The 223,180-nt window shown below is 41.8% G+C and overlaps 9 protein-coding genes across 17 annotated transcripts; 4 read left to right on the forward strand and 5 right to left on the reverse strand.

Annotated features, from left to right (window-relative positions):
- The first annotated feature begins 9,404 nt into the window (after positions 1 to 9,404).
- On the forward strand, positions 9,405 to 27,699 carry LOC118849895 (GTPase IMAP family member 7-like). Its single transcript, XM_036758986.1, has 3 exons — positions 9,405 to 9,463; positions 18,836 to 18,877; positions 25,241 to 27,699. Exons 2-3 carry the CDS (start codon positions 18,845 to 18,847, stop codon positions 26,144 to 26,146), a joined length of 939 nt encoding a protein of 312 aa, XP_036614881.1. The 5' UTR covers positions 9,405 to 9,463; positions 18,836 to 18,844; the 3' UTR covers positions 26,147 to 27,699.
- Positions 27,700 to 42,224: 14,525 nt separating this feature from the next.
- On the reverse strand, positions 42,225 to 65,829 carry LOC118849896 (GTPase IMAP family member 8-like). Of its 2 annotated transcripts, none has more exons than XM_036758988.1 (7): positions 65,755 to 65,829; positions 64,533 to 64,635; positions 54,928 to 54,985; positions 53,516 to 54,246; positions 52,041 to 52,089; positions 47,286 to 48,017; positions 42,225 to 43,870 (listed from the first exon to the last, which is right to left on the reverse strand). In XM_036758988.1, exons 3-7 carry the CDS (start codon positions 54,962 to 54,964, stop codon positions 43,149 to 43,151), a joined length of 2,271 nt encoding a protein of 756 aa, XP_036614883.1. In that variant the 5' UTR covers positions 54,965 to 54,985; positions 64,533 to 64,635; positions 65,755 to 65,829; the 3' UTR covers positions 42,225 to 43,148. The 2 variants fall into 2 exon arrangements, with proteins under 2 accessions (XP_036614883.1, XP_036614882.1); XM_036758987.1 differs by having other exon boundaries at positions 53,516 to 54,249.
- Positions 65,830 to 65,929: 100 nt separating this feature from the next.
- GIMAP6 (GTPase, IMAP family member 6) lies at positions 65,930 to 76,179 on the forward strand. The gene is made up of 3 exons (XM_036759974.1): positions 65,930 to 66,171; positions 72,111 to 72,186; positions 73,611 to 76,179. The coding sequence occupies exons 2-3, from the start codon at positions 72,111 to 72,113 to the stop codon at positions 74,576 to 74,578; spliced, it is 1,044 nt and encodes a 347-aa protein (XP_036615869.1). The 5' UTR covers positions 65,930 to 66,171; the 3' UTR covers positions 74,579 to 76,179.
- Positions 76,180 to 91,021: 14,842 nt separating this feature from the next.
- LOC118850185 (GTPase IMAP family member 7-like) lies at positions 91,022 to 107,375 on the reverse strand. Of its 3 annotated transcripts, XM_036759401.1 has the most exons (5): positions 107,267 to 107,321; positions 104,004 to 104,062; positions 96,187 to 96,282; positions 95,713 to 95,761; positions 91,022 to 94,777 (listed from the first exon to the last, which is right to left on the reverse strand). In XM_036759401.1, exons 4-5 carry the CDS (start codon positions 95,753 to 95,755, stop codon positions 93,855 to 93,857), a joined length of 966 nt encoding a protein of 321 aa, XP_036615296.1. In that variant the 5' UTR covers positions 95,756 to 95,761; positions 96,187 to 96,282; positions 104,004 to 104,062; positions 107,267 to 107,321; the 3' UTR covers positions 91,022 to 93,854. The 3 variants fall into 3 exon arrangements, with proteins under 3 accessions (XP_036615296.1, XP_036615297.1, XP_036615298.1); XM_036759402.1 differs by lacking the exon at positions 96,187 to 96,282 and having other exon boundaries at positions 107,267 to 107,372; XM_036759403.1 differs by lacking the exons at positions 91,022 to 94,777; positions 95,713 to 95,761; positions 96,187 to 96,282 and adding an exon at positions 99,106 to 100,620 and having other exon boundaries at positions 107,267 to 107,375.
- Positions 107,376 to 114,013: 6,638 nt separating this feature from the next.
- Positions 114,014 to 133,454, forward strand: LOC118850387. 2 transcript variants are annotated; one of them, XM_036759744.1, is made up of 10 exons: positions 114,014 to 114,228; positions 114,820 to 114,912; positions 119,044 to 119,106; positions 125,409 to 125,531; positions 127,254 to 127,322; positions 128,447 to 128,587; positions 130,492 to 130,572; positions 132,169 to 132,231; positions 132,382 to 132,489; positions 133,339 to 133,454. In XM_036759744.1, the coding sequence occupies exons 1-10, from the start codon at positions 114,115 to 114,117 to the stop codon at positions 133,342 to 133,344; spliced, it is 861 nt and encodes a 286-aa protein (XP_036615639.1). In that variant the 5' UTR covers positions 114,014 to 114,114; the 3' UTR covers positions 133,345 to 133,454. The 2 variants fall into 2 exon arrangements, with proteins under 2 accessions (XP_036615639.1, XP_036615641.1); XM_036759746.1 differs by lacking the exon at positions 119,044 to 119,106 and having other exon boundaries at positions 114,036 to 114,228.
- A 17,770-nt stretch (positions 133,455 to 151,224) lies between these two features.
- On the reverse strand, positions 151,225 to 155,129 carry LOC118850937 (zinc finger protein 2 homolog). Its single transcript, XM_036760551.1, has 3 exons — positions 155,065 to 155,129; positions 154,523 to 154,539; positions 151,225 to 151,766 (listed from the first exon to the last, which is right to left on the reverse strand). Exons 1-3 carry the CDS (start codon positions 155,127 to 155,129, stop codon positions 151,225 to 151,227), a joined length of 624 nt encoding a protein of 207 aa, XP_036616446.1.
- Positions 155,130 to 167,074: 11,945 nt separating this feature from the next.
- ZNF775 (zinc finger protein 775) lies at positions 167,075 to 178,226 on the reverse strand. 2 transcript variants are annotated; one of them, XM_036761449.1, is made up of 3 exons: positions 178,158 to 178,226; positions 171,491 to 171,605; positions 167,075 to 168,790 (listed from the first exon to the last, which is right to left on the reverse strand). In XM_036761449.1, exons 2-3 carry the CDS (start codon positions 171,540 to 171,542, stop codon positions 167,109 to 167,111), a joined length of 1,734 nt encoding a protein of 577 aa, XP_036617344.1. In that variant the 5' UTR covers positions 171,543 to 171,605; positions 178,158 to 178,226; the 3' UTR covers positions 167,075 to 167,108. The 2 variants fall into 2 exon arrangements, with proteins under 2 accessions (XP_036617344.1, XP_036617343.1); XM_036761448.1 differs by having other exon boundaries at positions 167,075 to 168,793.
- Positions 178,227 to 197,293: 19,067 nt separating this feature from the next.
- REPIN1 (replication initiator 1) lies at positions 197,294 to 205,658 on the reverse strand. 2 transcript variants are annotated; one of them, XM_036759842.1, is made up of 4 exons: positions 205,454 to 205,658; positions 203,802 to 203,907; positions 203,477 to 203,554; positions 197,294 to 202,734 (listed from the first exon to the last, which is right to left on the reverse strand). In XM_036759842.1, the coding sequence occupies exons 1-4, from the start codon at positions 205,556 to 205,558 to the stop codon at positions 200,951 to 200,953; spliced, it is 2,073 nt and encodes a 690-aa protein (XP_036615737.1). In that variant the 5' UTR covers positions 205,559 to 205,658; the 3' UTR covers positions 197,294 to 200,950. The 2 variants fall into 2 exon arrangements, with proteins under 2 accessions (XP_036615737.1, XP_036615738.1); XM_036759843.1 differs by having other exon boundaries at positions 197,294 to 202,731; positions 205,454 to 205,638.
- A 7,887-nt stretch (positions 205,659 to 213,545) lies between these two features.
- Positions 213,546 to 219,277, forward strand: RARRES2 (retinoic acid receptor responder 2). 3 transcript variants are annotated; one of them, XM_036761924.1, is made up of 8 exons: positions 213,546 to 213,629; positions 213,790 to 213,856; positions 214,890 to 215,024; positions 215,354 to 215,561; positions 216,665 to 216,769; positions 218,346 to 218,444; positions 218,727 to 218,854; positions 219,082 to 219,277. In XM_036761924.1, the coding sequence occupies exons 4-7, from the start codon at positions 215,379 to 215,381 to the stop codon at positions 218,841 to 218,843; spliced, it is 504 nt and encodes a 167-aa protein (XP_036617819.1). In that variant the 5' UTR covers positions 213,546 to 213,629; positions 213,790 to 213,856; positions 214,890 to 215,024; positions 215,354 to 215,378; the 3' UTR covers positions 218,844 to 218,854; positions 219,082 to 219,277. The 3 variants fall into 3 exon arrangements, with proteins under 3 accessions (XP_036617819.1, XP_036617818.1, XP_036617820.1); XM_036761923.1 differs by lacking the exon at positions 213,790 to 213,856; XM_036761925.1 differs by lacking the exons at positions 213,546 to 213,629; positions 213,790 to 213,856 and adding an exon at positions 214,630 to 214,710.
- Positions 219,278 to 223,180: the final 3,903 nt, after the last annotated feature.

Genomic DNA, 223,180 nt, shown 5'->3' on the forward strand with positions numbered 1-223,180 from the left:
AAGAAATTATGAGCTGGATGATTTTAGAAAAACATAGATATAGTTGCACAAAATAATGAAAAGTGAACAGAACATTTTCTCTGGTAATAACAGTAAAGCTTTAAGAACAACTTTGAATAATTAAATCATTTTGATTATTCTAAATACTTGAATTAACTACAAAGGACCTATGAAGGAAGATGCTATCTCCATCCAGAGAAAGAACTGATAAACAGAAGTATGTATAGAATGAGTTTACATATCTATATTTGTCTAATAGTAGCCATCTCTAGACTAGGGCAAGAGGAGAAAAAAAAAAAATGGGAGAAAAAGTTACATGATAGCTAACATATATTTAAAAGGATAGCAAGTGGTACATGATAGATTTGCAGTTTCATGTAAGGAAAAAAAAAGATGCCATGATTTGTCATTTCCTTCTATGATTCAATTTTACAGGTGAGGAACTGAGGCAGAGTTAAGTAACTTGCCTAGGATCACATAACTAGTAAGTATCTGAGACCAGATTTGTACTCAGGAAGATGAGTCTTCCTGACTTCAAGCCTAGCACTCTCTCCACTGAGTCCCTTAGCTGCCCTCCTAAATTAATTCTTGGTTATTTACCACCACAAAAGAGTTGCTGTCACTATTTTTGTACATATTGATACATGTGCATACATGTACAGGATACATGCACATCCTGTTTCTTTGATCCCTTTGGGTTAGAGGTGTAGTAGTGATATTTCTGTGTCAAACAGTATTCACAGTTGAGTGACTTTTGGGGCATAGTTCCAAATTGCTTGCCAGAATGATTTGACCAATTTATAGCTCTCTCTACAGTGAATCTATTCCCCCACCCCTCCCTTCTTCTCTTTTTTTCTATTTCTTGTTGAGTAAAATGTATTGCTGTACTCAGCTGTGTGTGTGTCTGTGTGTCGGTGTGTGTGAGCGTGTGTGCTTATTCTCCTTTGACCAGTTGAGGTAAGAGGTTCAAATGTAGCCTACTCCCTCTACACCTTCCTTTTTGAATAGACTTCTACTTTCATATCTCAAATATGGGAAATAATTTTTGATATCCTTCCTCTCCCTCTTCCCTGCCCTTGTATTCCTATTTCTCTTCCTTTTCTATTCTTTTAATATCATTAAGGCATAACAAAACCACTCCCAGGCCTTTCTGGCCCACTCCTTCTATGAGACCCAATGATGATAGAGTTCTGATGAGTTGCTGCATCATTTCTCCATATTAGAATACAGATAGTTTATCTTTGCTTAACCCCTTATGATTATTTGCTTTTGTTTACCTCTTAATGTATCTTTTAGTTCCTGTTTGCATTTCAAAGTTTCTATCTTGTTCTGATTTTTACATTAGGAATGATTGGAAGTCCTCTATTTTGTTTTTTAAAATTAAATATAAAATACAGATTTTAAATTTTATCAAAATATTGTTTATTTACTATTTTTCTCAGTTTTTTATCAGTTTATTAAGTTATTCTTGATTGTAAGTCTATAGCCATTGCCTTCTGGAATGTTATATTTCAAATACTCTGCTCCTTTAAAGTGGTGGCTACTAATCTTTTGTGTTCTCCATTGTGTCTCTGTGATATTTCAATTATTTCTTTGTGGCTGTTTGTATTTTTTTTCTTTAGCTTCTAAGCCCAGGATTTTGGCTAAAATGTTCCCAGGAGTTGTTTGGGAGATTTCTTTCAGGAGATAGTGGGTGAATTCTTTCTAATTCTACTATTCCTTCTAGTTCTAAGAAAACTAGGTAGTTATCTTTTGTGAGTTCTTGAAATATATTAAAGATCCTATAAAAATAGGATATAAAAATAGTTATGACTTTTAGGTAATACAATGATTTTTAAATGATCTCTCCTTGAATTTTTTCCCTGTCAGTTGTTTTTACTATGAGATACTTTACATTTTTTTTTTTAGCTTTTTGACTTTGTTTTAAAATTTCTTGTTGTTCTCCAAAAGACTCATGATGGAAAATGCTATCCACATCCAGAGAAAGAATTATTGAGTCTGATTGCAGATTGAAACGTACTATTTGCTCTGTGTTTTGTTTCTTCTTTCTCATAGTTCATCCCGTCAGTTATAATTCATCTTTGCAACATGACTAATGTGAAAATGTTTAATGTGAATGTATATGTAGAGCTTACATCAAATTGCATGCCATCTTGGGAAGTGGGGAGGGGAGAGAGGGGAAGAAAATTTATAACTCAGATGCTTGAAGAAGGTAATGTTGTAAACGAAAAATAAATAAATGCATTTTTAAAAAATTCTTGTCATTTCATAGAGTTATCATCTTCTATTTGATTCTTTCTAATTTTCAAATATCCTGTTGCTTCAGTAAGATTTTGTACAGTTTGTGCCAAGTTGTAAATTTCCTTTTTAACTATGACTAATTTCTTTTTCATTTTTCCTCTAGCATTTTCATTTCATTTGTAAAATAATCTAACTCTTAATTTTTTTTCTTCAGCTCTTTCAGGAATTCTAGTGAACTTGTGCTAAAGCTGCATTTTTCTTTGAAACTTTGCTTGCGCATGTTCAGAGACATTCTCTTCTGATTTGTGTCTTGAGTGTCTGTCACCAAAATAACTTTCTTTGGTGGTATTATTTTTTGTTTCCTCATTCCTCCAGTTTCTTTCCTAAGTTTGAACTCAATATTAGGTCCAGGCTCTACACACTTCTACAGGGAAGGTCACGGATGGCCATGCTTCTGCTTTCCTGGGCATGTTGAATACTGTGTTATTCCAGGCTTTCGGGGACAGCTCAGGGCACAGACCTGTAACCTTTCAGCGGTCCCATAGTGGTTCTATTCAGGGAAAAGTCTGATTCTTGACTTCCTGGTATGAGCTCTATAAGTTCCTGACTTGATTTTGTATCTGACCAATATACGTATGGGATTGTTCAAGTTAGTGTTTCAGTAAATTCCTGCTAAACTCAGCCACTGTCACTCAACTGGAAAGCTCTGCTGGTTCAGAGCAACTGAACTGCAGGCTGCACTTTGATTTGGGATTGCTATCCTGATTATTTTACTGAAGTCTTCAGATTGAGGTAGATGCTGGAATTGACACTCTACTCCAAAACTCAGAGCCTCACAGCTACTATTTGTGTCTGAACTTACTCCTTGCTCGAGACATAGCTCAGGGCCCATAACTACACCTCATCCTGGAAAGGCACTGTTAGATACAGTTCCCATCCCCACTCTTCCCTAGATCTATGACCTAGCAATGGGTAATGAACGATCAAGCTGCCAATTGCCACCTACTCCTGTATCCTGAACAAGGTAAGGCCCTTCTACCTGGGATATAGGATGTCTCCTTGTCCTCATGAACGGCATGTCCCTGTGTAAACCCTGTCTCCAGCTCTTTTTCTCTCACCCCATACCAACTAGAGCTGAAAAAAATGACTTGATTTGGTTTTTCCTTGGAATTCTCAATGAGTTCTCTGGCAAATTATCTAAATCTATATGATAGAGTTAGATTGACTATTTATTCTTGATACTCTACCATCCTGGCTTTGCCTGCACATTCCTTCAATTAATTTTTGGTTCTTCTTTTATGGTCCTTAATTAAATACAATGTTAATTTAGTCGGTTAAATATTTGTTTGATATTTTTGCTATTCTTCATTTGTGTTACATGGTTAATATTTCTAAAAGTATACCATATTGCACTGAGGGATATGCACACTTCTACTTCCATTCAATAATGGAATGGGAATATAAGGCCAGATACTTATTGCGCTTGTTTTCCAAGAATTCTACTCAGTTCCTTAACTTTTTTCTTGTTTATTGTTTTGTTAGACTGTCTAGTGTAACAGGTAGATTTTAATCCTCCATTATTGTAGTCTTACTATCTATTTCTTGTCACTTATTTAGCTCTTCCTTTAAGTTTTTAAATGCTATGCTATTTAGTACATATGTTAAATTTCTGTATCATTCATTCTTTGTCTATCATACCATTCAGCATAATAGTTTTCCTTTTTATCTCTCTTAATTAAATCTATTTTAACTTGCCTTCTCTGGAGAGTACTGCTATCCCTAAGGCCCTTAGGTTCAGGGTCCTGGGCTGTCTCCACTGGAGTCTGAGGGAAGGTTTATGATTCAATGTCAATCAATCACCAACCTTTCTAAAAGCATTTATAATGTGCATTTTATATGCCCAGATACTATTCTAGGAATTAGAGACTCAACAACAAAAATGAAGCTAGCCTTGCCACAAGAAGCTTTTATTATATTGGAATGTCAGTTGGGAAGAATGTCTCCAGTGGAGTGTACCCAGGTTTGGTGCTTTACTCTGAACTGTTAATCATTTTTATTAATGACTTGGGTGAAGATGTAGAAGGGAATGATTACTAAATTTTCAGATGACACAGACCTGGACAGCATAGCTAATATATTGGATGACAGATTCTTGGTGCAGAATCCCAGGCCAGAATGGGCCAAGGCCAATTAAGATAAAATTAAATAGAGATAAATGCAAAGTTCTACCATTTGGGGGATTGTTTTTTTTGTTACTTTGACAAATCTGTCACCTTGTCAATAGATACATTTTCAAACAGTACAAATCACAACTCATTTATTCCATCTGTGAAAATGGATACCTTGATTTGCTTGAGCCCATTGACCCACCCCACTCAATTATCCAGGTAACCAGAAAAACTGTATGAAGACTGGCTGTATTGGCTTGAGATACCAACAATTCTTTGTGGCAACCAAGAGTAAATCTAGCTGGATGTGCAGAAAATCAGCAACTCGGCAGCCAATTAAGCTCATTCCAGCTTTGAAGCTGACCCTGTGCCATTTGGTGGTTTAGGAATCTTCAAGAGACATCCTTACTCGCAGAGACTCTTGTTTTACATACCCTTATCTTGTTTATACTGAAGCCTTGAACTATCAGGCTGATTTGTGTATCAAAGTGTCACAGCTCTGACACCTGGAATTCCTCAATTCCCCTCCTGGATATTCCCAACCCCTTTAGAGGATTCTCACCTTTCTGCCCAAATTCCCTGCCTCTCTTTGTTTGAAAAGTATAAATATCTCACTCTTTCCAACTGAGCCCTGCACAGTGATAACATTCACTGTTCTAGCTTGCCAGATTCTCTTTTAAGGCAAATAAATGCAATCAGTGTAAACTGTGATCAGACTCTGTTCCATTCCACGTTCCCCTTTTGGATCTGGGGTTTCTTCCATTTAACAATTCACAAGGGTTTTTCTTTAACCCATAAAATTCTCTGTGATTGTTGTCTATGTCCTCTCATAAAGGGGAAAGGGAGGGAGTTAGCATTTGTTAAACTCCTATGTGCCTGACATCATGTTAAGTGCTCTACAAATATTATCTTATTTAATTCTCACAGCAACCCTTGTGAGGAAAATGTTATTATTATGCCCACTTTACTGATGAAGAAGCTGAGGCAAATAGCAGTTAAGTGACTACTTACTCAGGGGCATACAGCTAGTAAGTATCTGAGGCTGGATTTGAGCTCAGGTTTTCCTGAGTTCAGGCCCAGTGCTCTATCTACTGTGCCACCTAGCTGCCTAAATCAGGATTCATAAATCATTTAAAGGGCATGCACCCAGGACCTTCCTTTAGATTTGACAGTTCATGGATTACAAAAGAATACAAAGGAACACAATCAGAATGATCAAAGATCTTGACAGATTAAAACACTGAGTCAAATCAAACAGGTTGAACAGGGACAAATGTAAAATCTTACTTTTGGGTTCAAACAATCAGTTTCACAAGTATTACATGGGAAAAGCATGGTTACATAGAAGTTCATCTGAAAAAGATTTGGGGTAAGTATGGATTGCAAATGGAATGTGTAAACATTGTCAATTAGCTAACATCTTCTCACGCTTCATTAAGAGAAAAATAGATCTAAGGAATATGGATGTAATAGCTGTCAATCTCTATATTTTGTTGCTTATAGCCATAATAATCATGGTTTTGTCAAAAGCAAATGAAAATGTATTTATACTTACATTCTTTATGGGCCAATATGTCCTTAGGACATGAGGAAATGCTATAGTGGAGTAGACCAGTGGTGTCAAACTCAAATAGAAACACATCCTTGATCCCTGTGGACTGCTTGATGACTTAGAAAAACACAAATTAACATTATCTATATGATATTGTATTTTCATTTATTTTGTTAATATTTCCCAATCATATTTTAATCTGCTTCAGGCCGTACTTGGTAGTTTGGGGCCATGAATTTGACACCTCTGGAGCACATTAGAAGGGGGAGCATTCATGCTATTGATTTGTGAGTCACTTGTTTCAACAATCCAGCTAGCAGCTTCTGTGGGTGTAAGATCCACCCACAGCCAGCACCCAGAAAGCTGCCAACAGCACAGGTTCTTTTGATCTGCTTAATCAAGGGAAGCAAGGTGAAGGGGTTGACAAGCTTACTTTTAATTCAGCATACAAATATCATTCAGTTAGTTCAGGGGAAAAAGCCAGCATCCTGAACTTCAAAACAAAATGCAAACAAATTACAAACATCAACAGACAGACTTTGTCTGATTCAAATCCCAACACATAGTTACAAGGGTTCAACAAAGTCTCAGCATCTGGGTTTGCAAGCTGGAGGGCTCCTTGGCTATAGCTGCCCGGAGTCTCCTCATCAACACCATCTCCAGAGCCCCGAACAAATGGCTCTGTCCTCCCTTCTTATAGGACTTCAGACAGCATCAAACGTCATCCAAATCACCAGAGCTCAGGCTCTGGTGATTGGTTCTTGAGTTGGCCCCTCCCCTTAGGACCCTGGGAGGTTCACATCCACATGGATTATGTTAACACCTAATGGGGTTTGGGCCTGGGGCTTAGCACTTAGTAAGACTCAATGAAATACACTGAATTACTCAAAGAAAACAAGGCCATTTTGCTTATCAACACATCACTGCAAAAAACTTAAATTCTATACTAACTCTATCTGCCTTCTAGGTGGTAGACATGTATAGCATTTCTTAAGTTTTGCCTTTTTGTTTAATTTTTTGTTCCCCAGAGTTTTGCTTCCCTTAGTCTCTACCTTTTGACCAAAGATAGGGATGGTTTATACTACTTGCCCTGATCTCCTGATTCTCCCTTATTTGTACTTTGTTCTAGGCAGCCATGGGAAGGCTTCATCTTGAACTAGTGATAAAGTCCTAAGTTCTGGGTCACAGGCTTGGCTCTCTGCTTTTACTCTATAGGAACTACCCTTGACGGGAAAAAAAATATATGTCAGCACTTACCCTTGAGTGTATAAGAAGCTACATCCTGTGGGAGAGCCTTTGAATCACTCAGTGGTACTACAATCTAGTGGTTCTGACTGCCAAAGTGCATTCCTGGTTGATTTTTATCAATAGAGCCCACAAAACTCCCAAGAATTACAAGTCTAGGGCTGAAGGTGACACATAGCTATTTGTACTGTTGATCAGGGGCCTGCAGTGAATTGGATTCTCTGCTTATAGGTTGACACCTGTTCCTATTTATGTTGGAATTCAACCTCCATTTGCTCTATAATTGTAAGTGATTAATAGAGGTACATTCTACACATCTTAATTCAAACTCTAATGCCTATTGTCTTATCCATCAGGGAACAGTACCAAAGGTACTGTGTTGTGGCAAAGTAAAAATATATTTTTTGATGTTTCTATTTAATAATTGTGATAGGTCTATCAAATTCAGGATTGTTCAATATTGTTCAGATCTATATTTTCTTTATTTTTTTCTTTTTTTGTATTTACCAAGTCCTGAAAGAGGAATGTTAAAAATCACCTATAATTTTTGTTTCCCTGTCAAGGTCTTTCTGCATCTTAGCTTTTCCTTTAAGTACTTAGATGTCATATCATTTGGTGCATAGATATTTAACAATAATGTTGTTCCATTAACCATGATGATTTTAATTATAATGTTTCCTTATTTGGAATCATAATTACAATGCCAACTACTGTGGATTCATCTGATACAAAATGCATTTTATGCCAGGGCTTCATTTTGATCCTCTATGTGGGTTTTAGGTGTTAAATGTTTTTCTTGTATGTAGCAAATTGTTGAGTTTCTGCTTTCTAATGTATTCAGACATTTTCTTTCATGTTATGGCAGAGTAGTCTATTAATATTCAAGGTTATTAAGTTCATGTTCCCCTTCTCCATCAAATTCTGTTATATTCATTTAATTTTCCTTCAGACAAGCACTAGGTCCCCAAGGTTTGTTTTGCTTAGACTAACCCAAGCCCAGTTTTCTGCTTTAGTTTTAATCACGGCTGCATTGGTTTTGTCTGTACAAAAAGTTTTGAATTTAATGTATCAGAATTATCCATTTCACATTTTGAAATACTTTCTATCTCTTATTTGGTCCAAAATTATCCCCTTACCCTCAGATCTGATAGGTAAACTATCCCATGTTCCCCTAATTTGCTTATGGTATGATCCTGTATGTCTAAATCATGTACTAATTTTGACCTTATCTTGGTATACTATGTGAGATATTGGTCTATATCTAGTTTTTGCCAAAGTGCTTTCCAGGTTTCCCAGAAATTTTTCTTCACTTCAGGAATTCTTGTTCCCAAAGCTGGTATCTTAGCATTTATCAAACACTATATTACTATGGTCTTTATCTGCTGTGCATTATGTATCCAATCTAGTCCACTGATCCACCACTCTATTTCTTGGCCAGTACCAGATTGTTTTGATGATTACCACTTTATAATATAGTTTGAGATCTGGTATGGCTAGGTCACCTTTCTTCACATTTTTTTCCATTAATTCCCTTGATAGTTTTTACCTTTTGTTCTTCCAGATAAATTTTGTTATTATTTTTTTCTAGTTCAATAAAATAATTTTTCATACTTTGGTATGGCACTGAGTAGGTAAATTGATTTAGATAGGATTGTCATTTTTTATTATATTGGTTTGGCCTACCCATGAGCAATTAATATTTTTCCAATTGTGCAGATCTTATTTTATTAGCATGAAAAAGTGTTTTGTAACTGTGTTCATATAGTTCCTGGGTTTGTCTTGGCAGGTAGAGTCCCAAGTATTTTATTATCTACACTTATTTTAAATGGAATTTCTTTCTCTGTCTCTTGCCACTGGACTTTACTGGTAATATATAGAAATGCCGATGACTTATGTGAGTTTATTTTGTATCCTACAGCTTTGCTAAAGTTGTTCATTATTTCAATTAGTTTTTTTTTAGTAGATTCTCTAAGATCCTCCAAGTACACCATTCTATCATCTGCAAAAGCTGACAGTTTTGTTTCCTCATTGCATATTCTAATTCCTTCAATTTACTCCAGATCTTTTCATCCCAAATTAGAAGGCTTCACTATAGTACACTCCCCTTTGAGGGCTACAGAGTTTATTGGTTAAGGCCACTCCCCTGAGCTTTAGGAAGTGAGGACAACTTTCAAGTTTTAAAGCAAAACTGAAAGCAACACTTCAGATTGCTTTTTCAGCCCAGTGGAGACAGCAATTTCTACCTTTCTGGAAGAAGGTGAGCCTGGTTAGGGGCTGAGAAATATCAGGGGATGTTGGAAGAGCTTTGGTGGGCTAGAGGAGTTGGGGGACTGAACACAGGAAAAAAAGAGCAGGGATTTCAGGGTTTGGGATTGTGAGAGAGAAAGGATGAGCCAGTTTAATGCACAAGTTTGACTAATTTCTCTTCCCTTTAAGGGATTGTCGGTCTGCCTGTCTTCCATCTAATAGCTTTCTTTCACTAAACATTAAGGAAGGAAATTGTCCTCGTTTCAGTGATTTTTAGAAAAAATATCCTCCCCCATGATTACCCCACCCCTGAATGATGGTCTAAGCCTGCATGTATTCACTGGTTCCCTGCACAGATGATAAATATGGATAGAATTTTGGACTAGGAAGATGAGGATTCAGATTCCAACCCAGGTATTTGTGGATTGTATGACCTTTTGGCCTCAGTTTCCTCATTTGTAAAATAAGGAATTTGGACTTAATGATTCTCCCCCCCTTTTAAATCTATGCTTCCATGATGCTTAATACAGATTAGTAGCAGTGGATGAGTTCTGGCCTGCTCAGCTCTATCCCAGAATCTAAATGGCAGCTTTGTGCAGAGAGGAGCCATGGAGCCAGACTAGATTGGCCAGGAATGCAAGACTTCCTTCTTCTCCATGCAGCAACTTTGCCTCAACCACCCTAGTGCTTCAGGAACAACACCATTAAAAGGACAGAGGCTGGCTGGTTGCATGGCTGCTCAGACTGAGTTTCTTGAGGTGTCTAAATCTTAGTAGGGTCATAGCTCATCCAGAGCTTGGGGGAAAGCTCAGCCTTCCCTGTTAAAAACCTGATTTTTATCAATATAAATGAGAAATCATTGGGCCTGGGGGTGGGGACTGATTCATACAAACTAAACTTATGATAGACTAATTGCTAAATTAGAATGACAATTGATTTCAAATAGGGATTGCTCCTGTAAAATAACAAATAGTAATCCTCAGGGCTGACAATTCCAGTGAGCAGTTTCACTCAAAAGAGCATTTTATAGACCAGAAGGTGTTTGGTGAGTATAGAATTGAGTCAAAGGAAGCAGGAGGTTCCTTTTAAAAAGATATTTTTAATGCTATCTTTTGTGTTTTCACCACCTAGATTTCCTCACCCCCCAATCTTCTTTCTCCTCTCCCCTGCCAAAGAACAAACCCTTAAAATAAATACATTTTTAAAAAAAGAAACAGAGTAAGGAGGAAAGAAATTCATCAAAAACAATTGACACATTGGGGAAAAAAAATATGTGAATTCTGATCTGTTTTCTTTTTTTCAGGCCAAACTTGTTATTCATTCTTTCATATCATTCAGTTTTAATTGCTTTGTGGTGGTTGTTATTCCCATTTATTTTGATGTAGTCATTATATATGTTGTTTTCCTGTCACTTTGCGTTTCCGCTTTGCAGAAGCTTAAGAATTTTTATGGTTCTCTGGATTCATTAATACCATCGCTTTTTTTTTTCTAATGAAGATGAATTCAAAGCAACTATAAGGAGTTATTTTGCACAATTATATGACAATACATTTAACAATTTAAGTGAAATGGAAGAATATTTACAAAAACATAAATTGCCTAGATTAGCAGAAGAGGAAATAGAATACCTAAATAGACCTGTTTTAGAAAAAGAAATTGAACAGGTCATAAATGAGCTTCCTAAGCAAAAAGCATCAGGACCAGACAGATTTACAAGTGAATTTTAACAACATTTAAAGATCAACTAATTCCAAAGTTAAATAAATTATTTGGAATAATAGGCAAAGAAGGGATCCTACCAAACTCCTTGTATGAGACAAATATGATACCAATACCTAAAACAGGAAAAGTAAAAAAAGAAAAAGAAAATTATAGACTGATTTCATTAACGAACATGGATGCAAAAATCCTAAATAAAATGCTATCTAAAAGATAACAACAATATATTACAAAAATTATACATTATGATTTAGTGGGATTTATACCAAGAATGCAGGGATAGTTTAACATAATGAAAGCTATTAACATAATTGATTATATCAATGATAAAAGAAAAATAAATCATGATTATATCAATACATGTAGAAAAAGTCGATAGACTACACTACTCATTTCTATTAAAAAAAACTTGTAAGTATTGATATAAATGGATTTTTTCCCCTTAGTCTGATGGAAAGCATTTATCTAAAAACTTCAGCAAGCATTATTTGTAGTGGAGATAAGGTAGAAACCTTCCCAGTAAGATCAGGTATGAAACAAAGATGCAAGCTATCACCAGTATTTATTCAATATTGTAATGGAAATCCTAGCAATAGTGATGAGAGAAGAAAACAAAATTGAAGGAATCAGAATAGGGAATAAGGTCATAAAACTATCACTTTTTGCTGAGGATATGATCATATACTTGGAAAATCCTGAAAACTCAACTAAAAAGTTCATTGAAATAATTAATGATTTTAGCAAAGTAGCAGGATGTAAAATAAATCATCAACATTCTTATACATCCCAAACAAAACCCTGCAAGAATAAACAGTAAGAGATACTCTATTAAAAATAACTCTAGGCAGTATAAAATACCTGGGAATACATCTGCCGAAACAAACCCAAGAGGTATACGAACAAAATGATTTTTAAAAAATTTATAAAAATAAAATCAGATTTAAATAATTGGAAAAATATTAATTATACATGGGTAGGCAGGGTGAATATCATAAAAATGATAACTTTATCAAAACTAATTTGCATATTCAATGCCATCTCATTGATTTTTTTTTATTTTTTTAAAGAAAATAGTTTTATTTGTGATTTGCTTTTACTCCACAATCATTTCTGGATATTCTCTAGTCCATTCCTTACCCTCCCCCCATCCCCACCCTGTTCAACTTTCTATTTCTTGCACACCCCCAATGAACTTTCTTGTGGCAAACAGTTAAGCAAAAACAACCATTCTAGTGCTTACACCTGAGCGTGAATACAATCTCTTGCCCTAGTAGTCTCCCACTTCTTTACTGATAAGGAGATATATTTCATTATTTTTTTCCTCTCTGGGACTGTTACTGGTTTTTCACTTGTTCAATTTGAGTTTTGGTGACTTTCATTTGCATTGATATAATCATCATGTAATTTATAATTGCCTTTGAAATGGTAACCTCCCCAACTCATCATCCTCACCATTCCTCCCAAGACTGGAAATTGCCTTCTTACTAGGAAGAGAAATCTACTTAAAATAGTTAAGTCCTACCTGTCTCCATGGACTTTAGCTTGTAGAAGATACAACCTTATTTCCTGCTGCAGGAGAAAGGAGTGGTGGTTAATGTGGGCAGAGTTAACAATGTCCGATCTAGTCTGGAAGATGCCAGTAAAATATAGACTCCTTGGGACACTTTGAGAAGCACAATCAGATCCCATGATTTCACCGTTTCTCTGTATGATGAGACCAAAATTTAGTATAGACATCTTGTACAGTATGTATTATTGAACAGACATTTTATGCCTTTGTTTTTGTTTTTTGCTGAGGAAACATCTTTTTTTATTTAATATTTTAGTTTTCAACATTGATTTCCACAAGATTTTGAGTTACAAATTTTCTCCCCATTTCTACCCTGCTCCTCCACTCCAAGATAGCATATATTCTGATTGCCCCATTCCCCAGTCAGCCCTCCCTTCTGTCACCCCACTCCCCTGCCCCCATCCCCTTTCCCCTTATTGTCATGTAGGGCAGGATAGATTTCTATGTCCCATTCCCTACACATCTTATTTCTCATTTGCATGCAAAAACAACTTTTTCTTTTGAGCATCTGATTTTAAGACTTTGAGTTCCAAATTCTCTCCCCTCTTCCCTCCCCACCCACCCTCCCTAAGAAGGCAAGCAATTCAACATAAGCCACACATGTATTATTATGTAAAACACTTCCACAATACTCATATTGTGAAAGACTAACTATATTTCCCTCCATCCTATCCTGTCCCCCTTTATTCAATTTTCTCCCTTGTGCCTGTCCATTTTCAAAAATGTTTACTTTTGATTACCTCCTCCCCTTATCTGCCCTCCCTTCTATCATCCCCCCTTTTTTATCCCCTTCCCCCTATTTTCTTGTGGAGTAAGAAACCCAATTGAGTGGGTATGTTATTTCCTCCTCAAGTCAAATCCAAAGACAGCAAGATTGACTCCTTCCCCATCTTCCCTTCCAACAGAACTGCTTTTTCTGGCCACTTTTATGTGAGATAATTTACCCCATTCTATCTCTCCCTGTCTCCCTCTCTCAATATATTCCTCTCTCATCCCTTAATTTAATTTTATTTTTTTAGATATCATCCCTTCATAGCTCACCCTGTGCCTTCTGTCTATATGTATGTACATTCCCTTCAACTACACTAATACTGAGAAAGGTCTCATAAATTATATACATCATCTCTCCATGTGGGAGTGTAAACAAAACAGTTCAACTTTGGAAAGTCCCTTATGATTTCTCTTTCTTGTTTGCCTTTTCATGCTTCTCTTGATTCTTGTGTTTGAAAGTCAAATTTTCTATTCAGTTCTGGTCTTTTCACTGAGAAAGCTTGAAAGTCCTCTATTTTATTTAAAATCCATATTTTGCCCAGGAGTATTATACTCAGTTTTGCAGGGTAGGTGATTCTTGGTTTTAATCCTAGCTCCTTTGACCTCCGGAATATCATAGGCCAAGCCCTTTGATCCCTTAATGTAGAAGCTGCTAGATCTTGCATTATCCTGATTGTGTTTCCACAATACTCAAATTGTTTCTTTTTGGCTTCTTGCAGTATTTTCTGCTTGACCTGGAAACTCTGGAATTTGGTGACAATATTCCTAGGAGTTTTTGTTTAAGAGTTCTTTTTCAAGAGGCAATAGGTGGGTTCTTTCAATTTCTATTTTACCCTCTGGCTCTAGAACATTAGGGCAGTTTTCCTTGATAATTTCTTGAAAGATGATGTCTAGGCTCTTTTTTTGATCATGGCTTTCAGGTGGTCCAATAATTTTTAAATTATCTCTCCTGGAGCTATTCTCCAGGTCAGTGGTTTTTCCAATGAGATGTTTCACATTGTCTTCCATTTTTTCAGTCCTTTGGTTCTGTTTTATAATATCTTGATTTCTCCTAAAGTCACTAGCTTCCACTTGCTCCAATCTAATTTTTAAAGTGGTATTTTCTTCAGCGGTCATTTGGACGTCCTTTTCCATTTGGCTAATTCTGCCTTTCGAGGCATTCTTCTCCTCATGGGCTTTTTGGAGTTCTTTTGCCACTTGGGTTAGTCTATTTTTTAAGGTGTTATTTTCTTCAGTATTTTTTGATTCTCCCTTAGCAAGTCATTGACTTGTTTCTCATAGTTTTCTCCCATCTCTCTCCTTTCTCTTCCCAATTTTTCCTCTATTTCTCTTACTTGCTTTTCAATATCCTTTTTGAGCTCTTCCATGGCCTGAGACCAATTCGTATTTTTCTTGGAGGCTTTTCATGTAGGCTCTTTGACTTTGTTTCTTCTTCTGGATGTATATTTTGCCTGACCATGTTCCCAGCCAACTACTTGACCTTTGAGCTTTTTGTCAGGGTATGACTGCTTGTAGAGTAGAGAATGCTTTGTCCCAAGCTTTAGGGGCCATGATGCTGTTTTCAGAGATACTTCTTCTCCACTGTCACCACAAGCTCTGCCACAGTAGCACTCCTCCTCCTCCAAGAACTGCCAACCGGGACTGCAACTCAGAGCCAAGCAGGGCAAAGCAAGCCCTGCACTCCCATTCTGGTCTGCTGCTTGATTCCTCTCACAGTGTGAGCCAGGGGCTCCGGAAGCAGCTGATGCTGGAGCTCTGGAAGCAGCCACAGGAGCTTCCTGCTGCTGCTGCCATCACTGCTGCACCCCCTCCGCCACCCCTAGGGTTGGGGTCAAATCACTTTCTAACCCGATCTAGCAGTTTTCCCACTAACCTGTTCTGTGGTCTTTGGCATTTGTGGGTCAAGAAGTCTGGTAACTGCCACAGCTCAATGATTCATGGCCCTGAGGCCTGCTCTGGGCTGACTCCTGGTCTGGTCTGTCCTGGTGCAGCCCATGCTGAGCTGTGCTCCACTCCCAGCACTGTGTAATGGTCACCTTCCCAGTGACCATCCAGGCCATCCTGGGCTAAAGACCTGCTTCCCTCTGCTATTTCAAGGGTTCTGCAGCTCTAGAATTTCTTCAGAGCCATTTTTACAGGTGTTTGGAGGGATTTGGGGGACAGCTTTAGCAAGCCCTTGCTTTCCAGCTGCCATCTTGGCTCCACCCCTCTCATTTGAATTTTTAAAAATCATTTTACTGAGTTAGAAAAGATAACACCAAAATTCATTTGGAAGAACAAAAAGTCAAGAATATCAAAGGAAATAATGAAAAAAATGTGAGGGAAGGAGGTTTGGCCTTACCAGATCTTAAACTATACGGCAGTAAATATCAAAAGTACTGGCTAAGAAATAGAAAGGTAGATAAGTGGAACAGAGTGGACATGCAATCCATAGCAGCAAATAAATAAGGTAACCTTGTATTTGACAAATACAAAGACAAGATTTAGCAATAAGAATTAATTATTTGGTAAAAAAAATTGTTAGGAGAACTGGAAAGCAGTATGGTGGAAATTGGGCATAGACTAATTTCTTCCACCATTTATCAAAATAAGGTCAAAATGGTTACATACCTATTACTTTTTCTTGAGGGGGGGGAAGGCAGGGCAATTAGGGATACATGACTTGTCCAAGGTCACACAGCTAATAAGTGTGTCAAGTGTCCTGAGCCTGGATTTAAACTCAGGTCCTCCTGACTCCAGGGCTAGTGTTCTACTCACTGCACCACCTAGCTGCCCAATACCCATTGTTTTTTTAGCATAGTTGTATTTACTTATATTCATGTACCACAATTTGTTTACCTGTTCCTCAATTAATGGGAATCTCTTTTATTTCTAGTGTTTAGCTACTGCAAAAAGTAGCAGAATGTTCATTAGGGAAATTTCCCTTTCTGATTGCTGGAAGAATTGCCCTTCTTTGCTCTATGGATATTTCTGTCCAGTAATTGATATTAGTTTTTAGGTTATTAGGATTGTAGAATTTATAGCTGAAGGTAGCATTAGGGATCATCAAAAGGAGACATGGAGAGGTTAAATGATTTGCTCTGGGTCACAAAACTTGTATGCAGCATACCTGGTGGAGACCATTTTGTTTGATTACAAATTCAGTTCTTTTCCCATTCTATCACCTGCCCCTATGGAACTATGGTAAAGAAACAATATATTCTTGTCTTTTGTTCCTCTTTTTTTAGATTCCACATAAACCATCAATCACCCTTTTGTTTGTGTTCGTTATTTACAAGTTTCAGTTCCTTTCATTAGTGTAGTAGTAGCCCTCAGGACTTGCCAATTGAAATATAATTTCTGGTAAAGTAAGGTATAAAGGAGTCATTCAGGCTAAGTACACAACTAAATTGCTATCTAGATTGCAAGTTCCTTCAGGGCAGGGACCGTTTTATTTTGGCATTTGTATCCTCAGCACTGAGCACTTAAAGCTTTCTCCTGGAGGCTCTGGAGACTCTGCATCCTCAAGCTGCTTGACACCTCCAAATCTAGCTGTTCGTTCTCTCGGGTCCCAACAGACTTGGCAGAGCAGAGAACTGAGTATACCCCTGGCTCCTCAGTGATATTTTCAGAGCTTTTTTCTGTCATCATCACTTAGCTAACACCTTTCGTCCATGGCAGTTTCCTTCATCCTCATCCAGCTCTTTGTGGTTGTTCTCCATGGAACCTTGACTCTTTCCACCACCACCCCTTGCCTCCTTACTACATTCAGTGCCCAGACACAGAGGCTTCTTCCCCCACTCAACTTTCAATTCCTTCAAATTCACTGGTCTCCTGGTTCTTGAACCTCCTAAGCTCCCATAACTTCTGCTTCCATTCTACTAAAAATCTTAGGATCATCCCTCTCTCTGCTCTCCATTTAACTAAATTTATCTTGAGTGGGATGGTGAAGCCCTCTCATGGAATCAGCATGGCTCAGGGCTTCTGATTGACAGCTAAGCCTAACTCTTGGGGGAGTTACTAAGGAATCACTTGACCTATAGGAATCTGGAACTTAGAGAAGCTGAATCCACTTCCTCTCCACTACCACCTCAGCACAAACCTCACCAAATAAGGATAGAAGTGTCTTTAAGAGTTTGGCATTGGCTAAATTGTACCTGGGATAGCACAATTCCACATTTAGATTGTAAGCCTGAACTCCACCAATGAGAGTAAAAGGCCAGTGATGGGGTGAGTGTTGTTTACCTTAGGGTACAAAGCTCAAGTTCTGCCCTCTGGACCCCACCTCTCCCTACCGATTTCCTAGGGAGACCTCCCTTTCCCCATGGGATCTTAATAAAAATTACTTTCTGCTTTCTACTTGAGTAGCCTCTGAGTTTAATTTAATTTGGGGGGTTTAATTTTTGTCTCACACAATCTCATGTAGCAGAAATCCTAGTTATGATTCACGGAATACTTTGATCCCTGGAGGAATACAAAGACCTTCTTACTATTTGGTCCTCCTTTGTCTAGATTCTATGTAAACTAATAATCATTAATGTGCACTTTGCAAATGAAAAGGGTAGCTTTCCTTCGTGTAGTGCAGGGCTGTCCAGGCCTATGGCGGGATTTATTTGGCCTGCCTACAAGCATAGAAATTTACATAAATGTTTTAGTAAGCAAAGCTGAGCTACCACAGAGCTTTCACTAAAATGGCATATCAAAATACAGTGTCTATTGTTTCAATAAAAACCTAAGGCTGGACAGCCTTGATGTAGTGGATAAAGAGGGAATACATGTAGAAGAGGAAAAGATCTGAGTCAGAGAGCAGTCAGTGCTCTGAGCCGGCAGGCTTGGGCATGGGGCCATGCCTGGCAGGGGCCATGATATGTGGAATACTCTTTCCTTTCCTTTGCCTACCGTAAGCTAGCCAATCTTTCTAGGCCTACTTCAAGTCGCACATTTGTAGTTTTTAAATAATGTGCAAAGTACTGTGCTAGGCTCAGTGGGAGTGTGGAGATGGGGGACACAGAGATGTAAGGACACAGGGCCTACCCTCAAGGGGCTCTGAATCGAGCACTGGCAATACAAGAGGTACCCAGATGACTACAAGAAAAGTCATGGTAGATCCCCTACAAGGCAGATGACATGGGCTATAGAAGTCATGGTAGATCCCCCACAAGGCAGATGACATGGGCTATAGAGGAGGGGCAGATTGCTCCTAGGGAAGGTGGTCTGGGAAGGCTTCGTGGAAAATGTACTTCCTACCCAGTAGTTGAGTAGGGCAATAGAAATTTGCTGATGAATTATGTGTGTTTTGCTAACTGTCCAAACTTAAACTTTTTTCTTTTTCTCCCTCCCAAGCCCTCCAAGATGGCTGCTACATCGAATCAACCTGGTACCTCAGTGAGTATCACTTTTCTCAGCTCCCTCAGCACTCCAGAGCCAGATCAAAGTCAATTATCTCCCGATGCCTGAAAATGCCACCAGACAGATGGAGGTTAGGGATTCCTGACTGTGAGGGAGCATGGAAAGTCCTTTCCCAAGGTCTCCCCATAACATGACATGGGCACTTTGCTCTAAAAGAAACAACATCCCACTTTACTGTGGATAAAACCTTTTCCAAACCCCAGATTTAAAGGCAGAATAATCACTTTCTGAGAATACATTAGCAACTTAGAGTTGAACTCAAAGTAAAAAGCAAAAATAAAATTCTGAATATACAAAATTTAGTAGAGTATCATCATCTCAGGCTTTAGTTCAAATGTGAAGTAAGAGGCCCTTTGGCATCCTTATTGTTCCTTTCTCTCACCAATCCCCCTTCCTGTGTTTCCCTTCCTCTTACTACTCCCTATCTGCTTTCAACCCTCCTTCTAAAGAGCCTCAGAAATCAAATGTCCCTCCATTTAGAGACTCTGCTCTTCTCTGCTGTTCACATTTAGGCACCATGGGTGCCACCCCTTCAATGTCCTATTCTCAGCTAACAGGTCATCTGACCAATTTATCACTTCTTAGAGGTAGGCAGATAGGAGGTTCAGTGGTTAGAGCACTGGACTGAAATCAGAAAGACCTGGATCAAAATCTTCCTCAGACACTTACAAACTATGTTACCCCAGGTAAGTCACTTAACCTTTGCCTGCCCCGATTTCCTCATCTCTAAAAGAGACATAATAATTACACTTACCTCCTAGGGTCACTGTAATGATTAAATGAGTTAATATTTGTAAAGCAGGATATAAATGACAGCTGGTGTTATTAACTAAGAAATGAATGGTTGATAATGGCTTTATGAGACTCTCCTTTCCAGAGAACAGTATTTGCATTTTAATAGAATGTTAACTCAGCCCAGAGGAATCAGTGAAGAAGGAATTATCTTAGAGTAAGAGGAGCCTTCCCTCCCACTCCACAGCCCATCATATCCCCACCAAAGAAGCCCTCCTTCAACGGTCAGTTTCTTTATCTGCCTATATAAAGGGACAGTGCTGTGTGTCAATACATTTAAATCATAGGTCTATAGACTGTTAGAACTAGAAGGTTCTATGAAGATTGATTTGCCCACCCCCTTCATTGTATAGAATTTGGTGGACCCCAAAGTGGGTGACACCACCTCCTGAGGGGCACTGGAAAGATCCGGGGGGGCAGTAGAAGCTGTGGATGTAATAGTATACTTAATTTGAGACTTCTTTCCTAGTTTGTAAGATTTCCAGGAGGATATTGAGTAATTTTTTTTGAAAAGGGGGTGGCTGGCCAAATAGGTTTTGGAACCTGTGGATAGATGATGACATCAAAGCTCAGAAAGCTGAGGCACATTCACAAATGACAGATAAGAGATGATACAGGATAAGGACTATTCAAGTGGTATATACAAAATTCTGGGGTGGTTCAGTGGGAAGAGAAACCACTTTTAGCCAGGGTGACTAGGGACAGCCTCAGAGAAGAGCTGGGATGCAAACTAAGCTTTGAAGGATGAGTAAGATTCTGATAGGTGAAGGCTGGGAAAAATAGTGTCTAGATGTAAAGAATCACAAAAGCAAAGGATTGAGATCAGGAAAAAATAAGTCATTTGTGGGAGTGGTGTATCATTCACTTTATGTGAACTGTAGAGTGCGGGGACATAGTCTATCACTTAGTAAGTATTTATAAGCACAGTTGCCATGTGCCAGATATTATGCCAAGCTTTGGGGATATAAAAAAATGCGCCCAAAACCACTATATGTGCAGAGGAGCTTATACTTTAATGGGAAAGAGAAGATGCAACTATGTGCATATAAGATATAAATGGTGCAATTGGAAGGTAATCTCAGAGGAAAAGCACAGGAATTGGGGGATTGGGAGTTGGAAAAGTCTTTTACAGAAGGTGGGATCTGAGCCGAGTCTTGAAGGAAGCCAGGGAAGTCAGGAGGCTTTTGTGAAGAAGGAGAACATACTAGGCGACAGCTAATGAAAAGGCAAGGGAGACAGGAGATGGAGTATCTTGTTGGAGAAACAGCTAGAAAGACCAATGTCACTGAGTCACAGAGCCCGTCTGGTGGAGAAAAGTGTAAGAAGTCTCAAAAAAGGAAAGAGGTGCCAAGTTGCAAAAGATTCCAATATCAAACAGGGGTCTTTTATTTGATTGGAGCTTATTGAGTAAAGGAATAAAAAGGTTATGCCTGCAATTTAGGAAATTCAATTTCACAGCCAAGTGGAAGAGGGATTAGGGTTTGGAGAGACTTGAAGGCAGGAGACTAATTAGAAAACTATTGGAATAGCCCAGGCCTGGGTGATTAAAGAGAGTCTGCCATGGGTTGGTGGCTGTGTGAGCAGAGAGAAGGTGATGTTGTGGTCTGGGTATAGAGAGTCTTGGTATTGGATCCTGAGAGTGATAGAGAGTGTGGAGTGTGTCAAAGGTCACACCTAGGTTGTGAGCCCAGGTGCCTGGAAGGATGGCATTGTAGGGTGCTTTAGAGAAGCTTGCAAAAGCCCAGTGGGGCCAGACTAAGGAGAGCTTTGAATTTTAGACTTTGTTCTATAGGCAATGGATTTTTGTTACTGGTTTTTTGACCACTATAGCCCTCAGCCTCTTCATAATAATTAATGTTCTCCTATTGACAATGTCCTTGTGAGGGTTGAAATAAAATAATGGATGTAGAAGTGATTTGAAATAGTTACAGTCATCGTATAAACATGAGGGATTATTCTTGGCTCCCTATGAAAGAAAGCATGAAGCCCCATCTGTGGACACTATGAGTTTGAAGTCACACTCACTTTAGTCTCGTACTCCAGGTAGGGTCATGGTCAGGTATTAGCTGCAGCTGGAGTGTTCTCCAACCAATCTAGAGAGAAAAAATAAATGTGTCAGAGAAATGACCAAGCTTAGACATAAAAAGAGGAGGTAGTAGTGTCCCTGTGTGATGAGTCAGGAATAGCTTCTCTTCCTCAAAATCTCAGAACCTTCATCTTGTCCTAATGTCTGAAGTTCCTCCCTCAGAACTTTGTTCCTTTACATCAAATCATTACTTTTCTAGGTAAATGAATGTAAGGCAAATAAACCAGGGGTTGGTAATATTGTATACCATGATCTACCATTAATATCTCATCATGAATTGTTTTATCAGGGACTAGGATAGGAGCTGAGCCAGGTAAATGTTAACAGGTGAGGAAAAGTGGAACTGTTGTGACCTGAGTTGACAATTGACAATGTGGATCTAGGCACTAAGCTCAGTTTAAAGTTTATTGGATATCTGTTTGGAGAGGGCAGTCACAAAAGAAATGAGAGAAACTCAGTAAGGGGAAGAAGGAGGACATTAAAATGGAACTTTGCTCACCCTACATCTTAGACAAAGGCCAACCCCACCTAGGCAATTGAGAAGAGGGGTTTCTTTCCCTGTTGGGTCTGATTTAGGCAAAACTATCAGCCCATTGGAATCATAAGGATCTTGAGAAACTAACCAGTCCATTGTTAAACACAAATCAACTGTAACTATAGAAATATAGAAGACAAAGAGCTATGATTAGAGGAGAAGAGACAGTCATTCAATCCAAGAATACTGAGTGAACACCTACTGTGCATCTATTCCTGTTTTAGAAGTTGTGGAAAGAGAAAGGAAGAAGAAGACAGGGCCCTGGTTGACAAGGATCTTTAGGTCTAACTGCGGAGTCAAACTGAAGACAACAATATGTAATAAATGCCAGATTCTGTGGAGCAAATTGTGATTTTTGCCATTTGACTTTAGGGATACAGATTTTTAAGGCACCCTTCAACAGACTCTTTAGTCCTTTCAGGTACTTTGCCTACAATTAGGAAATGTTTCCACCAAGGTACAGTAGTTCTTCAGTTATAACCAAGACATAACCAAGCAGTCTAAATTGTAGATGTATACCAAGCTCAGTCAAGTGATATGTCCAGCAAATATCAATCAGTTTTTGAACCCAGGTCTTCTGACTCTTATACTCAACCTATAGCATTGACCCAAGTAGCAGATAGCCAAGCTTCTTAAAATAAATTAAAACCATTAAACATAAAAATCAAATGAATGGGATAGTGTTAAAAATACACTTGATACTGAAATTCAAGTATCAAGGGCAATTTATTATTATTGAGAAATCCAAAGGAATTGGCAAACATTCCTGGCCAGGAGCAGACTCCACCCTTCTTTAGGAAGAGGGAGTACTGCTTACAAAAATGAGATCAGCTTTATAATGTTAGATGGACACAGATTGATGCACCATCAACTCGGTACCTCCCCTCAGAGAGCAGATCAGTTCACTCCACTCTTCGTGATACACCTCTTCATATGTTCTCTCTTTGATATGTGTAAGCATGTCCCCCTCCCATCATCATATGTCCCATGTTCAAAAATGGCAGAAAACTCCTCCCTGTGGGTGTGTAAGGTAATATTCAATTATCCAATTAAGCATGTGTCGTAGCCATTTGACCTAGTTTCCTCTTCAACCCTGACCATTCTCTGACTGGTTTAGACCAGTTTTCCTAACATCCTGTGTTTCTGCAAAACTGCAAACTTTATTCCAATTGACTGTGGACCTTCATCCTGGTTAATTTTTACTTCTTCTTTGTTCAAGAAGACACTTAATTAATTATTCTGTGGAATTCAATTAACTCTTGTGTGGAAACGTAACTTTCCCTAACTTTTACCCATCTTTCACAATAAAGACAGGGACCAGACCTGTGGCTTAACTAGCAAATACAAGTCTGTCAAGTCAACAGGCATTTATTAAGTACCTACTCTGTGCCAGATATTGGGCTTAGTGCTAGGGATACAAAGAAAGGCAAAAGCAGTCTCTGCCCTCAAGGAGCTCACCACCTAATGGGGGAGACAATATGCCAGCAACTCTGCCAAATGGTATATGTAGCATAAATTGGAGATCCTCTAAGAGCAAAGGCAGTAAGATTGCAAAGAGTGGGATTTTGTTGTTGTTGTGTTTGTCTATCATTTTCTAAGAGGACCATAGCATCAGGGAAGTGATGACATGACTTGCAGTTGACTTTGTTTTGAGTGAGGGAGGGCTGTGCAAGATTACCAGCCTCACTTTCTCTTCCAGAGCCATCTGGATCCAGTGACCAGATATTCATCAGAATAACTGAAGATGACCTAGGATGCAATAGGAGACCCTTGCCCTTTTAGGCTAAGACCTTTTCAAGTACTCACTTGAAGTGAGGCAAGGCCCATTCAGTGAATAGGCCTCTTTAAGAAGTGAGTCAAGGGATGGCTCCTTTAATTAGAAAAAGAAAAAAAAATCAAGCTGGGAGGGGAAGACCCTCTGGGTTGCTGTTCCAAAGAGTAACAGTTAATATTGACATTCATTCTAAGCATGGAGGGCCCAAAATACTGCCATTAAGTGGAGCTTGGGCAGGGACCTATTGTGGTCCAATCTATGAGCTTCAGAGTGGAATTTTAGCCAGGACTTGAAGGAAGCCAGGAAAGCCAGTAGATGAAGAGAGAATTCAAGGAATGAGGGCCAACCCATGAAAATACAAAGAGGAGGGAGATAGAGTGTTTTGCATAAAGAACCATAAGGATTCCAATGTCACTGGATTGTGAAGAGGATTAAGGTTTAAAAAGACTGGAAAAGTAGGAAGGAGTCAGGTTCTGAAGGACTTCAAATACCAAAGAGAGGAATTTCTGATGCTAGAAGTAACAGAGAGTGACTGGAATGGGTTGCTGAGAGACTTGAAGGAGAGGGGAGAATGCTCAATAGTTCAGGCTAGAGGAAATTCTCTCTACCAATGCAAACTAGCTCTTTCTTTGCACCTCAGTCTTAAAGTTTTGCCTAGAGAACTACAAGTTTAAGTAACTTGCCCAGGGTCACACAGAAAGCATGTGTTAGACTTTGACGGGGTTAGAACCCAGGGTATCCTGGTTCCAAGGACAACTCTCTAACCACTGTACCACATTGTCTCTTTAAATGACTAAATACTATGATTAAATGATAACGCTATATTTAAAAAAGAAAACAAAGCACAGTTGAGTACCTTTTTCACTAATCTTTAAAAGTTATAGATTAATGCTAATCCGTATACAACTATTCACAGATCTGAATGAGAAAATTCTTTTTTTTTTTAAACTCAGTGTACTTCTTTAAACATTGATTCAAAAGTCAATCCTAGACTATATGCAACTCTGGGGTTCTGGGACTTCAGGCCAGACTGGGATCAAAAGCCCTAGCAAATGCCTTTTTTTAATTTTTGATAACTAACATTCTATCATTCCCTCCCATATTTGTTAACCATCACATAAAGTTCTGAATTGGTCAAATTTTTCCCCACAGTTCAATAATGAGGGTGTGGATGCTGATCAGGCCAGTGCTCTGAGGATTGTCCTGGTTGGAAAAACTGGAAATGGGAAAAGTGCAACAGGGAATACCATCCTTGGGAAGGAAGTTTTTAAATCTAGAATCGCACCACATGCTGTGACCAAGATCTGTCAAAGAGAAGCTGCAACCTGGAGAGGGAAAGACATTATAGTTGTTGACACACCTGGGCTGTTTGACACAAGGGACAGCCTAGAAAACACTTGCAATGAGATTAGTCGCTGTGTGATCTATTCCTGCCCAGGGCCACATGCCATCATTCTGGTTCAGCAACTGGCTCGATACACTGATGAGGCAAAACACACTGTCTCTTTGATTAAGGCACTTTTTGGGAAGTTAGCCATAAACCACATGGTCATCTTGTTCACTCGGAAAGAGGACTTGGAAAATACACTAGATGACTTTGTGAAAGAGTCTGATGAGAACCTCCGAAGTCTTGTCCAAGAGTGCAATGGAAGATACTGTGCCTTCAATAACAAAGCTCAAGGCAATGAAAGAGAAGCCCAAGTGAATCAGCTGCTAGACATAATCGAGAAAATGGTGCAGGATAATGGGGGGAAATACTTTTCAGAAAAAATATACCAGAAAACTCATGAGTCACTGAAAAACAGGAGAAAGGTTCTGAGGGAAATCTACACCAAAGACAGAGACAGAGAACTGCAAACTATAGAACTAGAGTATGCTAACATGGTTCCTCTGACAGAAGAGAAAAAAAAGGAAAAACAAAAAAAACAAGCAAGGGTAGAGAGGGAATATGAAGAAAAAATGAAAAATATAAATGCAGAGGCTGAGAAATCTATATTTGAACAAATTTTTCAGTTCATTAAGGGTATGATTTCTAAAATTTCTGGTTGGTTCAAGTAATGATAGCCTACCTGGTTTGTTTGATTTTCCATTAATTTCATCATAAATGTTGATATACTGGAACTGGGGTAAGGGCCCTGTGACCTTAAGGCCACATGTGGCCTTCTAAATCCTTAAGTGGATTCAGTCCAAAGTCTGCACTTAATGGTTTAGAAGGCCACATGTCCCCACCCCTGTCCTGGATATACAGAATTATAAACTCATGAAATGGATAGAATTGGGTCCTAATTCCCTTCATTTCACTCAAAGTTCAGGGATTTTCAAAGCAAGGAACACTCTATATTAGGGCTAGATTCCCCCACCACGAATTTGTCACATTATATAGCTATGAGAACTGAATTCCCCACTTGTTTTGTCTGAGCCTTTACTTAGCACATACCTAGAGACCTGGGCCTGGAGTGTAGCATCTGGGGCTCTGCCACCTCAAATCTTTTATGGAATCAAATAGTTAATTAGTTATGAATAATCATGTAAATAAATGAGAATTGAGGCCCTTTAGGCATGGGAGAAATATCTATGGAGCAAGGAGAACTAAGAGTTGGTGATGGGTTGTTCATTAGCTTCTTAGGTCCTACCATCATAGAATTCAGATTGCTCCCTGGGCAGCTCCCTGACTCCTTATTGTCCTGAGTCTGACTCCTGGGTCTCCGCTTGGTCTCCCATGTTTACCAATTTTTTCCTATGTACCACCTCCACACTTAAGAAATAAACAAAAAGTATTCTTTCTCCTCCTAAACACTCAGACCTACCTTTCATTTTATTTCTGCTCCTGTTCAGCTGCTATGATCCAGAGCTTCCTGACTATTGCTTTGGCCTACACAGAATGTAAACTCCTCATTAGTAGGAATTGTTTCATTCATCATACTTGAATCCCCAGTTCTAGCACTGTCTATCACACAACAGATGCTTAATACATGCTTGTTGATTGCTGAGCTCAGCCAAGTTGTGTCATTGACATGGTATATTCCAATAGCATCCCATTGACTGGGACATTCAAGGACATGAGGTCCATGAGGGCTTTTTTTTTCTTCCCACTTTCACTGAGTAGGAAAGGATACTTCTAATGGTGACTGGGGAACAAAGGAGGACAGGATTATGTTAGATTTAAATTCCTTTGAATGAGTGGTCTCCTTTTGTGAGTAGAGACAATTGACAGCACCTTGTGAAGATGGAAGGGAGGACCTTCAAGGAAGTAAGCATTTATATAATCTACTACATGCCAAGCACTGTGCTAAGTGCTTTTACAAATCTTAACCTCATTTGGTCCTAAAGACAGTCAAGTATTAATAAGTGCTATTTTTATCCTCATTTTAGAGTTGAAGAAATTGAGGTAAACAGACCTTAATGCATAGTTTCAAAAAACATGGCAAAGCCTATAAGAACTGATACAAAGTGGGCTAAGAAGAAATGAGAGATCGTTGAGCGCAGTAACAGCAATGTCATGGTGGTTATCAGCTGTGAAGGACTTGGCTACTCTGAGAAATACAATGATCCAAGGCAGTTCCAAAGGACTTATGATGAAAAAAAAAATGCTGAGGAACTCTGAGTACAAATTGAAGTATAATTTTCTCAATTTCTTTATTTTTCCTGCTTTTTTGAAATATGACTAATATGAAAATATATTTTGCATGATTTCACCTGTATAATTAATTGATATCATATTGCTTACCTTCTCAGTGGGTGGGGGAGGGAATAGGATGGAAAGAGAAATTTGAAACTCAAAAATTTAAAAGAAAAAATATTTAAAATGAATAAATAATAATATAAAAATAAAAAAATTTGTGTGTCCATATCCTTTGGCTACTTATCTAGCTGGTCCATTCTAATTTTCAAACTATCTGTTTTGGGTAAGGTCTTATGCTCTTTATGCTAAGCTGTTAATTTTCTTTCAAAGTCTTCTCTTCAAATCTCTCATTTCTTTTCCAATCCTTTCTGCTGTGGCTCTTATTTCACATAATATTATTTTTAGTGGATAGCTAGGTACAGTGGATAGAATGCTGGACCTCAGTCAGGAAGATTCATCTTCCTGAGTTTAAATCTGGCCTCAGATACTTTCGCTGTGTAACACTGGGCAAATCACTTAATCTTGTTTGCCTCAGTTTCCTCATCTGTAAAATTAGCTGCAGAAGGAAATAGCAAACTACTTCAGGATCTTTTCCAAGAAAACCCTAAATCAGGTCATGAAGAGTCAGACACAACTGGAACCACCAAAAAATAAGAACAGTCTTTAAATTACTTTTAAAAACTCTCTCTTCATTTCTAATAGGAATCCTAATTTATCTTCTGGCTAAGCTATGTTTTTATTTGAACCTTTTTGCATCTTGCAGTAATTCTCCTCTCCTATATTTGTGTTTTAGTCATTCCTGTCACCATAATGGTACTCTATCTTCTATTGTTATTTTTTACTCATTCTCCAGTCTTCCTTCACAGATTGGGGCTTTGTGTTAGGGCCAAGTTCTATGGGCCTCTGGAGGGACTGTTATGCTCTTGTATGTTCCTTACCTGTCTTATCTGGAGATCTTCCACTATGTTTTGGGGGTATTGATTGCTATGTTCATAGGAGTAAATTAGGCTAGGGAATCAAAACCGTCAGTGAGCCTTATTCTGTATTATTGAGGACACAATTCATCTTGGGCTAGGCCCTAGTTTGAGTGTAGGCAACACAAATTCAGATTTGACATTGAGTGGTGCCCCAGTAGACAGTAGTTGACCTCAGTGCTTATTGGCTAGCAGCTTAAAGTCTTAGCACGATCAGAGCAACCATATTGATGGCCTATCCCAGAATTGATTCCCTGATTCATTCTGGGGCTATTGCTAACCTTTCACTGTTAGGTCCTGGGGCTGAGTCCATGATTCCCTCTGGGTGACCCCACACTCTGCTGCTTCTGATTGAGCCTTTTTGAAGTTCTGGATGCTAAATCTGTGATTGTAGTTCACTCTTGTTCCACAGTTCCTGACCTGATCATTTGCTTATGTATCAAATTTGTGATTTTGAGCCAGAAAAATGATCCAGTGTGATTTTTCCTTCAATTTTGTGATCAATGCTCAGAATGCCATTTTTCTTAGATTTCTGTTATAGTAGTTATGGTGGGAGCTGGGCTATACTCCTTCCTCCTATTTCACCATCTGGGATGGTCTTCTACCCTACTACTGTTGAGGGCATTAGTCTTCTTAGTCACACAGGCCTGTGACCAGTGTTATCATCAGCTTCTCAATCTGACTGCTCATATCCAGTCTCATCATTTTTAACTTCATGACATCTTTCCTCTGTGTCCCCCATCTTCATTGACTAAGTCACCATCCTAGTTCAGAACCACATTATCTCTCACCTGGACTACTGCAGTAATACTTAGCATAGTGCTAGTACATAGGAAATGCTTAACTGATTGACTAATAATCCATAGCTACTTCACCCTTATATAATAAAATCTTATGATTCTTTGCAATTTTAGTTGTCCCTTTCTTGGACACACTACTGTTTATCAATGTTCTTCATAAAACATGGCATCCAAAATTTAAAGAACATTCTAGACATGATCTGACCAGACAGAATACAAAAGGACCATCTTTTTTTGCCCAGTACATTATTGCCTCTATTCAGTCTAAGATCACATTACTATTTTCTTTTGACTGCCACCAGGGGTATAACTTGGGTAGGGTGATCCAGGCTTTGTTCTAGTATTCTAAAATTTAGATGGTATTGTCAATGTGGATCTTTCAATAAGCAAAAAGAAGTGAACTTAGCATTTAATTAACAATTATAATTAATTAAAATGGAAAATTATGTAATAAAATATCTCTTTTACCAATAGCTACAGCCTAGTTGAGCTCCTCTTGGCCAGGTTATGCTCTATCTCTACCCCTGCAATAGCTTCCTGTCTATATATGTTGGTCATGTTGGACACTTTTCCCTTTTTCTTATCATCAAAATTATTTTTCTTTGTGTCTTTGATATTTCATTCTTGATAGCTTCTCATTCCTCTTAGGATGATTTCTTCCATAGAATTCTAGGACATGTGATCCTACTTATTATTTCTCGCCCTCTCTAGTCATCCTTATCTACATATTGCCACTGGACTCAGATGGCTTTGGAGGAGAGAGTGAGACTGGTGGTTTTGCACAGCCCTCCCTCACTTAAATCCAATTCACTTGCAAGTCATGATATCATCTTGCTGAGGTCATGGTCCTCTTCAAGAATGAAGGAAAACAACAAATGATCATTTTTCAGAACCCTTTGGAAACTGCTGTCCTAAAATATAGGATGGATGTCAGACTATACTGGATTTTGTCTTCTCTATAACAAAATCCAACCTGGAATACTCTCTTCCTCCAAAGCTCCCATTGTTTCTATCTAAGCAACACATTTTTCTTTGTTGGTAAGCATCAGATCCAGCCTAAAATTTTATGTCCTTATTTCCTCCACCTATTCAAGGATGTCATTTTCACTAGGGTAAATCAAGAAGTCAGCTGCTCTTCTTTCAGCACAGAGAGTTTCAAAGTATGTCTAGATCACTAGAGTCCTTGATTACTACTGTATCAGCACTCTATGCTGAGCTTGTAATCTGTTCACCAAACGCCTCATCTGTTTCTTCTCTTTGTCCTGGTGATCTCTAGGAAACAACAACAAGAATATCACTTTTGCTTCTGTCTCCCTTGATCTTCACCATGATCTTGACATATCTCTTGTTCCTGGGTTTCCTTACTTGAATGCATAGTCCTAATATGCAATGTTACTTCTGCAAACTCCCTCACTTTTTACCTGTATGACCTTCAGAAAGTCAGTAAGTTAATAAATATTTATTAAGTGCCTACTTATGATGATAAAAAATGATTATATTTCTAGCCAGGCACTGTGCTAAAAGCTGGCAATACAAAGCAAGACAAAATGTTGCTATCAAGGAGCTCATAGTCTTGTGGGAGTGACAATATACAAACAACTATGTACAAACAAGGTGTACACAGGAAAAACTGAAAATAATCAATGGATGGAAGGCACTAGAATTAAAGGGGACCAGGAGAGGCTTCCTGCAGAAGGAGAGTTTAGCTTGGCCTTGAAGGAAGCCAGTGAAGCTAGGAGGCAGAGATGAGGAAGGAGAGCATTCCAGGCATGAGTGACAACCAGTGAAAATAAACTGAGCTGGGCATTTGAGGAACATCAAGGAGGCCAGTGTTACTGAATCACAGAGTACAGGAGAGGTGGGGTGGAGTAAACATGTAACGAGAATGAAAAGGGGAGAAGCAGGTTATGGGGAGCTTTGAATGCCCACAGAAGATCTTAGATTTTATCCTGGGGGAAACCTCTAGTAAAGTTTATTGAGTGGGGGTAAGGGAGATGACATGGTTTATTAACAATTGTTTATTGAACATCCAGACAACAGTCTGTGGTAAGCCATGTAGGGGATATGGAGAAGTATATTACACAGTACCTATCCTCTAGGATCCTACAGTCTGTTTGGGGAAATGAGTCTTACATAGAAGAAACAATAGGAGGTAATATATAATCAACCACAGATTAAGACTGCTCTTCCATGACATACAAAAAGCATACTACATCTTCTCTAAATTATAGAATCAAGTAGTAAAATAAATATATTCAAGTTGTAAACCATATGTTACACACATCTCACTGTTTGACTTCGGGCAAGTTGATTTTTGTTTTCAAGGCCTCTGTTTTTTTCATCTACTGATGAGAGAATTGGACTTGACAATCTCTTCAGATTCCTTCCAGTTCTAACAATTATTGTTTCTATGGAACCATAAATTGTTAAAATTCATCTCTGATGCCACATCCCCTATGAAGTGGTCCATGAATGTCCCCTTCCTTCCTCAGAGCTCAAATAGCACTTTTTACCTCAGTTGATTGGTAAGTCATCTTTATACAGATAAACCTATGAGATACTGACAGATCATCAAGAGAGGGTAAGAAAAGAACAGGGCACAGCACGAAGTATACTTTACTATGAGCTGCTGGAGACAATGGGTGGAAATTAACAATCTAATGCTGGAAATTTCCTGTATGAGAGGAGAGGATGCATGGCCATCAAGTTGGGGAGATGCATTTGAGCAGAGGAGGAAGTTTGTGGGTCATGGTTCAGATCACACTACAGAGCAATGTGTATGTACTCCACCTAAGATTAGCCTCAGCCCTGGCTGCAAACTTCTGTTTTTGCTTCTTCCCTCACTGTGAGCAGGAAATGATTATTTTTCTCACTGGCTCATTTGACCACAGAAACCACATTCCTTCTGATAAGAGGTAATGAATGTGAAACTAGAAAGCAAAACTGGCCATGGGTGGGGTGGTAACATGCAGGCAGGAAGTCACAGAGGAACAAACTGTGAACCAAGAGATATAAACAACACAGGATGGAGTGGGCAGAGTGAGGGGGACAAAAGGGGAACATGAAGGGAAGAAAGGAAAAGGGCCAGTATTTGCCTTGGATAGATAGCCCTGACAATTCCAGTGCAAACAAGCTATAGTTGTCAAATTGTCATCTGCCTTGAGTAAGGATGTACCAACTAAAATAGGTGTGATGTATTGGGAGAATGAAAAAAGAATTACTATGTGCTGGGAATAAAAATACAGGGAAGACAGTCCCTGTCCTTAAGGAGCTTACATTGTAAGGGGAACAAAACACATATAGGGGAGTGGTGGCAAAGGAGCAGTGTTTTAGACAGTGAAGTCAGAAGGAATGGTGTCTAGTTTCATAGGATGATTGATTGATTGGCATCTCCTTTCCAGGAATGGCAGTGTTGAAGTGATTACTCAGAGTCAGAGCTAGAAAGTATGTATGATGACATGTATAAGTGTGGTGGGAAGGGGAGGGGAGTTATGTCAAGCCAATTCCATGGCCTTTCTGCTGATTCATTCCTTGGACTTTGTCTTCTATGAATTTCTGGGCCTCTCTTTTGCTATGCGTCTTTCTACATTGTAGCTATACTTTATGGTATATTGCTTGGTAGTCATATTGGGTAGGTTTTTTTTTCCTCCCCAACTCTTCTTTTCATCTTGAAACCCTTTCGATTAACAATACTATAGACGAACATACTCTTCCTAGGTGTAGTTGTAATTTGCCCCTAGCTAAGAGTCTTCTATTCTTATATCTTAAGCTGCGGTCTAGAAACTCAATCTCATTTTCAGACACCATCTTCTTAACTAGCTGTTCACTCTCCAGATTTACCTTTCTCTTTGGAAGCCCTTGTCTCTGATGAGCAACATTGAGAAGAACAGTATCTATGCCCCCAAAGTCTTTCAGCTTCTTCTTCAAAGCATTGTAGTATTTCCCATATTTTTCTAGCTATTTTCTCTTAGTATCACATGTGCCCATGTGAATCATGAGACAGGTAGAATTCAGTGACTTTGACAAATATTGGCATGTCCTTTTTCTTATCCTGACAAGACAGCAAACATTTCTCTATTACTGTTATCAGATAAACAAGGAGCTGCCTCAGTCATACCCAACATGGCATCACCACCCCTTACCACCTATCTTTTCTTGAATGACCCAATATTAGATTACCTGTCACCTTATAACACCTGTAGGGGCCCATAATCATCCATTGGAGGAGTAATCATTACTTTTACCTCAGGGGTCCAGCTCCCTCCTCATCCTTAAGGGTTTCATCTCTGTTTCTCAGCTCTAATACTTACCATTTTTCTCCTTATCCTCTATGACCTTCATTGTCCTCATCTTTAAAATAGCAGCAGTAATGCCTAAAATATTTTCTTCTCAGGTGTGAAAATCAAATGAGATGGTGAACACAAAGCTCTCAATAACCCATTATTTGTTATATAAATATTAGTCATTATTTTTAAAGTATGCTGGCATAAAGATTTTATTTAGGGCAAAACTTGTTGAAATTGTTGTTAATGTTATTTCCAAAGAGGAGCAATGACAGCACAGGTGATGTCTCCATTTCTGTGTGAATTGGATTTAAGTGAGGCAGAGTTGCACAAAGTCATCAGCCTCACTCTCTCTTCCAGTCATTGAAGTGCAGTGGCAAGACAAAAGTCAGGATGACTGATGATGACACAGGATACAATGGATGACCCTGTCATGCTCCACAGCATCTGCTTCAGCTGCCTTCATGGCCATTTGAAGAAATTGTTCTCATCTGCCCATTCCACTGGGGGAGGGGAGAGAGTGAGTCTTCACATGCTTGGAGTAAATACCCTCCCTAACTCACTGGGTTTCAGGCCCATTAGTTACCCTCAAACTGGTTTAGCCCATGTGCTGAGATGGTTTATTGGAGTGTGGCCACTACACATGCTATAGCTTCTTGGAGTCATAGGTGACAGTTGAGTGCCAGGTAGACACCAAAGGTAGATAAGTAGATCTGAAAAGGGCTCAGCGAGCCCTCACACCAGAAGTGCTGGTCCTCCATGAATATCCCAAAGACCCCAATGGCATAACTCAGGTTTAATATGTATTCACTTTTTTCCCCTTCACCTTCTTTATCTACAGTTACATCTTCAGTCCTGGATCATGAGAATTCCTACACAGACAGATGACCCTAAGACTTTACTTTACTTTATCTATCAGCAAAGCAACACGTCTATTCCCATTCAATTGAATCTAATAACAAAGGCAGGAAAGGAAGATGAGCCATTTGGGCAAATTTTCATTGAGAGTTGCAATAGTTTTCAGATTAACCTCCAGTTAAAGAGCTAAGTCCTTTACTTAGAGCCCCCAAAGCACATGGCGATATTCTTCAAAACAAAATCTTTCCTGACTTGCATTTGAAGCATAAAAATTTTCTTGGAGAAAACAAATTCATACTGGAAAATTCATGCTGTTAGTTCTTTCATCAAACCAAATAGTGAAATAATCTCATAATGTAGATGCCAACAGGATTTGTAATATTTAGTTAATGTATCTAATACAAGCATTTACTCTCTATATGTCTTAGACTAGGTACTAGGAAAGATGTAAATATTAATCCTTACCCCCATGGAGTTTACAGTCAAAGAGTGATAAGATATATACACAGATATATATGCTATACTATACACTAAAATATATACACTATCCTATACAATGCAGCATATTAAGTACATGAGAGAAATACAAATAAAGAGTAATGTGAGGTCTGGAGAGTTAGATGATCTTTTCTGAATGGGAATCCTAGGGAAGACGTTGTAAAGGAGATGACATTTGAGGGCAATCTTGAAGGATGGTTAGGATTTCAATCATTGGATAAGATAAAGGAGGATATCCTAGAACTGGGGAATAAGTGAAAGCATTGAGGTGAGAGGGGAAGGCAAGGAGTCTAGTGTGTCTAGAACTTGGAGTGCATGGAGAAAGGGTAAGAAGAAATAAGGCTGGAAAGGGAAAGGGATACCAGATTTCCGAGTGACTAGAATATCAAATAGACTAGTTTAGTCTTTATCCATTAGACAACACGTTTGTTGTAGTGAGGATTCCTTTGGTATATGGGTTGTATTAGATGATTATTACTCTCACATTCTGTAATATTGTGAGTTCTACTTTCTACCTATGTGACCTTCAGAAAGCCAGTCAGTTAATGAACATTTATTAAGTGCCAACTCTATACTGTGCTAAAAGTTGGGGATATAAAGAAAGGCAAAAGGCAGTCCCCATTCTCAAGGAGCTCTCAGTCTTGTGGAGGAGACAATATGCAAACAACTATGCACAAACAATGTATAAACAGGATAAAATGGAAATAATCAACAGAAGGAAGGCACTAGAATAAAAGGGAACCAGGAAAGGCAGTGTACAATGTTCTCCTGGTTCTACTCACTCAGCATCAGTTCATGTAAGTCTTTCTAGGTTTTCTGAAATCTGCTTGTTCATCATTTCTTATAGCACAATAGTATTCCATTACATTTATATACCATAGTTTGTTCAGCCATTCCTCAGTTGATGGGTTTCCCTTCAATTTCCAATTCTTTGCTACCACAAAAAAGCTCCTATAAATATTTTTGTACAAGTGGGTCCTTTTCCTTTTTTTATGATCTCTTTGGGATGTACACCTAGTAGTGCTATTGCTGGATCAAAGGGTATGCACAGTTTTATAACCCTTTGGGTATAGGTCTAAATTGCCTCCAGAATGGGGGCAGTTAGGTGGCGCAGTGAGTAGAGCACCAGCCCTGGAGTCAGGAGGACCTGAGTTCAAATTTGGCCTCAGACACTTGACACACTTACTAGCTGTGTGACCTTGGGCAAGTCACTTAACCCCAATTGCCCTGCCTTCCCCCTCCAAAATACAAACAAAAAAAACAAAATTGCCTCCAAAATGGGTGGATCAGTTCACAAGCACATCAACAATGCGTTAGTGTTCCAATTTTCCCACATCTTCCTCAATATTTATCATTTTCCTTTTCCGTCATGTTAGCCAATCTGATAGGTGTGAGGTGGTACTTCACAATTGTTTTAATTTGCATTTCTCTAATCGATACTAATTTAAAGCATTTTTTCATATGACTACAGATAGCTTTAATTTCTCTCTCTGAAAATCACCTGTTCACATACTTTAGCCATTTATCAATTGGGGAATGACTTGTATTCTAACACATTTGACTCAGTTCTGTATATAGTTGAGAGATCAGGCCTTTATTAGAGACATTTGCTGTAAAGACTGTTTCCCAGCTTTCTGCTTTTCTTTTAATCTTGGTTACAGTGATTTTGTTTGTGCAAAAACTTTTTAATTTAATGTAGTCACAATTATCCATTTTGCATTTCGTAATGTTCTCTGTCTCTTGTTGGGTCATAAATTCTTCCCTCCTCCATAGTCTCCAAAATAGTCTGACATGTAGACTATTTTTTGCCCTCCTAATTTGCTTATGGTATCACCCTTTATGTCTAAATCATGTACCCATTTTGACCTTATCTTGGTATGCAGTGTGAGAGACACATTGGTCTATGCTTGGTTTTAATCATACTATTTTAACAGTTTTCCCAGCAGTTTTTGTCAAATAGTGAGTTCTTATTCCAGAAGCTGGAATCTTTGGGTTTATCAAACAGTAGATTCCTACAGTCATTCACTACTATGTCTTATGTCCCTAACCTATTCAACTGATCTACCACTCTATTTCTTAGCCAGTACCAATTAATTTTGATGATTCCTACTTTATATTACAATTTGAAATCTGGTATGGCTAGGTCATCTTCCTTTGCATTTTTTTCATTAAATCCTGTGATATTTCCGAACTTTTCATCTTCCAGATTAATTTTATTATTTTGTTTAGCTCTATAAAATAGTTTTTGGTAGAATAATTAGTATGGCACTGAATAAGTAAATTAATTTAGGTAGAATTGTCATTTTTATTATATTAGCTCAGCCTACTCATGAGTAATTATATTTTTCTAATTGTTTAGTTCTGTCTTTATTTGTGTGAAAAGTATTTTGTAATTGTGTTCATATAGTTCCTGAGTTTGTCTTAGCAAGTAGACTCCCAAATATTTTATATTGTTTACAGTTATTTTAATTGGAATTTCTCTTTCTATCTCTTGCTGCTGACTTTGTTAGTTTTAGATAGAAATACCAATGATTTATGTGGGTTTATTTTATATCCTATAGCTTTGCTAAAGTTGTTAATTGTTTCAGGTAGTTTTTTGGTTGATTCTCTAGGATTCTTTAAGCGTACCATCATATCATCTGCAAAGAGTGATGGTTTTGTTTCCTCACCGCCTACTATAATTCCTTCATTTTTTTTCTTATTGCTACAGCTACCATTTCTAGTACAATATTGAATAATAGTGGTCATAATTGGCATCCTTGTTTCACCCCTTGATCTTATCGGGAAAGCTTCTAGCTTATATCCATTACAGATAATGCTTGCTGATGTTTTTAGATAGATCCTAGTTATCATAAGAAAAACTCCATTGATTCCTATATTCTCTAGTGTTTTAATAGGAATCGGTGCTGTATTTTACCAAAAGGTTTTTCTGCATCTATTGAGACAATCATATGATTTCTGTTGGTTTTATTATTGATATGATCAATTGTGCTGATAGTTTTGCCAATTTTGAAACAGCCTTGCATTGCTAGTATAAATCCCACCTGATCATAGTATATTATCCTCATGAAAAATTACTGTAAATCTCTTTGCTAATATTTTATTTAAAATTTTTGCATCAACATTCAGTAGGGAAATTGGTCTACAACTGTCTTTCTCTGTTTTGGCTTTTCCTGGTTTAGGTATTAGCACTGTATTTAGATCATAAAAAGAATTTGGTAGGACTCCTTTTTTGCCTATTTTTTGGAATAGTTTATATAGTATTGGAATTAATTATTCTTTAAATGTTTGGTAGAATTCACTCATAAATTCTTCTGGCCCTGGAGATTTTTTTCTTAGGGAATTCATTGATGGCTTATTCAATTTCTTTTTCTAAAATGGGATTAAGTATTTGTTTCTTCCGTTCATCTGGGCAGTTTATATTTTTGGAAATATTCATCAATTTAACATAGATTGTCAGATTTACTGGTATACAGTTGTGCAAAATAGCTCCTAATTGTTGCTTTAATTGCATCTTCATTGGTGGTGAATTCACCCTGGCAATTTGGCAATTTGGTTTTCTTCTTTTTTTTTAATCAAATCAAGAAAAGATTTATCTATCTTATTGTGTTTCAATCTCAAAACCAGCTCTTAGTTTTATTTATAAGTTCAATAGTTTTCCTACTTTCAATTTTGTTAATCCCTCCTTTGATTTTCAGAATTTCTAACTTAATTAATTTAATTTCTATTTAATTGTGGATTTTTAAATTGTTCTTTTTTTTTTTTAGCTTTTTTAGTTGCATGCCCAATTCATCGATCTTCTCTTTCTCTATTTTATTCATATAAGCATTTAGAGATATAAAATATCCCCTAAGAACTGGTTTGGCTACATCCCATAAATTTTGGTATGTTGTTTCATTATTGTTATTGTTGATTGTTGTTTTACCCATTCATTCTTTGTGATTAGATTATTTCATTTCCAATTAATTTTTAGTCTAACTTTCCATGGCCCTTTATTACACACAATTTTATTGTGTTATGATCTGAAAAGAATGTGTCTAATATTTCTGCCTTTCTCCACTGGAGAGTGAGGTTTTTATACCCAACTATATGGTCAGTTTTTGTGTGGTTACCATGTACCACTGAGAAAAAAAGGTATATTCCTTTCTACTCCCATTCACTTTTCTCCAGAGATCTATCATATCTAACTTTTCTAAAATTCTGTTCACTTCCTTAACTTCTTTCTTATTTATTTTGTGGTTAGATTTATCTAGTTCTGAGAGGGGGGGCTTGAGAACCTCACTAGTATGGCTTTGCTATCAACTTCATTCTGTAACTCACTTAACTTCTCTAAGAATTTAGATGGTATACAACTTGGTGCATTTATGTTTCATATTGATATTACTTTGCTGTTTTTGGTAGCTTTTAGCAAGATGTATGTTTCCTTCCTTACTTCTTTTAATTAGATCCATTTTTTGCTTTTGCTTTTTCTGACAGTAGGATTGCTACCCCTGTTTTTTGTTTTTAGTTAAGCTGAAGCAAATATATTCTGCTCCAGCGTTTTACCTTTTTTGAAGTTCTTTTTTTTTTGAGGGGTAAGGCAGGGCAATTGGGGTTAAGTGACTTGCCCAAGGTCATGCAGCTAGTGTGTCAAGTGTATGAGGCTACATTCGAACTCAGGTCCTCCTGACTGCAGGGCCGGTACTCTATTTACTGTGCCACCTAGCTGCCCCTAGCCTTTTACCTTTATTCTATGTGTATCTCTCTGCCTCACATGTGTTTCTTGTAAAGAACATGTTGTAGGATTCTGTTTTTTAATCCACTCAGCTATCCACCTCCATTTTATGGGAGAGTTCATCATATTCACATTCATAAGTATGATTACTAACTGTGTTTCCCTCCATTCCATTTCTCCCACCCACCCCATTAATGCTTTTCTCTCTCCTTTCACCCTGCACTTCCTCAACAGTGTTTTGATTCTGACCACTGCCTCCTTCAATCTGCCCTCCCTTCTATCAGCCCCCCTGTCTTTTCTTTCCCCTTTCCCCTCCTACTTCCTTATAGAGTAAGATAAATTTCTATACCCAACTGAGTGTGTATGTTATTCCCTCTTTGAGCCAAATGCAATGAGAGTAAGATTCACACCCCCCCCCCTCTTTCTCTCTTCTATAATAGGCCTTTTGCTTCTCTTCATGTGACATAATTTACTTATTCTGCCTCCCACTTTCCTCTTTTCCCAGTACAATCTCTTTTTTCACCCCTTAATTTCTTTTGTATCATCACATCAAAGTCAACTTATTCCCCTGCCCTCTGTCTATGTATACCCTTCTAACTGCCCTAATACAGATATAGTTCTTAAGGGTTACAAGTATCATCTTCCCATGTAGGGATGTGAACAATTTAACCTTACCGAATAACATTTTTTTTCTTTCCTGTTTACCTTTTTATGATTCTCCTGAGTCTTTTATTTGAAAATTGAATTTTCTGTTCAGTTCTGGTCATTTCATCAATAAAGTCTGAAAGTCCCTAATTTTCTTGAATGTCCATCTTCTCTGAAGGAATATTGTCTATTTTTCTGGGTAGTTGATTCTATGTTGTAATCCAAGCTCCTTTGCCTTCTGGAACATCATATTCCAAGCCTTCCAAGCCTTTAATATAGAAGCTCATAAGTCCTGTGTAATCTTGACTGTGGCTCCTTTATATTTGAATTGTTTCTTTCTGTTTGCTTATAGTATTTTCTCCTTGAACTTATAATTCTGAAATTTGGCTACAATATTCCTTGGAGTTTTCATTTTGGAATCACTTTCAGCAGTTGATTGGTGGATTCTTTCAGTGACTATTTCACCCTCTCCTTCTAAGATATCACGATAATTTTTCTTGATAATTTCTTGAAAGATGCTGTCCAAGCTCTTTTTTTTTCATCATGGCTTTCAGGTAGTCCAATAATTCTTAAATTATTTCTCCTGGATCTATTTTCCAGGTCAGGTCTTTTTCCAATGAGATGTTTTACATTTTCTTCTAATTATCCCTTCTTTTGATTTTTGCTAATTCTTGATATCACATAGAAGCTTCACTTGTCCAATTCTAATTTTTAAGGAGATATTTTCTTCAGTAAGCTTTTGTACCACCTTTTCCATTTGGCCAATTCTACTTTTTAAGGAGTTGTTTTCTTCAATAGATATTTTTTTCCCATTTGGCCTATTATGTTTTTTAAGCAATTATTTTCTCCAGTCAATTTTTGTCCTTCCTTTTCTAAGCTGTTGCCTCTGTCGTGAATATCTCTCATTTCTTTTCCCAATTTTTCTTCTACTTCTCTTATTGGACTTTTAAAATTCTTTTTAAGCTTTTCCAAGAAGGCTTTTTGAGTATGAGACCAACTCATAATCCCCTCTGAGGTTTCACATATAGGCATTTGGCAATGTTGTCCTCTTTGAATTAGTGTTTTGAACTTTCCTGTTACCACAGTAGCTTTCTATGGTCAAGGCTCTTTTAGTTTCTTGCTCATTTTTCTGCTTACTTCATGGGTTTTAAAGTTGAGGTCTGGTCCTGGGGAACAGGGGGTATAATCTCAAACATCTTATGTTGGGGACCAGGGCCCTGGTTGCTGGCTTTATGCACTTGGGCCTAAGGCGCTCGCAGCTTGCTTATGGCACTGGGGTGGCATGGCTTAGTCATACCCATTGTTGCCTGGGTTCTGGGGCTGGCAATTTGCCTTCTGCACTGGGGCTGGAGGCCTCATAGCTGGCTTGTTGTGCCACTGGTCTGCTGAGCCAAAACCAAGGGGCCTCAGTTGCTGGTCTGTGCTGTGGCTAAGATCCTCCCACTGGCTTGCCTGGACACCATCGGTGTTGGGCTGTGCTCTTCTTTTACCCAAGTAAGACAGACCTTTCCTAAAGTCCTTCTAAGTTATCTTAAGCTGCAAAATTGTTTCACTCCGTCTATTTGTAGCTTCTGTCACTCCAGAATCTGTTTAGAGCAGAGATTCCCAAACTTATTTGGCCTACCACCCCCTTAAAAAAAAACACTCAGAGCCTCCACGGAAATCTACTTTCTTTATCCCTTTAATGGTTTTTTAAAATTTGCATCATTTCAAAAAAATATAAAATATTTTTATGAAATGATGCATCTTAAGCTCTTTGTTGGTATCATTTAACAGCAGAGACAGAGACAGAGACAGACCAAGACACAGAGACAGAGAAAGTCTCAGATCTAACCCAATGAGAAACTCCTCAAAGTTTCTAGTGCAGCAAACTGGGGACATGTACATGATAGACGTTGCCAAGTTACATGTCAGCTTCTTCCCAGTCCTTTTCTCCCTTCAGAGACCTAAAAAGAGGCTGGAATTCCATGTCTTCTTTCCTTGAAACTGGAAGCCAGAAGACACATTCTCCCTCACCAACTCTATCCTTCATGCAGGTATGGAGCATTAAGTAATCAGTCTCCACCAAAGAGAAGATTCTTATGCAAATGGACTTGGAGTCACAGGTTATGCTAATATAGGTCATAGCCCAACACAAAAGAGGGATCAAAAAATCTATTTAAAATCTTCCTTCCAGAAGGTGGTACTCCTCTCTGTCCACACACTTGCCACATTTACTAAGTGTTCCCCATGATCTGCTTGGTCGAAGCCAGCCATATTGTGATGATTTCTAACCCCCATAGAATAATTCTCAACTTAAAGAAGAAAAATCAGCCTCTATAATCAAAGTGTTTCTTCATTACCTTTGCCACAGATCTGTCCCTCTGCTCACTTTCCCTTGCCCGGAAAACACCTGTATATCTCTCCCTTCTTGATTGTCCCCCTGGACTTTGTATTGCTCCCTCCTTGGTTGACTCTCTGCTACTTGAGTTCGTTTCAAATGCCTTGCCACTTGTAACTTCATTCATGTCCAGACTCTTTCCAAGTTACCTACCTGACTGCAACTCGTAACCTTGTTTTGACCCTTAGCCGGCTTCCTAAAACTTGCTTCAATTTCTTACTCTCTATTTACAATCTGTATCTGATTGTCCCCAAGAATACTCTCACCATGTGTCCTGAGGCACTCCTTATTTTTGTGGGTCATCAGGCACAGTGGAAAAAAGGAAATCTTTCTTGTTTGTGAATTTCTCTTTTGACCTGAACAAATTTTTCTTCTTGAAATCTTTAATCCTTCTGGCATAAATCTCTTCATCACTGGCAGGATAGCCTTGGCCTCCATGACTCTGGACCAGTTTATCCACCATTTCCAAAAGCTCATTAACCTGCTTTTCTTGGTCTATACCACTTTCTTTGTTGTTAAAAGCAAAACATCTTCCTCCACACTCTTTAATTAGCTTCTTAAGAGTCTGATTATCTGAAGTCTTGATGTAATCCTTCAATGTCCCAGCACCCAGATCTTCTTTCCTGGTGAAGACCACAATCATGTACTTAGTGATCTCTTTTCCAAATATGGTTTTTAGTTCCCTAATGCCATTCTCATCTTCTTGGGTGAACCGGCCCAGCTGAATCACCAAAATGAAAACTTTGGCTCCTAGAGACAGGCAAAGGCTCCGAAAGACTTCGTCCTCTTGTTCAGAAAGAAGATCTTTACTAGCCAGGGTAAGGTCAAAGGATGGAGTATCGACAACTATAATAGTCTTCTCTTTCCAGACCCTGGCATTGTTCTGACAGGTCTGAGTGATTGATTTTCCTGCGAGTTTGGCTGTAAAACTGTGCTCCCCAATAATGGTGTTCCCAGTTGAGCTCTTTCCAGTCCCACTTTTCCCTACAAGGATGAGGCTCAGCACATCTGTGGGAAGAAACAAATGAAAGATTAACAATCATGTCCTCATTGGAAATGCTACTGTCCATGTGTTCTCTATTTCTCATATGCTGCTTTGCTAGTCCAGTTTACATGTCTCCTCTAATCTCTTTCTCCTTCTTCTCTGGCTAAAGATATACTCTCCTATTTTCAATGTAATGGGAACACTTGATGAGCAACCAGTCTTGGGACTATACACACACACACATATACACACACACATATATTGTGTGTGTGTATAAATATATATATATGTGTGTGTATATATATATATGTGCATATATATATGTATATGTGTATATATATATGTATGTGTGTGTATATATATATACATATATACATATAGATATATAGATATACATCTGTCTAGTGGCAAGCATCTGTCTTAGGGCCCTCTGAAGCTCAGAGTCATTATACATTGTGTCTAGCAGGAAGGAAAAAAAATGAGTTTCTCCACTGGGACCTTTTTCATGCACTCTCACTTCTGGCTCAGCAGCCAACCAAAAGGCCTTTTATTCTCCCACTAAGCAGTAAGCAGACAGGAAAGAGCCCCAGAATATAGCTGCACATGCTCTTAAGTGGAGAACTAGATCCCTCCATTCCACATTATCATTTCTAAAAACAGGCTCACCAAACGAGCATGATCCAAGGACTGGGACCTCACTGTTCAGTTCCATGTTACACGAACAATAACAAATTCCTTCTCACTCAATGTAATTCTCTTTCCTTCCTGCTAGACACAATGTATAATGACTCTCTGAGCTTCAGAGGGCCCTGAGATATAGGCTTGCCACCAGATATATATAGAAATAGATATAGATATATAGATATGATCTCAAGAATGGTCGCTTACCAAATGTTCCCGTTACATTGAAAATTGGAGAATATATCTTTAGCCAGAGAAGAAGGAGAAAGAGATTAGAGGAGACATATAAACTGCACCAGAAGGAAAGAGTAACGTAAACTGGATGAGCAAAGCAGCATATGAGAAAGAGAACACGTAGGATGATCTAGATAACTCAATACTGCTATGCCCCATCTAACATAATCAGGCAAAGCAGCATTACAAGGGATTTCCCAAGGCTCATCACATTAGGTTTTTGAGACTTTATAGTGGGGTTTGGTTATGACCTATTAATTATACTACTGCAAAATCTTTTGTTGAAATAACAATATACAGGTGTGTCTATATCTTGGTTACCTGAAAGTGATCCTAAATATGCCATCTGTGTGTTACCAGTTTTTATAAAATTGGAAGACACCAAGATATACTGCAATGAAAACCATGTTAAACATAATTGAAATTATTTGATGATTCACTTAAGGACCATTACTAGAGAATATCAGCCATGATTTTATACTATAGATGACAAAGAAAAATAAAATTGTTTGAGTTCTCTTGTTGTTGAAATTACAGATAAAAAAGAATTTCTATACATGTATTCTTTCATTTTTCTTTATGCCTATCTGCTAGGCAGCATGTGTCTCTTATCTATTAAATTCTTCCTTAAGATTCATTAATTTTGTGAAATCTTCATGAAATCATTATAATTTACCCTGAAGGCAATTAGAGAGAATTCTTCTCACTGTCTCCTGATAGGAAACTGTCATATTACAATCCCCATGGCACTTCCAGTCTTGCTTTAGAAGGTGAGTATTATTTCCTTTCTCTTTGGGAGTTCCTATACCAGTAGAGAATGACAATTGCAAATACTGTGTTATATTGCTGGCTCATAGGGAAATTGGAGGCCTCTCCCTCTATAGTAAGACAATGTGATACCACAGAAAGAAATATAGACTTACCAAGGACCAAAGATGAAGCACAACACGTACCTCTTGCCAGATGAATTTGAAATTTCAGAATGAAACATACATTGTTGGACACGGCCAATGTGACAATTTATTTTGTCGAACTATGTATATTTGCTATGTGGGTTTTTTAATTGTTCATTCAAATTGTTTTAAATTGGGAGGAGCAGTAAGAGGGAGAGATAATAAATATAAAATAAAAATAAATTAATTTTTTTAAAAATGCAACCTATTGGAGCTGGAAATTTAGACATGGTATTACCAAGTGAGTTTGTTTTCCTTTGATTAATTTCATTCCCATTTATACATTTATGAAAAATAAGGGGATGAAACAGCCCATGGGAATTGCCAAATTCTTTGCTTTTGAAGAATGAAAATGGAAATAAAAAGATTGTTCCAACATCAATATCTGAGGATTCCAAAGCACATGAGGTTATGCTGGATACTACAGATAGTAATAACCCATCCTCATGGAACTGCCACCCAAAGCTTGAGATCCTAAGGAAAGCCCAGCTAGACCTTCATAAGTGTTCCTCCTGGCCACATCAGTGAAGGAAATGAGAGTGGCAAGAGGTCGGTGTTGTGTTTCATCTTTGGTCCTTTGCTAAGTCTACACTGCTTTCTGCAATATCACATTGCCTTACTGTAGATGCAGAGACCTATGAAGACTTCTAAATCTGCCTCCCATCTGAGGTGTTTCCTGGAATTTGTTCTACATTGCTTGTTCTCATTTGATCCTCTGCAAGAGGCTCTCAGCTGTGGTAGGAGCTCCCAATGACATTCACAAGGGATAATTGAGGTTCTAAACCCCACTGTCCTCCTGCGCTTCAGTATTATAGGTACTCTGTAGCTTAACTATCCCCCAGGCTAGTCCCCTAATTTTTTTAATATGGAAACTGAGGCCCCAAAAGGAAAGCTGACTTCTTCAACTTCCCATTTTCTTTCAATGACAGAGGCAGCATGTTCCAGTTGTCACATCTTCTAATTTAGTCTAAGGTCTATTTAATGACATCAGTACCCCAGAATCTCAGAAAGGTAACATTCCAGAAAATGATAATTGAAGCTCCAAGGCACAATTCTTGGAAAGGGTGCTGTTCCTGTCAAAAGGTCAGGGTCATCATCAGGCAAGGTAATGTGCGGGAAAGAACGATGAATATGGAACTGAGAAACCTGGGTGCTCATCCTGTTCTAGCACTTACTGCCTCTGTGACTTTGAGTGGAGCCTTTAATGTGTCTTTACTTCAGTTTCTGCATCTGATATAAAAGAAAGAAATGTAATAGTCACCTTCTACTCTCTGTGGGACCCTTGGGAGGGTAACTCAAATCATGGATATGCAATATATGATAGGCGATAGAGTCAATAGCATGCAGTGGGAAGAATAGAGAATATAGGTCAGAGAACACTGCTACTTATGATTATGTGACCTTGGGCAAGTCATCTAATCTCTCTAGTGATCAGTTGTTCATCTGGAAAAATGAAGGGCTAAAGTGGCTCCTTTTTGGTTTTTTTTTTAATCCCATTGTAAATTCTTTTTAGAGTTAAAAACATGAGAGATTATTAGGAACAATGCAATGCTTAGATTCAGGTTCTTACCTGCCTTTTTTCTAAGATGTCTGGTAGGTTTGGCAATATCTGCCTCAGAATCTATAGTATTTTCTTGCCTTTCTCCACTCACATTAAATTCAGCATAGCACTGGCCACCTTTCTTCTTCATCAACAATTCAATCTGTTCAAGGAGACCCTGAACCTGAGTATTTTGTTCTTCCCCAACTACTCTGTTGTTGAAAGCATAGTACCGACCCTCACAGTTCTGAACCAACTCCTTGAGGTACTCATTGTCAGATTTTTCAACATACTCTGTAAGCAACTCATCTTCCAGATCTTCTTTTCTTGTGAAGAGAAGTAACATGTGCCTTTTGGCTTCAGCTCTAAAGGTCTCCTGAATGCCCTTCACTATCTCTTCATCTTCCACTGTGTGATGGCCAAGAGGGGTCACCAAGAGCAGAATGTGGGGGCCAGGGGAACAGAGGGTGATGCAGTTCTTGATCTCTTGTTCCCTCTCTCCAGCAGAGATCGTTGCAGAGAAAATATCCGGAGTATCAATGACCACAACCTCCCTCTTTCCCACAGTTCCACTTTCTTTCTTGCAAGTTTTGGTCACTGGAAGCTCACTGAATTTGGACTCAAAAACTTGCTTCCCCAGGATGCTGCTTCCTGTTGCACTCTTGCCTGCACCACGTTTCCCTAAGAGGAGAATTCTCAGTTCTGAGGATTCAGAGGCCAGTTCTGGCTCTGCCCCCTGCTTCTGGCTTTTGTCATCTGGCTCTGCTGGCACAAAAGTGACCCATTAGTAATCATTCCCTCTGACCTCCAACAGATCGTCAGTATAACAAGAGAGTATATGCTAGTTCAATACAGTTCAATGCTACTCATAAGGCATTCATTAAGCCATCTATTATATGGTCAAATCTGTACTAGGCACGATGGTGGATAGAGAAAGAGTAGAAGGCACTTTAATAGAAGGCATTTTCAATGATTTATCATAAAAGGGGAACAAGAGAGCCCTGCCTCAGTGAGTGAAGCATTTTGTCAGTCAAGTGAAATAACAAACGTTTATTAAAAACCAGGCTACAAAGCCCTGTGCCATACGCTTTGAAAGATACAGAGTTTAGCTAAAACAATACTCCTATTCACATGGCATCTGTAGTCTCATAAGACAGGAATCTAAATAACTATAATACATGCAAAAAAATGGGGGCACCAAACCTGTGATATCCTTGGTGTAAGGAATCATGGGGAAGAAACTCTGTCTACCAATGCAGCTCAGCACCTGCACTGCAACTTATAGTTGCTTGGAGCACTAAGAGGTTAAGTGGCAGGTGGCCCAGCATTCCTTTGGGGCATCTACTCAAACTGCTCCATCCTTATCCATAGAGATCTGGTGGTATGTTCTATACAGGCCTAAAACAGACAATGACTGAATCCATAGCATGGTATATACTACTCATCTACGTTACTTCTCTAATTTAAGTCCACACACAACCTCATCTTTCTAGCCTTCCAAACAACCCTCATGAGTGAACCACATGGCCTATGGAAATCTGTGATGACCCCATTAACTAGCAGCTCATTTGGACTATTCTTTGGGTTTTTTTGTTTTATTTTTTTAAAACTTAAATACACAAGAAAAGAAAAAGAAACAATATAAATTTTAATATTAAAACAAATACAAAAGAAGAAAACAAAAAATGTCACATGCACAGCAGGACATAAGAGATGATTCAAAATATACAGCAATAAATTTCCATTTCAAGAAAGCCTATGAAATAAATACTGCATGTTGTGTTGAGAGCTTTTCTTTGCTTCCTTATAAGTTTTCTTTTGTTCTCTGCTGTGTCATTTGGATTATTATTAATGCCCTCTACCTCACAGATAGGAACTTTTCATGGCCACTCCTGAAAAAAGTTGTGAATGTGAATCTCTAGTTTGCCCTCTAGTTAATCTCAAGTCGCCCCTTGAACAAATCTTGTTACCCCCTTGTGTGTTGAGAACACTCCAGCCCTTGCTTTGTATTTCTTACTTATACAACTATTCCCTTCCTCTGTAAGGGATATATCCTTGACATCCCAGTTCCTAATCACAGAAAAGGGGCCCATACGAGGTGTTTATAAAAGACCTGACTGGTCAATTGATCCCATTATGAGATGAGAATTACTTCTCCCTTACATGAATCAAACAGGAAACAATTTAACAATGAAGAATGGTCAACTCTGCCTAAGAGTGACCTTTAAAAGTCAATTTACTGAGTCCAGAATGCTGAGTTACTGAGTCCAGTAACCCAGTCCTTGATGGAATAAATTGAAGATGCATGAAGCTAAGTAAACACGAGGTGTTAAGAAGTCCATGTAGACTAGGAGAGAGAAAGTATAGTTTTTCAAAGTCATCATTTTTCCTCCCAGGATTACTTTTGCTTCATAGAAACAATACTGGCATTCTGACTCATTCTTGTCATTCTCTTTAACATAGTTATTTATTGTTTCTATGCTTTGCACTTTGGTTCCTTCATTATTTAAGGTACCCTCATTTAGTCCCTATTTAGATAAGCTTATTTTTTGTGTGTTTCCCATGTAAATTACTCGAATATTACATTATGGGACACGAAGAATAATTTTAATATTTGACATTTCTGCATTTGTAGTAGTAATTTGGATTTGAAGATATTTCCCATCCATTAATAGGCCATGTGACCTGCTTAAATCACAGGAAGCCTAAGTTACATGTGGTGGGAGGAGCTTCCTCACAGGAAAAGGAAGTTGTGTCACAAGAAAATGCTGAGAGAGAGAGAGATGTTCTAGCTGCTAATGGCTGCTAATGGCCACCCTCGTGATTGTTAGAACTGAACAGGCTGACTTAGCTGTACTGCGAGTTTGTTTTGGGGAAGACCCCAGCAGGGGATCAGAGAGGTTTTGGGATGTGAGTCTCCAGGTTGTTATATTGTGTGTGGAATGTTTTACTGCTGTGCTAGACTGGATAAATGGCTTGTGGGATATGGTTCTCTGATGTCTGAATGAATGGTTTACTTCTTCTACCTTCTCTGTGGAGAGTCTCGGGTACTTTGTGATACAGAACACAGGCATTTTGACAATTGTCATCCACATTGTTATTATTACCTTACTGTTACAGTATTTTAAACCAATATTAAAAAATAACAATACTACCTAAATTAATTACTTGTTCACTGTAATACCAATCAAATTGCCAAAGTATTACTATATGTAGTGGAAAAAAAAACCACTTGATTTAGGAGTATATTTATTTATTATTTATTTGTATCCTACTACATGAAAATTTTTGTAAAGATATCACACTAAAGAAAAATATGTATTATTTAATATTCCAATCAAAAGATACTCTAATGTGAACTGATCCAACTATTCTGGAGAGCAATTTGGAAATATGCCCAAAGGGCTATAAAACTGCACATACCCTATGACCCAGCAATACCACTTCTAGGTCTATACTAGTCTAGTTAGTCATTTACTAACTAAATGAATAAAATATTGCCTTATTTAACAAGCAATTCAGACAGAAATAGAGAGCTAGAAAGGCAGAGATAGAGACAGATCAAATTAAATTACAAAAATAGTAGTCAACAGAGACATCCAAAAAAGGGAAAAGGATCTACTTGTAAAAAAAAAATATTTAAATGACTAAGAATCAGGAATTGAAGGATGCCCATCAATTGGGGAATGGCTAAACAAGCTGTGGTATATGAGTATAATGGAATATTATCATGCTATAAGAAATGACAAGCAGGATGATTTCAGGAAAACCTGGAAAGACTTACATGAACTGATGCACACTGAAGTGAACAGATCCAGGAGAACATTGTACACAGTAACAGCAATATTCTTTGATGAAGAAATGTGAATGACTCAGCTATTCTCAGAAATATAATGATCTAAGACAATCCCAAAGGATTCAGGATGAATTATATTATCTGCCTCCACAGAAAGAACTGATATTGTTTGAGTACAGAGTTCATGCTGTTTTTCTTTTTTCTTTCATTTTTTTTCCTTTTGTTTGAGTCTTCTTATTTGAAATGACTAATATGGAAATGCTTTCCATAATCGCACACGTATAGCCTATATCTCATTTCTTACCATCTCAGGGAGGGAGGAGAGGAATAAATAGAATTTGGAGCCCAAAACTTTAAATAAAAATGTTTTTAAAAATTGAAAAAAAAAAAAAGATATTCTAAGCATCCCAAACATACTATTTCCAAATTCTTTTTAGATGTGTTTTACTTTTTGTTTATTTTTTAAATTTTTCCAGCCCTGGAAGAGAAACACAAAAGTCTCCTAAACAACTATTATTATCTTTTTGTTTTTTTAATTCGATTAACCTTTGATTATAAAAAGTAAGCACTTGATAAATGCTTTTTCATTTATTATAAGAAGGAAAGAAGTATTTATTAAGTGCCTACTATGTGCCGGGCACTTTGTTAATCTCTTTACAATTTGGTCCTCACAACAACTCTGAGAGGTAGGTGCTATTATTATTCCCATTTTACAATTGAGGAAATCGAGGCAGATAAAGGTTAATCAGGGTCACACAGCTAGTAAGTGTCAGGCCAGATTTGCACTCAGGTCTTCCTGACTCCAGGCCTAGTACGCTATCCACTATCCTGTCTAGCTGCTTTTGTAGAAGTATGAATTGTTGTTGTTATGGTGCATTTGGGGATCTAAAGTATCTGGGCAATTGGTTCCTCTTTCCACTTTCTTTTGCCTGGGTAGAAGCATTAGTATAGCCTCTGAGAAGAGAACAAGATTCAAAATGTAGTCCTACCAGGTAGACTAGGTTCCTTTTGATGAGTTTTGACTCCAATCATGCAGTTCTGAAAAATAAGAGAGAAGCATCCTGCATGAACCACCAAATTCATCTTGTTCCAAAGAATGGAAATAAAAATTTAAGAAACATTATTCAAAGATCAGTATTTGGAGCTTCATAAGTTATCAGTAGTACCCATAGTACTTCTTCTCCCAAATATTCAAGAGCCTAGAAAAGGAGTTCTTAACCTTTTTGTGTCATAAACCCCTTTGGCAATCTAGAGAAGTTTATGGATCACTTCTCAGAGTAATGTGTTTAGATGCACAAAATAAAATATGTAGGATTACAAAGGAAACCAATTACACTGAAATAGGGTTATTGAAATATTTCTTAAAGTTCATAGACTCCAGGTTAAGGACTTCTGACCTAGAACAAGGCCACCTAGACATGCACAGAAAGACAATTAGTTCATCTGCTACTCTTACTACTACTGACTCTGCTGGGGTAAGGAGAGGACCTATGTGAGAGAATTTTAAAAATTGCCACTCCTGTGAGGTTTCGCTTGTAGCTACTTCTTCCTTGATTTGTTATCACATACCTCCCTAGGAAGGCCTCTCAAATGTGGCAGGAACACCCAGTGATTCCACATGCGATGACTATTACTCTCACCACTATTCTCCAGAGGTATTGTATTAAAGGAGTAGTGTGCTGTTGCCTAAGTATCATTCAATCTAACACCTTCATTTTATATTTGACCACGAAGAGGACATCCTTGGCCAGTTATCTGACCCTATTCAGTAGTAAGGAGAGAGAGCAGCTCTTTCTCAGAATTCCACTTTCTTGCAGCATCACTGTCATGTGCTCCATCTCATGGCAGAGGACCCTCGAGGTTAACACCAAACTCTCTAGGGCTCTCAAATAATTGGGTATCCCTCCTGTGTTTCCCCTACCCCATTTTGGTGACTATGCTAGTCTTATTAATATAAGGATTTAGTGTCTGGATTTATTCCCTCATATATATAGCATATATACAAACAACTATACACACATATACACATGCACACACATGCATACATACATATGTGTTTGTATATATGTGTTATACAAACACACAGGTGTTTTAAAATCACATCAGTAAGAAAAGGAATAAAATGAAATATGTCAAAGCAGCCAACAGACACATCCTTCTCCACTACAGATCTTTGTAAGAATGAAAAGCCCCCAAACTCCCTTGGTCTATAGGTAAGACAAAACCAAGAAGTTCAAAGATAATTCAGACGCTCAGAGTCAAACTTCTTTTATACCATAAGGCAAATAAACTCACCTTTAATGATCAATTCCTCATCTGTAATGAAGGGCTTGGGCTAAATGATCTCTAAGGTCCTTTTGGATTTCTAAATCCTATGATAAATACTTTCTTAGAGTTAAATGCATCATAAAAATGTGAGACATTGTTATTCTTAACAGTGTAATGCTTAGGTTCAGGTTCTTACCTTCCTTTCTAGGATATCTGGTGGGTTTGATAATATGTCTGCTTTGGAGTCCATAGTATTTTCTTGCCTTTCTCCACTCACATTAAATTCAGCATAGCACTGGCCACCTTTCTTCTTCATCAACAATTCAATCTGTTCAAGGAGACCCTGAACCTGAGTATCTTGTTCTTCCCCAATTACTCTGTTATTGAAAGCACAGTACCGACCCTCACAGTTCTGAACCAACTCCTTGAGGTACTCATTATCAGATTTTTCAACATACTCTGTAAGCAACTCATCTTCCAGATCTTCTTTTCTTGTGAAGAGAAGTATCATTTGCCTCATGGCTTCAGCTCCAAAGGTCTCCTGAATGCCCTTCACTATCTCTTCATCTTCCACTGTGTGATGGCCAAGAGGGGTCACCAAGAGCAGAATGTGGGGGCCAGGGGAACAGAGGGTGATGCAGTTCTTGATCTCTTGTTCCCTCTCTCCAGCAGAGATCGTTGGAGAGAAAATATCCGGAGTATCAATGACCACAACCTCCCTCTTTCCCACAGTTCCACTTTCTTTCTTGCAAGTTTTGGTCACTGGAAGCTCACTGAATTTGGACTCAAAAACTTGCTTCCCCAGGATGCTGCTTCCTGTTGCACTCTTGCCTGCACCATGTTTCCCCAAGAGGAGAATTCTCAGTTCTGAGGATTCAGAGGCCAGTTCTGGCTCTGCCCCCTGCTTCTGGCTTTTGTCATCTGGCTCTGCTGGCACAAAAGTGACCCATTAGTAATCATTCCCTCTGACCTCCAACAGATCGTCAGTATAACAAGAGAGTATATGCTAGTTCAATACAGTTCAATGCTACTCATAAGGCATTCATTAAGTCATCTATTATATGGTCAAATCTGTACTAGGCACGATGGTGGATAGAGAAAGAGTAGAAGGCACAATCATTTTTAATGATTTATCATAAAAGGGGAACAAGAGAGCCCTGCCTCAGCAAGTGAAGCATTTTGTCAATCAAGTCAAATAATAAATACTTATTTAAAAAGTACTGTATACAATAAGTACTTGTGGCAGAAGCCTTGTAGAGATTACTGAGGTACACCCAACAGATTGGCCAACATGATAGAAAAGGAAAATGACAAATACTGGGGAAGATGTAGGAAAACAGGTACACAAATGCACCGTTGCTGGAGCTATGGAAAATGGTTCATCCATTCTGGAAAACAGAACTATAGCAAAGGGCTCTAAAACTGTGCATAGAACTTGACCCAGAAATACTGCTACTAGGTCTGTACTCCAAAGAGACAGAGAAAAAGGAAAATGACACATGTGAAAAAAATTATAGTAGCTCTTTTTATGATGACTAAGTATTGCAAAAATACCATCATATAGGTCATTTGTAGCAAAGTGAGAACTCTTCCCCATCCTGTGCTTACCTTGTTGTCTGTCTTGGAGTCTTTCTTGATGATTCATGTCTATAATTTGCTGAAATGTCTGAGTTGGGGTGGGGGTGGGAGACAGAAATAAAGTATTCAAAATGCTATTAGATTATTCCAGTTGCAAGTTATTCCAGATGGCACAATTTATGAGCTTTTTTGACCTAAGGCCTCATTTTGTATTTTCTAAGACTCCTTTCTTTCAAAAACATAGAACTTTTTTTGTCATTTTTGTTGTTGTTTTTAATTCATTTAATATTTTTAGTTTTCAGCATTGATTTTCACAAGAGTTTCAATTACAAATTTTCTCCCCCATTTCTACCCTCCCCCCCACTCCAAGATGGCATATATTCTGGTTGCCCCATTCCCCAGTCAGTCCTCCCTTCTGACACCCCACTCACCCCCATCTCCTTTTCCTTTACTTTCTTGTAGGGCAAGATACCTTTTATGCCCCATTGCCTGTGTATCTTATTTCGTAGTTGCATGCAAAAACTTTTTTTTGAACATCTGTTTTTAAAACAGTGAGTTCCAAATTCTCTCCCCTCTTCCCTCCCCACACCATCCCTAAGAACACAAGCAATTCAACATAGGCCACACGCATATCATTATATAAAACCCTTCCACAATACTCATGTTGTGATAGACTAACTATATTTTGCACCTTCCTATCCTATCCCCTTTTATTGAATTTTCTCCCTTGACCCTGTCCCTTTTCGAAAGTGTTTGTTTTTGATTACCTTCTCCTCCTATCTGCCCACCCTTCTATCATCCCCCCTTTTTATCTCCTTCCTCCTTCTTTCCTGTGGAGTAAGATACCCAATTGAGTGTATGTTATTCCCTCCTCAGGTCAAATCTGATGAGAGCAAGATTCACTCATTCCCCCTCACCTGCCCCCTCTTCCCTTCCTACAGAACTGCTTTTTCTTGCCACTTTTATGCAAGATAATTTACCCCATTCTATCTCTCCCTTTTTCTCTCTCTAAATATATTCCTCTCTCATCCCTTAATTTCATTTTATGTTTTTAGATATCATGCCTTCATATTCAACTCACCCCGTGCCCTCTGTCTATATATATACATATATATGTATATATATATGTATATATATACATACACACACATATATGTGTACACACACTATATATATACAAATACATACATACATATATAAACATATATATGTATGTATGTATATCCTTCAGCTACCCTAATAATGAGGTCTCATTAATTATACACATCATCTTTCCATGTAGGAATGTAAACAAAACAGTTCAACTTTAGTAAGTCCCCTATGATTTCTCTTTCTTGTTTACCTTTTCATGCTTCTCTTGATTCTTGTGTTTGAAAGTCAAATTTTCTGTTCAGCTCTGGCCTTTTCACTGAGAAAGCTTGCAAGTTCTCTATTTTATTGAAAATCCATATTTTGCCTTGGAGCATGATACTCAGTTTTGCTGAGTAGGTGATTCTTGGTTTTAATCCTAGCTCCATTGACCTCCGGAATATCGTATTCCAAGTCCTTCGATCCCCTGATGTGGAAGCTGCTAGATCTTGGATTACCCTGATTGTGTTTCCACAATACTCAAATTGTTTCTTTCTGGCTGCTTGCAGTATTTTCTCCTTGATCTGGGAGCTCTGGAATTTGGAAACAATATTCCTAGGAGTTTTCTTTTTGAGATCTTTTTCAGAAGGTGATCGGTGGATTCTTTCAATTTCTATTTTACCCTCTGGCTCTAGAATACCAGGGCAGTTCTCCTTGATAATTTCTTGAAAGACGATATCTAGGCTCTTTTTTTGATCATGGCTTTCAGGTAATCCAATAATATTTAAATGATCTCTCCTGGATCTATTTTCCAGGTCAGTGGTTTTTCCAATGAGATATTTCACATTGTCTTCCATTTTTTCATTCCTTTGTTTCTGTTTTATAATATCTTGATTTCTCATAAAGTCACTAGCTTCCACTTGCTCCAATCTAATTTTTAAGGTAGTATTTTCTTCAGTGGTCATACACAAACTGGGGTTTTTTAGTTAGGGGCTGGGGGCAGGACCTCCTTTTCCATTTGGCTAATTCTGCCTTTCAAGGCATTCTTCTCCTCATTGGCTTTTTGGAGCTCTTTTGCCATTTGAGTTAGTCAATTTTTTAAGGTGTTATTTTCTTCAGTATTTTTTTGGGGGTCTCCTTTAGCCAGGCATGGACTTGTTTTTCATGGTTTTCTCACATCACTCTCATTTCTCTTCCCAATTTTTCCTCTACTTCTCTAACTTGCTTTTCCAAATCCTTTTTGAGCTCTTCCATGGCCTGAAACCAGTTCATGTTTTTCTTGGAGGCTTTTGATGTAGACTTTTTGACTTCTTCTGGCTGTATGTTTTGGTCTTCTTTGTCACCAAAAGAAGATTCCAAAGTCTTGTGATACTTGAGTAGCCAGCTATTGCTAGAAAAACCCTGCCCCCAGCCCCTAACTAAAAAACCCCAGTTTGTGTAAGAAAATCAGACTTAGTTCCTGCCGTTTGGCATTCAGTGGGTGTCCTTGACACGCCCCCCCATGACTGTTCTGGGAGTATGGAGTATGGCCAAGGGAAGGGCCTGATGCTTAGCAATCTCTGTTTCTTTCCTGAGCGGGCTGAGAGACGACTCTATCTCGTTTCAACAAACCCAGCTGGAGCATCCCTCGGTCTGCCTATGGCCTTGAAGGATGAAAGCCTCAGCCCCAGATATTCTTTTGAATTACGTGACTGTTCCTAGCTCTTATCTCATGAGTCATGTTGTGGGATGTATGGCAAACTGGACACAGAGATTCTGGGTTGTAATTCAGTTGACACTTAGTCAGCTGTCTGATATGTTGTATCTACAGTCTATTAAGGAGTTTCCTTTGATCATGGTCATAAAAGGTACAGGCGTGCCGAGTCTGCAAAATGACATTTCAAGAGATAATTAAGCACTGAATCCTGTATTCTCTATAAAATCTACCCTTTCACTTTAAAACGGGGCCATTGATTTGGGAAGTACCCCAATGGCCACCGGCTAATAAATTCTCCACTTAAAACTTATACTCTGTGGTGTGTCTCACTTGCTTCTGGTATAACAGTCTGAGTCTGAATCTGAGACCATTTTCACTGCCTGTTCATGTTACCAACCAACTTAATTGACCCTTGAGTTTTCCATTGGGGTATGACTGTTTGTAGAGTATAGAGTACTTTGTCCCAAGCTTGAGGGGCTGTGCTGTTGTTTTCAGAGCTATTTCTACACAGGAAGCCCTGCCACACCAGTGCTACTCCTTCCCCAATAACCGCCAACCTGGACCAGACTCAGATCTAAGCTAGCTCTGCACTCCCGCTCAGGTCTGCCACTTAATTCCTCCCATCAGGTGGGTCTGGGGCCTGAAGCAACTGCAGCTGTAGCTCTGTAAGCAGCCTCAGAGCTGCACCACCTCAGCTGCCTCTGGGGCAGTGGCTGAACCAGGAACTCCTTTCACTCTGTCCCAGCAGTTTTTCTCACTAACCTTCTCTGTTGTCTTTGGTGTTTGTGGGTTGAGAAGTCTGGTAACTGCCACAGCTCACTGATTCAGGGCACTAGGGCCTGTTCCACCTGGCTCCTGGTCTGGTTGGTCCAGGCACAGTCCAAGATGGGCTCTGCTCCGCTCCCAGATCCATGCGATAGACCTCACCCCGCCACCATCCAGGGTTTCCTGGGCTGGAGCCCTGCTTCTCTGTGCTGTTTTGTGGGTTCTGCAGGTCTAGAATTTGTTCAGAGCCATTTTTTATAGGTGTTTGGACAGACCTGGGGGGAGCTCATGCAAGTCCCTGCTTTCCAGCCACCGTTTTGGCTCCACCCCCAACACAGAACTTTTAAAATTAATGTGGAATATGGTAAATATAGTGAATGTCATGGTTAAACATTTAGCATTATTTCAGTTCAACAAGAAAGTCTCTTCTAGCTCTAAATATGTTTTCATATAATATCTGACATCTTTTGTGGATATTCAGTATCACTTACAATGTTTATTCTAATAATAGACACTTACTAGGTATTCAATAAGCTCTTATAAATTCATTATTTCTTTGCTTCCTCATTATTCATCTGTGAGGGGATGTCCACCACCAAACAGTTCATGACCCTTCCATGCCTTAGAAGATGGTCTTCGAGAGAAAAATCTACCACTCTGCAACCTCCAATAATGAGCCTTTCTATACTTAGACAGGCTACCCTTAAGTGAGAGATACAGAGAATCTATTGCCAGGTATCTACTCAACAACCATTTATTTATTATGTACAACGTGCCTACACTGTACCAAGTTCTGAAGATACGAAGAAAGGCAAATGACAGCTCTTTCTCTCAAGAAGCTCACAGCCTAATAGAGGAGACAACATACTACCAACTATGTCTGATTGAGCTATATGCAGAATAATCTATAGAAAATCAGTACAAGGAAGGCACAGGATTTAAGGGGGATTAACAAAGGTTTCTTGGAGAAGATGAGATTTTAGCTGGGATCTGAAGGAATCCAGGGAAGCCAGGAGGTAGAGATGAGAAGGAAGAGAATTTCAGGCATGAGAAATAGTCAGTGAAAATGCATAGATTGAAGAGATGGCATTTTTGTGAAATGAATAGCAAAGAGGACAGTGTCACCAATCACAGAATACATAGAGAGTAAGGTAAAAGAAGACTAGAAGAGGCCAGAAAATGGCAGATTGTGAAAGTCTTCAAAAACCAAGTGAAAGGTTTTATATTTGATCCTGGAAGTGAGAGGAAGTCACTGGAGTGTATCGAATAGGTTTTATGAAGGTAGAAACAACAGGATTTGACAATAAATAGATATGCCCGAGATCCAACACATAGAGAAGTCAAGGACAATGCCTATATTGTGAGCCTGGTTGAGTGGGATGATGGTGATACTTTCCATAGAAATAGGAAAGTGTAGAAGAAGGAACTTGGCAGAGGGTGTGTGGGAATGATGAGATCAGTTTTGGACATGTTGAGTTTAAGATGTGGGTGGGACATCCAGTCTGAGATGTCTAATAGACAGTTAGGAATGTGAGTCTGGAAGTCACAAGAGATGTTAAACATGGATAAGTTGATCTGAAAACCATCATCACAAAGATGATAATTGAATCCAAGGGAACTTTCAAAATAGCACAGAGGGAGATAAGGGCCCAGGAGAGAGTCCTGTGGGACACTTACTATTAGCAGGCTTGCTTGACCTGGATGAATACCCAGCAAAAGAGATTAAGGAGGAGCAATCAGATAGGTAGGAGGAGAACTAGGAGAGAGTTGTGTCATGAAAATTTAGAGAAAAGGCAATATCAAGGAGGAGAGAGTGATCAAAGGCTTCAGAAATGTCAAGAAAGCTAAAGATTGAGTAAAGGTCATTAGGCTGGCAATTGAGAGATCATTAGTGATTTTTGAAGAAAGCAGTTTCAGTTGAATGACAGTCAGAAGCCATACTATTGAAAGTTAAGAAAACAATGGGAGAAAAGGAAGTGGAGGTAACAATGAGAACCTTCTGCAGTTTCTGATGGCAATGACTTGTCTTGAATTCTGTTGTTAAGGCCTCCATTTCAACCAATCTACCTGACTAAGCAAGTTGTTCGATGTTGGCTACATTCATGCAGACTTTGTCCACAGAGAATGTTTCATTCTACTAGATCTTACCCATTTCATAGGCTCCAACCAGAAGTTTTGACAAATCCAAAGCCAAGTATCTGGGAGCAGCTATTATTACTGCTTGATATAATGGTAACTTTTATTTCAAAAATATTTCAGCAGAATTTTGATCTGTTGCTCATGTTCTCTAATAATATCTATCAATCCTTTTCCTCCTTTTTGGCGAGAAGTACTGGTCTTTTCACAGATGCCTTAGGATTATAAATTCTATTTTTTGTTAGTATTATGCAGCTATTATTATTGCTATTAATAACAAAAATTCACATTTATATGATGCTTTAAGATTTAGAACACATCTTTCTCAAAAAAAAAAAGAAAACAAGAACTACATGAATACCTAGAAGAAATGAAACAAAAGATAAAAAATTAAATAAGAGCCTGGAGGAAAAAAAAATGGAAGCATAATAGGTAGTTAGACAAGAAAGTGATAAAATTTATATAAATAACAGACTCTCTGAAAACTAGAATGGAGAAAACTAAAATGAATGACTCTATGAGAGAGTAAGAAATATTGGAATTAAATCCAAGGATTGAAAAAATAGAAGATATTTACATAACATTTCCTACATCAAAAACAATTGACCTGGAAAACAGATCAAGGAAAGATAATTTAAAGACAATTGGACTCATTGAAAAAAACAATATAAAAAAAACAGCTAGGATGCTATATTTGAAGAAATCATAAATGAAAATCTTTTTTTCACCTTTGAGCCTCTCCTTGCAATTGCTATTCTTTCTCACAAATCTCTAGATTTGCAATGATTTTTGATACTGGTCTGTTGTTTTTTGGGTTTTTTAAATCATCTCTCTAGCTTTAGTTACTAACCTTAAGCTTAGTGCCAAGGACCAGTCTAAGGCTTCTGGTGAACTTTTGGGTAGGGTAGATGCTCACAATCTTCTCGTCCAGATACCCAGGCTCTTTTCATTGACATAACCACTTGGGGTTGTGCTCCCCTAGAATTATGAGGTATAGCTTTCTGGATCCTAATGGCCCTTTCTAGCATCTCAGGACAGAATGTTAGGGAACTCAAAGCCCTTGAGACTGAAGTATCTTAATCCAAGCACTGTGGCACTAAGCTGGTTACTTGGGCCTCAGTTTCCTCAACTGTAAAGTTTGGGGGTTGCTGCATGACAGCCTGGTGCAGGACTTGTGTTAGAATTTTGCCTCTAACATTCAGTATTTAAGCTCTCTAGGCTTCAATTTTCCTCATTGGTACATAGTATAAGGTGTGTGTGTGTGTGTGTGTGTGTGTGTGTGTGTGTGTGTCTATGTGTATGTATATATGTATATATAGACATACATAATATATATATCTTAGATAGCCTTGAATGACCCTTTAAGTCCTAAACCATATGATTTTATGGCCTCTAGGGAACTCGTTCCATCTATACACATAAAATAATTTCAAACGAACTTATACATAAAATTACTAATGATGATGATGACATAATAGATAGCGTGCTTTAAGGTTTGTGAAGTGCTTTACAGTATTATCTCATTTGATTCTCACAACAACCCTGGGAGATAGGTGCTATTATCATTTCAACTTTTACGGATGAGGAGACTAAGGCAGACAGTGGTTGAATGATGTCTGGTGTCACATAAGCAGTCCATATCCAAGGTTGCATATCAGCTTAGGGCTTCCTGACTCCAGGTTCAGCCCTTTATCCATTGCACTACCCAGCTGCTCTAAAATGAATGTATTCATTGCAACTCCCCATGCATTTTCTGTCTGCCCATGTCCCATGCTCAGCATGGTTGTGTTTTGTGTGTAACAGGGAGGTCTACATCACCTCCTCCTTGCTTAGCCCTGATACATTTATTGTATAAGAATGAATCTCAATTGTTCATGAGGTAGGAACACTCTTGAGGTGTTCAGATTGCCTCAGGTGATGCTCTCTGGGCCCTGTGTAAGACCATCAAGCTAGTTGAAATCACTGAGAGGAATGGAAACTGTCCTTGAGAAGTAATTGTTTGTGGGGGAGGAGAGTGGTCAGCCTAGATTTCCTTCCCTTTTGGCTGGAACTTCTTCCTTGCAAGTTTTGAAGGGTTAGGAGGATTTGGACTTTGGTCTTCCCATAAGTGCTATTGTCATTTTTCAGTCATGTTCAACTCCATGACCCCATTTGGGGTTTTCTTGGCAGATACTGGAGTGGTTTGTCTACAGATGAGGAAACTGAGGCAAAGAGAGTTAAGTGACTTGTCCACAGTCACACATCTAATAAGTATCTGAGGCGAGATTTGAACTCAAGTTCTTCTGACTCTGGGGCCAGTACTCTATCCACTGCACTTCCTAGCTGCCCCAATATCATTGATTTTTGAAAGTGCGTGTCATATTGCTATTCTACACATCAACTCTAAAACTCCCTCCCCTGGCCACCACTCCCTGCTATGTTTTATTTTCCATTTTTAGGGGCAAGTAGGTGGCACAGGAGATACAGTGCAGGGCTTGGAATCAGGCAGACCTGATTTCAAATCCAGCCTTGGATACTTACTAGCCATATGGCCCTGGGAAAGTCATTTAATCTTTGTCTCAGTTTCCTCAATTGTAAAATAGGGATGATGATAACATCTACATTCCAATGTGGTTGTATGGATCAAATGTAAAGTATTTAGCATAGTGTCAGGTATATAGCTAGCCCTTAATAAATGCTTTTCTCTTCCTTTTTGAATGAAAGTTCCTTGAGAGCAGATTCTTTCTTTTTGTACTTGTATCCCACTTACTTAGAAGAGTGCCTGGAAAGTGCTTGATTAAACTAGCTTATCCACAGAGACTGGGTAGGAGGTGTCACTGGGTTCCGTTCATTTATTCCAGCCATTTATGGTAGCCGTACTTACCTCTTTTGGTCAGTCATTGTGAGGCACTACTGCTTCATCTTTGAAACCCTAAAGTACTACCATCCCAATGACCAGTGAGCACCATTCTCCTCGGGTACAGCCCGTACAATTCCCTGCCATTCAAAGGAGAGACAAAACCTTTCCCACAGCTTCACTTTGTATCCCCCTCACACTTTGTGTAGGCTTTAAGACAGCTCCACAGTCCACTTCTGGGCTGGGAAGAAAGAGCTACCCAATAAACAGTCAGTGCACAGACTGTGATTTACACACTTAGTACAAAACGAAACTTGTTAGTTGATGCTCACAGGAAATTAGTTCCTTTTAAAGCCTTAACCTTTCTGTGTCAAACCTCCACTATTTCTCCCTCAAGCTGCTGACCAAAAGCTGACAAACAAGAGAAAACTGACTGCAGAATGATTAGATTGAAGAATGTTTTGTTTATATGTTGTTTCTTCCCCCTGACCATCACCCGTAATTCTCCTTTCCCCACACCCTCCCTGGGCCAGAGTCCCCCTACTCCCTCTAGACCAGGGGTTCTTAAGCTTTTTTGTATCATGGACCTTTTAACAATCTGGTGAAGCCTATGAACTCCTCAGAATCAGGTTTTGTTTCCTACATTTACAATCAAAGGAAGTGTTATGTATCAGTTGGAGGTTATTGAAAACAAAAATAAAAATTTTTCCCATCCAAGTTCACAGGCCCTCAGAAATCTGCACATGTACCCCCTGGGGAATCCATGGACCTTGGATTAAGAGCCCTACTCTATAGCCTGCTATCCGGAAAGGATTCAGGCTCGATCATTTACGTCTCAGCCTGTACGAAGGTCCTCAGTCATCCTCTCTCAGCTGGGCAGGATTTTTTAGTCAGTTTTCCTTGTGGAATAAAAAGCTCTTCCTCAATGGAGGGATTCCAAGTGAGCAGGTAAAGGAGGGATTTTTGTGAACCCTCTCAGGGCCCCCAAAATCATCCCAGAAAGGGACCCTCTGCTATGGCTGAATGGAGCTACCCTGCCTGTCTGGAGCTGCCTTTGAGCAAATTGTAACTTTCAAAAACATTTTCATTTCAAACACACACAAGCCTCTACACACAGAGACACACGCAAGATACCTCTCTCCTTGTTATCTGACTCAGGATACTCTCAGCTTGGCCTCAAACTCCTTTTTCTTCAGTCCCCTGGGTTCTCTCTGAATAATGCAGTTTCCAGTAAGTCCTTAAAAGATCAAAGGAGGCAGGGTAATAAGACTATTGGCTTTCTTCTGACTGGCTGTTCTTGAGAGCAGCTTCCTTCTTCCTCCCTCAAGGACAAGATATTGAAAATAGCCTTGTATGAAGGGCCTCATAATATCCCCTTGTGAACTCTGGGTGTTAAAGTAAAAGCTACTGAGTTGTCAGGGCTGAAGGAAGAGCTAAGCTAGCATAAATTAAAAAAAAAAAAACCAACCTCTGATTCTTGGCATATGAGGCACTGAGAAATAAACTTGGGGATAAATGGCTAGCTGCCAGAGGAGGAAAAGGCAAGAAGCTCTGGGCTGCCTCAAGCAAGTCAAGCTATGTGTCATTTTCTCCCTGCCCCTTGCAATTTCAGTTCCTGAAACTGAATACATTTAGAATGTATTTTACAGTAGTAACTCCAAGAATGGCAGTATGCTGTTTTTGTCTATTTGAATTAATAGCCTTATTTAGAATGATGGGAGGAAAGTCACTAAATTCATACTCTTGATCCAACAACCCTACTCATTGGGATAGATCCTAGGGAGGTCAAAGACAGAAAGCAATGTCCTGAATATGTCCAAATATTCACAGCAGTCTTTTTGTGGTAACAAAAAGCTAGAAACAAAATGGGTGCCTGTTCATTAGGGAATGGCTGAACAAATTGTGGCCTACATAGAATATAATGAAATTCTATTATGCTACAAGAAAGGCTGAAAATGAGACGTTGGGAGTAACATGAGAAGACTTCATCTCTCGCTCACAACCCTGCTCAAGGTTCTGTGTTACTGGGGGAGTTTGGAAACCCAGGGCTGCTTCAATACCATGATGAAATGTCAGAGTAGGACTTTTGGCAGATACTGCAACAATAATTATTTGGCATTTACAAATGCTTTAGAAGAAATCCAAGCTATCCATAGCTTTATGAAAAAAATGTTTTACATTTACTGATAACTAAAGAGATTCAAACTCAAATAACAAATTTTGGGAAGCTCTTTCACACATGAGCTGATTTGATCCTTCGATGTCCCTGTTAGATAAACAGGACAATTTTTATTCTGGTTTTATATGTGATCAAACAGGCTTGGAGCCATAGAGTGAATCGACCAAGGCTACTCACTCAGTAAGTTCCAGAGCCAGGCTTGAAATCCAAGCTGAGAGATCTTTTCCCCTGTGTTAAGTATGTCAAAGTCCTGGAGGGTCCATGTTTAACTGAGGTAAGGTGAGCTGTCCCTTTTACAGCTGCCTTGGCTCAGATGTAAACAGGGAAGTCCAGACTTCCTGTTTTCATAGCTGACTGTCTCAGAGCCAGCAGCAGCCATTGTACTGTGTCAGGGCAGCTCCCACAGAACGAACCGTGTTTTCAGACCATTTTCTATTGAAAAGTTTATAGAAGAGAGCAAAAATTATGCTGAATACATCTGGCGACCTGGTGTACAGTGGAACCATGTCCAAGCAACAGGGAGATTTCTAACAGCTTACAGATGTCACTGACAGAAAACAAGTCCATTCTTACACATTGCTCAGCAGCACCAGGGTGAGTCTATGTTCAGACGTGTGTGTGTTCATGTGTGTGCATTTGTTTGGCTCGTGTGTGTGTTAGTGTGCTTGTGTGTATGCCGGTTATATGTGCTCCTGTGTGCCCCTGTGTGTGCTTGTGGGTGCTTCTGGTATTTGCGTGCGTGCTTGTGTGTTTGTGTATATACTCCTGTGTGCTCATGGATGCTTTTGGTATCAGTGTACATGCTTGTATGTGTTAATGTTTGTGTGTTCATGTATGTGTCCCCCTGTGCCCCTGTGTGTGCTTGTGGGTGCTTCTGTGTGTGTGCTTGTATATGCTCGTGTTTGTGTGCTCACGTGTATGTCTGTGTGCATGTGCTCACTGTGTGATGGTGGCAAAATGGGAAAAGCATAGAATCTGGGAAGGAGAGTTAGATTAAAGGGCTGACTGCCCCCCACTGCCTTCCTCACTTAGATCTCATCTGGGTCACAAGTTCTGAATTTTCATCTTGACCCTATAAACCAAGTGGCTTCCTCATAGGATTGTTGTGGGCAGATCGAGCAAAGTCAGAGATGTTATAGGGCTCCCAAAAGTGCTCTGTGAGAGGAAAAGATCAATTATTGACTATTCACTTGTCTGCTCTGTTTGAAGAAAGGACCAGCTCCTTGCTTGCTAATGAGTGAATGCGATTCACACAAATAATTCGGGTTGGAGGTATGACTCAGGCCAGGAAGCTGTGCTACACTCTTTCCCACATTATTTTGTTTCACGACCATTAAAAATCCATAGAATTTTATTATCATTATCATTATTATTATATTATACATTAGATTAGATTATTAATATTATAATTATTATTATTATAGGCCAGAAAGGATATTAACGATTATCTTCTCAAACCCTCTCCTAACCACTAAGGGAATCTGAGTCTCAGAAAAGTGAACTGGCTCACCCAGAGTCACATGGTGAATTTGGTCAAAGAGCCAAGGCAAAAACATGGGACTTTCCAGTCATGATTCAGTTCTTCCCACAATATCATTCTTGGTTATTATTCTGGCCACGGAGCTCTACTCCACAATATTTCTCAAGTGCTCTCTGTCCTGTCCATTCAAACTTCTATCTCTCTGGCCTTCTGGGAGAAACATGTTCTGGGTCTGTGGTGTCTAGGTACTCTGATTGGATCTAAGTGTCAGGATGTAGCAGGATGGCACCGCATCATTTCAATACAAGTTATGTTTGTATGACCAGACACCACAGTATCTGGCACACAGGAATAAGTGCTTGTTGATCGATAAGTGAATTGATTAGAAAGAGAAGCAGACACTGTTTGAAAAACTTCTCAGGCAGGGCTTCATAGGGTGCCTATATTTTGGGGGAGTTACCAAAGAACAAGAGTTTGGCCCTCATATAAAGTAAAATTCACAGTTTTTAAAATTTTATTTTATTTTAGACTCAAGGGCCAGAACACAAATACAGAATAGAGAAAAGAAACAAATCATTCACAAACTTAAATACTGAAGCTTATAAACAAAGTAAGAAAGAAAAAAAAAAGCATGTCATGCATAACAGAACATAAGAGAGGATTCAAAATATAACTATAGATTTTCATTTCAAGAAAGCCTATATGATAAATAATACATGTTGTGTTGAGAATTGTCCATCTTTTCTTTGCTTCCTTGTGAGTTTTCTTTTGTTCGCTGTTATACACTTTTTTGTTTTTTTCCCTCCCCCCACTCCACCCCTGAAGGCTACAATAAAGTTTAGATGTGTTTCTCTATAGCTATAGATGTATACATATACATATACATGCATATAGACTATAGATTTTTAAAAATCAGGAGCTTCATTTTATCAGTCCACATAGGGGCCATCAGGCTTATTTGCTAATAGAACTCACATGAGACTATTGATGATTTAGGAAATCAAATCAATTATGCATATAGTAAGACCTATGATAGTCTAGGATTAGAATGTGCAGGTCAGTACAAACTCTAAAAGGAAAACCAAATCTTTGTGGAAACCTAATTATTTTCTTAGTGAGACTAGAGTCATACAAAAGGGAGTCCAATTCAGTTTAATTGTACTCAAAAAACCATTGTTAAACACTTACTTTGTACATGGTATACACCAATATACCAGCATACATGGCATAGAATAGAATAGAATATCTAGCTACCTTTGTCAATATCTGTATGTCTATGTATTTATCTATATCTATATATCTATATCTGTATCTATCTATATCCCTATATCTATCTATATATCTATATCTGTGTACATGTATGTGTATGTGTATATAAATGTATATGTGTGTGTATATGTATAAGTGTATGTGTATGTGTGTGTATACTGTATTATTGCTATATATACCAATTTAAGGGGTAACTAGTTGGCATAATGGATACAGTGCTGGGTCCAGAGTCAGAAAGACTCAAGTTCCTGAGTTCAAATCCGGTCTCAGACACTTATTAGCTATGTGACCCTGGGCAAATCACTTAACCTTCTTTGTCTCAGTTTACTCGTCTGTAAAAGGAGCTATAGAAAGAAATGGCAAACCACTTCAGTATCTTTGCCAAGAAAATCCCAAAAATTGGGTCCCAAAGAGTAATACATGACTGACATGACTGAACAACAAAAACACGTATGTGTGTGAATATATTTATAAATATATATACCAACATACATGGTGTCCCAAAAGTCTTAAAGGAGTTTTTAGCTCTTAATAGTTACAAGAGCTTAAAGCTGTCCTAAGACTTTTGAGACACCCTGTATAGTGCAATGGGACACAAAGGGGAAACAAAATCCAGTCCATGCCCTGGAGGAACTTACAATCTAGTAAATGGGGAAAATAATATAAATATACAAATATATTTTAATTTGATTATTATAAAGGGGGAAAGGGATAACCTTTTCCACAACAGTAACTCTGCTTTTCTACTGCAATCAATCGATTAGCAAGCATTCTTTAAGCACTAATAAGCATTAATAAATAGGAGGTACAAGAACAAAAGAAAACTTACATTCTAGCCAGAGACACGTACAGACATAAGTACATACAAAGTAGATACTAGGTGTCAAATTAGATACTGGTTGATTTGGAAAGGCACAAACAGCAAAGAGCATTGGGAAAGACTTCATGTATAAGTCAATGTTTGAGCTTGGTCTTGGTAGAAATTAGGAACTCTTAGAGGAAGAAGTAAGGCAGGAGTACATTCACTACAAGCATGGGGAACAACCAGTCCAAAGGAGATGGAAAGAGTGCCGTCTGTGAGGAAGAGTACAAACGTCAGTTTGGCTTATCTATAGACAGTCTAAAGGAAAGGAAAGTGGAATAAGGCTGGAAAAGGGTGTTGCTAATGCCTTTCTGAGATTTATTGAAGTGGCCATTTGTAACAGTCTTGGCCAAATCTGGGGATGAAAAGGCCTGGAATGTGACTGAACAAGCAGTGGAGGCCTGATACCTGGGATTGGAATTGGCTCTGTCCCTTTCCCCACTTATCTACCAGAAAAAAAAAAGAAAAAGAGCTTTAGAATTAAAAAACTGGGGAAAACTTCACTACCAACTACAGAGTTATTACATAGCTACTAATAACCATCACCTGATTTATAGTCTAGCAGTTAGATTATAGCTTTTAAAGATTAAAATTGGGAGGTAAATGTAATTCTTGCCACAAGCTACTATTCATTCTCTAAACAATACCTAAGTCACTGAACCAGGCAGAAGAGTCCAAAGAAAAAGCAAAAGACTGAGGCTTTTTGCTAACTGGCAGGATCCTACTGCTTGTTCCAGAGTAGAGTTGGGCAAACTACAGCCAGACTGGCCACACTCTCTTTTTAACTTTTATAATTTAAAATACAATAATACTTTATTTACAAATGTAAAAACCATTCTTAAGGGAGGATATAAAAAGAGTGAACAGACCAGAGTTCGCTGATCCCTGAGCTAATCACTTGGGACTGAGAATGTCTTGTTGGAGAGATGTGAAGCCTCGAACCAAGACCTCATATGGGGATAAAACAGAAAAACCCAAGGAAAAGCATTTTGAGGGTCCCAAACAAGGGTTTCTGTCTTTTCTAAAAGCACCAGGAAGAGCCTTTTAGGCTTTAAGTCAAAAGAGAATGGAGGCATCTGCCTTTGTCTTATGGAAGAAATAGCCAAGGATTTGAGCTGAGCCAGGAGTGGGAGCAACAGAGTCTGTAGAATAGGCTAAGCAGAGGTGGCACAAGATATCACTAGAAGACAGTGGGCCTGCAGTATGAGAAGAATGAGCTGCCCCTCCACATATTGCTCCCTAACCATCAGGGATATACCCTGTGTACATCCACTCTTCTCACTGATGTTACGTCAGTCTGTTAAAGAGCGGACCCCAAGATAATAGCAGAAACGTTTTTGCTACCATATTTTTTTTTTACCATACCATTTCATTAAATGTCTTTTCCCCAAACCAATTATGTCCTCTGGCTGACCACCAAGAGTAGACACATTGGTGGGGACCCTAAGTTATAATTTTAGGGAATGTGGCCCATAGAGTACCTTGGACCTGGGAATTCCATTTCTTGGAGAATGTTGATAGTTGAAAATTTGCAGTGGCTTGGTGCCTGGGACATGACAGAAGCTAAAAAGATTAAAGGAAAAGGGGTACTGGAGTTTATTCTCACCCTCAAAGAAATACAATGGAAGGCATTGATCATGTGTAGGTAGAAGACTGCCCGCATCATGAGGCAGGAGAACAAGAGAATAAAATTCAGTCACCCTAGTTCAACAAAGAGTAGGGGCTAGAGGACTTTCTGTGAGGAGAGATAAATCAACATTCCCAAAGCACTTAGCATCCCATTGGTGTGCCAGCATAGTGGAAGCCGACAGAGCTTAAAATGTGTTGACTATCTGAGGGGTTGTGTTGTTGTGGGGTATCTCCCTATAAAAAGAGGCTGTCTCCCTATCAAAAAAGCAATAACAGTTTCCTGTCAGCAGTATCCATGGTAGTGGGAGAAGCAAAGCAGAGACTTCATTAACAGCACTTAAGAATCTTGACTTCAAACTTTACTAAGCATTATACATCTATTATCTCACTCTGTATCTTTGCACTGGCAATCTATCTCTCCTGAAAGACACAGCTCAAATATGACCTTCTACACCAGGGGTTTGTATATCCCTAAGAATTATGTGAAGCTTATCGAGGGGTCTGGGGGATATTGGCTTATATCTTATCCTACTGAAATATTTCCAAAGTAGCAGTGTTAATGAAAAATATATGGATTGGACAAGGCTGGAAAGGCAAGGAAGCAGCTTTTTAAACTTGAGCTTGAATCCTGACTTTGCTATTTATTACCTGGGCAACACTGGGCACATTGTTTAACTTCTCTGGAAATCAATTTTCTTCATCTATAAAATGAGGAGGTTGTACTGGATGTTCCTTCAGCCCTACAGCCTATGATCTGTAATATGGCACAATTGTATTTCCACTACAGATCTCACAGGCTTGTTGCAAGGAAAATCTTTGTGAATCTCAGCTTGATGAATATTTATGTTATTCATCCAATCTTATTGCCTGTTGCTCCCAACATACATCTTCATATCTGCCTCAACCTGGCTTCTCATTGTTCCCTCATATTCTGCTGACTCATTCATGCCCATACTGTTTTCCTCTCCTTCTCTGAGGATGTTTATCTCCTCTTCTCTCCTTCTCCAAATTCTAGCCATTCATCTGAACCCAAACCAAGTCCTACTGCCTCCATGCAGCTCTTCAGACTCTGAAGGAATAGAGATAGAAATGAGAAACAGAAGCCCTCTTATTTTCTAAAATAGATGGAGGGTCATACTTGACAAGTGTCCTTCCCCTCTGCCCCATCCCACTCCACAGACTGTCAAAAATTTGCCAAATACAACACTTCTGGAAACTAAAGGTCAGTGTATTTTGGACCTTGGACTTCAGGATAAAAATTAATTTCAGTTTCATGTCTGCTTCCTTCTTCAGATGGAAGGGAGAAGAGGAGATGGAGAACCCTGTGTCAACATTGAAGCTCCTGCTGATCAGGCAGCCCAAGGGGATGGTGAGAATTTTTGATAATAAAGGCTTTTCTCTAAAGGAGAGCAGTACCAACTATGCCTGTGAACAGATGAAGCTGGCCTTATATAAAGACTAAGCAGGTGGCTTCCTAGATGATATGATATGACCCTTAAATCTATCCCTCACCTGCCTTGCATAGTGTCTGAAATTCCATCATTGTTGTTCATTCATTGGGTTAAGGCACTGAAGACACAAATACACTTAGACTAGACAACACATTAAGCCAGAGATCGTAAGGCTTTATACTTACTAGAGGTGTGACCCGGGACAAGTCACTTAACCTTTTTTGCTTCAGTTTCCTTATCTGTAAAATGAGCTGGAATAGGAAATGGCAAAAACCACTCCAGTATCTTTGCCAAGAAAGCCCCAAATGGGGTCATGAAGAGTCTGACATGACTGAAACAATGAAACAACAAACTCATGGCTTTGTGGGAGGAGGATCCACTTTTCATTTGCATTCTCCCCTAGATCCCTGAGATCACTTAAAATGGGGGGAAGAAAAAGGGAGCAAAAATGGAAAAGTTGAGAAGCAACATGATATGGTAGGGGAAGTATTGATATTATAGTCAGAAGACCTATCAGGGTCTTGCTCTGATATTTACTAGCTGTATGATTCTAGGCAAATCGCTTAAGGTCTTTGTGCCTAGTTTTCCCACCTATAAAATGAAGACACTAATATATGCTTTACATACATCATAATGTTGTCATGAGAAGAGTATCTTGTCAACATTTAAGGCAGACAGTTGCTGATGAAACTCCTAATTGAGTTGAGTTGGAGAGTATTAATGCAGGGAGGTGTGCTCACCTCCCTACTGGATTTCTCAGTAAAACATGAGGAATGGGAAGGGTGAGATGGAGTGAAGGATAGGGAAAGAGGCAGGGAAAAAAAGAAAGCTTGGCCAAAATGAGATGGAACACAGCACGAATAAGTAAGGAAGCAGGAAGAGGATGTGATAGATCAGAAAAGTGGGGTAGTATGTAGGGAAGGCAAGCTTACCTACAGCAAAAATCTAGACAGCCAGGACACAACATGAAGACATCTGACCTGGAAAAGCAAAGCAACTCTTCAGTCAGCAAAACTCTCTCTCTCTCTCTCTCTCTCTCTCTCTCTCTCTCTCTCTCTCTCTCTCTTTCTCTCTCCCTTTCTCTGTCCAGTGCCTGATTCCAACTCACTTCCTTCCTCTCCCAACTGGGACCCAGCATTCATATGTAAACTGGGAGTGGTGTAGGGGTGAAAGGGGTGGGAAGAGCCACCTTGACTTCCTTCCCATGGTCCAGCTATAAAGCAGAACAATCAACTGCCTGGCTTTTGTTTTTCAACATGAGTTGGCTAAAGGCAACAGGGGGAAGGGATGTTTACATCCTTCAGAATTCTGACCCTCTCATTTTTATGTTGGTGCTTTCCAGACCCAAGGATGCCAAGGGAGCTGAGGCTTGTCCTTGTAGGGAAGACAGGAAGTGGGAAGAGTGCAACTGGAAATAGCATCCTTGGCAAGAAAGCCTTTACATCTAAACTCAGTTCCAGGCCAGTAACTGAGAGCTGCCAAAGAGAGAGCAGAGAATGGCATGGAAGAAGGCTTGTTGTCATTGACACCCCAGATATCTTTTCCTCCAATGCCCAACCAAATAAAGATCTGGAGATCTGTCGCTGTATGGCCCTCTCTTCCCCAGGGCCTCATGCCCTACTCTTGGTGATCCAGTTGGGCCGTTATACCAATGAGGACAAGGAGGCCCTCAGGCGCATCCAGGAGATATTTGGAGTCGGGATCCTGTCCCACACCATCCTTGTCTTCACCAGGAAAGAAGATTTAGGGAAGGAAACCCTGAAGGAATACTTAAAAGAAACAGAGAACAAAAGCTTGGCCTGGCTGGGTGTGGTGTGTGAAAGATTTCACTGTGGTTTCAACAACAAAATTGAAGGGGAGGGACAGGAGACCCAACTAAAGGAACTGATGAAGATGATAGAAGGGGTTCTCTGGGAAAATGACTTCAGCTACTACTCAAATGAGGTATATGACTATATCCAGGAAAATATTCAGCAGTTAAGAGAGGAACTGGGAGAAGAGCCAATATGCCAGGAACAGGGTTCTAAGGGAGCTTTCTGTAAGGGGAATATGGCATCAAAGAAGTCCCATCAGATCTGCTTTGCCCTAGAGAATCTGAGGATCATTCAGAGGACCTATGAGCAGCGTCAACAATCGGTGCTGATGAAGGAGTCAAAGACTCCTTGGGTGGATGACAACCCATATTGGGTCACTCGCTGTGCAAGTTTGCCTATTGGGTTCACCAGGAATCTTTTCTTCTCTCCACCCATGGATGTTCCCCAGTTGGTTAGACCCAGGCCCTCTGATAGAGAGGAAAGAACCCAGAGCTAGGAATCAGAGTAGAAGGAAGGTCAAGGAGCTGTCACAAGCCAGAGTATCATTGATGGCAAGTAACCTAGAATAAACAACCCCATCCCAAGACATGTATAAGGCTATTATACTTTTCCGTGAACTTTTCCACCCATAATCTTACCTGATTCTTTTCACAACCCTACAGGTGAGGCAGGATCAAAGGATTCACAGGTAGAGAGCGATATTAGGCATCATTTAATCTAATCTCTTCATTTTTCAGAATAGAATCTGAAACACCCAACTGCCAATCCTACTCTGCCACTTTTCTAATTCTATTGCTTGAACAAATCACTTCATCTGGTCCACTTTATAGCTGAGGGAACTGAGGAAGGCAGAGGTTAAGTGATTTGCCCAGAGTCAAACAGTTAGTCAGTGTCTGAGGCCAGATTTGAACTGTACCTGGCTGCCTTTGCATATCTTATTTGCATAAGGTGCTAGGTGCTGGTCTAAATCTCATTTCTTCCATACTATTATCCATTTTTTCCAACAGCTTTTGTCAAATAATGAATCTTTTTCCTACTACAGATCTCTATGTTCTAAATTTTTATTGATATCCTTATGAATGATGAAAGTAGGACTGGCCTTAAATTAATAAAGACAGATAATAATAAATAACTGCATAATGTGAGCTAATGACCACTGATAAAAGTTGCCTCCTCATCAGAAACATTTCCTTCACTGGCCAGCCACTGTGATTCAAGTTCATACCATTAGATGTTGATTCTTTTGGGCAAAAGTTTTGATACCTGGTAAAAATGAAAATGCTCCAAAGAAGGGTGGTAACACAGTAAGGTAAAATCCTAACCATACTTTGAGAATCAGTTCAAACATCCCCTCCATCATGATATCTTCCTTGATTTTGCCAGGCAGAATTATCTCTTCAGACTCTGAACTTTGCTGCTGGTATTTTGTTATTAAATATCTAATGAACTATCATATTCCATTATGTACCAGTTATGTATGCTCATATTTTATCTTACCTGCTAAATCGTAAGCTCCATGAAGGCAAGTATTTTTTCTAACTTTGGATTTCACAAAGCCTTGAAGTAGAACTTTGTGAATTGAATTTGTTCAAATGAATACATGAATCAACCAATAAATAAATAGTTAACACCTTAGCAAAGATTAATTTGACAGGTCAACAGAGAAAACACAGAGCAGTACCTTAAGGGGAAGAAATCTAGGACAGGTAAGAGTCGATGGAAGGAGGTGTTGTAATAAATAGATAAAGCAGGAGAAACTGGGACAGTAAGCTCAGATGGGACATGGGGGTCAGGAGGGGGACGTGGATGAGGAGGCTGGATAGCCCAGCATCAGCATGAGGACAGAGGAAAAGAACTTAAATAGGAAGGTTTGCCTAGAGGTGGAGAAACCAAACAAAATTCAGGTTGTCCTTGATAGGAAGGCAACTATAGCTCTGGTTCATTAAACACTAGCTCAGCATAGTACATGGCATATAGTAAGAGCTTAGTAAATGCTTTTTGACTTTTTGAATAACTGATGCATCTGGGTGAGTGTATTGGCAACCAAAAATGGGCTCCTTAGCACTTAGTCAACAAGTGCCCTTGACTAGTTTGGCTTTTTCCCCTGAACTGAATGTTGTTTGTATGTTGGACTGGAGTAAGCTTGTCGGCCCCTTCACCTTGCTTCCCTTGCTTAAGCTGATGGAAAGAACCTGTGCTTTCCCGGTCAACCCCTTCACCTTGCTTAAGCAGATTGAAAGAACCTGTGCTTTCCCCGGCGTACCTTACACCCCCGCAGAAGCTGGATGGTTAAAAGCAGCTCCCGTTGGAGCCAGAGACAGCTACAGCCACAGCCGCAGCCGCAGCTACAGCTGAAGCAGGAGCTGCCAGTAGCAGAGCTGACCTACGGGAGGAAGCTGAACAAAGACTTCAGGCCAGTGGGTAATCTTTTTACCATAGAGGGGAAAGCATGATTTTGCTTTACGCAATCATGCTTCTCTGTAGCCTCCTGGTTACTCTTTCAAGGCGTACTTATTGGGCCTGGAAGCTTTTGATCAATATATCAAAATGGGGTTGCTGGTTCATGGGTTGGTTACTGTGGAGCCTAAATATATGTTTTGATTCTTCTGCCTTCTACTTTGAGAGTTTCTTATATCCGGCGGTTCCGAACCTTTCAGACATGTTTATGATCCTCTTTGAGATTATAAACTCTGCCCTCCTAGTACATTTGGCGACCAGGATGGGATCGCTAGGTATAAGATCTCTATTTAGAAGCAGAACAATTTCAGAGGAAGAGATGAATATCCCAGGATAGGAGGATCCATTTTATTCCTCCCTAGCAAAAGAATTGGCTAAAAAAGCTGGACCCTGTGAAAACTGGGAACCAAGGCTACGGAGAGGAGATCCTAGGGATTTGGAAAAGTGTTTACAAGAAGTTGGGATTCAGTCAGGGGCATCACTATCTAGGCAAAGCTGGATAGTGTTATCAGCCTACCGGCTAGTATACGAAAGATTGAGATTAAGTGAAAGACATGGGGGCACTCCTACCCCACAGCAAGAAGGGGAATCTCAGATAGCAGGAGACCAAACTGACTCAAATGAGAACTTTTCTATTAATGTGGCTAAGAGCAACAGGAGACCAAAAAAGCCCAGAGTGCATTTCAACCCAGCCCAGAAAGAGCCTGACTGCCTGCTTCGTCCTAGCCATGGTGGCAGAGGAAGTGAGTGGGGTGAAAATGAGACAGTGTTAGGGGCTGAGGCACAAAACACTACTGGGGTTCAGGATGTCCCTCACACAGAGAATAGGAGATGGTTAAATGATCAGACAAGGGCTCGACCCATACAAAGGAGGAAGACAGAAACCCGAGGTGAAGATTCAGTTACAAGGGAAATTCAGGAAGATTTCTCACTGCAAGAGGTCACAGATATTTTGAGTAGATTCAGCCAAAGAATAGGAGAACCATTGATATCTTGGATGGTAAGACTCAGTGATCAAGGGGCCAGTGGAATATCAGTAGATAGGACAGACTGCATGAGATTCATAGGTATCAGCCATGATCCTCTAGTTCAACAAGCTTTTAGGGAACATCATCAGCAAGGAGATGGTGATAGCAGGACTACTCTGTTGGCATTAGCTGCTGTGGGATGCAATAAGAGATATGCTACTGATTCTATGTGGCCCACTGAGCACAGACCCTGGTATTCACTTAGAGATTGTATCATGAGACTAAAGGAGGAGGTAATGAAGACTGCCATTATGATAGGAACTGCAGACAAATATTACAATGATCCAATGGGACTGCCTCATAGGAATTTAATAATTAGGACAGCTCCCCCTGCTTATAAACAACTAATTTTGAATTTATTACTTGGGGAAGTAGGGAGCCGTCTTACAACAGTGATAAATAAGATTTTACAGTTACATGACTTAGGTGACTGGGGAAGGGATAGATCTCCTCGAGAGAGAAGGGTGAATAACCAGCAAACTTGGCGCCAAAGGAGAGTAACAAGGAAAGAAATGTTTACTGCTCTATTGAGAGCAGGGGTAGGTTTTGAAATGATAGATGGAATTCCAACCAATGAATTATATAGAATGCATAGAGATAAAGGACTTGATAACAGGAGAAATAGGGAAATAAGAACTGCTCCTGCAAGCCCACAAGCCACTCAGAGTGAAGGTGACCTTGTGTGATTAATGGATGAAAACTTGTACATCTGGAGAAAGGCTGGGAGGACAATCCTAGTCTCTATCTAGGCTGGGATCCTCTTAGTTTAGTTTTCCCATTGTGTTTCCTTGTACATCTGGGGAAAGGCTGAGAGGACAATCTTAGTCTCTATCTAGGGTGGGATCCTCTTGGCTTCCTCATTATGTTCCTTTTGAAAAGAAACATTTCCCACCTGAGTTTGGCTTCTGATATTGGATGATTTTATTTGAAGGATAATAGCCCATACTTGCCTACTTTTTTTTGTCCTTTGTTTTGGCTAACGTTGTTGCTAGTTCTGTTTCCTTTAGGCTTAAGCACCCTGCACTTTCTGGTGACTCCCTAAGCACATAGCATTCTTGGAATTCCTGCCAGCTTGTTAAAGAACTGACCTCTGGAATGGGACTTTTTGGGGCAGGGCCATCTCTACATCCAATTTCAGCATGAAGAAGCTATGGAAAATGAGACCTTCACCCCTTACCCCAAGATTTTGAGCCCCAATCGTTCAAGGGGGGTGGGAATGATGAGAGTGTTCTGTTTACTTATTTTGTGTTATCTTTGCTATGTTGTTTTATTATTATGATATTATTGATCCTATGTAATGGATACAAGGATCTAGGGGTGGACATTTGAATTATTAATAATTATTTTTGGGATGATTGATTGAAGAGATTATCTTGCTGGGACCTAGGGGTGGATCACATTTGAATCGTAAACCAATATTTAGGAATGTCACCAAATGATATGTTTTGCTTTATAATGAATGATATGTTTTAGTTTCCTTTGTAATTGGATCACAATGTATGTTCTAGGATACATGGCTGATTAGATTATGTATTCTATAACAAGGGGTGGAGTGTATTGGCAACCAAAAATGGGCTCCTTAGCACTTAGTCAACAAGTGCCCTTGACTAGTTTGGCTTTTTCCCCTGAACTGAATGCTGTTTGTATGTTGGACTGGAGTAAGCTTGTCGGCCCCTTCACCTTGCTTCCCTTGCTTAAGCTGATGGAAAGAACCTGTGCTTTCCCGGTCAACCCCTTCACCTTGCTTAAGCAGATTGAAAGAACCTGTGCTTTCCCCGGCGTACCTTACACCCCCGCAGAAGCTGGATGGTTAAAAGCAGCTCCCGTTGGAGCCAGAGACAGCTACAGCCACAGCCACAGCTACAGCTGAAGCAGGAGCTGCCAGTAGCAGAGCTGACCTACAGGAGGAAGCTGAACAAAGACTTCAGGCCAGTGGGTAATCTTTTTACCATAGAGGGGGAAGCATGATTTTGCTTTACGCAATCATGCTTCTCTGTAGCCTCCTGGTTACTCTTTAAGGCGTACTTATTGGGCCTGGAAGCTTTTGATCAATATATCAAAATGGGGTTGCTGGTTCATGGGTTGGTTACTGTGGAGCCTAAATATATGTTTTGATTCTTCTGCCTTCTACTTTGAGAGTTTCTTATATCCGGCGGTTCCGAACCTTTCAGACATGTTTATGATCCTCTTTGAGATTATAAACTCTGCCCTCCTAATACAGTGAGCCCCATCCTTTCATTTGTTTGTTTAAAAAAATCTACTAAGCAATAAATAGCTGCCTAGCTACATGCTACATTCTGGGGGACACAGAGAGCCCAGGTAACAGAGCTCATGTGGGAGGATGGAAAAAAAAAGTCACCAAAAGGACACAGGAGGCAACTATGAACAACTAATGGGCTTTGCAGTGATGTCAAATTCAAATAAAAACATATCTCTGTGGGGCCACATATTGACTTAGAAAACCACAAATCAACACTAACTATGTTGTGGTATATTTTTATTTATTTTACTAAGTATTTCTCAATACATTTTAATCTGATTCAGCCATATTTAGGGGTGTTTGACACCTCTTTTTTCCAGTGTTACTGAGAATCACAGACACCCAACACTAAAGGGTCTGAAGAAAGCTACCCAAATTATATTTAAAAAAAAAGGTGGAATGACAAATTCAAAAGTAGACATTAGACCTAAAGAGGCTGAGAGTAATTGTGTGGTCAGGGCATGAATACACAGTTCATTAACAATCAAATCAATAATGAGACAAAACATAATTATTTACAAAATTGCCATGTGAATGATCATAGTCACAGTCACCTGAAAGTGACCCAGTAAGAACAGATGACTTTTCTTCCCTGGTGGAAAACAGTCCCACGATGCTTAGTTTACTTGGGATAACAAATTCTTTTTGGAAGAATTCCCTTTGTTTTCTTCACAAGATAAAAGTTAACAATAATTTTGTTTTTTAAAAAGAGAGAATATCTCTACCCCATCCTCTTGATATCACTCTCCAGATAGGACAGGAAAACAGCATCTTCAATTTATCTGAAGCACCTGACCCTTAATAGGCTCTCACCTCATAAAATTGTCTTTAGAGTGTTTCTTTATAAAAATAAGTTGATACACTTCTAACAAAAAAAATAAGTCTCTCCTTACCTTCTTTCTATCTTCTCTACAATTATATCAGGATCTTCATATAGGAAAGTTAAATTTATATGCACAAGTTTTCCATACTCCTCATGGAGAAGTACCTAATAGAAAGACAGGTTTAATTGTAACTGTGAGCATCTTTCCTTCTTAAAGAGACGGTAACATTTTTGTAACCACTGTAGGAAAGGCTTTTGAAACAGGGATGGAATTACACACACATATACATATATACATAAACATACTATATGTAGTGAGAGTTTATTAAAACTCTGGGCATGCTTGAGAGAAATTGAAGATTCTTTTTTCCTGTCACATCTGGACAGTGACATGAAAAGGAAAGAGGTAGAAATATTCTCTCTCTCTCTCTCTCTCTCTCTCTCTCTCTCTCTCTCTCTCAATGAAATTATTGGAACTTTTATCCTGTGAAGAAAATAAAGAGAATATATACATATACATATATATAATTCTGAATTTCACAAACAGCAAAAAGATTAATATTTCTATGCAAAGTACAATACAAAATGGAATTGTATATGAAACCACACATTTCTATTCCATATGTATCTCTTGTGTTCTTTGTTTGCTTGTCTTTTTAAGCATATAATAAATTCAACCTGACACTTTCAAAACTGTGCTACTTGTCTGTGCTGACTTTGAAATTCCTTTTGGGCAGAGCCAAGATGGTGGAATAAAGGCAGGAATTTGTCTGAGCTGTCTTCTAAAACCTTCCAAATACCTTTTTTAAATGACTCTAAATAAATTCTAGAGCAGTAGAACCCAAAAAAAGACAGAGTGAAATAAATTCCCAGCCCAAGACAACTTGGAAAGTTAGCAAGAAAGGACTATTACACCAGGGTAAGAGAGAAACGCAGTCCAATTCAGGCTGTGCCAGTGCTGACTCGGCCCAAGCAAACCCAGAGCAGGCCTTGTGGTGACCGAATCGGTGGCAGCAGTGGCAGTTTCTAGACCTTTCAGCCTACAAATGCCAAAGACAACTTAGAAGGTTGGGAGAAAGGGTCTGTCACCTACAAATGAAAGTGGAGCACAGTGTATTGCCCAACCCCAGCAAACCAGGAGCAGGAGTGACTGAATCAGCACCAGCAGCAGCAGTGGCTGCTTCAGGAGCTCTCAGCCCACAGACAGTAAGAGGGTAGAACAATGGTCAGAAGGAGATTACAGGGTCTTTTTCCTAGTACTAAGGCAGGTCTCTGGTGCTTTGCCTTTACTCAGATCTGGGTCACTGTCCTAGGTGGCAGCCCCAGGGTGAGGAGAAGCACTAACAAAGCAGAGCTTATAGCCACAGTGGAGGGGGGACCCTCCTCACAGCTTCAGGGCAGAAAAGAGTGATTGTGGTCTGTCACAGAGCAGAGCCCAGGCCAGAAGAGGAGTAAACACCCTCTTCTCAGATCATACCACCTCAGAAGAACTGAAAACTTACAGCCCCTAGATATATCTGTGAAATCAGCTGCACAAAACCCCTAAAGCTTGGGACAGTGTGCCCTCCACCCTAGAAGCAGAGCCCCACTTTAACAAAGAGTTAAAAGTCAAATAATACACTGTGAAAATTAGCAAACAATGGGAAAAAAACTCTGACTATAGAAAGGTACTTTAGTGGCAAGGAAGATCAAAACACACTCAGAAGAAGACAACAAAGTCAAAGCTCCTACATCAAAACCTAAAAGAAAAATATGAATTGGTCTCAGGCCATGGAAGAGCTCAAAGAGGATTTTGAAAATCAAGTAAGAGAGGTAGAGGAAAAATTAGGAAGAGAAATGAGAGTGACTCAAGAAAATCATGAAAAATGAGTCAACAGCTTGGTAAAGGAGACACACAAAAAATACTAAAGAAAAAAACACCTGAAAAACCAGAATAGTCCAAACGGTAAAAGGGGTCCAAAAAACCAATGAAAAGAAGAATGCCTTAAAAAGCAGAATTGGCCAAATGAAAAAGGAGATCCAAAAGCTCACTGAAGAAAATAATTCCTTAAAAATTAAAATGGAGCAAATGGAAGCTAATGACTTTATGAGAAATCAAGAAACAAGAAAACAAACAAAAGAATGAAAAATAGAAGACAATGGGAAATATCTCTTTGGAAAAACAACTGACCTGGAAAATAGATCCAGGAAAGTTAATTTTAAAATTATTGGATTATCTGAAAGCCATGATCAAAAAAAGAGCCCAAACATCAACTTTCAAGGAATTATAGAGAAAATCTGCCCTGATAGTCTAGAACCAGAGGTTAACATAGAAATTGAAAGAATCCACTGATAGAGATCCCAAATGAAACCTCCCAGGAATATTATAGCCAAATTCTAGAGTTCTCAAGTCAAGGAGAAAATGCTGCTTGTAGCCAGAAAGAAGTAATTCAAGTATGGTAGTGCCACAGTCAGGATATCAAAAGATTTAGCAGCTTCTACATTAAGGGACCAGAGAGCTTAGGATATGATATTCTGGAGGGCAAAGGAGCTAGGATTATAACCAAGAATCACCTACCCAGCAAAACTGAGTATAATCCTTCAGGGAGAAAAAAAAAATGGATATTCAATGAGATAGAAGACTTTCAAGAATTCTTGATGAAAAGATGAGATCTGAATAGAAAATTTGACTTTCAAATACAAGACTCAAGAGAAGCATAAGAAGGTAAACAGGAAAGGGAAATCATAAGGGACTTAATAAGGTTAAATTGTTTTCATTCCTACATGGGAAGATAATATTTGTAACTGATAAGACCTTTCTCAGTATTAGGATAGTTAGAGGAGTATATATAGACATAGGGTACAGGTGTGAATTGAATATGAAGGAATAATATCTAAAAAATAAAATTAAGGGGTGAGAAAGGAATGTACTGGGAGAAAGAGAAAGGGAGAGGTAGAATGGGGTAAATTGCCTTACATAAAAGAGTCAAGAAAAAGCTTTTACAGTGGAAGGGAAGAGGAGGAAGGTTAGGGGGAATGAGTGAATCTTACTCTCATCAGAATTGGCTCAAATAGGGAATAACATACACATTCAATTGGGTATAGAAATCTATCTTATCCCACAGTAAAGTAGGAGGGGAAGGAGATAAGAGAATGGGGAGGGGTGATAGAAGGGAGGGCAGATTGGGAGAGGGGATAGTCAGAAGCAAAACACTTTTGAGGAGGGACAGAGTGAAAGGAGAGAGAATAGAATAAACAGGAGAGGGGAATAGGATGGAGGGGAATACAATTAGCAATAGTAACTGTGAAAAATAATTTGAAGTAAGTTTCTCTGATAAAGGCCTCCTTCTGCAAACATAGAGATAAATCAAACTAATAAGTCAAATTTATAAAAATAAGAACCATTCCCCAATTGATAAATGATCAAAAGATATAGTCAGTTTTCAGATGAAGTAATCAAAGTTATCTGTAGCCACATGAAAAAATATTCTAACTTACTATTGATAGGAGAAATGCAAATTAAAACAATTCTGAGGATACATATCAGATTGACTAATAGGACAGAAAAGGTAAATGACAAATGTTGGAGGGGATGTGGGAAAAATGGGACATTAATGCACTCTTGGCAGACTTGTGAACTGATTCAACCATTCTGTAGAGCAATTTGGAACTATGCCCAAAGGGCTATAAAACCATGCATACCCTTTGACCTAGTAATACCACTACCAGCTCTGTATCCCAAGAGAGATCAAAAAAAAAAAAGAGAGAGAAGGACCTATATGTTCAAAAATATTTATAGCAGCTGTTTTCTGGGGGCAAAGAATTAGAAATTAAGGGTATGCCCACCAATTGGAGAATGGCTGAACAAGCTGTGGTATGTGATTATGATGGAATACTATTGTACTATAAGAAATAGTGAGCAGGATGCTCTCAGATAAACCTGGAAAGATTTGCATGGGCTAATGCGAAGTGAAATGGACTGTGTGCAAAGTAACAGCAATATTGTAAGATGATCAGCTGTGAATAACTTAACTATTCTTAGCAATATGATCTAAGACAACTCTGAAAGACTTTTGATGAAAAATGTTATCCAGCCCCAGAGAAAGAACTGATCATGTCTGAATACACACTAAAGGATACTTTTTCTTACTTTCTTTATTTTTCTTGAGGTTTTTTTTTGTCAGTTTTGTTCTACAATGACTATTCTAGATATTGTTTTGCATGACTACACAAATTGTTTACCTTCTTAATTGGGGTGGGGACAGAATAAGGGAGAGAATTTAGAATGCAAAATTTTAAAAATGAATGTAAAAATTGTTTTTACATGTAATTGAGGGAAAATAAAATAGAAAACAACAAAAAAGAAATTGCTTTTGATTTTCTCTGTGAACTTTTAAAATTATTTCAATGGCCTGCTTTTTCTTTTTGCATCACTACCATTGGTTTTGTTACAGTAATTAGGGTGGAATTTTTTTTTTACTGTTTTCTCTTTTGGAATGCTAAAGTAATCAAAAGCTTTGATTAAGTCTTACTAGATGCTAAGCCCCAGGCTCACACCCTTTTGCTGATTAAATGTGAATCTTTTGGGCCCTGAACAGGGTATAAGAACTCAGAGGTTAGCATTTTGTTTGGGGCTCTCACTCACTAGAAGAGTGTTGGTGTAGAGACTCTGGGTAGCCATTGTTAAGAGCCCCCCAGCTCTGAAGAAACCCAGATGTTTTATTTGGGGCTCTCACTCACTGGAAGAGTGTTGGTGTGGAGACTCTGGGTAGCTGTTGTCAAGAGCTCCTCTCCCACCCCCAGCTTTGAAGAAACCCAAATGTGGATGCTTCCCTGGTAACTATGAATTGTGATTTGAATCAGACAAGGTCTGTCTGTTGATGTTTGTAATTTGTTTGTATTTGCCTTGAAGTTCAGGATGCTGATCTTTTCTCCCTGAACTGAGTGAATGATGTTTGATTAAAGTGAGATTGTTAGCCCCTTAAAGTTACTGTCCTTAGTAAAGCAGATCAAAGAACCTGTGCTGGCAACTCTTGTTGCTGGTCTTGTATTGGTCCTTCACCCCACAACAGCTGCTAGCCAAATTGTTGTTACGGTATTCCCCTCCCCTTTTAATTTTTTCCTGCAACTAAAAATGGAAGTAGGAACCCTGTAACAAATAGGCATAGTCAAGAGAAACAAAATTTGTACGACCATACCCAAAAATGTATTTCTTCTTCCTCACTCTGAGAACATCTCTCTGTCATGAGGTAGATGAGATGCTTCATGATAGGTCTTATGGAGATATTGTTAGTCACTGCTTTGAACTGAGTCCTTAAATCTGTCAAAGATAGTTTTCCTCTATGTGATCATTTTCTAAACTATACTGCTACCTTCGCTCTGTATTAGTTCTTCCCAGGATTCTGCGAAACTGTGCCTTCAGTCATTTCTTATGAAACAACAAGATTCCAGTATGTTCATGTGACCCAATTTCTTCAGCCATTTCCTGGTTAATTCCCTAGTAACAATGTTATATTTATCCTCTACACCTATGGTGTCAAACTCAAGCAGAAATGGGGTCCACTAAACCCTACATAAAAATCCCTGTGGACCACATCTTCATTTAAAAAACATAAATTAGCATTATCTATGTTTCGTTGTACTTTTTATTTTGTTAAATAGTTCCCATTTACATTTAAACCTGGTCATGCCCCACTCTAGAGTGCTGTCAGCTGCATACCCCATGAGTTTGACCCCTCTGCTCTACACAACTATTAAAATGGGCTTCCAAAAGCACAGTTCTAGCCGTGTTATCTCCCCTACTCAATAAATTACAGTGGCCCCTTTTTACTTTTCCAGATCAAATATAAACTTCTCTTTTTGATATTTAAAAATCTTCACAATCTGGTCTCTTATCCTTCCGAACTTCTTACATATTACTTACTCTCCTCTGCAAATTCAGTGGTCCCATCCCACTGGCCTATTTATTGTCCCTCACATAGTATTTATCTCCCATCCTGGTGCCTTTTCAATATGTTCCTCAGGCCTGTAATTCTGTTGCTATTTACCTTGGTCCCTTAGTTTCCTGGCTTATTGCAGGAATCAGCTCTCCTGCTCTCCCCCAACTGCTAGAGCTTTCTACTATAAAGTTACTTTCCATTTATTCTGTATTTATCTCATATATCTGTTGTTGTTTATGTATCCCTCATTAGGATGTAAGCTTCTTGAAGTTAGATTCTGGTTTTGCTTTTTCTTTGTGTAAGACCCTTTCTGGGTTACTCGTCCAATGTGCATTCCCACTTGTGGGTTGAGTACCCAGAGGATGGCTGCTACCACAGATTCTCAAGTTGACGTTCTGTGATTGCACTCCCAAACCATAACTTGTAAGGCCCCACTTGTGTGCTTTCTATTAACAGTCATGCCAGTGTACACAGGTAGGAGAATGGAACAAGCATTTATTAAATACTTATTGTGTGCCAGGCACCATACTAAACCTTTTACAAATGTTATCTCACTTGATCCTCACAACAACCCTGGAAGGTAGGTGCTATTATTATCCCCATTTTACAGATAACAGAACTGAGACACACAGAGCTTAATTGACTTATCCAGAGTGACAGAACTAGTAAATAAGTATCTTAAGCCGGATATGAATTCAGGCCTTCCTGACTCCAATTGTAGAGGATAAGATGGAATGGGAATGGGGGAAAGAAAGGAGATAATGGTTAGGATTAATGAGTTTAAAGGATTAAGTTTTTGTCCTGGTTTTAAACAAATCTGTAAGTTATTCTGTGTGTGTGTGTGTGTGTGTGTGTGTGCGCACATGTGTTTTATCAAAGGACTAAATATCCCCATTGAACAAGATAATTGATGACATCTTGATAGAATATGGAATGAACTAGCCAGTACTGCTCAGGTACTGTCTCAGGTACAGAAAGTGATGGTAGGAGAGACTTCAGATGGAATTAATCAGGGTCTATTGCATAAGCATAATAAATAGGAGAAGTTGTCAGTCAGAATCTCAGTGATCACTGAAGGCAGTTTCTGTAGTCCCCGGACAGTTAGCCCAAACAGTAATGCTTCACTCCAGACCTTGCTTATGGGAACCACTGTGAATCCCAACAGGCTATGAAAACAAAATCAAGAAGGAATACATTCCACTACTCGGAACTCCTAACAAGAGCTGAAAACCTCAAAGGTTTCAGCCTCAGGTGAGATGTTTTTTATGTGCCTTAGAAATAAGGTGGAAAAAAACAGATACAATTATGCTCTTTTACTGAGGCCGTAGTGTTCCTTGTCCTACCCACAGGAAAGAGTATGGGCTGTTACTCTGGCCTTGGGGATTTATCAGTGTTTCAAGATGAAATCATCACCTGCAACTCAAAATTTCAAAATGAGTGTTAAAAAATAAGTAACCGTTATTTTTAAAGATATGTTTTACATGACTTCACATGTATAATGGCCATCATATAGCTTATCTTCTCAATGGATGGGAAGGAGGGAGAGAATTTGGAATTCAGAATTTAAAAAATGAATGTTAAGAAGTCATCCCTTGCTGGCATTTTGCAGTAAGGGGAGAGACATGAGTCATATGTGTTTTCCCTATTTCTGGTGGGAAAGACAGAGAAGCACAATTTAAAACATGTGATACGGATCTACAACACTGAAGAAAATTAAGATTCACTACAGGATTTAGGCCTATCAAAATAGACCAATAATAGAATTTCTGTCCAACCTGGGCTTGTTGCCCCATTGATACAACTCAGTATATGAGTAGCTAAGACATGGCACTGGGGAAAGAGGAATGATTGATCGGGTCAAGTCTATTATAGATAATCTTTGGACACTTGGACTTGTGGGTCTGAAAGGGAACAGACTTCTGTCTGGAAGATCAGTCATCCAGAGAGAGATGGGCATGAACAGAGATCAGAGAGTGGGTTTACCAGTACTGTACTGACAAGTGTTTAACAACTTGCTCTGCAGGATCAGTGGGGTTAGGGGAGGGGAACTTAGGCAATGCACACTTTTAATTTAATCTACATTTTAACATTTTTCTCTATAACTTTTCTAAAATCTAGACAATCAATAGAATAATAAATCAAGCCCTGATTTGTAGCATTTGTTGATTTCCAAAAGACAAAAGTTCATGCTAAAAATTTAACAACCAAGCTCTTGAAAGCCAGTTACAGCTGGCTCCAACTTAGATCTTCTTAAATCCATGAGGTAGGGAAAGACTCTATTGAAACAGTCTTTGGCCACAGAGATGAAAGCAACTGTGTGGTGAAGACCCCTGGACCTGGCAACCAAGAGAGAAGAAAAATTCTACCTTAATTCCTAGACCAATCATAATGAGAAGAAGGATTAGTATGTATTCTTGAGAGGGATCCAAAAGCAAATATTGGATTGACTCATATTCCCTCAGTAAGAATTGATCTCTTAGAAATGAAAGGAGTTGGAGAAACTGGTTCTATGTTTGCCCCTCCCCACCAATCATCAGTTTCTCATGGCCACACTGAGTTATACATTCTATAAGACCTTGAGAACCAGGAAGGATTTTTTTCAGTATGAACCTTCCCCAAGAGCCTACCATTCCTTCCTAGATCTCTGCTCTCAGATGGAAATGGAGGTGGGTGTGGCCTGGGTATATGTTGGGAGCAGTGCTGGAGGACTAGGGGAGAAAGAGAGAACTCTATTGACTCTGGCATCTAGAGATGCAAAGTCTTCCTTCAAGTTAATGAAATGTTTGACTTAATAGTTGAGCTGCTAGAGGATACAATGAGAAGGAGAATGCATGGGACCAAGAACTGTTGCTGGACTTGATCATTTGACTGGACATTTAAAACATAGATATTATTTGTAAGACATTGCTCATAAATTGTTCCAAAATTATAAAGACTGATACGTTTAACAAACTAGGAGAGCAAGGAATAGTTTACCTGTCAGATCTATGGAGAAGGGAAGACTTTATGACCAAACATGAGATAGAGAATATTATGAAATGCAAAATGGATGGTTTTGATTACATTAAATTGAAAAGTTTTTGCACAAACAAAGCCAATGCAACCAAAACTAGAAGGGAAGCAGAAAGCTGGGAAACAGTTTTTACAGCCACTGTCTCTGATAAAGGCCTCATTTCTAAAATAAATAGAAAATTGAGTCAAATTTATAAGAATACAAGTCATTCCCCAATTGACAAATGTGCAAAGGATATGAAGAGGTAGTTTTTAGAGGAAGAAATTAAAGCTATCTATAGTCATATGAAAAAATGTCCTAGATCACTATTGATTAGAGAAATGCAAATCAAAATGACTCTGAGGTACCATATCACACTTATTAGATTGGCTAACATGACAAAACAGGAAAATAATAAATGTTACAGAAGATGTGGGAAAATTAGAACACTAACATGTTGTTGGTGGAGTTGTGAACTGATCCAACTATTCTGGAGAGCAATTTGGAACTATGGCAAAAAGGGCTATAAAATTGTGCATACAGCAATACTACTTCTAGGTCTGCATCCCAAAGAGGTCATAAAAACAGGAAAAGGACCCATATGTACAAAAATATTTATAGTAGCTCTTTTTGTGGTGGTGAAGAATTGAAAATTGAGGGGATGCCTATCAATTGGGGAATGACTGAACAAGTTGTGGTATATGATTGTGATGGAATATTATTGTGCTATAAAAAAATGACAAGCAGGATGAATGCAGAAAAACCTAGAAAGACTTACATGAATTGATGCAAAGTGAAGTGAACAGAACCAGGAGAACATTATACACAGCAACAGCCACATTGTGCAATTACTGACTTTGATAGACTTAGCTCTTCTCAGCAACGCAAGGATCTAAGACGACTCCAAAAGACTCACAGTAGAAAATGCTGTCCACATCCAGAGAAAGAACTCTGGAGTCTGAATGCAGAGGGAAACATACTATTTGCTCTCCTTTTCTTTTGTTGTTATGCTTTGCTTCTTCTTTCTCATGGTTCCTCCCATTAGTTTTAATTCTTCCTTACATCTTGACTAATTGAGAAAATATGTTTCATATGAATGTATAAGGAAAGCCTATATCAGATTGCATGCCATCTTGAGGAGGGAGGAGGGGATAAAGGGAGAGATGATTTAAAACTCAAAATCTTATGGAAGTGAATGTTGAAAACTGAAAGTACATAAGCTAATTATATAAAAAAGAAGTTGTTCTAAAATATAATTTTTGTTCATTGTTGTGAAAAAACAAATAGAGTATACATGCAAAACAGACCATCTGGCAAACATTTTTGTCCATCCATAGAATGACAAATCTACCCAGTCTGCTGGATCTACACAAGGCTAAGAGAAACTGATTTGGGGCTTTCAATAAAATGAATGCTTTTATTGAATTAAAACACTTTTATTGAATTTTTAAAATAGTGATTTCAGTGGTGATTGTTTTTTTAATTTAAAAATAAGGAAACAAAACTTTAAGTAAAGTGATATGATAAAAACATTAAAACTCATCATTAAAACATTTCATTGAGTTCCCCAAAAACTATGAGACTATTTCTTTAACTTGTTTTTTTTTTAATTCACTGTTTTTTAATTCAAAATATTCCTACATCAAATGCATGGCTTGTTATGCCCTAAGAAATGACATGTGCTGTATAAAACAGCTCCTATTTACCATCTTACTAATAGACTTGCTCATTTACACATCTAAATTCTTCTTATGATTCTTATGTTATATATTTTATATAGTATATGTGTGTGTATATGTCCATACACACATACATTTGTGTGTGTATATAATTTAGTAAAACATGCAATCAGCACTGAATTTGTCTGTCCCTGGATGCCCTGAAGCTAACAATAATAAAAGCTGATGCAAAGCATGGTGGCACCTGTCAACTCACAGCAAATGACTAGCCCACATTCTTGGTACTTAGTAAGTCTACACCCCTAAAATTATAGCTCATGACCCCACTACCACCACCACCATAAGTTTACTGTTAATAGTAATCTAGGTGATCTAATTAATTCAAAGCAAAGATATTTAATTAAATGGCTTGTAATAAAAGTAGCAGCAAAATGTAAGATTGCCTGTAAACCTGGGGTATACTCTCCCAACAGACACACACAGCCTCAGTAGGAAGACTGAATACACATAGAGAACACATAGAGAAGAAACACGTGTATCAACAGCACTTGGAAGGAGACGTATTTCAATTCACATCTCTTAGGCTGCAAGGTCATTGATGGCTATCTAATGGGATGGGCCAGTGAGACCCCAGTCCTTGTAAATGTGTCCAGCATGGGCAGCATGAGCTAATTTCCCACATGACTTTGGAACATGTCCAAGTATTCTATTTCTGATCCATTAACCATAGGGTGAAGAGACTGGTTTTTGATATGCTGCTGAGGTGGATATGAGAGTGCATACAAAAGCCTGCTAAGGGGGCAGCTCAGCTATTTTCCTCTTCTTGGTGGTGAACAAAGAGGAGGAGCTGCAATGAGCCTCCTCTAGATAAGAGAGGGACCTCAGTCCATCTCTGATCCATGATGCTAAGAGTACATGGCCCTGTTATTCCCAAGAGAAGGCATAGCAATAGGAACAGTAGCCTCCTTCTGGTAGCTACCTAGCTCCCCACCTGGTCCCATGGGACTCATATTCTTTGCCACTTTGTGTTTTCATGCTCTTGGGTGAAGGAATTTCAGAATAGGCTGCAACCTTGTGAACTTTGAAAGGCTGGGAGAGGCAACCACCAAAGGTCTGTGAGCTGGGGTCCATGCCACATTTTGCAGACAGCTGAGACTGATGAGGATCAGAGTCCTGAGTGACAAGTGCTTGATTGGCATAGCAGTTGATCTAATGTAGCAGAGGGAGTGACCATGATTCATCAATTGGCTTCCACATTCATAAGGTAACTTCGTAGTGAAACTGTTTGGCAGAAACTATTTTGAGGTTAAGCCCATTCTCCCCAGGAGCAGAGTGTGCCCCCCAGTTATTGGGAAGAAACTTCTTGTAACTTGTAACTTCTGCCTTTGCTATATCTTCTCAGTAAGTATCTCTTCATGAAAGCTAACTGCTATTAATTTGTTAAATGATACTGAAGCACTAATCACTAAAGGGCATCAATAACATAAGAGATTTAATAACTATAACTGACAATTGAGAGTGGGGAGTACACACCAGAATGGAGGCTTGAGCCAATAACATTAGAGAAAGACATTCCTTCAATCCCTCAGGGTTGAGATCTCTCCCCTGAGGAAGAAGCATAGCTACCCTCACCTCTGGAGACACAACTCATTAGTGAAAGTGGGATTTGGGATAAGAATCGCCAGAGTGTACAAAGCTAGATGCAGTAAATCACTCTCAGTGAATATAAAATACATTGGATTTGTGTCCATAATCATCAATTCCATTTAATGATGATCAACCAAGAGATTTTAAATTACATAGTACATTCCTTTATAGAAATAATAGGTTTCTATTAAATTCAACTAGCATTTATTGCCTGTCTCCTACATGTTTAATTTGTTCTGGGGCCTGTGGGAAAATAGAGGAGGAGAAGCAGCTAAGAACACTCTATATCTGAAGTTGGAAGATCTGGTTCCAACATTTGCATCTGGGTTACTGGGAACATGTCTCTAAGTCTTTTTTCTCATCTAAAATATATGGCTAATATACTCATACTTCCTGCCTCATAGAGTTGTGAGAAAACTTGAAATGCTGTCCAAATGTAGCCAATTGTAGCTATAGGTGAAGGCATCATTCCTAACCTTGCAGAGAGTAATGGAGGATTTTGAACCTCAAATACCTATGGAATCAAGCTATATGAAACAGCTCCAGCAGCTAGATCTATGTATGAAAGGAATTCAGGGAAGGGATTTCATAGATTTTAGAGCCAGGAGGAACCTTACAAATCAACTAGCCCACCCACCCCCATTTGGTAGATAAGGAAAGTGAGACCAATAGAAATTAAATGGTTGTATCTAAATTCAGATAGACTATGAGGGGCAGAACTAGATTTTGAACCTAGATCATCTGCCTCCGAATGCATTGCTATTTTAAAGGCACTAAGCTTCCTTCACCATGAGAGCTGGCATTGGCTGGGAAGGTTTCTTGAAGGAGATGAGACATGAGATAGATTTTTCAGGGTATGCTTTAGAAAGGCTTAAGAAGGTGATCATGCCATGAGGTGATCAAATTCAGAAGGCATTGCTCTTGACCAATTGCCCCTAATGAGTAATAAAGATGCTAGAAACCAGCAGCTATTCATGACTGGTGGGGCCCAACAAGCCATGAAAAAGTCTTCTGGTGCCCAACAAACCATAAAAACTGTTGGGGATCATTAGCCACAGGAAGAAGATGCCAAAGGTAGCAATGCTGAATTTCCATAGTCTGGGGTGAGATTTTCTTAATTCATACAAATCTCTGAGCCTCGGGAAGACTCTTGCCCATGATATCTTGGACCTCTTATTCTTTTCCTGTAACTCAGCCAGTTTCTCCCCAAATTTTCTTAACTTCTCCTCTGGGCTGGCCCATTGGAGCTCTTCCACTAGGCTGTAGACCTCATTGGTATAGTGCATTCCCCTGTTCTTCTGTACCAGGCTCTCTACTATATCCATCAGCTCCTTCACTTGCTCTTCCTGCTCCCTCCCTGTGGCCCGGTTGTTGAAGGCACAGACCCGACCTCCACACTGTGCAACAAGCTCTTTCAGAGCCTTATTATCTGTGAAATTGATATATTCTTTCAGGGACTCCCCCCCAAGATCTTCCTTGCGGGTGAAAAGGATGACTGTGTGATTCATAACATTTTTCCCAAAGATCTCCTTCACTTTCTTCACGGCTTCCTGGTCCTCCTTAGTGTGGCGACCTATCTGGGTCACCAGGACCAATGCATGGGGCCCTGGGGAGGAGAGGTGGTAACATCGAAAGATTTCTTGAGAAATTAGACCTTCAGGAGACACTTCTAGGCTAAAGACAGGAGTATCAATGACTTCAATTTCTCCTCTACCCCAGCTCCGGCTCCCTTTGCTGCAAACCTTGGTCACTGGCACTGCCCCAAGCTTGGATACAAACACATTTTCCCCAAGGATACTGTTTCCAGTTGCACTTCTCCCACTTCCTGTTTTCCCCACCAGGATTAGTCTCAGCTTGGGCTCTTGTAGCAGTAGTCTCTCCTCTCTTGAATCTGCAGGGAGCAAACACTATTATTAGGAACTCAAATCTACCTTTTCAGCATGATCTGTGTACTCTCTGGGGCTTAGTTTTTCCATTTAACAAAAAGATAAAAAAAGAAAAATTTAACAAAAGAATATTCTTTGTTAGAGATACCCCCCAGAATTGACTCCTCTGCCTCCTTCTCAGAGCCCTCAACCAGAGACCCAGAATTGCCCTTGCCACTCAGGCTTGCCCCCTTCAGCAATGCTCCATGCTGTGTCCTGGGCTCTAGACCTAGTTCTTCCACTTGGTTATACACCATATATAACCTCCAGTATTGAATCCCTTCTCTTCTCTGAGCTTTGATTTCCTCATCTGTCAAGTGAATTTACCTGTCCTGAATTATCTCTGGGCTCCCCTCCAGCTCTTACCTTCTTTTGAGTCCATAGATGTGTATCTTGATCATTAGCTCCATTGTGAACTTGCATTAAATATGACTTTACTGTTAGTCAATAAAAGTGATAATACTTGACAGAAGCAGCTGAGTGACATAATGTACTCTTTGTGGAGCCAGGAAGACTTGAGTTCAAATCTGCCTTCAGGGACTGACTATGTCTATGACCTGGGCAGTTACCTTAAAGAATCTCAGCATCAGGCTCCTCACTTGTAAAAAGCAGATAACAACAGCACCTATATTACAAGATTGTAAACCTTGTTACTTATTGCTCATACCAGTTTAGATGGTGGTGGTGTTGCTAACCTTGAATATCTCTTAAACATCTGAGCTGATGACTGAGAACACGCTAAATGGAGCCCCTCTTCCTCTGGGAAAGTAGTAGATTTTTCCTGTTAGCCTTGACATCTTGGGCTGGGAGGGGGGATCATAATACCTAGTCTACAAGTTTTCTGCCACCTAGAATTCTAGCAGAAAGTGGGCATTTGGGCCCTTTCAAAAACATTCCTTACCATAGGGATTTTCTTCATCTTTTGTCACTTTTCTTTCTCTCATGTTTACCTGGAACAGGCACAGAAACAATAAGATTTAAATAAATAGTGGAAACTCTGGGTGAGTCATTACTCTTGGCATTATGGATCTGGACACACCAAGGGCAGGGTAGAGACAGTGAGGATGGTTGGCAGTCAGGGATGGATGTTTCCTGGACTGAGGCCGTTGTGCATAAGAGGAAGTGCACTGAGATTGGAATTAGGAGACTTTGTCTTTAATCCTGCAGGACCTTGAACAAGTCCATCTTTCTTTCCTTCTCAGTTTCCTCTGTAACTTGGGCTAAATAATCTCTCAGAATCCTTCTTGCCCTGTGATCCTCTATTCCATTAATGGGTGCCTAATGTTCAAGGACAATTGATTCATTCCGTTAGGTAAGAATTTTCATCTTTTAAAATGAAAATGCCCAGAATGGTTAACCCCCTAATGCATAATACCTTATCAGATGGGAGATGGAGGTTCAAATCCTAGAGCAGGAACTTATTAGCTATGTGATATAAGGCGAGTAGCTTAACCTCTCAGAGTCTCCTCACCTGTAAAATAGAGGAGTTTGTTAGAGGTAATAGGGAGCCACTAAAGATGTTTGAGGACAGGTATGACATGCTTAGATCTGTGTGTTAGGAATATCAATTAGACAGCTGCATGGAGGACTGAATGGAGACTTTGTTCTTTATTAAAGTGAAGAATCCAATTGCCCTGCCTTCCCCCATCCAAAAAAAAAGGGAAGAACTTTTAGGGCTGCGGAAGTTCCAGAGCCCCTGAAATCATGGATTCTGACAGATTATCTCTCTCCTTATGTGTAAAGCTGGCCCAGCTGACTCAGAGCCAAATGGGAATCACTCCTGATGAGTTATTTTTTGCTTTCTAACATAAAACTTAGACCCCCAAGACCCCTGAAATGTTAAATGTTACTAAAGTCCATCTAGTTCCATCAGCACTCTGGGACAACTCAGCTTTTCTCTCTTTCTTCAACCCAACCCTATGTCCTTTGTGAATGGAAGATCTGGTCCCTTCAGGGAACTGGCCAGAATCTGCCATTGGTAGACAGAATAAGCCTCTGAGGAGAATTTACTGACCACAGAGTCCCTTCCTATTGCTCTAGGCCAGCAGTCAGGTAGGTCCAAAGTGGACAAAGATCTGGTTTCTGCTCACCTCTCCCATCACAGCTGCTGGCTCAAAGCTGGGTGTCCCTCCCAGTGCTCCCCTGCCCACCAAAGCTCAGCTACTTTCCTCCTCACCCTAGCAGGCCAGGGGCTGCTGCCTTTCTTTGAGCTGAAGTATGGTCAGAAAACCCCAAATATTAGAGCTATCTAGTGCAATGCCAGCTTTTTATAGAAGAAGAAGCTGAAGCTAAGGATGGGAGAGGTTTCTTTGCCAAAGGTCTTGCAGGTAGGAGCAGAGCAAGTGCCATAATCCAAGTCCCCTTTGGTGAGAGACTGAGGGAGGACTTCTACTCACAGATAGGGAGAAGGGAAGGACCTACAATGGAACCTGTTCATAAAATGGACTTGGAAAGTAGAAGACAGATTTTTAAGGGCATTGGGATATTTTATTTTTAAATTATGGAATAAAACAAGCATTTCCATGTCATAGCACAACAAAAAAGATGAGAGTATACGAAACTGCAAATTTACCACGCACAACTTCCTACTCCTTTTAAATATACAACAAAATTATCATGTAAATTTCTCTCTTTTTCTTCTTTTGTCTTCACTCCCCCCACCCTAGACTACCATTAGACACAGATATGTGCATGTGTGTGTGTATGTGTGTAAAATTACTCTATACATATTTCTATTTATCTGTTCTTTTTCTGGATGCAGATAGCATCTTTGTTAATATGTCCTTTATAGCTCATTTGTGTATTTATAATAAGCAAAATGACTTATTCACTCAAAGCTATTCTTAAAACAATCCTGCTGTTACTGTAAACAATGTTCTCTTGGTTCTCCTCACTTCACTCTTCATTATTTCATGCAAGTCTTTCCATGTTTTTCTAAAGTCATTGAGCTCATCGTTTCTTGCAGCACAGTAGTATTCCATCACAATCATATACCACAACTTGTTCAGCCATTCCGTAGTTGATGAGCATTCCTACAATTTCCAGTTCTTGGCCACCACAAAGAGAGCTACTATAAACATTTAGAAGGTATAGATGCTTTTCCTTTTTCCCTAATAATATTTGGAGATAGACCAAGTAGGATTCATGCTGGGTCAAAGGGTATAGGTAGTTTAATAACTCTTTGGGTAAAACTCCAGATAACGCTCCAAAATGATTGGATCATTTCACAATTCTACCAACAATGAATTAGTGCACTGGTGGCTTAAAGGGAGTAGGAGAAGGAGAAGAGGGAAGATATGCAAGAAAACTGTAACATCAGGGATGGAAAAAGATACACAACGGGGAGACTGAGAGTCCCAAAGCAAACTTGGGTGATTTGGTGATGCCTGAGTCCGTTTCCATGGTCCCCAGAGGGAAGAATTATCTCTCTGTTCCTCCCATCTGCATTGCCCCATAGGGCCATACTCCTGACTTCTCTGACATTCAAATGCATCACAGGACTGCAGAAATGGAGGTGAGATGTGCTGTCTAAGCCCTTCAGAGGCTTGAGGAGAACCTGCAGAGTAGAAAACTGAAGTACAGAAAGGATGTCTGCCCTCTTAGAGACCTGTCTGATTGATCTCATAATGCTGCCACAGTCTAGAATGTGCTTGCTCTCAACTGTATGTAGCCTCTGAGTTTCATTCAGCAGATACACCGCCCAATTCACTGGGGTGGTCTTTGGCTTCTATAGCTAGATCAGTCAAAAGACAGAAAACCGTTTCCTGATGAGGGTGAGAGAGAGAGCAGGTTCTGATTTCTCTTCTCATGTTCTTAGCACCTGGGGCCTCTTGGTGACTTAAGTGAACAAAGGCCTGTGACTCTTAAGCCATCTCATGAGAAGAGCTAGGAGGAATGGCTAACATCTGCAAAAATTGTCAAGTCAGAGAATTTCCCACAGCCTCTTTTTTCTAGGTGGTGCAACTCAACTTCCTGAGTTCAAATCCAGCTTGAGACACTTACTAGCCGTGTGACCCTGGACAAGTCACATAACCTTGCTTGCCTTAGTTTTCTTATCGTTAAAATGAATCGGAGAAGAAAATACCAAATCACTCCAGTATATTAGCCAATAAAAGCTCAAATGGGCTCACAAATAGTTGGACACAATTGAAAATAACTAAACAACAACCAAAACATATGCCAGATACTGTTGGCACTGGAGATACAAGTACAATGAAGCAAACAATCCATACTTCCCAGGAGCTTACATTCTACATGGGGCAAAGCAGTGGATGTGATAAAAGTGAAATGTGGGTGTTTAGGAGGCAGGAAAATTTTATTTTAAAATGTACAAAGGAGACACAGAATTAATCACAGACAAGGAAGACTTCTATAGACTCTGGGACTAATAAAGGAATAAATAAATAAATAATCAGGAATAAAGAATTTGAAACAATTTGATGAAATAAGCATAAAAACCAGGAAATAAATGAGAATATCATCCACTAATTTCTGGTCCTCCTCAGACCTCAGACTTTGCTGCCATACCCAGACTCCTTTATTGACTTAAACATTTCTGTCTAGTAATTTATTACCTATCCATTTACATGGAGGATTTGAGGTGGCTGGCCCACAAACTTTACACTCGGGGACCAGGTCTCTAGACACATGGCTAGTAAAGGCTCAGATAAAAGAAGAGGGGAGTTGCATTCTCAGAGCTATAATATGGCACAGCACTGGGTGGAGCTCCATCCCTTCATATCTAATGTATCTTGGCTTGAAAAAAAATCCTTATTTTTGAGTGATATGAAGAGGATCAGGGAATTCTATGTATAGATACAGTTTACATAAAATTAGAGATAGCTCTGAACAAAAGAAAGTAGGTTCATTTTCTTTAAAGATCCTACTTGAACTTTTGGAACCAACTTGAAATATTAGCAATAGACTTTCTAATTAGTTCTGCCACTTCTCTCAGAATATTTGTTTCTTGCTCTGCCTTTGCTCTTATGTTTTTCACATTTTCCTCATATTTTTGCTTTAGCTCTCTTATTTTAGAATCTTTTTTGGTTTCGTCCTCATCTGTGGGGTTTTCTTTCCTGGCATACTCTTCTTCCACGTCATGGATGTCATTTTCTAAATGCTGTTCGTACGTCCTCTTCAGGTGTTCTGTTGTTTTGTTCAGTTTTTCCTCAGTTTTCTTGTATATGTCATCTGCAAAACATGCACCCTTATTATGCAGCTTCATTTTCTCTATTATATCCAGCAGCTCTTCCATTTGGGCTTCTTTTTCAGTACCCAGGGCTCTGTTATTGAATGCACAGTATCTCCCCTTACAATCTTTAAGGAGCATTTTGAGATTTGTGTTAGAGCCTTCCAAAAACTTGTCCAGCGTCTGACCATCCAGATTATCTTTCCGAGTAAACAAGATGACCATGTACTTTGTGACATTGGGCCCAAAGAGCCCCTTGATCCAGCAGATAGTTTGCTGCTCTTCATCTGTATAGCGCCCCAGCTGCAGAACCAAAATGATGGCATGTGGGCCTGGGGAAGAAAGGATAACACAGCGACTGATCTCCTCACAGGTGGTCCACAGGCTTTCCTTTGTATCAAACAGTCCAGGTGTATCCACAACCACAAGGTCTTCCTTGGACTCCCGTTTCTTGATTCTCCTTTCACATTTCTTGGTCACTGAACCAGATGAAATTTCAGATACAAAGCTTTTTTCCCCAAGGATGGTATTTCCTGTTGCACTTTTTCCATTTCCAGTTTTCCCAACCAGGACAATCCTCAGGGCATTATCAGGCTTATAGTTCACACTGTCACCAGGGATCTGTGGGGATAAATTTGCCTGATTGAAAACTCTATCATCTAGGTAATAAGGAAAGGTGAGGAAAGGCCACTACAGGAGGGAAGTTGGTAGAAATGACTGGGCTTTAGATGCCTATTTAGCCAATCGTCTCAGAACCTTAAGACTATGTAGACCTCTAGGACTGACTTTTGACTCAGTGTAAACAGAAATGGGCTGAGTTACAAAGAAACATTCCATATAGGCTGGAAATTCAAAAATAAATTAAAGATTAGAATCAATAAGTAAGGCTGCTAGGTGGCCCAGTAGGAAAAGCACTGGATCTGAAGTCAGGAAAAGCTGATAAAAGCATTGTCCTGGATTCAGAAAGGCTTGAGATTAAAACTAGCCTCAGATACTTACAAGCTGTGTGACCCTGAGTGAGTCACTTAACCTCTGCCTGTCTGTGTCTTCATCTGCAAAATGGAGATAAAAATGCCATCTACCTCCCAGGGTTCTTGTGAGAATAAAATGAGGCAAAATCTCTAAAATTCTTTGCAAAACCCAAAGCACTACATGAGTGTGAGTTATTAACTTGATGAGTTAGAGCTTAGTGGGAAAGATACCTAGTTGTCAGTTTTGTTTCAATACTCACTACATAGTTATTGTCATTTAATTACAATGTTTGAGGCACCACCTCAAGCTGTTGCTAGTTTTCCCTAATTATAGGCAAAGTTAATAATTAAGAGGAAATCAATTTCCTCAAGAGATGGACTTGAAAACTTCCATGTATGAGGGGAGGGAGTAAAAGTCATGGTTTGTCCCCTATGGGCCTACAGGCTGTCATGCATTTCTGAATGGACTCTGTCCTCACCACCACCTCTTAGAAACCCTTATCTCCTTCAATGCAGAGCTGAAATGCCACCTATTTCCTGAGGCCTTCTGGAATTTCAATTTATGATGGATCCTTCCCCAAAACTATCTGGTATTTATTTTGTATTTGCTTCTTAGGTTCATGGATCTAGAGTTGAAAAGGACCTTGGCAGTCACAGAATCTGAGTGCCTCATTTTACATATAAGGAAACTGAGGCATAGAAAGATTGTGATTAACCCAGGGTCACACAGCAAGTTTCTGAAGCAGAATTTGAATCCAGGTCTTCCTGAGTCCAAGTCCAGAGCCCCATCCACAATGTGAAGCTGCCTCTTTCTATAAACACAGTTTTTCTTCCCTTTTAGAAGGCAAGCTTCTTGAGGGCTTCATTTTTGTTTTCCCGGTACGTAACAGAGGGCCTCTCACATAGACAGCACTTAATAAGGCTTTGTGCTGATGCTGATGTGGTCATCTTTTCTCCCCCATCAGACCTAAAGCAGGGACCATATCTTCTCCTTATCTGCTGTCTCCACAGTGTCTAACACAGCAGTGGGCATGTATTATGTACTTACTAAATATGGGGTTTCCCAATGATTATCTCTATTATCCACCAACCACATCTAGTCCTTGTGATGTTCCTGAAGATAAAATTGACTTGGGTGAAACTGTTGGCTTAACCGTTGGTTTCTGGCTTTGTGGGCCTCTGCTCCTGGCCGAGGACCAGAGCGGAGGACAAGACAATTCAGCTCCCCTCCTCACTTCTCCGGCTAGGAGAGATCCCTGTCAAAGCCATAAAGTCAGCAACATTTCTCTTCAGTGTTTTCCGATGTCTCTTTAATGAGCTCTGTTCCTTTCTTTGGTCTCCCTGAAATGAACCTTGAAGGTGGAGAGGTTGACCTTGATCACCCAGGTCTTCCTCTACTATGGTTCTAGATCTTCCCTTTTCTTCTCCCCTACCAAAACTTTGCTGCTTTATGTTCTATTCCTTAGTGTCCAGGTAGGTGACTGACTTGCTAATCTCTGATAAACTAATTAATACCAAGATACTAAAGGCAGAAAAATAGCTTGCTGTGTTATCCTTTCCTGGGCCATAAGTATTTTAAAAGCCACTGCCTGCAGGAGTGTCTTGTAGTGAGGTCTCAGTTGAGACTACATAACATCAATTTGGAGTGCACCTGGTCACCATAGTTTTGGGTTTTCTCCAGCTTCTTTCAGCAGCACAAGATTTGAAGCAAAGGCAGAAGATGGTGGGAGTAACACAAGTCTGTGGCTTGGCAGGGTAAGATGGATGATAGGATAGGGGGACAAGAATCTCAGAAAAAGAGATCTCAAAAGAGAATTATACTGGTTCAACAAAGGATCTAGATAGGGAAGAGAAGAGAGTGCACCAGTGCAGGGATGATGGCCTGGGAGAGAACTGAAGGGCATGAGGACTGAGGGTGACAATGAAGATAAAGAAGAGATGTGGAGTTGCAAGGCAGAGGAAGAGGTGGGATGACAATGGATTGTGATGAGATAAGGAAATCTTAGAATTCATCAACATGGACATGGAGCACTAAGGGATGTCCTGGGATTATGCACCTGCTTCTGCTTCCTGGGTCTCTGGTTTCTCATCCATCTACTGAAGGAGTTGGACAAAGTGACTCCTGATGTCCCTTCCAGTTTTAACAGTCTACAAATCAATGACTTAATTATACTGCCAGAGAGTGCTGTTTTTTTACATAGGCAGACTTAAGCGTGGCCTTAATGATGCAATTTCCTTTTCTGGAGGGAAAAAGAAAGGACTTGACAAGATGTCTCCCACTACCATTCATTTCTCTAGCTTAAAGCACAGAAAAACTCAAAATTCAAAGGATGTTTTCAAAAAAGAGAATCTCATTAAATCATTATCAGCCATTTATGCCTTAGATTTGATAAATTGATCAGATGATATGCTAACAGAGAGGTGAGAGTGTGGCACACAGGGTGGATAAGTGTGCATAACAAAGAAGAGAAAAAGGCTAGGTCCAGGGGGAAGATCTGCCTATTTTGTGGGGCTTCTTGGTGGGGAGTCCTACCTCATTCAGGAAGAGTCACAAAGTACAAAAAGGGGTTCTTAAGAGGGAAAGGCACAAAAGGGAAGCTGGAAAATCACTAGAAACCCCTGTCTCTTACTTTATAATTCAAATGAGGACAAAGTTCTTGACATGTTGCTAAATTTTACATATTCACAGTTTCATCTTTATAATTTACTTAGAGGTCATCATAGAGCTAATGTGTTCTCAAAAATTTATTATTGAGCCATTAGAATTTCCTGCCCAATAAAGTAGAACTCATTAGGTTACTTTCATGGGAATAGTCCGTTGCCATGATCTGGAGGACACCCAGAAATGAAACTGCTCCATTGTCTCTGTGGGGCTCCATCTGTCTAAGGCATGTAGATGTCAAATGGAGAGAGAGGAAAGAGGCCGATTGATTTTGGACTAGCTCTCTTGGCCTAGGCATTCTATGCCTCTGTGGAGTCTATCTGTGATTTTTAGTCACCAGAGTACAAGGAATTGAGGAAAGTGATACTCACTGTACTGGCAGATTTACTTGAGCTGGATCCCATCTCTGAACAGTGGTGAGGTAGCAGGACTGGGAGAGAGGGAGAGACAAAGGAAAATACACATCTGTATTTGTTTTGACATTTGTAGAAATATGAAAACTTAACCAGTACATTTTATTTAGCACCCGTTGTGTACCGATGTTCCCATAACTATGGTTAGCCCTGCAGATGATATAAAGGAAATATGGGAGATGTCCCCCGCCCACAAGAAGCTGGCAATCTGCTTGGGGAGATAAGACATACAGATAAAACAAGCCCTGAACTCTGTGGCAATGATTGTAAATGTCAGGGGCAAGTATGATCAATAAGGACCACCTCCTCCATGAAGCCTCCCCAGATCATACTAACTGGGGATGATCTCCCCTCCTCTGAACTCACGGAATGGTGCAATTCACAAAGGCCTTGTTCTTTTACCTTAAACTGGAGTTATTAGTGTATCATATTCCCATTACAAGATTCTAATCCCTGGAGGACTTGTACTTCAGTCTCCCTTCCCCACACTCTTCCACAGAGTCTAATAAACTGTCTTGCTTATAGTATACACTCATTAAAACTTTGTAAATATCAGATGAATTGAGCTAGACTTTGAAAGCAAAGCAGAAATGTCATAGATTAGGGAGGGAAAACTGAGCATCCCATAATTCTCCACTGTAACTCCATAGAGAGATGCCCAGGGCTCCTCATGAAGTGCCCCAAACAAATATAAAGAATGTTCTAACAACAGGGCCTTCTGAGACCCATCAAGATAGCTCATATTTTAATAATGTTTGAAGATTTTAAAAATACTTTCTTTTCAACAACATTGTGAGGTTCATAGTGCAGGCACCATTATCACCAATTAAAAGATGAAGAAACTGAGGCTCAGAAAGTTGCCCATGGCCATGCAGCAAGCACCTAAGGGAGGATTTGAACCTACCGTAGGTATCCCAACTTTAGATTTGGCTCCCCTTCAAGTAAAGTCCTTTATCTACTGCATTTTATATATATATATATATATATACACACACACATACACATATACATATACACATACATACACATGTATATATATAACTTTGCAAGTTGGCTGTTACTATTAGCTAGTTGCCATGTGATCACTGATCAAGCTGATGCTGATCGGCTATGTATAGACTCTTGACCCATCCTCTTCTTTTTCCCTTTTCTGAGTGAGTCCAAGATGAGGAGGCTTAGGACAGAAGTCTAAGGATCCAAAATAACCTGTACTTCTCTAGGCTTGTTGGAGCAGCAGCAGACACTGACAAGAATATAATAACTACATGAAAATAAATGGGAATAAAAGCTACCATAAAGAAAAAAAAAACCTGAATGGTATTATATAGTGAATAAGAAGTCTGACCTGACAAAAAGAAAACAGAGGTCAGGATTCAAAAATGTAGAACATGAGATATGACACTGGATTTTTTTTTCTAATGTTTCAACTAGTTTTGATGAATTTCTTTCCTCCTTCCTCTTTTTCTTCCTATTTTTATGTATTTGTCTTAGGGGTTTACTCTAGTAGGGGAGAAGGGAAAGAAGATTTGAGGTCAAGGAAATCTAGGTGATAAATACAGAAAAGATATCAATAAAATCTGTGTGTGTGTGTGTGTGTGTGTGTGTGTGTGTGTGTGTGTGTGTTTCTTGAAAGAACCTCCTGCTTCCTTGGACCTAATTCTATCCTCACCAAATACCTTCAGATCTCTAATTTGCTCTCCAGAGGATTTGTATTTGTTATCTTACAGGAACAACTCCCTATCTAAACTTACTTAATTGTCATTCTAATTTAGCAATAAGTTTCTAGTGAGTTTAATTTGCATGAACTACGATGCCCAAGGCCTAATTATTCCTTACTTATACAGACTGCTGTGGTGGATATCAGGTAAAGATGAAAAGACTTACAGTTGACTTTGATGTGAGTGAGGGAAGGCTGTGCAAGGTCACCAGCCTCACTTTCTCCTTCAGAGCCATCTGGATGCAGTGCCCTGATATTCATCAGGATGACTGGAGATGGCCCGGGATGAATTGAGACACACTAGCACTTTTAATCTAAGGGTTTTTCAGGTTCTCACTTTGAGTGAGGCAATGCCCATTCAGTGAATAGGCTTCTTTAAGAAGTGAGTCAAGGGATGGCCCCTTTAATTTAAAAAAAAAAAAGAAGAAGAAGAAGAGAAAAAAAATCGAACTGAAAGGGGAAGACCCTCAGGGTACTTATGCAGATAGAATTCAGGTTTTTATCCTGGAAAGTTAAAGTTCCCTCCCAGGAATTTATACAGATAAATTCAGGGATTTTTTGTTTTGTTTTGCAGGGGGGAAGGCAGGGCTTACCCAATGTCACATAGCTAGTAAGTGTGTCAAGTGTTTGAGGCCGAATTTGAACTCAGGTCCTCCTGACTCCAGGGCCAGTGCTTTACTCACTGTGCCACCAAGCTACCCATAAAATTCAGATTTTTAACCTGGAAAGCTGAGGTTCCCCCTAGGCCTTACATCAGTGATGATCCCATTAAGATTCAGACACCCTCTGAGGCTCAGTCTGGGTAGCCAGGAAACCAGTCAGCCTCCCTCCCTTTAATGGCTTCTTGTTCCCCAAACATTAGGTTAGTTGGGGCAAAGTTGCCCTGTAGAGCAAAGGGCAGTCCTACTCTCCTGGCCTTCTCAGGCTGGCTCTATGGCTCCCCTGTGCGCAGAGTAAAGCTGCCATTTTGATTCTGGGATAGAGCTGAACAAGGCAGCCTCCTCTGCTGCTACTGTAGATTTAGTGCTGTAAGAGACCTTAGAGACTGTAAAATCCAAATTCCTTATTTTACAGATAAGAAAACTGAGGCCCAAGGAGGCAAGTGACTTAAGGTCACATAGCCTGTAAATGTATGGAGTAGGATCTGAATCCACACCTTCCTAGTCCAGAATTCTATCCATATTTATCATGTGTGTAGGGCACAGGTGAGCATGTGCAGTCCTAGAGAATCATCATTCATTGGAAGGGTAATCATGAGGAGAATACTTTTTCTAAAAATCCTTGTAACATGGACCATTTCCTTCAGTAACATACAGTGAAAAAAAGCTATTAAATCAGAAGAAGTAGACCGACAAATTAGCTAAGTATGTGCATTAAACTGACTCACCCTTCCTCTCCCAATGCCAAGCCCTGAAATCCCTGCTCCTTTCCTCCCCTGACTCCTCTAACCTATCACATCTTTTCCCACATCCCTGCTATTTCCCAGCCCCTTCCCAAGGCTCACCTTCTCCCAGAGAAGTAGAAAAAGTCTTCTCCAGTGGGCTGCTAAAGCGATCTGAGCTGTTGCTTTCACTTTTGCTTATAAAACCAGGAGTTGTCTTCCTGTCAGAATGCTCGGGGAGTGGCCTTAACCAATGAACTCTGGGGCCCTCCTGAGGCAGTAGGCTATAATGAAGCCTTCTAATTTGTGATGAAAAGATCAGCAGTGTTTCTGGATGGCTTGGTGAGCTCGCCAAGGTCTCCCTAACCCCCAGATGCCAGCTGTCCACAGTGCTTAAATTCCTATTGTCAGAGTTGCCCAGGGCACTTGTGACTAGCTCAAGGTCACACAGGTGGGAAGTAACAGATCTAGAATGGGTTCTTTCCATTATCCCTTTCAAGAGGGAGGAACAGATCCAGAAAATTGTAAGGATTTATATCATTTAATATTGTATCTCATGCTCTGGGTTGGAACTCAGAAACAATGGGTGAAACCACTTTTGAAGTCAAACACAAAATCAGAATCTTTGTGAAGGAAACAACTCAGGAGTTCGCAGCCTTTATTACCCCCTATTTTCTAGCCAGTACATGGCAGTCTGTTAAAACGTTGGTACCCTGTATCCATAATCCCCATACTGAGAGTTACAGTTTGAGAAGAGTGCCATCTGGTGGCTATCTTAGCTATTACACTGAACAGATGAAAGCATAAATGGGATACTTGTCAAATTTGTAGAAGGTAAAGGTTGGGAGAGATCACTAACACATTAAATGGCAAACAGGGTCCAAAAGGATCTTGACAGATGGGGTTCTCGACCTTTTTTGTGTCATAGATTCCTTTGACAATCCAGTGAAGCCTATGTATACTTCCTTGGAAATTTTTTTCAATTCATAATTGAAGGAAATAGTTCATTTGAGTTAGAGGCTAGTGAAAGTAAAGATGGGTTTTTTTCTCACTTGAGTTTTTGGATTCTCCAAAATATCACAGATTCCCCCTGTCTGTGCACCCTAAGATGAGAAACCCTGGACTAGACCACATGTCTAAATCTAACAAAACGCAATTCAAGAAGGATAAATATGAAGTCTTGCACTTCAGCATTAAACAAATTCATTTCACAAGTATAAGAAGTTGAGAACTGGAGCCATTCAAGAGGTTGAAACTAGTGAGGCGTTCCAGCTAAACCCCCTGAGAAGGAACCGTCTGGGGAGTAAGAAGAGGCTTTGGCTCCACCCTCAGCCTAGGTCTTCCCCTGACCTGATTTGGTTGGAGGAAGACCTTGCAAGCTTTGAAAGGTCCACAGGATTTTGGACTTTTAATCCGTCCACAAGTGTTCTAGCAGGACCCCTGGATCGGCTTGTCTTAGTGCCTGCATTGGGACTTAAGGACAAGGTAGATAGACTTAAAGCTCCACAAGATGCCCTGCTAAGAAACTATACCATATCTAAGGGGAACTCCTTGAGCATCCCATAAAGGAGAGAAAGGGGTTTCCAGAAACCAGGACCTACGAAGTGCCATGTCCCTTTGTCACACGAACTCTGTAAGCTTGAGCCCATTTTCCCTTTAACTCACTATCTACTGCTGTATAAGAGTGTGAAATAGACTTTTAGTGGGATGGTTTTATACCAATCCTTCTTACTATACCACCTTAATAAATATCCCTCTCTAAATGTTACTTAAGGCTGGCAGACTAATGATTTTCAACCAATTAATACTAGGGAGAACACACTAGGATGGAAACTTAAGCCAATAATATTGGAGAAGCCACTTGAAAAACTCTCAAGGATACTTTATTAGGACACTGAAGATACAGCAAACTTCACTCTGGGAAAGAAAAGTCAACAGTCAAGGAGTTTGCTGTCCTGTTGGAAGAAGAACGTTAAATACATAATTGATGACATTTCAGTCAGGCTATAAAAATCTATCCTAATGCCACAAGAAGGAAGATGTCAATTCTAAGGTCTGACACTGGCTAGCTACACTAAGATTTTACATTTCTTAGGCCAGTGGTTCCCATCTATTAATCCAATGGTCCAAGGGTTTTACACTAAAAATTCTTTAATGGCACCTTAAACACTAAATAATTGTCCAGTTATACTACAAATATTTTTCCTCCACAGCAAATGCATGCATGTGTGAAACACTACACAGTTGCATGAGGTATTACTAGCTTGTACAGCATTATTATATATTTAATGACTTTTGAACATAAAAATGAAATTTTTTTTGTGTAAACAAGTTTAATGTGAAGGTTTATGTAGAATCTATATTGGACTGCATGCCATATTGGGGGGGAGGGGAAGGGAGGGAAGGGAAGAAAATGTGAAGCTCAAGAACAGTAAAACTAAGTGTTGTAAACTAAAAATAAAAAATCTAAATAAAAAATGAAAATCGTGTAGAAATTATATTATTTTGTTTTTTTAAATTATAACAGCCCGAATGGATCATTGGGTAAAGACTAGATATGTCTGAAAAAAATAATGTTTAAAAACATACTAATGAAGAATCTCAAAATTTTCAAATTCAGCCCACCAATCAGGAAACTAATAAAAGGTCACAATTCAAAAATAAAGCACAAAGGTGTTTGATATATTTGTTTTATAATGAGTATGGAAAAGAAGAAATATAAGTAAAAATACATTAAATTTGTTTTTTTCATTTGGGGGGAATAATGAATATCTATGACTGCAACATATAATTTTTAAATTTTTTCTAAATAGTAGTTTAGTAGTTTCTCCTTTACCTCAAACTTTATAATCAAAACATGAAAGTTATGCTGATAAGACTGTTGTGGTTTTTTGTTTAAGTGGGGAGAACAAAATTTGAAAGTTCTTTTTCCTTTGAGGGGGGAAAGCAGAGAAATTGGGGTTAAGTGACTTGCCCAAGGTCACACAGCTAGTCAGTGTGTCAAATGTCTGAGGCCGGATTTGAACTCAGGTCCTCCTGATTCCACCTAGCTGCCCCAAGAACAAAATTTGAAAACCTACAACATTGATTTATTTATTGCTGTGAATAAAAAGTAGAAACTCAATTGAAGCATCATAGTTACTTATTAAGCTGCAAAAGAGGGGCAGGGAACACATGCCATTGCATAAAAATTAATTTTTCCCTGTGTCAAAAAAAATTTAAGTGTATATTTGGAGACAAAGCCATTAAATAGTTCCTAACAATACAACGTCTCTTGGATACATAATGTGTGTGATTATACTGAATCAGTTATCATAGAAAGGGTTCCCAAAAAGTGACATTTACAGTTTGCAATTAGAGAAGACCACTGTTGTTTATACCTGGTCACTTTAATTGCATTTGTAAGGTATTTGCATGATGGTAAAGTGAAAAAGAATATGCTATTTTGTCATCAGGTAGAAAGATATGCAGCTAGGGTAGACATTTTTAATCTAAATAATTCATACTCTAAAGGAAAACAAATCAGTTGGTTCTCTTGTTATAGAGTATGCACAGATAGAGCAAAATCAGTGACTGGGAAGTTCTGAAGTATTGTTTGACATATTTAAAAACTTAACACAAAAGTAGGGTGGAAACACTACAGTACACACACACACACACACACACACACACACACACACACACAAGTTTGAGTATCCAAAAGAATTCCACAATACCTTTCAAGTGTGCTGGGTGATGCTATCAAAATAGTAAAGTTTATAAAATCAAGACCCATTAACTCTCAATTGTTTACCATTTTCTACAGAGAGATAACAGGCAGGATGCTCCACTTCTACCATAGAGATGTTGGGTGGCTTTCCAATAACAGAGTTATTATTCATCTATTAGAACTGAAAGAAGAATTGGTTGTCTTCTCCAATGACTCTCCATTTTTACCTGAGTAAGTACAAAAGTGATATGAAGTGGCTACAAATCAAATATTAGCATATTTAGCAGACATCTCAAAAAAAAAAAGTTACTACTTGGTATTTACATTCACTCTGTGCTAGGAGGGCAGGGACCTATTGTCCAATCTATGAGCTCCAAAGTGAATTGGATTTAAGGCTTGGATTTTTGGAAAGATATCTAGCCAGTAAACCTCAAGTTAAGGAAGCAGCCTGTAGCCATCGAAATGGAGCACGGAGGAGGCAGAGGCAGAAGCAGAAGTAGAGGCTACTCACAGGTTGTGTTGGTCCTTCGTTCTCTAAGAGGACCAGACATCAGGGAAATGATGACATGACTTGCAGTTGACATGGATTTGAGTGAGGGAGGGCTGTGCAAGGTCACCAGTCTCATTTTCTCCTCCAGAGCCCTGGGATTGTAGTAAGGAAGATGTGGATTCAAATCTGGCTTCAGACACATACTAACTGTGTGACCCTAGGAAAGTCTCATAACCCTATTTGCCTCAGTTTCCTCATCTATAAAATGAACTGGGGAAAGAAATGGCAAACCATTCCAGTATTTTTGCCAGGAAAACCCTAAATTGGGTCATGAAGAGTAGGATACTACTAAACAACAAAATATTTTAATGAGTGTGTCAGATTCTCAACTCCCTCAACTTCTATGGACAGAGGCTAGAGCCCTCCCATCTCCCCCTGGTCTACCCCTCTGCCTTCAACCAAATGGACACACTGCTGCCACTTTCCCATGTTTGACCAAAGCCCCTCATTCAAACATCTGCCACTTCTCTTCCTCACCCTCTATTACACAGGCTTTTCCAGTGATTACTAAGTGGTTACCCAGGTTCCTAAGTAGCACAGCAAAGCTCAGAAGCCTTAATTCAGCCTTGCTCAGTGAAAGGATACCTCTCAACCTATTTCAAGCCCCAGCTCTGACCCCAGCTCTATTCCTTCCCTAACCCCTAGCAAGGCTCCCAAGGGTTCAGTGACCTACCTGTGCCTCAACATCCAGACGGGGACTAAAGTTCCTGGCAGAGAGTTAGTAGGAGGTGTTGCATGGATAAGGAACAAGGCATATGCCCTATACCTCTAGCGATGACACAGAGGAAAGCCATCCCTAGCATTTTCATATCCTTTCCCCTTCTATATCCTCTCTTGCAAAGACAAATCCTCTGATACCCACAGAGGGGCAAAGATAGGGATGAAGGCCTCTTGGGAAATCAAGGACTCAGTCTCCAGGGCAGCACAGTGGCAGAAGTTCCAATGGGGATATCAATTCTCTGTCCACTAGAACCCTTAATCCTCTTGTTGTTTCACTGAGGGAGAGAACTGAGTCATTCCCTCTGACTTATCTCTGGATCTTCATGTCCTTTTGGTGTCTCATAAAATCACAAAATCCTAAGGGAACTTGGAGGCCATATGATCCAACCCCCTCATTTTACAAATGAAGAAACTGGTAGAGTGACTCACCCAAGATCACAAAAATCATAAGTGGCAGAGGGTGGATTGAACGCAGGTCCTCCAACTCCAAATCCAGTACTCTTTCCACAGCACTGTGGCAGAGACAGCCCTAGCCCTACCCCCCACTGTTATCTTTTCCAGGGAATTCTCTGCAGCCTACTTTTCTTTCCCTCTCCAGAGATCAGAGCACAGATATAGAAGGAGAAACCAAGGAGAGTGACTCTGACACCTCTAGGAATCCTGCTGTCTCTCCCTTCTATAGTCTTTAAGCCACTGTCAGTCATTGCCAGTCAGTCATTACCAGTAGTTTCTTCCCAAGAGAACATGTCTAGAGACAGAAGCAAGATGGTGGAGTGTCAGGAAGCAATGTACCAAGCTCCCATAGACCTAGAAAATGCACCAGACCATATCCTGATAGGGAAATCCAGGAAAAGTCACAGTGAGTCCTTTGTTTAGTCCAAGATGGCATAGGGAGACAGACAGAAAGGTCTGTGGATACTGGGGCCAGGTCGGGCCAGGAGCATGCCACTTGGAGAGTTCTAATGTCCAGGAGAGGCTGCATATTAAGGCAAGAGGAGGCCCCAGGCCCATACAAGGGCACCGCAAGACCTATACCAGGGCACTGCAACACGGAGACCTGCCCAATGATAGTTTCATCACCCCTTACCTAGTTCCAGGTCACAGATCCAGGGTGTACTAGAAGAAGATTTGCATTAACGATAATATTCCCAAGAAGAGTGGTCCTGGATGTTATGCTGAGACCACCAGCAGCAGTGATGTGGCTCAGCCCCCAGGCAAAGAATGAGGCCTCAGTTCCAGCATTTAGCCCAGCTGACAGAGGAATAACTAGGAGAGGAATCCCAGACTAAAGAGGAACCTATAATTCCATCACTCTGAACAAACAAAACTTTCCAGCTGACTGTTGGGAACTGAATCCAGAAGCATCTACTGTTATTCAGACTGAATCCTGGATCAGGAGCTTAAAGAGCTCAGATCAGTGGGGCAGAAATCAAACTTTGCTCTGGATCAGACTCCCTTGAGAGCATTAAAAGTCTGCAAGTCTCCAGCCTGTCCCTGAGACTGGGATAATACAACACTCAATACCCCAAGAAAACAGCAAAAAGGGCAGTTCAGACCTTTCCTCCAGAATCACACAGAGCCCAGCCCTAACGTCAAATCCAAAGTCAGGAAGTCAGTAGGAAAGTGGGCAAACAAAAAAAGAAACCCGTTGTAACAAGTTGTTATGTGGTGGCAAAGACACTCAAGACACAAATCTAGGAGAGAATGCCTCCAAATAATCTTCTAGCAAAGCCTAAGCCTTGGACACAAAGTCAGTTCAAACATTGCCTTCCCTGACTGCCTGTGGTTGTCCCAGGAGCCCTGGGTCCCCTTAAATTCCATCCCCATAAGGGTCTTTTGTAAGATTAGATATGAAAGGTGGTTTATCAGTAAACCCATGACACCTCCCACAAGGAGCAGCCAAATACCCAAAGGCCAGGTCACTGCCCTCTCCCAGAGCAGCCAGATCTCTAGTCTAAGCTGGCCCTGCCCTGAGCCTATAGAGAGGCTAAAATGAGGCTGTGGCTGCTGAGTTTGGTGGCAGGGATCACCCTGGGGGTGGCCGGGACCCCCATAGGAAAAGTCTTCACAGGGAGAGAACAAGGAGAGAAGGAAAAAAAGGGACAGGTAGGTGACTGTTGGGACGGAGGGCCTAGGAAGCAGGAGGAACAGAATGTCTGCTGAGGGTGTGGGCTGGCAGGGGCTGGTGGGGCAGAAGAGGAGTCTCAGGCTGGAAGGAAGGTAGAAAGGGCAACAAGAGAGGACAGGGATCCTCACTTTCTCAATGCCGTTTGGGAGAGGGGAGGATCAGGCAGATCCATTAAACCCTGACCTAGAAGGTCCAAAAACAGGGTGGTGCTGGAAGCAGTGGAAATGTTCAGGAGAGCAGACTGTTAAGTTTTCAATATAAGCATTTACACCTTGGAAATCAGGAAGCACAGCAGATTGGGGCTTGATTTAGAATTTTGTTGAGGTCTAAACTTAAGAAGGTGACAGAGGGAATGTTGTTAATGCAGATTAAACTTTAAAATGTGTCCTGGTTAACCATTGACCAGCTTTAAGCCTCTGGTCTTGGGATCCCTCATGCACACACCCTTATCTTCAATAAACCCAAAGCCCTGTCCCCTCTGAGAAGGTGCTTAATGTCTATTGGCCATCAGTCAATTATAGGATGCAAGGATGTTGGAAACTGCGACTTCCTATTTTTTTTTTGACCAGGTTTCCCTTGAGCCAAATAATGGAGTGAATTCACTTCATTTACCAGAAACTGAAATGAGGAATTTAACTGAATTTTTTGAGCATATTGAGAAGGTAAGTGCAACATCTTCAATTCAGGCTATAGTGCAGAACTTCATTGGTACTTGCACTGTAACCTGGGTCCTGGAAGGCTGGAAGAGCATGCTTCTAACAGGTTTTCCCAAGCTGGAAAGCTTTGCCCAAATGGTGTTCATTTTCTTTAGGACCAACTTTACTAAGTTCAGGGAGTCTCAAAACCAGAGGTTGGTCAGCAGGTGATCAATTTGTTTTTTTCAGCAACTCATGAAGACCATTTATTAAGGTATGGAGCTTTCTCTATTTGAAGTGGGAGAGTGATTACTCATACCAGTGAAATCCCTGATCTTGGAAATATTGATAATATTAACCTAGTATAACAGTAGGAGCTTTAGTATAATAGCCCAGTCTGGGGTGAGAGATGGACCTTAGGGTCTGGGTATGGAGAGAAGAGGTGAGGAAGGGCTATTCTTGTTTGGGACAAAGACTTACAAGAGACTTGATTTCTGTAATCCAGGAGTTCTGAATCCTTCCTCCCCAACACAAACCCAAACTGACAAGCTGACTCCCCAGGAACAGCCTGGCTGCTAAGCCCTTCCCAACCGGCCTAGAGCAAATGTCTGACCCAATTCTGTGCCAAGGATTCTTCTCTCTGGACTGTATTATTCTGAAGTGTTGAAATTCAACTACTCCCAGAATTGAAGACATAGGTACACCTAGGCAGGAAAGAAGAACCACTTTCAAGTTTCAGAGGATATCAAATGTATCCTACTAAGTGAGACAACATTGTACCCAAATACGTAATATATCAGTAAGTATAATACATAACATATTAATATCAATATTTTATATATTTATATAATATTCAGTCTATTGTAATATAATCCAATGAGATATTTATAAAGTTCTTAACAGTGCCTGGTACTTTGTAGGCACTGTATAAGTGCTCATTCCCTTCTCTTCCTTCCTAAGCAGAGCTGGATCTCAAGAGAAAACGTCTCTATGGAAAGAAGGAACTGATGCAAGTATGAGGGTAGGACAAATAGGGAGGAGCAGCAGGTGGAATGTAGAATTCCTCCAAAGTTACTAAACTGCTGAGCCAAGCCCAAGAGGAGCTAACTGTGTAGGGAAAGAGGAAATGCTGCAGGCTAAAGTGGGGCTGTCCCACCCCAGGCTCAGAGCTATATTTCTCTGCAATTCAACCTATTACATACAAGACACTCCAACAAGACACTCTGGATTCCTTTTTGAACTTCCTATTGTGCAGGCTCCCTATAAAATTCCAAACTTCATCATTCTCTGTGCCAGCACCTGGTGAGGCCCAAATCCCTCATTCCCCAAGTCCTCAGAGATCACTGGATAAACCACGGTGTGCAAACACTCTCAAGCTGGGAGGATTCAGAGGGAGGTAGAAGAAAAGCTTGAATAGCTGAGGAGGTTGAAGATGGCACTAAGAAGGCAGAAGAAAGTTGTTAGCTGACTTCCAGATGGGCATTTTGCAGTTTTATTTCACTGAGCCCAATAATAGGGATAAGAGAGTGGCACTGCCCCCTGAGACTGGCACCAGCTTTAAATAGGCCCAAATCTCTGCCAATCTTATAAACCCCTCATTGGATCCTACTATGCCCCCTCCATATTATCCCACATCTCTTCTCCCCTGCTCAGCTAACCTCCTTCCTTGAAAAATCAATCTATAATCAGTGCTTCTGCTTACTCTTCTCTCAACTCATCAGGCCTACAATCTGATTTCTCTTCTCTCCTGATTTACCAATTATCTCCTGATTGCTTAATCTAATGACCACTTCTTGGTGCTTGGTCTTCTTGACCTCTCTGAAGCTCTTGATACTGCTGACCACCTTCTTCATCTACTTACTCTTTCCTCTCTCCTCTGGGTTTCTGTGACTCACTCTCTCTCCTCCTCCCTCCCTCCCTTCATCCCTCCCTCTCTCTCTCTTTCTCTCTCTACCTCTCTCCCTCCCTCTCTCTTCCTTCCTCCCTCCCTCTACCTCTCTCCTTCTCCCTCTACCTCTCTCTCTCCCTCCCTCTACCTCTCTCTCTCTCTCTCTCTCTCCCTCCACCTCTCTCTCTCTCACTCACATTTCCTTTTACTTGCCTAATCTCTCCTCAGTCTCCTTCACTGAATCTTCATACATGCCATACCCACTAACTCTGGGTGTTCTCTCTGAGGCTCTACCCCAGGGTGTCTTTCTCTTTTCTTTCTATGCTCTCTCACTTCAGCAGTACCCATGATTGCCCTCTCTAGGCTGATCATTCCTAAATCTATTTATCCAACTCTTGTCCCTCCTAAGGTAGTTCCCACCTCACCCACTGCCTGTTGGACACTTCGAACTAGAAATCCGCTAGGTATCTCAAACTCAAAATGCACAAAACAGAATTTATCTTCCACCCTTCCCCCAACTCTGCCCTCTTTATTGCCAAGGGCAATACTCAAATTTAGCGTCTCATCATTATCCTCAAATCCTCTCCCCAAACACTCCACATGTGTGAACAGTTGCCAAATCTTATGTTTTCTTTCACTAGAACAGCTCTTGAATAACTCTCCCTCCCTCATACAATTATCATCCTAGTTCAGGGCTGGGAAACATGCAGGCCTTGAGGCCACATGGGGCCTTCTAGGTCCTTGAGTAGGGCCTTTTGAAGTATTTGTTCTGTAAAATTTGGACTCAGTCAAAAGGCTGCATCCAAGGACCTAGAAGTCCACAAGTTCCCCACCGCTGTCCTAGTTCAACCTCTCATCACCTGTTGTCTGAACACAAATGACCTTCAAATTGGTTTCCCTCCTTCATATATCTCCCCACTCTGACCCAACTTCCACACAGCTGCCAATAAGACAATATGTCTGGCAACATCATCCCCCTACTCAATGAATTTCAGTGGCTCCTTCTTGCCTCCAAGATTAAATACAAAACACTTTGACATTTAAAACTCTTTACAACATGGTCCCTTCCTACCTTTCCAGTCTTCTGACATTCCACTTTCCTCCATGCATTCTACAATCCAGCCACACTGACCTACTTGCTTTTCTTTGCACAAGATACTCCATCTTCCATGATCAATGCCTTTACACTGGCTGTTCCCAATGCCTGCAATGCTCTTCCTTTCAAATTTTGGTTTCCTTTAAGACTCTGGTCCAGTGTCGCCTCCTCCAGGAGGTAGTTCCTCCTTTCCTGGTTCCTTCATCTTCCAATGCCACATCTTCTAAAATTACCTTCCTTCTACTATGTGTTTATTTTGTATGTCCTAATAGGCATATAAATGTGCACATTAATGTACATATGTGCATGTATGCATGTCTTTGTGTACACATGTATGTTTTTCTATGTGCATGTATGCATTGTTTGAATATATACATATACACATGCATATATATTCTTATGTGTCTGGTACATAATAAGTGCTTAATGCTTATTGGTGAGTTGCTTTTCTTTCTTATGTGCATATTCACAATAAACACTATAATGTATTTCCTTTCATGTTAAATAAGGGGTACAGGAAACACCAAAAAGACAAGGGCAAAGGTACCAACGACCTTGTCACCAGGGCTGGTAAACCCTTTAGCACAGTGACTATCTACAATGCCTCTCACATGTGTGCATATACAAAGAGACAGGGGAGGGGGAGGGAAGGAGAAAGAGAAGATAGAAAAGACAGAGAGAAACAGAGCAAAAAGGAGAGGGAGGAGGAGAAGTGTAGGGAGGGAGAGGTGAGAGAGAGAGCAGAGAGAAAGAGACAGAGACAAAGGGAGGGAGGAAGAAGGGAGACAGAGACAGAAACAGAGAGAAGACAGAAGAGTATGTGTATAATCAATCAATAAAACATCAGTGCTCTTTTAAGTGTTCACTATGTGGCAGGCAATGTACAAAGTGTTATGGGACAAAGACAAAAATACTAAGTGCCTGCCCTCAAGGAGCTTACAGTAATTCAATTCAACAAACTTTGATTGATTGCTGTATGCCAGGCATTATGAGAGGTGTCTGGGGGACAAGGATTCACTCCTTCATTTTTGATGTTGAGTCTGATGACCAGTGGAAAAATATACAGAAGTTATTGTTAAGCTTCTTTGTGACTCATACCCAGGGGCTCCACAATCTCTTATATAATCCAATATAACACGTGCCCAATCTCTACCTCCATTCTCCATTCCTACAGAACAAGCCCAAGAAAACCAAGAGAGACTTCTTTATAACTGGTGGCTACTCAGGAATGACTATAGTAAGTTTGAAAATGGGTGAAAATCAAGGAGAGTTGAGGGTCCTAATAGAGGTTGAGGAACTGGGAAAGAGTTGTAGATGATGGGATTGGGGGAGGGGAGAAGTGGGGGATACCAGAAACCCTGGTTAAAATGGAGATTGCTGAGCACTACTGGGGAGACCAGAGTTCAGTCATCCATCTCTCAGAGCTCAAGGCACCTATTCCAAAATGAGTGTGCCCCAGCACCATAAGGTAGTTCAGCCCTAAGAATGTAGAAAGTTAGGTAATGTCCCTATTCTGTGCTTGGGGGATAGCAACAATATGGCAGAACTGAGACTATGGTTTGTAACAATACCCATATGTTGCCATGGGAGGAAGATAAGCCCATCCCAGGCATACAATTTCCCCCATCAAGGAGAGTAAACCAATTAATCCATTAATATAAGACTACACAGATCTCCAGCTGAGCAGAGATGGGAAGGGAAATACCATGCAGAGGGAGCACACTGCTGCCATAAAATGACACTGATTCAGGCTGATTCTTCAGGGGAAACAAAGTGAAAAAGTGGATTGATAGGGTAATGGACTTGAAATCAGGAGGACCTGAGTTCTAATATTGCTTCAGACGCTACTTACCTTTGAGGGCCTAAGGAAGTTATTTAACTTCTTTCAGTCTTAATTTCCTCACCTGTGAAACTAGGATAATAGCACCTACCTCATAGAGTTGTTACAAATATCAAATGAAATAATATATGTAAAATGCTTTGCTAACCTTAAAGCACTATATAAATGTTAGCTATTAGTTGAAACCATCATTCCTCCTTCCAAGTTATCCTGACCCTGTTGAGCCCAGCACCCCCTTGGCCTTGACCCCTTATTTCCAGACTCAGACCACATTTTCCTGCCTAATCACCAGGTTCTGTTACCTTTCAAATTTCTAGCATTAACCTTTGTATTAGTCTAGTTGTTACTTTGATCCTTGAAATGAGGTTTTATTTGTCTTGGACTGCACAGCCTGGCTGACTCTCTCACCTGTTAATTGTCTGCTAATGCCCCATGCCTTCTGAAGAGCCTTACTCCCACGCCTGATGATGACTCTACATTCTCAAAGTCTATTCCAGAAAAGCACAGGAGCTCTGGCAAGTTCTATCATGTCAAAAAGTCTTCTATTTCAGCCCTATTAATAACTCAAGTCTACTGTTGTAGGGCCAATCTGGATAAAAACCTAGAGAATCCTCTTTAATAGACTGGCCACCAGGTGATGGATGGGGGGAAGGAGGGTGAAGCATGGCAACCCATGTATCAAAAAAAATGTATGAAATCGCCTTCAGTTCTGTGTGGCTCTCTTCCTTTTAAATTGTGAGGGGGATGAAAAAGAAGAAAATTTGGTTGAAGGTGCCAAGAATCACACAATTTATTGATCATCTATAAACATTAAACTAAATGCAGTTATTTTAAACATGAGTTCTTTGTCCAGTGGCCAGCAATTTAACATACTGTTGAAAGAACTAGACCACATCAATATTGATATCTTCACAGGAAAGAAAACCAGGAGACAAAAGAAAGGTTCACTAAATGGAATAATGGCTCACAGGTTCTCCTTGGAGAGACAAGCAAAGACGTTGACATAGAGTTATTCTCATCATGAAGGAAAATGCAACAAGATGTATTTGCAATAACTGTCTATCACATAAGATATAAATAAGTCAAAAAATTCCACGACCACTCCTGAATAAAACTAGCAGGAGGGCAGAAAATAGACACAAAAAAATAGAACAAATCTGCCTTTGTTTTTGGTAATGATCCATTTCTTATCATCAGTAACAAAGGAACCACAACTTTTGGATTCTTAATACCTCCATCCCCTACTTACTATACAATGTAGAAATGGCATCAAGGAAGATGAAGTCAGAAGTAGCAACTGAACTAGATCAAGCATTCACTGAGGAAATCCATGCTGGAGGTGCCACAATTTTGAAAAAAATTGAGAGGTCACTTTAAGAATTATCTCAAGGAGGGTACTAAAATTATATTTAAAATCACAGATGATATTAATAACCCCCAAAAAAGAGTAATCCATAATGCCTACTTTTTAATCTTTACACAAATTTTATAAGAATGCTCTACATGGATAACATCAATGAAAATTTGAGGGTAACATCAATGAAAATATGAGCAGGAAATAGGCAGTTTTTGTTGTTGTTCAGTCACGTCCAACTCTTTGTGACCCCATGGACCATGGAATGGTGGGCCCTTCTATCCTCCACTATCTAGGGGATATCACCCCCACAACAAGCCCAGGTAAAGTCTCAAAGGAAAAAATGACCTGAAAACAGGGACTATAGGAGTGCCTGGAGGAAATGAAAGAAGAGATGCAGAATAGAAAAGCTTAGAAATGGAAGCACATGTATAAGAGAAATATAGAAAGATGTGTATTGTGTTTAATCAAAAGGAAATATGTGGGGTATGAGTCATTAGCCTAATAATAAAAGCCGAAAAAGCAAAAATCTTCTGACAATTCTAATAACTTTAAAGACCAAAGAAAGAGGGTCTGTGGGTGGTTTTGTTTGATTTTATTTGTCTCAGGAGGAATTGGAGACTATAGTATGGAAGAAAGGAAGAAGAAAGAGGGAAATCATTGTTGTATAATAGAAGTACATAATAAGAAGAGTTTATAGCCATGGAAGTAGGAGTGTGGAAAATGGACATGCCATGAACCTTACTTTCATCTGAATCATTTAGAGTGGTGGTATCAAACTCCAATAGAAATGGACATCATTATCCTAGACATAAGGATCCCTTAGGACCACATATTGACTTAATTTTAAAATGTAATGTTATCTCTGTCTTTTTGTATTTTTATTTGTCTTTGTTAAATATTTCATAATTGCATTTTAGTCTGCTTCAGGCTGCATAGGTCGTGTGTTTGACACCTCTGATTTAGAGGAAAATTGAATACAATTTTATTCACATACATCCTTATATAGAAATACTTTAAACTCAAAAAAGAAAATAAAATATAGGGACCCAGGAGAGGTAGAGAGGAACTTTAGAAGGATGACAAGATAGATAAGAGAATAATCATAAGCAAAACAAACTTGAATGTTGAAATAAGGGATATAACAGGAGGATTCAAAGGAAAAGAAGAAAGGAATAAATTCTCAATACTTGAGCGGGTTTTTCCAGCATGTATTCTAAGTTGTCAATTTTTCCTTGCCATTCTTTCCTCCTTGGGTTCTCCAAGGGAGAAGTGAGGTTAGGGAAAAAGATGCAACAGAGAAGAAATAGATTGTTTCACTTTTAAGATTGCAAGTGTCAGGCAAACTCTCTCTCTTCTATCACCTTCTTATTTGTAAAGAGGGAAGTATGAACAAACAGAATCCAAAGTTTAAAAGGCTAGGGTGGAGGGGAATACACAATTAGCAACAATGAATGTGAATGAAAATGGGATGAACTCACCCACAAAAAAAAAGCAAAATGGATCAGAAAGGAGAATCTAATAATATCTCGTTTACAAGAAACATATTTGAAGCACAAAGATTCACATAGAGTTAAAATGCAAGGCTGGAACAAAATCTATTATTCTTTAGATGATCTGATCTCAAAAAAAGGCAGGAGTAGAAGTGCTTATAGATAAGATAAAACAAAATAAGCAGGGAAAATGCATCATGTTTAAATGCACCATACATAATGAATCAATATCAATACTTAATACATGTACGTAATAACATAGCAAATACTTAAAGGAAAAGTCCATTGGAATAGAGGAAGAAATACATAGTAAAATAGACAGTGGGGGACACTAATATACCCTTTCTCACCCAGGCAAATATAACAAAAAGACAAATAAGAAAGAAGTTAAGGACCTGAATAGAACTTTTAAAAAATTAGATAGAAATAATTCTGGGTGATTACTGAATGGTAATAGAATGGAATTGCCATACCTTGCAGTATTATGTAGCACCTTTACAAAAATTGACCATGTACTGGGGCATGTAAAGTTCACCAAAATATGTAGAAAAGCAAAAATACTGAACATATAACCTGCTGATAACAATGAAGTAAAAGTTACATTTAACAAGGGGTCCTTAAAAATTAAGAAGTAATTGGAAACTAAATAACAATTCTAAGGAACTAGTGGGTCAAAGAACAAATTATAGAAAATTTCATCAAAGTCTATGACTTTTTGGTATAGTACTAAGAATGCTAGCCATTGTAGTAAGAAAGGAAAAAGAAATTGATGTAATAAGCATAAAGAAAAAACAAAATTATTGCTACCAAGATTTACATAGGGACTGTATGAACTATAAAACTATAAAAACACTTTGCATAACTATAAAACACTTTGCATAAATAAAGACAAAACTAAATACTTGGGAAAGTATTAATTGTTCATGAGTAGGCTGAGCCAATATAATAAAGTTGGCAATACTAACTAAATTAATTAACCTATTGAGTACTATACCAATTAAATTCCCAAAAAATATTTTATAGAGATAGAAAAAACATATTGCTTTCTGTCTCTGTGAGTTGAAAAGACAGTATTGTGCTTCCATTGTTGCAAGTCAGAGGTAGGTAGACATGTGCTGAAACCAACTCTAACCAATTTGTGCTAATTGTTGAATTTTCAGTGAAAGCATTTACATATTAGAAATTGGTAATCACTATAGATAAAAGCTCAGTTTATTGTTTGTTGATTTTTCAGACTTAACAAAGTGATAATGATGCAGTCTGAACTTAAAAGTGTGTGTTCAAGGCAGTTTTCAGACAAAGAAATCAAAACTATCTATAGTCATATAAAAATGCTCTAAATCACTATTGATCAGAGAAATGCAAATTAAAACTCTGAGATTTCATCACACACCTATTCAGAGTGACTCATATGACAAAAAAGGAAAATGTTGGATGTTGGAGGAGATGTGGGAAAACTGGGACATTAATGCACTGTTGGTGGAGTTGACAACTGATACAATCATTCTGGAGAGCAATTCGGAACTATGCCCAAAGGGCTGTAAAACTGTAAATACTCTTTCATCCAACAATACCACTGCTAGGTCTATATCCCAAAGACATCCCCTAAAAAAGGGAAAAAGACCTATTTGTACAAAAATATTAATAGCAGCGATTTTTCTGGTGGCTAAGAATTAGAAATCAAAGGGATATATATCAATTGAGGAATGGCTAAACAAGTTGTGGTATATGATTATAATGGAATATTATTGTGCTGAAAGAAATGACGAACAGGATGATTTCAGAAAAACCTGGAAAGACTTACATGAACTGATGCATAGTGAAATGAATAGAACCAGGAGAATATTGTACACAGCAACAGCAATATTATACAATGAAGAATTGTAAGTGACTTAGCTCTTCTTGGCAATACAATGATCTAAGACAATCCCAAAGACTAATGATGAAGCATACAATCCGCCTCCAGAAAAAGAATTGATATTGATTGAATACAGACTGAAACATGCTATTTTACACTTTCTTTCATTTTTTTTCTTTTATTCAGGTCTTCTTGTACAAAATGGCTAATATGGAAACATACATAATTGCACATATATAATGTACATCTGATTGCTAACCCTCTAAGGGAGGGGGGAGGGGAAGAAGGGATAGAATATGGAACTCAAAACTTTAAATATAAATGTTTTTAAAATTTTTAATGTGTTTATTTTTTTCAAAGAATCTAGTTTTTTAAACATTTACCAGTACACCCCTGTATTACTCAATAAATTTTTCAGGAGTGTAGTAGATGGCTCAGAGAATGAAGTCATCATCAGTCTGGAGACCCGGTGACAGCAGGCCAAGGACAACAACAACAAATAACAATAATAATACCAACAGCAATAACTGGAATCTATTTGGTGCTTTAAAGTTTGCAAAGTGCTTTTTAATCTCATTCAAGCTTCACAACACCCTTAGAGGTAGGGCACATAGGAAGAAGACACAAAATCCATGTTGCCCTACTCCCCATCTTCAGGGTCCCCTTGTCCTTTACTACAACTGCCCTTCTAGCTCAGTTTGTCTCATCGCATTAATAGCACAGTACTATAATACAGGACCCACATCTTCACCAACTCTTTCCTCCAGTTTCCTTCCTTTCCCTTACCTCAAATTGTCAGCACTTATTTTGGGACCCCACATCAGCTAAGGGAAGCATCTTTCATTGCCCCTTGACTCCAACTTGGATCCTTGGAGTCTCCCCACATCAAAAACAGAAATTCACTTCAAGTCAGAACTTTAGAGCGATAAGGAAAGCTGACTCATCTCCCCAAATCTAATACTGAACTTCTCTAATACTGAACTTATCTCCTCAGAGAACATTAAATGAGAGTCAAGTCTTTACAATTTCAGTCAATTGTAAAGGTGGCTGCAATGAATCTAAGATGTACCATTTGAATAACTCTGAGAAAGAAAAAGAAGCAAAAGGACAAAGAGAGGTAAGGAAATTGTCCTAGGTTATTCAAAAGTATTCATTGGTTCATTCATTCATTTAGACGATATTTAAACATTTACAATATGCAATCTACTCTGCTGAATGTGAGGGGAGATTCAAAACTTAGATAAGATATTGCCAGTTCCCTTATGTAGCATACAGTCTAGGAATAAGCTAATGCACATACACAGATAACTATAAAGCAAAATGTTATATGAGAAATTAATTATAGGAGTGTTAAACCAAGGACTATGTGACATGTGGTTGCTTGCAATATTTTTTTCTTTGGCCTGAAAGCTCTGAATTCTGGCTATGATATTTCCGAGAGTTTTGATTTTGGGGTTTCTTTCTGAAGGGAAAGTTGATTCTTTCACTTTGCCCTCTGGTTCTAAAAGAGCTGAGTTTTCTTTTTTGATTTCTTGATGAGACAAACTGAGCTGGAAGGGCACTGAGGTCCTTTTAAACTCTCAAATTCTATCATTCTACAGGTCTGTTCCACTAACACCATCTCAGGTCTGACACCATCTCAGGCTTTGTCTGAAACATTATCATGTCCCTGATTCTTGGACATTCCAGAAGTTGGAATATAAGATCTTTCTAGGGAATAATTAATAATCAATCAATCAGTAAGCATTTATTAAGCACCTACTATGTGTCAGGCACTGTGCTAAGTACTAGGAATACCCTTTCAGCTTCCCAATGGAGACCTCCTAAATTTCCAATAAGCTAATGAATAGGGTGGGATCTGTGACATGAGATGTCTCAACCTTCTCTTACCCCAAAACACTATCCACCCATATCTCTTTCTTTTTACTAGTACCCAGGAATTCCCTTCCCAGGGAGTTGCAGGAGAAGGCTGTCATAGAAATAGTGCTGGATTTGTAAACAGAAGATCTGAGGGTTTGTGTGACTTCAGACAGGTTGTTTAATCTCTCTGAGCCTCAGTTTTCTCATCAATAAAATACAGATAGTAATAATTCTACGACCTGCATCACCAAATTACTGTGAAGGATTAAATGAAATATGCGAAAGTTCTTTATGATCATGAAAGCTTTTATACCATTGGATTTGTGTCCACATAATTCTGGACACTCCGTCCCTACAGTTCAGATCACCACCTATCTGTGCTTTCTCATTTTAGGTAACTTTTGTCCATGTCTTCCCATCAATCATCCGTTTAGGACCCACTCCAAATGCTAAAGGCCTTTCTCTAGCTATTTTGAGATTCTATCTACTATACCACATTGCATATATACATATATAACATGTGTGTGTGTATATATATATACATATACATATATACTTACATAATATGTGCATATATGAAGACAGAGAGATGACAGTACATGAAAAATCAATCAATCAACAAGCATATATTATATGACTACTGGGCTAGGTGCTAGGGATGCAAAATAAAAAAGGAAGCAGTACTTGCCCTCAAGAAGCTTACAATCTATCAGGGTAGACTATATACATATATGTGTGTTTGTGTATGTGTGTGTGGGTATACTTAAAAGCAGATATACTATAAGTGTAAGTGTCTAGATGCACATTCACCATTTGAGGAAGAATGGGTTAACGATAAAGCTGTGATCAAGATGTGCTGAAGGGAATGGGGTAGGAGAATGAGATATTGCAGTAATATACTTTCACCCCCTGTCTATGAGAGCTACTGCCTCAGTGCCATGGTCTCCTAACATTTTCCCTCTTGCTTTCCCTTGGACAGCCTGATCCCTACAAAGAGACCCTGAACCTTCCAAGGGCCATCCTCCTCCAGCTGCTTAACCAGACAAAGGTAAGGGACTCCTTAGCTACCTCAGCTCAAGCTGTGGCTCACAAGCCAGCCTTGGCAGAAATACCCTAAACTCTATGTCCTGAGGGGGAGAGTGGTCTAATGATTCCTTCCAGGGTTCCTGGGACAATCATAGGAAGTCAAGGAGCCTACAGCAGAAGGGCTCTTTTCACCTACAAACTTACTACATTTGTGACCTTAAGGAAATCACGTAACTCTTCTGTCCCATTCGTTTGTCACCTATAAATTGAAGGGGTTAGATTCAATGGACTCTCTGAAGGTTTCCCATTGTTTCTTCAGTCCCTCCTCATAGTTACACAGTGCTCGTTGTCATTAAAATGCACACCTGACCAGCTACACACGGCATAAACCACCCCTGGACATGCCTTTCATTTGCTGGGCACAGTTAGTTGGGAACCCTGGTCTCAGATAGTCATGATCACAGTGCTAGTTCACTTTGAGGCCTCATGACAGAGTGTCAAGTGCACTAGAATTGAAGTCAGAACACCTGGGTTCAGATCCTACTGCCAACACTAGCTATGTGATTGGACAAATCACTTAGCCTCTTTGTGTCTAACGGTACTCATCTGTAAAATGAAGGGGTTAGACCTAATGTCTTCTGAGGTCCTTCTCAGCTCTGAATACATGATTCTATGCAGGAGGATAAATAGTGTCCAGAGGACTGAAAGAGGAAGGAGAAGGTAGAAGAGGGACACTCTGAAAGGGAGCCAGGAAGCCAGTGAAGAGAAAGTCCACGTGTATCCAATATGTTAAGATACTCCCAGTTCAGCCCTGACCTACTAAGAGGAGGAAGGAAAGAAAAAATTGGGGGAAAAAAAAGGGGCAGAAGAGAAAGAAAAGATGCAGGAAGGCAGATCCACTTCCTTCCTCTCCCTCTTTATTATCAGCACAGCAAAGTAAATGACAGTACTTGAGGGATTTCCCTACTTCGATGGCCTTTAAGACAATATCTAGAAAATAGCATGGGTCTACCAAATGGGAAGAGGAAACATGGAGCACGTTTGACATGATGGTAAAGCTGGTGAACTACAGGATTGATGCGCCCCTGCCCAGACAGATGCCTCAGCCAAACCCTCCCTAGCTCTCAGCCTTCTTTCTATGTGCAGGCTCTGAACCAGAGCTCGGAAATGGATTTCATCCATTGGAATCTAAATGGCAGCATCAGCAGAGACCTCTGCGAGGGCTGCTGTAAGGAAAAAGAGAAAAAGAAGCGAAACGTAGGCAGGCAATCAGTGGAGACACTGAAGGTAAGAATAACCTCAGAAAGAAATATTTCAGGGGATTATTGGGAGGGTGGGGAAGGTGAGGCAAGGGAGGAAGGGAACCAGAATGCTAGAGTCAGAAGAGTTGGAAAGGGCCTTTCCTGATTTCCCACCCTCCCCACCCCACTTCTAATGCTTTCCCTCTCTATCTTATATTTAAGTTCCTTATATCTATTTTGTATGAATTTTGTGTATCTTTCTTTCTGCACCAACTATATACGTGTTACATCCCCTGATAGAATGTAAGCTCCCTGAGACCAGGGATTGTTTTATTTTTTTTTGCCTTTGTTTCCCCAGAGACAAGCGTCAGTAACTTGCACATGGTAGCTACTTGCTGATGGACTAACTAATTGGTTATTTGTTTGACTGAGGTCATATAGTCCAATCCCTCATTTTACAGAGCCCTGGAGGGGTGAAGCACCTTACCAAAAACACATAGTAATTATGGGACCTGGGATCCAAGTCTAGTCCTGTCTTTTTCCCAGGTTTGGTTTTAGAGATAATTCAGGAGATTCCTAAGGTCCCTTCCCTACCCACTATCACTCCACATTAATGGGCAGAGAAGGAGATATGTTTTGCTAAAACATGTCCAGAGGACACAGAAGCATAACACCAGCCTCTTAATAATAATAAAAATCAATATTATTAATTATCATAACTAGCATTCATATGCTGCCTACTATGTGCCAGGCACTGTGCTAAGCATTTTACAATTATTATCTCATTTGATCCTCACAACAATCCTGAGAGGTAGCTGCTATTATTATCCCCATTTTACAGGTGAGGAAACTGAGACAAATAGAGGTTAAATGACTTACCCAGGGTCATAGCAAGTGCCTGAGGTTGAAGCTGAACACAGATCTTCCTGACTTCAGGTCCAGTGCTCTTTCCATTGTGCCACCTAGCTGTTCTGAAGAGTCTGAAGAGAAAATGAGAGGGTAGAGGACTTTATGGTGGGTGTGGGGAGGAGACGTACCTGGAGTTTAGGTCCCAGGATATGCAGCTGGATGAAAGCAACCAGAGGATGCACCAACATACCTAACCTCTTTGGAGATCAAAGGATGAGCAGAGACCTGGGGCCAGCTATGAATAGCCTTGAATAGCCTGACACCAGCAAGGACACACTCTACTCTTCCTTCTTTTGCCACTGGTCTGGGTTCCCTCCTTGGGCCTCTCTCATCCCTGCTGTCTTTTCCTTTAATAGCAGTGTCTTCCCCCCAAGGCATCAAAGTCCACCTCAGCAACCTCCCCAGGTTCTTATGATAATATCAATAATCATTAGTATTTGTATAGAGCTTCAAGGTTTGCCAACATTTAAACCTCAAAGCAACTCTTCAAGGTAGGTGCTATTATTATCCCCATTTTACAGATAAGAAATTGACACCCAGACAATTTAAGAAACTTGCCCAAGATTACACAGCTAGCAAATGTCTGAGACAGGATTCAAACCCAGGTCTTGCAGACTCCAAGCCCAGCATTCTATCCACTATGCCACCTAGTTGTCTATGGGTCTCCTAACAATCCCCTGTGCCTTTTTGCCTTGACAAGTACAAGAGCCCAAAGTATCACAGGGATGATTCTACACCTGGAATGCCCTTGGTCCTCTTCTCTGTCTCTCAAACATTTATCTATTCTTCGAAGTCAAACTCAATCCCAGCTCTGACCAGGACCCACACCCCAGCTCACAATGGTCTCTCCTTCACTGGAATCCTATAGCACCTGGTCAGAATCACACAATTTGGCCTTTAATCATCCTCTGCTTGGGGGGCAGGCACGCACTGCCTCCCCAACTAAACTGGAAATCAAGATAAGACCTTCTACTTTTTTACATCCCCTTTGGGGTAACAAGATAAAGTATTCAGGTAAGTATTGACTGATTTGAATTACAGAGTCCCAGGAAGAAAAGACCTGGCCAGTGGACAATCCTTGGGAGTCCAGCTGTCCCTGTCAGAAACAGTTCCATCAATATGGTAAGGAGAAACTGGGGATAAGGAAAGGAAAAATAAAGGGGAAAGATGAACTCTTGGGAAGAACCCTAAGGAATAAGAAGGGCCCCAATTCACTTTTCCTCTGGCAGCGTCAGCATTGCCCACCCACAGCTGGGCAGCAAAGTACCTGCTATGGAACTATGCCCAGAAAGTTACCAAATTTGTCAAATTCTCTAACTAGCTATACCACTGCTAGGCCTATAACTCCAAAAAATCAAAGATGGAGGGAAAGGATCTATAGATACAAAAATATTTATAGAAACTCTTTTTGGGGTAGCCCCAAACTGGAAACTAAGGGGTGGTCTTCCTGGTGGGGAATGGCTAAACAAATTATGTTACATGAATATAATGGATCACAAGAACTGTCAGGTTTTATTTATTACCCCAACTTCACAGATGAGGAAATTGAGGCAAAGAGAAGTTAAGAGACTTGCCCAGGGTCACATAGGTAGTAAGCATCTGAGGCCAGATTTTAACTCAGGTCTTCCCAGCACTTTATCAGCTATACCACCTAGCTCTCCTGAAGAGGAAATTGGAGGGTAAGGGATCCACAAGCAGGGTGGGGGTGAAGTAGGGGGAAGGGTGGTGAATCTAGAGTTAGGCAACCTTTAAACTAAAGGACTCATTACTGTTTCCCAAGTCAACGGGAAGAGTAATGAGACCTTTGGGATAGGATATGCAGCAGAACTAATAGAACATCTGGGTCAAAGAGGATGGGAAACAGATCTTAGGAGGGAGATTGAGACTGGAAAAAGAGGAGTCAGCCTTGAGGGGGAAGGATTTAGGCAAGGAAGAGGGAGACAAATCTGGGGGCAGGAAAGACTTGGGGTCATATCCCTGCAACTCTTCAGAGCTCAAGCCTGGGGCAATATGGACCATTTGATTTTGAGATCTGCAAATCCCTTTTGGTTGCTTGTTTGGTTTGTACATTTGTTTGTCTGAGTCCTGATGGGAACTGGAGGGGAGGCGTAAATATGCCCTTATGCATAAGCAGAGGAGGCAGACACTGACACATTACGATATAAGGACCTCTCTGCAAACATCAGCTCCCACCCAAAAGTATATCTTCCTCAGAATCACAAATACACATTTGGGATGGACTTTCGAGGTCATATAATTCAACCTCTTCATTTTACAAATGAAGAAACTGAGACCCAGAGAGGAGAAGAGTCAGGATTCAAACCAAGATCCTCTAACTCCAAATCTACATTCCATGAACCTCTCCTTATTCCCTTCTTCCAGAGCATATGTGTTGTTGTTCAGTTATGTCTAACTTTATGACCCCTTTTGGATTTTTCTTGGCAAAGATACTGGAGGTTTGACATTTCCTTCTCCAGCTCATTTTACAGATGAAGGAACTGAGGCATACAGGGTTAAGTGACTTGCCTAGAGTCACACAGCTAGTAAGTATGTCTGAGGCCAGATTTGAACTCAGGAAGATGAGTCTTCCTAACTCCAGGCCCAGCACTCTATTCACCGCACCACTGCTCAGGTGGAGGACCAAAGTGGGGGTTTCTTTCTGCTTGGTTCTTTGCTGCTTCTCATCTTCTTCTCAACTTATTGCCCATGTCTCTTCAGGTGATGATGATGTTTCATAATGGCACTTTTATTGGCTATCAAGCTAAGAAAGTCACACAACAGGTATGGGCATGCTTCCCTAAGGGCTAAGGTAGTGGGTTTTCTGAAGGAGCTTTGACAACCAGCCGGCCTACTTGCAGTGATTGAGTGGGTGGTGGGCCTGAAAGCAAGGCATTCTAATCTGCCTTCCCTTGTCCTTTCCTCTTTCCCTAGGCTGAGAACCTCAGAGAAGGGTGGTGCTCTGGCTGCTGTAAAGATGATGAAACCATGGAGGCCCTTGAGAGAAGAGAGGGAGAAGTCAGAGAAGTGCCTCCAGCATGGGTAAGAAATCTACTAGCACTGATCATGGTGGTCAGGTTCTAGGGAACTCTGGTTCCAGAGAAATGAGATTTGCTCAACTTTCTGACGCTTCCCATGAAGCTAGAGGGCAGTTTGATCTCAGACTTAGTAAATCCCTTACAGAAACCTTCCCTGTCTCCCCCACAAGTCAAACAATGCTCTGGTATGGGCCTCTACCTTGAAGGTAATAAGGCAAGTCAAAAACTACTAAATCCTGCTGTGTTCCCAGCCATATTTTAGGCCCTGTGGGTGATACAAGAAAAGGTGAAAATGTAGTCCCTGCCTTCAAGAAGCTTACAGTCTAGATGGGGAGCTAAGGCACTACAACTATGAAACAGAACATTACATACTATTTAACCAAGTGCCAAAAGAGTCACAACTCTGTTACAGCCTAGAATAGCCATGACATTTGGCGTGGGATTCCAAAAAGTGGGAGGAGTGTGGAATAGAAGCAGTGAGAAAAATTGCCTGGTTATAATAATGTTTGCATATTTGATAAAGAGAATTTAGACAGTGAGGTTTGGTGGACAAGGATAGGTCTTAGACTCAAGGGGACTGGGTTCAAGTCTTAGCTATGTGAGTATGGACGAGTCATTTGACCTCTTGATGTCCCAAGACAATTATCTAAGACTCTTAAGTTACAGATAATTGCTAATCTGAATCTCTCCCTCCACTGAAAATTTCCAAACTACAGATGAAATCCCAGGTCAGAACCAAAGATAGATAGGTAAAGTGGATTCTTGATGCCAGGTTGAAGAATTGGACCTGACAGCCAGGCAAAGGGGAGTTATTGCCTATCCTACTGAACTCAGTCTTATCTTTTACTTCCAGACCTAACACAATGCCCAGCAGGAACAGAGCACCACAAGAAATATTTGACTTAAGCTTATTTGTGAGAAATAAAAGGTCCTGTGTTCCAGGAGGAACACAGCAGGAACCAGCCACCATCTGTTGTTGTTTGTCCTTTTTCAAAGAGGAACAATGACATCACAAGGTGATGTCTTAACTAGTATGTGAAATGGATTTGAGTGAGGCAATGTTGCAGAAAGTTGTCAGCCTCACTCTCTCTTCTTAAGTCATCTAAGTCCAGTGGCAAGAAAAAAATCAGGACAATTAGTGATGGCCCAGGATGCAGTGAATGACCCTGGTGTCTTTGGTGTCTGATCAAGTTCTAACTGCTCCACAGTGCCTGCTTCAGCCACCTTCATGGCTATTGGAACAAAGTGTTTTCATCTGCTCATCCTGCCAGAGGAGTTTTCACATGTTTGGGGTAGACACGCCCTAAATCACTGATGAGTTTGAGGCTCATAACTACCTTCAATCGGGTTTAGCCTGTCTTCTGAGACAGTTTACCAGAGTGTGGCCACCGTGCATGCTATAGCTTCTTGGAGCCCCAGGTGAGAGTTGGGTGAAAGGTGAACACCAAATATGGATGAACAGCCCTGAAAACAGCTCAGCAAGCCCTCACACCAGAGGTGTTAGTCTTCTTTGAGTACCCCCACCTACTCCAACTAGTCACCTTCAACAATGGAGCTAAGATGCCATAACTGGATTAGGAGAAAGAAGGGTTCTTTGATTTCTTTCTCCCTATTTACATGTTGTTGCTAGTTCCTCAGTTTCTTTGTATCATACCTGAGTTTTACTTCCTCCTTCAGTTCATAATAAAACATCTCCCTTTTCCTGCTCACCTTCACAAGACAGGGTCACATAACCTCCCTAGAAAAGAACAAGAAATTCCCAGGAGGCCAGGCAACATTCCAATTAACTATAAACTACTCTAGGGAAAGGACTACTGATTTTGTCTTTGGCTAAACAAATATCAGATCCACACCTCTAGACTCAAACTTGAGGGTCTCTCAGCAATAATAGTAATCTTGGTGGCTCATGCCCCTATTCAGAATCTTCCCTAGGAACATCAGAATCTGGTTTGTGTTTCTCATATGTTTGTGAACCCTTGGGTTCACAAAAGTATTAAACATAGAACAGGTTTGTTTAACACAGAAAGGAAGCATATCTGAACTCTTGACTAAGTAATGGAGAACTCCTACTGGTAAGCACTTTTTCCCTCTCCAGAGGTTTGATTCCAAGTCCCCACAAACCCATCTCACTTAGTGAAAGTACCTGCCTCTCAAATGGAATCACTGGTCTGATGGCCCCGTGATATAGGTGCATCTGTGATATGAGTACATGCCCAATGCCTACATCTCCCCACACACCTCCTTCCTTACACAACTCCATTGGCCTGCAGTGGTCCTTTCATTCCAGTCCACACCCACCCTTACTTCTGCCTTTTCTCAGCATATCTCCCCATTCTGGGTACCCTGTGTCTCCCCCACACAAAAACAAGCTCTTCTTGTTCTTCGTTGTCCCAAGCTTCTCTCTCCCCTTAAGTTCACTCACCTGGAAGCTTCATTCCCCTCTTGCGCGTATGCCCTGTGAATTGCAGGGAGAGGAGGGGGAAGAGATGAGTTGCTTCAACTCCTATCAGCTGATGCCTACTACATTTGAATAAGCAGAAAAACAATATATTAAACATAATAAACCTTTAATAGATGTTTCTTAAATGGAATTCAGCCAAATCAAATTGAATATGTCAGAATTTTCAATGGTGAGACCTTTCACCCTTTTCCTAAGAAATTATATCAAGTACCATAGGCAACTGAACAAATTGACTTGGGTCATGGGGATAACTGATGGTGAAGTGAACAGAATTTGGAGACTACTGGTCAACAAATTATCAAATTATCCTAATTAAGGGACCATATGGACATGACTTCTTACCAACTTCCTTAAAAAAGCCTCAGTCCTTCCCTGCTAGCAATTTCCAGTCTAATGCAAACATAATCAACATAAAGCAAGAGAAGCAAGGGTTTTTATCTCATGCAGAAGGAAGAGAGAAAAATCCTTAAAGTTTTCTTATTTGCCTTCTTATTGAGTCCAAACTGCTTCTCCCCATTTGTAAAGGCAACCACACTGGCATACCCAGGATGGCTGCTAGTGCAGGTTCTTAGATCTGCTTTACTAAGGAAAGCAACTTAAATGGGGTCAATGGTCTTCTTTAATTACATAGAAAAAAAACAAAGAGAAATAAAGACCAACAGACAGGTATCTACTGTCTGAATCAAAGCTTTACATTCACCACTTAATTGAGAGAGCCTTTGCCACTGAGAAACCAGAGGATTCTGAACATACAGCCACTCAGAGTCTCGACCAGGGAATCACAATATCTTTCTCATAAGTGAGCCCCCAAAACAAAAGCTCACCTCTCACAAAATATACTCTTTAGGCTCAGTGCCTAATTAGAAATTAACAAAATGTGTGCAAGCCTTCCTACAAGCAAGCAAGCTTCCCTTAGTGGGCTCCACATGAGGCCTATTAATGGGCAGGGAAGATCTTATAACCCACCTCCGTTAACATTACATCATTCCAAAAGGCCTAATTTTCACAAGTTCATAGTTACCAGAGAGAGAAGCACCAACATCTGAGTCTGTCAAAGGCGGGTGGCTCCTTAACAGCTACCCAGAGTCTTGTCTGGCCAAATCACACAAATAGTCTTCCAATGAGTGAGCCCCAAAGCGAAATGCTGACCTCAGAGTATATATACACTTCTTCAGGATCAGAGGGCATCATAACCCTCATGACCCAGGCTCATGTGACTTAAACTCATGTGCCTTAGGCTTTCTTGTGACTTAAACAGGTCATCAAAGACTCTTGATTCAATCAAAGGCAAAATTCAATCAAAGGCACTTGATTGCCTTAGTGCTGAGAAGAACTAGAACTCCAGAAGAAAAAAACAGCAAAAAGTCCCGCTTTGCTTGCCCTTACACTCCCTCACCTGGAAGTTTGATTTGCCCCTTGTTCATGTGCTCTACAAATTTCAGGGAGAGGAAGAGGATGTTCCCTGGCACTTTAATTATTAAAGGACCTTAAGAGTTAGGTCTGGAAGGTATCTTCAAGCCTAATCCCTTCATTTTACAGATCGTAAAACTGAGGTCTAAAATGATTAAATGATTTGCCTGACATCACCCAGTTAGTGTCAAAGGTGGAATTCAAACTCAAGTCTTTCTGAATACAAATCAAGCATTCTATTCACCGTATCACACTGGCTCTTTAAGATCTATCTTCTGACCATGGTTGTAACATTCTATACCCTCAACTTTGCCAAGGAAAAGAGGGAAATCAGGCTTTAGTTTCAGCTTCTAGTGGGCCATACCCTAATTATTAGTAGCTAGTTGCATGTATAATACTTTAAATTTTGCAAATTACAGCAGGACAGAAAACTTAGAGCTTAAAACTCAAAAGTTTTATTGTCCAACCCTTTCCATTTTCCATAGGAAGAATCTGATGCCCAAACAGGCAGAGTCACAAAGTCAAGGTCACAGAGGGAGCAAATAGCATAAGTACAATTCATACCAAAGCTTTACAACTCTACATACAGTATGACTTCTACTACCCCACACAATTTTGCTGAAGACATCAGAGTGTCTTGTCAGCCTTTTCCTACTCTTAAATAAATCAGTAATAAAGTAGAGAACTCCCTCTTTTTCTCCTGTTTTCCCCATTAATGAAACAGCAATCAGAAGTTAGTTTGAGGCTGAAAACCATACCCCTGGACAAGTAATATTTAAGGGAGTAGACAGATATAAGTCTTGCCCATAACCCTTTCCCTCTGAGGAGAGTAAAGTGTCAGTCTCTGGCCCTAACTTCCTGCTTCCCTTCCCGGAAGGAATTAAAGTCCCCCTTGGAGAAGGATAAGGGAAAAAGAGGTTAGAGATGTCTATCCTGCCTCCCTTCAAACTACACAATGACAACTCCATGATACATGTGGGGTATAGCCCTCACTAGATACATATGTATGTATGATTTCATTTAATCCTCACAACAACCTTGTGAGGTGTGTGCTATCCACAGTATTCTCTTATCCAGGTTAAAATCCTCTCTTCATCCAACCCATCCTAATATATAATTTCAAGCCCCTCCACTATCCTGATTGCCCACCAATGTGTGTGTTTGTGAAAGACACTCCAACTCTATGACCCATGAATTCCTTACCTATAAAACAGAAGTATTATACTCAGGGACCACTAAGGTACCTTCCAGTCCAAATCTATGGTTGAATGCCCTAGTATACAACTACTCTTCCAAAATTATGGCCTCACAATTAATCTGGTCTTCTAAATGTGAGCTTAACAATGGGACCATCTTCTCCTTCAAGGTACTCAAAGATTTGGGGGGAGGGGTAGTTTACCATTCACACTGTTTACATCAAAAATAACAAAAAGAGTTCTCTCCTTATGTCTCTGGTTATGCAGGGCAACTTGTGTATAGGCAAAGCAGATAGCTCTCTTTCGTGGTAAATGGAAGGGACATCAAGAAGTCCCCAATTTGCAACCCCAAACCCCCCCCAAAAATCTTCCCTATCACCTGCTTGTGGCTGTCTGTAGTTCTGCTATTGGTGAATCATAGCAAAGGCTAGATGTACTTCATTGGGTAGTGGATTGAGTTCTTAAATTCTCTTCCAACTTCAAGATTCTATTATAATAACACTGAAGAAGACAGACCTTAGAAAAGATAATGTGATGTTATCAGGGTATATGATGGTAAATGTTCAACAAGAGGGTCTCAAAAAAAAGTGTGTGCTCTATGCTTTTAAAGTTAATCCGCATTATTAACACTTTCTTCACACCATTTTCTTAACTCTAGACAATCAACAAAGCCATTTCTGAGAGGGAAATATTCACATTGAAAATTTAGCCAAAAACCCTTAGAACCTGGAGGATCTGCTCTAGTATACCCCTGGATATAAGGGAAAGCAGTGGATTTGGACTTGGGAAACGTAGGTTTGAATCTGACTCTGTGCCTTACTACCTGTGAGAAATTGGACAAGTCACTTAACCTCTATGGGCTTAGCTTCCTGTTCAGTAAAAGAAGGGTTTGAACTAAATGACCTCCAAGGTCCCTTTCAACCATAAAGCCTAATAAGTGTCTCTACCAATTGAAATATTTAGCACTAGCTGCTTCCTTTTTCAACCAAGGGCTGATAAAAAGAGTGGCTCTAATGGTAGCAGAAGGCATTCCTTTCTTTATGGGTGCTGGTTGTTTTGTCTGTCCTTTGTTCTCAAAGAGGACCATGACATCAGGGAAATGATGATGTGACTTGCACTTGGACTTTGATTTGAGTGAGGGAGAGCTGTACAAGGTCACCAGGCTCACTTTCTCCTCCAGAGCCATCTGGGTCCAATGGCCTGATATTCACCAGGACGACTGCAGATGGCCAAGGATGCAATGGAAGACCCTGGCCCTTTTAGGCTAAGGTCCTTTCAGGTTCTCACTTTGAGTGAGGTAATGCCCATTCAATGAATAGGCCTCTTTAAGAAGTGAGTCAAGGGATGGCCCCTTTAATCAAAACTCAAAAAGAAAAATCGAACTGGGAGAGGAAGACCCTTAGGGTTCCAGGCCAAAAGAGAAAACCTTATGGGTGCAAAAGAACCAATCAATAAATCAACAGGCCTACTGTGAGCAAGGGAGAGAGGGAGGTGGGGTACAAAAAAACCAAAATTAATAATATTAAGTAGTTAGCATTTATATAGATAGCACTTTAAAGTTTGAAAGGCACTTTACAACTTTTTTGATCCAGCTCCTAACCTCAAGAAGCTTATATTCTGGGGTGGGGGTGGGGGAATCATATGGACACATAACACTAGATATTGTATAAACTAAAAAAAAAAAAAAAAAAAAAGATAATGAGGAGAGAGGGAGACTTGCAGGTGCCGGTCAGGAAAGGTTTTGTGCACAGACACAGACTGTCATTTGAGCTGAGATCTGAAGACAGGGATTCTAAAAGGAGGAGGTGAAGAGGTGCATTCCAGACACGGGGGACATCGGACCTGTGCAAAGGCGCAGAGATGATGAGTTAGAAAATGAGAGAGTAGGGATGCCGCGTGTGAGGAGCAACAAGTAGGCCACTTTGGCTGGGCAGTAAAGTGTGTGCGGAGGGGAGTACTGTCTGAAAAGCGAAGCTGGGTCCAGACTGTGAGGGAAGCAGGCAACCAGAGGGCGTCCCAAAGGCTACTATGAGTACAGGACTGCCCGGTGGCTCGGGGTTTTCTAACTCGACAGCGCCAGGCACCTGTCGCGGCCCTTAGGGAAAGTTGACTGCAGCCATGCCCAGGTAGGAGGCCGACCGAAACCCCCTCCCCAGAAGGAGGGCAGACAGGCGGGCTGGGGCGGGGCTGCTGAGAATTGTAATATCCCTCCTCTCCTTTTGGGTCCGAGCAGAGGGACAAACAGGAAATCGGGCGAGGTGGCTTCCAGGCTAGGCTCAGGAAGGGATCCCGGGGATGCGCGGTCCCCTGCCCGGGCTCGGAACTGTAGCCAAAACGGCCCCCTGGCAGGACATTGGGAGAACCGTGCAGAGGTGGGCTTCCTGAATCTCGGGATGCCAGAACCGCTCTCCCTCTGGACTCCGAACTCCGAGCCCCAGATTGTTCGAGATTCGACCTCCCCGAATGCCTGCTCGCAGCCTCCAGCCTCCTCCAAGTCCCCAGGGTCCCCAGCCAGAAGGAAGGGAGTCTGACTTTGATACCTGATCCTGACCTAGGACCAAAGCAGAGAGCACCCGCCTCCTTGCTCTTCCCACTCGAGGAGCTGGCGGTGGACCCGGCTGACCAGGTAAGAGGGTAAAGGGAGGCCAAGGTTAGAGGCGGCGAGTATAGATTAGAGTTAAGGACAAGTCTGCCCCTCCCCTTCTCCTCAATTCGCAACTAGATCTCCCTGCTGGAGAAATTAGAAGGAAACCAGCAGCTTGTAAATTGTCTTCACCAAGAGCTATATTTAGTGGAGAGGTTTCAGTTTTACTGCGTCTGGAGGAGGCTGAACAATAAGCTTCATAATATCCAGATAGGAGGGCCACGTGATTTAGAGCTGAAAAGATCCAAGAGATCATCTAGTAAAGTTAAAACGATTCATTTTACATGAGGAAACTGAGGCTAAGAGGTGAAGTAGTTTGCTACCAAAAGTTAGGTGGTCAAGTTTTAAGCCCTAAATCTTCTGAATCTTGAATCCATTGTTTTTTCCACGAGGGAAGGAGAATCTGTGAGGGTTGGTTGACTGATCCCTGAGGATCCTTATTAATAGAAAGCAGCCCTGTTACTCGTTGCCCCCTTCTTGGCGCAGCTCTCCACCAACTAGCTGTGCCATTCTGGCACAGGATTTCACCTGAGTCTGTTTCTTCATCTCTAAAATGAATGTAACAATCTCTGCCTCACTGATGAAAATATGGAAGGAAAGAAGCATTTATTAACCACTGTACTAATTTCATTACAACAACCCTGGATGGTAAGTGCTATTATCATCTTTATTTTACAGATGAGGATACTGAGCCAGGCAGAAGCTAAGTGATTTGCCCAGAGTCACTCAGCTAGTAAGTGTCTGAGATTGGATTTGAATTCAGGTCTTCCTGATTCTAGGCCCAGTATTCTATCCATGGTGCCACTTCACTGGGTAACATTGAATCAATTTTCACAGAGTTCTCTGAAAAGTAGACAGTTATGCAAAAGTAAATTTCTTTAATTGGCTTAGGCTTGAAATTTGACATGTAATGTCCTAGGTGCCTAGGAAGAGGAGAATATTGAAAGATCATCTAATCCATCCCTCTATGTCTGGGCTGATCCATAGAAGCAACACCTGAGTCCGATAACAGGACTTGGAGTTAGGAAGACTTACCTTAGACACTTATATGATGTGTGACCCTAGACAAGACTACCTTTCTCAGCCTCAGTTTCCTCATCTGGAAAATGGGAAAAGTTATAACACCTACCTCACAGAGTTTTGAGAATCCAGTGAGATAATATATGTAAAGCACTTTTCAGACCTTAAAGCACTATATAAATGTTGGCTACCATTATTATGTCTTAATGTTACCTTTCCTTAAGGGAGCTCAGCCACTTCATAAAGTGGAAGCTATAGCCCAAAGCATCATGGAATATTTGAGGTGGAAAGGACCTTAGAGATCATCTGGTCCAACCGCTAACATTTTGCAGGTAAGAAAACTGGGGTTCAAAGATGTTAAATAACTCACCCAAGGTCGCAAAGGTAATTAAGTAGCGGCACCAAGTCCTCTCATTCTAAATCCAATCCTCTTTCTTCAAAACCACACCACCTAAAGCCACAGTGAATGGCAAAGCTGAGACTGGAACTCAGATGTGTTGATGCCAAGGTCAGTACTTTCTCTAGAACATCATGTTCCCCTTCCCTTTCCCCCCCTTTTCTTTAGTACTCACCCCCGAATTTTGAATACAATCAACTGAGACCCAGAGACATTAATAGATTTGTCCAGAGCACTCTGCTTTTGTGAGGTGCTGGCCGCTCCTTTCCAATAACAAAATTGCCTTAGCACCAACCTTCTCCCACCTCCTCACACCCAACAGTATACCCATTGGCCCTTTGGCTTAATTGAATTCCAGAACTGGACACTTATGGAGTTTCAGGGCTTAGCAGGTCTTCAGTACTGCTCACGTTGGACCAGTTATTCCAAGGGTACAGCAGCCTTGGCTGGTCTCCAAGGAGGGGATTCTAACTCTCCATTCCCATTAACCCATCTCTCTGGAAACTGGCATAGACTTTGAGTGGCACAGCTGGCTCCAAGTGTTTCCTAGGCCCCAACGTGGCCTTCAAGCACAAAAATGTCCTAGGTTTCCTCCCTGACAAGTTCAGAAGGGTGAAAAAGTGGATGGGGAAAGGAAAAAGAGTGACTACATTGTGTATATTTACCTGTGTGATGTACCTTCGTGTGTGTTTTATGCACATGTGAATGTGAGTGGCATAATTGTATATAGTATCTGTGTGTATATGTGTGTTTATATGTGTGTCATAGTTGTATTTGTGGGATATGTATACATTGTGTGTATATTTGTGTATGTGTACATGTGTATGTTGTGTAAGATCTCTGTGTGTACCTGAATGATGTAGTTCAAGGCAAGGCTGTGGTAACAGACTCAAAGAGATGAGTTGTGTATACACATATGCACCTATCCTACACATCCAAATGCATGGGCCCAGCCCCTGTCCCTCTTCTCTTCACCTTTTGAAAATGTGTTTATTAAGTGTTTTGTTGTTGTCGCTCCATCATGTCTGACTCTTCAAGACTCCACTTAGGATTTTCTTGGAAAAGATACCAGTTTGCCATTTCCTTACCAGTTTGCCATTTCCTTCATTTTACAGATGAGGAAACTAAGGCAAACAGGGTTAAGTGACTTGCCCAGGGTCACACAGCTAGTAAGTATCTCAGGCTGGATTTGAACTCAGGAAGATGAGTCTTCCTGACTCCGGGCCTGATGATCTATCCACCGTGCCACTTATCTGCCTCTTAAAGAATAAGGTTTCCCATATATGTAGTGTTGTGGAAACATGACTGGCTTAGGAGTCAAGAGGACCTAGACTTAAATCCTGACTCTACCACTTCAGTATTAGCTGTAAAAATTTGGCCAAATCACTTAACTTTTCTGGGCCTCAGTTTCCCCTATCTAAAATAAAAGAACTGGACAAGATGATCACTAAAGCCCCTTCCAGTTCTCAACTATGATCCTCTTCATCTGTGCATCTACAGTACCTAGGACAGCTCCTTGCAGGTGGAAGGGACTTAATGTATCTGTATTGAATTGACTTCACAGACCCTAAAGGATAAGCTTCATCATCTTCAGCTACTCGGTCCTTAGGGTGGAAAGGAAGTATGCGGAGGCAGGAGGGGTTGGAGAATCATCCAGCTATAGGGTGAAATAAACACCTGGATATGGAACCAGAGGATGGGAGACTGGATCCAAGCTCTGCTAATTATTCCTTATGTGGTCTGAGGCAAACTGTTTAACCACTCTGGACTCCTCTGTGAGAGGAAACAAGTAGGAGGTACTGTAGAGAGAGCACCAGGCTTTATTGGACATGTAGTGGGGATTCTGTTTAGGATCTGGATTGGCCACTGGAGTCCATTCCAACTCTGAAATTCAGTAATTCTGGGAGCTGTGAGTCTCTACATGGAGGTATCACGGGCCCTTGGTGAGGGTGGGGAAAGGGAGGTGCTAGTGAGGCACAGAAGAAGATCCAAAGGTAAATTTTTCCTCACTTCCCCAGGGTTAGCCCTCCTTGGGTGACTACCGGCTTGGGAGGCCACGGTGCTGAAGGCACCCCAGAGCCCCAACGAGTTGGAGCAGCCCTAAAATGCCCAGTGTATGAGAAGTGCTTCCGTCAGAAGATCCCGAAGGCACACGCAAGCTTCCACATCCGGGAGAAGCCGCATACCTGCAGTGAGTGTGGCCAATGCTTCCTGCACCAGCGGCTGCAGGCAGGGGAGACCCCTCATCAATGGCGCTTCGGCGAGGAGCAGCGGCTGCACAAGCACCAAAAGACAGAGACAGGAGAGATGCCCTTCGCCTGCCCAGATTGTGGGGCCTGCTTCAGGCATAAGCACAACTCAGGACACCCGGACGGGTGCACACCTTGGGACACCTTATCACTGCGCCAACTGCCGTGGAGACTTCAAGCAGCAGAACCACCTGGTGAGCCACCGGCGCATGCACCTCGAGGCGAGGTTCCACCGCCGCCCACGGTGCTCCAGGGCCTTCGGAAGGGGCCCAACTGAGAGAGGCACTTGGGGACTGACCCTGGCGAACAGCTGCTGTGAGTGTGGCTAGACCTTCAGGCAGAACAGCCATCTGGTGAGCCACCAGCGCCCCCATGCCCCAGCCACCTCTTCCGGTCTCGAAATCTGCACTGAGTGCTGCAAGGCCCATGGCCAGTGGGCCAGTTTGACCCATCGTGAGCAGACAGACACTGTGGAGAACCACTTCACTTATACTACTGGGGGTAGGGGGAGTGGCAAGGCCCAGCCATTCAGAGGCAAGGAAGAGTCTGAAGGGTTCTAGAGTGCTGGGCGGACAACGAAGATTCATCACAGCAGAATGTCTTGGGAACGATCTTATAGGTTCATAAATTTAGAGCTGGAAGGGAACTTAAAGGACCTAGAGTCTAAACCCCTCATTTTACAGATGAGGAAACTGAGGCTCAGAGGGAGTTAAGTTTCTTTGTCCTAGATCAAGCAGCTTGAAAGTACATGAGGCAAAAGTTGAATCTGAGTCTTCTTGACATCAATGCAGTACTCCTAGGTGGAGTGTTCTGCATAATTCTAGATATCACTGCACCTCCTAGCACCCCACCCTAGCCCCCCCAAGGCTGGAGGTGGAGGGGAACAGAACTGGGAGTCAGAAGACCTAGGTCCTTCCTGCTGTTCTGTTCTCTGAGTCTATGACTTTTTTGGCTTAAAACACTGAGACTGATGATGGGGAGAGTGAGTGGTCTCTCCAACCACTCCCCAGTCTTCTCTGTCAGAGAAGCAAAGACAGGAAAAGACAAATTCTTTAAGAGATGATGTGGTGGCCTCAAGTGGTTATTTATGAAAATGAGGCCCCTACAATCAGGATGGTCTTGTTTTTTTGGTTTTGGTTTTGGTTTTGGTTTTTTTTTTTTTTTTGGTATTTGGTTTTGTTATCATTTTGATCCTTTTGAGGAAAATAGCATTTTAAGCATGTGGTGGCATTGATGTATATTTCTTTAAAATGGCCCATCACTTCTAGGGCAGGTCTCAATGTGTTTCTGGATGTCTTTAGGTGTTTAATAATGATTAGTGTTAACTCTTCATGGAGACCCACTCCTAAAAAGCCATGCCTCCCTGGCTGGCCCTCCTGACTAATTTTCTGAATCTGATTTAACACTGAGGTCATAATAACTAACACCTGCAGAAATGTTCCTGAGATGAGCCCACCTAACATCTTTCATCTCCCCACATCAGCTCAGAGCAGTTAGAAGCCTCTCCAGCTTCACAAGCCCAACTAAATCCATGACTTCCCTAGCTGCATCTTAGGAAAACAAAAAATATGGGATTGGAGTCGGAGGATCTGGGTTCAAATCCTAGGTCTGCCAGTTCCTACCAGGGTGACCTTGGGTAAGACACATGCTTCCTTCTTTGAGCCTTAATTGCCTTATCTGTAAAATGAGAACAATTGGACTAGATCAGTCAGGTGAAACTCAATTAGAAATAGGGGCCTCAAAATAGTACATATTAAAATTATCTGTTTTATTGTATTTTTTTTATTTTGTCAAATATTCCTCAATTACATTTTAATCTGGTTCACTGCACTGGAGAATGCTTCGGGTCAGCCTGCTTGACCCCTTTGGACTGGATAACCTCTAAAGCCCCTTCCAGGTCTTAATCTATAAGCCTATGTGAGAGATCCTACTGGATACCCCTAATAGTCTCCTTGTGTATCTCCAGCACAAGACAAGATAACCTCCTAAAGAGGAACAACTTAGCTGCCCCACAAATTGGAATTAACTCAGGTCTCAGGGGTCTTTTTTAAAAAGTATTTTTGCTTTCTGAATTTGCATAGTATTATCTATGAAAAAGGCTTCCTCAGTTACTTTATTAGAGTTGCCTAGAGGTTAATTGACTTTCCCAGGATGACACATCTCAGAACCATTACTTGAACTCAGAGCTTCATGCCTCCAAGAGAGGCCCTTTATCCACCACACTAGGCTGGTCTATTGGCCCTTTTGCAAGGGAGAAAACAGGGCCAAGGAGATTTAGGGATGGTAACTCAGGTCCCACAGCAAGCTAGAGCCAATCAATCAAAAGACAGGTATTTATTACCTACTATATGTTGGACATTATGCTAAGCACTTGCAATAGAGGGACAAAATCAAAACAGTCCTTGTCCTTAAGAAACTTAAATTTCTAGCCCTGGATTCTTGAGTTCTTCTCTATTCTCCATCCACTATATCACATGGCCAGTCTGTTAGCTTTGCTTCAGGTCCCCGGGTAGGGCAGGGGAGTTACTGTTTCTCTGCATATAAAATGGCACTAGTATATCCAGTTTATAGATACTTTTCCTCCTCTCCTTCCTTCCCCTCTTTAGCAGGGTAGAACCACTACACACATCCCTCCTCAACTTCCCTTGGGTAATGAAAATACATGATTTCATCCATGTCAGTACTCTCTATACTGATGCTGATGTCAACCCTTCCAGGCCTCAATAAATAGTTTTGTGAATTATTGTGTCCAAAAAAGGTCATCACTTAGTAACTAACCTTTGGATAATGAGCCTCTGAATTTCCCTAGGCTGTTCCTCAAATTGCATACATGCAATCTGTCTAACCCCAAGTCTACATTTAAATTATTTCCTGATGGTTAATCCCCCTGATAGCTTTTGGTGCATTAATATAGCCAGGGCCTTCCTTCCTTCCCATTATGAAAAGACTGCAGTGGAGGAAGGAAAAATAAAAGATAACCAGACTTAAATGTATTATCACTCCCTCCCCACAGTTATTCCCCCAACCAACACTTGCATTGACAGGTTGGGTCTCCAGAGTGGTGCTGCTGCTCTCAAGTTCTAGGGATCATAGGATCATAGGAGTGGAACTGGGAAGGACTCCAACTTCCTCATTTTATAGATGAGAAAACTGAGGCTCAAAAAACTGAAGAGGCAGGTATGATAGAACCAGCATTTCCCTGATATAGCTTCTTTCCTCCTACCCACAGCGTAAGAAAACTTTACCAAAAAAAAAAAAAAAAAGACAAAGCTAACCCTAGCACCTGATTGGCCTTGGACATCTAAGGGCATAAAAAGTCCCAATCACATGAAGTCTAGGCAACTCTGTTTTGGTGAACGTCTATAGACTATATGAGTCACCCCTGTTTTTGTAGCTCTTTTAGGTTTGCAAAGTTGCTGCCTAAGCCCACTTCTAGGTTTACAAAGTTGCCTCCTAAATTCCACTTTTAGATTTACATAGTTGCCTCCTAAATTCATTTTTAGGTTTACAAAGTTGCCTCCGATATTCCACCTTTAGATTTACAAAGTTGCTGCCTAAATTCCTGTAGCACACTGAGGGTTACTTCTAAGCTCTCCCCACTAAGATAGTCACACTTACTTAGAGTGCGGTAACCCCCATTCAGTGAATAGGCCTCTTTAAGAAGGCCTTAGCCTAAAAGACCCATTGCATACTGGGTCATCTCCAGTCATCCTGATGAATATCTGGCCATTGGATCCAGATGGCCCTGGGGGAGAAAGTGAGACTGGTGACCTTGCACATCCCACCCTCACTCAAATCTAAGTCACTCAAATCTAAGTCAACTGCAAATCATGTCATCTTTACCCAGTGTCATGGTCCTCTTCGAGAATGAAGGACAAACAACACAACACAACACATGAGTCACCACGTCCTTCAGCATATCCTGCCCTGATGGCCAGGTACATTTCATATGGAGATGAGGGGAACTGTGTCCAGAGAAGCTAAGTGTTGTCTCATATTCTCACTGTGTTAGGGCAAAGTAAATCTCCTTTTTGTGAAAAGTTCAATGCCTCGCTTCATCCCAATATCAAACCTGAATTTAAAGAACACTAGTGTTAGAGTCATGCTACTGACACAAGATCTGAAACCAAGTCTTCCCGATTCAAAGTCTAGTACTCTATATACTTCTACTACACACTGTTTCCCCACAGATAACTCTGTTGGTGACTATTCTTAACAGCTCATGAGTCCCCACCAGTGTGTTCCCAATAACAATCAGCAACTAGTTTTAGTTAGCTTTTAGCAAAGGCATTTACTAAGATGGTACAGTAAGAATGGTTGGTATAACACTCCTCCCAAAGGCCTGCGTCATACTCTGCCAAAAATATACACACAGCATTCATGAAAAGAGTTGACTCCAATAGTGTTCAGTGGTAGTGAAGTACCTGTATATATGTGGCAAAGGGTAATTCACAACTCCTGGTATTTTGAGACCCAGAATTTCTTTCTCTTTTGATAGAGTCCTTGAGCAGGTCACTCCATTGATGGCTAGACGCAGCTGGCTTCTCACAGGATGAAGTCTGTACTGGACAGGTCAATCCACTGGACCCTTGGGGTGGCTCCTTAGTAGATAGCTGGTATTTCTATCATCTCTAGCTTCAGCCACATGTATAATCCTCATCTGGGGGGACTGCCCTTAGCTCAGGGTCTGAGGATGAGTAGAAAATAAGATGGGTGGACTTTGTCTAATGGAAAGAGCCTAAGCCTCTCAGAAGTCAGATAATCTAAGTTCAAACCCAAGCAGCCTCAGCTCCATCAGGATAAAAAGGCAGCTCCAACCCTACTGATAAGGGCTTTTCTTTGGCTTATTTTTCTTAGGAATCTCCTTTCTGTCTGTGTGTCTGTCTGTCTGTCTGTCTGTCTGTCTCTCTCTCTCTCTCTCTCTCTCTTGCTCTCTCCCTCCCTCCCTCCTTCCCTCCTCCCCTCCTTGTATGATTAGAATTCATCTACATTCTGAACTGTAATAAAAGTATTAATACTCTCTCTTATTAGATCCTTTCCCACCCACGGGGAAAAGACATATCCTGTCCTTCCTTTTAAGGACTAAGTCCGCTTTCTCACTCCCAAGCTACACACATTCACCTTGGACCAATGACTATTAAATTTTTTTACAACAATTTCAAATAGCATGAAGGATAAAAGTTAGCAATTAGGGGGACCAACTGTCAAAAAAGGCAGATGCATGGAGCTACAACCCACAAGGAACAAAATTGTCTTTTCTCTCCTCTTACCACCCCACCTCCCCTCAACAATGGAGTTGAGAAGGGCAACAGAGATTAGTTTAGATTGGTGAATGGAGAACAGCTCACCTATCCAGCAAGAGAGAATATTAAAAGAAAAGTGTTAGGGACTAAGTATACTCATCTCAACTAACCCCTCCATGATCTCTTGGTTCCACTCACAACCAGTCTAATCTGGTCTGGTTCAGTCCCCACTCTCCTCTCATCCATGTCTCAGGCTCCATAACCTCCACTCAAATCTGTCTGCTGGTTGATGGCCAACAGCCATTATGAAGCTCCTTGATCAGACCATCCCAGAAGTACAAACTAGGCTTTCATCCATATTTCCAGTCTCTTCAGCATGGCTGCCCTCCTTCTCAGAAGTACATTAGGTTCAAAATCACAGGTGCTTCAGGAACTCTGGGTAATGACAGACAAGTCCTTTCAATACCTCAAGTTTCCAGGGTAACACCTCTGGGTAACATCAAAGCCAGGATTACATTCACAAACATTCAGAATAATCCCTCATCTCTCTAAATCCCAAGAGTGTTATAAAGTTCCAAGGTGCCAAAGCTTTTTGAAAAGGAAAAAGAGCTATTCAAATAGGAAGTTTTATTGGGTTGATCACTTTCACTATGATTGTAAATTGATACAAGCCATATCCACTAGAATCAATACTCCATTAAGAAACAATAGCGTAAACTCCCACATCCAGGAACAAAAATATTTTTCCGTTAGATAAATGAATGAATGAATGAATGCCTTGGTCATATGGTATATGTACCTCTTGTATATCCTCACATTAGTGTCAATATTTGCCCTATATAGTACCGCCTCTTCAACCCTCATCCCATACTTCACATACGTCTATATTATAACACAAATATATATATACATACATATATGTGTGTACATATGTGTGCATGTATGTATGTATGTATGTATATATAAAGAGAGACACAGACAGACAGACAGACTGAGTTTCCCTATCTCTTGTAGGCTGTAAGTATAAGGGCCACTCACTGACTCAACCCCAATGCTGATCTACATAGAAGCTTTGACATTCTCCTTTTCGGACCTGGGTCCCTCCTTAGGCACTCCCCATACTGGCATTAGATTTACACCTGATAAGCTTTAGCCCTAATGCAGCTTAGAATTTTAGAACACCAGCCTCAGTCTCCCATGGTAACAGGGGTTACAGGCTTTTGCCATCATGGCCAGCAATGAATAATTCTTAATTAAGTGGTAATTCAGAGTAGAACGTTTAGTTTTACTAAGTGAGGCCAGGCTGCCAAGTCGGGAATGGAAAGGGGAAGTGCCAAAAGTTTTATGATTCAGAGTTGCTGGGGATATTAGAGATATCTAGAAACTGAGGTCCAGGGAGGTGAAATTACTTCCATAAGGTCACATAGGGAATAACCAGGGTATAACCAAATTAAGTGGGGAAGGAGAAAAACAGAAGGAAGATGAGCTATTATTAATGGGGGGGGGGGGGAAGTACAATAAGCCTTCATTTGTATAATCTCCAAGTACCATGAAAAATATATTCTATAAAAATGAGGTGAAATAATTATACTAACTTGAATTTCCATCTCTCAGCTCTCCTCCCCCCGACAACATAGAATGACATGTTTCCCACCCATGAGTTCAATACCCCTGAACCTCAGGTCTCAGACCTCTTTGTTCCCAAATGGTCTCATCTGCTACAAATGAGATAAACATGAGGGGAGCAGTAATCCTGGCCAAAGCAGCTATGCTCTTCGAGACGTGATCTCCTGGGACTTGGGGCACCCTCCAAGGAATTGCTCTGAACAACAGGCACTAGATAGCTCACATACACCTGCAAGATCCAGCCCTCTCATTCACTTGGACCTCTCACCGCCATCATGGCCCTACTCTCTCACCTCTCCCTAGGGTTAGGAGTTGGAAAGCAGAACACAACAGATGTGAATTCAGTGGATTGTCTGTGTAGTCTTAGAAACAATGGTTGGAATACTGAGCCTGGTTTAGGTGAGCACTTTGTCTCTCAATTCCACGGTTATGGTCAAATGCATGAGTCTTGAGAGAGCCCTCATGGGCAAAGCAAGCAAGGACAGAAGTGGCATCACTGCTCCTCAGAGACCCCAGAGCATTGGGGTGGAGTAGGGGACATCCTGGCATGAGTACGCTGGTGGTTAAGGAGGAAGCGGGCCTCTCGGAAACAGCGCCTGCACTGAGCACACTGGTAAGGCTTCTTGCCGCTATGGATGCGCCGATGGGTGAGCAGATTCTGTTTGAGGCTGAATCGCCGTCCACACTCAGGGCACGGGAAGGGTCGCTCACCTGTGTGGGTGCGCTGGTGGACAGAGAGGTTGTGCTGGATGCTGAAGGCCTTACCACACTCAGGGCAGACATACAAAGCCCGCCCTGCTCCATTCATTCCAGCATGGGCCTTATGATGTCGAACCAGGCTCGACTGCTGAGGGAAGGTCTGGCCACACAAAAGGCATCGGTATGCCTGTTCCTCTGCTGGGTGGTGGATAATGAGGCCCTGTTCATCGCTGGGACTCTCCTCATCTGCCTCAGGAGGCTCTCCTCCTGGTGGGGACAGGTCTGACATGGGCACTTCCAACAGCACAAGGGTTCCATTCATTAAGTCACCAACCTCTGGGGAGACAGACACAGAGAGAGAGGATAGGGTAATGGAATGGTTCTGACCCAGGTCCATGATAACCCCCTTCCTCAACCATAGGCAATATGGGAAGGGACCACATGGTGGGAAGAACATTGAATTTAGAATCAAAGGATCTGGGTTGGACTGATGGTTTGCCTCGTTAGGGCTAGTTACTTAATGGCCCTAAGCCTCAGGTGCCCCATCTATAAAATGGAGGAGTTAGACTAGAAGTCCAGCTCTAAATCTTTTAATTCTACCCTCTTTGCTAGAGGAGAGTGGCAGCTTCTCAGTAATTTATCTGCAACCAGCCTCATTTGCCACTCTTCCCCATTGCAATCGGGATGATGGATCTATAGCTAGAAGGGAACTCAGAGGCCCTCTTGTCCAACCCTCTAATTTGACAGATAAGTAAAATGAGCCCCCGACTTGCCCAAAGTCACACAGCTAGTAAGCCTTAGAGGAAATTTTTACACCCATGGGAGTCTCCTCTGACTCCCAAATCAGCCTTCTTTTCCCTGGAGTCAGCCCTAATTCCAGCCAAACTAGCTTACTCTCAGTAAAATAAGCCTTACCATTTCCCCCAGCTAAACCAAATATAACCTCTCCAAATCCCACTCATTCCTCCAGGTCCATCTCATCTGATTCCTTTTCCTCCTCCTCTGCCTTCTCTGACCAGTGTAGTTCAGGGAAATTTCCCTGCGTAGATCTGCTATAGAAGCTACTAACATTTTACATATGAGATCATAAGATTTAATTCTTGAGATTGTCTTGAACAAAGGTGCTAACCTCGAGGTCCTCAATACCCCCAGTAATAGATTAAAATCTAATTTGGAAATGTTTAATAAAATAAAAATATAATGCAACATAGATAATGTTAATTTGTGGTTTTCTAAGTCAATATGGCCCCACAGGGATCCTTTTCTATTTGAGTTTAATGTCACTAGTTTAGATCAACAACTTCATTTTACAGGTAAAGAAAGAGAGAAACAGAAAGAAGGGCATCCAGTAAATAGCAAAGCCAGTATCTGAATAGAGATTCTCTGATTCCAAATCCAGTGTTTTCCCATTATGTGGTTGTTGTTGTTGTTAATCTCAGCCTGTGACTCTACTGTCCTGGGGAGCTCCTGGTGCAGAATCTCCCTCCCTTATGCAAGATAGCAACTCATCTGTAAGTTCCATTCTTAGAAAGTTTCCTTTCAATGCAAGGACCACCCATGAATCCAGATGACAGATGATGAAGCATGCTGCCCAACTCCTGACAGGGAGGTGATGGACGGACTCAGGCTGCAGAATGAGATGTACATACATACATACATACATACATACATACATACATACACACATATATATATATATGTAGATATATACATATATATATATTTGGATGTGGCAAATGAAGGAATTTGTTTAGCGTGACTATACATATTTACTATGCATAGGTTTTTTTTCTATTTTTAAAAAACTAATGATAGGGGAGGCAGAGATGAAGAGAAAGTACATTTTTTCTTGGTTGAAAAATATAAAATAAAATTTTAATAAATAAACATAAAAAAGAAAGTTTCCTAGGGGCAGCTAGGTGGTGCAGTGAGTAGAGCACTGGCCCTGGAATCAGGAGGACTTGAGTTCAAATCCAGCCTCAGACACTTGACACATTTACTAGCTATGTGACCTTGGGCAAGTCACTGAACCCCAATTGCCCTGCCTTCCGTCCTCCAAAAAAAAAAAAAAGAAAAAGGAAGTTTCCTGGAGTATAGCAAGGTCAGGTGACTTGCCCAAGGTCATATAGAGAGTATCATTGGTTTGTATAAAGTAGGGCTTAAACCCAGGTCCCCAAGCACCTTACATACAGCCTGGCACATTGTAGGTGCTTAATAGCTGCTTGTGGATTGATTGCCTCCTGGCGTCAAGGCCTTCCATTGTATCACACTATTTTACAAATTTACAAATTGTGTCCACAACTAGAGACTGTGTTATATCCCTGAGGATGTCAGTGATGATGCTTTCTGTTTCTCTGTATCCTCATACTACTACAAGTGAGCATTCACTAGGGTAGTCAATAAATATTTGTAGGTTAACTCAAACTAATTCTGGGATTCCTTCATTTATCATTTTGAAGTCCAAAAAGCCCTCTCTCCTGCAGGGTACATACTCCAGTGCAGTGAAAATATTATTATTTTTATTATCATGTTAGCAGTGGGCAGAGTATGGGACTTGGAGTTAAGAAGGTTCAAATTCTAATCCTGCCTCAGACAAGTACCAACTGTATGACCCTGGGCAAGTCATCTAAACTATGTCTGCCTAAGTTTCCTCAAGTGTAAAATAGGGATACCTCACAAGGCTGTGGTGAAAATCAAATGAGTTAATATATATAAAACACTGTGTAAATTCTAGCTATCACTAGAATTATTACATTATTACTAAAAACCCATGACATTAATAAGGTCCTTTTTACTTCTTTTAGCATTTTCTTTCCTACTTCAAGGCAGGCAGGAGTTATTTATCCCCACTTTCCAGATAAGGGGACTGAGCCTCAGAAAGGTTCGATTCAACAAATTCAATTCAGTAAACACTTATTAAATGCCTACTGTATGTTAGGCTCTGGTGGTACAAAGACAAAAAATGATTTTTTCAAGGTAGAAGAGCCACAACTAGAATACAAGGCTCCCATCCCTGGTTTTCCCTTGTACCGTTGCTCTCCAGCCTTTCCTGGAATCAGACAATAAGCATTTATTAAGCACCTATTATGTACCTGACACTGTAGTAAGCCTGGAAGGAGGCAGGTAGATCACGTTTTTAGCCCCTGGAGAGGCACTGGCAGCAATTGCTTCCTACCCCAAAATTCTGTGATTTAGTCCCAAAGGCCAGACTCCAGAAGTGTGGAGGTAAGGGGTTCTGGGTTTTTTCTTCCCCTGTAACCACTGCAATATACCCTTCCCCTCTCCATCTTCTAATGTGTAGAGTATGGTAGGGAGGAAGCAGAGATGAACTGGGGATATTTGGGAGCATCGGGGAAAGTCAGAAGGGCAGAGACACATGAGGCCTTGCTTAGGCATGAAGGCAAATTCTGGGAGCAGACAGCTCCTTTTAAAGGTCCCAAGTCCTTCCATTGAATCAATCCCTGCACCAGAGCCCATTCAGATCTCCCTGCCATTTCTCCTCCCACCCCTACCTCTGCAGCCCTCGTAGCAGTTTGAGGTTGTCTCTCTCACAACGTTAGTCCAAGAAAGAGCCGGTGATGATTCCAGGGAGCTGTCCCCAACTCCTGTTCCCGTCCCTCTGTCCCAAACTCACAAGCCTGGATTGCGTCCCTGCTCCTCCTCCTCCTGGCTCCGAACCCACGGGAGGCTGCGCTGCATGCCGCAAATACGGTAACTTTGGGAGCGAGAGCTGGTCCCCACAGCCTCAAGGTAAATTTACAGTAAATACGGTAAACTTCCAACTAAGCCTCTCTTTTAAATACAATAGCTCTCTCGCAGCCACCCTTCTCCAGGTACTTCGGTCAGCTCCGGCTTTGAGTTACACCTCGGTAGGACTTCTAACCCACCCATCTAACCCTACCCTCAGCAGCAAACCTCCAGGATCATGCACAGAAAAGAGGCTGTAGTCGTGCTGCTGCCCCCTTATCCCCAGGCCCCATGCACCAGCGCTTTATTCAGTAATTACGGTAACCCACCCGCAACTACCTCAGGCAGCCTTAGGTAAATAAGGTAATCCTCCTGCTGTAAATGCCCACTCAGTTCTTCAGAACTAGGGAGACTCTCCGCGCGACTCTCAGCAAATACGGTAACGCCTCCGCAGTGACAACCTCAGTCCACCCACTACCTACCCCCGCCCCCAAGGGCCCAGCTCGCCCTTGGTAAATACGGTAACTACCGCAGCCGCCCCTGGTTGAACCAGAGACTTACGTGCTGCTGCTGTCTGTGTGCCGACTCCTGAGCCCTACCCTCCTACACTCGTCTGCACAGCAGCCCCACCAGGCTGAGAGGTCTAACTGGCCCGAAACCCGGACTGCAGAAGAAAGGAGAGCTGGCGATGAGGGGGTTGGGGCGGGGGGGGGGGGGTGGGTGGCGCTCGCGGAAACCAACATCCCAAAGCAGGGAATTATTGGGGGAAGGAGAAGGGTCCTCTCTGCGCCAATCCCTGGGATCCAGAAATCATGATATTTCGAGCTGGAGAGGATTAGAAATGGTTTAGTGCATCTTGTTTAACAGATGGAGAAACTGAGGCCCAGAGTAGTTAGTGAGTTGCCCAAGGTCACACTGGTGAGGGAGGATTTAAAAACAAGTCTTCTGTCTCAAACTCTAAAGCTCTTTGTGGTACAACAGATTGGACTAATAGTCCCCTGGAGGGAGAGCCAGGGACTCTCAAGGTCACCCTCCTATTGGGGCCAGAATTTGCTGTGGAGAAACCTTAGGAGATCCTTAACCCTAACAAATTCTTGACTTAAGGGAAATCCTGTCATTACCCACTTGTGGGTCACTCAAGCATCCTTCTGCCCACTCTCCAGAGCAATGATTCCCAGTTCCTTTCTATTCTTCTTTCAAAGTTCCCCTTCCCCCACCCCTACATACACATATACCCCCAGATTCCTTACCAGCTGAGCCAAATTCTCATCTCCATTTTATAAAGCCAGATCCCTGACTCACCCCATATCAGGCTAGAACTTAGATCAGCTTTCTTCCAGATTTGATATTAGTGGCTGTGGGGAAGTTAATGAGCCCCTGTGAAGGAACCAGACCTGGGCTTTAGGATTTATTCACCAGTGGCACTAGATTCCTTGCTTGGAGTGGATCCAGAGGGCCTGTCCTTCAGTCTCTGGGCCTTTACCCTTCACTTTTCTCTGAACTGATCCCTGGACTAGAGGCACAATACCTCATAAACCTGAAAGTCCTCTTTTTCCCTCCAGCCTAAGGGGAGGAAAAAAGAGATGCCCCTCTAATTTGCCAAAGCTAATCTTTTCATCTATACCTCAACCCTTCAAAATCATCTTAAAATTTCCTCCCTCACAGCCAATCAGTTGCGAAGAATTTATTACTCTCTATTCATCCTACAACCACCCCAATTCCAGTTCTCATCTTTTCTCACTGCCCCACAGGTCCCTCCAATCTGATAGGTCAGCTTTCTCTTCTATGTCCTTGCTCCATTAATATTGCCCCTTTCTTGTGCATACTCAGATAGTTCCTTCTCTGCTGGCTCTTTTTCAGACTACAAACACACTGCAAAAGAAAATTTTCCCTTGACCTTGCAACTCTTTCAGCTTTATGTTCCTATCTCCTCTCCTCTGCTGCTGAACTCCTAGATATGGGAGTTTACATTTTTCAGCACTTTGCAATATGGTTTGTGAATCAAGTCTCTCTAAGTCCACTATCATTTCTAACGATCATTTCTCCATACACCTTGACAGAGGTCCTTGGTCCTCTGCTCTCTACACTCTCCCTTGGAAATTTCATTCCTATTATGGCTTCGTAAAGACATCATCAGAGTACCAAGTCAATATGAATGTCCACATCTTGTCTAGGGTGCTAGTGATCTTCAAAGCTAGAACAGAGGTCTCATTCTTTAATCTTGTTAAGCTGACCTTGCAGTTCCTGCTCAATGCCTTACACATGTGTATCATGTTTCTTATATTCATACTTGCATCATGGCCTCCCTCTACCTCAATGAACTGGAAACTCCCACAAAGATAAGGACCATGGAGCCTTAGGTGTATCCAGCTTTCTTGCTATAATGAATATAAACCTAATATAGCTATTTTTGTTATTCAGTAATTTTTCAGTTATGTCCAACTCTTTGTGACCCCACTTGCAATTTTCTTGGCAAAGATATTGGAGTGTTTGCCATTTCCTTCTCTAGCTCATTTTACAGATGAAGAAACTGAGACAAACAGGGTTAAGTGACTTGGCCAGGGTCACACAACTAGTAAGTGTCTGAGGCTGGATTTGAACTCAAATAGATGAGTCTTCCTGACTCCAGGCCTGGCACTTTACCCACTATGCCATCTAGCAGGCGAATAGTATAAGGAGAATAGTATAAGAAACTCAGGGTTAACGTCACTCTAGGGGCAATACCAACTTGGGATTCTGTGTGCTGGATATGTTTTCACCAGGATCTAGGTCCATGTAGAATTCCCTGGGGAAGCCTTAGTCCTAGCTTTATTCTGTCAGCAGTGTCAACTGAACATCTTTGGTCAGGAACCCTGACAGCTGTTGTTCATGTTAAGATATTGGTGTCTGTAGAACAGGTAGGGAGTCTCGGTGGAAAAAGTGCTGAATGGAAGTGAAGGGACTTGAAACCTAGTTTCAAAACTAGTTTTATCACCTTAGGCAAGTGATTTAGACATTTTATGCCTCAGTTTCCTCATCTGTGAAAAGAGGGGATGGGTGGGTCAAAACACACTGAAAGGCTGCCAAACTCAGATGAATGGATCAGTCTTGATCCTAGGAAACACAAGATGAAATACACTTCCTGCTCTCAGTAGAGAGAAGTGGGGAACTAAAGATGTGCTATGTTGCATACTACATCAAGTTTAGATGCTTTGTTAATTGCTTAATTGCTTTGCTTAACTTTTTCTCTATAACAAAGGCAGATGAGGAAGTATGTTTTAAAATTATTGCAGTATTTTTTTTTAAAAAAGCATAAGACTTTTAAAAAATGACATGGTTAGTTACCAAGGATGTCTAAAACAGAAAGGTTCCATGTACACCAAAATAGTCAGAGCAGCTCTCTTTGTGGTAGAAAAAACTGAGAACAAAGTAGATGCCCATTGACTGGGAAATAGCTAAACAAATCATGGTACATGGATGGAATGAAATATTACTGAGCTATAATAAGCAGAACCAGGAAAATAATATATGCTATGTCTACTACAATGTAAATGAAAAGAACAAAAAAAACCCTAAACATTGTAAGTATAATGGTCAAGCCTGACCCCCAAAAGAGGTGAGAAAACACATCTCCTTCCTTTCTTTATGGTGGTGGGGAACTCTGGGTTTGGAATATTTAATATTGTCAGAAATGGTTAATATGTGGATTAGTTTTACAGAACAATTTTTTCCTCTTTCATTATAAGGGTTGAGTCTCTAGGAAGGGGGGAGGGAGAGGAAGAAGGAGAAGGAAAGGAAGAGAGAAATAGAGGGGGGAGGGAGAGATATATTCAAAAATGAAGGTAATATAAAAACAAAAGCTATCAATACAAAATTTTAATTCAAGAAACAAAGGAATCAAAACATATGAAATCCCCTCCCAGAACCAACATTCCATTGAGTTTGAGTCTGTATCTTGAAGCCAAGGGCCTAGCATAGTGCTCTCTGCACACTGCAGATGTTTATTAATGTTTGTCAAATTGTTGAATTCAAGTCAGTAAGTTATGTTATGGCTACTGTGCCCCTCAGCAATGTGGAAGTCCTGAGAAGGGGGCCTGATGCACAGTCCTAGAGTATGAGAACTACACTGGACCTTCATGATCAATTAAGTCCTGTTCAGGTTTAATAACCATGCTCCAAATATCATCGATAGTCTCTTTCAAAACACAGAAGAATATGGCCCCCAGCTGTGCAGCACAGCTCGATGAGGCCCAGGGACTTAAATCCAAGAATGGCCCCCATGATGGGAAAATTATTCCCCTTGCCTACCTTCTAACTGATCACCCCTGAAGTTCACACGCTGAGCAGAGAACCTATACAGGTATATCATACATATATATACATATACATACCTATGTGGAATAAATACACATACATATAAACACATATGTTGGATACGTATGTGTATGTATATGTGTATGTGTGCATGTGTGTGTATCCATCCCCAGCAGGGTCAGCCTACAGTGAAATTATAAAGCTGGTAAATGGGGTCTTCAGTGACTCTCATTATCTCTTACCTAGTGCCCCCTTCCTTTTCCAAGTTCATTCCTTAGGCTCACAGATCTAGAGTTGAAAGAGACCTCAGAATCTCTTTCATTTTACAGGTGAAGAAATAGGCCCAGGGAGGGCAAGTGATTTGCCCAAGGTCACACTATAAAGGCAAAGCCAGGATTTGAAACCAGGCCCTTTGACTACAAAGTCAGTGCTTGGTGCTAAGGCTCCTTAGGAGCTTGTGCTACCTCCCCTGCCCCCCTTCTCCAGGGTATTCTTTTTTTTTAAGATATTATCAAGGAAGGGGCAATGTTTAATCCAGATGACTAAATCTCTAATATGGAACCTTAAAAACCAGTAAGGGAACAATTTTTAGATGGAAGATGCTGTCCTTCTGCCCAGAGCATTGCTGACATAAAATAGGCTACCTTGGGAGAGAGTGAGTTCTCCATCACATGAAGTGCTCAAGCAACTAGCATATTATAAATGAGATTTCTATATTAGTTAGGAGGTTAAACTAAATGGCCTTTAATGTAAGTTTCCTTCCAATTCTCTGATTCAGTGCTGCACTGTTTCTGAGGGTACCCTCCCTCCCAGTCTGTGTTAAGGTACAAGGCCAGTCAAAAACCTTCCTTGGGGTTGGAGAGGTTAAGGCACTGAGGCAGTGTCAGCTGATATCTTTCATCTCCAGTTAAGAGGTCTGGCAAGGGTCAGAGCCACAAACTTCCCAGCTTCCCAGCAAAAAGAGCCCTGGACAGGGGATATGGATTCTAAAGCCTGTTCTGATGAGCTTTCTGAGAGACCTTGGTTAATTGCTTTGATTTCCCCTCTTGGGGATCTCTGTTCTCTCAACCTGATACAAGGAGGGAGTTGAACCAGATAATCTCTAAGCTCTTTTTCAGTTCCAATATTTTTGATTCTGTGAAAAGGAGGGCACCTCACTGACAAGGTTTTTAAAAGAACAAACAGTAACATACCCGAGGACGTCATCTATATTTTTAGCCCTTTTCAGAATAGGCTACACCAAAAATAGAAAAGAAGAGATGGTTGATTGCAGGGGAAAGGGGGAAGGTATTGAGATGATAACACCTAAGCCTCATAATGTGCCTTGATGGAAAGAGGGCAGGGAAGAAAGTCCTGGATTCTAGACCTAGCTCAACCAGGCACCTACCCTGTGACTTGGAGCCTTTGCTGAAGGTTGGAGGGAGGGCCCAGGAAAACAACAGCATTGCCTCTCTGCTCTCTTCCAATATGCTTATATAGATCATGGGTCAAAATGTATATTAAAGGAGAAGATAATTCACCAAAGGCAATCTGAGACTGGTATAGACAAGAGGGTTAGTCTTCTTTTCTGGCTTGGATAATTTGTAGGGACTTTATAAGCTGATCATGTCTATATGAGCCTCAGGTCTTTTTCTGAAGTAGCTAGTGTGGCTGCCTGGTTCTAGCTTGAAGATCCAAGTCCCAGGCACCAGGAGCAGGACTGTCCCATGTGTGTTACTGCATGCACCAGATACTCTGCCTGGGCATCATGCCCACATGGTAGAGTTTAACCCTGACCTGTTTCCGTAGGAGTCCTTCAAAGCTGAATGAGAAAGCCCTCAGTGCCCAGTCTATCCGGTGACAGAGATCTGGGCAAGGGCAAGGTGGAGCTACTTGGCACACCCTTGTGGGAGCCTGGGCAGGAAGATCAAAGGGCTCCAAGAGACTTACATTGAGAAGAGGAGGGAAAACTCATCCTGGGGGAGTGAATGTGGATGGGCGACCCCCTGCTAACCCCCATGTTGTGCTAATCCAATAGGAAGCATTTATAGAGGATCATTGGAGTTTCTCCCTCACGGAAGTCCAATTCTGATGCCTCACTGGTTCTCACCCTGGGTTCTCAAAAGATACGTCAGTAAAGCATAAGCTCTGGAAAATACTACCAAGCAGGAAAGACTCAGAGAACAGGCCCAATGATGAACTCAGTTTCTGAAATCTGAATCTTAGCCCAGCTAAATTCTCAGGCACTCACTACTACATTAGCCACAGCATGATCCATTTTTTCTTTTTTTTTTTTTTTAGTGTCAGCAACTGTCCAAGGTCATCTGCCAAACTGTAGGTGGCCTTTGATCTGAACACCCACCCTAACAAGCTCCCAGATCCCTTGACATATTGAAGCATTTAATCGTCTTAGGCGCCAACAAAACTCTGCACTGACAGAGGGTATCTGCTTCAGCTCAATCCTCTAACTCGAAATATTCAATTGCTGACAGAGGCTGAGTCCTAGCTTACTGACAGGTGACGTTTCAAGAGCTGGAGGAAGAGGAGGAGAGTGCAGCAATCAGTGGGGAGCAATGAGTCAAAGCTGGGGACAGGAGGATCAGAGCTGCAATCTTAGGGACCATCTAGTCCAAACCCCACATTTATACTTAGCAGCTGTGCTGTGCATGTAGGTACAGCATCCACCTCCTTTCTCTTTATCCATGAGCATAAACACTACCTACCAGCAGAGTAGGGAACATGAAGATCAAGTTTGTGATTCCCAAGAGACAGAAGGACCTCTTACAACATTTTGTCTGTGGGACTCAATGACAAAAACAAGAAGTATTAGTGACCTACTGTATGCAGAATACTATGTTCAGAGCTGGGGAAAACAGGAAGTTCAAATTGCCCACTCTAACCCTCATGGAGGTAGCCTCCAGCGTAGACACTGAGTGAGATCCAGTAAGTAGGTCATAGGTGTCAAGCACACTACTGCCAGAACCAGATTAAAATGTAATTGGGAAATATTTAACAGAATTTTAAAAATATATAATAAAATATAGGTAATGGCAATTTGTAGTTTTCTAAGTCAATATGCCACCTTCAGTGTGTTTCTATTTGGGTTTGACACCACTGCAATATGCCATAAGCACGAGTCTTTCTGCCTCCTCAGCTTTGCAGTTGCTACTCTGACACCTGCTTCTCTTTGGCTGTCAGAAGGAAGAGGTGCCCATCACCCACCCAACTTCCCTCCTTGGGGAGAATATGAGGACCTGGAATGTAGGGATACCTTGAGATACCCAAGTTGCCACTAGAAGCAAAGCATTCCAGGGCCCTCCCAGTCCCAATCCTACCACCACCCCCAAAAACCCCAAATACAAGTCACCTGAGCAGTATTATTCACTACTCTCTTTTCTTTGTCCCTGTTCTGTGGGATGTTTTTGATACAATTTTCTTGGTTTTCCAATCCTCCCTCCTTAAGCATCATGAGGATTTTTATCTTTACTGAACTCAAGACTGCTAAGGATGCTCCCTTAAAAGAGCTTACCTAACTTCATTCTGCTGAGCCCCAGTGGGTCCCCCTCTCTGCTCCATGTCAAAATGACTGTGAATGCAGAATGTTGTGCCAGACCTTCCCACTGAATATGGATGCTTCTGTCCTCTGTTGCCAAGTGACACCCCCAGTGTTGGTTTTCATGATGACTGGCATCACTGCAGCAGCCAAAGTATAGCAGCACTCTTATTCTCCCAACGAGTACTGGAGACTTCAAACCTGTTTCCATAGATAGTGGATAACTGCAGGTGCCAGTCTTGTGAAGATTAGGGGGGTGGGGGTGGGGAAGAAGGCAGAAAGGCCCTTTTCCAAACAGCTTAAAAACACTTGTTCTGCAAAACAACTTTTGGCTGATTAAAAAAATAAAAAACCTCTGAAATCTTACCGCCTCCATGAAGCTTGCCTGCTTGGCTAAGAACCGGTGCTCCTTCCTTGTTCACCACCCCAGGAACAGACTTCCTTATCAGATATAAAATATAAAAACATACCATTTGATGTATTTAACCTAGTACTTGGTTGGTTTGACAAATACCTGTTCTACTGACCAGGAACCCTATCAGAAAGGAGTGAAGTTAGTTAGGCTGGCCTGCATTTTCTGAATGAACCCATATGGTTCAGAATGAGGAAGGCACTAGTCCCATGGTTCTCTGAGCAGGAGGATTGCGTTCAGTCTTGAACACATTTAAGTGAAGACATTTAAAAACTGGGACCTGCAGAGTTTAGTGACCAGAATGACAATGGGCCTTGAAACCACATCCTGGGCAGCTTGAAGGAACCAAAACACATTGAAGAGGGAACAAAATCACACCCTTGTTATCTGAAGGGTTGTCATGTAAGAGACAGAACCAGGGCTGGGAGACATGAGTTCTCTGTGACTAGAGCACTGAGCTACCAGTCCTTAAGAACAGCAGAAAGGATCATATAAAGGCTAGACTAAATAACCTCTGAAGTCCCTTCCAATTCCAAGAGTCTGTAATTCTGGGATTCACTGACTTCCCAGACACACCTTGGGCATTCTGTGCCCATGCCTTTATCCATAATCCACTCTCCCTTCTCTATTTATCCAAAACCTATCCATCCTTCAAAGCCCAACTCAGGTTCTGTCACCTCCATGAACCCTCCTACAAAGACTCCAGCCCACATGGATCTGAAACCCTAGGCTGCTTAGCACTTAATTCTATAATTTTCTGTATGAAGAGCATCACAGCCTTGTCTCCCAGTCAGAGAAACTGGGAAGCTGCCATCACTATGTCACACATGATCACTTTGCAACTCCAAAAAACACATTTCTCTGGTCCTCAATGGAGAGAACTACTCTATTTTCCTCACAGGGAGCTGGTGGTGAGAAAATGAGAGGCTTTCCTATGAGCATTTCCACGGCTGTCCTCAGGCCTCTAGTGAGAGCCTCAGAAGAAGGAGCTCTGCTAAGAATCTGAAAAGTAGTTATGAAAGGACTTTTGAAGGTGAGGTCTCAAATCTCCAGGAGGAGGAACAGTACCCTAACCCAGATCAGAGGGACTCTGTTCAGAGACATGAGCCTTGAGAATTATGGGACTATGCTCTCCCTAGAGTCCCAGAGGTTCTCAATCTCTACTATATTTGAATTTGCTTTTTTTTTGCATTTTATAACTACATTTTAATATAACTGGTTTCCTCTACAATCCAATGTATTTTAATTTATGCATTTAAAAACATTATTCTGAGAGAGTCCATAGGCTTCACCAAACTGCAAAAGGGATTCATGAGAGACACAAAAAAGCTTAAGACTTCCTGTCCTAAACACTTAAGAGTATCCTGAAGGAAAAACTTATTCTGCATGCACAGCATGTTAACATGTTAACATGTTCAAGGGACAGAAGCAAGATGTAGAGGAACAACTGGTCTATTATAAGAATACTATGGCTGGGCGGACTTCTAGTTAAATAAGGCCCAATAGTGCCCAGACATGGTGTGGTTGGGTGCCAGAAGATCAACTCTGTCCAGGCAGATCAAAATGACCAATGAATCAAGAACCACGCCCAACTACTGTGACCACTGTGATCTACTTCACCTATGAGAAAATAAACAAAAAATGTCATTAGAAATGGGTGGAAGATCAAGCTCATCTGACTGACAGCAGGGAAAAATTCTTCCTGAATTTTTGTTCTCTATTCTTCAATGAGGAAGACTATGCTCCCGTCTCATCCCCTACATGAGAGACCCTATGATGCCAGCAATGCGCCTTTCTCACCCTGGGTGGATGCCTGTGAGGTTTTGGCAACTAAAGCTGCTCATTGTGCCAGTCATCATATAAGATAGGGCCTGGTGCCTTTCCAAAACTTTGTTTTTGTCCTTTGTAAGAACCATTGTGGTGGCCACTTATCATAGATCTTTGGCCACAGTTAGAAACAATGAGAAGTCACCCTCAGGGGTCACTACATCATAGACTGAACAGAGGCTAGTGGCCTTCTCCAGTTCTTGTATAACATCTACCAGTCACTCTACCAACCAGCAACCCATCACTGAAGAGAATTTAACTAATTCCTCTCTGAAGTAGATCTGCAATGAATGTACCAAAGTGTTTGAGGTTGTGGAATTCTTGGGGCGGGGGTCAATATGGAAGGTCACATTTCCTCATGAGTATCCTTGCCAATAAACAAGTTTGATTAAAAAAAGAAATGAGACAACAACCAATAAAGGATTATCATTACTGAAGGGCATCAGGATTTAGGGGAACCAGCTTTGGTGCTAGGAAAACTCTAGTTTAACTCTTGCCTTTGACCAATACTGGCTTTTTGATGCTGGGCAAGTCATTTAATCTCTTGGTGCCCAGGCAACTCCCTAGGACACTTACATTACAGATGAGTTGCTAATCTATATCAGTGGAAGGTGTTTCCATGCTATGGAGTTCAATACACCAATGAAACCACAGGTCCCATCCATTTATGGCTCCAAAAAAGAAAATTCATCATGTACCCTCCCTTAGGGCAAGTTGTATTAGCAATTTCTGTCTACCCAATGCTACCCCACCCCTACTTCACCATGCACCACCACCCCCCAGGAGTATGGGCACCTAGTACTAGTTAGGACCACAAAGAACTCCACTAAGGCCATATTCTTCCACCTAATCATTTACTTTCCCCTATATTGGCCCCTCGCTGCAGTCCAGCCAGTAAGCCTAGGCAGGGCTGTAACTAGCACATCTCAACATCTTCAGCCTTTATTGACTTGAGGTATTTGAGAGCAAGCTGGTTCTGTCCCTTTCTCCAGGAGCAGGGGTGAGAAGGAAGCATTTCTTCCCACTGAGCATACGTATGGTGTGCAGAAAAAAGAGAATCCTCCTGGGTGACTTCTTGGAAGAAAGCAAATACGTTCAAAGTCCTGAAGAGTTAGCAAGTAAGAGCAAGGGAGAGAGAAGGGAATGAGCACTCAGACCATTTTAAACATTCGATCCTTCATTTTTCTTTTCTGCAACATTCCTGATAAAAGGAGTCATCTACATCCCACCCTGGGTGCCGCTTTGTTCTCTAAATGACATGTGACATTGCCATTCTCCTGGAACCTCTACAGTATCAAACCATGACCAGGCACCACCCTCACTGCTCTTGATCAGAGCCTCCCACATCTCTTCTGACACGGCTCCCTCATCCCACCTGTATCATTAGAAGATTTCTGGCTTCCAATGTTGATGATGCACCTGAGTGCAGCTAGGAAGACCCTTTCCTCTTTGGAGTGCCCATTCTCTGGGCCAGTATGGACCAGTATGGCACTTGGCTAAGACTAATTTGGCCTGCATCCTAGGCATCCTACGCCTTTGAACTCCTACAAGTATTTGCGAAGGTTGTTCCCTAGGGTGCTATCTCCATCTAGAGTCACTGTGTGTCCCTTGAAGAAAGGGGTAGGGAGAAAAACAGGAAGAAGTCCATCACTGGAGTTAATGTTATCTGGCCTAACCCAACCCCACTATACTCAAGGTACCAGGTCATTTCAGGACTCATCCACAAGCTATTTGGAGCCTTGAAGAAATCTCTGCCTCTCAAGTTAGAGTTGGGGAGAAACCTCCCCAGGAAAGTTGCTGCTCTCAGAGATCTTCTGTCCAAGCAAGTAGGTCAACTATAACCCCTGCCCATCCCCCACCCACCCACCCACACGCACATGCATACAATCCCCAATTATGGAGACCTCCCATGTCTCAGCCTCATCTATTAAGGTTCTTCCTTGATACTGTGGGCAGGGGCAAGCACTACTTGGCCCCCTCCTCTGTGGACACGATGGTGCTTAAGCAAGTGCTGCTTCTGGCTGAAACCCTTGCCACAGTCAGCACATAGGTAAGGCCGCTCGCCTGTGTGGTTCCGCTGGTGCCGAGTCAAGTTGGGCTTTTGACTAAAGCGACGCCCACAATCTGGGCAAGGGTAGGGCCGCTCCCCAGTATGAATCCGCTGGTGGATGGTGAGTGCTGACCACCAGGTGAAGCTCTTGCCACATTCATTACAGATGAACTGACGCTGCTCAGCAGTGCCAGATGAAGGTACTCCTCCACCTGCTTGGGCCATGCCTACTGGGCCCCTGCTCCAGCGTGCTTCCCTGTCCAGCAAGACAACCTCATCCCCTTGCAGGGCCTGGGAAGCTGGTGGCTGTAGAGGGAAGCCCAGGGCATACTCTGCAGGCTGCATTAAGCCTGACCCTGATTCCACACTGGCCACTGCCACCACCATCCGGCCCCGGAGGGCTGCCCCGTGGAGGAGCTCAGCAGCAGCATGGGCCCTCTGGTGGGCCCTCAGGGCTGCCCGGCTGGGGCAGCTCTCCCCACAGCCAGGGCACAAGGAAACCTTCTCCCCAACTCGGTGTGTGCGTTGGTGTTTGAGCAGATGCTGCTTCTGACGGAAGCCACGGCCACAATCAGGGCACAGGTGGGGTCGTTCACCTGTGTGGTTACGAAGGTGCCGAGTCAGATTGGGCTTCTGGCTAAAGCGCCGCCCACACTCTGGGCAGGCATAAGGCTGCTCCCCTGTATGGATCCGCTGGTGAATGTTCAGTGATGACCACCACGTGAAACTCTTCCCACATTCATTGCAGATGAACTGGCGCTGTTCCCCGGAGCCGGTAGCAGAAGTCCGAGCCTTGGCAGGTGGCCCAGACCTCCACCCTCCACCAGCTTCTACCCAGGGATAGCCTGGAGATTCTCGTGATGCTGACGGGAGCCGGCGGGGTTTCCGGATCACCTTGTCTCTGAGGAGCTTCTGCAGCTCAGCCCGGGCCAGCTGGCGGTCACGGGCATGGGTCCTCTGGTGGACCCGGAGGGCCACTTTATGACGGAAACGTCGCTCACACTCAGGGCAAGAGTGGATTGCAGGGCGGGAGTGCGTCTTCTGGTGCTTGAGCAGATGTTGCTTCTGGCTAAAGCGCCTCTCGCACTCAGAGCAGTGGAAGGGCCGCTCACCTGTGTGGTGCCTCTGGTGTCTGACCAGGTTTGGCTTCTGGCTGAAGCTCTTGCCACACTTGCCACAGTGATAAGGCTTCTCTCCTGTGTGAGTGCGCTGGTGGATATTCAGTGATGACCACCAACTAAACCTCTTCCCACAGTCTGGACATGCAAAATGTCCCTCACCTACTGGAAACTGTGGGCCAAGAAAAGAGGTGGCTGCTATGGACCCACGGCCCACTGACCCTCCCATCCACTGAGCACTGGGAATTCGGCAGGGACCTTGGGCCTCTTCCCACCCTCCTGGATCTCGAGGCTTCCCCAAAGCCTGGAGAAGGGGATGACCCAGGGGATACTGGAAGATGTTCTCCTTGTCCTTCTCTGGCAGAATGGAAGGGGTCTCCAGGGCCTGGGGAAGCCACTCCTGCTTCTCCCACTTGATCTTCACCATGATGCTGCTGTCACCTGCTGAAAAGAAGGAGATGGGCAGAAATGATTCTCAGTAATTGATTCTTGAATAGAAAAGAAGAAGGCATGCGGTAGAAAGGAGAGGGAGAATAAAAGACACAGGAATGAGAAAGAAAGGTGGCAGAGAAAGACTGCAGTGAAGGAGAGGAAAAGAAAAAGGAGAAGAAACTGAGCATGGAGGAGAAAATGAGAAGGAAGAGAATAAACTGTGAAAGGAAGGTGGGAATAGAGAGAAGAGAATGGGGAAGCATGGAGGAATGAAGAAGTGAGAAGACAGAGTGAAGGGAGGAGAGCATGGAAAAGAAGAGGAGAGAGAAGGGGAAAAGGAGAGAGAAAACTGAAGCCCAGAAAGAGAGAAAGAAAAGTGAGATTTGGGCCCTGAGTTTGAGTCCCTGCGCTGCACTGACATGGTGGGTCTCTTGCATTGGCCCTTTCCTGTTCCACCTCACTGTTCACCTTATGGGTCTAGGCAGGCCAAGGAAGGAGCCAGAAGGAACACACAGACCTTTAAAAAACACAGCCCATGTTGGTGGTCCAGAAAGAGGTTTAACAACAGTAGCAACAACAAAAAATGCAACTGCCAGCAAGCCTCCTATACTTCCTCCCTATCTGCCATCACCAGGGAAAATGGCTCAGAGTCAGACAGGTGGCATTGGATAATTGTTTTCCTGGGTCTGCTCGCTTTGCTCTGCACCATTTCCTAGAGTGCACAGGCTTCAAGAGGTCCTTCTTCATTGGTTTTGGGTCTTGAATTCCTTCTGGATTCTCAGCTGTATTCTGTGTAGGAGGGCAAATGGCGATGAATTACCCCTTTGTACCCGTATAGATGCAAGGCTGCATAGCTGAGTGCAGGTGAGAAAGGAGGACAGTTGGTTTTTGGCAGCCTGTCTAGCTGTCAGTGTCATACCTACTGAGAAGGCCTGCAAGGGTCTGGTTAAACACTTCTCTAGGAATCATTGCTTTTCCTGTAAAACTTTGGACACTCAGAACTAGAAATTGAGGCAGTTGGAGGGTCATGCATTCTCTACCATCAGGGACATTCAAGTTGATATGAGGGCTACTTTTCAGAATGACAGAGAGAGAGGATTTCTGCTTCAGGTCATGGTTCCATTGAAGGACATCTAAGGTCTCTTCCAACTCTGACACTGGGAATCTATTTCATGATTCTGCCGTGGTGACCTTGTAAAGTACTATTATCCCCAAAAGTGAGGCACAGAGGGTTTAAGCCATTTGCTGTGTCGCATGGTTAATGACAGTGCTGTCACTAGAATCCAAACCTCTCCAGATTGCTTGCCAGTTGCCTATATCAAATATAAAACATAGATCCTCATGAAAACCTAAAACAGAGTAATAGAAAGGGGAAACAGAGTTTTTTTTTTAATTGTTTTATTCATAAAGTCACAAGATGTCAAAGCTGGAAGAAACCTTAGAAAACATGTAGCTTAACCCCCTTGTTTTGCCAATGAGAAAACTTCCCCAGAGCCATGAGGTGGCTTTCTTGCGGCTACATAGCTAGTTAGTAGCAGAAGCAAGACATGAACAACTCCCAAGTCTAGTGCTCTTTACACTACATAAGCAGGGGAAGGGAATAAGAGTTTTTATAGTACCTACTATGTGCCAGGCACCATTCTAAGAGCTTTATAAATATTATCAAGACTAACTTTGACGGACTTGGTTCTTCTCAGCAATGCAATGTTCAAAGACAGCTCCAAAAGCCTCATGATGGAAAAAGCTATGCACATCCAGAGAAAGAATTACAGAGTCTGAATGCAGATTGAGGAAAACTACTTGCTCTCTCTTTTTTTTCTTCTTTTTTGGTTTTGTTTCTTCTTTCTCATGATTCATTCCATTGGTTATAACTCTTCTTTACAACTTGACTATTGTATAAATAAGTTTAAAGCAAAGGTATATGTAGAACCTATATCCAGATTGCATGCTATCTTGGGGGGGAGAAGAGGGAGGGGGAGAAAATTTGGAACTCAAAAACTTGTGGAACTAAGTGTTGTAAACCAAAAATAAAAAACAAATTAAAAAAATTATCAGAATATTGACACAGAGGGGCAGCTAGGTGGTGCAGTGAATAAAGCACTGGCCCTGGAGCCAGGAAGACCTGAGTTCTAATCGGGCCTCAGATGATTGACACTTACTAGCTGTGTGACCTTGGGCAAGTCACTTAAACCCAATTGCCCTTCCCCCCTCCAAAAGAAAAAATTAGAGCCATAAAGAATATTGACACAGAGTATCACACTGTTGCTACCTTTTGTGGTCTGGTGCCCAATTTCCTTTTTGTTTAAATACATTAATAAGGGTTATCTTAATAGAAAACACTTTCTCAAGAAAACAATGGGGTATATGTTCCTGGGGCTGTGAAGAAATCTATACCTCCTGCATTCTGGAGTGAGATGTAGAAAAGGGGGAACAGTGACTTGACCTCCCTGAGAAACTCTGTCAAGGGGCCCAGCCTCCTAGGGATATATCAGGTCTGTTTGGTGAAGGTTGTTTGATTGAAGTTCTAATCTCTGTGGGGCACCCAAACTCATTCTCCCACCCTATACCACGGGGAAGGAAAGATCCAGGCAACATAGGTACTACAGCAAGCATCAGGCTGAGAGGGCTGAACACAGAATTAAGGAATAGGGGAATAAGAAAGACAAGAAGAAAAATTAATTTGGGTGGGTGCCAAGGGCCCTTACTTACCTGAACAAGAACTCAGAGGGAAATCTATGTCTTTAGATGCCTCTTGAGTCATTACCGCAAGTTCTGATCCCTGTCCTTTAATTTGAGGGTCACAGGACTGGGAAAGTTGGGTAGCCTATGAAACAGAGAAGAAATGATGGGTTTTAAAACTCACCACTATAATAACATCTTACATGTGCATATTGTATTATTTGATCCTTTCCAAGAGGCTTTCACATCCCTGTAATCCTCTTTATAAAGGTTTAAATGGTTGATTATCATCATAAATATCATAGCACAAAGCAAGACAAGTATACATGGCTACCAAGTTTGCAAATGACTCAAAGCTAGGAGGGACAGCTAATAAATTGGAAAAAGCTTAGGATCCAAAGAGATTTTACAGGCTAGAAAGTTAGGCTGAATCTAATAAAATGAAATTTAATTAAGATAAATGTAAAGTCTTATACTTTGGTTCAAAACAAATTCAGAAGTACAAATTGGGGAAATTTTGACATATGTGGAAAAGACCTGGCGTATCGGTAAGGCAAGATTCACGATATCGATGGTGACCATGAATATGCCTGTATAGTTTGGAATCACAAAATACAAGAGACTCTCTATATAGAAGGCAGAAGAAGTAAAATAGTTATTCAGACACCAGAGGATCAAATCCCAAAACCAATAATTCCAATTCAACATAGCAACAATTGTTTTCCAAAACCAATAAGTCTACTTTATCATAAAAGCAAGGAAATTAAAACACATCACAGCAGGGAGCCAAGTCATCCTATAACCTTCCCCTTTGCTGGAGCCTTTCCATAAACACTCACTCACAAATCCCATCTGCTTGTCTTCACCCTCTCCTCCCTCAGTTCTGAGAGCCTGCAGTTCTCCCTCTCAGCCCTTCCATCTCCATCTCCATCTCCATCTCCATCTCCATCTCCATCTCCATCTCCATCTCCATCTCTTTCTCTCTCTCTCTCTCTCTCTCTCTCTCCCCCTCCCTCCCTCCTTCCCTCCCTCAAAGTTCTCTCTCCCTTGAAGTTCTCTCTTTTGAGCTTAATACATACCCAGTTTAGGACCAGAGAGCTTCACACCTAATTACCAAAAAGGTGTGGGCCTGCCTACAAACAAGCCTCCTCTAATCAAGCTTCCCTTAACTAGCTCCACCTAAGGCCTATTAAATGGGGGGAGGGGAAGATCTTTAATCACATTAACACCACATCCAGTGAGAGTGAGCAATATGATAAAGCAGGCCAAAGGGTATTCTTGGCTGCATTGATAGAGACAGGGTATCCAGAACAATTGAAAGTCCTACTGTATTTTGTCCCAGTTCATATACATCTAGAGTACTGTGTGGAGTTCTGAATGCCATATTTTAAGAAACTGGTAGTGGAGAATGTTCAGGGAAGGGCAGCCAAGATGATAAAAGGCCTCTAAGATTAACTGAAGGAAATGAAGACATTTACCCTGAAGAGAAGACTTCAGGAGGACATTATAAGATTACTGACATACACTCTTGGAAACAGCAATGCATTGGTTAGTTTTCCTGGAAAAATTTTTTATTTTCCTTTTTTAATCTTTGTTCAATTTGTAGAGGACATAGGGAAGGATATGTTTGGAAATAAATGTGATATAAAAACAAAAGGTATAAATAAAAACATTTATCAGAGATCAGGCTGCTTTGCTAAAGCCAACAATTATTTCAATTAATTTCTTGGCTGATCATGAGTTTCTGAGTAAACAATATCATAAACAAATAGGGATATTTTGGTGTCCTCTTTGCCTGTCTTTCTTCCTTGAATATCTTTTTCTTATCTCATTGTTCCCTTTAGCCCACCTAAAACTCTGTCAAATAACAGCAGAGAAAGGGGGCATCCTTGCTTTACTCTTTTATTTATTATGCAAGCCAAAAGTTTCCCTGACATACAGATTGTAGTTTTAGATGGGATAGGAACTGGTTTTCACATATATATATATATACATATATGTGTATATATATATATGTATAATAGTTTTTTTTAAAAAGCCCTACATGCTTATGCTTTGCATAATTTTTAGCCTAAATACAGTGTTGTCCTTTGTAAAAGTTTTTTTTCCGCCCCTGCATCTACTTATATAATCACATTATTTTGGATTGTTTGTTGTGTTGCTTCCTGATGTTAAATGATCCTTGCATCAGCTAAAGTTTTATCATTTTTATTAGTCTTTTTAAAGAACCAATGTTTAATTTTACCAGTTCTATAATTTGGGGGGTTTTTGTTTGGTTTGGTTTTCCAATGTATCTATCTCTCCTTTCATTTTCAAATTTTCCTCTTTTATGCTTATTTTGGATATATTTGTTAATTTAAAATATTTGTACTTTGTGAGTTTTCTGTTCTTCTATTTTGCGAATGTATATTCTTAGGAATCTATTTTATCTTTTGTGTTACTTTAGCTGAATCCCAGAAATTACGGAATGATATCATTATCATTCTCTTTCACATAGTTACTGTTATTAGTTCTTTAACAAATTCATTATTCAGGATGCAATTAAGTCTTTACTTAAGTTTGTACATACTGTTTGCGTTCCCTGCACTAATTGCCATTTTTATTTTGTTATCTGTAAAGGAAATGTTTGGTATTTTCATTTTTCTTATATTAATTTATTATTTCTCCATGCCCTAATACATGGCTATAGTTTTGTAAAGATGTTGAAAAATATATGCATTCCTCCATTTTCCCACTTGCTTTAGACATTTCAAAACTAAATTCTTCATCAGTTTGTTTAGGTCTAGCCATGAAAAGTTCTTAAATTGTATATGCCCTCTGACTCAAGAGATAGCACTACTAGGCCTATATGCCAAAGACAAAGAAAGAGAAAAAGGCCCCATATGTATAGCAGCTCTTTTTGTTATAGCAAAGAACTAGAAACTAAAAGATGCATATCTGTAGGAGAATAGCTGCAGAAGATGTTATGGATGAATGTAATGGAATATTCTTTTATTGTTAGAAATGATAAAAGGGCAAGTATCATAGAAACCTTGGAAAATTTGTTTGAACTCATACAGGGTAAAGTATGGAGGATGAGAAGAGCAATTTATATAACATCACTGTCAAACAAAAAACAAAACAAAAACAACTTTTGACTTAAGAACTCTGAATGGAACGACCAACCACAATTCTGGAAGCCAGATAAAGAAGCATGAAACCCACCTCTTGACAAAGAGATTATGGAATCAAAGTGCAGAATGAGACACACATTTTCACACACATCCAACTGGGAATTTCTTTTGCTTGACTCTGTATATTTATTACAACAGTCTTTCTTTCTCTCTTTCTTCTTTCCTTTCTTCCTCCCTACTCTCTTTCTCTCTCTCTCTTTATTTCTTTCTTTCTGCAATTTGGAAGGCAAGAAGGAGACAGGGACTAGCAGGAGGGTCCAAAAAAGAAAAAGGGATCTTTGAAGCAATTTTTTAATACACAAAAGAAAATGAGGAAGGCCAGAAGGAAACACAGACAAGGATAGCTTTGAAAGTTTCATGCTGAATTTATTATTTACTTAAAAAGGAAAAAAAAATCTATATGGAATGGAAATTCTGTTTCATGAACTATACTCTTTTTCTGTTCTATTATAATTAGGAAAATGCTCATTTTATTTGATGCTTAAGTTCAGAATAAAAATGAATATTATGAAGGGGATAGAGAAGGGTAATAGATCAACTTATTCACCAAACCTCAAATGCTAAACATCACCAAATCTCCCAAATTTTCAAAGACTTCAAAGTTTCAGACAGCCCAAAGGAAGTCCCACTTTATCCATCAGAGGACTGGCTTATTGGGGGAGAGAAAGGAAGGGAGGGAAGGAGAGAGGGAGAAAGGAAGAGAGAGAGAGAGAGACAGAGAGAGAGAGATAAAGAAAAAAAAGAGGCCCAAAAAGAGTTTAAGTTCCTAGATGACAGATGTATAAGTTATTCAAAGAAACGCTGCATATTCAAGACCTAGTCTTAACCCATGAAGACAACATTTATGAAAGATAATCATGCCCTCCCCAAACTTGATGTTCCCCTCATCGTGGGCAGAATCCTTATCCATAGAGACTCATCCTTCAGAGAACTTTGCTCCAACTTAAGTAGAATGGAACTAGGAAGCAAAGGAAGTAGTTGTAGGAAGAATAAAAAGTGATGGGGAATTAGCATAGATTCTATATACCAGCAACAGAAGTAGAGAGAAGGAAGATTTGTAAGTATTTACAACACAAGCACCATGCACACACACCACAGGACAGAGAGTAGAGACAGCTGTATCTGATGCTACCAAAGGCCTTGCTGACAACAGGAAATCACAAGGAATGGTCAAAATCTAGACCTTACTCCCTGAACCAGCCCTGACTGTCCATATAGCCACTCAGATACAAGACACTTCACTCCTGATAGTTTGGTGGTTCCTATTCCCTCCTCCTCCTCCTTCCTCGACCTGGTCCCTATACATCTAGCAGCATCTTCCACCAGGCCTACCACCACTACCACCCTGATCTCCGTCAACACACTGTACTCCGCTTGAGGTAGGTAACAAAGGAAAGAACCCCAAATCTTTCCAACACAGATGACCAATACAATGACTGTCCTGAACACATGTTACTCAGCTGAAGCTGGATGCAATCCTGTGGGCTGGATCAGGCCAACAATCAGAGAATGAGGCCGCCTGAGTTCTGGTTTTCCAAATAAAATGTTCTCAGATCAGGAAAGGGAGGTTGCTCATAGTAATCACCCACCTTGCTTCTGAACCTCTTTACTACCCACTCCACTCTCCACCCCAGCTTAAAGACTTCTCTCACATTCTCCTGACAGCTCCTCCATTGCACACATGATATCTCCACAATGCCCCTGCCCACAGCCCACTATTCACGACCCCACTGGGCATACTATCCCTGCACCCCTAGCCAGTCCCAGCTCCTCAGGCTACAGCCCCAGCCTCCCACCCCATTCCATTCTCCCACCCCCTTCCCCCTTAGGGAGGAGGCCTCAGTCCAGGGGCCAGCTTCAAGGCAGCTGCCATGGAAACGCCTGGAGAGATCACAAAGGGACCATGGCAGGCACTGTGCACCAAGGCGGGAGGTCTGGGGGATGAAGGGGAGACAAAGGGGCTTTATTTTCAGAAGAGGTGGCAAGGGCCAGGCACACGCTAGGGCAGTGAGGGCTGCTGGAGCGTGGCACAAGGGTATGGGGTTGGGAGTGGGGGCAGGGAAAGACTACATATCTCCCAGATTGGCCGCTACAGGCTCCAGAGATACAAGGAAATGAAATGGATGAGGCAGGAAGTCTTTACTCAGTCACACCCCCCTTTCTGAGTCTGTTTCTCTGATTGGATCATATCCTTCCTCAGAGCCGACCCCTTCTTTCCCCCTCTGCCAAGGTGCTGGTCACCAACAATGCCAGCCTATAGGGCTGATGTGGATAGGATGCCTTATTATTCAGTGTCAGCTTACGCTCCCCATCTGTACCCTCAAACTTAAAAAAAGGCACCAAAAGCTGTCATTCTTCACAGATAATGGACCCTCTTCCTCATCCTATTTTCAGACCCCACACCCAAATTTCTCTTCTGCCCCCTTTCCCTGGGGAAACTACCAGAGAGAATGTGACTCTTTCCCCGGCTCTTCAATCCCTCTCAACACACCTGTACTCCTCCCTCCAGCTGCTCCCTGCACCTAGCAAGCTCCCCTTTCTCTGTCAATCCAGAGCCTAAGATATCTTTTGACAAGACCCAGCTCAAGTCCCACGGCCTCCAGGAGAGCATCTCTAACTAGCCCAGCTCACCCTGGTTCCTTCCCCTTTCCTACAACGTTTACTGGTGGGAACTTCCGGCATGGGCCCGTAAGAGAAGGCTAACGGATCCACCGCTTTTGGTCTTAAATATGGATCCTAACTAGATCCAAAACTCCCTAAGTGCAAAGGGCTCCATATGTTGTCGTTTTGCATCGGGGAAGTGACAAGAAGCAAAGGGGATTAAAAGTCACCTCTGGACCCCGATAAAGGAGAGAAGAGGGAATGTTCAGATTTGGGGGAAGCGGGGTGGAGGTGAAGTACGTTGGACCTGACCAGCTGCCATCCTAACCCTCGTGTTGTGTGTGTGTGTGTGTGTGTGTGTGTGTGCTCCGAAGCTCTGCTCTGACCTGTCACTCCCACCACCAACACCACATTCAAGGCTGCCTCGGTGGTATCTCACTCTAGGGAAACTGGCCCCGTTAGTAGCCATCGAACACACACACACACACACACACAGATACAGACACAGCACCTACACACAAGAGGATCCTGGCATTAGGATCGGAAGTGGCCTAGGAGCCCAACCCTCTCACTTTACAGCTAAGGAAACTGAGGCCCAGGGAGGGGGAGTGGCTAAAGCAGTCCGTGTTAGGGCCGGGACTCGAACCCATCTTCTGGCCTCCGAAAGCTAGGAGCCCGAGGGCTCCACGTCCAGAGCTCTATGCACTTGACACCACGCCACGCAGGGGGCAGGACGCGCAAAAACAAACAGGGCCACGGCTCACGCGGCCCCCAATGCTCACACAAGCACGCACGAGCACCAGACACACGCAGATCCGTCCACGCGCGCGTGCACGCCCCACAAATCCCTGGGGAGCCCCCCCCCCCGCGGTCACGTGCACACGAAGTGACCAGGCGGGTCGGGGGACGGGCGGTGCTGTTACCTGATCCGAACGGGTCAGGCCAGCGCCGGCGGGGGAGGGAGGGCGAGGCCGCCGAGGCTCGTCCGAGGGGAGAAGCTGCAGCCGTGGAATGAAGCCCCCGAGAGAAGCAGGCTCCTCCCCGCACTGCGGGAGCCGGGATTGGCTGCCTCCCGGGGCTGCCCACCCCGGCCCGGGGGCCTGACCTATGACAGAGCTGCAGGCCGAGCCACGGCCCGTCCCCCGCCAGCTTATTGGCTGGCTCCTAGAGAGCCGACTCCACCCATAACCAGCTGGGAGTGCGCCCACCCCCCCACCCCCAGGCCAACTTTCCCTTTGGGAACTTTGGCTGGATCAAGTCCATGGCCAGGGCTAGGGATGGGGGAGGGCTTGGTCAAGGTTGGCAGGAGCCCTTCAGTTGTTTCCAAACCTGTGATGGGAACGGATCTCTAGTCTTCAACCCCCTTTAGCCTTGCTAAGGCTCTCAGAAGGTCTCTCAGGACAGCAGCAGTGGGGCTGTAGGGATTTTTTGGACCAAGAGTCGGGAGTCCTGGGTCCCGGCTCTCCTTAGATTTAGCGCCTTCCCTCAGGGATAATCTGCAACCGATCCAAGATATATCTGGTTGTATGTTGTTTCCCCCATTAAATTCCTTGATAGCAGAACCCTTTTTTGCCTCTTTTTGTATCCGTAACGCTTAGTACAGTGCCTGCCACATAGTAGGTGCTCAATAAATGTTAGTTCCTCTTGTTGACTCTTCTACTAATTTGCTGTCTCGAAGGATGAAGATAAATAGTACTGTGTCAGGATCAAATGAGGTATCCTCTGTGAAAGTGTTTCAAATTGCTATGCACACATGAAGCATGATTACTTTTTTATAAATGTCTCAGATCAAATCTGTTTAAAAGAAAACTATGCCTACATTTTGCAAACCTGTGAACTACACCCCCCCCAAAAAACCCCACTCCCAGTTTAATGGTCAGCAATTTCAGAGCAGTGGGTACACTCTCCATAGATACAGTTTACAAAGCCTCTGTAACTTAGAAGTCTGTGAGAACAGTAAACAAAGTATCCATAAATTAGGGAATGGTTAAAAAAATTGTGAAACATGAATTTAATGGAATATTTTGGCCATCAGAAACAACAAACGAGCTATTCAAAGAAACATGTGAAGACTAACATGAATTGATGCAAAATAAAGTAAGCAAATGGAAGAAAAAAACATACATAATGACAATGTAAACTGAAGGAACTAAGATGAAACTAAATGTTGCATAATTATGATGAAGCTTGACACCAGAGATGAGAAAACACACCTCCCTCCTTTCAATGGGAGGGTGGGGTCCTATGAGAATAAAACGTTGAATATACTGTCAGATGCCATGATTTTGATGAATTCTGGGGCTTTTTTAAAAAACCTTAAGTAAAAGGGAAAGCTTACTCTGTGAGGGATGGAGAAAAGAAGGATATATTTAGAAATAAATGATATAAAAATAAAAGACATCAATAAAACTTTTAAAATTATTTTGATGACTTGCTGGGGCCCAAAAATTCACAATAAAGTCAATCAAGTGATGACCCTTATCATACTTACCACTTCAATTGCCCTTCAAAGATAGATGCAGTCCATTACCAGACCTGTGCTGCCAGATTAATCTTTCTACATCACTTTCATCATGTCACTCTTCCAATCAAGAACCTTAAAAGGCTTCCCATTCCTTACATGATAAAGTCCAAAGTCCTCAGGTGGGCAATTTTATGTCATGGAAAGATGAACTTGCACAGAGAAATCCTGAGTTTGAATTCTCCTGTATTACTAGATGCAACACCTCTAATCAATCATTTAAACTTTCAGTCATGTTTTTTTTTATATAAAATGAAAATAATATACATCACAAGGTTGTGGTGAGAATCAAATGAAATAATGTACATAAATTGCTTTGTAAACTATAAAGTGTTACATAAATGTCTGCTATAACTACAAATGTATATTGATAATAGCATCCAAGGAACTCCACAATGTGGGCCCAATTTACCTTTCCAATGTAGAGGGTAGTTCCAGTCCAGCTAACGCTGGGAAACCCTGCATCTAACTTTGCCATTAGAATCATACATCTTACAGTGAGAACTCATCTCTGGGTCAGCTAATCTGACTCCTATCAACTTGACCAATGACTTTGGCCTAAGGAAGGTGGATAAGATGCTCTCTTAAGACCTTTTCCAACTCTAAAATGCTGTACAAAGTAGTCCTGGGAGGGGAAAGTCTTTGCCAACTAACATATTATCTGAAAACTCCTTGACTCCTGAGAACAAAATAGGTTAGGAGGCCATTCACAAGGGGGTGAAGAGAGCAAGGATCCCAGATGGAGGAGATGGGGATAGAAACGTGCTGAAAAGGAAGAATGGGAAGGTTCCAGAGACAAACTTCATTGCTTCACAATTTTGTAGTGGGCTAGTCTTGGGTGGATAGTATTGTCTGGGCCACATTTACCCACACTGCCCTAAAACTGAGTCATTCTCCTGGTGGAAGAACACAGGTAGAGGGACCAATTAGGATAATATATGGTGTTCACCTCCCTGTAATAATAATGACCTGTGAAATGATGGGGATAAGATGATTTTCAAAGTCCTTTCCACTTGTAACATTTTATAACTACTTCTGTGTTGGGCCAAAAATAGACAGTGCTTTCCTATCAAATCTGGCTTATATATAAAACCTGAGTGAAGCCTGTAATCAGTGTTATTTTCACTGTGTAGATGTTTTTTTTTTCTTTGAAGATCTTATGTGGTCTATATTTGGAGCAATGTGGTATTTGCCATCTATCATATAACTAAGAGGAAAGCATGAAACTATCATTAGAACATGGTTTCTAAGGAAGCTCTGAATGCCAGCAGTGGGGGAATGGTCTAAGAAAACCATTCTATGGCTCGGACTTAGTCATCCTCAGAACCTCAAAGTGAGTGTTCACCACATGAAGATCAGAGCCCAGAGGTCTTGAGAACTAAGATACACTGCACTGTCTTCTCCTCAAAGACCTCTTGGTATGTAAAGGTCTTCTTTGCAGAACCTTTCAAGGCATCAATGACAGCATTGGTGGTGGAGTGCCTCCTTCTCCCAGCAGCATGTTCAACACTGCCATGTCCAGCACTCCTTGGGGAAGCCCCAGGTCCTAAAGAGTATTTATTTTCTTCCTAACTGCCTGCTGATGCAGGCTATTATCCACAGGCCCAAAAGGGAGCCTGTATTAATTAATGACACCTACTGACTTATCAACCTTAGTGAAGACAGCTGACCAAAAGCTATGGCAACCTAGAATTACCATCTTTGACTGGGGATGTGAGCCGTGAGAGTGTGAGCCCTCTTATCACACTGCTAGCTAGTGAAGGACCCAAGATAAATGATTTCCCCAGACTTTCTGCCACACTGGATCATGTTTAAGTTTTGTCTCCTCAGTTAGCCCCAGACACCATAATTAGAAACAATAAGTGGAATCTATAGAGAAGTAGATCTCAGTTTTTTATAAGGACTTCTGCAGCAACAATTTGGCTAGCAGCTACTGTGGCTGTGTAAATCTAACAACAACCAGAACACAGATGGCCACTAACACAGGTTCTTTGATCTGCTTTACTAAGGAAAGCAACATTAAGGAGTTAACAATCTTACTTTAACCCAACATACAAACATCATTCACTTAGTTCAGGAGGAAAAGCCAGCACCCTGAACTTCAGAGCAAATATAAACATATACAATATAAACAGACCAAATCACAGTTCATAGTTACCAGGAAAGCATCAACATCTGGATTTACAAGGCAGGGGCTCTTAAAATGGCTGCCCAGAGTCCCACACCACTCTTCCAGTGACTGAGAGCCCCAAGGGAGAACACCAACCTCTGGGTTTATATATCTTGTTCCGGGTCAAAGGGCATCACAATGGGCAGCTCAAACCCACGTGACCTAAAAGCATCACAAACATGGGACTCACACCCATGCAAACCAGGCTTTCCCTTGAGGCAAGGAGGTCATCAAAGACTCCTAATTTAATCAAAGAAACAAAGGCTGGACTCACCAAGGGCACTTGATTAAATAAGTGCTCCAAAAGAGAAAACAGTAAAAAAGTCCCACCTTAATTAATATTACAAATTCTTAATAATTAATGCTGTTCCAAAGTGTCCTGCACTACCTGATGAGGTCATGAGTTTCCATCACTGGAGGTCTTCCAGCAGAGGGTGGATGACTATTTGCCAGGGATGGTGAAAAAGGGATTCCAGATCCTGCAGAGGTTGGACTAACTATTCCCAAGATCACTTTGAATTCTGAAACTCTGATTCTATTAAGAAAGCATCTAGTCCAGATCTCTCCTTTTACATTATGTTAATTAAATTAATTAAAAGGCCCAGAGAGGCTGTCTGTCTTTCTTTCCAAGTTCACATAGCTAGTTGGCAACAACAGAGCCAGGATTCTGCTGCCTCTCCAATACGATGTGATGTGTTCAGGTCTCATTTCCCCAATCAGAGTGAAAGTCGGCTGAGGAGAGCAGCCATGCCTTCTCCTTTGTTTCTCCATATCCAAAGTTACTAGGATGTGGGAAAACTGGGACATTAATGCACTGTTGGTAGAGTTGTGAACTGATCCAATCATTCTGGAGAGCAATTTGGAACTATGTCCAAAAAGCAATCAAACTGTGCATATATACCCTTTGACCCAACAATATCATTACTAGACCTGTATCCCAAAGAGATCACAAAAAAGGGAAAAGAACCTACATGTACAAAAATATTTATAGCAGCTCTTTTTGTAGTGGCAAAAAACTGGAATCTGAGGGATTGTCCATCAATTGGAGAATGGCTGAACAAACTGTGATACACGAATGTAATGGGATACTATTGTGCTATAAGAAATGATGAGTAGGCAGATTTCAGAAAAACATGGAAAGGCTTACATGAACTGATATAAAGTGAAAGGAGCAGAACCAGGAGAACACTGTGCACAGTGACAGCAACACTGTGTGATGATCAACTATGAATAACTTAGCTCTTTTCAGCAACACAATGATCCGAGACAATTCCAAAGGACTGGTGATGGAAAATGATATCCACATCCAGAGAAAGAACTGATGGAGTCTGAATGAAGATTAAGCTTACTATTTTCATTTTGTGTGTGTGTGTGTGTGTGTGTATGGTTTTTTCTTTTTGGTCTGTTTCTTATTTCATAACATGACTAATATGGAAATGTTTTATATGACTGCACACAACCTATATCAAATTACTTTACCATTTTAGGGAGTGTGGAGTAGAGGGAAGGAGAAAAATTTGGAACTCAATTTTTTTTTAATGAATGTTAAAAATTGTCTTTACATGCAATTGGAAAAAAATACTATTTAAAAAATACAAACAAAATTACCAATGATCTCTTAATTCAAATCTAAAGTTCATTTTCAAACAAGCCTTTGACACTGTCCATCACCCCCTTCCCCTTGATACTCTCTTCTGCTTGGGACAATGCTTGATACATAGTACATGCTAAATAAATGCTTATTGAATTTTCTCTTGGTTTCCATGACACTGCTCTTTCCTGGTTCTCCTCCTATTAAACACATGTCTCCTTCAGTGAATCTTCAGGTCATGCCCACTAACCACTGGTGGCCCCCAAGGCTCTGTCCTGGGCCCCTCTTCTCTTTGAGCTCTATACTATTTAATTTGATGAGATCTCATGAGTTATGGTGGTTTCAATGACCATCTCTATGCAGATGATTTTTAAATCTACTTGTTCGGACCTAAGCCTCTCTCCTGACCTACAGTCTCACATCTCCAACTAACTACTGAACATCTCAAACTGGATGTCTCATAAACATCTCAAACTCAACATGTCCAAAACTGAACTTATTATCTGTGCCATAAAACCTTCCACCCTTCTTAGTTTCCCTATTACTGTCAACCATGCCACTATCCTCAACTCTTCACTGTCTCTTATGTTCCATATCTGAACTGTTGCCAATTTCTACCTTTCTAACACCTCTTCTGACACCGCCACCGGCTCTGCTGAAGGCCCTCATCACCTCACACCTGAAGTACTGCAACAGCCTTCTGATTGGTCCTGCCACCTTGAATCTCTCCCCACTCCTGTCCAACCTTCACTCAGCTGCCAAAATCACTGTGCCAAAAGCACGTGTCTGACCATGCAATCCCCTCTACATTCAAAAAATGGCTATTATGTGCAGGATCAAATATAAAATCTGCCATGCCGTCTTGGGGAGGGAGGGGGGAGGGAGGGAAGAAAATCTGGAACTCAAAATTATGTAGAACCGTGTGTGGTAAACTAAAAATAAATAAATAAATAAATTTAAAATTTAAAAAAAATATAAAATCTGCTGTTTGGCTTTTAAAGCTCTTCATAATCTGGCCTACCTTCCATTCTTTCTAGTCTCCTCATATTTTGCTCCCCTCCATAGACTCAAGATCCAGCGATACTGTCCTCCTTGCTATTCTTCCTAGAAGACACTATCTCCCCAAACGGCATTTCCACTGGCCATGCCACCTTCTCCAAGAAGCCTCTACCAGTCCCTCTTAATGCTAGGGCCTTGGTTGATTATCTCTAATTGTAGGCACACAATTGTTTCTATATTATGTCCCCCATTAGAATTCGAGTTCCCTGAGGGCCTTCCTTCAGATACCATAACCCCAGGGCTTAACATAGCACCCATACATAGCAATTGCTTAATAAATGCAATGATTCAAATAATAAAGGACTGGTTAGTGAAAGTGTTCAGAAAAAATCTTGTTTCCTTGGGTCAAGTTTGGCTCAGCTCAAGCCCCATGTCTTTCTCGGTGACAATATCCTGAAGTACCAGAGCCCACAATGATCTCTCTTTCCTAAATGTATCTTACCATTTACGGTCTATATCACTTCTGGGGCACATGTCACATACTGCCCTGTATTACTAGTTACCTTTTCTCATATGTCTTATCTACACAGCAATCAACCCGTATTTATTGAATAGCTACTAAGTGTTCATTCTTATGCCAAAGCTTGGCAGAGTGCTGCTCATGTAGCAAGTCCTCAATAATACTGAAAAAGCAGATCAATGCTTCAGGCCTTGAGCAATCATCAAGCATTTTTCTCTCTTCAGTAATACTACTAGGGGGTGCAGTGGATAGAATAATGGGCCCAAGTTCAAATCTGACCTTAGATAACCCTAGGGAAATTGGTTTGCCTGTTTGCCTCAGTTTCTTCATCTATAAAATGGGGTTAATAGCACCTACCTCCCAGGGTTGTAGGGAAGATAGAGACAATATTTGTAAAGTGTTTTGCAAATCTTAGAATGTTAATGCCCCCTTACTGATAACACCATCCTATGAAGCTTATCTCTGTTCTCCAGTAGGTATCCAGCTCCTTCTCTTTCCCAGTACCGGGACCTCAGGATTTGCAAATCCTAAAGTCATGCTTGGTCTTTCCTAATGCCCTTCAGGCCACAGCCCCCAAAAGGATGTCTCCCTTGCTTGCAAGTTCCTAATGGACACAACCCTATAGCCTCTTCCTTCAAGTGCAGGGTTAAACCTCACAATCTCACAATGCACTTCCAGAAGGAAGAGCTCTGATCATCCCTTCAACTCCTCTTTCTAAGATTGCTCTCACAGTTCTATCCCACACAGTCCACACCTTTCATTAATTTTTCAATAGCACATGGACTGATCAACAGGACCATGATCCCTTTCCCACCAGCAGAAATGTCCACTGAAAGTTGCCAGCAAGTACAATAGACTATCTTCCTTGCTTGGAATCCTTAGATCCCAGTCACTGACTCCCACCCCAAAATGTCAACATTACCTATGCCAGGTGGCATCCCTAAGTTAACATACCAGAAACAGGAAAATCGTATTTAGAAGAGTGCTTTGAAATGTAGTAATCTTTGCTCTATCTTGTCCCTCCCTCCCAGCCACTACAGGCATCAAAATATCATTAGTTCTAAAACCACTGTCAGGAAAACAGTTTGTGAATGTGTTCTTTTAGGCCAGAAAAAAAGGGACTTAGGGAAAAATATCAAAAAGATGCAATTTTAAGTGGTCTTTAAGAATCATTTTATTCAATTAGAAATACACAAAAAATGTATCATGCATAATTTGATTGGCTCATAAAGTCACTGTTTGGTATACTCAGATGTGGAAAGCCTGGCAAAAGAAATGTAAAACTTTGGGAATTTGAAAGGCGGCTTTCCCCTCCCTCAACTTATTATTTAGTGATAATTTTTAAAAGTCTTTGGAATTTTTTTTAACCTAAAAAGGCCAGCCCCGACTAATGCATTGTTGGTGGAGTTGTGAACTGATCCAAATATTCTTGAGACCAATCTGGAACTATGCCCAAAAGGCTATAAAAATGTCCATACCCTTTGACCCAGCAACACTACTTCTAGAGCTGTATCCCAAAGAGATCACAAAAATGGGAAAAGACCCACATGTACAAAAATATTTATAGCAGCTCTTTTTGTGGTGGCCAAGAATTGGAAAGTGAGGGGATGCCCATCAATCAGGGAATGGCTGAACAAGTTGTGGTATATGAATGGAATGGAATACTATTGTGCTAGAAGAAATGATGAGCAGGCAGACTTCAGAAAAACCTGGAAAGACTTACGTGAACTGATGCTGAATGAGGAGAGCAGAACCAGGAGAACATTGTACACAGTTACAACCATATTGTGCGATAACTAACTTTCATAGACTTGGCTCTTCTCAGCAATGCAAGGCTCTAAAACAGCTCCAAAAGGCTCATGATGGAAAATGCTACCCATATCCACAGAAAGAACTAGTGTCTGAATGCAGATGGAAGCATACTATTTGCTCTCTCTCTCTCTTTTTTTTTTGTTTGTTTTTTTCTTTCTCATGGCTGTTAAGGCAATCAGTATGTGAGAAGTTCTTTCCCCACCCATTTGAATAGGCTTAAGGTGGAGCCCCAGGTGGGGCCAACTAAGGGAGTGGGGCCAACTAAGAAAGTCTGATTAGATCTTTGCTCCAAAGTTTGCCCCAAACCCCTAATTACTAGGTGCTAAGCCGATGTGGGCGTGAAGCTCCCAGGGTCCTCAGGAGAGGTGCTAAGACCAGAGCCAATCATAGGAGCTTAAGTTCCAGTCACTCAGATGAAGCTTGATAACATCTGAAACTGTGTAAAAGGAGAGAACACAGCTCGGAGATTGAGACTTGTCGGACCCAGCTGGCATCAACAGCCCTCAGCAGCAGTGACAGCCGAAGCCGAAGGAGCTGAAGCAGCAGGCGCTGCTGGTACAGGGCTGACCCGAGTGTGGACAGAAGAGTGTTGAGCAAGGGCTTGAGGCCAGTGGGTAATCTTCTTACCTCGGGAAGCACAAATATGATTTGGTTTAATATCATCATGTTTTTCTGTAACTTCCTGGTTACTCTTGTGAGGCAGACTTATTGGGCCTGGAAGCTTTTGGCCAGGATATCGAACTGGGGACACTGGTTCGTGGGTCTGCTACTTTGGAGCTTGAATAAATGCTTTAATTCTTCTGCCTTCTACTTAGAGAATTCCTTATATCCTGTGGTTCTGAACCATTCAGGCATATATATGATTTTCTTTGAAATCATGAATTCTGCCTTTGTAATATAATGGCTCATTGCATTGGTTATAACTCTTCTTTACAACATAACTAATGTGAAACTATATTTAATATGAATATTTATCTAAAGCCTATATCGGATTGCATGCCATCTTGGGGAGGGGGGGAGGAGGGAGGGGGAGAAAGTTTAAAACTCAAAGCTTGTGGAACTGAATATTGTAAATAAAAAACAAATAAACTTACAAAAAGGTCATTTCCCCATTTCTAGATCCACCCTGCTCAGAAAACATTCCTTTTTCTATAAACCAGCCTTCTCCTCCTGTCAAGAGCCCAGCTGTTTTCCAGTCTACCTATCAGCAATACCCAATGTATGCTGCAGAGGTTTTGCCCACCTTCCCACACCTCCAGATTCCAAACCCTTCAAAGCTCTGCCCCCTACACTGATTGCCAAACCTAGATAAACACCAACTCAAGGCTCAGAACTTTAAAGTGAAATAGAAGTGTGAGATATTCATCATCACTATTATTAATATTCTGGAAAAGGCCTCAAAATTTACCCAGGTCCAAAAGAAAAAAGACTAGGCATGTAAGATTTGTCATCACTGCAAAAACTCAGTCCAGACCCATATGTCATCTACTCACATAATTGGTCTTGTTTAAGCTTTCTGTACCTATCTATTAATGGTGTTGGTCCACCACCAGTCCTCGCTCCACTGACCTCTCAGCCCTGCCTACCACTCAGGAATTCTGATTTGTACTAATAGAAAGGTCCTGTGGTTGGCCCCAAGAATAGAAATTGGCACTCGGGTTTAAGATGAGAGTTACCCTTGGGTAACTGAAAAATGAGCCCCTCATTTCTGGGAGAATCACACCCCATGCTAAAAGGTAGGAGTCAGTGTACTTTGGCCACAGCACCAAATCCCACCTGTTGAAACTACTTAAAAATGCAAATACCATTCCTAGCTCAACACTAGAAAAACAAGTTGCAGTCAGATTTGGCCCAGACTCCTGGTCTAGGGCATGGCATTTCCCACAGATAATGTGATTTAGTGGGAAAAGCCAAGGATTTGGACCCAGGGGACATTCATCCAAATTCCTCTTCTGCTATTAATTACTCAACCCATATGACCTAGGGCAAGTCTCTACATTTCTCTAGGCCTCTATTTTCTCATCAGCAAAATAAGGGAGTTAGACTGAGCGATCTCTCAGGTCCCTTCTATCTTTAAATCCTACCATTGCCCTGGCCGGACTGGCTTCCTCATAGCCAAGTGATTAGTTCTCTAACAGTTGATAACATTCGTTACTAACAGGTGGAGACATTCTTCACATACCCAACCCAGCTGTCCCAGTGATCTTTGCAACTATCTACAAACCTCTTTTTCTGAATGGATCATAACTATCCCTATACCAAAGGCACTATGGCACAGTGGAAGGAGGGTTGGACCCAGGAGTTGGCAGCTAGGTCAAAAACTGGATAAAGCGCTAGGCCTGGAATCAGGAAGTGAGCTCAAATTCAGCCTCAGACACTTAAAAGCTCTGCGGTTTTGGGCAAGTCTCTTAACCTCTATTTACCTCAGTTTCCTCAATTTTAAAATGGAGATAATCACAGTGCCTAACTTTTATAAGGTATTTAGCAGTGCCTGACACAGAGTAGGCCCTATTTAAATGCCTATTTTCTTCCCCCTTCCCTTCCTGGGACTCCAACCCTTATTGCATGACCCTAGCAAGTCACTCCAACCCTATGGATTTCAGTTGCCTCATTTGTAAAATGGGGATAAAATTTGCCCTACCCACCTCACAGAGTTATTGTAAAGAAAAGAACTTTGTAAAGCTTAAAGTGCTATACACATTGACTTATAATTATTATGTTAAGCTGTCCCTCCTACTTCTCCCTACTTTCCAAGATAATGTAGCCCAATGGGAATACCTCTTCTCTGACTCCCCTCAACAAATTTATTCTGGGTTCCACTCCCCCAGACCCAACTCACTAAACACACAGTAGGTTCTCCCCTGGTGCAGTCTTCCTGGGCCCCCTCTCTTCCTTTTATATGTCCAACCCATCCCTTCTGTCCTTTCTGACTGCCAAATGCTGAACTATCAAATCCTGGGGTGGGGAAGGTCAGAGGGGAATCTCAAAGGTGGCCGTGTTGTCCACAGAAAGACCAAAGACGAAATTCTAGTCCTAATGCTCCTTAGCTGTATGATCTTGGCTTCATTTTTTTTTTTTTGATAGTAAAACTAACCTCCTACCTCACTCACAGTGACAGCATAAAAATCAGCTAAGAATAGAAAAGCAAAAATTCAATGCATTACACACATCCACAATCCTTATTAGTGCTATCACACCCTGTCCTTCGGTCCTGTAAGAATTGTATTTTATGACATTTGGAGGGAGGTTAAGCTATTTATCCCTGTGTGAGGGACCTTCCATTCCCAAGAATCCCTGGGGAACTATGTCTAAATGGTAACTGAGTCAGCTACTTTAATCTACTCATTCCTTTGCCCTCTTTGAAATCTCCCGGTGTTACCACCCCTTAGTCCCAAACCCAGGTCCTGGAGGCATCTACCTCTTTTTAGACTGTCTTCTGCCCTAGTTTCAATAGGCTCCTGATCCTTCCAGCCTAGTTCTGCTCATTCTCTCTCTCTCTCTCTCTCTCAGTCCATAGTAGCCCTAGAGCATAAAGAAATGATTATCCACTCCTCCTTTAGGAAGGCAAGGGATGCCCCACCCTCAAAGGTAGAACAAACACCACCCCTTCCTATTTTTTACCAGATTAACTACTGCCCTACACACACACACACACACACACACACACACACACACACACACACACACACTGCATCATGATTTGCACTTCCATCATCTCATCTTCGATCACCTCACCTGACTTACTTGAGAGGATAGGCAGAGTAGTAAGTAGTTTCTCCATTTAACAGATAAGGAAACTGAGGCCCAGAGAGGTGAAGTAATTTGCATAGGATTATACAGAATTTTAGAACATGGATCTCCTGTCAGAGCTGACTGGGCTTTTTCTAAAGCCTATCTCTAGCCCCAAGAGTCTTCTGAATCTTTGACCCAAATCCTCACCTGAATAACCAAAGGTAGAATTCCTCCTCCCACTCCTATCTATTATTTCCAGTGGTCACTCACACTCACTTCCTCTCCATTCCTGGGGCCACCCCCTAATTCCAGTCCTTATCAACTCACACCCGGATTTCTATAATTGTTTCCCTGCTTTACATCTCTTCTTCCTCAAACCCATCCAGCAGACTATGCTCAAGAATTTTCTTTCTCAAATACCACTCATTATCACCTCCAAAAGCTCCTCTTTGCTGGTGTTATAAAGTCCAAATTCAGCCATGCTTTCAAGGCCCTGCACAATCTGGGGTTAGCACACCTTTCCAACCTTTTCTCATCCCTCTTCTTCAAGTATACTACAATATAATGAGATTGGTCTTTGCCACCCCCCAAAACACAGGTTGAGCTTTTCCTGCCTCCAAGATCTTATTACTTACCCTAACCCAGAATACCACCCCAAACCTTAGCCATCTTTCAAAGTCCAGCACAAAAGCCACTTAACCCATGTGGCCTTTTGCTCCAGCCAATACTGAGTCCTTCCTCTAACAATGATTGTTTCAACCACTCATTCAACAAGTGATTCTGTGTTTCTCATAACATCTCTTCCACTGCCTTCAGCTTTTCTTGTATTTCCATCTTCTCTCCCAACCTATTAGGTCCTCGTGGCCGGGAATGTCTTACTCCTCTTCCTAAAGCTCATAGCCCCCAAATGCTCAATAACTATTTTTTACTTGAGGGTCGGTCTCCAGGAACTCTGTGCACAGAACACCCAGATTCACCAACTACGCGTGATCTAGGTTACTGTTCTGTCACAGTGACTAAAGAGAAGAGAGTATGGTTCATGGGATCTTAAATTTTAGAGCTGGAAGGGACTGAAACTATTGTATTGATTTTAGAGAAAGCAAAAACTAAGGTCTTGGGGACTACTCAATTTTTTTTAAGACTTGTTTTAGCAGGGGAGGGAGTTAGTTACAGGGACCAATTAGTCTCAGACAATTGCCAAGGATAGAGAGATGATATAACTTGCCCTGGGTTACACAAGAATGCATGTGCCTAGAAGCAGCACTGGAGGTCATCCTGCTTTCCATTATGCCATGGTATCTCTCCCCAGGGATTCTTTTAATCAACCTGAGTGCTGAGGCAGAAGACAAACTAGATCCCAATATCTCAATCATTGCACCCACATCCTATGCCCTGAGGATTTTCACAAAAATATTTTTCACTTTCATAAAACAGAATTACTACCCCCAACCCTTTCAAAAGAGTGTGGTGCCAGAAGTATTCCCCTCTAGTAAAAAGACCTGGGCTTCCTTACTGGTGTGGGGGCAAATCATTGAACACTAGGACAGGAATTTAAGAATACATCAAAGGATTATACTTCATCAATTGATGCACTGCATTTTTTTTTAATCTGCAAGGCAAAGAAAAGAGATAGGATGAAAATTTTTATTTCAATGCAAAATTATAATATTTTTTTTTGCATCAACAGACATCTGGTTTTTTCTAAAGGCTCTCCAAGCCTCTGTTTCCTCATCTGTAAGATAGAATTCAAAGATTGTCAGAGTTGGAAGGGTCCTCAGAAATCACCTCAGGGAGAGGCGATGATGCAGGGTGCAGAATGAGACATGTTTTTTTTTGAACTACAGAATACTAGAGTTTGTTTTTATTGATTATAAGTACCTGTTACAAAGGTTTTGTGTTTTTCTTTTCTTTTTTTTAATGGGGGAGGTGGAAGAGGGAGGAAAAGAAAACAGATTTTTCTTAATTAGAAAAAAAATATAATCTGATTTTAAAAAATCTAGCCCAGCCTCATTTTACTAGATGACGAATCGGAGTTCCAAGATAGCTTGTTCCAAGTCATAGTTTCGTTTTGTTTTGTTTTTTTCGGACAAAGCCAGAAGATAGGGAAGGTCTAGAAGAGACATCAGACTCATCTACAATATCTCAACCAACCAACTCCCTTACAGTGGTGAAATGAGTTGTCCAAGGTCTCACAGGCAGTAAGAGGGCAGAACTGGTAATCAAACTCTAGTCCTCTTACTCCAAGTCCAACCAGACCCCTTTCCTCTCCATCAGTTCCTAAGCCCTGCTGTCTCATGTCCCGATTGGTTCAGGTGCACTACCCAAAAGAGCCATGAGGGGGAAAAACCTCTCTCCCCATTTTCTCTCCCAAATAAATCCGGAGTGGCGCCTCCAGAAATCAGGTCTCCAGCTTTCTCCCCGGAGTTTCTCCTCACTTTTCTGGCATTTTCCCCACAGCCTCTCGGTCTATCCCCTGCCCACTGCTCCCGCCGGCCCCTCCCGGATACCCCACCCTCATCCCTGCAGCGCCTGAATCTCACTCTAGCCCGATCATCTCCTAGGGCCTGTCCTTAGGGCCCGGCCGCCTCCTCCTCCACGGAGACCCTTCACAACCACCTCCAGGCCCACCAAGGAGCTTAGCCCCAAAGGAGCGAAGCCACAGGGCGGGGCCGCCTGCGTAGAAGAGGAGGAGGAAGCGCACGGGGGTTGGGGGAGGCCGTCACTCCCGGGTCACCTGCCCTCGCTCTGACGTGGGCAGAGAGGAAAGGGCTGAGTAGGGCTTGACGCCGCTCCCACTGCCTCCTTCGGGTCCTTCCTTGCTTCCCCTACCCGGGCGTCACTGGATACCTCAAGGTTGACTGACAGATAGGGAAATAGAGATACCTTCGCCTCTGTGACTAATGTCAATACAGAGGACAGGCAGGAGCTGCTGATTGGCTGGAGGGCGGGACGGCCCCTGGACGCGGCGCTGCTATTGGTGGTCCCTCTCACGTGGCCAGAGCAGCCCTATCCGAGGAGACCAAAGGGGTGGCCCCTCTTTGTTCTCAAACACCGATGGCCCGCGGGGAGTTGGAGGGGAGGGGTGCTAGACTGCAGGGCGTTAACCCGCAGGATGCCGGGGAGGGCGGGAGAAAAGAGGTAAAACCATATCACTTTTAAAAATGGAGCGACGGAAGTGAGGGTGAGCGGAAAGGAAGGCCCCGAGCGCCCGCGGGGGCCTTCGGCCGGGAGTTCTCTCACCTCTAGCCGGGACTCGCCCCTCAGTACCAGCTCACTCAAGCCGTCTCTGCCGAAAGCGCGCGGCCGCCCCCAGGCTAGACTTTGTGATCCGGGACCCGCACCGCTGTCATTGCACCCTCTGAAGCCATCCCTCGGGCTGCAGCAGACCCCAGCCCGGCCCTCCGGTCACGCACTTTCTTACACACGCCGGACAGCGTCCCGGGTGGCGCCCTTCCGCCTCCAGAGCACTACAGCAAAGCCTCGCCTGGGACCCGAGGTCCCCGACGCCTCTGGAGGGGGCCTCCGACCCAGCGTGGCCCGCCGACCTCCCCCAGCTCCCCCTCGCACCCATATACTGTTCGGCCTCCGCCGTGGGCGCCCCTTCCAGCAGCCGGAATCAGGGATTTCACCTCTTTCGTCCTCGGGCTCCTGCCTGAGACACGAGGGCGTTGGACCAAATGACCGCCAACGTTCCTTTCCCTCCACGAGTGACTTTCCATGAGGGTCTTTCCTGATTCCCCTAAGCTGAAGCTAACCTACCCCGCCTCGGACTTCGTACGACCCTCCAGGTCTCCCGTGGGCCCCGTCACCTTCCACTTTATTGCATACTTAATTATGTAAACTATATTCCCACATTATCTTGTAAACCTCTTAACAGAAAAGATTGGGGAAACTAAGGCCCAGAGACAGTAAGCGATTTGTCTGAGTTCAAACGGTTCAGAGCACAAGAGTCAGAATTCGAACCTAGGGCTTACTTGTTCCAAGGCTTGTGCCCTTCCCACCATACCATGATTGTTGATGAACAAGAGGAAGAATTCACTGCTGACTTCTGAGAGCTGCGTTTCAACAGAGCAGTAGCAGAAGTTTCCTTTTGTAGCAGGTAGCGGAGGAGCAAAAGGTCCAGCCACAAGTCCCTTTCCAACTCTGACCACCTCCTAGTTTCCCCCAGGTGAGGGTATTTCCAATCAACACAAGTGGCAACAAAACATCCCCTAAATTCCAAATGCCTCGGGGATTAGGGTATGTTCAGGTAGGATCAGGGAGCTTCAGGCTAAGGTAGGGCTGTGGGCCCATAAAAAATGAGGAAGGGAGCAGGAATGGTGAGGGTAGAGTGACAGTATCTATTCATAGGACCACAGGATTTAGATTTCTAAAGGGCCTTACTCTCTTAATCCAGCCCTGTCATTTTATAAATGAGATGACTCAGCCATAGATGCCTTCTGATCCTCTCAAGTAGCAGAATAAGAATTTAAAGCAGATCCATTGACTCCTGGGCTCAAGCATGGTATGGCAGAAGTCATCAAACCTGGTTGTCTGCTAGACTCTGCCATTAACTAGTCCTTGTCACTTGGGGTGGCTCATTTCCCCTTCTTATGCCTCGGTTTCCTCATATGAGGGTTGGACTAGGTGAATTCTAAGGTCCTCTACAATTCTAACATTTTAGAATCTTTAAGACTTCTAAGTCCAGCCAGTCCTTCCTGTGTGCCCTCTGGAAGGCCTGTTCCATAGGCAACAAATTCCTTCATCTGAAATCTTTTCTCTCCTACTCCTCCCATCTACTAGCTCTTACAGAAACCTGGCTTTCTTCCAATGACACAGCCTCCCTGGCCACTCTTTCCAGTACTGGTTGAGCCTTCAATTACTCTCCTCGGCTCACTAATTGAGGCAGGGGAGTTGGAATATTCATTGCTTCCCACTGCTACTTTCAGGTTCTCTTCATCAGTCAGCAATCTCTCTTCCTCTGAGGTTCATGATATTCTTATCTATTATCCAATCAAAATGCTCCTTCCTACCTCAATGAGTTAGATACCTAGCTTACAATTTTTCTTCTCTCTTCCCCCAATTCCTGTCTTCATACTAGGGGATTTTAACATACATATTATCCCTCAAATACCCTAACCACTGAGCACTTCAACCCACTCATCTCCCACAAGTTACTCCTCTACCCTGGGGGCAATCTCCAGTCGTCCTAATCTCTATCTGGCCACTGGACCCAGATGGCTCCAGAGGAGAAAATGAGTCTGGTGACTTTGCACAGCCCTCCCTCATTTAAATCCAATCACTTGCAAGTCATGGCATCACCTTCCTGATGCCATGGTCCTCTTTGAGAACACCACTAGGCCTGTTTCCTCCTCCATACACAAGCAGGTAAGAGTACCTCCAAAGCACCCTGTAACTAGAGCTGTAATCCTTCTATGGGGCTCTGAAACTTCCTTATCCACCCCTGGCCTGCCTTCCTCCCTCATGCCATCTGGCATGTGGTAAACACTTAAGTGTTGACTGACTCCAAGTATGTGCTTCACAAAGCCACTGGAGATCACTCTGGGACTAGGAAGCTCTATTTCAGATACAAAGAATCTACAGGACAGAATAGGACCACAACCCAAGGTCCTAGAAAAATGGTCTCCCCAAATTCAGGGTGTTCCCACCAAGAACACAGTGCTTTCATACTCAATCTGGCTGCCCAAAATAAGGCACTGTACCATCCATGAGACTACCTCCACCAAGTAGACCGATTTCCTACTGCTCTGATCAAAATCCATCCCCCTTTTGTCCCAGCTCTTCAGGGACCTACTCTCTGCTAAATGACCATGTGCTGTTCTAAATTCCTTGTAATAGACTCTGGATATGCTCAGGTAGCAGTGGGAGTTCTCAAAACTGCATTAGGTCAATGGATCAAACAGGTTTCCTTGACCCTCTCACAAATGTACAAACATGCATTAGGTATATTAAGAATGCACAAGTTACTAAACTTGCAACCGAATGTATCATTTCCCAAACCTTTGGTATACTTTGTGCCCAAGTCTCCAGAAAGTTTAGACACAGAACCCAACCCAAGACATTACATAAAACACAGGGAACACAAAACAAAGACAGCCAGGAAAAGCCACTACTCAGGTAACCAGACTCCAGTTAGTTTACCAAGATGAGGTCATACCTACTTCTTGTTCTCTCACTTACCAATACACTGAGCTCTGTAATACCAGTATAAAGGCCAGTCTAATATCATGAGAGGTTCAGGTTCATCCTTTCATATTCTGTATACAGGCAGCTTCAGTGGGAGAAAGGTTGGTACCCTGCTCAGCCATTAGCAACAGCTGCCACTTTCAGGAAACTGACCTCCTCTTCATAATTGTGGTAACACCATGGGAGAAGCACAGGAAAAAGGCTGGAGAGTAGACAGGATATGGGACTTCAGAATGTCATCATTCTTAGGAAACAGTTATGGCATCGTCAATGAACATAGAACTGGGAATAACAGACCTGGGGTCTGGTTACATTTCTACCACTATTAGCTGTGTGTACCATGGGTAAGTCACTTCATTGTCTATTTCCTCTTTTGTAAAATAAGGATGATAAAATTCCCACTACCTACCTCACAAGGTGGTAGGAAAAAGTGCTGTTAAAGTGCTACAGAAGTGAAGTGTCAACACCACTCCTCAGAGGAAACATCTCCATTTTAATAGTATGCCTTAACTCCAAAGAGTCACTTCGTTCATTGATCCAACATATTTATTATGTTTTACTTGCTGGGGGGGGGGGGATACAGAGTTATCAGACAGTCTCTGCCCTTCAGGACTTCACAATCTAGTAGGTAAGTGATAGTGGGGGAAGCAGAACTAGCACCAACCTGGGTCCTAGTCCAGGCTCTGCCACAAACTAGCTGTGTAACCCTGGACAAGGCTTCCCACCTCTCTGAACCTCAGCATCCTCATCTGCAAAACGAGGGGGTTGGACTAGTTAATTCAACTGAACACACATTTATTAAGCACCTCCTATGTGAACTATTCTAGGTTTTAGGAATACAGAGACACAACACAGACCCTGCTCTTAAGGAGCATACAATCTAACAAGGGAACAGACAGGTACAGAAATAACAGTGATACAAGGGGTGAGAGAGATAAAATGTAAAAGTCCAGAAAAAATGGAAGGAAAAGTCACATTCACTTGGGGGTGGTGGGAGAGGGTGGTTAGGTAAGTTTTATGGAGATGAAACCTGACTGGGTGTTCAAGGAAAGGACTCTGCAACAAACAGAGATGGGGGTGGGTGGCAGGGGAAGCATAAGGTCTATTACAAAAATGGAAGACATCGTGAGGAACAGAGATGGGTGGGGGCGAGGTAAAATGGGGGAGAGCAAAACCTAGCTTAGAATGTTAAGGGAAATATGATGCTAGACAGGTAGGGTGGAAACAGATTATGGAATACCTCAAATGCCAGGATCAAGAGTTTATACTTTCCTTGGTAATCGGGAACTACTGATGATTTCTGAGAAATGACATGATCAAAGCAGTGCATTAAAAAATTTGCTCAAGCAGCAAGGAGGGGATAGCTTGGAAGCATGAAGATCAGTTAGAAGATTATTACAATAGCCCAGACAAAGAGAGATGAGGCCCTAAACTACAATGGGGGACAACGTGCAGGCAGAATTGTCAGGACCAGATAACTGACTAGATATGGGGGTGGGAGATGGGAAGAGAAGTTTAAGAAAAAAGGCAAGTTAGTAACTGAAAGGATGGTGGTTACATCATACAGGATGCGAGAAAAGGTTTTGTAGCTTATAGGATGAGCTCAGTTTTGGGCAGACTGATTTTGATGTACCAGTAGAACACAAAGATGGAGATTCACAGTGGGCAGCTGGAGTTATGAAGCTGGAGCTCTAGGAAAGAGTCTATTTCCCATGAGGATGGGAAAGGCTAGGCGAGGAACAGGATATTAATGGGGAAAAGTTACCCAGTTTGACCAGAAATGATATGGGAGTCACCTGCACAGACATGGTAACGGAAGCCATGGGACCAGAAAATATTGTCAAACCAAAGTAAAGAGGGTAAGTGTCTTGAGGGACACTTATGATTAAGGGGAAAGAGGATGAAGAAGCAACCAGAGAAAGGGACTAAGGATAGTTAACAAGTAAAATGAATAAAATGCAACAGCATGGAAGCCAAAGTAGAGAGTATCAAGTATGACGGCACAGGGAAGCCAGTCCCAAACACTACAGTTATCGAAGATCCCTTCTTCCAGTTCTAATATTCTCTAAGTTCATAAATCTGAAGCATGTGCACAATAACTAAACATAAAGTAGTATGATTTGTAATATTGGGAATTAAAGATCCCATGGAGGGCAGGAAAAAACATTTATAGAGGTCCTGTCTGACCTCATTTACATATGTATGTGCATTTTTTGTAATATGAATTGACACCAAAGTAAAGTTAGCCGAGTCTTGTGATAACTGTTATTAGCCTAGAACCACCTTACCTACTAAAGTCACATCTTGAGTACCCACTAGGTGGGCATAGATGCAAAGAGCAAAATCTAACAAAAGTCTACAAACCTTCTAACATCTTAATCACACTGATGATGCTGAATTTAGAGAACCCAAATGTGTATTTTGTTTGTCACTTACTACCTATGTGACCATAAGCAAGTCTATGGAGCTCATTTTCTTACCTGTAAAAGCCAAGATTGGACTAGATAACCTCTAACCTGTTCTCTCTTCTAGCTCTAAATCTTTGATCCTATGATAACAGTAAAGTCAGCAATAAAGACGGTTTTACCTTCCCTAGTTTAGTCTGTTGTTTGAACTTCATTTTCGAAGAGAACCACGGCATTAGGAAAGTAATGCCATGACTTACAAGTGAATCGGATTTAAGTGAAGCGGGGCTGCGCAAAGTCAATAGCCTCACTTTCTCCTCCTGAGCCATCTGGGTCCAGTGGCAAGATATAGATCAGGACAACTGGAGATGACCCAGAGCCAAAGAATAGGAAGATAAGCTCCCTGGAGACCTGGGTTTTCAGCCCAGTTCTATCTGCTTGCCAGAGAGCCCTGGAGTGTTTTCACTTTGCCCTCCTAGAACATTATCACAATCTCAGGGCTTAAGCCACTACATCCTCTTGAGATTTCCAGCTACAAGAAACTTTAGTCTACGGGACTCTGGAATCTTTCGAGCAAGGAATCTGACTTGATCTTTGAAACCATTCTCCTTCATCCACCACCCCAAGTCCCACTGATGTTTATTTTATTGTCTGTGTTTCTACCTCTGCACACATTTCCCTTGGAAAACAGCTTTCTCAGACCTCATTCCTTTGCAACTCAACACAGTGAGAGAATACATTCAGCTATAGCTGGAAATCAGTTTTATACCCTGGGACTTGAGGGAAATGGCTTGGCTCCAGAGGACAGAACTAGAAGCAACGGGTAAAAAGTACAGGGAAATATACTTTCATTTAAAGTAATAAAGAAATTTCTAACAAATAGATATTCAGTAACAGAATGAACTACCTTCAAAAGTTTCTCAACCCCCACCACTGGAAGTGTTCAAGCAGAGGCTGGTCTAAGAGACGTGGTAAGAAACTCCTGAATTAGCTGAGAACTAGGTGAACTTTAATGTCCATTTCGACAGGCTCTTGAGATCTCTTCCATGCCTATCCCATACCTGGCCTACTCCACAGGGCTTTTCCACTTGCCCTTCTTAGATTCATTATTAGAAACCCAGTATCCTTCTTTCTCTCCAGTACAGTAATGAAAGCTAGAACTAAAAAGGGGACTTAGGGATTTAGACAAAATCTTTACCTGGAAAATTAAACAAGGAGGGAAGGGAGAAAACTGTGTTGAGACGATCTAAAGCTGAAAACAGCTGAGAGAAGAGAGAAGGCTACGTACACATAAAGGAAAGATGAAGGAAAGGGGGTGCCGAGCAGGGGAGAAGAGCATGAAGGGGATGGGAGAAATCAGGTGCTGCCAGAAACTGATGCCATTAGGGCATTTCCTTCCCTGGAGATATCTGAATAAATCCAGATGCTGCCTAAAGTATTAGAGGTCTTTGCATATGTCCAAACGTTTTCCTCATTCTCTCCAGCTGCTGATATATCTTCTTTTCAAATACTTCTTCCCCGGGGTGGGGGGGAAAGAGAAGCAGAACTTCCAGTGAGGTGGGAACAGCTTGGGGTACCTGGAAATTTCTAACAGGCCCGTTGGGGCAAGGCAGTCCTCTCTCCAGGGTCCTGACCAGCTTCCACTAGAAGCCTCCCATCCCTCACCCCATCACCATCACTAACATCCTCCACCCCTTCTCCATCATGACACCTCTGTCCCTGACCTTTGCCTACACCCCAAAGTTTGTCTCCCTCTCTCTGCTCTCCCGCTTCCACCAGCTCAGGCCACATGCTTCCTCTGATGGGTCAGGAGCTTTTGCTCATGACTGAAGCCCTCACCACAGGTGGCACAGATGAATGGCCCCTCTCGACCATGGCTCTTGCGGTGCGTGATGAGGTTGGATTTCTGACTGAAACGCCTCTCACAATCAGGGCAAGCATAAGGCCGCTCACCTGTATGGATGCGCCGGTGGGACACAAGGTTGGATTTCTGGCTGAAGGCCTTGCCACAGTCAGGACAGGCATAAGGCCTCTCACCTGTGTGGATGCGGCGGTGGGCCGCCAGATAGGGCTTGTGCCTAAAGGACTTGCCACAGTCAGGGCAAATGAAGGGCCGCTCTGGGGCATGGTCACGTCGGTGGGCTGCCAGGTGACTTCCTTGTGAGAAACGGCGCCCACATTCCAGGCAAGCAAAGGGCCGCTCACCTGAGTGGATACGGATGTGGGCCACCAAGTGGGTCTTCTTACTGAAGTTCTTTCCACATTCACTGCATATGAAAGGACGATCTCCAGGATGTAGCTGCTGCTGACCTCGCAAAGACCTTCGGTTCCGGAAGGTGCGACCATGCTCATCATAGCTATAGGGGACAGCAGGATCCACTTCCTGGTCCGGCTGAGGATCCAAAACCTGATCCTGCTGGGAGTCCACCAGATCTTGCTGAGGGGACTGATCCTGCTGGGAGTCTATGGCCTGGTCCTGCTGAAGATCCATGGCCTGGTCCTGCTGGGTGTCTGTGGCGTGATCTTGCCGAGTCTCCAATAGCTGAGGTGGAAGCTGTAAACTCCCTTGGCTACTGGTGGCCTCTGCAGAGCCCTGAGGGCGCCGGTGAATCTTGCCATGGGACAAAAGGTTGGGTTTGTGACGGAAGCGGCGCCCACATTCAGTGCAGGGATAAGGCTTCTCACCGGTATGAATTCGACGGTGGGAGGTCAGGTAGGGCTTATTAGTGAACCGTTTCCCACACTCAGGGCACTGATGAGGACGTTCACCAGTATGCACACGGCGGTGGGCAATGAGGTTCGGCTTGTGACGGAAACATTTGCCACACCAGGCACACTGGAAGGGTCGGTCAGCAGCATCACCACCTGGCTGGGCAGCAGTAAGTGCCGGGCGGCCCCGGGGCCGAGGCGCAAGGACTTTTTCTGACGCCTGTGCTTCAGCCACATGAATCTGCTTGTGGGCAACTAGCTCAGCCCACTGTGCAAAGCTTTGACCACAGCCACTGCAGATGAAACGGCGAGGTGGTGGGGCTGGAGGGTGGTTCTGCCGCAGGTGTGCCCGCAATTGGGAGGCTCGGCTGAAGCGTTTCTCACACTTGGGGCAGGCGACTGCTCGGGCAGATGAGGCATGAGCCTGGCCATGCAGTGCAAGAGCTGCCCAACTCCTGAAATTCTGCCCACAGACTTGGCAGAGGAAACCTGTAGCAGGAGGTATGGCTGTGGCACCAGAGTGGGCCAGGCGGTGTAAGGCTAAGAAAGGAGCATGGTGAAATCGACGCCCACACTCAGGGCAGGGCAAAGGCGGACGGCCATGGCGCCGACGAGTATGATGCCGCAAGGCTGCCCATCCAGGGAAGTGCCTCCCACAGCGGGCACAGCGGTAGGCACCACCCTGGAACAGACCCCCATGACTAGCTGCCACAGTCCCTTCTAATTTAATCCTATGGGTATCCTTCTCTGACCCCTGGAGTGACTCTTGAAAGGATCCAGAGAAGAGCCGAGCCCGGGATGGACCCGCAGCAGGGGGTCTCCTGCATCGACGCTCCAACAGAGGTCCTTGCCCTGCTGGGGATAAAGAATCAGAGTCATTTTAGAAGGGCTACTATGTGACCTGGAGAAATTCTTAAATGACCTCTCTGGAGCACCATTTCCTCATCTATAAATTGAGAGGGTTGGACCACTCTTAGGGTGCTATCTAACTCTAAATATCCAGCCTCAGAGTTAGGAAAACCTGGGTTCAGTTCCTGCCTCTGACATAATGCTGGTTTGACCCCAGATGAGGCACTTAAATCTTTCAGTTCCCCAGCCAACTCACAAAGACCATAAGCAGGAGCTGACCCATGTTAGTATAGGGAGTTTCTGGCACCAACATAATCACAGGTCCAGTGCCCCCCCACCCCCCCACCCCAAATTAAATAATTTCATGCCTCCCCTCATCCGTGAAGCCTGTCGTGAACACTCCAAGTTACAATACTCTCCTCAAGACTTTAAACTCAGACAGCACTGACTGTACACTCCAATCCTCTAAGTAGCACAAGGAAAAAGCCAACACCTCCACTGCCCTACAGAGCAACGATCCCCTTGCACAACCAGGAGCCCTTGCAGGCAGTCCCTGAAGTCACCCTGGGCAAGGAATAAGCCATCCTTCAGGGAGGCTGAGGCCTATAAGGCCTACTCTCCCACTCCTTCCCTAACCTGAAGGGGTGACAGGACAGCAGTCTTCATCTTCAAGGCCACAGCAGGGTAGAATAGCAAGAAGCTGTTCAAGACCCAGAGGACCAAGAGGACTGAGCAAAGGGACACTTACCTGTAGTGTTTCGGAGCACCCTGCCCCCACCAGAAGGGAGCTGCCCCCCACTGCCACATGGTTCTTCCCCAGGAGACCCTATAAGAAGAAAGAGCCATATTGAGCAGGGGAGAGGAGGTGGCAGGGACCCACCTTCCCATCTCCCAACGCTCCCTCAATTTCCCTCTTCTATCTAGAGAAACAGAGAATTAGCTCTTCCCCATAGGCTGAGCATTCGGGTACAAGATCAAATCCAGCCCCACTGCAGCCCTCACTTGAAATGTGATCCCCTACATATGTAACTTTCACCTAACCTAGGAGGGATCAGGAAGAGGCCAGATCCTACCCTGGGAACGCAGGAACAGGCGGTTCTCCTTCCAGCCTCGTTTCCGAATGAACCTACTTCTCCCAGGAGAGAGATATCTCCGATCCTTTCCAGAATGTAGGGATGCCTGCAACAACAAAGACTTTACCTACATCACCCCGGACAAGGCTTACTCTAACCACAGTGGGGCCAGTGCTCCCAGAGACAGACACAGAGAAATCAGTTTTCGAGGAGCAACCGCTAGTTTCCTCACAAGTGTTTTACATTCAGTGTAATTTCACAAGTGTAGTATGGGGATGGACCTGGGTGTTTTCCAGGACTCCATTTCAATATGAATCCAATTTGACACAGCCCCCCAAAAGAAGCTAAAGCAATCATAAGTGGAGTTAACGGAGGCACACAGCATCCAGTACCAAGTGAGAGATAGCCCCCTATCCCCTGGTCAAACCACACCTGGAGAATTGTGTACAGGTCTGAGCACTTCCTTTTAAGGATACGGACAAGCTTCAGTGCATACATTCAGAAACACAACCAGGATGGATCTAAGCTTCAAGACTATGTCTTCACAAGGACTGGCTGAAGAACTAGGGATGCTTAGCTTGAAGAAGACTTAGGGAGAGGCCAGATACATCAACTCTTTTAGTATATAAAGGGATATAGAAAAGCATATATATGCATATATATACATACACAGATACACGCACAAATATGATATTCCATTCTACTTTTTAATGACTCAAAACTGTTAGCTGTTCTTTTTCCACATCATCTGAAATTTGCCTGCCTGCAGCTTTCAGTCCTTTCTGGCCCTGCTGACCTCTTGGGTCAGTCAGAATAAGTCTAATCCTCCTCCCCTATCACACGTAGCCCACAGGTTAAGCAGACTTGTTCTGCTTGCCCCAAAAGGTCAGCACAGCCACAACGGGCTAAAAATTGCAGGGAGGCAGATTTCAGACGGATGTAAAGGAAAAAACTCCCAACAATTTGAGTGACGCATGAGAGGGATGGACTGACTCGCTTTTTGTGCTGGGAATCTAGGTCAGGCTGAGGCTGGCTTCGATGGTCTCCGAGATTCGATAGTTCTGCCTTCATGCTCCGAGGATGTGTGCCGCCCCCGCCCCAATCCGGGGATCCCTTTACCCCCGAAGGGCTTCTCCCATCCGTAACCTGCCATATTTTGTCCCGTTTCCCTACATGGCCGGAAGGCCAGGCGTGCACACACTCACGCTCACACCGCCATAGGGCGGTGGTGGAGAACAAAGGCCGGATAGGGACGCTCGGAGCACACCCAAGCCAGAGCCAACAAGCACACCTCTCCCACGCAAGGACGTGCACACACCTCCAGGTGTACGTGCGCTGCCACACATCCTCCCCCCGGCACATGCGCACAGAGATGTGTACATACACACTTGCACCCACGCGTTTCTGGGCCTCACAAGAGCCGCAGGAGTCCTCCCCGCCTCCTCCCCGCCGGAATACCCCAGCCTCCAGTGCTCAAGAACCCCATCTCCCCTCCCGCCCCCCCCCCGCAGCGCCCCTCCCCTCTCCTCTCGCGCATGCGCCCTCCGCGGCCCCGCACTCCAGACGTCGGTAGGCGCCATTCCCGCCCCCCACCATACACACTTCCAAATCCCTCCCCTCTACCCCCTCCGTCTGCCCCGGCAGGGTCGTACCTCCCGGTCCGTGTGTTTGTACGCACGCCTCCCATCCATGTACGGGGAAACCGGTGCCGCTTCCCCGCCCAGCAGCAGGCCCAGCCTCACCGCCGCCAGGCCCATCCCCTCCCCGCCACCTCCCGGCCTCCCTCGAGCTCTCCTTCCTCCCCCTGTCCGCGCTCCGACCCTCTGTGCCTCCCTCCTTCCCTGGCAGAGCCCAGCACCATGTGACTACCGGAGCTGCCGAGGGTCAGTCCCCGTGCTCGGGCGCAGGGCGGGGAGGGGCGGAGCTGCCAAGGCCTCTGCAGGGGGGCGGGGGCGGGCGCGGGGCTGGGGCGGTGTCCTCTGGAGACCTGGACTGCGAGCCTCGGAGGGGCTGCGGGGTGCCGGACTCCGATGCGGTGGGGGTGGGATGTCATGGGAACAGGAGAGATTACGAGGACCCCGCCCCCGCTTTGCACTTGGGGAAACGGAGGGACTTCTCCAAGGTCGCGGGGTTGGCTGTAGCTGGGATCCAGCGTAGGCCCTCGGAAAGGAAATTCAGGCGCCGCTCCCAGGCGTGCAGACGTGCCCCAAAGAGCCTGATTTCCATTAATCTTACATCTGCCTTGTTGCTGAAAGAAGACGCCCCCCACCCCCATCTCAGAGCCAGATGGGGGGGTCCCTTTCTGGGCCTCGGTTTCCTCGTCTGTAAAATGCCTGCACTGATCCTGATGTCTGCCCCCGCCCCCACCCCCACCCCGGGCTCTTCCTGCCCCGGTACTTTGTATTTAACTACTTCGTGGGTGTCATCGAGGCTACTGGCACCCAGCTCAGTCATTTTTTTTCAGTCTCATCCGACGCTTCGTGATCCCTTTGGGGTTTTGGTGGCAAAGATACTAGAATGATTTGCCATTTTCTTCTCCGGCTCATTTTACTGATGAGGAACTGAATACGATAGATAGATAGATAGCCTTTCCCATTAGAATCCATGTTCGCTTTGATTAGAGCTTCATTCTTTTTTTTTTTTCCCCAGGTCCGCATATAGTAGGCACTTAATAAATACTTGCTGATTAATAGAGTGATTGATTAAGGCTCATAAAAAAACAAAACAAAACAACTTACATAAGGGACTAAATTCTCAGGAACGAATAGTTGGGTTGCTGTCAGAATCAGGGAACTTTAACGAATAATTTCATAAAGTTCTATCAGGCCCTAGGATCTATTTTTTTTTTCAACTACCTCTAAACCCTTCTCAAATCTATCTTTTTCTGCCTGTACCCTTTGTTCAGCCTAGAACCCTGTAGAGGTCCCAGCTTTTTAGCCTGTCTTTGTGGATCACCTTCCTCCATCTCCTGGGTAAAGGATCATGGTGTTCTGAGGTGACGGAGGGGATAGCATCCTAGCTAAGGATATATGTGTACTGTTAACGGAGGAGGAGGAGGAAGGGCATTGGTGACCTGACTGGCCCTAGAAGGGACTTCAGAGAGCATCTGGTCTAAGACCTTTGTTTTCCAGATGAAACCAGGACCCAGAGAAATTTGCCTGGGATCATAAAGCTACTTAATGACAGAACTGAGACTTAGGTGGAGTAGAAGGTATATGTGTGGTGTGATAAAGGACATTTCAAAGCCCTGCCTCTCTTTCAAAGAGCTACCTCCCTTGCCCACTTGCTATGGACTCCTTTCCTCCTTTCTAGCTTGAAAGTCATACTTTCAAATTCACTCCATTAAAATCAGTCTTCACAAGAGGAGTGAAGTAGGAACAACCACTTGATTTACTCAACAATTCACCCCCAAGCCATATGTGGCTCTAGACAACCCTATCTAACTGACCAGAACCTTTTTTTTTTTTCAGGACAGGACAATGCCATCTTCCTAGGCTCATCCCTGAGCTCCAGAGATTTACAGATGGGAATTCCTTCATAAAATCACCATCATTTTATTTATCCACTTCCCTTTAGGTAACATAGCCTCTCATCCCCAAGAGGAACCTTCTCTTGGTCTCCATTCCAGTCCCAGCCAGTGTCTCCCTGCCCATGGGAAGTGATGACCTACAACAAAGGCCTAAGTGAGTTTCAGAAGTAGAGGTCAGTGTGACCTGTGATTCCCAAGCCCAACAAACTTTGATTTTCATTTCCGCCCCTCAGACTACTTGAAAACACAGATATATAATCATTGTGAAGCAACAGGACCCAAGTCAGGAAGGAGACCTTCATTTACTCATTCATATAACAAACATTCACCATGTGCTAACTAAATATTAGGAAGTATACGAGATGCTAGAGATACAAGAATATATAGAACACAGAGCAAGGCCCTTTTGTGGGTCATGGAACCCTTTGGCAATCTGATGAAGCCCATGGAACCCTTCTCAGAATAAGGGTTTTAAATGCATAAAATAAGATACATAAGATTACAAAGGAAACCAAAGTTAGTGAAAACAAAGATAGATGTGTGTGTGTATACATATTTTCTCCCCATCCATATTCATGTACCTCCTGAAATCTATCCCTGGATCCTTTGGGAGTCAGTGAACCCCAGGTTAAGAACCAATGACATAAATCCTGCTTTTACAGAGGTCAGGGAAAACAGGTACACAAATAAGTATAAAACACAAAAGAGTGAAATAAATGCAAAGGAGAGGTCCAAAGAAAGAGTTGTGAGAAATATGATTAGCAAAGATTATTCATCTTCAGTCTGAAGGAGAGGGAAATCAGAATGAGACTTCATGAGAAGGCTTCATGGAAAGGATGCCAACAGATGAAGAGAACAGGAAGTAAAAGAAACCTTTCCTGGCCCAGGGGACAGATAGCACAAGCAGGAGACAATACGTGAGGACAGGGGGAGGAGAAGTGTCCAATTTAACTGAAGAGAAGGATCATGGCATAAAGCTAAAGTAGGCCATGGTCAGATCGTGTGTGATGTTATACTTTTGGGGTAGACAATGTGGAGGAACTGAAATTTTTTGAGTAGAGGTGTGATGACATGATCAGAGCAGTGCATTAGGACTACTCAATGTGAATGATTTGCTTGGAAAGCAAATAAACCAGCTGGATTCAACTTCATTTGGTATTTTCTCCCTTTTCTCTGCTGGTCAGTACTGGTGGCTTGTGGGTGGGGTAGAATCCCATCTCTCATTTCTATTGCTACCAGTCCAGGAAGTTTCAATTCCCCTAAATTCTTCTGCCCTAAAGTATGAATACTCCATCTCCCCATTTTCTTTCTCTTCATCCCCTAGTGCAGAGAATGGGTCTTTCAAAAAAAAAAACTGCTTTAATAATCCATCTAATCCAACCTCATTATTTTACAGATAAAGAATCTAAGGTCCAGAAAAAATCTTAAGTAACTTGCCCAAAGTCACAGAGGTAGTTATTAGCAGAGCTGAGATTTGAACTCAGGTCTTCAGACTCCATGCCATGTGTTCTTTCCATGATGAGAATCTGCCCCTAATGGAAAAAGGATATGATAAAAAACATATCAGAATCATCGAGCTACAGGCTATGAAGATCTTACTGTAGCCATAGATAATGATTTAAAAAGAGATCCCTCCATGAGGCCAGCAGCTCACTTCTCTGCCTCAGAAGAAAGACCCTGAGCTCACCTAAGCCCCTATCACATATAATATAAAGCCCCATCCTCACCTTGCAGCTTGTAGCCTTGTTGATCAGCCCCCCTTCTCATCTACTCTCCCTCCCCTGGGCTTCCATGACATCGTCCCTTTCCTCATTCTCCTCTTGCCTGTCTGACTACTCCTCGGTCTCCTTAGCTGACATCATCCAGGTCTCACCCACTAATTACGGGTTTTCTCAAGTCTTCATCATGAGACCACCCTCTCTTCTCTATATACTCTCTTGAGGATCTCATCCATTCCCAAGGATTCAATTATCACCGCTATGCAGGTGAACACGAAATCTATACCAGCTAGAAGGAAAACTAGGGTAAGGTGATGAACTTTACCCCAGAGCACTGAATTTCAAGGTCATTGATAACGCTGACATTCTTTCCACTTTGGGGTGGTGAGCTCCTTCCTTATCCTACCCTGCTACCCACTCCCTTTCCATAATGGTCATCCCACTTGTCACTTCTTCCTTCTCTGTTCCCTCCCCACTCCAGCCCCCAAATGCAAGTGTTTTTCCTGCTACTTGTCCTAAGCATGTACTAGATACAGCTCTAAATCCTGCCCTTAATCTCTCTCCTCAGTTCTGGTCCTGCCCAACTTCCTGCTAGAGATTTCAACTGACTGGAGTTGTCCTGAAAGCATCTAAAACTAAACATGTCTAAAACAAAATTTATTTTCCCCCTCCCTTAAACTTCCTTATTTCTTCTGAGGGTGTCACAATTCTAGTCAACCAGATTCACAATCTCAAAGTTATATCTCACTGTTTCTTGTCCTTGACCTCTCATATCCAAATAGCTGCCAGCTTTTGTGAATTATACTTCCACAACATCTTTTGCATCCACACCCTTCTCTCTCGCACTATCCCCACCCTAATTCAGGCCACATCGCTTCTCCCTTGTATTATCAAGACCAGCTGGAGACGAGCGTTGGTCTCCAAGTTTCTAATCTGTCCCTCTCCAATGTACCCCCAACACAGCTTTTAAAATAATCTTTCTAAATAAAACACACATCTGACTATGTCACTCCGCTGCTCAACAACCTTCAGTCTCAAAGATAAAAACTAATTCTGAAGCTTGGGTATTAAAGTCTTTTATAGCCTGACTCTAACCTACCTTTCCAGACTCATTCACATGACTCCTCTACTACATGTTCTGCTTTTCCCTGAACTTCACAGTCCGTCTCACAAGCTGTCCTGCGGGTCCAGAATGCATTCTCTTCTCACCTCAACATCTTAAAAGCCTTAGCTTTCTCCAAGGCTCACTTCAAGCCTTATGACCTATGGAGCTTCCAGAGCACTCTGGTTGTTAATGCATTCCCATACTCCAAATTACAGTATATTTACTGTCACCACTAGGTCGTGCTGTTGGAGTGTACAACTGCCCAGTCCTTTAAATTTGAGTCTAAAGTCATCAACAGGATGACATTCTTGCTGTTAGTCAAAAGCTCTGCCTCCTACATTTTAGCTCCTAGGCTCTTAAACCATCAAAAGCAGGGGTTTTTAAACCTTTTGTGAGAGTCAAGGACAATTTTAGCAGTTGGGTGAAGTCTATGGACAATTTCTCAGAATAGTGTTTTTAAATGCGTAAAATAAAATACATAGGATTACAAAGGAAACAAATTATATTAAAATACATTCAGTAGACAGCAAAACTGCAATCACATGTGATCTAGTGGTAGAGCTAATAACTATAGTACTTTCAATGAGCATAAATGATATTTCAAGACATCTGCAACAACTGTAATATGATGTGAAAATATCTGTGATTTTTATTGGTGACGAAGTGCCAGGTACTGTCACAATACTATCATGGTCATTTGCCTACATTCATAATTGGAGGAAAAGATTTCATTTAGAGGTTAGTGAAAATTAAAAATATGAATTTTCCCCATCCAAGTTCACTGGAGCCCTCAAATCTACCTGGACATGGACCTCTGGTTTAAAAACCCCGATCTAGAGATACGCATGCAAATTAGTCTCTTAGCTTATATACCCATTACATTCTTTCCGCATGTCAATCAAAAGCTTCTGCCCTTTTAAAGGTCATTCTCCTAGTAAGTAGTTTAGTTATATTAAATAAATGGGTGGTAAAAGTAGGATTGCTTGAATGTAACACAGATTACCAACTTCATTCACTCCCAGATCAAATGCTCCCTGCACTTCGTTCCCTACCTCCACCCCCACCAAGGGAAAATACCCACTTGGGGCAGTCTTTCTTTTCCTATTCATGGCAGCATCCCTAGTTGGGGAGAGTTGAGATCATAGGACCATAGGAAGTGAGCACCAGATTACAAACACTCTCGCTGTCATGCCACAGCTCGGGACACAGGGCAAAACAGTCTAATCTCCAAATCAGGGCAGCAGCTTGAAGTCTGGAAATCACCTTTCAACTCTCTGTGATTTCAACCACAACTTTCGATTTCCTTTCACTCTCTCTGTGGTCGCTTTAGCTACTGCCCTCTGCTGCCAAAGAACTTGTCCATTCTAGAAGCCTAGCCTTCGTTGGGAAGTGTAAATGTTTACATTTTCCTGAGACAGTATGGTGGCAGGGAGGCCAACGTGGCTGCTGACTTTTGTCCCCTGTTTCCACCCTCAAAAATACTAGGGCAGTCCCTTGTCTGAGCTCTCACCACCCCTTATATCTGCTATCCACATGAGTCTCTGAACCCAAAGGGCCAGTGAAACTCTTATCAGTGTCAAAGGGCTGCCCTTTTACCTTTCTTTATATCCCCAGAGCTTGGCACAAAGGAAGAGCTTAATAAATGTTTATTGACTATTGACTAATTATTGTTGTTGTTCAGTGGAATCTAATTCTTTGTGATCCCATTTAGAGTTTTCTTGGCAAAGATACTGGAGTGGTCTGCCATTTCCTTCTCCAGCTCATTTTACAAATGAGGAAACTGCAGCAAACAAGGTTAAGTGACTTGCCCTGGATCGCACAGCTAGTAATGGTCTGAGGCCAGATCTGAACTCAGGTCTTCTTGACTCCAGGCCCAGCTTTCTGTCCACCTTCCCATGGACCAATCAGGATATATGTAAACTAGTCACTAACCTATGCTCAGAAAAGGAAATAGAAAGACAGACGTCACCTAGAATTGAGGGTCTCACTTTGCCATGGTGCTTCTACTGTAAGTTTCCATTGCCGCTCCTGGTGGGATTGAGAGGGAAAGAAAAACCCCCTTCCCTACTCCCTGTCCTTTGCTGCATTCTTCCTGCACCATGGTCTGGAGAATCAGAGAATCAAAAGAGAGAGTTTAGTCTTGCTAACCACACTATTCTCTGGCAATAATCTGTCCATCCCCCTTCCACCTTCCCTGCTCCTCGAACTCACCAATCATCTTCAAGTCAATCCCAGTCTGGTGTCCAATCAGAGGAGCTCACTGCCCCTCTGCAAGCGGCATGGAAGTGCCCCCTTCTGACAATAGTCCAGTCTAGGGGTGTGCTGGTAAATGCTTAACACACCACTCTCCAACTTGACACATTTTAAAGTTTAATCAGCATTATTCACAATTCCTCCATCATTTTCTTAAGTCTAGAGTAGACAATCAATTAAACAATAAATCAAGTCCTGATTTGTAGCATTTGCCAATTTCTGAGGTGCAAATACTCACTAAATATTTAGTAGCTCCTTTTCATAAACCAGTGAGAGTTGGCTCTGGCACACCCCTAATCTAGGCCCTCTAATCTCATCAAGTTGATTGAGGGGTTCATCAGGCTGAGCGGAAGTTCTCCTGATCAGCCTCCCATTACATCAAAATGTCACTGTGTCAGCAAGGGGAGTAATGTGTCTCTTCTACATCATTTATTTGTGTAAATGTATCCCTATCACCACATAGAACGTAAGTTCTTTGAGGGCAGGGATTGTTTTTTCTATACCCAGTGCTAACACAGAGCATATAATAAGGGTTCAGTAAGTGTTCATTTTATTGTCAAATCAAGGGACCTATGGCTCTAAAAGGAATTTTCTCATTAGATATGTGTGAGAACCTGGCACTGTCAATGGAGAGAAGCAAGAGAGATGTTTAAAGGCAGCCCTGCCTAGAAGCGGGGCGGGGGGGGGGGGGGGCGCGGGGGAGACCAAAGATCATCCAATGGTCTTTAGAGGGCCAAGGTCTGCACTAGGCAAGGCTGAGGGGTGGCAGGATTTATCTCAAAGGTAGGTCCTTCAAACAGGATCCCCTACTTTGATGGCTCAGTCTGGTGGAGGAGCTCAGCTAACTGCCTTGACTAAGGTCCGGCCAGCTGGCCAGCTTCCCTGGACTTGGATGGGGGATGGGGTCAGGGAGAGTGGAAGAAGAAAGGGGAGGTTTGAGGGGTGGGGTGGAGGCCTGGGACTGCTGCTTGGGCAACCATTCTGGATCCTTCAGGATTAGGGCAGAAAGGTACCCCAGAAGTTGTGGGAGTAGGGACCTAGAAGGATTGGATGGTAGTAATGGGGAGGGGGGTGTCATGAAGCCAGAGGTGGGAGGAGATGGGGGCAGAGACCAGATGCAGGGGAGGAGCTGGGGAGGCGGAGGTTGGGGGGTAAGGGGGAGGAGAGGCAGACGGCTACCGGAGCTTAAGAGGAGAGGTCCAGCGGCCCCAGCTAAGAAGAAGGTGAAGTGGGGGAGAGGTGGAGGGGAAGGAAATGGGGGAGGGACAGGAGGGTGAGGAGATAGACGGGTGGGTCAGAGGTGAAGGGAAAAGCAGATGCCAGGGTCCAATTTTATATCCCCCTTATCCTGGAGGTTGTACCAAGCTTTGGAACTTTTTTCAGGGCTGAAAGGTCTGCCACAGTGGAGTTAGTAGGAGACCAGAGAGCAGAAGAAGTCTAACTCCCAAAGGTCAGAAACTGAGAGGAGGAAAAAGGAAGCAGAAGTGATTTGGCCCAGAAAAGAGAGGGGAAAGGGGAGGCCTTTTAGGGGAAGGGAAGTGGGGAAGCCATTCTGGGAAGGAGTTAAACGAGAAAAGAACCAGGAGGCTCTGCAAGGGGAAGACGAGCAAGAATCTTGTTGAGATCAAGATTTCTTGGGTTGGACAGCCTAGCAACAGGCCCCAGCATGCTGAGGGTTAAGCCCGGGCTCAGCCCCTCTTCGGGATGTTTACGTCCTCCCCAAAATATTCATCTTCAGCCTCTCATCTTCTCCCTCTATTCCCCTCCCTCCCCCACAGGCCTTCTCAGTGCCAGGGGCTGGGGGTGGAGCTAGGACTTCCAGGGCGCTGGGAAAGTCCAGGGCACTGGGAAAGTCCAGGGCACTGACCTGACGCCAGAGGAGGGAGGGAGAAGAGGATCAGAGAAGGGAAGGGGGAGGATACTGAGTGGAAGGGACTGGGGAGAGAAACTGAGCTGAGAAGAGGGGTGGCATAGTCAGAGTAGAGTGGGCAGAATGGAAGAGGGTGTGGGAGGGAAGATGGAATCTGTTTCCAGGGCCTCAGGAACCTGGCCCTGGCTCTGACGTCATTTACAATTTCTGGGAAACTTCAGAGAGTAGCTCTTCCCAGTCTGTCCTGCTGGGGAAGAGAGCTACAAAAGAGAAAGCTAGGAAGGGAAGGGAAAGAGGGCTAGCTAGATAACAGTTTCAGGAAAGACTCACAGGAGGTATCTCTCCCTGTCCAGTCCCCCACCCTCGCCCCATCCCCAGGCTTTGATGGGCCCAGAACTGGGAGAGGTCTGCAGCTAACTTAGAGATGCAAGCAGGTGAGGAGGGGCACCCCAGGCCGGTGCTAAAAAAAAGCCTAACTAAATGTCCTATACTATCTGCCCCTCTCTTCTTCCATAAAATGCTCCCATTCCTCTGATGTGGCTCAGGTGGTCTTAGGAAATGAGCTGCAAAGGGCCTCGGAGATCACTCACCCCTCTTCAATTTTATTAATTAGGAATCTAAGATCCAAGTGAAACGACTGGCCGAGCTTATCCATCCAGTGAATGGTGCTGAGTTTCAAACCCAAGTCCTCTGCCTACAAATCCAAGACGCTTCCCATTGTTCCACACTGTTCTTTGTTCTATCAAAGGTGCCCTGGTTATTCATTTTATTCTGATTTCACTTTCTTTTTCATTAGAGTGCATTTGTCCCCTACCCCCCACTCCCCTAGGAATGGCCCCATCAAAGGCCACATCAACCCCTCCCCCCCAGTCCATTACTCCTTCCCCTCCTGAGCCCTGCTTCTCCCCATGCAACTAAAGGATGAGCCCACGGGCAAACGAGGACTAGCAGGGAACTGTGATATTGTGTCTGGGTGACAGAAGAGACAAAGATGGAGTAGGGGGTGGAGGGAGGGTAGAGAGTGTGGGATTTGGCAGGGGGATCTTGCTCTCATGGACACAGCTCCATCCCTTGCAGGCGCTGACTGACGTGCAGAAAAGAAATGAGGCAGTTGCTGTTGCCCCTGGCCCTGTGGCTTAGTGCCCTGGGGCCCACAGGAACCAGGGGAGATGAGCTCTCAGTGCCACAACAACGGGGCTTGCAGGTGGCTTTGGAGAAGTTCCATAATCACCCACCTGTGCAGTGGGCATTCAAGGAGATTGGTGTGGACAGTGCCAGTGACATGGTGGGTGGGAGGGACCCCTTGGCTGGAATGAGGGTGGGGGGTATACTGAGAGAAGAATTCTCTGCTTTGCTCTGGGAGGGGGTGCATTCTGGGGTTCCACTCCAGGCAACGGTTTTTGTTTCGTTTTGTTTTTATGCAAAGGCATTTAATGGAATAACAAAGTATTAAAAAAAAGTCACAACAGAACATTACCCCACCCAGCACTTTCCCAGACACACAAACTCTTTTTTGACATAATGAGCACACATGCAGAGGACGTATGGCCAGGGCACGCATATGGAGGAACAGCTCACATATCATACCTGCAATCTATCAATGTAGGACCATTGACACCTGGTGATAGCAGATGCCCAGCAGGCAAGCTGGAAAATGATCTGGAATTCATAAGCCTCCAGATGCCAAGAAAAGATTATAGGACCACAGATTTAGAGCTGGAAGGGGCCTTAGAGGTGATTTAGTCCAATGGTTTCATTTTATAGATGAGAAAATTGAGGCCTACAGAGGTCATCTCCTGCCCAAGATCACAGAAGGATTTGAACCCAGGTTCTCTGGTTACAAATCCAGGGCTCTTTCCATTGTAGCACACTTGGATGCCATCTTCTCAGGGCCAGCTCATTCGAGGGACAGCAGCGCCATAGAGTTGGGTAGGAAGGTGGCACAGTGGATTGAGTACCAGCCTGGAGTCAGGAAGACCTAAATTTAGATCTGGCCTCAGATACTTCCCAGCTGTGACCCTGGGCAAGTCACTTAACCCCATTTGCCTCAGTTTCCTCATTTGTAAAATGAGCTGGAGAAGGGAATGGCAAACCATTCCAGCATCTTTGCCAAGGAAACCCTAAATGGGGTCACAAAGAGTCAGACACGACTGAAAACAACTAAACAACAACAATGCAATATAGTACCATACAAAGCAGTACAATGCAACCAACATTTATTAAATACCTACTGTTTACAAAACACTGTGCAAAACATGGGGAAGTGGGGGGCGGGCAGGTAAGATAATGCTCCTAACCCCAATCAAGCCTACCAGCCACAACATAAAGGAGGGGAGCAGATCATAGGGATGGTAGGAGCTGCCGGTTCACCTTTGTGTCTATCTTCAGTCATTCCCCGGAGGGACATTTGTTCGACTGGAGTTTAGGCTCCAGCAGACCAGCTGCCGAAAGAAGGACTGGAAGAATGCTGAGTGCAAGGTTAAGCCCAACGGGGTGAGTGAAGGTCCTGTTCCCTCTGCTATGTGTGTGTATTTGTGTGGTTTCGGGGACATAGATCTGAGTCTCTATGTGCTTATGTGTAGATAATGAAACATGTCTGTCTGTATATAATGGGGCAGAGGGATGAATGAATGCCTGTATATATAATGAATCCTTGTGTCAAAATGTGTGAACACATTATCACATAGATCTGTGTCTGTATATCGGCATATGCCTTGGAGTGTGTTTCGTATACATAGTGAAACATATGTCTTTTGTGTGTGCCTATATGTGTGTAATAGAGAAATGGGGGGTGTCTGTATAATAAAACATGTACCTCTTTTGTGTGCGTCAGAGAGACAGAGCATGAGATGGGGAGCTATGGGAACATGTGGCTCTTTGTGTGTGTGATAGTGTGGCTTGGGGGAGAGGAAGAATGATGAGAAGCCTTGAGAAGAGAAACTTCATCTTGGAAGGCAGTGGCAATGCAGGGTATTGGGAGTCAGTGGGCAGGGGTGGACAGACAGCCTTCTGGAGGTCAAGCCAATTTCAAATGAGTCCTTTGGTTGGGTGAGGGTAGGAATGAGCCTAGTCTTCCAGAGAAAAGGTGAGGAAATAGGACTGTTTATATGGGGAGCAATTCTGCTGTAGTATCAGACAGTTCCTGGGCGAAGCCTTGCTTTGAGGTCCCCAAATAGTGAGGATGATCCTACCTACTGCTTCTAGGTTTCAAGACATTGGAGAGGCCAAAGGGAGAGGCATTGGTTTGGGAACTCCCAGGACTATTGAATTCCCTAGGCTTCCCTGATCCTTAAAAATGAGGGTGTCCCAGATCTAGCCCACTGGGTAAACCCAAGACTGAACTAATTCAGAACTAAATACCAGAGCTTAATCTGAACCAATCCAGTTTAGGGGAAGCTATGTGATATAGTGGCAGGAATATTGGAGCAAATATCTATAGACTTCAATTCTAGGCCTAGCTCTGCTACTGACTCACTCAGTAACCACAGGCAAATCACTTAACTTCTTTAGGCCGCAGTTTCTTCTGGACCTATAAAATGAGGGGGTTGGATTAAATGATTTCTAAGATCCCAAAGTCCTAGGATGGAGGAGGTTCTGGGCACCAACTTCTGTGTTCCCCTTATTCTTGACCAACCCATCATCAGTAACCCCACCCTCCCCTCCATCTCTGGTAGTCTTTAGCCAAGAAATAAGCCTATTGCCTCCAGTGCTCTCCATCTCAGTGCAGCTGACCCCATATAACCCCCACCCCACCCCACTCCATAGCCAAGTGTCTCTTCCCACAACAGCTCTAACCGGTTATGTCCTCAGTGTATTCCATTCCCTGGTACTAACTCATCTATTATGTAGTCAACGTGGCATAGGAGAAAGAGTGCTGGATTGGAAGTCAGAGGACCTGGGTTTGACTCCCACCTCTGCCACTTACTGCTTGAGTGACCTTGAGCAAGTCATTTCTTCTTTGGGCCTCAGTTTCCTCATCTGTAAAAGGAAGAGGTGGCACTAGATGACCCCTAAGATCCTTTCCAGCTCTAGATCTCTAATCCTTTGACCTGTGCTCCTATGATCCTAGCGGAAGAGGAGCTGTTTGGCTTGCATCAAGTTTGATTCCAAGGACCGGATCCTGAAACAGATGATTCACTGCCCCATTGGGCCCCCGTGGGGTCAAAGGGTAAGCCTTGATGCTTTGTTTCTAAGGTAGGGGGATGGGGGAGAGTGGAGGGAGAAAGAGAAGGGAACCATGAAGGCTGAATAGTCCAGAAGAAGGTAGCTGGGTGAAGAGGGATCTTGGACAGGATCCATCTGTTCTTTGAGAGGAAATGGTTCAGGTGTGTGGAGGGGGAATAGGGAGGAGGGAGAGTAAGACAAGGTCAAGTCAAGGACTTGGCAGGTTAGGAGGAAGTGGTTTCCTTTTTGGCCTTGTGGCTGAAACAAAGCCTAACTGTCTCTCTAGGATCCTGAGGGGCAGCAGGAAAGCCAGTGCACTCAAGTGGAAAGAGCCGGTGAGGAAGCCCACAGCTATTACTTTCCTGGCACATATGCCTTTTCTAGAAGTCACAGCTCTGGCTGAATTCTAAGCAGGTAAGAACCGCTGGGAGGGAAGAAAGAAAAAAACCTGCACATTGGGCAGGGATAGCCAGGGAGGAAGGCTTTAAGAATTGAGAATAAGGCTAGGATGTGGATCCAGGACTGAGAATGGGGTCAAGATAGACCACAGAGTTAGGCATTGGGAAAATCAGTATCAGGAATGGGAATGGAGTTAAGAATTTCTTTTTCAATCTTAACTCAAGAATTTCTCTTCTCTCCAGGGTGCTACCTTGCTTTCAATCCCTTTGAAAACTGGTGAATAGTGCGAAGGCTCCCAACACCCCTCCCTACCCATCAGGGCAAGCACCCCCTATTCCACCTCACCTGGGAGAAGAGGCCAGACCCTACTAACCCTGTACACAGCACCCTTGTTCCTTCCTGTCTTAAATAAAACTTCCAGAAACTTTGTGCTCCCTACTTCATGTGTTTACTTCCTTCCACAGTGCCTTAGAAGTAAATGGGCATCATGCAAAGGGGGTCAGGACTTAGATGAATGGCAATAACCAATATCCATTCCTTGGGACAGATGATGAAACATGCCTTCCTTTTCTCAGTAGTGAGGTGGTGGACTTTGGGGGGAAGAATGCTGCAAATGCTGTTAGATGGCTTGCTTTGTCATTTGGTTTTGATGAATTGTCTTTCTTTGTTACAAAGGAAGATTCTCAAGGGAGTGAGAATAATATATCAGGAAATAATTGCAGTTTAAAAAACCAATTAACTTTTAAAGGGGGGTCGAGCCTGGTTGCTGCCACTATGGTCACTTCACTGACTTACCCCTACCCCAGTCCTACCCACAAATGGAGCAAAGACCAGACCAGAGCTCAAGGAAAGAGCAGTGGGATTTCCAGCACAAGGGAGGTAATAATGTCCTGGTCACACTACATCTGGAATTCTGTCTTTAGATTTGAGCATCCTGTCTTAAGGGAGACACTGACAAGATGGAGCATGCTCTAAGGAGGACAGCCAGGATGGTGAAGAGGCACAAAATTACTCCAATCATTATTTAACCTACAAAAGCAAAGGCCTGAGAAGGCTGGGCTAGAAAGAACATAACAACTGTCTTCAAATATTTTGAGGGTTGTCTTGTGGAATGAATATTAGATTCTCCTCTCCCATAGAAGGCAGAATTAGAAGCAAAGTGGAGGAGTTGCAGTGAGATAGCTTAAGTTCAATATGAGGAAAAATTCCCTCAGAGTTGTTCGACTTGGGAGCCAAGATGGCTACCTGAAGAGAAGCAGACCCTACAACTCCACCACATCTATTCCAAAAAAGCCTGAAATTCACACCAGATTGAATGATTATGAAATTCAATAAGAAACTATAGTAAATTAATTCTTCCACTTGTCTCTGGAGAAAAAATTAATCAGAAACCTGAGGTCAATAGGAAAGAAGACAGCCAGGAAAGTGAGTGGAGAAGTCCCCCTAGAAAACCCCAAGGTGGTTAGAAATTCCTGGGATGGGGACCTTGGAATCCCTGGGGAATGGCAGGGAGCAGTAGAGAGAAGCTGCACTCAGACCTGGATACCCTAGGCTCAGGGTGTCTGTGATGCCTAACATTGTCCTGAGGTGTCAGAGAGGTCAGATCCAGTGATCTGAGCCTCAAATATGTAGGTGGGGGAGGAGGGCTAACTCCAGGATATAGATGGCAGCATAGGAACCCTGGGGATGCAAGGGTGAGTTCAAGCAGGGCTACCACTCCACCCCATTCTGTAGCAAGGGGCACAGCCTGGCTTTGGCTTAGAGCCCCAATTCGGGAACTAAAGCTGGAGATGAGTAAATCTAAGAAAACATAGACCAGTATCAAAAATTATTGTAGATATAGAGATCTCCCAAAAGAAGGAGTAATTCCATAAAAACTACAAGGTAGTAACTTAAAGGAAAAAAATGGATTTCCACAAAGACTACATGAATATGTATAAGAAATGAAGCAAGAGATAAGAAATGAAATAAAAACTCTGGAGGAAAGAATTGGAAGAACAAATAATTTGGAAAACCAAATGACAAACCTTATCCAAGAAATGGACTCCCTGAAAACCAGCATAGACTAGACAGAAATCAGTGAATCCAGGAGACAGTAAGAAATGTTAGAACAAAATCAAAATATTGAAAAAAGATGATAATGTAAGATAAAAGACTTTTTAAAAAAATTACTTGGGGGGGGGAGGTTAATGAGAAATAATTTAAGAGTCATTAGACTCCTTGAAAATCATGAGGAGAAAAAAAGCCTGGATACTATATTTCAAGAGATGTTAAGTGAAAGCTGCCCAAATCTATTAGAAGACAAAGTGAAGATAAAAAGAATCCATCAATCATCTCCTGGAAGGAATAGTCCCAGAAATGTCATAACCAAAATCCAGAGCTTCCCCATCAAAGAAAAAAAAATACTGCAAATATCAAGAAGAAAGTACTTCAAGTACCAAAGAACTACAGTAAAGATCACACAAGATCTAGCAACTTCTACTAAAAATGAGAGGATATGTTGGAATACCATCTTGCAAAAGGGAAAAGATTAAGGCTTATAATCAACAATAGCCTGCCCTCAAAGCTGAGTATAATCCTATAGAGAAAAAAATATACCTTTAGGGATCATCTCTTTCTTTGTATTTGAATCTTTAGCTCCTAACGCAGTTCCTGGAACATAGTACGTGCTTAGTAAATATTTGTTGATGAACTGAATAGATGTTCAAGCACTTCTGCTTTCTAGACCAGCCCTCAGAACTATCATCTAGGATAGCAACTCCACCCACAGAGCAGGCAAGCCAGCCTCACTGAAGTTATAATTCCCCTTTCAGGAGAGACAAGAGGTAGCATGTTCCAGGCAAGTCAAACCACCACCATCACCTTGACCACTGTCTCCCTTGTTGGAGATAGCCCAAAATCCTGAGTGTAAGAACCAGGAGAATAGCAGTGTCCTCCAGGCCATCAGCCCTGCTTTCAATCCAACCCACACAGCCATCATTGATGGGGGAGAGATCATTGTGAAGAAGAGTCTCACCTACCTCATCACCACCAGCCACAACTGCTGACCAATTGTGATTTTAATGGAATAGGAAGATCTTCCCATCCATTAATAGGCTAATGTGACCACAGGTGTTCAATGATGATGTTTTGCTGCTTTAAAACTCCAACTCACAGCTGTGATACATCCTGAGTCACTGAAGTCCGTTGTGGGAGGAACTTGCTTAAAGGGAAAGCTTGCTTTGGGGAGGCTTGCTCTCTTGAAGGCTTTCACACCTTTTAGTAATTAGGCACTGAAGCATGAGGGTTGTGATACCTTCTAGCTGTATATATATTCTGAGGTTAGCATTTTGCTTCCAGGCTCACTCATGGGAAGAACGTTCTTGTGATTTAGCCAGATGAGACTCTGGGTAGCTGTTAAGGAGCCACCCAGCTTTGAAAAACCCAGATGTTGGTGCTTCTCTCTCTGGTAACTATGTTTGCATTGCTTTGGTCGGACAGTTGGATCTGTCTGTTCATCTGTGCTAATTTCTCAGATAGTTAGAAGCCTTGTCTGTTGATCTGTGCTATTTCTCTGTTTGTAATTTCTCTGCTTGCATTTTCCCTATGTTCAGGGTGCTGACTTTTCCTCTAAACTAAGTGAATGCTATATATGTTTAATTAAAGTGAGATTGTTGACCCCTTTAAAAGCTATTTTTCCTTTAAAAGCAGATCAAAGAACCTGTGCTAGCAGCCATCCTGGGTGTGCCAGAGTGATTGCTGTCACACCAACTGCCATCCATAAGCATAGGAGTCCTAGGAGCAGCATACCCTCTAGACCACTATGGGTGTTGCTTCTGGCCCAGCCCTCACAGCCATTGTCCAGGGAGGCAATGCCTGTGGACAAGGGATCAGCCATTCCTACTAATGACTAACCAACTACCACTCATAGAGTAGGCAAGCCATCCTGTCTGAAGCATCAAGGGACCGTGAGGGAGATGCAGGAGGCAGCACATGCCAGGCAAGTCAAACCACCAACACCAACTTGACCACCATGTCCCCCCACACCCTTATGGAGGCTGCTCAGTACCCTGAACCCAAGAGTCTTGGGAATAGCCATGCTTCCTGACAAAAGAGTCAAGTCAGTTCCCTTTAGAAAATGACCAGGAAGTGAAACAAGACAGAACTATACAAAACAGCAGATAATTATGCTCTCTGTTCCCCAGGTTACCTACTATAAGTTTCAGCAGAATTTCAGAGAAGAAGGTGACCAGTGAGTGATTATACTGGTCTCAGAAAAGCTCAAGGAGGTATGACTTAAGCTGAGATTTGAAGGATAGACTTTGGATAGGCAATTCTAAGGGGCAGCTAAGTGGTACAGTG

The sequence above is a fragment of the Trichosurus vulpecula genome, chromosome 5, assembly GCF_011100635.1.
Source record: "Trichosurus vulpecula isolate mTriVul1 chromosome 5, mTriVul1.pri, whole genome shotgun sequence".
NCBI classification, from domain to species: Eukaryota; Metazoa; Chordata; class Mammalia; order Diprotodontia; family Phalangeridae; genus Trichosurus; species Trichosurus vulpecula.

Coding starts and splice junctions, on each gene's coding strand:
- LOC118849895 (XM_036758986.1), top strand. CDS start 18,845: ATGGCTGCTACATCGAATCAACCTGGTACCTCA. Junction 18,878..25,240: donor CGAATCAACCTGGTACCTCA/GTGAGTATCACT, acceptor TTTTCCCCACAG/TTCAATAATGAGGGTGTGGA.
- LOC118849896 (XM_036758987.1), bottom strand. CDS start 54,964: ATGAATCATCAAGAAAGACTCCAAGACAGACAACAAG. Junction 54,250..54,927: donor ACTCCAAGACAGACAACAAG/GTAAGCACAGGA, acceptor CTTTTGTGCCAG/CAGAGCCAGATGACAAAAGC. Junction 52,090..53,515: donor CAGATATCCTAGAAAGGAAG/GTAAGAACCTGA, acceptor CTTATTTTTCAG/AACTGCATGATTGGAGTCAA.
- GIMAP6 (XM_036759974.1), top strand. CDS start 72,111: ATGGAAGGGAGAAGAGGAGATGGAGAACCCTGTGTCAACATTGAAGCT. Junction 72,187..73,610: donor TCAGGCAGCCCAAGGGGATG/GTGAGAATTTTT, acceptor GGTGCTTTCCAG/ACCCAAGGATGCCAAGGGAG.
- LOC118850185 (XM_036759402.1), bottom strand. CDS start 104,036: ATGGGATCCAGCTCAAGTAAATCTGCCAGTACA. Junction 95,762..104,003: donor CAAGTAAATCTGCCAGTACA/GTGAGTATCACT, acceptor TGCCTGTTCCAG/GTAAACATGAGAGAAAGAAA. Junction 94,778..95,712: donor AGATGAAGAAAATCCCTATG/GTAAGGAATGTT, acceptor TGCTCCCTGCAG/ATTCAAGAGAGGAGAGACTA.
- LOC118850387 (XM_036759744.1), top strand. CDS start 114,115: ATGAGGCTGTGGCTGCTGAGTTTGGTGGCAGGGATCACCCTGGGGGTG. Junction 125,532..127,253: donor AAGCAAAAGGACAAAGAGAG/GTAAGGAAATTG, acceptor TCCCTTGGACAG/CCTGATCCCTACAAAGAGAC. Junction 127,323..128,446: donor AGCTGCTTAACCAGACAAAG/GTAAGGGACTCC, acceptor TTCTATGTGCAG/GCTCTGAACCAGAGCTCGGA.
- LOC118850937 (XM_036760551.1), bottom strand. CDS start 155,129: ATGCAGCGCAGCCTCCCGTGGGTTCGGAGCCAGGAGGAGGAGGAGCAG.
- ZNF775 (XM_036761448.1), bottom strand. CDS start 171,542: ATGACTCAAGAGGCATCTAAAGACATAGATTTCCCTCTGAGTTCTTGT. Junction 168,794..171,490: donor CCCTCTGAGTTCTTGTTCAG/GTAAGTAAGGGC, acceptor CCTTCTTTTCAG/CAGGTGACAGCAGCATCATG.
- REPIN1 (XM_036759842.1), bottom strand. CDS start 205,558: ATGGGCCTGGCGGCGGTGAGGCTGGGCCTGCTGCTGGGCGGGGAAGCG. Junction 203,908..205,453: donor ACAAACACACGGACCGGGAG/GTACGACCCTGC, acceptor TTGTTGTTGCAG/GCATCCCTACATTCTGGAAA. Junction 203,555..203,801: donor CCTGTTCCTGCGTTCCCAGG/GTAGGATCTGGC, acceptor TTCTTCTTATAG/GGTCTCCTGGGGAAGAACCA.
- RARRES2 (XM_036761924.1), top strand. CDS start 215,379: ATGAGGCAGTTGCTGTTGCCCCTGGCCCTGTGGCTTAGTGCCCTGGGG. Junction 215,562..216,664: donor TGGACAGTGCCAGTGACATG/GTGGGTGGGAGG, acceptor GTCTATCTTCAG/TCATTCCCCGGAGGGACATT. Junction 218,445..218,726: donor GGCCCCCGTGGGGTCAAAGG/GTAAGCCTTGAT, acceptor CTGTCTCTCTAG/GATCCTGAGGGGCAGCAGGA.